This window comes from Anser cygnoides, chromosome 1, assembly GCF_040182565.1.
Source record: "Anser cygnoides isolate HZ-2024a breed goose chromosome 1, Taihu_goose_T2T_genome, whole genome shotgun sequence".
Classification (NCBI taxonomy): Eukaryota; Metazoa; Chordata; class Aves; order Anseriformes; family Anatidae; genus Anser; species Anser cygnoides.
In genome coordinates, this window is record NC_089873.1 from 99,080,280 (window position 1) to 99,362,611 (window position 282,332).

The following is a 282,332-nucleotide window of genomic DNA, read 5'->3' on the forward strand; positions in this document are numbered from 1 at the left end:
TGTAGAGCTGAGTTCATACCGATGATAGTGCTGAAGGATTACTTCCTAAATCTTACCAGGAGTCTAGCCGTATGGTCTTACAGGTTGTCACAACAATGTGATGTTGATGATTTACAATCTTATTTTGATCCAGTGGAAAACCTTCCCATCCACTCTTTTCTCAAGTCCATCTCTATAGATCTGTTATATAGCTGGCAATGAATGGTTACTTTTCAATATCTAAGGGACTTGCTTCACTTTGGATGTTACTACCTTTGCACATAGGATAGAAGAAAAAATCCCCTGTGGCTCCCAGATATACCTTATAAGAACAATCCATGATATCCTCGAAATGATGACACCAGTTTGCATAGCTGTTCAAAAATAGGACTCTCCATGTGAGGTCCTTTTAACCCCTCTATGAAGCTTTCACCCCATCTTGGCTGACACCGTCCGGGTCCCTGGCAGCAGAACAGGGCTTGCTCCAGCAGCGTGCGGGTCAGGAAGGGGTCAGCTTGTGCTGCAGCATCCCTTGGGTATGAAAGAGAGTTTTGTTGCCTGTCCTGCTGGGATAGAGGACTCAGCATAGTTTAGAGGGAGAACACTTATGAGAGCCCTTTGTTCAAAAATCTGTGGTACAGTTGGCGTATTATCTTCCGTCATTGCTTCACCGTGCAACGGAGAGCTGCAGCAATCCCTTTAACATTTCGCTGCAGCTCCAAGGAAAGGCCCCTTTGAGTGTTGTTCCAAGGGCTCCGGAGCAGGCCAACAAAAACAGGCAAAGATGATTAAACTACAGACCGGCTGAGGTGAGCTTGACACAACTGCTGATGTTGGGGTCAGCCAGTGCTTGTCTTCCTTCCAGAGGATTTCTCCTCTGGCAGAGGAGGGCCCTGCCTCTATTCACACAGCTCACCACCCTGAACTCTGCAGCAGCCCAGGGGAGGTAGATAACATCCAAAGGGACTGCCCTGCCACCTTCATGCCTAGTAGTGTGCATATGTGGCTGGAGGTGTTTGCTCAGGGGGAGGTCCTAGCAAATGCCCCTCTTCCCCTCTTCTTGTTCTCAGACAAGCTCTTTGTCCTCCTCATGCCCTGCTTGGAAGAAAAAGAGAAGACAGCCCTGCAGCAAGGCCCAAGACGAAGCAAAATTGCCAGCCAACACTCCTGATGTCAGGGCCAGGCCAGCTGGCAGACAAGGAATTGTTGGAGCTCACATCTTTGGCAAGCTACATGAATAGTGTGAGATCCCTCACACACAGGCCTGTAGATGTTCATCATGGGCTAGATGCACATTCCCAGAGGACGGTACTTCACACAAGGGACATCCCTGTCTCAGCCTGTTCAGTCACAGAGCTGGAGTTGGGGAGAAGACCTGAACTGTATGGAGAGGCTTTCAGGAATGTTAATGCCCTACTAAGTTTAAAATAAAATAAAAAATAAATATATATATATATTTTTTTTTTCACCAGAAAATCTCTAACTCCTTTAAAATGAAGCTAGTTGCTGATCTAATTCCAAATGCTCTCTGCTTAACTTGAAAGTGATTTCTGCAATGCTTTGATCTACACCCAAAAGCCAATGGGAATAGCACCAACTGCTCAAACAGGCCAAGGCCAAGAAAGGAAAGGATCCCCACACCAAAAAAAAAATAAAAAATCCTAGTTCTAGGGCCGCCACCAGATCCAACCTACACCCAGGCAAATTCACAAGCTCTTAGGACTGCTTCTGTTCAAAAATAACAATAACCTCTAGAAGGTAGTGTGCTGTTGGGAATGTTTCCCTTCTCTTTCTAGATCACTCTATCCAGCCTTCTAATTACAGCTGGCTAGATTATTTTTACAAATAAATTATCTGACTAATTCAGCCCTTTATCCAGCTCATGAATCATTAGCAAACAGACTTTGCTTTTTGTTGCTCTTGGTAATTATTTCATGAATGGTTCATGCAAATAAACTTGTCTGTGGGATGTGTCTGCAGCTTGCTCCCCTCTTCTGTTCAGGGCGTCTAAGTGGCTCCCTAGGCGATGCGTGCTCTGCTTTCCTGCTCTTGCACTGTGCATCAGAATCCTTTTAATGACAAGATTTTGCCTTCCTCGTGCATGAAATCCCCCCCGCCACAGCTGTGTCCCAAATACTACACGCCAGGCAGAACCCCATTCACACCAGTGCTCATGAATAAGAGACAAAAGGGAGTGGGGGAGGAGTGGAGCTGAGCAGCTGTGCAGAATCTGAATAAACATTCAGCAATTCCCTTTTCTGCAGCATCTGCTGTCTAAGTCCCCTTCTCAAGCGCAAACAGCACATGAAGTGTGTGCAGGGTGTGCTAGGAGATAGTGGTATACTGCATTTCTCCAGGGGTTGGCCCACAGAGGTTAATATGGTCCTATAACATTTCCAGACAGAAATGAAGATCCTTCTGATTGTTATAGTGTGTATGTATAGGGACTATACCTTCACACCTTATGTCCATAAAACGTTCTGATGGGATAAGGCTCTATCAAGTCTGTTCTCTGAGGTGAATGGAGCCTGGCAAATCTGAAGGAGCCAGAGGAATAGCAGAAGCTTGTGTGCTAGGGCAGCTCTGGTTATCGTCTTCCATGGAATCCTCTCCCTAATAATGACCAGCCAGATGCATTTTAAGATAACATAAAATTGCTGACTATTCATCTCATGCTTTCATGTCTACTTTGATAGGAAATGCCCTCCTGACCCCAGCTGGTGATCCACTTGGATCTTGACACATGACAACTGGTAGTCGTGGTTGTTTTCACCTGCAGGTAGCCCTACAAATTCTGTTCTTCTGCACATGCTAGCCTCCTCCTCTCCACCTGCCTTCAATTTTCTCCTAATATACCTTGCTCCTCTCTGCTGAATCCACAGCTTTTCTGCTGAGAGATGTGTATCCTTTGTGCCCGTGTATTGCAGCCTGTAGCCCAGTGCAAAGATAGAATGTTTTCTGCCCTTTGCAAAAAAAAAAAAAAAAAAAAGTGTGATTATCAATTCATGCTTAGCCCTGAGGCACTTGTTCACAAGATGTTTGGAGTGAGCTTCCTGTGATTCTGTGTTCACATTCTGTTTAACTGTTCTTCCCCTTATTTACGACCTTTATGGTATTTATCTGCCAGGCCCTGAAGGCACTGACAGACCTTAATTACCCCGGCCAGCTTACCTGGGCCCTCCACCCATGCACCCTCTGCCCAGCAGCCCAGACCTGAGCTTAAATAAAGCTCCTGGTCTATGTTGCCTGTGCACCTGTGCTCAGCTTTGTCCTGATTCAGTGAGTGGTATTTCTGCAGGGATGCTGGCCCTGCACTGCAGAAAGTCTTTTCTCTAGCTCTGTGTCGAGCTCTGTCTCTGGTGCTCCTGCTTGGGTTCCCTGGTGGGACACTGGACCTGACTGATCACCTCACGAGGTGTTTAGAGATCAGAAAAGATATAGAAACCTGCCTGTGCACCAAAACGTATGAAGCCTCTGAATTCAAAATAGTATGATTAACCTCAAATCTTTTCCACTGAGCAGTAGCCGTAAGTGTCTTCTGTCTAACAATGGCTATCTGTTGTGGGCAATCCTGTCTTACTGCTCTTGAGGAACTGTCTGCATCACAAAAACGTCACCACATTTGTCCCATTATACCCAGCCTCAGCAGAGCGGACGAAATGTTGCTGGAGCCTGTCCTACATTTGCAGTCATCTCCCCTGTGGAAGACAAGGGTTTTCAGTCTCAACACTTGTCAGGCTGACATCTTTCAGCAGCAATAAACTCAACAAAGAGAATGAAGGGTGCATTATAGGCAATTAACCTGATTTCAGGCTATATATAGCCCCTGTGTGCACGGTAGCCGTTCACAGAGGGATTCCCACCATGGTATTGTGACTTCTATTGCACCTCGAGGTGGGAGAGCATCTTGCAGAAGGATTACGTGAGCACGCTGTGCCGAGTTCATCAGTCCATAAAAAGACAACAGAGGCAGCTATCTGTTTTAAGAGGCTATTTAGTTCTTTTTGCTTCCAGAGGGTTTCATTTATTAATGTAGTTAGAGTGAGTTGCTAATACATTCATCAAAGGCTTGCTTTTCCTTTTTTTTTTTTTTTCTGGGCAAAAAACTAGTTTTCAAAGGAACGGATGCTCATGAGAAATGTTTGTTCCCTTAGAGATTTTAATTCTTCAGAATAAAAAAGCACCTGATTCTTCTCCAATTTTTTGTTTTTTTAGGCTGAGGAAGGGGTATTAAAACAAACAAACATCTTTCTATTAGAACTGAAATGGAATGAAATTGTTTGATATGACAGAAAAAAAAGTCTACATGAAATGAAACAGAAAGTATGTTTTAGTGTTCATTCCTGTCCTGGTTTTAGCTAGGACAGAGTTAATTTTCCTCCTGGTAGCTGGTAGGGTGCTATGTTTTGGATTAGGATGAGAAGAGCGCTGATAACATGCTGATGTTTTAATTGTTGCAGAGCAGTGTTTACACCAGGCCAAGGACTTTTCAGCTTCTCGCTGTGTCCTGCCAGCGAGCAGGCTGGGGGTGCAGCAGGAGCTGGGAGGGGACAGACCCAGGACAGCTGACCCAAACTGGCCAAAGGGGTATTCCATACCATCTGGCGTCATGCTAAACAATATATAGGGGTGGCTGGCCGGGGTGGGGGGGCCGGCTGCTCGGGGATAGGCTGGGCACTGGTCAGCAGGTGGTGAGTGATTGTGTTGTGCATCACTTGTTTTGTACATATTATTATTATTATTATTATTATAATTTCTGTCCTAATAAACTGTCTCTATCTCAACCCACAGGCTTCAGTTTTTCTCATTTCTCTCCCCCATCCCAGAGAGGGACGCGGGAGGGTGAGCGAACGGCTGTGTGGTGTTTAGCTGCCGGCCGGGTTAAAACCACAACAGTTCCTAAAGGAAACAAAGTCGGTGGTGGGGAAAACTTTGGAAAAAAATGAAAGTTGTACATTTGTGGTGAAGGTCATGTGTGGAAAATAGCCACCATATTTTATTAGTCCTAATGAAAGGTAAATGGACTTGGGGAAAGTGATAGAAAGTTATAGCTACTGTCCATCATTTTAGTCTGCTCTCTGGATGTGAATTTCACAGCCAAGGATCCCCTGCTGATATTTTTTTTCTAGACCTGTGGCTTCACTGACTGAAGAATGCTTTCAAAGTATAGATTGCAAAAAGTGAAGCTAATAGCAAGACTGCTGTCAGCTAAGAAAGCATGCTGGACTTTGAAGATGTTCTGGCATCAGAGCAGTGATTTGGGACCCTGGCAACAGGAACTGTCAGATAGCTCTTACTGAGTTGCAGACTCTTAGATAATGCAAATTACTGTTGTTCCCACCACCCCCCAAAAAAAATAAAAAATAAAAAGGATGATAGGGTAATTTAATTCAGGTTAAAAGGGACCTCAGGAAGTCCTCTGGTCCAATCTGCTGCTCAAAGCAGGGTCAACAGTGAGGTCACACCAGGTTGCTCAGGGCTCTGTTCTGCCTGATCTTGGAAACCTCCAAGGATGAAGCCTGCACATGTCCCATCAGCCTCATGGTTAATGGTCTGAACCAGATCCTCCAACCGTTTTTTTCTGCATCTGATCATAGCAGGAGAATGTGACGCTCAACGAGCTATTCAAAGAGGAACTGTTCCTGTCAGATAACAACCCTGCTGACTGACCAGCACTTCCCTGCTGTCTCACTGCAAGATTTGCATGCAGTCACTGTTAAATGATCAGATTCTTTGGTGATAAACATGAGCAAGATCAAATAACAGGCATTTGCATGGAGTCCTAGCCTCCTAAGGTATCACTTTTGTAGATGCATGTCTGTTAAATCACCTCTGCTGTTTGCTGATAGGTAAACTGACATCAAATATGTGCTGTGAATAGTTTAAATTCAGAAGCACAACTGTTCTTATCCCTAAAGATACCCTCAGTGTTAAAGATTCATATTTCATATTTGCAAGTCTGTTGTGATAGCTAAATGCTTGTTATAAGCACCTGGGGAAGATTTCTGTGTGTAGGAGACCTGTCTAATACATGTGCTGTCACAAGTGAGCAGCAAATTTCTGCAGATCCCTAATGTTCCTTTTTCAGTCATGGCTGTGATTACTCTCAGGACTGGGTATGTTCTCCCATGACACCAATAACTTCAGGTGGCTTTGAGTAGTCAAAAAAAAAAAAAGGAAATTAGGAAATTAGGTGCAAGTGTCGTCATTTAAATAGCTGTCTCTTTTTAGTATGATTAAATCCTGAGTCAATTAGTGGACCACACGGTGTGACTATACATTGAGAAAGAGCAATGGATGAAGGCAATGGATGGTAAGTTAGATGCAAAATCATCTTACTGCCTGTTTCACTCCGTGAGATTCATATCCTGTAGGTGAGGATGATCCTTGTTGTCTAGAAGACACTTAGTCTTAATTATGTCTACATTTTTCATTTATTTCTTGTCAATTGGCTCTAGCAGACAGCTTCAGCATATAACCATATACTCTTTTATCTACACTGGCATATGCCAAGATAAATAGAGTCTAAGGGCCTGTAAGTCCAGAAGCTTCATCCTTAAGTCCTTACCAGAGCAGAAAAATCTCAGAGTCAGCATGGAGGCTGCTAGCACTCAGTCCAAACCTGCCTCTGAGGGTATCTGCACTGCTGCTTTAGGGACAACAGGCATCTGCTCCTTATACCTAAACATATATGCTCCCCTACTTAAAGGCCAAGTGCAGCTTTTAGGGATCCAGGAGCTGGCAGAGAATAGCATGCCAGGAGGTGGCCAGAAGGAATCAGTTACTTTTGAATTCCTAAAAATTATTGCTTTTTGTTTTTCCGGAAGATACATCACTTTTTCTTTTTTTTTTTTTTTTTTTCTTCCTTCCTTAAAATGTTTTTTTTTAAGGCATAACAAACTTTTAGCCTGCAGAAGTGATTTATTCCAAGGGCTGGTATATGCACAGGAGAGAATCTTCCACAGGCAAACTTTTCAAAACAAAGTCCCAAAAGAAAAAGAAGTTTCTAATACCTAATCTAAGTGCTGCTGTACATATTCTGGGACTGATTTCAGGAATTCAGTTTTCATGTATATATTTTATGCCATCATATTTATGTGATATTAGAAACAGAATCCTAGAAGGTTAGAAAAGACCTCCAAGATCATCTGGTCCAACCACCAATGTCACACACTAAACTATGTCACCAGGTCCAACCTTTCCTTGAACACCACCACTATACTACAGATGACCCATATATTTTATATGAAAAAAGAATCCTTTGTTAAAACAGTAGCAGATACTTAATGGTAAAATCCACCTACAGAAATGGTTATTGGCAAAGAAAAGTCCTTCAGCATTCCCTCCTTCAATGTATCTGAACCCAATATAAGATATTCGCATTTTCAGCTAACTGAATTCCACCTCTATAAATGAGATACAGCTACTTTGAAAATGTGCAGTAACACAATAAACACCAGCATTTTTGAAAGTCACACTGAAAGTCAAAAGTTCAGCTGCCTGAAAAGCCAAGATGGATGTGCACTTTTGGCAACATAGAAGTTGTCAGATGTGCTACTTCTCCAAGGGGAAGGAAGGGATTATACCTGAGATCTTGCATTTCAGTGTATTTGAAAGACATTGCTTTATCCATTTAGTCCTCTGGCATCAGCAGTAAGAAAGCATGCGTGAAAGAGATTACTGAAATTATAAAGACATTCAATAAATCAATAGTGTGCTTTCACTCAGAATGTTGTGTTCAGTCCTAGTCACCAGCCCTCAAAATGATTGCAGAAGAAATGGAAGAAGTTCAGAGACTGGTGACATGAATGATTGTCTGCCTGGGAGGTTACTGTTGAAGAAAGATTGAGAAGGATGTGATCCATTAGTTTGAAGAAGAGACATATAAGAATTGTTAGGTTAGGGGAATGTAAAATAGCAAATGGAAGAAAAAAGTGGAGTTAGCAAGTCCTGGGACTCCATCCTTTAAGACAAACACTCTGAAAATTCCCAGCCTGGATCATTTTGGGGAGTGGTTTATTATATATAATAGTAATAATTGTCATTTAATACATCCACATTTAATGCTGTTTGTTTTACAGACAGGTGTAAAGGCGGGAAGCAGTGCTCAAGCTCAATGTCCTGCAGGACCGTTGTCACCACTCTCAGTCAGCACAAGCCATCACAGAATGAAAACTCTGCCATTGCAAATGTAGGTTTTTGTAAACATTTCTGCCAACACGTACAGAAGTCCAGTACCCTTCCTCCTTCCTCTGTCTGCATGTTTTCATCTAACGCTGCAACAGAGCACAAGTTTTCAATGACCTGTTCATTAGGGAGAGCTGATTTAGGTCCTGCGACATGTAGGGCTCAGTGAGATGTTTCCTCCGAATATGTCAGACAGAATTCAACAGCTGAACTCTCTCTACCAGTGTGGTGGTTTTTGCCTGTCTTTGTTCAGATACTCCGAAGTCTTTCATAGTCTTTGGTCTTACATTATGTGGGGTCCAAGTGAGGGAGGGGTCAAGCCTTGTTGCTACTTGGCACTTGATCAGTTTAGAAGAAGCGTTGTGGTATAGTTGCTTTTGTTAGCAGGGGCTGGACTCAGTCACCTTGGAGAGTTCTTGCAATCATATGTTCATAAATAATTGCACATCTATCTGTAGAGTTTTCCAGCTGGCTAATTAGCAAAGCCTGTGTGATATGAAACCCTGCAGCATTTTGCCCCATTGCAAGCTAAACTTCTGGTCATATTCCCAGTTTCCTCTGCTGTGGATGGAGCATCTGACCCATGGGACAGTTTACTCATCTTAGTTTCCTTAAGTGTTATCCGCTGGTTTTTCATTCACGATGACTAATATCTCATTCCTCAGCTGTCCTGCTGAAACAAAGGGAGCCACTCCTGATGGAGCAAAGCATGGCTACATGCGGCGGGAAGCAGTGGAATTTGCACAACCTAGCTGAAAATGCAAATTTGTCATATTATCTCAGAGTCTGGTAGAATAAATCCTGACACTTCAGTCCTGAAGGCATGGAGCACATTTGCACAAGGAGGCTCTGAGTGTCCGTGCTTTGCCCAGAGCTTAAGCAGCATGAACGGTGGTGACCATGTCCTGAGGTGGCTCCCTGCAAGATTGCTCTTTAAGCACTACTGAGGCATGTTGCAATGCAATGCAATGTTTTTCCATCTGTTCTTAGTTGGGATATCAGCACCCCATCACTCTGAGGGCCATAAAAGGGAGCAGTCACCTGACAGCACCTCCCCATCAGCCCAGGGTTTCACTCCAGAAGCCCCTGCCACTATCAGGGGACCCCCAGGCTTTTGTGACAAATATGTTTCTCTTCAGCCACACTACAGTTAAATCTTTTTGCCTCTAGTACTGCTGACAATCCAGCCATGATTAATACTGTTCAGATGGAGCTGAGCTCCTCTTCCATGTTATCAAGCAGCCAGCAGTATGAAAGGCTGAGGAAGCAGCTGATGTGTCCCTTCCTGTGATGTGTTCTCTTTTAAATGCTTGACTCAGCTGAGAGGTGACCAAGCATCTCCTGAATGACTTGCATTGGAGCAGGCACCTGAGCTTTGCCTCAGTGGAGGGTGACACAAGTGCTGGTGCTTGACAGCCTGATGCAAACAAGAACAATGTCTGGTGTTGCACTTAGTGATAGTAGTGCCAGAGACTTGTGACTGAAAGCCTAAAATAATGATAAGCATGGATCAAGAGCACATTTCTGATAGAGGTACATGTGCTAGGGAGATTTTTTTTTTTTCTTGCTTTGGTTTGTTCCCTGTTGGCCACTGCTGGAGGTGTACCAAGAAGTGTAACCAACAAGTCTTTCCGCTACAGAGAAGGTGGGCAGGTGCCTCCAGGATAGACAAACATTGTCTCTCTCCCCCTGGCCTCCTCCAGGAGGAGTCTGCTGTGGGTTGGGAACCATTTATCAATTGAGTCAACTTCCCTCTCCTGGTGACCCCAAAGGTTTGATACTGAGGCATCAAACCCTAGAATCTGTGGGACTGGCTCTTTTTATAAGGACAAGATCTTATTTCAGGGGATTATACTGAAATTTTAATCTCATTTTGTGTTTCAAAACATCCTCCCCCATGTTATCGTTCTATCTATATGTGTACAACTATCAGCATCACAAGAACGCCTGTCTCAGATTTATTATCTGCTATTTGACGTCCCCTGCTGCAAAGATTTTTCTCCCTTCTAACTGTCTGTCCCCTGCTCAGCAAATAGCCCTGGCAATCTGTGCCCCAGGGAAACTATAGAGGAAGTATCCTGTTATGATGGACAGTTGCTCATCTGCCTCAGAAGCTCCTGCTAGCACAACTTAATACACAACTTAATACGTTATCCCCTGAAAACCCTGGGAAGATGGAGAGATATCACTGATTCCCAGTCTGCTGCTAACCAGCCTTGCATCTGACATGGCCAGCACAGCATGCCCAGTTTCAGTGAACTCTGCAAAATTTAACTGGATGGAGAGCAACTCGGGAAAAACAAAAACAAAAACAAAAACAAAAAACAAAAACATTTAGCTGGAATGTAGAGAGAAATATTCCAACTTTCCTTGTGGCTACCAGCTAAAGAGACTCCCTACCCTCCAGAGCACGTGCACAGATTCTGCTGCACTCTGGACTCTATCTCATCATCTCCAGACTAAGTACAAGTGCTACCTCTCCCATTGACTCCCCACAAATCTCCCTGCAGCTGTAAATATCAGAATAAAGACATTTTTGCCCTGCTTATTTAGCATCTCTTGTCGTTAAATACTATATCATGAGTTTACTGAAGACAGAGGTACTTGACATGTGCCAACTTCCAATGCAGTTCTTGTAGGCAAAAGAGCAAGTCATCTCCAAAGCTAGTCTCAAGCACTATTACAAATCAAGGATGCTGTATATATATATCCTCATACTGGATCAAGTTCCCCACACCCTAAGACTCTAGCCACAGAGTGCAGGAGTGAAAAAAGTGATGTTAAACTCATCTCATCACAGATAAACTGCACTGACACGGCAGCATGTATGGGAAGAAATGTTTCAGCTGTTCATGTTGCAGTGCAAAGGGACTCTGTAACAAGCGGGAGAAATTAGAAGTTCTCATTGTTATAACTGGCATTGCCGAAACCTGGTGGGACAATTTGCATGACTAGAATGATAAAATCCACAGTTTTAATCAGTTTTGGTATAAGGGAGTAGATAAAAGAAGTGGTGGCAGTCTACACTAAAGACATCATTACTTGATTACAGTTATTCTAGAGTTACCCAGAACCAAAGGATGTTGAATGCATATGGATTAACGTGTCATCTAATAAACCCCCAGAGCCAAGCTGGTACAAGAATGTTTGAGACCAATAAATCAAACCAGAAAATGAGTTATTCTTTAAGCACTGCTCCCTCCTTCATACCTGCTGCAGAGGGAAAAAAATGAAAGCACTGTTTCATGGAGCTTTGATTTTTGTAAGGATATATGCTGGAGCTGATAGAGTTTAAAGGTTTCTAAAACTCCAGATGATAATGAATCTGAGATGATTACATTAAATGTGGGCAAACAGAGGGCAGTTCCAAAGAGCTAATTTCTCAAGAGTAGAAGAGAAATTGATGGGGGAAAAATTAGGTATAAAAGATGACTGAAAATTGGCAGGTCTTACAGAAGAATTTGTAAGGGAAAAAAAAAAAGTATGGCTTTGCAATCAACAAAAGGCATACTTTGGCTGAGAGCTCATCATCCTTATTCAGCTGCAAAGTCAAAGCAGCAATCAGAAACTGAAAAGAAGTATGATAAATGAGTTAAATTCTATCAAGAAATAGGTGGCAGTCAATATAAATTAGAAGCTATGAATATAGAACATTTATAAAGGAAACTAAATACATGTTAAAAACAAGTGACTGGCAGATCTAAGGACAATAAGGAGAATTTCCAGAGTGTTAGGAACAAAATAATTTCTATCAGTTGCATGGGTCCATAACTAATGGAGGTAACATTTTTTTTTTATTGGAAGAAGGGAGACTAGCTTAAGTACTTCTTCTGGTCTGTATTAAAAAATAAAAGTAAAAAAATCATAAGAGGATGAAGTACTTTCCAGTCCATTAGTGTCTGAGGATATTAAACATCACCTGCTAAGGTTAGATATTTTAATGTTTCCAGATCTGAATGACTTGTACCCGATTTGTAAAGAGTGTGCTGTGTTACCTATTGATTACAGGCAGCAGCCTACAATAAACAAATCTTGGCATGGAGGGAAAATCTCAGAAGCCTGGGAGGACGCTAATGCTGTGTTAATGTAGAAAAAGATGCAAGCAGCCCGTTCCAAGTAATGGTAGGTCAAATAACCAGATGTCAGTTGCTGACAAAGTAATGAGCAGAAATATAATTAATGCCAATCAATGTGTTCTTACTGCAAGAGAACATGTCAAACCTGATATGATTTTCTTGGATTCACAAGTTTAGCTGATAAGGATAACCACAAAGATTTCTGTTCATTTAGTAGTGCATGATATTCTGATTAAAAATAGACCTGTGATGATTTACAGCAGCTGTAAGGCACATCATAAATGAGTTAAGAATAAACAGATGCAAGACCTCTGAAAAGAGTTGTCAGTAAGAACTTCTTCTCAAATGGGGGCTGCTGCTCATCCAGACCCACCACCAGAACTGGGCCTGATGCCTAATGATCTGGAAGTGAATAAAAAATCACAGCCAGTAATGTTTATTGAGACGTAAAGTTTGACAGACTGGTAAATATAACGAAAAAGGCAGTCATAGACCCTGAAATGCATTCAACAGCAAGCATGCGCTTGCAGACAAAACGCATTTTTACATGGTTCAATGCGAAGCTAAGAGGAAAGCATGCAAGCCTTTTCTACCAAAAGTGCCTGAGTACATATTGTCTCTGAATAGGATGTAGTGGTTAAGGTAGACGAAGTTGATCATGTACTATAGTGTGATAAAAGGGGGCTAGTAAGAGCCTTGAATGTACAAGAAAAAAAAAATGCCTCTTACTTCCCTGGTTTAGAGAGGTTATTTTTTGTTTTTATAATAGCACTAGTGAGACGTAAGTCTGGAATAGTATGTTCAGTTCTGTTGTCCACTCCTAAAAGGATGCGGGAAAAGCAAAGAGGGAAGGAAATAGACACAAAAATTTGTAAAGGGCTGCCTGTGGGACTCTCAGAGATTAGTCTGTTTAGCTTGTCAAAAAGAAGACTGAGAAGTGACTTGACTGCAATGTACGAGTACCTTCATGGGGAGAAAATGTTAGCTATTAAAGGGCTTTCTAATCTAGAGGGGGGAAAAAAGAGGAGTTGGAATCACTGACTGGAAGCTGAAGCTGGACAAATTTATACTGGAGATGACGCATGAATTTCAAGAGAGAAGGTGGTTAACCAGGGAACAGTCACGGACATAAATTGTGGATGTCCCATCCCCTGCTGTCTTTAAATCAAGACTAAATACTCATCTGAAAAAAAAAGAAAAGAAAAAAAAAAAAAAAGATGCTTTCATCAAACACAAGTTCTCTCCTGTCATTACAGTGGCAGCTGAATAAAAATGTAAGAGACCTGCAGTGCACAAAAGGTCAGGCTGCTTGATCAAACTGTGATTCCTTTTAGCCAGAAACTCTGCAGACCCAGGAATTACATTTGCGTTTGCTCTGTCAAATGAGCCATGCTGTAAAAATCTGATCTCCAAGAAGTAAAGAGAGGGTCTGGTCCTGCCACCTGCGATCACATTAGTCCATACAGCTGCTGTGGAAGCAGATGGAGAGCTTGGAGAATCAAAACTAACACTGTGCTGCTGCTTGATCTGTCTTCCTTTTTGTTGACATTAGAGGTCTGAGGAGCAAATCCTAAAAATCAGCAAAACATGAACACGAGGCCATCTGTGGCATAGCATTGTGAGGAGGGCTGAACTCACTCCTCTCATCTGGAAGACTGTCTTTAACCCAAACCTGTGGGTATTACTCTGTCATATTGTGTTATACTGTAGCGCAGCAGGGAAAGAACACGTATAAAGCAGGACCAGCAAAGGTAGCTGCAGAGTCCAGGCAGATCTTCCAGTTCCCAGGACAAAACAGCACTGCAATCCAAGATAACACTTCCACACCTGTTCAGAAACAGTTAGTGGTTTTTTTCAGTCATTTAGTCAGACCAGGTGCATAGCACAGACCATAGAAGGACGGGAATTGCCTAAATTTAGGGGGATCTGCACCACCAACAGTCCATGTACTAATGTCTACTCGCAGGATGCTGCTGCAGCTCACCTCCTGCTGGAGGATGAAGACGTGTACTGGGGCTAGGTCCAGCAGGTCATGCAGGTTAACTTCTTAACTACAGGTTTAGCAAAGGGAACAGGTAAAAGAATGGAAAAAGCCAAAGGGGAAAAAAACTAAACTCCATTTTGCAGCTAATTATTACTCATATGTGTTTCCCCTGCATTTCCAGCATAGCTCCTCAGTCCCTGCAGAAATATGCTTTAGCCTTATGAATCAGAAATAAGCTTTTCTCTTTCTCTCTCTCTTGCCACATCTTTTCCTTTTCTTTTGCCTCTTTTCCCTTTTCCATCACCACACAACCTTCATTCCTTCCTCTGATCCTTCTTTCTCCAGCTCCTACTTTTCAGTTTTAGTTCCCTGCATCGCTTTCTCTTCCATTGTCTCTTTTGCTCTGTATTGTTTTCTCTCTTATTTCCTCTCTTGTAGCTCTACAACAGCAGCACCCTGACACAGAAAATGTGATTTGTTCCTGTATGAAGAATAATACAACTGCAGGCCCAGCCTGTTTAATAAAAGTCTTGAGTATACAGCAAGAATGGCTTGCGAGTCCCTGAGGTAGAGGTAATATTTTGTATTAATATTTGATACCTTATTTAGGATGCTAAATCAGATGCATGAAATCTCTGGGGAAGAACTGAATGCAGAGTTTCTCTTTAACTGATGGAGTGCTAAGCCAGCCTGTCGGACCATCCCCTCTTGTCTTGCAGCCAGACCTCTCGGTTTTAGGTGGAGCACAGCCTGCTGCCAGTCTGAGAACCAGGGGAACGGCGTTTACGAAGCCCTTGAATTGCTTTTGTTAAATTTCCCCACAACTGCACCGCCCTCCAGCATTCATGGCAAGTTATATCTTTCTTTGGTGGAGTGCCTAGCACCAGATGCTGAGTCAGATCCCTCCCCACGTACCTCAGAGCAAGCAAAGAAGATGACCGTGTGCTTTTCTCTCTCCCTGTCTCTCTCTCAGCCACATGTAGACACTCATACGTGCAGAGGGACATCTCCCCTTCCCTGCAACCACGTATAGTAGCAGGGAGGTTTAAAAAACCCTGTCGCTCACTCTCTCAATCAAAAGGCATAAAGCCAAAGTGGTTTGGTCTCTGTTGAAGAGGAAGAGTTCCCAGCTTTCCCCTCAAAGCTTCAGCCAGTTGGTGCTTGTATGCTCCCTCGTGTTACCCCCAAAACATGTGTGGTATCAGGAGGTCAGAACTATAAGAAACTATGATCTTTGCCGCTTCTTGAAGCTAAGGCTCTACCCTTGAGGAGCCCTATTTCAGTGACTCCTCACTGTGTGTCTTCCACCCTTCACCTAGGTACTTCCACCTGCCTGGGCTCCGTTCTGGACAACACAATATCTCAGCATGATGTATCAGCAGATATATCTCAGGGCAGCAGGAGAAAGGAGGTGAGCTGCCCCACAAACACCCAGAAGGGCAGTAAGAGAGGAGCAGCGAGGAAAAACAACAATTACAAAATATGTATACATATTTTTTTCTTTTTTTTCCTTTTGGGCTTGGGCAGACTGACAGGCACAATGAAATGTGTGGGTGTCACTTGGCAGGTGTGAATCGTTCAGGCAAGCTACAGTACACATATTTAGTTGTTTTAAACTGTCTTCATACATCAGACCTCGCCACCCCTTACGCCGATTTATTGCGGCAATCTTTCATTGAAAGGATTAATGTCATCCAGACCTGGCCATTTGCATCGAGGCTGCCAGCCCAATAGTCGACATTTCCTCCATGGCCATTTCTTCCCCGGGTCATTTAGAGGAGATCAGTGCACAGAAGGGGAAATTTTGGAGCTTAACCCCCAGCATCCAGCACTGTCCTGTCAGTAAAATGACTTTCTGTGGCCCCTCTTTGCTAACACACAGAGCAATGCCTTGGCTGAGAGCAGAAATCCCACCCAGAGCCTGGGAACAGGTTTGGAAAGGTGGCACAGCCAGAGGCACACGAAGGGTAAGCCACACCTTCTCCAGCATCTAAAAAACCATTGCTGAGGCTGAACAATTAGGCATGCATGCGTGCGTAGTGGTTGGCAGAGTCCAGTATTAGATCTGGCTTCATAAAAGCAGAGGATTTATTTTCTCCGGAGGAATAGTGATCAGCCTTATCTCAAGCATAAATTGGAATAACTTTACAGTTGTTCTAATTTCCTCATGAATGCTACACAAATGTTTTCTCATCCCAGAACTAGCAGTTCCTTCCATCTTGTTCACTGCTGGCCCTGTGTTCGCCCACCTGGCCACACAGGAGCTGCTGGGCAATTAGCTTGTCTTCATCAGGCTGCCTGCCAGCATGCTTAACCCACCCAGTTCCCAGCAAAACCACTGCAGTTTGGGAAAGCCAAAAAACACTGCCACCATGGACAGGCAGGCTTGTCCCCCTGACCGTACAGTGCACATACACGAATGCTCCTCCCCATATACCTAGATTACATCTTCCACATTATTAAATGTTTTTGTTTCCTTGGCTTCCTATTTTTTTTCACCTCAGAGCACCTTGTTATATGTGCATCCTTATCTTTCTGTGCATTTAATCAAGCCAGAGGATGCTGGACTTTCACTGCAACAAGCAGAGACCTGAAGGCTCTGCAGAACAGTGCTACTGCCAGGCAGTCTGTCTACAGCACTGTACCCTGGCTCCCAAGGGCACATTTTCTTCCTGATGTAAAATACGCTGTTCTTCACGTCCTTCTCTTGAATACTGCTCCCAGTCCTATTTTGGTCATATACATTTGTGCTATAAATGGTCTCCTAAAACCAGAGTTTATCAATATTGGCCCTGGGCTCACGGCTTCTTTTATTGCATCAAAGGGGCATCGACATTATTCCATATAATTTACTTCTTTTTGGCTTTATTCAGCAAATTGGTCAGAGGGACACAGTAATAGGCAAAAACTTAGAAATAGATCTCAGATAATAACCTCCTGTCCCTAAAACTGTCTTGCTTTTTGATCTAGGGATTGAGCACTTCCCTACAGCTCCAACTTTAGAGAGTACTTGCGTTTGATTTTCCCAGTGCCCATCAGATGCTCAAGGTATTGGATCTCTGAACCAGCCAGTGTATGTTTTGCAGAGGAGGTACAGAGGAAGAAGGCCAGCAGCTGGCCCCAATTTGACTGTTTTATTTAGAACTAATTTCGGATCATCTACGTGAAGCATGCGGTAAATGTGGTGCTTCAAAGCAGAAGTTAACTCTCGGGAAAAACTGAACAGACAACAAGGGCAGTGACTCTGTTTGCTCTGGACACCAACAGCTGTGCTGTTTCCTCTCTTCACCCAAAGTTTGGAAGACTGTGGGGAGAAGCATGTCTTTTTGACACCCTTCATTGCCCTGCATTGCCCTGCCTTTGCCTAGGTGCAAACACTTTGCCAAACTTGTTAAGGCTGTGTGCTGTTCCCACTAGCTATGCCTTCAGATGCATCCTCCCCTCCTCCCCCCCAAAAAAAACTTTGCTTCTACCTATGAAAAGAAAAAAATGGATGGTCTTTTTTATTTTTTTTATTTTTTTATTTTTTTTTAAATCATGAAGTACAGCTTCAAGCTTCCTGGGATTTTGTTCAGGCCACAGTCATAGTAAATCAATGCCAAAAATTCTCCTCTGACTGCTCCATCCTATACTCTTCACATCCCACTTTTCCACTCAGCCTACAGTTTATCTTCAGTTGCAGGTAGTAACAACAAAGCTTTTCCTCACTGCCAGCCTCATTTTATCAGCCAGCCTGTCTTGCCTGCTATTTTCTTTTTTTTTTTTTCCTTTTTTTTTTTTCTTCTGAGATTCTCCCCTACAAGCTTCTCTTTCTTATCTCTAAACTGTGCTGAAGGTGTTTGGGGTTTAGCTTTGGACTGAAGTTCAGGAGGCTGTCAGCCATACAACGCATCAAATGGAAAAGGTCCTGCTGAATCGTCTGTGACCTCCCACTGGACAAAGCATGGGACAAAATCACCTGAGCTCCATTCACCTGCTTACATTTCTTCTTTGGGCCTGATTCATCCTCTCCAACTCATCCATCCAGTGGCAACCACAGGACATTCAAACAGCTGGAGGAGGAAAGCCTGGAAGCAGTCCTCTACTCCATCAAAATTTTTGCAGCCTACTCAGAAGCATTTAACCAAGCCTTGCAGAGCTCTTTTTGCTGTAGTGCTGCATAATGGAGCTCCCTCTGGCCATCAGGTCATATTATCACAGATAATCAGAGCGTATCAGTTTCACACAAAGCTCAGCCAGACAAGCAGGACAAGACAGTCTCCAATGCACCATGAATATCTCACTCACATCACACATCATTTGGCTTTTAGCAAGACCACCCTGTCAAAGCATATAATAAATAGTACCCGTCTGACAGGGCAGCAGTGAAAATCAGGTTATGGTTGTAAAATATTTTATTGGTAAGGCCTATTTATTCTTTTTATCCCTGTTCTGAATCTGAACATTTCAATATCCATGTTTCTCTGTTTATTTTAGGGTTTGTTTTTGTTTTTTCTTCTTGCCATCAGGCCTCAGAAAACACTTTATTCTGCTCAGTAGCACCAGACAATAAAAGCTTTTCAGACGGCAGGAGGGAGAGGAAGCAGTGTGCCGCAGTACCGATGATCACAGGGTAAGGAAACATGGCCAAAAACTAACACAGTGCACAAGAGGTTTCTTGACCAAAGGGAGGACTCGTGGAGGGGCAGGATGAACCTGCCTCCAGCTGCCTCTCCATCGTTCGGTCTGCAGTGAGCAAAGAAGGATCACAGAGACTTGGTGGGATGTTACTCGCAACTGCAGCCATGGTCATGGATGAGTACAGGTTGTTTGGGAAAGACAGTCAGTATGGAAAAACAGCCCAGAGATGGGCGAGGAGTTTAGCCCTGTGTAAAGGAGCTCCTTGACTGCAGAGAGCTGCAATGAAAAGGTAGACGTGCCCATTGGAGAGTCTCTGAATCGATGTCAGCAGAGAAAGAAACGTGGGGATGGTGTGTTGGGGGTCCAACATAAACCACCTGGCCAAGAGAAGGATGGGAATGAGGCAACCCAAGGTCAAAGCTCTTCTTCCTGATCACAAACAGGGGGAAATGGTGGTGAGTGGGCCCACAGAGCAGTTTGGCCCACAGTAACCATGCAATAATTGGGTTTAGGATCCAGAGGGTGGCTGGGAAGGTAAATGGCAGAGTTAAGACCCTGAGCTTCAGACAGCAAACTTTGCCTCTTTAAAAATACATTCTAGGCAGAATCACCTGAGGAGCTGCCATGAAGGGTTAAGGTAGCCAGGACAGCTGGTTAATTCTTAAAGCAAAATAGCTGAGAGCTTAGGAGCAAACCATCTTTTTGGGCAGGAAGACCGGGTATTGCAGCATAAGGCCCACTTGGATAAGCAAGGAATGTCTCAATGAATTAAAATGCAAAAAGAGAGCATACAGAAAGTGGAGACAAGGATAGACATCAAAGGAATAGTATAGAACCATTTCTTGGATCCTTGGGGATTAAATAATGAAGACCAAAGCAAACAAGGAACAGAGCAACAGAGACTGGAAACCTCAGCAAGAAATGTCCAGATGGGATTCATTTAAAAAAGGCAAGGCTAAAATATTATTAGCACATACTCAGCAAACAGAAGATATGTGAAATGTTTCTGGTAACAGCATAGGTCCTAGGGAGAGGAAGCACCAACTAAACAGAAGGTTTTAATACAAAAATGTGCTGAAAATGTTCCTTGTTGCTTTGGGCACCTAACAAAGATGGGGAACAATCTGACTCTGGCAAGAGTTTACATCAGCTGTTTGCTTGTAGCACTTCTGGCAATTTCTGGATCTGGAGATCAGAGAAAAATGATGAGACCAGTCAGAGGACTAGGAGGTCAAATTTACAGCAAATATTACACAAGTGAAATCTATATCTGTGGGATAATAGATGACCAAAAGGGAACACAGTTATTCATCAATAGCTAAAGGGCACAGCTGCTAAGGAAGCAGGGAGACAAGCTGGCATGAGTAGATGCAAGAAAAGATATTTCCAACTTGGTATCAGGAAAGTTACCTGGACAAGTTGGTCATGGAAGAGTTTCCTGTGGGCAGAGATGGAAGAGCTCCTACCTCAGACCCTCTGGGTTTTGAGCACAAGGTATTTGTTTAGATAATGAGGTTGTTTGCTCTCTTTCCTTCTTTTCACTTGTTCCAGTGTCCTCAGAAGGCAACAGTGCCACTGCTTTTGGTTGCTCTGGGTTTCTGCCTGCTGTATGCTCTTCTACCTACCCCTCAACCAAAATGTCTGCCAGAGTTTGCTCCAAGATACTAAGGTTTGGTTCCTAATCCAGCCCTCATGTCTGGTGAGCTGTCTTTTGGGCCTCATTATACCAGAACTGACTTTCTCATCTCTGCCTTGAATGCCAGAGTTACAGTGGGAGCTACAAGCATCTCCCATGGACCCGCTCCCTCTCTCCAGGCATGCGTGCTGGCCAAGCTACCTGTTTCTTTTGCAGTGAAGCCACATTCAGCTAGACGTAAAGGACACAAACAAGTCTTGGGCTAACAAGGAAAGGAGTGGGAGAAGGATGCTGTGTGTCTGTGTGGGTGAATCCTTCCCCACTGAAGGCCATTTGGGAGGGAGGAGCCCCTCACTCGCCAGTGACAGCTGCCGAGTCATTAGAGAGAAGAGCACTTGGTAATGATGTGCACGCTTTGCTCTGTCAACACCAGGGCTTGTCCCCTGCTGCCCTCCCCACCCTCGCCCCGCGGCTGGATTTCAGCCAGAGGAAGCCCTTTAGAGGATGGAAATGGATGCATCCTTCACAGTCATTAGTGGGGATCGTGCTAATGGGATGTCATGATAAATACTGACAGTTAGCTGAGGGCAGCAGTGCGCACCGTGAGGCTCCAAATGAGAGGGCAGCAGATGCTACAACGCACTCAAAGCGTGCCCGTGGAGCGGGGGGAGGCAGCGGGGAGCAAAGGCAAGCTGGCGGGCATGCGGGCTGGTGACAAGAGGAGAGAGTTCACTGCTTCAAGGTCACCAGCCCGAGAGCAGCCCTGGGTGCTGGCAGTGCTGCAAGCAGCGAGCAAGCAGCAGAAGGCCCTGGAAAGGCTGCATTTCGCTTATCAGAATGGAGAGGTGTTGCTGCAGCCTCAGGAGGGTCCCACATTGTGGTGCGTGTTAGCCAGCATGTGTGGGGAGGGAGCATAAGGAGATGCAGGGCAGGAGAGGGCACAGGCAGGACCCTGTAAGTGCTACCGAAGCAAGGGTATCTTCAGGGAAGGGATGAGGTGCTGGCGTCTGGGGAGAGGATTACTTGGCTCACATTATCACATTGAGCTCACATGCACGCCGAATGAAAAAAAAAAAAAAAAAGGCAAGAAAAAAAAAACTTAGAGCTTTTGTACCTCAGGGAACTGACCAGCATAGCTGTAGTTAGATAATTATGCCATTAAATCTATGCTAATACTACTAAGGCTGGTCATGAATTTTTTAACAAACCAGCATTTCATTGGAAAATACCAACCGATTTTATCAAAGACGAAACTTCTCTCAAGGACAAGCGTGTTTCAACTCAGAGAAGACAATAAGAGTCGGAACACGCATTTATAACAGTGCAGTGCTTTCAGGACATTTCACTCTGAGCAGGATTTCTCGGTGAATATCCATCCGTGAATCAGGTTGTCAAGGCACCTCAAACTGTGGATCCTCTACCCAAAATGGACACTCTGATCACCAGGCTCTTAGGGAGTTCTTCCTGACCTCTCTGATTTATTCTCCCTGAAAAAAAAAAAAAAAAATTTGATTTTCATTCTGGTGCAGATAAGAAAACAATTTTTTTTGCATCCCAAAGTTTGGTGGGACAGGAAAAATTAGTTCATTTTCTGCTTTTAGTATAATTCACCCTTGGGGAAATGTTGTTCTAGAATAAAAGCATCCTCTTCACTTTGGAGTAATTACTCTTATTCCAGAATAGATTATGCACATGAGGGAGTGAAAACAACATAGCTGGAGCAATAGCAGCTATTTGTTGCCATACCAGTCAACATCCCAGTATATTCAAGTGTTAAAGGCTACAAAGAGGAATGTGTACTCTTTCTCTTATTATTAGCTCTCCTTAGGTCACTGTCATTTACAGAGGTCCTGTTGACAAGATTAGTCCTGCCTGACAACATTATATCTGCAAAGACAGGTGAAGGATGAACCATGGCTCATCTGAGGAGTTAATGCCAGCTTTACTTGCTGAACAACACTGGTGTGCATTATAGGTGTGCACACTCATCCCTGGATAGATACACGCGTGTGTGCACATGCGTGGAGACTTGGTGCATTCACACTTATCTCATGTCCCTGGCTTGATCCCGAGGAAGAGCAGGAATAACAAGGAAGCCTTTTATAATGGATGAGACTGAAATAAGGAGGGGATACGAGGTGCGTGTAGTGCAGGCACATCAGGTTACACCCACCCGTCATTTTTCTCCCAATTTTTCTCACTGGAAGCAGCTCTGAAGGCATCACAATAATGACTATTGGCAGGATTTGTGTGGGTGAGGTGCTGAGAGCCAAACGAGCCCGAGGACTGAATTGCCGTTTGAGTCGCCCACACAGAGTGGCCTCTTCGGAGCTGGGATGAGGTCATCAGATGGAGGAGGATGGAGAGGAAGGGAATTCCATATCTGTGCTCATGAGCTCATCCCAGTGCTTTGCTCAGGGGGTCTGTCCTCCCGTTTCAGGTCGGTTAGGGTCACTTCTTAATCTTAGAGGCAGTTCGTCAGTGTGAGTACAACGCATGGAGATCATCACATGGGGGTCTGAAAGCTTTCTGAGACCCTTTATGGCATTGCCACAACACATTGTCTCAGCACCGCTGTGCTCGATGCTCTGTTTCAGGCTGGAAAGAGAGTTTCACGGTGCAAAAATGACCTACCTGGCCCTGTATTATAAGCACTCAAAACTGACAGCTTAAAGGTTAAGATGCCTTTAACAAAAAGCCCGGTGCAGTGACCCTTCTATTTGCTAGTGTAACACAATACAGCAATCACCAAGACTCCTTCAGACTTCTGCAGAACCTTTAATTTTCAGGCTTCTGTCCTGTTCAAGCCCGGGGTTTGCCCATGGCATGCACTTCTTCATTGCTGACTGACATGAGAATAATATGTCCTGGCACCCGGCTCTTTTATTTTTATTATTATTATTATTATTATTTATTTATTTATTTATTTTTTGTTTTCAGTGCCACTCAGCGCAGCTGTAATCAGCTTGGCCTGAACTGTGCTCAGGAGATCTCCAGAAGTGGGGTATTAAATACATTGAAGCAGAAATGTCCAAGCTACCTCCTAAGCACGACTCCATTGCACTAGTGGAGGCTGCACATGTTGAGGGAGAGGTCATGGGCTTAGACAAACCATGCTGCAAATTTCATTGCAGACAAGCAAATGGCGTTCATTTACAAATTCTGCTCTTTCATCAATGGATTCAGACCTCCCATGAGAAAAGGCTCTGTCCAAACTCTGCTACCTAGCATGGGAATGCTGGCATCAGTAGATGACATACTTGGGGGGGACCCACATCATCACCAAGACTTGGTGAATGAAGATCTAGTGCATACCAGAGAAGAACAGCGTGTAGCTTTCTGTTGGGCCATAACCTGCAGCGGAAGGCTGATTCTGGGTGATCAAGAGCTTCTGTTGTGTTTTTGAGATCCCTTCACAGGCTCACACTGGAGGAAGCATGCGGCTGACTCGGACAATCCCTAGGTATTTAGGGCTGCCTCTCATTTAAAGACCAAAAATCAGAACCAAAGCCATTACCCAGATCAGGACACTGCCTAATCAAGAGATTTCCAATCTGACCTCCTGGCGCAGGTCTCTCGTAAAGGCCTTTCCAGCTGTGGCTCCAGCAGACTGCAGGCATGCCCAGCTCACACCCCAGCCCCAACCAGTGAGTTGGGGGCCAAGCCAAGACGAGCCCTGCTCCACCACTGGATGTCGTACGGGCACCTCACCCTGGTGTGTGCCTCCTTCCTTGCCTGGGTGCTTGGACTCTGCCCCCATGTGTCCAGTGCCAGGAAGGGAGCCTGCCTCCGGGGCACGTCCGACGATGGCGATTGTGTGCCTGCAGGACAAGCCAATACTGTGCGAGGCAGGTCCCAGCCTTTGCCGGCAGTGCTATTTGACCCTGATGCGGACCATTCATTCCCGTCGTACAAAAGAAAGTCTTGTTTAATTTGATGTCGATGAAAGACGTGGAGCGGAGAGGAGCTCGGAAACAGAAGCCACTTTCTCATGTAGCTGAGGAGCTGGGTGACAACTGGCCTCTGTTCTCCACCCCCGGCCTCCCTCCGCCTCCCCACGGGGACAGACAAAGGACGTGTCATGATCCTCCGCTGGAAAAAGGAGGGCTTGACATCGCTGTCAGCGCAGCAGTTGCAGAAAGCAGGGCCCTCCGCGTCCTTCTGGACTTGAGATGAACATTCGAGTTAATCGAACGATGGCACACGCGGATCTGCCCCAGTCCCATGCGTGTCGAGGGGCAGAGGCTGCCCTGGCCCCCCCCTTCGTGGTGAGATGGGTTCTCTACGGCAGCGCCTTCAAAAGCTGCCTCACCCATGCTTTCAACAGATAGCTCGCTTCAGATGTAATTCTTTTATATATATAAAAGCAGTTACTTACCTTTATGGAAGAGCCTTATCGAATTTAACAGAGATGAGACTGGCAGAATGGCATAAAAACTATTCTTAAAGCTGACATTTTAATAGAGAGTGACTTTTTTTTTTTTTTTTCCAAAGCTATCCTATAGAAATCAACCGTCAGCACATAACTCTCTGCTCGATATTAGAGGATGGCATATAAATCGATTGAAAGCTAAATACATATTTTCCTTCTGCAAAACTTTTCCAGAGGGGTGGGATGCTGGAGCATCATCCCCCAGCAGCACGTGGAGCTCCCACCCAACACTGAAGAGTTCAGGGAGAACAGAGAGGCTGGCTGCCTTCGGGTGACGACCATGTATCTTCAACTTTCTCACCTGCCCCAAGGGCTGGGGAAAATTCAGTCTGTTGTCACCTGAGCTTGCATTTTTTTAAAACTCCTCCATCAGTATTATGTTCATCCTCACCTCCCTGCTCCCTCCCTGCTCTCCCCCTGCCACCTGGGAATATTCCTCACTGCTGGGGTGAGGCCAAAGCTTGAGAGTGCCTTCCCCCGCTGCATTTCTTTGGCTGGCGGGCAGGAGCAATTTGGTTTTCTAGGACCTGTCGAGGGAAAGGCAGTCACTCAGACTAAATTTTTCAGGGATAGACCTCATCCCTAGGGTGCAAGGCATATGCAAATACAGACGAAGGTGCACGGAGTCTCTGGCATGCATGCAGCGACCCTTACAAAGATTCGCGCTATGTAGCTGAACATCAATTCCCAGGGGGTTTTGGCAAGCCTGGAGCCCCTCCGCAGTCACGGCACCTCACAACAGCAAAGAAGGAGGCAGAGAGACCTGGCAGAGCGGAGCCAAAGCCTTGCCGGCAGCCGGGAGCTGAGTCCTCACCACAGCTCCTTGCTGCACCTTCAGAGCCGTGCCACCGACGGAGCCGCCTCCCGACTGAAGAATAACAGATGCGTTCAGCACACATCAATCTGTCTCTGTCTGGGTCCTTACGCGGCCCCCATCATCATCCTATTCAAGAGCCTGCAAAGTATTTAAAAATAGCAATAACACTAACAATCTCCCTTTCTTTCCTCCCCGGCTTGTAGCAGAAATAGCTTGATTAGTGTACAGCTCTGGTGCTTCAAGGGGGAGAGGAATGAAACTGCAGAGCTTGCAGAGCAGCTTTTCAGCTTTCTTCAAGGCAGCAATTGCTGGCTGCTTTGCTGGAGCACGGGCTCTTCAAAGGATGGCAGGCTTCAGATCAAGGACTGCTTGTTCTGTCACACACCTTCGGAGGCTGATTTCCAGCAGGGGGAGAGGCACTGCAGCGGCCTTGGGCCTGGGGAGACACACGCTGACCCCTCCCCACCTCCCGCCCTCGCTCCCACCAAGCCCAAAAGGCTGGGAAGAAAAGGGGTTTTGTGTGCATGGGATTTCTGTCCTGGGGAGGGAGGGATGGCTGAGTAAAGACAGCTTGACTGGCTCTGTGAAAGCAGGATCAGGCTGCAGGCTGACCAGGAGCTTGGCAGGCGAGACCACCGGGGTCCCAGCACATCCCTCAGACGTGCATCTTCTACTTGTCTTCCCCAGGGCTAGCCCTCAGCAGAAAGGGGGAGCAGCTTCCTCAGCTCCAGGGGAAGGTGTCGCCTTAGTGCCTGCATGGTTTTGAGGCTCACCACACCAGACACTAACCCTGTGCTTGCTTCTCCCCTGCCCTAGGCACGGCAAAGGGGCAAGCTCCCAACAGGCTGGCGCTCGCAGTTGCACACCCACCTGCATCAGAGTACACGCTCAAGGTCCCTATAGTTAAATCCCTTGGCAGAAGAACCTTCAAGGATCTTGGTCAAGCATTGGAAGGGGCTGCCTAGAGAAGTGGTGGAGTCCCTGTCCCTGGAGGTACTCAAAAGACGTATGGACTTGGCACTGAGGGACACAGCCATGGTGGCAGTGGAAGGAGGAAGGATGTCCCCGCTGCCATGCGGCTGGGGACACTGCCACGGGCAGTGCTTTCAGGATGAGGGAGGTTGTGGCACGCTGGATACCCCACTACCCCCTTCCAGTAAATCTCTGGCTTCTCCACTGAGAGAAATGTTCTGCACATCTCCCCAAGACTCCCAGAGTTGCTAGCACTCTCAGATCTAATCTCTTCCTCCTGCATTTGTACTTGGGGGGGACTCCCAGGGGTCACCGTCCTTCTTGGCTGGCCTCTCCTAGACAGGCACAGGGCCAGGGTGTTCACCCAAATTTATGTGCCAGCCACTGACCACACAAAATGCCTGAGGCCAGTAACCCATCAGTCATCGCCTCCACAAGGCCCTTCCCTGGCCACCAAGGGGCCGTAATGTCCCTGTCACGTCTCGTGGGGATGCCGAGAGATGGCATGCATTGCAGGGGGGAGGTTAATTCAATTTCTGGGGGGCAGGCTTGCCAAAAACCATGGTGCTGCAGAGCTGGAGCACCTCAGCGATCCCGCTCTGGGAGCAGGGTGACGCTTCTGCCCGTAGCGCCGGGTTAATTCAGACTCCTGCCGAGCCATCTGTGGGGAATCGCCTCGCCGTTTCCTGACACCCACACGCTGGCTTTCAGCCCTCTCCGGGCCTGCACCGTGCACGTCGGGGGCATCACGCCACTGGGGACGGAGGGGTTTGTGCCTCACAACCCCCCGACGAGGGCAGCCTGGGACAGCCAGGTGGGCAGGAGGGTGGCTGTGTGCCCCCTGCTCTGGCTGAGGGAGACGTGAGGGGGCACGGTGCCCGTGGGCATGTCTGGGGGTCTTGCAGTGTCCCTTTGGGCAGGGGAGAGGCCAGGCTGGATTTGCCTCATAAATGGCTTTTGGGGTGCAACGCCTCGCCCCGTGTCTCCCTTCCCAGGGTATTTTCAGCAGCGTCTGCTCCAGGAGCACGGCCGAGGAAGGAGTCAGAGGAAGGAGTCACTTGCCCTTCTCCAAGCGCACCTCCCAGGCAAGGAGCTCAAAACCCCAAAACCTCCCTCCCTGCTCAGCACACTCCCCAGCAGGAACCTCGGAACCGGGGACCAACCCCGACGACCCCTCCCCACCCCACCCTGGCTGTCTCCACCCGCTGCCCCTCCCCGAGCCGTGCCACCCCCATCCCCATCCCCTACAACCCGGGGGGGGGGGGGCGACCCCATAAGGGACACCAAGACCCTCAGGACCCCGCCCGCGACCGCAGGGCGATCGGGGGGGTCCCGTAGCCCCCCGACCCGGTGCAGGGCTCTCCCTTTCCCCCCCCCCCCCTCCTCCCCTCTTAGGGCGGCGCTGCGGGATGCTGCCCACCCCCTCCCGCCCCGTCGGCGTGGCCTTAAATCGGCTCCGCCAAGCCCTCCCGGCTTGCTGCCGGTCGCGGTGGTGGCAGCGGCGGCGGTGTCGGGCGATGCCCCCCGGCAGCAGCACCCCCCCGGCGCCGCCGTGCCCCCCCGGCGACCCCCGGCCAGGCTGCGCGGCCGCCAGGTAAGCGCCGGCTGCGGAAGGGGGGGGTGGGGGGATGACCTTGGGGTCCCGTGTGTCCCCCCCCCAAAAAAAAAAACTGAGGGGGGGAGACCCCAATGGGGGAGGGCTCTGGGGGGGGGGTTCCCAGCCCCGGGTGGGTCCCAGCCCCTTCCTGCTTCACCATGCCGATGGGGGTTCTTTGGGGAGGCTGAGTTTGGGGTGGATGCTCCCGGGTGAGTTGGAAAGTACTTTTTATTTTATTTTATTTAATTTCCCCCTCCTCGTTCTCCTGCCGCTCACCCTGGGGCTGGCAGCTCCCCCCCCCCCCCCCCCCCCCCCGCCCCAGCTAGTGAAGCTGGGGAGAAGCAGCTGGTTCCTCAGCATCTCCCTTGACAGGCCTGCCAGGGGGTGATTTCCATGCACGCTTGGGAGAACGGGTGCTCGGGGCAGTGCCGAGCATCCCTGTAGCAGAGCGGCGATGACTGGCAATAAATACCCAGCCGGCAACTTGAAGCTCGCAGGGCTCCGCGAGTGAGCCAGGGAGCACGAGCGATGCAGCCTCTGCAGGTGCTTTCGGCGCCTTCCCTGTGCTCGGAGGAGGCCTCCTGGTGCAGAGCACGTATGCTGGGTACAGCAGGGTACGCACGCAGGTCTGCTCCCCTGATACTGCTCGGGTTCAAATCTCCTCCGGTGCAAAAGGTGAGGTGCATGCCTCGCATCCCCGGTGCTGTCAAAGAGCTCTCCCTCCCTGCTGGAGAGCCCAAGGCTGGGAACAGGGACCAGGGAATGGGTGCACAGCAGGAGCAGGACGGGGTCCTGGCAGAAGGGAGGCCACCGCTGCTCCAGAATGAGATACTGAAGGGGATGCTGGGGAGATGAGCCTCAGGTAACAGGGAGGGGGGCACCTATAGGGCAGTGTATCACATCTGTCTGCATGCCACCGAGACCCCTCCCTCCGTGCCTCGAAGCAGGGCAGCTCTTGCTCACCCCACGGTTTCCTGGAAGCTCCCTGCTGGCAGGGCACACGCTGTACGGGAGTACCGGTGGCTGAGCACATGCTGTGTCCTGGCACGAGGCTGTGATTTATTTATTCCCTCCCCCCCCCCCCCCCCCTTCCCTCCCGGGAGCTCGTTCGGTATCGCTTGCAGGGCACTTGAGCCAGCGCTGAGTTTGGGCTCCGCAGGGCAGTTCATGCCAGAGGTGGCTGTGCTGAGCAGCTCACCTGTGGTGTAGGGTATTTCAGGAATTGGATGGTGTCAATGTAGAGCCTCTTGGCTTCTTTGACACTTTCGGTGCAATAGTAATAATAATAATAATTACAATAATTGATAAACCATTTAGGCAACCTCGCAATTCCAAAGTGATTCCAGCGGCTGGCACAGGGGACAGCTGAGATGTGGCCACCTTCACAGGGAAGGGCCTCGGCCTGACTTGTGAGACATGGGCAGAAAGTAAGGCAGCTGGGCTGAGGGCACTTGTGACCACGGAAAGGTTTTTTAGTGAGCAAAGCTCCTGCACCTTTGGGTTTCCTTACAGTGCCATTTAGGAAGACTGTTGCCTAGGGAGCTGTACAGAGCTATAGAGCAGCCAAATGCATGCAGGAGAGAGTGTACTTCCGGGGTGTACAGCCCCACAGCCCTTAAATTCACATTGTTTTCCATGATTTGGGAATGTCTTTGTGGCCAGCACTCAGCGTTGCTCAATGGCATCTTCCCTGCAGAGCAGCCAAGGCAGCGTTGGGCAGCTCAAGGCGGTGTCTCCTGTGTACCTCGCGCTCTTTCTCCTTGCCCATGCAGCACTGGTGGAGGTGCTCCAAGGCAGGGCACGTCCCCCTGTTTCAACAGCAGTCCAGAATCCGTCCCCAGTACCCAAAAGCAAGAGCACTCCAGCCTTACCCTTGGGCTTCTTTCCTCCCCTCGTCCCCAGGGTGGTCCCTGGTGAAAGGTCAACTCCTCGCAGCGCCCTGTTTCTCAGAGCTGGACCCCCGCTGTCCCTCACCTCCTTGTTTCATCAGGGCAACGTCTGGGAGAAGCAGAGAGCTCCCGACGTACGCTGCAAGCCTTACTGCGATGGTGAGGGATGAGATACTTGATAGGCTCCAAAGATGCCCTTTACTGAGCATGCAGAATCGCCCTGGGAAAGCTCTGCAATTATTTTGCAGGATGTACACAGGAAAGATGATATCTGTCCCCTTCCTCCTTGTGTTTAATTGTTCCTAATAAAAGAAGAAGCCTAACAAGGTGGTAATAAGCCAGGCTGGAAAGCAGGTCCAACGCACCTGCAGGGCCCTGGAGAAGCCCAGGATCCTTCTGCCCTTTGTGCTCCCGGCCTTTCTGCTTAACAATAAGCATTATGCTCATCCGCGCAGCCTTCCATCCAGAGATCCCCAAGTACTCCGCATACGTGATGAAGAGCACTCCCTGCCCACATGCAGAGCTGTTTGTCAGTGTGACTACCCCCTCTTTACAAAAGGGAGACGCTGCAGCTGATAGCATCAGAGCTGAGACAGCCCCGGATCGGATCAGATCGGCATCTCCCTGCCTCTCTGAGAAGCACTGGCAAAGCTGGGGAGCAGCTCAGCCTAACGGGACTGCAGTTTAAAACCGTAAACAGACTGAGAAATACAGCATGCAGATGAGACCTGCAGCTAACATCGCCCTCCTCTCGGACCCGACCCATCCCTCCAGGCTGCAATATGCCACCAAACTGCGCCCCAACCTGCGGGCAGAGCCTTTGTGAAGAGCTTCATCCTTTATCCTGTTCTAAGCCATGCAGGCTCGTAATTAAGAGCTCCGAGAAGTCTCTTCTAGCTCCCTCTCAAATGACATTAGTGCTCCCGAAGGTCTTCCCTTAAGAGCTCGAATTTATCTGCTTTGCCCGTGTTCCCAAGTGTTCAATCAGCTGCCTTGTTGGCTTCCTCTGCTGCACAGTGCGGGGGGCTGAGAGCCTTCTCCCTGAGATAAAACCAGTGCACTGTGCACGTTCCTCACATTTATAAAATCTGAGCTAAGTTTCCCCAGGAGAGACTTTTTCTCAGGGCTATGATACAGAGCTGGGATCTGTAACTCCAGCACAGTGTCCTTTAGCTTGCGCTTGCCATTTGTCCCTCCTCAAGCAGGTGTTTCCAGAAAAGCCTCATGCACACAGCGATGTGCCTTAAGATGGGGCTAGTTAGCTCAGGGAGAAAAATGAGGAGGGACACCGGGGTGAAAAACAAAGCAGCCAGCGTCGTAGAACAAGGAGAATAAATGCTTCTCTACATCACTTTTCTTAGAGCTGGATTGCACTCAGGAAAATGTGAAAGGTAGCAATTTGATGGTAAAAGTATTTTCCCGTGCAGTGCGTAGTGACATATGGAACTCACTGCTACAAGGTGCTGCTGATGCTGGGTGAAGGATTTGAGGGAGGAGGAGGCATTTTGATGGATAATAGATCATTCATCACTGGACAGGATGGTCCACTTGAAATAGATCTAAATCTTCAGGCCTCAACCTCTCACGGTTGTCTGGAGCAGGATTTCTTGTACCTTCTGAAACACACAACAGTGATCAATGTGAGACAAAGGACGAAAGGAGATGGATGTGCTTGAATGGAGAGCACTGGGGCAATTCCTATTTTCATTTCTATGCAGAAGCAAAAAAATACGTGTTTTCCAGCCTGCATGCTGACACCTAGTTTGCACAGGTTTGTTTTTTGTCACCTGGAGCTGATTCAGGTTAAGTTCTGATGAGATTTGAGCTGATCCAGTGGTGCTCACACTGCTGCTTCCCCTACCTCTGCTGTTGATTTTAACAGGCAGCCAGCAGCCTGGGCAACTTCGTGTGCTGCTGCTTTATGAATAATGCTGCATTACAAAAGAAAATTGGATGCTACCCCTCAGCAATGAGAGCAAGGGCATTTATTCCCGGGTCAGCCTGCCTGTAGCTGAGCGAAGCACTGGGATTACTCGGAGCTGGACAGGGTGAGCAGTCAGTCGCGTGTTCTGGTTACGTGATTTTAGAGCAGCAGTGTTGTTTCCTTCTGCGAGTTCACGGTGGGTTTGTGTGTGGGAGTACAGGGCACATGGGAGCTGCATTTTGCTAGCAAAGCGGGATCGCTCCTAGGCAGCCCTTGTGTGGGAGAACTTGGGGAAAAGCCGAGGACCGGGCAGGCAGCAGCTTGCAGCCGCTGCTTGCCCTGTGGTGATGCTCCCAGTGCAGTGCCACCGGGCAGCCCAGCTCCAGAAGATGCTACCTCTGAGGGCAGAGGTAGAAAAGCAGTCTTAGCCAGGTCCTCTGTGCGGGACAAAACTCTCCCAGTACCTCTTGCTAGAAGCAGGATGGTCCATCCTAGCTCAGCAGGAGTAGAGGTTGCTGGCTGCTTTCCCCATCCATGCCCCATAAAATAGGATGGTTAATATTTGTCTCACTGTAAGCCTTCCTCATTCTGAAAGCGTGCTATAAACTGTTGTAAGGGGATCTTTCTCCTCTGGCTGGCAGATTTAATTTATTGCTCTCTGGTGATGCCCGTATCTGTGGGTTCGGCAGCAGCGCTGGGCTCCCTTCAAGGACAGCCTCAGGGCTTCTCAAAAGCCCTGGCTGTGCCCACAGCAGCAGAGTGGTGCTCATCAGGGCAAGCCTATATGAAGGGCCACCTCTAAGGACAGTGCTGGGTGAGCCCTGGTGGCCACAAAGGATCCAGAGGCCTCCCTGAAGTGTGGGGATGCCTGCCTCGCTGGAGGCAGCCCAGCCTTGCACGTTCCTTGGATCCTTCCTCCCCTCCACTTTGCCCAGCTCATGAAGACCACCAGAGTCACCTTAGCTTTCTCCCTCCTGATACCCCGTGGACTGCTGCCTTCCACCTCCGTGCACCCTTCCCCCAGCCCGGATCCATACAAAGGTGAAAAGGAAGGAGGCGCCGACGACTTGCCTGTATCTGCCAGCTTCCCTCTCCACCTCTGACGTGAATGAGGCCCTTCATGTGCTCCTCTTGAGCAAACACAGATGCTTTTGTTTTATGGGCTGGTGGGATGGGATGGAATTAATAAATCAGAGCGCCAATGCTGTGCTGCCACATTCCTGCAATTTTAAAGAAGGATCACAAAAAAAAAAAAAGGCAATCTCCACAAAAAGAGCTCAGATGCTCTGACTCTGCCTCTTGCTGTCAGGTATAAAGTTCAGTGGCCCGAATGCAAGCCCAGGAACACCTCAGTTCCTATACTTTGAACCAAAATGACTCCTTTTATAGCTGCTTCCTCCTCCCTGCCTCAGTTTCTCTCTCCTTATATGTAGCATGGTGCTGCCTGAGGGGATCAATGAATGACTAGGGATAAAAAGCACCAAGCGCTCCTCCCAGATAGGGCATTTATCAGTGTTCCTGTGAGCAAAATAACATCCTGCTGCTTATAGCCCCTAGGGTAACCAGAAAAACCTTGCCAGGGTTTGCCAAAAATTATTTTTTTAATCCAGATAACAAGTTTTTAACATCTCTGCACGGCTACTATCAGGCATTGAGGAGCTCGGAGAGGGTCTTTGTTCTCCCCTATAATTAACTAACTGTACATCGGCCTTCAGGAGCGCAATGCATACTGTATGGTTGGTATAAGCTACAGTCAAAGGGGCTAAGACACTTTATTCACTGCAAGGGTTTGGTTTTATAGTTTTTTTGTTTTGTTTTGTTTGTAATGAGCTCTGGCACTCGAAAGTAATTTCTCCAGTGTGCTTATACATCGTTGTGCTTATCTTGCCTTTGGGGGAACTGAGGCACTGCGGCAGGTGAAGTGATTTGCCCAGATCTGCATACATACACATAGCTGAAGCTGCAAAAAGAACGGAGAAATCTTGTTTCACAGTTGAGTGCTTTATCCTCTGGCCTCAGAGGAGGCCAGCAAAGACCTTTATCTTGTTTAGATGAGTGGATAGTTGTTGCAAGAGGACACTGGGGCAAGGGTATCTTTCTGCACTAATACATGTCCTAATGAGTCCTGTTGCTAAGCGGCTTCAATGATAGATCATGCGTCTTCTTCGCTAAGCATTGAAATAATTTTTTAATCATTAAAGCTAATACAGAATCCTCAGAAACATCCAAATCTCACAGCAGGGGCTCAAATTAGCAAGCAAACAGAAAGCAAATCCTGATTATCCCAGTGCACCTCTACAAAGCCCACAAGCAGCATCTGCTGAAGCCAAACACAAGCCCAGCCGAGCTGAATCGCAGGGTTGTGCAGGGCAGCGTCGCAGGCAAGCTGACAAGCCCTCCGGCTCCAAGGTACACAGCAAGTTTCCTTCTTCCCTCCCTCAGGCACATGTGCCAGCTCTTTGGAGCAATAGAAAGGAGGCCAGGGGGGTTAACTACTGGCTCCTGCTAGCCCAGGTGTCCCCTGGCAGGTCTTTGGGAAGGAGAAGTTATTTGTGGCTTGGCAAGTGTTATCAAGTGGCAGACCTTGGCATGACCAGCTTTTCTGCCCTCACCTCATTTTTGCTCCCTGAAACATCCTCCTACTCCCAACAACCTCCTGCAGCCTCCATTTTGTCAGCAGCTGGATATGGCTTCCCCGAAGCATGTTATCAAGCGATATAGCAGGACCTCTCTTGACAGCAAAAGTGACATTTCTAACTTCTGTGTTAGAACAGGACTCCTGGAGCAGTGAGGAAAACAAAACAAATCTCTTTTTACTTGATACGCATCAGCAGCTCCATTACAAGGGAAGCACAGGACACTGCTAAGCACTTCATTAGCATCAGCTCATCACCGCTGACCTCTATAAGGAAAAGACTTCTGTGGGTGTGTATAGGCTACCCCCAAGGATTCTTTGGGAAAGGGTAATTAAAAGTTGCTCATAAAATAACTACCTCCAAGAGCCTTGGGAGTTAGTGCTCCCTTCCCTTGTCCCGTGCTTTGATAACAAGTCGTGTACAGGCCCTGTATCGCGATCAGCCTCCCCTCTTGCACACCCAGTCATGACGTTACCCTGCTAGATGAACCCTGTGTGCTTCATCCCACCAAACAGCCTCTTCTGGAGGTGCTGCAGAGGACACACGTGGTGTCAACACCTACTCAGAGGATCCCATTCAGCGTTAGATATGCTGCCACCAGCTACTCATGTTCAGCAAACCAGGCCACGCCGGGACTGTTGCTCCCTCAAAGTCAAGCTGAGCCCCATAGCTGGTAAATGCTGGTGCAGAACAGTCTCCAGATGTGATTTTTGCCCTTTTGTGCTCCCTTCTGCATGCCACTGAGCAGACAGCTATGATCTGATGCTAGATATTTCTCTCCTGTGTGGGTCCTGACCTGGGCATCAGATGACAAACACACGTGGCCTAGAAATTAGTTACAGCACCAGAACCAGGAGGCCAGTTTCCTGGGTTAGCTCAATTTGGGTAACACAAACCCAGCATCCCTCTGCTGGGACAGAATTAGGGAGCTGAAGAAGGAGACTTCACTGCAGGAAGAGAGAAAAGGCCATGCACCAGTCACATCTAGTGAAGGAAGTTGACTATGGAAAGCAGCCAGAAGCGTGCCCTGGGAGCAGGAGTTTATAGTCCAGTAAGGACAAATTGTGCCCTTGTTTTAAGCCACTCCTGAGTTTCTAGAGATCCAGTTTCCCGTGGTGCAGTGCCACAGTTACCAGCACCGCCCTCTGTGGGGAGCCTGCACCCCAGCCCAGTGCTCTGAGAGCTTTTTGATAACCAGAGGGCATTGCGTCCCCCCAGCACGAGGAGAGGGACGGATTCACCCACAGAATTGGTAGAGATTCAAATCCACCACTGAGACTTACAGCAGCAGCCCCATTTCTTCTTTCAGCAAGAGACTGCTTTTTATCTGCCCTGATGTTTCAGGGCAGCCGCATCTGCCTTTGAAGTGAGCTCCCAGGGCTCCAAAAAAGCCCAGTTCACCTCTCCCCGCCAACCCCAAGTCTCTGCTCCTCAGTTATTCTGCCCCAGGCCAGCTGGCACCCTGTGCAAGTGGCAAGGAGCTGGCAAGGAGCTAGCAGGGAGGGCATCTTACCAGCACCTGTGAGTGCAGGGATGTGAGAGCTGGAGAGAGGCACCTCCCTGTGTTTTCTTGCTGTAATTTGTGCAGAGATCACACTGAAAGCTGAAGGGATAGGCAGAGCAGACAACTTACCATCTCGGAGGGTAACATCAAGCCCTTACTGCAACCACGTCTTGAGCAGCCTGAAGCACACAAATTCACAGGTAGGAGTACAGTACAGCACAGGCTGACCTCCCTCCAAGGGAAGAACCATAGATGCCATGTGCAAAGAGCACTTCCAGACCAGGTTACTTTCTTTTGCAATTAAAGGACACGACAGAGAAGGAGAACAAGCTCTGTATGCTCTAAGAGAGAGCAGTTTCTTTCTCATGCTGTGAGCTTTTTTCGGTTCCCTTACAGTCTTCCTTGCCTTCCCAGCAGACAAACCTCTTTCATTTCAATTGTGCAAGACATGGAGAAACAGAAAGCAAAAGCTGCACCTTTTCTTTCTGGAAGGATTGGATTGTTGTCAGGAAGGGGTACGTGGCTGTTGCTGTTCCTCAGCTCCATCTGTTCACCAAAATGTATCCACTGCTTAAGTGCGTTTTCTACAAAGAAAAACTCCTTAACATCGTGATGTGGGGCTACTTCCTGGCTGCTGCTGCAGGTGCCTAATTTAGGTATTTTGACTGATGTGCTGGCATTCCCAGAACAGGGATGTATCAGTCACACATGGGTCTCTTGATCTCAGATGCCCTGGCATGTAGTTTGGATGTTGCCAGCATAGGGTCCAGTGGCAATAGCACCTCTGTTAGGACAGGGAAGGACAGCAGAACAGCCATAGCAGTACCCTGGCCATCATCTTCCTGCCACTTCTTCCCTTCACTCCCTTCCTCCCTTTTCATTTCACCCACAGAAGGCAGAGGACAAACGCTGCAGCTTTCTGGCTCGCTGTTTTTCATCCCGGTCTTTCTTTCAATCGAACCGAAGCTGTACAGATCTGCTGTGACATTTAAGGTACAAATCAAGCAGTGGACCATAACGTATATCTACTGCAAATGAAAATTCTCGAGGTGCCACTTTATTTCTCCATTCTCCATTTGTTTTTAAAGGCGTCTGCACAACACTTGGACGCCACACAGCAAGTGGCAGATCTAATGAGCGCTGAAGATTTGTTTGGAGGGAAAGATCAGAATTAGCATTTTGGACCATCTCAGCTAGTTACGGAGCTAGCATATTTCACGCCGCTCAGAGAGCCGCCGCAGCAAAAATGTCCATCAAGGAGACCAAGGCATTGTTCTCCTCTTTCCGCTCCCAACCTCAGCAATGCCCGCGTGCTCTGGTGGCAGCTCGTCAAAAAACATGCCGCCCAGGCTTGCTGTTCGTGTGATGCTTTCGCTGATCATGCAATCTAGCCAGCATTCCCAAATAAAAACTCAGGGGGGTTGTTGCCCCTACACTGCATGCAATCTCCGCCCTCGCTTGCTTCCATGCATGAAGGGCTCTGGGTTCTGCCAGCACACACGTGTAAGCATTGAAATGTCAGTATTTCCACCAGTTTCAGGCAGGCGGCTGACATCGCTAGCTCTGCTTGTGTTGTAAGTGGCATAAAGGCTGTTCTTGCTGGCAGCGTGACTTCAGCCAGAGCAGCCTCTCCTTTGGTTTCCTTTGCCCTGCCTAGGAGCATCCGGGGAGTCCAGCAGGGAAGAGCATTTCAACACTGCCTTTGAAATTAGGGGGAAAACAAGCTATCTAAATCAATCAAGAGCATGCATTAGTGATAGCGTGTTCCTCTGGAGGTCCGCATTTGATGTCGTATTGACACACAGCTAAGATCAAAGCCCATCTCTGCATCCTGGCTGCTACCAGAGGACTTTGGGCACCATATCTTTACAAGGAGCTTGTGATCAAGTTGTTGTTTTTTTTTTTTTTCCCCCAAACAAGCATCTGTGAAATGTAATTATCCTTCAAATAATACCTACTGCCTTTTTCTCCGAAAAAGTAATTCCTCTCCATCTTTGAAAACACTCTGGAAGGAAAAACTATGGGTTTTTCCTTTCTGCTTTTGTAAGAAACCTGTAAAATGACAGCTCCCACTCCCGCTGTACAGGCATCAGCTGTTAACTCAGTAGGGAAAGCTCTGGATGAAATGCACAGACACTTTGGAACAATTCAGCATTGTTTTTGCTTCCTTAGAATTATTTTGCCTCCTTGGAAAAAAAGAAAGCTTTTTCTTTTCCTTTCTTTTTTGACAATGTAGATACAGGGCTGATTGTCACCGATACCTTTGGGGTGGTTATTCTATAACAGTCATCGTTGCCTATAAAGGACCTCACTTCTGCCAGTGCTTGGCAGCAGGGGAGAGAAGTCATAGTTTAAATAAGCCCCCGAGCTCCTTTCGAGAAAGGATAACTCCAGGCAGATAGGTCTCTCCAGAGAGAGCTGGCTTTCTCAGGAGACATCTGGTCCTTTCTGCTTCTGTTTGGGCCCAGGCTGCCAATCTTTCCCTGGGTATTTCTGGCACCCCTGGATTACAGTTCTGGTTGGGAACAGGCGGTACGGATGCAGGGAAATAAGAACTGGGTCAAGGGCTGTGTCGCTGCGAGTCCCAGCCCATCCTCGCTGATGCTCAGGGAAGGCAGCTACAGGTCAGATGGGTCGGTCGTGAAGGACGTTTGGGTCCATGCTGATTAAAAATAACCTATTTTAGACCTCCTTTCTCAGGCTCTGCATAACTGGCCTTCGCAGACAAGCTCAAGGTCTAGTCTATATCTGAACTGGGTTATCTCCGTTCCCGCTGATAGCCCAGATAGTGCCTGCATACCCTTGATCTACCTGGGGACAGCAGGCTGAGCTGTCTCAAAAGTGTTGGCTCCTGTGGGACCTCTCCAGCAGATCTAATTAGCTTCTTCAACATTTTTTTTTTTTTCGTTTTCTGCTTTTTTTAACTTTGGAACAAAACCCAGCATAAAGTGTGACCGTCCCTGGTTCTGCGCTGCTTAGGCACAACCTGGGATAAGGATGATTGTGCTCTGTGCTCTCAGGAACCGCAAAATGCCGACATGCCCACAGACCTGACAGGTCCAAGGTTGGAGGAAGATGCTTGACTTGGGTTCATGCAGGTGTAGGAGGGCTGGGGTGGCACACTACAAGCTCCCCAAGGACGAAAAGCCTGCATTCTGGGCTTCCCCAAAGCCTGGCTTCTGGGCTGAAGGAACTGCAGTCCCATATGGCGAAGGGATTGGAGCTGGCAAGGACGGGATGAAGGCTTTGTGCTACATCCGAGGAAGAAGCGGGGGCTTGGGGAGCACGGCTGCCTCACTCGGAGTGACTCACTTCCCGGGGAAGTTGTCCCCGCGGGAGCCCACGTGCCGAGCGACAGCCTGTAGATGGGCTCAAGCCTTGAAACCCCACAGCTGCTGGTAGCCCCACTCTTCCTGCCTTGGGGAAGGACCGGGCCATCCTTCCCTGTATTGTTTTGTTATTTGTGGTTCTCTGGGTTTTGTCTCTCCCTTGTTTTTGTCTCTTTGCTTTTCAGTCCCCCAGTTCCCATTCTGTTCCCACAAGAAGTACTGCTGGGTGCGAGCCCTCGGGTGCTGTCCTTCACATCTAGTCTGCCCTTTCTGTCCGGCATCAGCACCATGCCTGCGGCCCTGTCTGAGGGCCAGGGGAGTCCCGCTGCTGAGCAATGTCCTCTGGTGGCTACGTTTGCACAGTAATTACCCCTGCTTATCCCAGAGCAATAACCCATTCCACCCACCTCAGTGCTTCCTCGGATCCGTCCTCCCACTTTATTGTGCACATCTGTAACAGGCAGGAGGCTGCCCGGTGAGAGGAAGCGCTGCAGCATCCTGGCTTGTCTCGATTTGAAACAGCATTGAAGTTTCGGCTGAAGGCTCTGGTGGGCCCGAGGGAGTGGGGGAGAGGGGACAGCGGCTTCCTGTGGATTTCAGCAAAGCAGAGACAGAGCCGCTGCTGATCGCCACAAATACCGGTGCTGCCATGAATTATGCATTCCTTGTTTAAAGAGAGGTCGTTCTCATCAATAATTGAAAGCTCCCTGCTCTGCCTTCAGCATCGCATCTCCCACACCAGGAGTTAGGGAACTCATGAAATCTGCATGGACTTCCTCAAGGTGGCTAGGGGCTGATGGGGAGAGGCAGCAAAAGGCAGGCAAAACAAACCCCAAACCCTACTGATGGTTTTGGTGCATGAATTTAGGAGTCATCTGTACCCTGCTGGCAACACTGCTCTGGCTCTGCCCCTCTCCTTTCCCCACATCCCCTTTCTCCTCTCTCCTCTCCTCCCAAGGTACGCAGGGAAGGCTGCAAACACTGCTCAAACCAAGACCAGGGGCATTTCTTGGCTCCCTCAGCTGCAATTTGCTTGCTTTGGGCGCTTGCCTAGAAAAGTCCCTAGAATGGATGGCGGGATGTCCCTGGGGGACGGTTTGAACTGTGAAACTTGTCCCTCTGGGAAAATAATGATCTTTAGAGCCTGCGTCTCGGACTGCAGACACACAGTCCTGGGGCTGGGGTTGGTCCAGCATTCGGGGTCTGTGTGCCTGGGTCAAACAGATCGGCTGCCCTGAACCACAGGCTGCAAAGTTTGTCTTTCTTGCAGAGCAAACTCTTTGAAAGGTGTCGTTCTCGTGCTGAGTCAGGCAGGTGGAGAGCAGAACTGAAATCTCAAAACAGAAGTACCAAACTCCATGTGGTCCTAGCGTACAGAAGGATTGGTCACACGTGATGCTCCGAGCCTCAGCCAGATCGTGCTTCTCTTCAGCATCAGTCTGGGGCATCCAAGCTGGGGCTGGGCTCTTCTTCTGTGTGCTTCTCCCATTCCCTTCTCTCAAATCCTTTCAGATTAATTCCACCAGCACACGGGCTTAAACGGAGGCTGGATGCTGTTGTGTCCCGGGAATTGAGAAGTCTGACAAAGCAGCATGAGCCGAGAGTAGCACAAGAAACATTTTGTCCCTGTCGTGCTCGGCTTTGTACTCTGTGTGTGTGTGTTTATTTTTTAATAGAGAACAAAAGATTGATGGATGAAATTAAGAAGAGGGGTGTGTAATTGGAAAACAGCTCAGGAAGGCTACAGGCAGCATATTGAAGGCATCCATCAAACATCCAGCTAATGTTGTTAAGGGTGCGTAACACAAACGAGGGCTGCAGGAGACACTAGTTAAAAAAGAAGAGGGAGGAGAAAGGGGAATAGGCAGGACAGGGGAAATAGCAAGGGAGGAGAAGAGCCCGCAAGAGAGAGTACAATCAATAATATTTGTATTGCAAGTGCATCCAAAGGCTCCTGTTGGGATCAGTGCAGGACTGTACAAGCACATTAAGAGACAGTCCCTGCCCTCTACAGCTTAAACCCAGGAATTACGCGATGATTGCTGGAGATTGGTTTAGATGATCACCAAAAATTTCTTGTGATCTTGGATCTCTTTTAATAGGATCTGCTCTGGATGGGTTTAAACGCAGAGGGAAAGTAGCTGCTTGTGCCAAGAACACGCGCAGTAATGCCTGCCAGCCAGGCATGCAATTAATCTGAGCCACTTAGGGGACTTTGTTTTTAATTATAAAATGTAGGTAAAAATATGTGCAGTAAACCTCTGCAAGCCCCACTGGGGCCATCAGCAAGCTACCCAGAGGCATTGACACGTGACTTGGTTTTGATGCTGTGTTTTCAAGAGGCTGGGCTGATGCCTTAATGGACCACTTTGTGGGAAATATTTCATGTGGAGTGGACATTAAGAAAATGCTAAGGGTATTTGCGTGGGGAAGGAGGGAGGATGAAGGCTAAAACCATCATTAGGGCAGGGCATTCCTGTAGTCCTGGAAACAGGGAAGAAGAAAAACTCTTGAAGACTGAGAAAAGAAAGGTGAAAAAATATAAAGGAACGGAGAAGAGTACAAGCGTGATGGATGCAGGGGCAGCAGTGGGGGAGAGAAGGTAAGGTTTTAAAAAGAAAACATCATATCCCAAGGCAGATTTTCTGAAAACAGGATTAAAGTCAGACCCCTCTGTGAGGTTCGCAAGTGACCCGGTGCTTTATGCGAGGCTTAACTTCTTCAGCATTGCACGCTGCAGAAAAGCAATAGCGAGAAGGTACACACAGAAATAAATGAGCAAAGAGCACACACAGGGGAGTTGCACGCACAGGCAGCATCTCTGCTTGTTTGCAGCATTCAGGAAGCATGAAGAGGGCTGCCTGTGAGGAGGAGGAGAAAGAACTAGAAAGGGAATTCGTTCAAGCTCTGATCCCCGCTCCTCCGTGCTCTCTTGGTAACACAGCTGCCATCGCCGCCTCCTCGCCTTCCCTCCAGAAGCGACCCAAGTTTGCAGCAGTGACATGCCCGCTGTGGAGAAGCTGTGCCTGTATAATTAAGGCCTTTTATTAACGGGAAGAAACACTGGCTGCCTGACTCTAGCGCAGAGCCGTTTGTAATTGCAGGCATCTCAGGGGAAGCAAGGAGCTGCCATGACCTCGAGCCAGAGCCTGGGTGGACGGACCTAGGTGTCTGCTGCCGTTATGAGGTAGCGCAGGAGCTCTGCTTTAGGGCCTGGATTTCTCTGATGTCTCTGTCTGTCCTCATGGCCCCAGGTGACAGGAAGCTTTGCTCTGTGCTGCTGCTCTGGTAAGAGAGGGGATTTCCTGGGGGGGGAGAGCAGCCCCGCTGTGGGTAACACCATCCTGTAGCTTACCAAGCACCTGCGCCTTCGGCACTGATGCTTCAAGGAGACTCTTGTACCTGCCCTGGGCCCAGCCATCAGAAAGCAGCAAAATTAAGCAGAGACAGCTGCACAAGGCTTCAACAAACCACTCCTGTGCACCCCCAGCCACACTGGTTCCTTGGCCCGTTTCTTGGTCAGTTTTCCATAGCTTGAAAGTGGAGGAAGTGCCACCATGGTGTGCCCTGCGTGCGGGGTAAGGAGCATTCAGGACTGTCACCCTGAATGGTTAGTTTGAGGAGACAGGTTCTGTACTGTGATTGCTCCAGCTCAGTACCATTGGTGTCTAATAAGGAATAAGCTCACGTTGAGGCAGTTTCCTTACTGGGGCACGTGAGTATGGCTACCTGTATGTACTTACCTGCCAGAAGACCTGCTGAGGCATACGAGGCTTCTGTCAGATTTAGCTGAAGTAGGTTTGATAGTTGTTGGTTGTAGAGCACCGATGAGCCCTGTGACTGCATGATCCTTGCTTTAGCAGGAGACCAAGGCAAAATGTCAGGAAAAAAAATAAAGAAAGGGCCCAAGAAAATCCCAGAGGGTGAATTTGGAATAGCTTCCACTGATGTCTTCTAGGACTGCCATGTGTCTGCTGTCACTCCCAAGCACAGCCCTTTCGGACCAGTAGCAATATTTCTTCACGTATGATTCTCTAAGGCTGAAGCAGGGCAATCCTTCCCCTTTGGACAGAAGAGGAGCTGCTGGGCCCAGATCCTGGGCAAGGAGAGTTTCCTTTGCATTCAGTGTGCCTGTGTCCCTTTGAAGAGCTTGGGTTTAGATGGCCAGCCCCCCAGTACACCTTGGAAAGACATTGCAGGGCAGGAATTTAGAGCCAACCAGCTTGAACCCCCTTTCCTTCCTTTATATCAGTGTGATGCTGTAGCCTCCTTCCCTCAAATTGCTTTCAGCGTAGGAAAGCGAGAGGGCCCGGAGGGGCTGTGCCTTACAGTAGCTCTCCAGTTCCCAGGGGGTGTGACTGCAGTTTTCCAACAGAAATCTCTCTGCAGGTGGTTAATGGATGTTTTATGCTCCCTTTAGCCTCCCAGTGAGCATCTCTGTGGTAGGGAGGAAATCCACCAGGAGAAGTATTTGGCATCAAAAAGGAATCCCAGAGGAAGCAGATTGCAGATGTTACCAGGAGGGAGAGGGGAATAAAATCTAGCAATGGCATGTCTCTCAAACATCAGGCATCCTGCTGTAGAGAGAACAGAAAGTCCTCAGGTGGCAACAAGTAACTTTGCTCTGTGTTTTTCAGTGTTTCTGCAGTGTATCCCTCCTTCTGAAACACTGCTTTTGTTGTTGGTGTGTGGTAACAGTATTGGGAGATTTCATACGGATACAGGGACCAAAGCAGAAGTTGGAAGTTGGAGGAAAATGTTCCTGACTGTGCCAGAGCCATATAGAAGGCACCATATGCACTAGGCAAGCCCATTTAATGCTGGACTTCCCAAAGTCATCCCTGGGATCTCATGCCCATATGCCCATATGCCCATACACAGGCTATTAAGGGTCTTTCAAAGAGGTGAGCCAGGACTGGCATCTCATCACACCCTGACTTTACACAGAGCTGAGTTATGTCCCCAAACAAGGAGTCTGCAGTAGACTTCCACGTCCTTCGGTCTGTGTTTTCCAAACTGATCATTAATGTTGGATGCTTTGTTGAAGGCATGTCTACCTCAAGCAGCCAAGGGTCTAATTTCCTGGCAGACTGACTGCTCTTAGTCATGTTGACTTAGTGGGTGCCCAACAACTGTGGACGATGAAGCATGAGACTAATGTAGCTTGGACCATCTGTAAATAAGCCATCCCTTGTTGGTTATTCCTGATAATTTTGTCCTTAATTTCTCTTTATTTTCCTTTAGTTCCTCTCACCTTTTAGAGGGAGTTTTAAAAATAAATGTTAGCTGTTATGATTTCTCAGATGTCTTAGTCACGTACATTAGAGAAATACTAAGAAAGAAATTATTCTGTGATTTAGACTAAACTCTGCAGTGGCCAAAAACAGCAAACCAGGGGTAAGAAGGGATGTGGAATAATTAAACTTGCAGCAAGCATCACCAGCACTGTGGAATGACCGAGGCAGGGACTTTATTGGAAAACTTAGTGGGTGATAATGTGCATCACTGATCACAACGATGAATCTGCATAAGGAGGATGAATTAAAACTGCAGGGCTGAAAGAGATGCTGGGCATCTTGACATTTTCTGTTTTTCCTGCTTATGCAGGAACCCAAATCTTGCATGTAGTTTTAAAAAAAAATCTTCAAAACAAGCTCAGGTCAGGAATGAATACTGCTTCTCTGAAAAGGGAGCAGGTAACAGTCCTCTCTGGGCTTGTATTCTGCAAGGTTTCTGACAAGATTCTGCCAACCCGAAGTCAAGGTCAGTGGGTTCATTGTGGGGCAGCGGGAAGTTCTTTACAGCAACAAAAATAGATAAAAGCTTCTGCTCAATAGCACAGGAATTGGCCAGGGCAGCTGGATAATGGTTCAGGCCTGCAACGTTAATGGGTCTCCTTGTAAACTTACACTTAGACAAACTCTTTGCTGGATCAGGGCCCGACATTTATCATGCCTCCTGCCAAACAAACCAAACTTAACTCTGTTACTTTGGCCTGTAGACTTAAGCATCCCAGTGTTTTTTGACGGATAATTCAAAGGTCTTACTCTTTTTCTCTGTTCTGAAAGGTAGAGAGATGCCTGGGCATTGGGAGCTCTCTGCAGCATGCTGAGGAGACGTAACCTTCTTACCACGCTCCTGATCGCCTTGCCATGGGCTCTTCTCCTAACCTTGTGGCACCAATACCCAACCACCCGCTACCTCAGCCTGCTGAGAAGTAAGTGCAAAAGCTCTGCTGTGACAGTGCTTGTGGTTGTGATGAGTGTGATGACTTCTCCTAAGCGTGTTAAACATGCACCTTTGGCTGGCTTCAGGGAGAGGAGGCTGATATGCTGAGCATTGACTCCAGAAAGATAGGTCCCCAGCATCCCTTGGAGAGGAGGCAGCTCAGCAGTGGTTAATTCTCTAATTTCTTTCTTCTTCCTTCCTTTCTTTGTCCCAGAAGAGACAGATGAGAATGCGACCTCTAAAGCTCTCCTCAATGGTACCTCTGTGCTGAGAGAAGAAGGCCTCCCATCATGCATTCGGCAGCAGCAGAGCATAAGGGCAACGCCTAAAGTCATCCAGAATTATGTGTACTCCAGGCCCCCTCCGTGGTCAGACACCCTGCCCACCATCTTCGTCATCACCCCTACCTACACACGGCCGGTGCAGAAAGCTGAGCTGACCCGACTGGCCAACACCTTCCTGCACGTGCAGAACCTGCACTGGGTGGTGGTGGAGGACTCGCCCCGGAGGACCAACCTGGTGTCCAACCTGCTGGAGAAGGCAGGCCTCAACTTCACCCACCTCAATGTGGAGACGCCCAAGAGTCTGAAGCTGGGGCTGTCCTGGATCCCATCCCACACCCCGCGGGGGACACTGCAGAGGAACCTGGGGCTGCACTGGCTGAGGGACAGCTTCAGCAACACCGCACCGCCAGAAGGGGTAGTGTATTTTGCCGACGATGATAACACTTACAGCCTGGAGCTGTTTGAAGAGGTAAGAGCTGTAAAATTACATGGGACAGAAATAAAAACAGATTTAGCCGGGTCTCCCGTGTGGACTGTAAGCATTAAATGGGAGAAGAGGGCTGCGGCACGCTGCCTGGAGCCCTCCTCTCCCTGCACTCAGTGGCAGCTGGGTATAGGGCAGACATAAGCCTACAGCTATGCAACCCAGAAGCCATTCTCTAAAGGGATGAAAAAGCAAAAAGCACATCTGCTGCGGTGTGGGCTGCAGATGTGAATAGCCATTCACACAGCATTACATCAACTACTGCCTCCTGGGTTTGTTTTCAGAGGGATCAGAGAATATGTACCCCAGAATATACACCTCTTCTCAAAGAGATCTGATGATTTAAATAAGCACTGATGATAAACTTCTGGTAAAGCATGAATCAGTTCTCTTGGAGGGGTGTGATGAGTAGGGGATATTAGAAAAGCTGACTGACTTTCTAATCCACTTTTTCTCCTTTCCTGCCCTTCTGTACTCTGAGTTGCAGCCACCACAGCAGATCTGGGCCCCTGGGATCACAGAAGCTTGCCCAGACTTTGGCTGGAAACCTGGCTTTTGTGAGATGCCAAGTCTATTGCAAACTCGCAAAAAATGATTATTCAGTAAACTCCCTTGTTACCAATTTAAGCCAAACTGTTACGCACCAGTCAGAATGCCATGTTACGCATCAGAACACATTTCCAGTTTTCAGAATTTTTTAGCTCTCTGTTAAGCTCATCCTTTCTTATTTCTTTCCAGGTCCTTTGTGGCAATTTCAGTAAAACCACACTCTTTTAGGAAGTAACCACAGATGGAAGAATGGGGGTGGGGGAAAGCTGCAGTAAGGGAGGACAGAGATCCATCAGTCAGGGAGGGAGATGACTTGAATGAGGGTAAAGTTGGAGTGAGTGGAGTTGATAATATATGGAGGTAGAGTCCTAGTAGAAGTTGTATTTGTCATTTACAAAAAAAAAAAAAAGATAAAAGTTCAGATGAGATCAGAAAGGTTTTCCCTTTTCTGAGGGACTGAACGTGGGCACTGAGAAGCAGTGAGTTCGGTGTATAACGAAGGAAGTGCTAGAGCAGAGCCTCGTGGCTTTGCAGGCTGTAGCTCTTCAAACAGCAGCACAGGAGAACAAGATCTTTTGCTGCCTGGAGCTATGCAATTGTGTAGGAAGTCAATGGGGGAGTACAGGTGCCAAAGAAAACAGAGGATGGTGTGCTAATGGGCCGGGACAGGCATCGCAGGGTTGCGTTCTCACAGCACTGTTTCCTTCTGGCACACAGATGCGCTACACAAGGAGGGTGTCAGTCTGGCCGGTGGCTTTCGTTGGGGGGCTACGGTACGAATCCCCAAAAGTGAGCCCAGCAGGGAAGGTGGTGGGGTGGAAAACCGTCTTTGACCCTAACCGGCCCTTTGCTATTGACATGGCTGGATTTGCCATCAGCATCAAGCTGATCTTGGAGAAGCCTCAAGCCAGTTTCAAGCTGGAGGGAGTTAAAGGAGGCTACCAGGAAACCAGTCTGCTGAAGGATTTAGTGACTATGGACGGGCTGGAGCCCAAAGCAGCCAACTGCACAAAGGTGAGCATCACAAGAGACCTGGAAGATACATCCCCTTTGCTAAATCCTGGCCGCTTTCATGGCCTTCTGCCATGCCCCATCCATCTTCTACTGTGCCTTTTCTGTGCCAGCACACCTCAGCTCTGAACGGTGCCAAGGCAGGCGGGCAGAGCCTGCCAAATGCTTTACAGATGAGAAGCTCAGCGAGCGCTGAGGAACAGTTAGTGCTGTGCACTCTAACTGTGTTAATAAAAAGCCTCAGCCATACAATTCGTGCCCAGATTACTTCTCTAAAACCCAGAACTGGCAGAGGGTTGAGTGGGGTGTCAGTCCAAAACGATCTCTCCTCCTCGTCACTGTTTCATGCTCCTGTAAATCCTACCCTGGCCCTGTCTTAAGTCCTTTAAACCACAAGCGTCCAACAGCTGTGAGCCCTGGGTTGCTCAGGATCCTCCCCCCTGATGGATGCATTGCTCTCAGCATTTGCAAGGCATCCAGAGCCCCTGAACTCTTTGTGATTCCCTCTAGGTGTTGGTCTGGCACACGAGAACGGAGAGGCCGACTCTGGTTAACGAAGGCAAGCGTGGATTTACAGACCCCAGAGTAGAGGTGTAGGCAGAGAGCCAGCTCCCCCATGTGAGTACCCTTCTCTTTATAGTTTTTGACAGAGCAAATAGTCTGTATGTCTTTCCTTATTTTTACTATTATTTCCTCAAAGACAGCATAGATGATAGTCCCAGTAACTCCCTTATCATGTCACCGTTTGCACAAGATCCTCATCTTTACTCACTGTCTGCATGCTGTACTCATTCAAGCCTCCTTGCAGTCCCCACAGAAGCTTTGCCTGCATAGGAGCAGAGAGAAAAATGGCAGAAGAATCTCATGGTTTCACTCCGTAATGACAAGCCAAATTCTTTCCTCCCTGATTTCTGCCAGGTCCATACTCCCTTCAGTGGGGGATTTGTTCTACAGCACGTGAAATGAGATAACTGTTCTGCAGATGATTTTTTCCCCCAATGGCCCCGCCACCTCCACCTTCACTTTTATCTTGTGTGAACAATTGTGGTGTGGGTGCTGCAGGGGATTGCTGGGACACTCAGACTGTCTGAAAACAGGAACCAGCAAAGGGCAACCTATGCAGACTCTCACAAAGTCTGAGGGACTCAGTACCAACATTACCTGAGCTAGGAATATGTCTGCTGCTGAGGAGAAATGCTGAAGGCACTAGAAGCTCCTGCATGGTCCACAGAGCAAAGTTAAGCAGGGGGATGAGGGATTATGGCAACCACCATAGGTGAGGGCAGGAATGTATAAGAGTTCAATGATATCTTCTTAGAAATAGAGAATGATGAACAGGCTTCAGAGGAGCCGTGTCCTCCTCCATCAGCTGCTATGCCCTTTGATCTCATTGTCTGCCCTTGGCAGATTCCTAGCCCAAAAGTCACAAAAAAAAAAAATAATAATAATAAAGGTATCCAACTCAGGAGTACCCAGCTCTTCCTGGAATGATTCATACTTGTGGCAGGATGCAGGATGCTGAATGATTTACTCCTACTTTGGAAGATATTCTACAGTTGCTTTCAGTCCTGACCCCAATATTCAGCTCAGCTCTACCAGGGGAAACAAAACTGACAGCTGTTATACAGGCAGTCATGAGCGTTTCAGCTTCTGCACTGATCTGGTATGAGCACTGCTTGTAGCTGCATACAGCGTTTCCACATCATCCCGTCATCTCTGAGTGACAGCCATACAAAGCGCAAAGCAATCCCAGCACCTGCACATCCAGCAGCAGATGCAGATGTGGGAGTCAGCTGCCTAAACGTAGACACCTGGTGCCACCACAGGGATCCTGCCTGGCCCTCCTGTAGGGCACGAAACCCCATCGTATCTGCCAGCTTTTCATGAATATTTCAGATACCCTGGCAAATGTAAGATGATGCTAGACCTATGTGTAGGCAGCAGCACCTCTCTTAACCTGCACTTGTGTGCAATCTTCTAGTGGTAATGGGTTCATTTTACATACCCAGCCATGCTGGGTCTGCAGTAGACTAAAGCTACAGTTGCCTAAACTCAGCTCATAAATACTCAGACTCCAGCTAACTGGTATGGGGTATCACTTCTCTGCCTTCAAGCCAGAGTCTCTGCTGGGCCAGCTTTGTAGATTTTGGAGGAGCTTTTCCACTTGTATTAGCAGGGAATTTGACCCAAATCCTTTCTGCACCATCATCTGCCCTTTGGGGCAGCAGCTTTGACCCAAGTGTGCAGGTAACATCCACCCCAGGAGACACCTGCAAAGGCTTTGGGTGTGAATGTGCTGCCTTGAGAAGCTTAGTGGATTGAGCTGAGTGGATTCAGCTCTAACAAAATCATCAGATTCCACACCCACACCCCCTGTAAAGTTTTAAATTGACGTGTCTGCTGACAGCTATGTTGAGTTTTGGAGGTTCTTACTATTGAGGCTGTTGAGCTTCAGAACCTTGACAGACATGATCTAGATGAGCCAGCTCTGAGGGGAAAAAAAAAAAAAAAAAGAGGTAAAATTCATCCCCTGAGGATGTTCTGTTCTTAGACACAATAGGGAGAGTCTTTCTGTCTTCCCCTCCTGGGAACTTGTCCTTGTTAAGGATTAGATGAGGCCAGTCAAGTTCCAGACCTCCCAGAGACCTCTTTCCCCTTTAATGCCTGTGGACATGAGCCAGGCAGATGTTATTTGATGTGGGTTTTGGTGCTCTGCTAATCTCCAGTTAGCCCACTTACATGGCATGTGTGCCTGCTCTCTGGATTGCCACAGATGCAGTGTGATGGGACCTGCTGATCACATAAACTGCAAAGATCAGGCTTCAGTGGGTATTGCATGAATAACAGTTATTTTATCCCAGCTGGAGTCCACTTTCTTCCTTGCCTATGTTCCCACCACTCCTAGCTGTGTCTAGATGAACCATGGCAGCGTTTGTGAGTCTAGGGAAGAGAACTCCGTTAGGGCAGGTCTATCAAGGGGGGACAATAAGGCATGTGGCACGGTTTGTCTTTTCATAAGGCAACAAAATGAAAAAGAAGAGTTCAACATTTATTTTTTAAAAGTGCTTTTCTGCACTAAAAATTCTGCTTTTTTTCTGCCCTGAGAACCATTAGGGAGGATCTGAAATGTGTTGGGACTGAGGATCATGGGTGAGATCCAAAAACTCTCACAGCATGCATCCCTGCAGACTGCGTATTGAAACCGAAGTCCCTAGAAATGCAGACTCTGGCTTCTGAGAACAGGAGGTGGGAATTAATTTCTCTCAGTATTTTTTCTTTGTTAAAGCCCTGAAAACTCTCACTCAAGACTGGTGTTATAAAACCTACTTATTCTTATTGCTAACATGCATTTACAGGCACCAGAACAAGAAGAGCTCAGTTTAGCATAGGACTCCTGCTGCCTTGTGGTATTTGAAAATAGGGAATTAAGGAAAGAAGTTCGCCTGCATTTCAGAGCTTCCAGAGAGAGATCCTCAGATCTCATCCTCTTTCTCTTTCCTTTAAAAAAAAATACTGGGGGGAAAAATCCTTCAAAAACTTTTGCTAATTCATAAATAAAACATCCCCCCCCCACTAGGACTCTGCAGTGCAGATAGAACAAGCGGCACCCCCGCCATATCTGCAGCCTGAAGCTATAAGTAGCGTGGTTGAGAAAAAAAATGGTTGGTGATGCCTGCCTAGTGTTTACCTGTGCCAGGGGACCGCTCTCTTGGAAACGCCTCTCCTGCCCTGATCTACTGGATGTGGTGCTGAGACCTCTATCTTTTTCTAACCTCATCTTGTGTTTGTTTTGACAGAGGCAGCGGGCAGCGATCGCTCCTGAAGTTTGTCAGCAACCACAGCAGCGGCACACGCTGCCTGCTCTGCCCGGCGCTCAGCTCCACCACCAGAGGATGATAAACACCCCAAAAAAACGCAGCCACGTCAATCAGCTCCCACTGCCCAAAAGGTGGTAACGAGCAGGGACAGAGCTGATGTGGTGCCCTGTGATCCTGCAGCTCTTCACTTTTGACTTCATGCTCTGGCTCCCGTTCCCTGTCTGGGAGAGGAGTGCCTCCCTTCCCTCGTGGGCTTTGTGTTTTTAACCATTCATTAAACAGGAAATTTATTAGATGCGATCTCCATTCTCTGCTGTGCCAGCAAAGAGGCTGAAATCCAGGATGGGTGCAGGTGCCTTTGAAGATTTCTCGTGGCGTATTGTGAAACCTGAGCTTCGGTACAGCAGTTGTGAGCTGCGGTGTTTTAAGGACAGGAGTTGTTACAAAAGCACAAATGTGAATCTGTTGCCCTGAGGTATGCTTGAAGAACGGTTTAAAAGCAAAGCTAGCCTGAGAGAGGCCCTCCCTCTGAAGGATACACTCAGATATGTGCACAGATTAGCCATCAGTACTGGGGAGGGAGCTGTGCTGAAGCACCTTGTTTTGGGTTTGGGAATTCAGAAAGGATCTGGTGCCTACACCTCAGCTGATAACTTGAACTGCCCTAATGTAAGGTTGTTTCAGAAAATGCTGTCCCATTTCCCAGGCCTGGTGCCCTCTGGATAAAGTTCCTCTGGCAGGTACTGTACCTCAAAGACCATCCACGTGGAGAGTCCTGCTGCAAAGACCAGAAAGCAGGGGCAAAGATGGGTGGGCCTGAAAGTTTTGTTCCTAGCCTGCAACCCTGCTGCAGCACCCTCAGTCACTTTGGTAGCCTGAAATCACATATACGGAGCTGCTTCCTAAACCTTCGGAGAGGAAAACACCTTTCTGGGGCGGAGGCAGCTGAGAGATGTGCTTAGAGAAGAGGAACCCTGAGCCTGAGCTCATCTCCTGCGTGAATGTTGCGGAATGTGGGGAGACATCGTCAGGAAACGTATCTTGAGCATGTAGATGACAAGTGAAGTAGCAAATGTGACAAGTTTTCCAGCTGAACTCTGAAAGGCACGTTTGGCCCTGTGAACAGAGAAATTTCCCTTAATGAAACAGGAAGACAGCCTGCGTGGAGGCAACCTACAAAGGAGCAGGTGGCAAATAAGGACGGAAGGAAGGATGCACTGGATTAAAAGCACAAGTGTTTGTACTGTGTGTGCGTGGGGAGAAATGTGTCTCTGACTTTTCTAGGAAGATTCCTTGAATTGACCCAGAAACCCCTCTGAGCACATCCTGAAAACCATCTCCACTCAGGCCATAAACAAGGCTTCAGGCATTCAAACTGCATCAAGGATCACGTAGCTGGGGGGGAAATTATGAGCAATCAAACCACCCCCTGCCCAAGAAATTCTGGGTTGGCAGGAGACATTTATTCGTTGATTTATTTATACTGCAGTTCTCTGCCTATTCCTTGTTCGGCTTTGTTTTTTAACTTAGATCATCTGACATGTTCATGAAGAAAGAACATTTCCCCTCTCGCCCCAGACTCTCACAGAAGAACAGTAGAGCTTGGCATTCACTTCTGAATGTCATATGTTTCTTGCTCTCCGGGGTTTCTTTACAATGGTGTCTTAAACTGGCAAAATAATCAGAAACACAGCAAGGAGGAGAGTACAGCAAAGGGAACTGTGGTTCCTTTATGCAAGAGACGTGGGTGGCACTAAGCTTCTGGCTCCCAAGCAATCATAGCGAGGTAAAAACATGTGCAAAGGAGTGCCTCACTCAGCGGATAGTCCCCATGGGATCTTGGGAAGCATCCATGAAGGGGCTCTTTGAAGGGTATCTGAGAGAGTTGGTCTGTGTTCCCTCACTGGGGAGCTAGCACCCAGGCATCTTGCTGTGGGACTGGGGTTAAAGTACAAGAAGGGCAAAGGGAGCAAGACGCATCCTAGTGGGGAGGAAGGCATGAGAAAGCAAAGAATAGGCAGCAAATAGAGGGAGAGGGGGGCTGCGTTTAGTGTGACAAGGCCACTCTACTAGCATCTCAGCACCAAAGGGATACCGAATGGGCTATGAACACTGTGTCATCTCGAGACCCTAGAAAGGTTCTTACAGAGCAAGGGTATGGCATATTGGAAGTGGACAGCATGAAGGAAGTCTGCTTTCTGCAGACACTTCATTATCCATTTGTCAGAGCTTTATGTCCCGGCCTCTGCATGAGGTAACCAGGCCTTGCACTCCAGCGGGCTTTGCTGACCCGTCCATGCCATCAGGCAGGCGGGCCCAGCGATTCCACACACCATTAAAACAAGATTACATCCCCTCCTTTGTGGTTTTAGTACATGAGCAGAGAGCAAGGGAATAAAGGAGATGATTTATGATCTTCCATTTTCCCCTCCAAGATGGGCAGGGTTTCTGCCCGTATGAAAAGGAGGGGATATGGTGATTAATTCCCTGGCCTTTATCTCATGCAGGGCCTACACAGGATTTTGGCACTGCCAGTGGATGTTTGGAGCGAGGGTCTGCTCCCATTGCAAAGCACGCATGCTTTTAGAAATGACTTCTCGCTACGTCCCCGTAAGAAAGCAAAATTATTACTCCTATTTTTCCCCCTGGGACCCTGGATTGCAGTGATATGGTACGCTCAGTGCCTGAGACTGTACCTTTCATGCCATTTCCACCCTTGCCCCAGCCTGACCCCGTGGAGAAGGGATTCTGTGAACCAAGAAATTCTGCCAGACACTAAATCGTTCAGGGCCAAGACCTTGTGTGGATGTACACAACTGTTATCCCAGGCTAGCAGATGTTTCAACCGGTTCAGCGCAAATATTCCTTTCCCTGTAGAGCAGACCGAGGACAGCACAGACTGCTGCCAGCCTGGGTGCATCGGCTACAGGTAGGTCAGCAAGAGACACCACCAGCTCAGATGCTTGTTTGTTAGCAGAGCTTGGTGGGAGAGCCCAGGCGTGGAGCAGCAGTGAGAGTTAAAGGCTTCAGGGAAAGTGAACGAGGGGTGCAATAAAGCTGCAGATCAAGCCCGAAGTGTTTCGAGGAGGCATCCCAGTGCCTGGTTTTTACTAGCATATTAGTATCTGATACTCATGTTCTCTGAAATTCATCCAGTTCACCAACCGATGAATATTACTAACATTTCCTGTTGCAGAAAATACTATTGACAGAGGAAAGAGAATGTCAAGGAAGTAATTTTTAATGGTTATTTATTTATATTGAATGGTACTAGCGCGTTATTAAATATGATGTGAATAGTACAATATTACACTGTTGTCTGTCTTGCAGCACGAGGGCTTACTTCTTTTCCAGGAAAACAGAGTGGACTCTCATGGAAAATATATTGGTTTTAGTTGTTCTCATTCCAAAGGTACTCCCTTCAGTCTTCACCTGACCCAGATGCTACACGAGAACTTCAAGCGAAAACATTTCAGGTCCCTGAGACTGATGTCTGCATTATGGAGGTGAAGGAAAGAGACAGAAGGGAACAGGGGTACATAGCGTAAGCTCCATAGTCCTACGGCATCTCTAGCAGCAAGCTGTCGGTCGGGTGACAACTCAGGTGTCAGCAAACATTGATCCAAGGTCATGCACCCATTTGGCCTGTTTGCTCTGTGAAAACCCTCTTCCAAATGGTTCCGGTGGCCATGAAACCTCCCAAGAGATGTTTTTCAACTTTTTCCTTCTTCCTGGAGGATGAAGCAGTTGCTTAGGACAGGAAGCAATGGGAAGCAGGCATGGGCAAGCAGGTTGCTCTCACTGATTTACTCTGTCATTTGGCCAAGGCACCTCACATCAGCTATCTTTAACTTTGATGCTTTTTGTGTGCTTTTTGTTTTTATTACAACAAGGGACCTACCTCTCACAAACATGGAAACACTTTTAGGAATATTCTGAGGAAGCATCACAAAAAATTTAGCATACTAGAGTACAAGCAAAATCCGCAGCTGCTTATATAATAAAAAATCCTGTTCACAAAGGTTTTGCTTAAAGTGCAACGTGGCATGTACAAGCAAAACGTCCCGTGAAAGGCTGAGAAAGAACTGTGGTGGCCAAAGGCCTCTGAAATGTCCACCCTACTAGAAAAAACTGCCACTCCCCCAAAACAGAGGGACAGCCCTGCTTGTCAGTGGTGGCTGAAAGCCTCTGCAGTGCCTTCACAAGGATTAATGCTGCTTTCCTTGAAGAAAAAAAAAAAAAAACTGGGGATCAGGGAAGGCAGTGGACAAGACTCACTGACCGACACTGGCAGAGCACCCTGCTTGGTATCGTTCTGTCACACCAGTACAAGTTCTTCCCCTTCTTGAGCCCTGCATTTTCAAGGCTAAGCTTCCTAGCCACACAGCTACATTTTCAGCCAGGAACTGGTGCAGATCCCTGGAGTTAAGGAAGGGAGAAAGAGGAGGAAAAGAAAGAGCAAGAAATGAATCGTGTTAAATGGTGAGGTACTTCTCTCAGTCCCTCATCACATTCAGGACTGATTGGAGGTGAAATTATACTTGGAGGGAGGGGAAGCCCCTTCCCCTGGGACATCTAGAGGCTCCTGCACAAACTTAATTTCAAGCTCTGTTGAAGATGGTGTTTGTCTTTTTTTATTTTCCTATGCATTCATTTAATTTCTCAAGCAGACGTGAAAATGAGAAAGGCAGACCTTTGACTGCCAAGACAGCCCCGTTCCTGCACCTTACAGATCCAGTCTCACATTGTTTTCCTCCATCACTGCCCTCAATACATCTGCGCACAGGGGTTGCTAAAATGCTTGCCATCTCCCTTTCATGCTTCAGTGGAGACAGGTTGGTTTGTTGGTGGTTTTTTTTTTGGTGGTGGTGGTGGTTTTTTTTTTCATTTAAGCAATCCAATTCATTTTTAATTCAAATCCCCCCCCCCCCCCCCCCCGGCATTCTACGGCAGGGGAAAAAAATAGGAGTGCAGTGACCTTGAAAAAGCTTGGGCTTGCTGGCACCACCAAGTTCTGATCTACATGCAGCTCTCCAGTCCACACTTGCTCTTTTGTGGGAAAAAAAAAGGCTTGTGGTGGTTTCTGATCCACCCATTTTGGTGACAATGGGAGAAGGGGAATGAGAAGGATCATGATTCTTGCATTTGGTTTTGGAATGATCTTGAAGGAAATGTTCCTGGAGCTTCAGCTCTCCCAGCCAGCACAGAAGCACATGCTGTTTGGCTCCCTCTGTGCACAGTTGATCTGGCTAGTTATATGTTAGTTTCCCATGAAACTAGCATATATATGCACATAGGCTGAACTGAGGTTTGGAGCAGGCTGTTGCCTTTCCACCTGACCTTGTGCCCCAGAACAGGCACGAGGTGACAATTTTTACACCTGACTGCCAGAAAGTTAGCAGAGCTGCTGGTGCAGATCAGCTCCAGCATGTCTGGCTTCTCCATGCTTCAGAAATGGATGCAGGCAGACAAGCCTTGCCCAAATTCTTCCTACACCATTACTTCCCACTGTGACCCAAGGGAGGATTGCAAGCGAAGTGTAAATTCAGGCAGTACTAGCTCCTAAAACAATTACTGCCAGCAATCCCATGTCACAGCACTAAAATCTTGGTTCCTATGCGTGTTTTAGACACAGGGGTTCCCCTGTGATGGATGCAGAGATTAATTCTTTCCCGTCCATGGCTTTGTACTCACTGCAGCTTTCAGAAGAACAGAGATCATCACTTTGTTTTATGAACATGAAGACAAGCAGGGTGTGTTTGCCATGGTAATGGAGAGAATGCTGCAGGAAGAACGCAAATGGTAGAGCTTCAAAGCAGTGTGCAAGAAAAGCAGACTTTGCTGCAGGATTGGGTAGGTTTCAATAAAAACAGACAGTCTCAGACTGTCTAAACACTCTCTAAACAACAAAACCGCAACAAATTATTTAAAATTAAATGTGAAATGGCAATAGTTTACATCCAGGTCTCATGTAGTAACAGGTTGTTCTGTCCAGCAGAATAAATGAGATCAAGTCTCTTTTAGATGTGTCCCCCTACATCCCTCCATTCAGCTCTGAAGCAGGAGTACTCCCAACACACACGGTACCACCCTCTAACCCCATCTTTTTCCCATGCCACCTCCTGTTAGCAGCTGCTTTGCCTGGTTTGGAGCCACGCGTGCTGACTGATGAGCCAGCACATGGGACAGCTTTGTCTTGAAATGGGATGGGAGGCCGAGCTGAGGTGACCTGCCCCTTCTTGCAGGGGCAAATTTTGTTTTTTACTACTTTCCCCAGTGCAAATCCTGCCACTGCCTTTTCCTAGATAGCTTCTTACAGAAGACTTATTTTTCTCTGTCAAACTTAAGTGAAAATGGACAACACATTACAAATCCATTATCAGAGAAGGCAGAATGACTGACAGCACAATCACACATGCCCCATTTCATTAAGAAAACAAACAGAAAAGAGGCGGATGTAAAAGCCAAAGTTTTTATAGGCAGTGAGGCAATGAAAAGAGGTCCCTCACTGTGGAGTCTATGCAAGTAAAATGCTTCTGTAGTCTCCTGAGATGCAGGTAGAGAGCTGTGTTATTTATTTCAGTTGATCTAATCTTGCTCAATTCAGCCATTTAAAGTCAGGACAGTGACTGTGCGCTGGAAGTGCAGAAGAGCTTTCCCTGTCCCCACCTGTGAGGGAAACTCGGCCATGTCAGGCATGACTTCTGTCTCTTCCAAAAATCCTGAAAAACACCATGACCAGAAACAGCTACTTCAACTCCCCTTTTCCACACACTGCACACACCATCACCTTTCCCTAATAAATCAATATGATTAAAAAAAAAAAAAAAACACGTTTATTGTACCATCAGACTGTTTCATGTACCACCAGGCTAACTACTCCAAGGAAGTTTTAACTAATGAAAGCCAATATTACAGTATTTTCAGCATTTTCATGGAATTTTAATTTCTACTCAAAAGCTGCTCGACAGGAATCATGCACAAAGTACCTCGTAAATAAAAAATAAATAAATGACTTGTGACAGCCCGACACACTAGCGGGCTCCCCTCCGCCCCACAGCACCGTTACCCCTCAGGGACCCACGGCCGCGCTGGGGGGAGGGGCGGGGACTACATCTCCCAGCATTCCTCGCGGCGGCGAAGCACAGGCGGGCACGGCCCTTTCCCGCGTTGCATGCTGGGAGCTGTAGTTTCACGGGAAGGGCGGGGGCACGTTAAATGGCGGCCGCCCCCTCCTTCCCTTCCTCAGAGCGGTCGTTGGGGGCTCGGAGCGGGGCTGCGGAGGGCCGCGGGCGGCCGCTCCCCTCCTGGCGGTGTCGGCAGCGGGAAGGGGTGGGATCGGCCGTGAGGCAGAGCCAAGCGCCGCCTCGGGAGGTGCCGGTGTGAGGGGGTGCGAGAGCCATGTCCCTGCCTCGCGTCGAAAACTCCTGCTTTCTGCTCCTCCTCCTCGCCTTCCAGGCGCTCTTCATCCTCATCCTGTACCGAGGGGGCCCCGCCGGGGTGTTCCGCGGGCTGTCGGGCTCGCCTCAGGTGCCGGACTTCTCCAAGCCCCACGACGTGTACGCCAACCTCAGCCTGCTCGCCCGCCGCCCCGCCGAGGATGCTCTGCCCTACTGCTCGGCCCGGTCACCGCTGCTGGGTACGTACCGACTGCTGCCGCCCGGGTGCTTCGCAGCAGTGAGCGCTTCGTGAAGATAAAGTGCATGTTTTTCAAGCGTTTCTGCGTTAAAAGTGCTATACTCGCACTGACAAAACTTTACAGTGTCAATTAACTCATCTTCATCGGTTTCACTAGGTAAAGTATTTCAGTGATTGGCAAGCTTCCCATACTAAGGATTTGGTTAGAAGTTGTGTAGGGAAACGAGTGAAACCAAAGCACAACGTTAATACCAAGCTAATAAAGCTTTCCTCTTCTTCCCTTACTCCCCCCCAAGCTTGGTCATCCTATATGAAGCATGCCAACAGTTGTGCTTTGGGATTTTGATCTCTGTGCTCGCTGACTCACTCCTGGTTTCTTTATTTCAGCCTTATGTCAAACCTGTAATTCAATATACATTGGCGTTAGCTTTAAGTATTCTAAATATTTAAAGAGAGTGTGTCTTGGCACCTTGCTCTTAGTGGTGATTGTCTTGGCCCGTGATTATGTGCCATTTAGACCTAAAAACTCCTCCATTAGGCTTAAAAGTCTAAAGATTGCATCCAACTTGCAGCAGGTCAGAGCTGATCCTCGAGGCAGCATGAACTCAGCTGTTGCACTGCTGAAACAGCTCAGAAACTTTGAGTGGATGCAAAGTCAAAACCCTAAAGCAAGTCTGGTGGTGAAGTGGCACGTCTCTGGGATTAGTGGAGCACATCTACCCAGGCAGCTGAGCACGGCTGAGTTCTGTAAGCGTGCACATGCAGTTGGTTTGGCTATTTCTGCTTCTGAGTCTACAACACAGTAAGCTGCTCTTGTCTGTTTATCTGTACTGTTCTGGTTTCTGTGATTTTAGGTCCTGCGTGTCAGTAGTTGTGAAGTGCTCCTAAGTTGTGCTGGTGTTCTAGGAAAGCAGCTGACTGCAAATGGAGCCCAGAGAGAGCAAAGTGGCTGGCCTTGGTTTTGGTTCACAGGTGCAAGTATTGTGGGAAACTGTGGCTCCGTTTCCTCCTGTGTCAAGTTGTTTACTTAGGTTAAAGAGCTTTGCTGGGGTGCTCCAGATGAGCCTTTTTAGACTCTTCAATCCTCATAAGGATGCATGTTCTTTCACAGAGTTTTCTTCCCTCCTCTCGCTGAAGTTCAATGAAATCCATGCAGTATGTATGATGAAGTTGTATAACTTTTGGGTATGCGCTTCAGTACTTCTCTTGGAAACAGCTCTGCTATGTTACTGAAATACTGAGAGTACAGAGCCTCTTTGCACAAGTGCTAGTTGTAATGGTGTCTTAGTGTAGTCTCAGTTCACCTCTAACCAGAACCCATCAGTTGTTTTGGGAAGCTACAATTCTGTGTTTCAGACTCATTTGTTTTACTTGAAAGCACAGCAGAAATGCACTTGCACCTTGCAAAAAAAAAAAAGTGTGATACTGTGCAGCTCATCTGCAAACAATCAGATAAGCAAGAGTAGTGATGATGCACGTGGAAGAGGCACATGCAAAGTAAAACTACATTAAAGTAACTGTTGCTTTCAAAGCTATGAAATCTTAAGACCTCTTCTACCCATCTCTGGGAGGGTTAAGAAGAGGGTGGGTTGGCCTGCATGAGCTAAGATGAAAACAATGCTAGTTACAGATGGAAGCAAATGGTAAAGTTGACTAAGAGAAAAAATGAGGCAAAGTGACTGTGGAAGTTTTTACTAAGTTTTGCAGAAATTTTACTATCTCCAAAAGTTAGAATTCAGCATATGAAGACCATTGCTGTGAAATAAGCCTTTGGAGCACTGATACAGTTCCAGCTTAAGAAAACCAAACATTCTGCTACTACTAGGTGACATTACCTTTTAAATACAAGAAATAAGATATTCCTTCTGTTATTGGTATATGCCAGACTCTTCTGAGGTTGTTTGTTCTTTTTCCTTCTAAAAACATGTGCTGCTCTGCGAGGTGCTTGCCCTTTATTCATATGTGCCCATCACATACAAAACAGATGTATAAATACTTTACAACTGTCTTGATTGGCTGTTACCGTCACTCCTGGGACTGATCTCTCTTGGAAACATTACATCAGAGAAAACGATTAATATTAATTTCATAAACCCATTAAATGAGATTTCAAATCAATTCTTGTGGACTCCAGTCTGCAATTCAGAGCTGGTAATAATTCACCATGTCCACTCCAAAACATGTTAAAGTAACTGGAAGAATGCCAAATGGCATAAATGTTTCCTGGATCAGGGCTTTTATGAAGTGCAGTGCTTTCCCCACTTATGTATACAGTAGATCATTTAACTAATCGCTTGAACAGAAGATCAGATTGCAGCTCCATCTGTCTTTTTTCAGCTACCTGAATCCATTTCCAGGGCAGCGGAGTAAGAATTAACTGAAAATGTAATTGCTTAACATCTCTGCCTGGGAAGAAGATCTGGACTTAGCTTTTTAACGCTTAGTGGTGCCCATTGACCTTTTTGTGGTCCATAACTCGAAAAGCATTGTACTGGATACTCAATGTCTTCATTAATATTGTGACTATGTTACTTCAGTTCCTTTGAAGCTTCTGTACAAATAACCAGTTACCTGTTTCCACTTTTGTTTTTGGAAAAAGCAAGGTATTCTTATGCTCGAGTTGCTCTTACTCAAACTTAACTGAGTAGCATTTAAACTCAAAATTTGGTGTTCTCACACTGCGTGTGAGATGCGTGTTTCTGTCAGTTCATCGTTTCCTCTTACCAGGAAAAAGCTTGATGGCAGATGGTTCTGATTTCGTTTTTTTGGAGGGGTACCATACTTCATGCATGGTGTGTGCTGAACGAGTTAACTTGGCTCTTGAAGCCTTAATAGTTCCATGTTCCATCTGTAACTCTGATTTTTTTTTAAATACTGTCATGCAGTGGAAGAACTTTTTCAGGCCCTTCCTGTAGCAGTTATTCCTTTTTACTCCTGTCATAACCTTTTCATGAGCATGACCATCTGTTGTGGCAATGAGCTGTTCCCGCTGCGTTTTGTAATGCGTGCTCTCCCACTAGAGCTTCTCTCTTCTTAAAAGGGAAGTGAAAAGGTAATAATGCTGAGATTTATCTTTAGCTGCTGTTGAGGCAGCCTCATGTTCTGTCATTGGAAATTGATGCTTAAATTAAGGCTGTCAGTCTGCTTTTTATTTTTTTTTTCCATCCAGATAGTGGCAGAATTATACAATATGACTACAGTAATGTACTGTGTGCTGCTGCACTTCTTCACTGATATATTTATCCATGCTTCTGTTACAGCTTGTTTAGCTTGTGCAAGCTTTACTTCTTGAACTCAATTATTAAAGCTGCTTATTCTGAATTAAATGTATAGCAAGACGGTGTTTAGAAGTCATGTAGTACCTTTCTTAAGGTGGAATAGATCTGGTCACAATTAATGGGTCCCCTGATATTCAGATGTGTTGCCTAGGAAGTAAAACAAGCAGTGAGTATGCAGTCACAGGCACCAGCTAACAATATGGGCAGGGACTTGTATTTATTTTTCTGTGCACTGAGGTTTCATATCAATTAAACGCTCTCCCTGTGGTGATGCAGACACAGAAGGAGCTAAGGAACCAGGCTGTGGGGAAAACTGACTGGACATATCAAGGGGTTGATCTTGTACCTTGTCTGAGTTGGGACGCTGTACTTTCTAGCACAGCCAAGGTGTTTTTTGTCCTTTCCCAAAAACAAGCTTCAGCTGTTCTATTTTTCCCTACTTGGGCCAGCCTGCAACTGTTCTGTTCACGTGTGGGATTAATTGGATTACAGTGCAGTAGCTGTTTGTTAGTTGAAATTGGACAGGAAGGAGACCAGAGAGCCAGAACTTTGTTTACAGCCAAGGTGTAGGGCAGCCAGAGGTTTGGGGGATATGTCACAGGCTTTAACTTTTTGGTTGTTTTTTGCCTGACATATGCTGAGTTTCTGAGCTGAGTTTTTTAAGGTATAGAGCCAGGCAGCTCAGGAGAAGATGACATCTGGAAAAAAATGATAAATTCAGGTGTTATCCTCATGAATTATATGTTTGTGTATGGAAGGAGATGACAGGAGCGAAGATCATGCATGTTATCTTACGCCTCCCCTTGTGTCTAAATTCAGATTTAATTTTGGAATTTAAGGATTATTGCTACAGAATCTTACTCTGTAATGCAAATAGCCTGGATTGTATTAGGGAAAACAAAAACATGCCTTTGTGGGAGAACAAAAGAGATTAATTCCTTTTTTTATGTTTTCCTGGGAGCAATGATCTGTAGATGAAATCCAATCTGAAGATAACGTTTCTTCAGCAAGCTCCAGTTGTCATCAAATTGGTGGTTAACGGTGCTTTAGTTAAAAGAACTGATAATCAGGGGGTTCATAAATCTGAAAAGCAACATAAATTACAGGTTTAAAACTGTGTTGGACTGAAATGCGGTGGCCTTTAAAGGCAGCACAGGGAACTGTCTGCCTAAAAGTAATAATAAATGTGACCTAGACTCATGAACCCACAGCGTGATTCTCTGAAGAACTACTCTTCAGCTTCAGATGGGCAAGTACAGCAGCGTCCTCCAGTCTCCTGCGTAGGGTAACATAGCCAAAATGGAATTGCCTATGAGTTTTGGGGGAATTTAGGGAATCCTTCCTGAAGGAAGGATTTACAAGCGAAGTGTAAGAGTCAGTGCCTGCAAGATCTTGCTGACAAACAAAATGAAACAGCAAAAACTATAAAGTGGGATTCACAAAGGCTAATCCCCTAACCCTTTTTTGACTGTGCAAGGAATGGGATCAGTGGCTGTTCCTATTGATCTTCAGGAAATGCTCTTACACCTGCTCCTTTAGAAGGAAAAGGAGACTGATACTGACTATAGGTTTGCCTGTCAGAGATGTGAGGCATACCAACTTTGGGCTCTGCTTCAGCCAAAGTTACTCACTCCAAGTTACTCACCAAGTTACTCCCAAGTTACTCCCAAAGTTACTCACCCAAAGTTACTCACTCCAAAGTTACTCACCCAAAGTTACTCCCAAGTTACTCACCAAGTTACTCACCAAGTTACTCACCAAAGTTACTCACCAAGTTACTCACCAAGTTACTCACTCCAAGTTACTCACCAAGTTACTCACTCCAAAGTTACTCACTCCAAGTTACTCACCAAGTTACTCACTCAAGTTACTCACTCCAAGTTACTCACTCCAAAGTTACTCCCAAGTTACTCACCAAGTTACTCACTCCAAAGTTACTCACCAAAGTTACTCACTCCAAAGTTACTCACTCCAAGTTACTCACTCAAAGTTACTCACTCCAAAGTTACTCACTCCAAAGTTACTCACCAAAGTTACTCACTCCAAAGTTACTCACTCCAAAGTTACTCACTCCAAGTTACTCACTCCAAAGTTACTCACTCCAAAGTTACTCACTCCAAAGTTACTCACTCCAAGTTACTCACCAAGTTACTCACTCCAAAGTTACTCACCCAAAGTTACTCACCAAAGTTACTCACTCCAAAGTTACTCACTCCAAAGTTACTCACTCCAAAGTTACTCACTCCAAAGTTACTCACTCCAAAGTTACTCACCAAGTTACTCACTCAAAGTTACTCACCAAGTTACTCACCAAGTTACTCACCAAGTTACTCACCAAGTTACTCACCCAAGTTACTCACCAAGTTACTCACCCAAAGTTACTCACCAAAGTTACTCACTCCAAAGTTACTCACTCCAAAGTTACTCACTCCAAAGTTACTCCCTGAGTCTTGCACAAAAACCAACCAGCCAGTGGAGGGGTGCTGCTTCCTCTCCATCAGTTAGACAGGATGTGGGTGAACGCAGGTTCAGTTCTTCTCTCTGTCAGATTTGTAGCAGAGACTTGCACGTAGGATGGGCTGGAAGAAATGCCTTGTGGGCTCACCTGCTTAAATATGCATTAGACTTAAGACAAACCCGTACGTTTCCCTGCTGAAATGAAAGCTACTAAACACCAGGCCTAAATACTTACTCTTTCTCTCCCAGGCTTCATTATCAGACGTTTCAAGAGAGGATAATTTATTTCAGTGCTGAAGAGGGAGTCTGGCTTAGAAGATACCGAAAGCTCACTTCAAAACAGTCACAGGATTAACTATGAGCTTGGAAGAGAAAGAGAGTCTTATTTATAGCTGTAAAAATAAAAAAGTAACTTGTCTCACAGGCTTCTGGAGTAAAAAGTATTTTGTCTTTGAGTAGCATGACTTGCAGAGGATTGTTGGGCCTACTTAAAACCATAATCTTGTGATTGTCAGATTTTAATTGCGATCTAGGTAAAAGGTTTCTTCCTAGCTTATTTAAATAATAGATTTAATCTTGTTTTTTCTGCATTTGTGCTTTATTTTCTTAGCGAAGATGACAGTGGTTGGAAACCACTAAGATACGCTGATTTGTGTGCAAATGTAACCTTTTTTTTTTTTCCTAATTCTGGAGCCTTTTCTCACTACCCAGAAGAACAAGTATTGGAATAACCATAATATTTGTTTTGTTTTTCATATTGCTATAGTGCAAGACTTGTGTTAAAAAAGTGACTGATACTTAATATTGTTTTTTCTTTGTTGTCAAGCTTTTTCATTCTGAAGAATTCAGATGGAAATGCAGAGAAATGTGTATTTTCTAATTAGGTAAAAACTGCTGAACACACTGGATGTTTTGCATTTAAAACTGAGGTACTGAGTAGAGGAGCTATCGTACGTAGCTTATATTGCTGCCCCATGCATATTCCTGTGAATATGAAACATCTCCCTTCTTTCTCAGCTCTGCTGTCTGTTTCTCCTAAAATTTTGATAGGAAAGCGTGAATACAGCCCTTGTGGCGTGTGATTATAACATCAAATTGAACTTAAAACTTTTTTTTTTTTGAGATAAAGCTAACATTGCCTAAATGCCATTTGTATCTCCTAAATACTTTATATTCATCCAGACTTTAAACTATTTCCTTCCAACCTGCTGATTATCTTTTTGGATGTCTTTGTCCTCAAATCTACTCCGAAAGAGCCTCAGACACTTTTTCCATATGGGCAACCAAAAGAAAAAGCCTGTCATAGATTTGTTTTCAACTGTACTCTTACAGGGAATACATTTATTCAAGGAGACCATCTAAGTAACACAAGACAGCTTTGCTTGTGCAGCAGGGAGCCAACACCAGGAAAAAGAGAAGCACAGGAGCCCGGTGAGCCCTGCTGGCTGTGACAGGACTCTGGGTGCCCCTCTGACAAGTAGCCTGATGGCGCCATGCTCCTCTGTGCAGAGCCCTAGTGAGGTGACTGGCCCGTGGGTGGTGCTGGAACTGGTCGCACAGGCATGTCTGCATGGTGGTGTTAACTGCTCTCTGCCAGGGCAGGGCTGGCGTCTTCAGCAGTAACCATTTGCAACTCATCCAGTATTTTTAAATGAAAGTTGAGAAGCATTTGTGAGCTTGCTTTTTTTTTTTCTCTCTCTCCTTACAGTTGGTCCGTTAATCATCTCCTTCAGGGTGCTCCCTAGTGAAAGAATGATCATCAAAAAAAATCCTTTCGTTCAGTCTGGAGGCCTCTACAGACCACCTCACTGCTTAGCCCGCTACAAATCAGCCATCCTTGTAGCATACAGCAACCAGGAGAAGTACCTTCACTATCTTCTTTACTATATTCATCCTTTCTTGCAGCGCCAGCAGCTCAGTTACAGAATCTACTTGATTCAGCAGGTAAACCTAAATCAGACCTGCCTGGTGGGGGGGCTGAGCTTTCCAGTTAAGGGTTAGGTTCTGAGCAAGAAATGTGAATCTTGTAACGTGAAGTACCTTTTTATGCCTGGGTCGAGCAGGTCAGTTATATGCCATCGTACCTCCATGGCTACTGCTGGTTGAAATACCTTACCACTTGTCAAGATCATTGTTCTGCTATTGATTTGTTGTGCTTTTTTTAGTTCCAGAGGGATACAGCTGTCATTAAGTGGTAACTTGTATTTTCAGCAGTTCAAGAGTTGAATGTGGGTTGTCTGTCAGTGACTTGTCAGTATAGCTACTGAATAAAACTGTTAAGACTAAATGCTAGACTCAGATATTTTTAGACTGCATTAAGTGAAAACATCTGGCTTGACCTTGCTGTGTGTCAGCCTATGCAGGGCAAACAGCCATGATTTAGTTGATGAGGGACTGGTGTTGCAAAAGATCAGTGGAGAGAGGGACAGTTCTGGGTTCATTAATTGAAACTGATAGCTGAGTAGGGGAGAAAGGAAGCTTTTTGTTTGTGACAGGGATCTGTTTTCTTATTCCTAAGCTTTAGGAAGCAGTAGTCAGGACAGAAGTGTTGATGTGCGTGCACAGACCTGAGGATTGACTTACCTGGTCTCTTAAAAGTCTGTCTTCTTCGTATGCCAATGGTGTATGGCCCCTGACACATCACAATTCCTGAGAATATCTTGAAGAGAGGGAGTAAAACTTTCAGAGTCTAGGGATGAAATTTTCAGCCAGTGGTGGTACACTCCAGTGTCATTCAGTTGATAAGGCTTTTGCACTAACGTCAGTTTTAATCAAGCTATCCTCTTGTTGTCTTGGTGAAGCAACCTAGGGTGTGGTGTTTTTTTTTCCAGGTGGGGAATGGTACGTTTAACCGAGCAAAGTTACTTAATATTGGTGTCCGGGAAGCCCTGAAGGACGAAGACTGGGACTGCATTCTTCTGCATGACGTGGACCTAGTACCTGAGAACGATTATAATCTCTACGTTTGTGACGAATACTATCCCAAACACATGGCTAGCGCCATCGATAAGTTTCATTACAAGTAAGTGCTTTGTTTTGCTTTGGGATGTTTGTATCCTAATGGGTTCTCTTTCCAGGTAGACAGCATGAATGTGGATAGAGAAAGATGCAACCTTTAAGAACTGGGAGGTTTATTTTTTGTTTTTGCAATAGTGGCTTCCCCAGGAAGGGGTATGGCTGACCTAAGCCATGTAACATGAACAGTTCTGTGCATGTATTTCCCTGTTCCACTGTCAGCTTAGCTTGGCAAATAAAGGCAATCAGAAATCTGCCAGTTCTTTCCAGGATAAAAGCGTGGGGTGCGAGTTACAGGAGTACATGGATGATGCATGATACAATGTAGGTATTTGGAACTAACTTGAAGTTAATTTTAAAACCAGCTTTACCTTGACCTACTCAGGGGGAGGGAGGGGCAGGAATTACGCTGATTTTGCTGCTTTAGGTTTCAGTAAATAATGAGTGTGTCTTAATTCTGGGCTTAAAACTTTCAGTGGGGGTACTTTTAAACTAGCCACTCTGCATCCATCTGCTTCTACAAATAATCTGTAAGGGATGAGATTAATGTCTGTGACTTGCATTGTGTTATTTGCTTGTGAAGGACTGGTTATTAGCCTTCAATATTTATCCTTTTTTCCCCTTCTCTTTTTAGTCTTCCATATAAGTCCTTTTTTGGGGGTGTATCTGCTTTGACTCCAGAGCACTACATGAAGATGAATGGGTTTCCAAACACATACTGGGGCAGTGGTGGTGAAAACGATGACATCGCTACAAGGTACTGATGCACAGGACAGGCTAAAAACAGAACCCAGGTCGAGTGAAACATGTAGCATTATTCTAAGAAAGAACTAAGATGTGGCTCCTTAGCATGCTTGCAGCATCATTGTAATCCAAATGCTATTGGCATTGGGCATGATGGCTGTCAGAAAATGCTCAGTATCTATGACTAATTATGGTGCAATGGGAAGACAAAGCTTTCCTCAGACACTGGGGGGTAAAACATCCTAGTGCCTTCGCTTGCTCAGGATTGCTTCCAAGGGGTTGTAACTGCCTGTAGTTGACAAGTGATTTCATTGACATGAACAGCCCCAAGGAAAGGAGTCTATGAACCACCCTGATTTTTCTCTTTATTTATCAGTTCCCAAACAGTTGCCAACGTAGGTTGCTTTAAATACTATCTAGTCACCAGTTGGAATTAAGGAACACAAGGAATTCTGATTTCTGTGCTGAGCAATGGAGAAGTCTGTGTACCACTGAGTCAGTGACAGCAAGATCTGACAGGATTTTTTTCTTGTATGGTGGTTGCCATGGCAGCAGCATGCTATGGAAGTGAATACAATGAGTTTAGTTTCAAGTACTTTGCCTCATGCAAATTCGTCAAGTACAAAATCATCGCTTGTATCTTCTTTATTAATCTCTGTAGTTGCACTGTGCATCTTCATTGTCTTGCACTAAGGCAAGCTTATAGGGTGGTTTATAAGGCCATTATTGTCAGTTTAGTTTTATGCTTTGTTGGTCTTGAAAACTAACAAAATTACAGTTTTGGCAGAGTTTTCTGGTTGAGAACTGTAGGAGGCTTTACAAAGCATTTTTTTCTTCTGAGAATTGCAATCAGTTTGTTTAACACAGAAATCCTCATTTTCCTTTCAGGGCAAGCTAGTTGAAATGGTGGATGATTGTTTAGAGATTCAGCACTTATTACAATAACAGAATGCCTAGAAAACAGATCTTTAAATTGACCATTACAGTGCTGGGTCTGTTCAGCTGTTCTCAGTACAGCTTCGGCCTCTAGTGTGATTTTCAAGTACCAGTGGTAAAGTCATCTCAATGCATGAGAGCACACTTCCCTGCAGAAGTGGCTCAAGGCAAGCAGGTTATGTAGATCCCAAAATAGCCCCCTCTTGAAGGGAAGTAAGCCTTGCATTGCTATTCTCACAAGTATAAGTTTTCAGAGAAACAGGGTTCTAGGTTTGTGGAATCCATAGACCGTGACTTAACTAATGCTTTATTCATCTGCTGAAGTCTCATCTGGGAAAAGCTAGAACTGAGATGGCTGGTTTTGGATAACCAGGTTGATAACCCTACTGGGACTGAATTTTAGGAGTGCTCAAGGACTTCTTAAGGTAGAGAAGAAATTAATCAGCATTTGGGCAGTGAAGAAGTGTCCAAAAGTCCTGTATAAAGATTTCATGCTGGGATACTGCTCATTAAGACAGCAGCCATAATTATTATTTTTGCTAGTTACTTACAGTTAGTGGACTCTGGTACTTAAATTAGACCCATCAGCACTTTCATTAGAATAAAATGCTATTCTAACTGGAACTGCTGCTGTGTTAACATTATCAGCTACAGAGAAACCTGGGTTCCTAAAACAGTGAACGAATGCATTAAACTAAACCTTGTGAAAGAGTTAATATTGCAACAAAGGTAGTTTAGTGTTTCTATTGTTTTGATTGAATGTGCAATAAGTCATGTTCAAAAAGCTGCCAAACTGAAATAAATGTCAGTCAATTAAGTGTTGTAATCATTTGATATCTCCAGCCTAACAACTACTTTCAGTTCTGCAGCTTCTTCAGCTTTAGAACATTCCTGCTTCAGTGCAGCTTGCTGTTGTACTAGATCTCAACAGAAGGCAATCAAATGCTGCAAACATGCTGGTTAGATAACCTAAATTAGGCAAACATTCATTCTTACATTCACAGGAATTGTCTTTGCATAAGCAGTGCCCTACGATAACGAAGGCTCACTAGGTCTAGCAGCATTACTGGCACTTTCTGTTGGTAAGCTAACAGATGCAGTCTGTAATGGATTGCTTAAAGTCACACAAAATGTAGTTTTTAGCAAGCTCTAATTTAGAATTCTGAAGCTTCAGATTGCCTTTTTTTCCCCTCAAACTGTCCTGCAGCTGACCAGGTCACAGTTGCTGTTCTGGTGTCTGTATGTAGCAATCTTTCTTGAAGACAGTGCTCTCATCAAGGCTATTTGCACCAGTGGCACTTCTTAAGAACAGACAACTTTATTCTGAAACTCAGGCCTGGGTTCTTTCAGAAAGGGCAAACTAGTTTCTTTTTTTCAAAGAAAATGGATGATGGAGCTCTAGGCAGTAACAGCTCTGCTCTTACAAGGAAGTGAAAATAATGCTCACTTGTCAGATGCAGGAGAGTTGCTCTTGAATGCTCTGTATGCTGTTGTTTGTTCCTTACTTGCTAATCCTCTTTGTACCCTGTCAAAATACAGTGCAGCTGGGAGCATCCTAGCCTAAGCCTGGCCAGAACCTGCTGGAAAGGATGATTTGGCACTGTGTTAAACTCATTCCCTTCAGCTTTTGTATTTTACTTTGATTGCTTTAACATTGAACATCCTCTCTGCCTTGACCTTCCCCTATAGCTAAGCCTCAAAATTACATCCTTATACCTAAACAAACATTTCATTCTTCCTTTTAAAGGATCCAGTTAGCAGGAATGAAAGTTGTCCGGACCCCATCTCACCTTGGACGCTACAAAATGATGAACTACAACAAAGAGACAGAAGAGCCTTGGAGGAGGTAACTGTTTAGAGAGGGACAGGTGGGAAAGTATTCCTTGCCTTGCAGCAGGCTGTTACCCTCATCTTCCTCAAAACATGAAGTAAGCCTCGTGCCACTGGTTATTTTCTGCTTTCATGCTGCTATTTAAAGAAAGCTCCCAGTCAGCTTCAACTGAACTGTACTGCTCACGTCTCTGCATTTGAAGGGTAAATGCATTTCTCCTAGTTTCCTACTCAACATCAAATTATTCAGGGAATACCAGTTTCAAAAATCGCACCGCAGTCCATCTTGTGAAGAGAGGTTTCTGTTTGAAGAGGCTCTTTGTTACAATTTCCAGAAAAACAAAACTTGCTTTACAGTCTGTGCAGACTCAGTGTGCCATTAAAATAAAAGAAAAAAATATTCCAGTTAGAGGAGGTGATTAGCATGGTAGAGGGTGTTGGGTCAAGTGTGGTGGAGGATTCTCACTGACAGTGCAGATTTCCCTCTGTCATCTTAAACTCAGGTTTCCATAACAACCCTGTCTTAAGTGTACTTACAGCAGCCTTTGTACACCATTCCTGCAAGCCTCCTTGTTGCACTCGCAGGTCTCTGCTTGTTGCCAGGCTCTCTTTTTTTGGCAGAGCGTAGTTGCCACCCCACCAGTCTCCCTTTCTGATAAGGTTCCAGTCCATATTGTCCTCATTTGTAACACTCAGCATGAAGTTCAGATCTGTTCAGCCTCCTCCTTCTCTAAGGAAGAATTTCTGGGGGGCTTTGGCAGCTTTCATCTGCTAAACCCCTGCCCTCTGGAAGACTGTTTCTTCTGCTACCTCTATTTAAAGCATCAGCTGTAAACATCACCTTTGTTCTTTATCTAACTGCAGCTATTCTTCCTTCTTCAGGCCTGCTTCCCGACACAACACTGGAAAAACATGGAAGGATGACGGAATGAATTCTTTAGAGTTCAAGCTTCTTTCTAGGACAAAGCATCCTCTTTATACCAACATCACCGTGGACATTGGATATGTTCCCCCATTTTCTTAAGAGAATGTGAACAAAAGTGGAGTTTGAGCTCACCACGGCAGCATGCTTATGGGCATTCAGCCTCTACCTCCTGTTCTAGTGCAGAGTCTGCAGTGCCTGAGACTAATCCTGTTGTCTTTCGTGCGTTTAACTTTTCTTCTGAGCATACAAGATTTAGAAGAAAAGGCTTCACAACTAGGGTGTGATAGCTACAAACAGGATCTGGCTTACTGTAGAAGTCCTTTAAAGCACTGTAAAACTACTGAGCCAAATCCACCTCTCATCCCTCAGCCTGTGGGGATTAACGTCTCCTTGACAGTAAGCTGACCCAAGTTTTCTGGAACCTTTGTTCCATAGCTGGATAGCTCTGTCCTGCCGCTTACGCAAGTGGTAAGTGGGATTCAAGCCATTCTGTCAGCCAGTCCTCTGAAATTTTGTATTTTGAGAAAGAGAACTCAGTGTTGAAAGCTATTACAGTACTGTAAATACTCTTGTGAATTTGAGTAAAGTTGAGGTATATGTTTGGATCAAGATTTTCTAGCATATTTAGTAAGAGCTTAATAAAAGACAAAGTTGCCCTGAAATCAGATGAAAACAGAGCTTGAATTTGTGGTTGTCTGGCCAGATCAGTGTGCAAGTGTTTTTATTGTAGCTATAAGTAATTCACATTGAAAGAAACCTCAGGCTGTCACCTAGCCTAACTTCCTGCTCAGCACAGGGAAATTAATCTGGTATTTCAGCTGTTACTCAAACATTAATAATCTCTCAAGGTTTATCTGTCTCCAATATGAAAACAATTCTCAAAAATTAAATACTAGAGGAAAAATTTAAGTAAAATCTGTCAACAGTGGAGCTGTGACCCTGGCAGGAATGTATTTGTACTTTCCTGACAGTAACACTGATAGTCTTCTCTACACCTTGCCCTTTTTGTAATCTTTATGTCAGTCAGTAAGTGTAAGATGGGATATTTTACCTTGTTATGTGTAGATATTACAGTCAAGTTCCTGTTCTCTGTTCACTGAAAAGCTCTGTCTATCTCACTAACATGCAGGAATCTATTAAAGGCTCTGTTCTTCTCTACAGTTGGACTAATACATGTCAAACAGAAAGAATCCTTCTTCAGTACTATCAGAAGTTGCTTTTTGTCATGTAATTCTTACTATAGTTTCCTAAAAGCAGCTCTCCCAATGCTGGCTTTGCATCTGCCTGTAGGGGGCTGTCTGTACTTAAAACTAGCAGGCATAAACACAGATCTCATACAATAATGCAGTGCTCTAACCAGAGCATTAGCTGAAGTCCTACAGCATTCACACCAACCTTCTAGAACAAAACCCCCAAATAGTAATGGCCTGGTAGCCATAGTAGTATGCATGCTGCTAACAGTGTGGCCTAAAGCATAGAAGAGGCAGGATGGACAGCAGTCTCTCTCCATCTCTAATAGTTAACCAGTGCACTTCCTTCCAGATCTCTCCAGAATAATGCACAACCTGCAGCCTATTGCAGGATTAAATGAGACTTCGTTCTGCCCCAGGATGCTTGAGCATTCCCACTGCATGGCAAAGTGAGCTTACGAAGGACAAGAGATGCCTTTTTAATTGAGTAGATTGCCTTTTATTGAGAGATTAACATCTCCCCACCTATTACCATTATTGCCATTCCTCCCCACACAAGCAGTTTTTCCTTAGACTGGAAAAATCTCAGCAAGTTGGTAAGTGGTGAAGAATTCTTGTGCTTTTAAGGGGCAAAGACTGGCCTGCTCCTTTTTAAGTTGTGGCAATGTTGCCTTCCTGCTATGACAAATTGGAAATTTAGGAATAGTTGCAAGAAATTTTTTTCTCCAGGAGACTTAGTTCAAGTCCTTCCACTGGACCAGCCCAAACAAGAAAACGTTTACACACACCCCAGCAGGAAGTGCACACATGAACACCAGGACCTGTCCTCAGGTCAGTCCCCATCTCCAGTCCAGTCTCACAAAATGAGATTCTCAACTGACCGACGAGATGCTGTGAAGAGAAACTTTCTTCTGTGCTACTGAAGTACTGTTTCAAGCAGTGTGCTGCCCGTCAGTTGCTGCAGCAGCAACCACAAACAAGATGCGCTGCCATTTCCTATAACCTGCATGGTGTTCACCCTTTCGAGACCTTTGGCTGTATGCTGAAATCCACTGTGATGTTGATGTACAAAGGGTTGTGTTCCACTGACAGCAGTTCATATGAACAGGAGTTCAACCCATCTGTCTTCCACATTTTAGATACCTGGCGTAGAAGCTTCATCCTGAGGACAGAGCAGAGGAAGAAGTCTTCATAGCACAAAACTGAGATGCACAAGAGGAGTTTTGAGCTCTTTCCCATGTCTTGTAACCTTAGAGGCAGAGCTACAGCCATTCTGTATCTACTTGGAATGTAAAATCATGCTTTTCCTGTCCTCAGCATGGATAGTCAGACATGGGAAAATAGTCCTACAGTTTGGGGAGGAGAAGTTTAAGCCATTTAATCTCCTAAATCTATGTTCAAGTCATATCCATGTGACTATAGCTTCAGAAGGTTTTACAGAACATTACCCACTCAATTACAGGCAGGTCTCATGCACTGAAAAACAGCTGCCAGCTGCAACCAGTGGTGTCAAACCCATCTCCCAGAGAGTTTGGATACCACAAAATGCCTGGTTGACCTAGTGGGAAGAACTGGGCAACCACTTGGCCTGGCTCTTAGCCACCCTCCACAGCAATGCAGAGTGGAACCCTGTTCTTAACTCACCTGTCTCTGTTCTCCTCATTGCCATGGTCTCGGTTGTGGAAGATCATCGTGTACCTGGCTACATCTGCGGATGGCCTCATCACTCGCATCTTCTGCATCTCAACCCTAGAAGAAACAATACTGCCATAAGTAAGACACCACTATAAGCCAGCTCTTAAGGAGAAATGACATTCTAGCACTTCAGTTTTGGTACATGCCATAGAAGCAGGCACTGAAGATGTTTTCTACAGTTCTCCACCTTTTCCACAACCCCTTTTGCTGGAGAAAGAACTTGCAGAGTTGGGTTTCTAGACAGGAGGGTGACATATACCCTATCTTCTGAAGAAAAACATGTAGCTATTACAGCAGATATCACAGAGAGCTTGCTTTAAGGACATGTATAACTGAATACATTTAAGTTAGTATCGTCTGGTCCAGTTTTACTACTGCATGCTGATCTAGGATGTCTATAGGAAGATCACACATTTTCCAACAAGTTCATTTCAACTGACGTAGTGAAGCTTCTATACATGATAGTTCTCCACCAAAAATAGGAAAAGAGCTTGCTTTCTAATGGCTGGCAGACAGCCCTACAACTCCGAACTTTGTCCACATGAAGAAAAGTTTCTGAGAACAGTCAAAAATGTTAAGTCTCATGCACAGATTTTAATGCTTGACAACAGGCACTTGATTGGAACTGTTGGCCTTAAACATAGCTGTGGAACACAATTTCGCTGTCAGCAGCAGAAAGGGTTAATTTTATGGCAGTGGAATTAAGGAATACACCAGGTCTTTACTAGTCACGCAGCAGCAGATGAAAGAGCAACAGGAACCCAAGAACTGAAGAAACAAAGCAACAGCCCCTACAGCCTTCCAATGACTGTTTGTAGCATTAAATTATCAAATGAATACAACTGGACTGAAAAAATCTTTCTGATGCTCACTGGAGTAAAGGGGCCCATAAGAGAGCATCAGGTTTAGCACAGAGACAAATCAAATCGGACGCAGAAGCCAAGCAGGAGGTAGTAGCCCTCCAGCCCTGAGTTCTTGAAGATACTGAAGGGGCTGCTGCCATCTGCTGCCTTCACAGAGGAAGGCTACAAGGATCTCTACAGCGCCCTGTTGAGAAAGCAAGCTTCCCATTCCCTACCCGCCACAAATGCTGTAACCAGCCCAGCCCAAGATCTACCCAGGAGGAAAGGCATGAGATAAAGCCAATTGCAGTGTGCACTCTGGCTCATACAATTTGGTTTCCAGCCCCCAAGCTGGCACAGAGAAGTTGGTGTCTCTAGCTAGAGCTTTTGGGAATGGGAAAGGAGTTACTAAGAAGGGACAGAAATCCATGTCACCAAATAGACCTCTTAGATTTCTTGAGACACAGCTGACCAATCTGCTAAACAAAAGCTTTTACTTGGACGTTCCTAACATTAGCACACTTGATTTCATCAGTGTGATCATTTAAAGTCACCAGGGGTATGAATTTTATATCCCTGAAATATTTGCTTGCATATTTAAGCAACTGAAAGGGACAAACACTTAAGGATGACAGAGCATACCCAAGTTACAAATGGACAGGGTTCCCCCCCCCCTTCTTTTCACCGATAGCAATGCTGGTTTATAGAGGTTTCCTCCTAAGCAAAGGGGTCAGATCAACATGAAAGTTTTAGTCTTCTTAGTACCACCAAATATCTCAAACTAACAAGCTTCTCCTACTTTGACAGGCACATCTGCAAAACTAGTTTTAACAAGAGCAAAGGGCATATGGATATATGTGCAGCCTTTTTAAAATGTAAGTTATTCACCATCTTAACTACAATCAACACCACCCACGTGCAAACTAAGCCCTTCTCTGAGAAAGTCATGGTAGTCAATGAATGGAAAAAAAAGCCAAAACCCAAATACTCCCACACTCTTGCAAAAGTAGTGGAACTCAATACATGTGTCACTGGCAAAATCATAACAGATTTCAATTTTATTTCACTTAAAACCAATTTCCAAGCTAGAACAAAAATGTTCTGTGGCTGAGACAAAAAGCAAAACCAACAAAAAAAGAAACCCCACCAAGCCAACAACTCTCATGAGGACCAGATTTTAAGCATGCCTCATCTTTTCAAAGAGGAAACTGTCCACAGAACCGCATCTTTGCACTCCAAATCCCCATGCATCAACACTCACACCCATGTCCCTCTAGCCTTCTTTTTACCTGATTCGAAGGTCATCATCTTCTCCACCCCAACCCCAGTAGTTGTTAGAGAATCCATTCACCTTGGAAAACTGTTCTCTTGTTAGAGCAGTTACACCTCCAAAATATCCCTGGTAACGTAACCTGGAAATACAGAAGAAGAGGGGATAAAGAATTAAAAGGTTGAGTTACGCCACCACCAAAAATACCACCCTGAAGCTCTGGAACTAGACCCATCTTTTGCTTCTTGAGATTCCTGTTGGCCAATTTCTCCATCAGGGCATAAACTTGCAGTGTATTGACCCCAACCCTCCCAGCTCTGTATCTTCTGCAAGTGTGCCGAGGGCAAGCACTCTGCCCCGCTGTCCAGGTCACTACTGAAGGCGTTTACCAGTCAGAACCCCCCTCAGCCCAGCAGTTCAGCTGCTTTTCCGTTCACCCCACTGCCCAAACTTCATCCCTTTGTGAGTGACGTTCGTGACAGGAGTGACATTTGTTTTCTTGCAGGCTTCAGGAACCTCCCCCAAACCCTTCAAAGGTAACAGTGATTTTGCAATGACAACAGCCAGGTCCCTCAGTGCTCATGGCTACATATCCCATCAGGTCCCACAGATATATGGTTTATACCCAGTGTTCAACAACCTCTTGCAAGGAGAAGAAAACATTGGATCCTCTAGGATCTTTAAAATTGGACTAAAAAAACCCATACAATAAAAATGGTCACTTAGAAAAGGATGTTATGGCCTCAAGGAAATAGCTAAGCTCAAAAAGTTTTCCCACCCCCTTGCCTTCAAAGTTTGAATATACAAATCTTTTAATAAAGAATCTGAGTTTCAGTTTATATAACTAAACAATATATTTGCTCTCCAGAGGAGCACAGTTGCCAAGATTACCATGTCCAGCATCACCATAGAAGATATTCCCCAGGAAGAAAAAGAACAAGAACATCCCTACCAAAAAAAACACATTCCTGCCCAGGACATTTTGCATTCATACAGGACACATACAATTTCAGTTTTCAGAACCTCATCTGAGTGAGGCATCTTAGCATGCCCACCTCAGCCTAAGGACAACACCAAAGCCACCCAACTGAGATTTCAGATCCTGAGCCTAAGAGTGAGACCACAGGTTGAATTCTTTCAAAGAAACGGAGGAATTCCCCAGGAGGTAAAGTGCGATTATCCCCACTTCACTGAAGTGTAAGCAGAGGCAGTGCCACAGAAGTGAAAGTATGAATCAAATCCAAACCATCAGTATCCTAGTGAATACTAGCACGGGGTATTCACAATAATAACAGTAATCCTTTTGTTAGTATAAGACTCTTCAAAGCCAAAACTTGAAGCTGACTTACAACTAACAGATCCTTCCCACAAACAGAAGTCTGAGGAAATCAGTCATAAGAAGATCCCTTAGTAAAAGCAATAATCCATCTGCATGCTTAGCTCAACAAAGCACTTGCAGTAACTGAGGAGGTTAAATTAAACACCTCAAGGTTGGGCCATGTTACTAGTTCTGTATGTCTGTCAAATAACCAAAGCAATGTTTTCTGTTGTTTTAGTGTACTGACCATCTTGGAACCCTCGTCATTCTCTTTGCAAGGCACAGCCCTCCAAAAGTCTGTCAGGGACCTCATTTATTTAGTGAAAACTGGTATGACCACAAATAACTGGAACATATTATTCTGTATCAGAATTTGCACATTCCCCCTCTTTCTCATATATTTAGTAAAGGATACACTGAAGTGAAACAGGGCTTTACTTCAAAGTGCTTTGCAATCAGCTTTTGAAAAACTCACTTCTAATTGATAGTTAGACTGACATGACATAAAAAGTGAATCTTGAAAGACTGATGTTCAATGAAACCACTCTAGTCATTAAATTCACCAAGCTCAGGAGCCCTTTTTCCTCTAAGGTGGGCTGAAACCTGACTTCATTTTAAATTATTTACACAGGAGCACTTAATTGATCCATTTAAAAACAAAACAACCCTATATTGGACACCGTACAGCCAAATAATTAAAGGATAACCCTGTCCTTTGGCAAATTTTCACACTTGAGCAGATCTCAGTATCAGAGGTTACCTCTTCAACAGCAAAAGGTAAGTGGCAAATTATATTAGCACAATCCTAAGATCATACTGTCAAACCATCATACTGTCAAACCACAAGACCAGGAGACTGCAAATGTATTTCTAGCTTTGACATAAGGTCTCTGGCATATTGCTTTCCTCTCAGAAACGAGAACAATGACAATGCCCATCTTACAGCCGATTACAGAGCTAACTCCAAAGATGTCTGTAAGGATCTTGTCAGAAGGTGCTCCAGAGAGACAGAGCATTACCACCAGAAACCTGGTGTCAGACGGAAGGGAACACTCAAGTATACAGCTCCCTGAGAAGGGGAACATTATCAGTATGTTGGCATTTTCCAGTTGGTTTTCTTTTCACGTTCATGGTTTCCTACCTGTATCCAGTACTGTTCCTGCCAACTACAAGGTGCTTTGGCTGTCTGTCACACATGTAAATGTTAAAGTCATTCTCTGGCACCAGATCCACATCATGGAAAATGAAACAGTCCCAGTTCTCTTCTTTTAGGGCCTCTAGGTATCCTACATTCAGCAGTTTAGCTCGATTAAATTTGGTGTTGCCAGCCTGTGGAAAAGAATGGAAAAAAACCTCTGAAGAACGTGTCAAACCTTTTTAACTAGAACTGTTCACAGGCTTTTCTTCTAATCACATAGTTCACAACCACATTTGCACCTCAAAGCCTTTTCCAGCAATAACTACACAAAGAGCTACCCCATAACATCAGATACAGCATGAAAATAGCCACTGATGCAGTGTTTCGTGTTTCTGCGGCCTCTACTTGTCATGAGTGAACATAGGTAGGGGCAGGAAAGCCTAAGGCTGTGAGGCCACCAGAGAAGTATGCATGCTGCACAGCGCAATTCTACTACAGTTGCTGTTCCCGTCACTCCATCAAGCCACATTAACAAAAGAGGTATCAGTGAACAGTTTAGAAACTGGCAATCCATGTAACCATGTCAGCAAGGCTTATGAAAGCTTAAAAAATTAGTCCCATACTTACTAGTTTACAGATGTCAGAGCACTCGACACAGGTGATTTATGCTTGCCGCTCAGTTTAGAGGACAGCAGTGTTTAAGAAGTACGCTGTATTTCCTTAAGCCACACAGTAGGTGGCAGAGTGGGAAATAAAATGCAGGTCTCTTCCTTTTTAATTCCGTCCTATAACCAAATTATTATGCTGCACAGGGATTCCTCTTAGAATAGAGCTTCACTTTTTTTTTTACTAATCTTCATTGTTTGCTTTTAAAAAGTGAAGATGCACTAACTTGATGTAAAAGTACCATTTTCCACCTTTTATATATATATATATATATATACACACACACACACCTGGCAGTTTGGTAAGCTTACCACGGCACCACTGATTCAGAAGCAACAAGGGTGCTTATCTTGCTATTTATTTTTTATCTGGACTGTACACATAAGCCAGCCTGTAGAACACCTTCTGCTCCTGAGGACAAGGTGGTAAATTGCTTCAAATTCTAACCACAAGTCAAAAGGCCCAGCTTTGTGCTTCCAGAAACCAAAAGGCCATTCATTTTCTAGACCTGGCAACCTGATGTACTTGACAGAGTAAAAAAAAAAAGTAATCTTCCAAGATAAAGGGCTCATTTGCTAGAAGTTGTCTGGACAGAAAGAGGCTCCACAGAAAATCAGAAAGAAGCTGGCCTCCCCAGACAGAGGGAAGGGAAGCTATAGGGAAAAGCAGTTGTATACATAGTATGTTTTATCCTTCCACTAAGTAACACTTTGCTTCAAAGAAGCAATTTGCTCACTGTTACCACTGGCCATTTTCTCCTACACAAAGGTGACTTACGAGCTTTATGGCTCACTATACATACCCTTTGGGAAATGCGGCCTGTTCTGAGAAAAGAGAGAGAGGGATAATCAATTGTTTCCATTCTCAGTCAGGGAAGAAGCATATTTTCCAAGAAAAAAATAGATACCGTTCACCCAAAAATCTATGATTTTAAAGTCCTGAGTGTTTTCATATACAGGACGTGAAAAAGAAATGTGTCGAAAACCTCCTCCTAACGATGAAAACATAGGTTACTGGGTGAACAATAGAACAATTCAGGTAACTGGTGAAGCGCATACAGAGAACTTCACTTGTGTATCAAACCCAGTAGCAGCATCTACCACTGGTTGGCTGCATCTCCCTCACCAGTACAGTCAGCCAGCACAAAGGCAGCCAAACAGCAGTAAAATTGCCCTCCAGGAAGAGCCATTTCAGCGCTGAACAAATAGCAAAGTCTACTCTCATCTGCTACAGAAGACAGAATTCTCCTCCTTACTTTCAACAGAACACTGACTACATGACAAACTTACGTTGGGAAAGAAGTTATTCACCCTTTAGAGATTACAAGTTTTTTTTTTCAGTACTGCACTCATGTATGCACATCTGTGCAGCAAAACATGATTTTGAAATGTTAGAAGTAGCCCATAAAGAGGAGAAAAATACAAAAGGCCCATTTATTAATCTTCCTCCAAAGCAAGCTCTGTATTTTTGTAGTTAGAGCATGTTTTTCTTTCTTTCTTTCCCAAATATACTTAAAGCAACTAATGATGTCACAAATGGAGAGTGAAGACAGATTTTCCAACAAAAAGTGTTTTAGTTAGCCTCACCTTGCAGTGTTTGGGTGTACCTAGCCACAGTGAAAGGCTAAGCAAGAGTTCTCAACCTTCCGAGTAAAAACTTGGATAGAACAAGTCCAGACTCAGTGCTGCTGCTCACATCAGACACAACCTGCAGATTCTTCTATTACTTTCTGCTAACATGACAACGGCCTGTCTCCACATCACGTATTTCAATAAATAAGGTATATGCCCATTCTCCCAATGATTTTTTGCTAACCGCTGCTTGCAAGCTGAAGTGAGGCATTATTTGTCCAGTTACTGTATATACTAATGCAGAAAAAAAGACTCACTTTTCCGCTCTACAGGCCACATGATGACTCAGAACAATGTAGGAACTGTATATTCCAACTGAATTCCAGCTGCCATTGAGCAAAATTGTAAGCTTTCACCTAAGTTGTGCTGCCTCTGCTTGACTCCATCCTCTTCAAACAGAGGGGAAGAGAAACTATAATAATCACCTTATTTTTTCTTCCTGCTGTCTGAAATATCTGTTTAGAATCAAAGCAGAATGCATACATAAATGATAGTAAAAGAAAACAAATACAACAAGAGTTCAAGAAAAGGACAACATATTACACAAGAGAAATCTGCACTGCTTTTATCTCATGTTATCAGAATGTGAGCACAAAAAAAGACAATGTAACACACGTCTGTATGCTCAGATGTTAGCCACTGACTCCACAGAGCTTAAAAGAATATAAAATAGTAAGTTACTAAACCTCTATGGAACCAAATGCTCTACCGCGGCTATTTCTTCCCACAGCCCTTGCTGTGCAAAGTAAATCACCTACAAGCTGTAGTTGATGTGGTTAGTTTTGAGACAGAAGTACGACCACATGATAAGCAGAGCTACTAAGCATGACAGCAAGATGGGAGAGAAGACCTAGCTACAAACTGAAGCCTTTGATAAAAACAACCCCAAGGTTAAAGACAAAGCATGTCAGCCCAGTTGCATGCACGTATACTGCAAGAGAAGTGAGTTGTACACTTCTGATGTGAGTAATGCAGAAGATGCTTACCTTAAGCAGTAACTCAGAAATAGTATGCTACTTTCACTAGTGTCTGTTCCTCTGACTAAGACACCCTTTGTTAATTCTTCCCAGCTTTGCTACCAACAGCTGAGCTCCTGCAGCAATAGCTGCAAGCACCACTGTGTCCCCCAGGGAGCAGAAGTGTTCCAGGCAGGCTGAGGAGCAGCAGATGTTAGACAGCAGAGGTGGCAGCAGCGTCATCCTCTCCACCCAGAGAAACCTCTGCAGAGCTGCCTCACCTGGTGAATAACGTAGATGCCGTAGTCCAGCTGCTGCCTCTGCAGGAAGGGGTGGAGGTGCTCCAGGAGGTACAGCAGGTGTCTCTCCCGATTGCGGTGCGGGATGAGGATGGCTACGTGCTGCAGTGCTGAACACTCGGTGGGATGATACCGGCCCTTGGCCACCTGAGGGTTCTCCTTTTGCACTTCTTCTAGCGTGAGAGAGGGTTTGAAGGTCAGTTTGCTGGCACCTCCTGTAGGAAAAGCACATGAAATTTTCCTGATTTGTCTGTGGCTAGTCCCATCACCTAATGAGGTACTCTGTAACTGGCATAAGAAACCCAGATTCAAGCCCACAATTGGTTTCCCTGGCTTTCCAAGAGAAAAGCAGTGCTAGAAGGATATTACAGTGGCAGTGGAAGGACAGGGTACTGAGCTTTTACTTAAAAAGATTACAGAGCATTGATCATACAAATTCCAAGAGAAGTTCCACCCTGCTGCAGAAAGGTTGGCCAGAAACAGCTGCCAGGGCAAAGGAGAGCAAAATGGAGAGAGACAGGACTGTGTGAGAATTCATCTCCACATAAAGCATAAACAAAAGCATTGCAGGCTTAATGCTATAAATTGTTAGACAGCAAGTTTTGGGAGTACATGGAGGAGGGAAGAATACAGCTTCCCAAACAAGTCCTTCGTCAGGTTCATGAAAAGGAAGAGGGCATTTTTCTTTATATTGTTTCTGTGGAGTTCATACCTTCAGGTAATGAGCTGTTCTCCAGCTCTGCAGATTACACGGCTGTAAGCAGTGAAGAGAACTTTCTGCATACTTTTAAATAGCTGCTCAGCAGGCCAGAGTAAGGCTTAATGCACAGATACTAGGTTGCTGTTCATCTTACCACAACAGCAGTGGAATAGGGGATTTTGCCAAGAACACGTGCCAGGTTATGATGGAGATAAATACAGGCGATGCACAAAAGGCCTGCAGCACTGAGTTAACAGCACTAGTATGGCTCACACTACTGGCTTTCCACCACATTCAGCCTGAAAACACAGACTTGGTCAAGCTTGCTTACGCTAAAAGCTATATTTGGAAGTTCACCCCCAGCAAAGAGCTATGCCCTGTACATCTCCACACCTCACAACCTCAGCTGCATGCCATATCCTTGCTGGATGTGTCCCCTCCCAGCCTCTTGGCCTTTGTAGTGGCAGGGAAGAGAGAGAAAGCCTTGATACTGTGCATGTCGGTTCAGTAGTCAAAACTGTTATCAGTGCCATTCTACCCAAAAATGCAATGCATGGCACCATTGGGGCTGCTATCCCAGCCTGACACAGCGCAGTCACTCAACCAGAAGCACGTACTGAACCTGGTTGCATGGTATTTGTTTCACAGGAAAAGTGTGTAACTGTAAAATAGCAAGGAGGATAAGCAAATCTACGGTACCAAAGCAGACGTAACTTGTTAGAAAGCAGATGAAAGCCACATCACTTACGCAGGTATGGAGACACAGCTGGACAGGGACCCTGAGGTAAAGTTGTTGCATGAACTGCTGCAGTTAATTTCATCTTCTCGTCCTTCCAACTGTTGCCTTCCTCCTGCAGTCTAGTAGCCTTTCTGAAATCCTCCACCACATTCTTAGGTTTAGGAATTGACTGTCCAGAGTCCACAAAGTAACTGAATGTGGCCCATAGCACCATCAGACCCAAGGTGACGAGCAGCAGCACTTTGAATTTATAGAAGACGTGAAAGACATACAAGTTCAAGGCCATGGCTCTCCCTGACCTGCAAACCGCTTCCTCCGCTCTGACCCTGGTGGCAGGCCACTCGCTGTGCACCCAGCGGGGATGAAACCAAAAGGTCCCAACAAGAATGTCACAGTAAAGAAGGGAAGCTGGAGGTAGGGAGGGTTGCCACACTTTCTGTGGTTTTGCAGTTCACGGAGTTGCAGTGGTGTTTGCTCTTCAACTGTCAGAAAATATGATGTACCTGGAAAAAAAAGGGAAGGGAAAAATTAGTTTCTATTGCCCTCCGCTGCTGCACCTTCAAACTTTATGAAAAGAGCTCATGGAAAGCCAAGGGAGATCAGAAATAGGAACCAAATATGAAACCACCAAAATATGAAAGGCACAGCAAGTATGAACTATTGATCAGAAACAGCTTTGGTGCTAGCTCAGCCGCAACCAGGTGCACGACTTTAGGCAAATCACTTTCCTGCTTTGTTCCCCACTCCCAGTCAGTCTGCCTTTTGTTTGTTTGTTTTTTAAAGATCACAAAGTGCAACCTCTACCCTGTGCTATGTCTGTGTACACTTCTTGGCAATACACAGGTTTTATTACTTTTATTTCTATCAAAACTCACAACCGCTCCAAGACAAGGGATTCTGCTGGCCATGAATAAAGCCAGCTCTCCCCACCAAAATGAAAGACAAGATAACTCTTTCAGAAGAAAACAGTTAAATTCTTCACCTGTATCATCCATGCTGCACTGCCATGTAGAATGCAGTGTAACACAATCAGCATCAGAAATCTTTCCTCCATATCTGTTGCCTGACACTACCACCCTTCTGCATCTTCCACCTGTATTCCTCTCACACATCCTTCTACTATAATGAGAAATAAATGAGACCAATGCAAATCTACCTGCTTCTCAAGGGAAAGGTTCGGTTTCTCAGTGTTAGGTCTGTAAGGGTCCAATTCTTTATTCTGTTTCCTGACCTTTTTAAGAGCCCAGCTTTCACTGCCATCACACTATAAAGTTACAGAGTGCTAGTTCTTCTGTCTGGCAGAGCACAGCAGAGAAAGAATGAAATTTTAATAAAAGAAAACTTTGATATGGAAAACACAAGAAAATTGCTGTGTGTGAAAAGAACAAAGACCAAGGCTAAGTGAAACAAAGGCACTGATTAAAGACCATGCATATGAAAGAGGCTAGATCAAAAAGAGCAGCAGCACAGAAACCACAGAGGGTTATTTTGCACTGGATTTCAAAATACAGAAGGGACCCTAGAGAGGCATCACAGACAGAAGGAACACAGTAACATTCCTGTTAGTTTAGCCCTAGTGTTTTCTGGAGAAGTTTGCTGATTCATGTGGATATATACGGGAGCCAAACCTAGGACTGAGGAGATTAATTCCTCTACACACTGCCCGAGCTCCTCAGGGTTTGCTGGGAATGAGCAGTCACGATAGTGCCCAGGAGGCACTCTACGGAGTGGCTAACGTGGACATGCATCACACATTGCTGCTTTAAGGAAGAGGCAGGAAAATTCAGTGACCTTACCACTAAAAGTGACGGAACTCCATAGGTACTTCAACAACAGGCACATGACAGAGCAAAAAAGAAAGGCTACGTGGGAGAAAATGGCATCGGTTACAAGAAAAAAAAGGAATGAAAGGAAGAAGTTATCAAGGAAAAAAAGTATATGCTTTTTGCTAATAACCTGGTTTAGACATGGCTGTTTTTTTCCTGGTCTTCAATACCACAAGGACACCAAGTACCACCAAAAAACAGAAACGAAAGCCTGAATCATTCTTCGTCCTTCCCTCCTTGTCTCCTGTCCCTTGAGGCCACATTTTCAGTGAATTCTTTGTATTCATTGATAAATGACACTGAGGACCACCTAGGTCTCTGCCTCATTGTTTTAAGATTTAGAAAGATTAGCTTAGTGCTCTCATTTACATCCTTTCCCCCAGTTTTCCTCATGGGAAATCATCAGAACAGCCTGTAAGGTATTGACAGCATGGGTCCCTACTACTCCCCAAGGAAATCTGAGAATGAACAGAAGCAGTTTTCCTTCTCTTGGTATCCGCTAGCTCCATCATCAGAACAGAAAACAGCAGCTTCAGAGTAACATCTCTCCTATACAACCAACACTGACAATGGAAAAGTCAACTAGAAACTTTCTTTTTTTTCCCTTTCTACATTGTCAGAGCTGTTCAATGAATCCTTGCTACAGAATTACCTGGCATGCGCCTAGGAGAGCACTGCTCTCACTGCTGGCAGCTACCCACGCTCTGGCAAACGCTCCATGTTCCTTTCACCACAACTCTGGGACAAACAACATCCAGCCATAATACAGCCTCATATTAAAAACGCACAAAATAGCTTTGTTTCAGCATCACCTCAAACGCCCCAAAGGGAGCCCATCACATTCTGCGACGCCCTCTCTGACAATCTGCTCCAGACTATGCTAACCCTGAGCACCGTGCACATGAGCCAGTCTGCACCAACTCACCCTGCAGCCCAATTCTCCTTCTGGTACCTGTCCCAAAGCTTTTGCTATGCACAGCACAGGATATAACACATACCAACTGAATGCCTGAGGGGGTACCACGACTACTGCAAGCCCAAGTCTCCAACATTTCTGCAGTGGTCCTTAATACACAAAGCTTCTTTGGACCTGGTGATCTTCCTACTGGCTCCGAGTTTTGTGAACAACTGCTCAAATACAGCCTGCATAACACCCAGAACAGAAGTCATTAATCAAGAAAGAAAAGGGTGAGATCAGCGAGGCACAAGGATTCGCCAGCTTCTGTCCCTCAAGGGTGGCATCTGACATCTATTCTACAGAAGCTTCACCACCTTATTACAGTGTGGTAGTTCTCCATATTTTAGAGACAAAAATAGACCCCTCCATTATTTTCCCATGTTAAGATCACTATGCTCACTGGAGACCTGCAAACACACATTCCAAAAAAAAAAAAAAACAGATCAAGGCTGTGGTATTTTCAGAAGTTCCACTGTTCTTTCTAACCCCTGCAAAGCTTAGATGTAGCATTTTGGTAACAACCCTGCTGCATCTTCCCAAAGACTGTGCCATCCTGACCACTCAGGTGGATGAGCTGCTCATCTTCCCTTGCCGTGTTCCTCCAAAGGCTGCCTAACCTGGCTCTGCTCCTTCATGCTGCCACCACCTGCCCTCCTTTCAGATGCTCCTCACATGTCCTGCCTGAACCTGAAGGTATTATTTTACAACAGGTAAGGTTTTCTAATTACTGTGTTACTTTGCAAGCACAGCATTCTTCCTTCACCTGTATGCAAAACAGAAAAGTGTTTGGTGGAATTCATTGTTATACAGGCGTGTAATGTGCAGGAAACTCAATATTCAAATCTGTACACCGGTTAAATGCATGGCAACAAAAATTAAAGATGAGAATCTCCATAAGCTCCAAACACCATTTTGTAATACCCTTAAGGTATTGCTGCAGTTGCTGTCAGTAACCAACACCATTTATTCTGACATTCTTTACTCTTTTCCTCAGACAAGTAGGCTACAGCTAAAATATCAAAATAATGTACAAACCACAATACTTGGAATGCATGAAGATGGGTGCAAGCAAACTATGCCTGTTGCTTTTTTCATATCAGAGAGGGAAGAGGAACATCTCAAGAAGAGAGAAAAAAACACAGGGGAAGAAGAAATTCACTTTCCAGCAAGCAGAATATTACAGTTTGCCCAGGAAATTTTGTAAGAAAGCAGTTGCTGCTTTACAAATTAAGAAAAATTAATCAAAGTTTGATACAGGCTTAAACAGTACATAGATTAAAATCAGTTAAAAAACTCCCTACACTTCTAGAACCTCAATTCAATCAATCTCTGTAACAGGAGTTGGGGGAAAAACACCCAAACTAGAACAAGCTGCAGATAAAACTACCATGTATCAAATACCAAAGGGAACGAGGTATAAGATGACAAAATAAGAGTGACTGGAATGAAATTAAATGGGAAAACTACAGGAAAACAATGGAAGACAAAAATGCTGAGATTTTCAATGTATGCATTTTATTTCAGTGATGAGTTTTACTTCCTACTTTTCTCTGAGCTTTGCTGGCAGACATGCCATAATAACAGAAATTAGCAGCCATAATGCCCTGGGAGGTAATAGCAGAAATACTGATACACTGAGTTAAATAATTCCACTTTCAAGCTTGACTAATGAGCATTAAACAGGATAATGTTTGTTTTTGAATACTGCTTGCTGAAACAGCACGTTCCTTTCAGCCCATCATCATTTCCTAATTAGCTGTCATACCAGGAAAAGGCTGCTGCATGACAGAAGTGATTTCAGCTTGGTCCCTCTGGACTCCAATTCACAGCTGTAGGTGGGTGACTGAAGAAGTAACAGCCCAAAACGCTTTACCCTGTTACCCCACTGTATATCAACGCCAAAACAATAGGGATGCAAATCAAAGTGAGGACGTGCACCCCTCCATCCCCTGCCAGCTTACACCCTGCAGCGGTCACATACAGGAAGGATATCAGTGATAACCTATGCAAATGACCTGAGAACAGAGAACACTGTGGACTCTGTGGACAATATTAGCCAGGAGTTATGAATCAAGGCCTTAGATTTTGCTTATGTAAACTCTACTTGCAAGCTCCTAGGGAGTGATCTAGATTACTGCCTTTTACAACCCCACTGTTACCGTGCACCATTTTGCAGCTGAAGCACTTTCCCCAATGGTGGTAATCCCTTCTCAGTAAACCAAAGGTATCGGCACCTGTAAGGGGGATTTGCTTCTCCCCTACTCAACCCAAACACATTCTAAACCCACCTCAGCTCAGACAGATGAGATCAAGTTAAGATACCAAACTTAAAATGCAGGAATGACTATCAGTAACTGTTTGATCAGAATCAATTTAATAAATTCTTAGTCTTTCACTTTCAGATTGGGACTGCATTCTTCTTTTACAAAAAGTTAAGATAGCCACTTAACTCTGATGCATGGCCTAGCAGAAATGGACCTTCCCTCGTAATTTTTTTTCCACATAAATAAACTAAAAAAGTAAAAATCAAAGGGAATAAAACACCTGGATGAAAGAAAAAACATTGGGAGGCATATCAGAAGTATCAGCCACAGGAACACATTGCTCGATTTTATTTTTTATATCATGAATAGCATTTAGATGTAAAATTGCTAAGATACAAGGATAAATTATGAAAAACTATGAACCTACCACACCAACCTTATTTCTACTCTCCTCCCCTACTATTCAGCTAGATGCAAGCTCACACATACCGATTTTTGTCAGTTTTGAGTTTCCTCTGCAAGCAGATATTATTAAAAGTTCACAATAGTCATAGAATCAGGATTATTTCATATGATAACCAAAACTACTACTTCAAGTTCTGTGGCAGTAACTGAATGCCAATCTTGCTTAAAACACACTTGAGCACTTCTACAGAGTCGCATAAATATGCATGCACCATCTCAAACAATTAGTCATTTTCAACTCATCACAACACACACAGAAGCGCATTCATGTTTCATAAACTCGAAGGTTGTTATTTTGATGTTTTCTATGGAGAACATAATACATATTTCAAAATATGGAAAGTATGGGGATATTCTGAGTATTTTACATGGAAAGAGATATATGTTTACCCACAATAATTTACGTTAGTGCTTCACAGGTTAAAAGGCATTCTTTTTTGTTTGTTTTGTTTTTCCCTTGAGACACTGTTGCATTAAAGGGAAAAGAGGTTTGTCAGGACCTAAAGCCCCTTCTATTCCAGCTCACCCTGAAATATCAGAGGGGCTGGGGGCGGCCAGGCTTAGATTCCGAGTGAGACCCAGTTCAGCACTAAGTCCAGTTGCATTCAATATATTGAATTGCCACGCTCCCAGATGCACAAATAGCACAATACACCTTCATTCTAGTAAGTTAATGACTGGTGCAGTGTATTGGAGCAACAAGAGTACAGGTTCTTTTGGACGGCCGGTGACAAATACGCTGCCTGCAAAGCACACACAGATACCAAGACTGATATAGCCAACCGCAAATGAGTTAACTTCTGAAACAGCTCTAAGATAATGTTAAGTTTCCCAGGGAAGGTATAACTGAGGGTTCGGATCTCACCTAATAGTTATCCCTACTGGGGGGAAGAGAGGTTCAGCCCGTCAACTGATCCCAGAAATCAGCAGCGCCCTCCTGACTTGTCTGCGATGGTATCTTCCGTAACAGTCTTCCTCTGCAGACATTTTATATTATTTTCTTACTTTTAGGTGGAGCTTGAGTGATTTTAGTCATACGTAACTTCACCATGATTGGTGTAAAACTTCCTTGCTTCTGCTTTAAAGGTACAGGCCCAGAGAAATTCAGAGCACACGCGCAGCGAGGGGTGGTCACGCCGTGGAGGCAGGCAGCCTTTGGGATGGAGGCGTGCTTCGGCATTATAATGAGGAGAGTTGGCACTATAATGAGATTATAAAGAGGAGAGTTCACCCAGAGGACAGGATTTGGTTATCAGTTTGGCTCAGGGCTGGCTATGCAGTTTATCAGTTCCATAGTACCGCCAAGTTCCCCATCCCTGAGGCGATAGCACAGAGCCTGGCCGCGGTGTCTCCGCTCCACCTTCCGTGGTGTTTCTCTTAGAGTCAACACACCAAGCTCCTCCAGTGTCACCAGCATCTAAGGCTGTGTTGCCAAGGGGGCCGTCGTGGAACAGGTCCCTTGGATACCTGTCACATCTCAAACTGCACCCTCGTGAATGAAATCAATTGTGTAACATGGTGAAGAGATGGTGTTTTATGGCCTCCACTAAAGAGGGATAACTCCTGAACATAAGATGACAGTAATAGAAAATGAAAGGACAAGTAAGACAAGATTTTATTAATACTTAACCTCCATCAGAGGAACGAAAGAAAAATTTGACCGTTGCCTCTCTGGAGTATGTCATTTTACCATTTCAGGCTAAGGACTCTTCATGTTCTGTGCTACTTAATATAACAACTTTTTGGTTTGAAAAAGTGATCTTTCACCATTGAAAGACTGGTGTGCCTGGGATGCTAGGGCAGCTAACCCAGACTTGAGATCACTAAAGTGTTGGCCTTTAAGAAAAAAAAAAGTTAGTCCCAGGGCCTGGTGTTAAAGTCACACTTCAAGCAGCAGCATAAATACTAGAGCCATAACAAAACAGAACAGCCTTAATAAAATACCGACTAGAATAATTACATGGAATCCAGCCTTGAAGTCCAACAGTCACTTTACAATTCACATGGAACAACACAGCAGATGAATTGCACTTGATAACTTCCCAGTAGATAAAATTAAACCATCATCAAGTACAGGCCGAAGGTAAGCAAGTTATGGCAGATACAATGGGGGCTGAGATTACCCAGACAGACATTAAATCATGTGCAAACAGAAACAAAATCTCAATACTAAAATTTGTAGCAAGATTTTTTTAATCAATAATCTCCAAGATGCTGGAAACTGGTTCTTCCTTCTTCCATACTCAATAACTCACGGTGACTATCCCTCAAATAAGGGTGGGAACACATAAGGGGCATAATTGCACTCTTCTCATAGCCCTCAAACCTGCCTCTAGCTACATCAGACCTTCATCAAAGGTACCCAAGAAACTTTCACAGAAACCTGAAGTGCAACTCTTCCTGTGAAATAACGTATTTCAGTGAAGCATAACCAAACCAAACCTAGCCTATCCAGGAACCCCAGACTAAAAGCTGTTTTTTCATCTGGACAAAAATCCTGGGTGGACAAGAGTATCAGCAGGCGGATTAGTGGTAGCCCTAATCTCTATATTAGTGAAGGAAAACAAACTTATAAGCAAACTTTGATATGCAACTGGAGTTGATAAAAACCTTATTATTTTCAAACACTTGTTTTCTACCTATATGTTTTTAAAGATAAAGGTTTTCATTATGACAATTATACAAAGACCTAGATTCACATTGCAATTTTTACTGTTAAACTTGTTTGATAAGTTATCAGTGAGAAATCACTTGCCGCCTAAGTTCTTTCTCACGTGCTTGTATTTAAAACAATTCATCCTGTAGAGAACACCTGCAGAACAGCTCCAGAGAGAGGCTTCTGTTTGATGCATGGAAAATTCATTTAATGGGTGATTTTTGGAACGTATGCAATCTAACCTTCTGACTCTTCCTGTTTCACACTACCTGATGAGACGTTTCTTATCATGCAAATTTTCCAGAAGCCTCTGCAGCCTTCTCAAACTGGGCGAAATGCACAGATTCCAGACACATCAGGTACAGCAGCGAAAAGGATTCACCTCAATCTAACTTGAAAGACCCTCTTAAAGTGAAAGCAGGAAATCAGTCACAAAAGAGTTCCTTGGAGCAGCGGTTATCAGCTCAGTACTACGCAGACTATTATTTAGTATTTTATCCAGGCAAAAATCAGAAGTGTCAATAGGGTAAGTATAGCAAGCTTCTTCCTTAAACCCTCCAAGAAATAATTAAATTATTTACAGGTGGTAAGATAGAAGGATCACTATACAGCATCAGCTTCCCTATGCTAAACAGTTTGAGCCGTTGAGTTTTGAGTTTAAAGCTGTTCCTTTTGCAGGCATTTCTTCCTTTTTAGCTGTCAGGCATTACAGTAATGGATTTTAATACCTCTTAAACAACACTTTTATAATCCTGTCACATCTTCCTATTAAAGAAACACTGACTGCACTGAGTAACAGTGAAGTCACGGGCTATTTAACAAACTCCACAATCCTCAGACAAACACCTTTTCCACCCCTCTTTCCGGACTTCAAGCCAAAGAAAACAAGCACATTAAACCACTCACTGTTGCTGCTGCTGCCACATCCCACCTTCCTGCAAAGCAGTCACTGCAAAAAGCATAGAGAGCAAGCAGCAGGCGCTTTTCAGCCAGGAAACTCCACACCATAAAGAGCCCTCTGTTAGCTCCTCTCACATGCTGCAGGAAAGAGTGAGCTCAAAACTCACAGAATGACTTTAAAAAAAAAAGCCAGCATATCCAGCTTTTCTCCAGCCCTAAAGAGGCTCTGTAGTGCCATCCCACACATCCCCCCCTCTGCTCCCATCCCAGCGAGGGAAGGCAGGCAGCCTCTCTGCTTGCCCCATGGCATGGCAGAACCAGGATGGGGGGTGGCACTCAAGTACATCTGGACAGAGTGGCTGGCCAGAAGTAGTACTGCAATATAAGTAATTATTATAATAAACCATCTGATTAACAAGTAAGTGGCTTAGCTATACTATTAGGGTTAAAAGGTCACCTCTCACTGGTGCTTTTTCCACCGCATGGGCCTGTAATACGCCTCCAGCAACCCTGCAGAATCAACAGGATGAAAACTGCTGCGGTGTCTTCACCATCTTGCTCACCAGGAGCTCTCCCAGTCTAGCAGAGTAGTGTTGTGGCAGCATTAGCTGTGCTGGCCAAGCTCCAGTTTGGAAGAGTTTTGTTGCCAGCCTTCCCTAGGCCTCCTCCCCAGCAGCCACATGTTAAGCTGGTAAACACCAGGAGAGCTGCACCTAAGCTAGGGTGATATTTTCCTCATACTTTGAGACAAGAACTGATGACAACGAAATACCTTAAGGATGAGAGAGGCCTGAGTATACCCTGGATACAGAACTAAGGTGGGTGGATTAGCGGCAGGGAGAGAGAGGACAAATGTAATTCAAGACTTGTTTGAATTCTTTGTGCAACTCTGCTCCGAGCAGGTAGACATACAAAGCCCTGCCAGGAAGCCTTCTCTGTGCCACAAAGACCTTATTTATTATTAGGACTGCACAAGAGTCTGTGGGAAAAACTCGTTACAGACACCTACTGTATTGGAAAATCCTTTTGGGATTACAGTCTGGTTTATCTGGCCAACCACATAAAATCAAACCAACCTGGATCTTGACTGTTACTGTCTCACCTTCCTCTCCACTCTGTGGAGCACATCCCCAAACTGCACCTGCTCTGCACCAGCACTAACTCTCAGGCAAACATGGGGTTAGACCAGGAAGCAAGCAGTATTTCTAACAGCCTTCTTCTGTGATCCTCTGACAGCTCTTCCCACGGAAGATGTCAGAAGACAAGCACAAGGAGAATAGAAACAGTAGCGCAGCTTGCTGTTAAAGAGGAATGGTTATTTTAGGAGGATGATGGTACAGAATTACATTTCCAGGCAATAACTGGCAACATTCTAGGAACTGTCTGGAACCAGACCCTTTCAAAGAGGAAACATATGAGTTAAAAAGAAATGGACGCAAGTGCAGTTGTGGGGTCTGATATGAGTAACAGCCATTACCAGAAAGAGAAAGAGAACTCGGTTGTGCCTAGCATAAAAGCAGATGTGCTCGCTGGCTGCACACCTTTCTTGCTATTTACTACTTGGTAACCACACTATATTCAGTGTAAAAGCAGAAGTACTGGCAGCCTCAACACCCTGATTTACAAAGTAAAAAAGACAAAGAATACTAACGCAGCAAGAAATAACCTAGTGGTTCAGTTTACATAAATTATTACCTGCACACATGCAAGCATCACAGAAGACACTGCAGCAGATATGAATGAGCAAAGGCTTGGCAGCTAAATACAATACAGACATTTCACATAGTAGAAACATCTTAGCAAAGAAGGACTTAAAGAGGACTCTCCACGCAGGACAAAAAGCCAGGAGCATTGTCAGTATCTCACCTATCCCTAAGAGGGATGCCACCACTTTTCTGCCCAACACTGCCCCAAATGAGGAACGCAATTCCTGCGTTCCACCGTGCTTTGGTTCATGATCGAAGATCTGAAAACAATTCTCCAAGGCAAATGCACTCGACAGAAGAAGCAGTCCTTAAGAGCTGGTATGCCTGAAGTCCATTGTCCTTAGGATGTACATGTCACTGATTTTCCTTAGTGTCTAAAAGTTTTGTCCACAGTCTCTCTGGCTGTCAGGTTTCTCAAGAGGGGGTTAAGTTCTTCCTTACGTAAACCTTCCCTGTCTGTGGCTGCCTACTTCTGCAAGAGTAGGAACTTTTACATGCAACTCTGGCTCCTGCACCAATTTTAGCCAAATTTGACCAGGAATAAACTTACTACAGCTATCGCAACTAGGAAAAAAACCAGGTAAAATAAAAACAAATGAGAACCGAAACAGAATGTAATGAATGGTAACTGATTATGAACTTCCTCATCCTAATATTACAATTTGAATTTAGACAGTAAAGGGGATGTTTTTAATACTAAGTCTAGCATATCCAAACACAGCTTCTAATCTCTGTGAGTCATTATACTTAGGGCATTAATCTTACTGTTTAAGAATCAGGGAAATGTATACAGAAAAAAACATAGAAAATTAACAATTAACGTACACACTCCCATTCTAAAATGGCACTCAGATCACAAAGCATCATAAAACACCTGCTAGTTTAGCTTCCCATTACTGAAGTTGTCTGAATACAGTCAAGTGTTAAAAGTTAACTACGGAAGTTGATGTCAAATGCCATAATTGCTTTAGTAAACAAAAAGTAAACAAATAAAAGCAAGCTTTTGATCTCCAACATCCATGTAACTCGGTCTCAGTCACGAGGTTCCCTAAACACCAGCAGAGCTACAGCGCAAGCAGATGCAGCACGCAATTCCAGCTCACCAGGGCCTTAAATTATGAGAGTAGATGCCTGACAAAAAGAACAGAAAGACATCACAGAGACAAGGCTCACAAACAAATAATTCTAAAGCAGCATAAGATGACACAGAACAAGAAGCTAGCTGGAACTGTTCTGTGCAAATAAGCAGCCTTTCGAAGGAGGAGGTAAAAACATGCAGCAGGTGAACACACTAGAGCACTCAGTTGCAACAGAAAAAGAGAGGCTCATTAGCTGTATACTCCAAATGCACTGTAAATACAATTTTTAAACAACTGCAGTTTTAAGTCCAGTCCGGAATTCCAGTATCTATTAATAAAAAAAAGTGTGGCCTCAAACTTGATACAGCCAACACAAATACAGGTTTTCAGTACTGTATCTGCACCTCACCACAAAGCATAGTCTACAGGTCTGCATAGAGCAAGCCTTGAAAATGTGCCCCCACCTGCAGTTTCTACCTGCCCACCTACTTTTCTCCATATTCTAATTCCACTACTGCTGCAAAACTCTTTGATCAGTAATATAAGGAAACAAATTTTGTTTGTGTGATAACAACCAAAACGACCAGGTTGTAACCAAATGACATGCTACCAGTTGTGTTGTCTTCACAGTGTATGTCACTAAGGTGACTTTTAAGCAAAACAGTAGAACTCACTAAAGCAACACAGCAAAACTTCATGTAGGATCCTGTAACAGGTTCATAATTTACTTCTACTGATAGATACTCTATTTAAGAGATAAATATTTACTTCTAGTTTACAAGGGGGAGGCACAAACAAGCAGAGAGAAAAGACTCAGCTTACGTGGATTCCTCACCTCAACCGGCCTTTCTTTTTTTTCCCCTCATCTGACTAGTGCAATGGATAGATTACTCATTTCAGTGAGAAAATAAGCCCTGAAACTAGTTGTCTGCTAGCTCAAAAACTTGAAATGCGTTTATTGTGGGTTGCTCATGGCTGCCTGCCCCATGCCCACCCAGGCACACCCTCAGTTCCCCTCCCCAGCAGGGCATTAGGAGAAAGTAAAAGGAAAAGCTCACGGGTCAAAATAAGGACAGGGAGATCACTTACGAATTGCCAACAAGCAAGATAAACTTCATTTAGAGAAAATTAATTTAATTTATTGCCAATTAAAACTAGAGCAGGATGGTGAGAAGCAGTGACGAAAACTAAAACACCTTCTCCCCCATGCCTTTCTTCCAGGGCTCAACTTCACTCCTTCGTTCCCAGCTCCTCCACCACCAGCAGCAAAAGGAATAGGGGCTGTGGTCAGTCCCTAACAGCTCCTCTGCTGCTCTTTCCTCCCATTTCTGTCCCACACCTCCACTCCTTCCTCTCGCAGCATTTTGCTGTTTCTTAAATATTTTTCCCAGGATGCCACTGGCTTGGCTGACTCACCCCGCTTTGCTCCAGCAAAGGATCTGTGTCAGAGCTGGCTGGCACCAGCTGTGTCCAACACGGGCACACAGCCCCTGGTTTCTTCTCGCAGGAGCCAGCTCTGCAGGTTCCCCACTGCCGACACTGTGACACCTGCACTCCATGCAGCATTTCTTTAGCTGAAGTGAAATATTAACTTGACAGCCGTTTAAAAGATCCAGCGCGTTGCTTGAGATACATGGCTTCTTAAAGAACTCACACACATTTATTCGGAAAATACATCACTGTCTTCTGGCTGTACCAGTAGCCAGAAAGAGTCCTCTCCATCCTGTACCTCCAGCCACAGCAGGCACCCAGCTATACTTGTGTAGCTTCATCAACCGAGTTAATCTACTGACTGATGCTTTCTGCCTGCTCATCTAGATCATTACTGCTACATGGCATACATATCCTGCCTTAGCTATGCACATTATCTTCATGCAGACAAGCCAGAAGCAACAATTTCAACAACACAGAAGAAATTTCACTTCACATTTTCACCTAATACAAAGCTCTATAGGTAGCTTGGCTTTAGCATCATTCCTGTTTCAGTGCTTTCTACCTATCTCAAACATTACACAGTGGATATACAGCTACTTCCAGCATTTCCAGACAATCTGGTGAGAAGCAAACATTTTTTAATATATTCATGGTTCACTTACAAAACAGAGGTCCAATTTGTGGCAAATATCCAGTGTCTACAACTTCACATTAAGATTTCCGAGATTGCCTAAGCCTTTGCTGCAAATGACCCAACATTATCATCAAGCACATGCCAACTGAGTGGGTGCTATTCCAATACTCCGGTACAGTTCTCACCTTCCTAAAATGTAATGAACTCTGGCTTTAGGCTAGAAAACGCAATCTGACTTCTCCAGGCCAAGAAACATCTATGAATGGCCTCCCTTGTTACACAATTACAGCTGAGCCACAACCTCACTGCAAAAGACACAGCACTGTTAGACTAAGGGCAAAGAAATCCAAGTGTACGAGGCATACAGAAATCAGAACTGGGCACTCCCTATAACTGCTTTCCATAGAAACATCTTTTAAAAAAATGCAGCACAGTTTAAAGCACCTTTTCTTCATGGTCAGTGGAATACTCTGAAAATACACATCGTAAAACTGATTTCTGCAAATACAGGGATCTCACACATGACGGAGAGCTGAAGTTAGGACTGAATTCAGCAGTACCCTACCTTCCAGCAGCTGCTGGCTTGCTGGAACAGCAGCTAGTCAGTACAGATGCCAGACACCATGCCACTTTACAGAAGAGCTGAACACATTTGTGGCCAAATCGTTCACCCACCTTTCTGCACAGAAAGCCAAGCAGTTCAACTACATCCAAGGCAGACATTGAATTAAATCATCACACATTCTTACTTCAGCTTTAAGTACTTCATGATAGTTTTTTTTTTTTTAAACCACAGACAGTACAGGATATAAGTTGCAGAAAGAAGTGCAGATCTGTGTCTATCTCATAAACTCAAAATTTTAAGTGTATCTTTTTATAGAAAGTCATGAAAAACACAAAGTTTAAAGTTGTATATCTTATTACAAGTGCGTAACTAGAAGCAGAATCCCATTCTCTCTCAACAAAGTACTTCGGCATGAGAACTGCAAAGTCATTTCAGCCGAAGCTTCCTCAGACACATAGGGGTTTATTTTTTTTCAGTCTTACCTCATTAAGGACTACAAATTGCCAGTGCCTAGTAACAAAGACAGCTATCAAGTTACAGCGTACTTGGTATGATTTTGATAAGCTCTTAAACATCCAGGATCTTTTTTTTTGTGTTAGAACACAATAAAGAGCAATACAGATTTTCAACCCATTTCCAGTTGGATTTTTATACGGGAGGAAAAAAAGTTCAGACGTACAAAGTAAGAGTTATAATTTGCACCATTCATAAGTGTTATGGTCTAGAACAGCATTTGAGAAGAACTTAAAACTGCTTCAGCAGTTCTAGTTCAAGCTACAAACAAGCAAATTTATTCAATCTGCTTGTGGCAGTTATTCTTATCACTTACCATGGTATGCCTGTGAATCAAGATTACCATCAAGCCTTCTGGACAAGCAGCTCAGTAAAACTTCAGGCAGTGGGGAATAGCGCATCACTATTGCTCCCACTCAGTTAGCAACCTCTGTCCTATCTAATCTGATCTTGCTGGGGAGTATGGAAAACTACAGGTGAGAGGCAGGGGACTCCTCCTCTCCTACTGCCCCTTCTTCAACCCTCCTTCTCACACAAGCAGTAGCTGGGCCCTAGCTCTTTCAAGAAACAAGGCAGGGGGGAAGGGAACAACACAACCCAGAAGCAGAGTAGGGAAACACAGCTCCTTTCCCTTTGCTTCCTCATTGTTGTGCAGGTCTTACCCCTCCCCATCTCACTGATGAATAGAATTAGCTGCAAGAGTCTGGAAGTCAATCACAGGACTGAAGACTGAGGTACAGGAGAGGAGAACAGAAGATTTGTACTGCACATGCCCCAGCAACATCAGATCCTAGAGTTTTGCTATTATTCAGAACTGCAAACATTTAGAATCCTCATCATGATTTCCATTTAAAAGGATTATCTGAATTACAATGCATGTTAACTTTATCCCTTTAATGCATAACTTCATTAATTCACTGCCCGGCAAATAAATATTACCCAGAAGTCGTTACTCTACACAGCAGCACTGCACATATGCAAAGAAAAAAAATAAGGACACAGAGATGAAACTATCATAGATGTAATTCATGCTACACATAGGTACGCCAAAGTATTTCCAACAAAAGAAAATAAAAGAAAAAAAAGCATGAAGGCCTGATTCTTATAATCCCCCCTAAAAATACCAAAAACTAAAGAAAAGTGAGACAGAAGCTCTCTTTTATCATGCTACAAAGTTTTCAAGGTCCTGTTTACACACAGCAAAACAAACGCAGCTTCTGCAACAAAAAACGACTAGCCAAGTTGGCCAGTTACAAACCCTGCTAGGTGACTTTTGGCCTACATATTTGCCTACACAACAGGGTGGGTTTTTGTGTTTGGAAAAAAAAAAGTGAACACTTGCATCAAGCAGGCAGTCATTCAACCAAACTTCCCTATCTCGAGCCAAGTTCAAACTCATTCATGCAATTTAGATTTAGGCTCACATAATCAAAAACAGAAATCAAGCACCTCTCAACTTCAATTTTTTCTTCTGACACTTAAAAGAAGAATGGGGCAACTCAAACCAGAGAGACAAATGCAAACCTTTTAAAGTTGAAGCAACAGATTGCTTTCTCACTAAGTAGATAGGTATTTGTGAAATGAAATACAGCTGTTACAACAACAACAAGGAAATACCCACATAAATCAAAAACATGACCCATCATACTTAAAGAAAATGCTTATCAAGAACAGTTATTTGCAGTATCTTGGATAAAAAAAGTGATAAACTTCAGCATTAAAAGAGGTTTTATAAAACAGTCTCACAAAGTTGAATAGTTGGAGAATAAAACAATTCACAAGCCATGCTTTCAGCATTCTAAATCTAATCAGAGTATTTGTAGATAACAGCAGACTTAAAGAACTGTGATTAGAGTTGCAGAGAAAAAAATCTTCAGAGAAAGAGTATTGCACATAACTACCAGTATTGCCAATAAAGGCTAAGCATACATATTTAACAAATGAAAACAGATACTAAAATTTATTTCCTTTAAAAAAAAAATGGTAGCCCTCTGTTATAGCAGAATTTCATCTTTCTTTTCTCTAATCCTCTCTATTGAAAGCTGAGAACTTCTAACCAGCCTCAGCCTGTCCCTTGGGAACTTCCTTAGCTGTTAAGTGAAAGGGGGGAAAGAAAGTTAAATCCACAAACCAGAGCTTTGCTGTTAACTCTTTAAGGCAAGCTGGTGCTCGCAGGAAACTAAATATGGAGATATTTTCTTTTCTAATAGAGTACCACAATCACGGTGCTGTAAAAGTCATACGCCTACAAGGTTTCTAACCATACCAGAGTGATGCTGTAACAGAGTTCGTATGGACACAGAAGCCAACGCTTCCCAAACACTCCTTGCAGTTCCCCCACACCCGCTTTCCCCCAAGGCCAACAAACACCCCCTCCATCACCCCCAGCCCACCTGGACCTGGTTCCTCCCAGGAACCCACGCAAGCCTCCTCCGATCACTGTTTTAGAGCCTCCAAGATCACACCTGGAGCACAAAACACCACTAACCACGCACACCCCCTTTCGCTGAGGGCTTAGGGCCGATGGAAAGACCCACCTCGTCACCCCCACCCCGGCCAGCCCCAGCCCCGGCCAGCCCCAGGGCCAGCCCCAGCCCCGGCCCCCGGGCACCGCCGCCCCCTCCCCGCCGCCGGGCCGAGCCCGCCGCCTCTCCCCTTCTCACCGTGAGGTCGAAGCCGGCCCCGCCAGGCCGGGCTCCGCTCCGCGGGGCCGGCCGCAGCCCGGCGGGCGCCCCCCGCGCAGGCGCGCTGCCCTTACCCCCTCATGGCGGCCCGCGGCGGGTGGGAGTAGCGGGCCGCCGGGCCTTATCCGCTTGTTTGCGTTACACCTCAGAGCAATCTCGGGAGGCGCAGCTTAATCAGCGCGGGTCAGATGGTGCGCTGGGTGTTTATGGCTGGGAGCCAGGAATTGTGACGGGTTTTGAGGGCTGTTTTTTTTTTTTTTTTTGTACTGAGGGGCGCTGTGAAGCTGAAGGGGGGGGGGGGGGGTTGGGGGCTGCGGGTATTGCTGCGCTGTTGGTGGTTCTCAGACGTTGGGAGATGCTCCTCCTCTGGCAATGTGGCACGTTTAGGGTTTACTTAAAGTGAAATTAAACGTGACGTGGCAGGAGTCATTAAAATCTCTGTAAATAGATCTTAAGATACATGCTTCCAACTCCAGTTTGCTCAATGTAGAGATATTAAGTGGAATCCCAAAAGCGCTTTCTGTCTCAAACTGTAACAGAACGAACAAAATGCCTTAAAATATGCATGCCCACATGGGAATTTTTGCATGGCTTAAATGTTTCTCAATTCAATATTTGTAAGTTTTGTTAATATTTTGGGAAAAACAACCCTCAAAGGTATTTTTGCCAGGAGTACATTGGAGGCTAGGTATGTTGAACAAAACTAGGTCACCACTTGGATTAAGCAAAATTCATATTGCTGTAATGTAATATTTGCTGTTTTTCTAGGAGTTGGAACGTTCTACACAGACTTTATAAGTTAGCACCTGAGGTGACACCTGAGAAGAATATGCTGTCAAGCACTAAAAAAGCCCTTCAAGGAAAAAAGCAAAATGCATCTTCTCTTGTGGTAAGAAATCACTTCTGTTAAAAGAACCAGAGAGGAGAAAATCTTCTGTTCAATAGTGCGAGAAATTAAACAAAGCAAAATGTTGCAAATGTCTTTGCAAGAAAAATATGCCTGCTTTGAAACTGGCAGAAATTAGATCTAAAGGAGAATAAAGGATAGTCTTAAAATTCTTTCAGTCTGTAAATAGTGAAGAATGTTGGTAATCCAAAATGAAAAGATAAGTAAGTAATTGTCCAGGGTCACGGACTTAAGGTGATGTGAGGAGGAATTCAGTAAAAAATGTATGAGGAGACCCTGCTTTAATTATTTGAGTCACACCCATTGATATTTTAGTCTGGTTTTATAATATTATGTAGTTGTCAAATCCAAATACTACTTTCTCATTACAATAAAAAAAATGGTGTCAAAGATGATGAGTTATGGTTAGTGCCATGGGAATCAGAGCTGGATACAAAAGAGATCTAAAGTCATTTCTCAGCTGAGAGTGTGACAGAAAGCACTGGTTGTTTGACCTGGCCAAAAGTGTATTTACATTATACACCTTGTCAGTACACATGCATACTGCACATTTAATCAGCACGTATCCGAAGTCCCGACACACAGCAAATCATGTTATTACCCATCCTAGTTGTCAATATAGTTATGGGAACAGTGAGACCTGAAACGACTATGGTGGTGGTCTCACAAGGTAGAGAAGGGGAGAGAAGGCCAGTTATGTGGGAAGATGCTAGAAGTGAACGGGGAAATGCAGAGGATCTACAAGTGTTGAGTAGACATGGAGATAACAGGGATACTGTGTTACAGGGTTATGAGGGATGTGCAGGAAAGTTGGACTATTGCAGTGAGGGCGTTGTGGGAGATGTGGGAAACAAATACACTGAGAACGGCAATTAATTCAGTTTATGGCATATGGACCATTGTGTTAAATTGATACAAGCCCTTCTATGGGTACACTTTATAAAAGTTCTTCTGCATGTTTTCCCCCACAAGCACTATCTGGCAAATTTACTATTTGCCAAACTTTATTTAGTCAGGTTTCTTTCTTCTGACTAAATGTTATGCTTGTTCCGAAAAATAAAATCCTCTCATGAATCTCATGGCAACTGAGTCAGAGTCCCCTTCAGTGATCTAAATTTTATCTTCTTTTAAGCAAAACTTGACATTTTGCCCTATCTCAAAAAGTCATTTTGTCCCAGGTGAGATCTTCAGCTAGTAATTTGAATTCCACTTATAAAGTATGACAAGAACTGAATTTAAGCTACCCAAAATACTAGGCAAGCATCACTGGGCGCCACACCACATGCAAAGGTAGTATAGGCTATGAATTTGCAAATGTTCCAGTGACTCAGGGTTTTCAAAGTGTAAAATAATATTTTTGAAATATTTGGAAAAGATCAGAGATCATTAGTTGTGGAAATAATTCCATCCCATAAATAATTATCTGTAAATTTAGTAGTATTTTTTGTCAGTGGAATGCTACATCTACAGTTTGGAGAAGAACATATAGTATATGGCATGTTGTATAACTTTATTACGTTGAGGTGATGAATGAGCTTTTTCTTCTGTTCTGGGAAAAGGTAATGATATCAGACAGAAAACCTGATACTTCATCAGTTTCCTTAGCACAGCATAAACAGTTTCCCTCAGAAAACAAATCCATAACAGACGGTTCTTAATGCTACTAAAGAAATTACTGGTGAGGCAATCCTGGATGTAGTTTATCTTAATGCAGCATAATAGTATTGGAATTTCTGAGCAAACAGAATCAGAATATAGGTCATTTCAGTCTGTTCCCATTCGCATTGCTATTTGCTGAGCAAGAGGAGATTTTAAAGCCATGCAGGTTAGTTTCCCATTCACATAGCACCAATGATCTAGAGTAAAATTGTTCTATAGTACAACTTGCAGAAGATGTACAGAAGCACTGTTTTTTTTGCATGCAGATACAATGTCAACACCAGACTATTTCTCACAGAAAGTGTGAAAACAGCTGTTCTTTTTGTCTCTATTCTTGAACCTCACAGTTTAAAAACAAGCCTTTTTCCTGATAAGTCCTTTGGAGGAAAGCTATTTGCCTTGTACCTTGTGGCCTTGAAAGGGGAACAGCGGCAGTAAACTCTCTTTCATATGCAGCTTTTGCATGCAAAGGAAGGTTGGAAGGGAGATGTGACTTCCCAGGCAGTGTTTAGCTCACAAAATCCAATTCGTGCTTTTGTGGGTATCAGAAGTTTAATCTCAAGCGTTTTGACATCAGTGACTTGCAAACTCCATGACACTAGTGCTTTCTGTAACATTGTTCATGTTGTATTAAATTCAGAGTTCTGTGCTCCACTTTTCAGTCGCTTAATCACTACAACCTGTTTTAAAACTTGGAGTCCAATCCTAGTGCACACTAACTCTCTTCCAAACGTTTAGCAGCACAAAATAACATCAATGAAAATTTGTCCTGGCAGTGACTTTACTGTCACACAGTTGTACAAGTAGACAAAACAGAGCTAACTTTAAAGTGGGTCAGGTGCTGATAACAGTGTGTTGACAGGAGCAAGGAGTTTAGAATGGGCTTTGTAAGTCATCCCAGTAACAGGTGGACATTCAAATAACTAGTTCATGATAAATTTCATGTTGCTACATCTGCACTGTTAGTGGTATCCAACCTTGTCTGGATATGCCTACACAAGACAGCAGTTACATCGCTGAGGCTAGCCTTTGACGCACTGAATTAAATAATGGCTGTATCCCATTGTAAATTTATAAATGTGATCTCCCATTTGGGGTCACACCCATTTATGTCCCACAGATTGTGAGGCAGTAGCCCTGGAATTAAAGGGTAGGGGACATGTATGGTAAAATAAAAAAGGAAGGAGTTAGATCAGTGAAAATGGAAAGGGATTTGAAACAGGAGGGAGAGTGACTGATAGAAAGGATGTAGGTCTTCTAAGAGACGGCAAGAAAACAGAGACAAAGCATGGCAGAAGTGAGAAGGCGATGAAAAGGGCAGTAACCTGAAACATCAGAAGGCAAATGAGTGTTAGGAAAAAACAGAAACAGAGGTAAAAACAGGCTAAATCTTGTTGGATACTGACGGAGAGTGTACAAAGTCTGAATTTTATACCACTACTGTTTGCTGTTGTACTGGCCACTGGGGAAAGTGGTGGAATGGTCATTCTGTGTATTTTACAGAAATCCCTCTGGCATTTATAGAAGTCCCTCTAGCAAGAGGGGCTTCTTTTCTAATCAGAGAGGAATGGTCTTTTGGAGCATGGGCCTCTACTTTCATGGGCTCTTCACAGCTGTAATCTGGTGTTTTGCATGATAAAATCCCATACAAAGATCAGCTAAAACTGGTGAAGGAGATTTCACAAAATTTAACAGGGATAATCTCATCTCTCACACTCTGCCTGGCTGCAGCTGTTCCTTATTCCTCAGTGCTAGTTGCCTTAGCTAAGTCTGGGTAACAGTTTCCTTTCAAACGGGGAGAGCAAGGACCCAAATGTTGACAGTTCTCTCCGATGGATTCAGTGATGGACTAGCCACAAAGACCTTGACAGATAAATGCAAGGGTTATCTGAAAAGGAGTTACCAAAGATCGATGGGAATAAATCCTCATTCTGCAATTTTCCTGGGCTCCTACTTTTCATGAAAGAAAGATGAGGCACTCCAGTCTCCACACTGTTTAATTGAATTCTATATCCATGACCATTAATAAACAGTAAGCTGGGGAGGGAGTGTATGTTAACCTTAATATATCCATTATATCTTTGAGTCAAATGGATAGTGGCTTTAAGATTCTTCTGAGTGTATCCAGACTTAAACTGATGTTCAGATTTGTAGCTGAGAAGAAATTCCCCCCTGTCAAATTAGCACAGACCCCTGTTTCTTGCATTACCATGCCATACTGTGTGGCTCCTTCAGCTAAGATCTCTCTGGACATATTTTACATAAATAGCAGCTTTCTGTTGCATCAGAGGCCTCAGGTCTTAGAGGACTGAGGCTAAGAACAGCTTATTTTGGGGGAGTTTGCACATTTTAGGTTCGATTTCTTTTTCAGCTATCGAGAACAGAACTCTCTTTGGCAGATTTTCTAGTACAAGATGTGTATTTCAGAGGTACAGACACACAGACTATGGCCACAGTCTACTGGTAGAACTGGGATATTCTGTGGTCATTTCTGTGGCTTCCTATGGCTAAGCACCCTCGAGGTGTGAGGGAGGCGAGGCAGGCATATGCAGCCTGTGGAGAATGCAGCACCTGTGGTCTAGTTCACGTACATGGAAATTATATGGAGATGTTGCTGAGGCTGATGGGAGGAAAATGAATGCTGATATGTTGGCAGGGAATAAGGAGGGAGAAATTTGTATCAGAAACAAGTCCAGGCACACTTACAAGCAAATGAGACTTAACCAGAGTCCCTTCCAGACCGCCATTGTAAAAATAGAACAGAAGGGAGGAAAAGGAGGTAGGGTGGGACGGCGAACTGTTGTTCAGGCCATCCATGTGCCATTTATGGTAGACAAACCTAGCCTGAATTACCAGGTTCTCAGGGTAAATCTTTTAGGTAGTGAATCCCCACGCAGATTTGTCAATGGCTCTTGTGTAGGGTAGACAACCAGACAAGAATTCTGGGCCAAATCCTGCTGTAGTGCAACTCTGCCTTTCAAAAGTGTGCCACAAATTACTGAGCAGGAAAGAATGATGTTTATTTTGATAGTTAAAAGATAAAAAAAATATATATACCAAATGATTTTTTTTTTTAAATACAAGCATCATTGGGTAGAGAGTGGGATAACATCTGTAAGCTGGCATAGAAGTCCCGTTCTGAATGCTGCTGAAGAAAGTGGTTGGTTTTGTCAACGAACCACCAACCTTTGAGTGTTTGCTGCCACTTGGTGGCTACTGCAAATACTGCCCGATGTTTCACCGCTTTGCTCTTCACTGGGTCTGTTGGTGCCCTGAGTTCTGCGGTATTCGGGCAGTCCAGGTCTTCCCCAGTTGGGCACCTGCAGCACACCTCCTCCCAGGGTGGCACTGGCAGCAGTCAGACTGTCGATGTTCAGTCATGGGATAAATAGATCTTGCTGTCTGTAATGAAGCAGTGAACTAACTTTTTCTTCCTTCCTTCCTTTCCTTCCTTTCCTTCCTTTCCTTCCTTTCCTTCCTTTCCTTCCGTTCCTTCCGTTCCTTCCGTTCCTTCCGTTCCTTCCGTTCCTTCCGTTCCTTCCGTTCCTTCTTCTGGCATCTCATGATGCAAAACATCGAGCTTTCTGGTTTTATTGTTACCTGTGATCCTGTAGCAACAAAAAGGTACTTGGCATGGCAAAAAGCAACTAGAGTCCCTCCCCTGAAGACTCTTCTGTGAGTCTGGTGAGGGTGCAGATGATGCACAGGTTTGGAAAAACCAGGGATGAGGTTGAAGTGGCAGCAGTGGTGAGCACTTGTTTTGAGTTGCACAGTTCACTCTGTTCAGTTGTATTTGACTTGTGTGATAATTGAACTGTTAAGGTGAATTGTGCCTGGCTGGGATGGAGTTAGCTTTCTTCATGAAGTCCATGTAGTGCCATTTTTGGGGTTTGTCACTGAAGCTGTTGGGAACGCCAATATTTTGGCCGTCGCCGAGCAGTGCTTACACAGCATCAAGACTTTCTCCTGCTCTGCCCTGCTGCAATTGCGAGCAAGCAGTTGTGAGGGGACACAGCCAGGACAAGGGGCATTCCCTACCCATTAATACCACGCTCAGCAATGAAAACTGAGGTACAGAAAGAAGGAACGGGTGGGTTGGGGGCTCCCAGTGCATCACTTGAGAGAGAGTGCTCTGGCTGAGGGGGCTGCTTTGCTTCTTGTGTTGCTCTGCTTCCAGTTTTACCTTTTCCTTACCCACCTCACCCCAACCCCCGACTTCTCCCTCAGTTGTGCTCCCCTTCCCAGCCCCCTGAGGGCACCGAGGGGCTGCCATGAGGGCTGCGGGCAGCGTCGGGCCGGGCTGCGGCCACCCCTAAGATGGCGGCGCGGCGCTGCCGCCCCGCCTCCGCGGCGCCATGCCCTCCATGGGCCGGCCGCCGCCGCCGGCCGCCGCGGTGCCTGCTGCCTGCCGCCGCCTGTCGCCGTGTGATGAGAGCATCAGCCCTCACTCCCTGCCACGTCTCCCGGGCAGCTGCGGCGCTGTGCGGAGCCGAGCCGGGCCGCCCGCCTCCCCTCCCTTCCCTCCTTCCCTTCCTTTCCCCGCGAGGTGGGGCCGCACGGCGGCAGGAGGGGCGAGCCCGCGGGGTGCCCCCCGCCGCCGCCTCCTCCTCCTCCTCGTCGTCGTCCTCCTCCTCCTCTTCTTCGTCCCCCCTCGGCGGCCCGGGGCGCCGTGGGTGAGGGGGCAGCGCCGCCGGGCCGCCGCTGCCGGCCGATGTCCGAGCCGTGCTTGGATGTGTGAGTACCCCGCGGCTTCCCCGGCAGGTGAAGCCCCTCCAGGGTGTGGGTGTGTGGGGGGTGTGTGTGGGGTTTTATGTTTGTTCTGCCTTTATCTAATGAAAACTTGCCCGGGGTTTGCATTTTGTATGTTTCCCGAGGCCTAAGCGGTGTGCCTGGGCTCCAAACCGAGGTCTGGGGGTGTTGTGGGGAGGTGGGAGGGTGGGTGGAGGGTTAGGCGTACAGGGGTCTCCGGTGGGTTTGCTTTGGGCTTTTAAAGCATTGTCCTGAAGTGATCAGACCTGTGAGGGGTGTGTGACACAGCAGCGTCCCGTGGGAGGCGAAGCACCGAGGCGATCCCCTGTGAGGTCTAAGGAAGTGTAACCGGCCGCAGGAGACCCATCGTGCCCAGGGTGACCATCTGTGCCTATTTCTGTTGCTGGTCCTTCTTGCACTATAAAGGAAAAGGTGCACCAGTCATCCTCCGCTATGTGGGGTGGGAGCTAGGCCTTATTACATGAGTTAGCTCTTTCACCATTCGTTTTAATACGTGAATGTTTAGCTGAAACGCAGGTAGCTGTGTTTGCAGTGTATGATCACTCTTGTGCATGCTTTTTGGAAGTGATTAAGAGGTACCCAGCATCACTGGCATCTGTCATGGCTGTAAGTGAAATATTAAGATGTCTGTACTCCACAGTGGTGAGTTGTAAAGCTTTTAGAGGCAAGGCATCTTCTCTGTAACCAGCTCGAGTCTGTTAACTAGCTGTGATCAGAAAGGATTTTCTGTGAGAGGAACACAGAGGTACTGGGATGGGACTGGAATGGCTCGGCTCTGGTTTTGCCAGATGTTGAGGGCAGAGCTGGACACCAGCCCTCTAACCCATAGTCTGCCCCTTTGCTTACCTCTTGGCACTTTGGTTCTGGCATGACTTTGTTTCTGATGCTTGTTTCTCCTTCCAGCTGCCTCTCTGGAGCGCAAACTCCTTCAGCTGGGGCACTTGGCATCACACTTGAGGATGTTCTGCTGGTAAAACCTGGGCCCAGTGACGCCAAAGTGGTGACCAGGCAGTACCAACCTCTCTGTGAGCTGTGCTGAAACTCCTTGTTACACCTTCTCAGACAGGGACTTCTTCAGGTGTGGATGCAGCCACTCTTTGTTTCTGTTCTCAACCATCTTTGACTCTGGTTTCGCAGTGCGAACCAGCACGTAGGGTAGGAATGCTATCCAGGTCTGAATTTTTTGGAGGGACAGAGGTGCGCAGGTAATGTAACTTGGCCAGTTAGCTGCGTCCACTGTAATGTGTACTCCACGTTTTAAGACCACAGAGTGTCTGTGTACCTCCTGTACGGACTCATTCCTGGCTGTCTCTTGGCAGACCTACTCGCAGTCATTTGAGACCTGATTATCAGAAGGTCTGGGAATGTAGGTGTTAGAGCTCCTGAAGATGGATATGGGGCAAGGCAACAAGATAGTACTGATTCTGAGACCATACGACTCCTCAATCTCAGTACTTTCTGTGTGCCTCAGTATAATTAAATCCTGGGAAAGGAGTTTTTGTTTGTATGTTTTCTTTATTTTCTTTTCTCCTGACAGCTACATTACAAGTATGTGGTTCAGTTTTAGTTTTCAGTTTTTGTCAATACAAAGAGGAATGTGTTTTTAGCACTTGTGAAAATCAATTCATCTCTGTTTAGAGGGTTATTTGAATTTGTTTACTATTAGAAAACTTAGTTTTAGAAATTTTACTGACTTCCAACCATTCTTTTGTTTGTTCATTATGAAATTTAGGTCCTGGTGTGTTTACGGACAGAGAAACACAGAGGAGGATTGAATCTGGTTTGCAGAACCTACTGAAATGCTTGGGATCTTTAGACTTCTTATTGCTCGATCTGTCATACTTAGCTCTACAACACAATATTCTGCTATTTAATACGTTTTCTTTTTTGAGGCCCAATTTTTGTTCTCCTGGCACTGTCATTCAGTTGGAGACCTGATACAGTTCAGCAACAACACTGTGGTGCTATTTTATGCATAAGAAACTGTAAGTAAGATATGAAATTATGACAGTGAGCCTTCCTTTTCTTTCAGTGATCCCTTTTCTTTGCTATCGCAGTATTCCACTGCACTGGAGTATTCCTGGCTGCAGAGTTTGGCTTTTCATGGTAAGGGGTGGTGTCATTAAGTTAGCACTCTCCTCTTCGTTGTTACCTAACCACACTGGGTCTCTTGTGGTGATGGAAACTTTATTCCATTTTTTCTAGCCATGTCGCAATTAGATAAGCAGTAGAATTTCTAGCAGGTGCTGTTTTAAAATTAGAGGTAAACCTCTAGTTGCTGTGTGACTTGGCCAAATCATTCATGAGCTGTCAAAAACTTGCCTGAAAGTTTTCCTGCCATTCTTCTTGGGGTGTGTTCATATGAGGGTCACTTCCAACAATTTTTTTTTGACTTTTTGGACTGAACATGTTGCAAGCGGAAAACGAGACTTCTGGTGGGAAGTGAATATTATGCAACCTGGTCAGAAAAGCTGTACTGGCTAACATGGTGCAGCAGCATCTGTGTGTGCTGACTGGCTTGAAATGTTTGGTTAAAGGCAAAATTATCAATAGACTTCTGTAGCCCAGAAATGCTTAGAAGGGAGCACGCATGCAAATTCAGACTGCTATATTGGTCTTGGTGTAATTAATTATATCAGGGATTAATGTATCCTATTTTATTTTCCTGATTTGCTAGATTAGTTGCTCTGCAAATGGTCATATGATGTTCTGAGTGCTGCCTACCACAGTAATGGAAATTGAATTGAATATCTGAATATCCTTACTGTTCTGTGGGGAAATTGCATGACCAGGCCATCTGAAATGGATAAAATATTCCCTGTACTTGTTATTTCAGATGGAAACAGAGGGGATTTGGTGTATGTTCCCATGTGTCGTATGTTTTATTTGCAGAATTTCGATTTGTGCAAATTATGGTTTATGTAGAATTCCACTTCTCCGTAGTGTCAGGGACGTATTAAGTCGTTATTGCGCTGATACTTTCCAGTAAGAATTCCAGTCTGATGGCTTGGGGTAAGGCTCAAGAAATGCCCAGTTGATTTGAATGCAGAGAGGAGCCAGGCCCTCCGTGGTATCTGCTAGCTGAATTTTGATGGGGTATAGGGAGGCATGCCTATGTGTACATAGTACCAGTAAAAGTTATATTAGATGCTGTTAGGAAAAAAACGTGAAATGCATTTGCAAAGTGTTTCTTTCTTGTGTTCTACTCCATATCTTCAAACTCATTGCTACAGATGGCAGATGCCTGCCTTATTTTTAGCTGTGTGAGGACAAAATAGAAAAATCCTAGTGACTCCCCATGGTTCGTCATCGTGGCTGATCTCCATTAAATTAAACATAGGGGTTGGCAGAGAAGCAAAACCAGCAGGAAAGCTGCTTCTGTTTGTTTAAAAAAAAGCTTGTCTAAAGTTCTAAAATAATACTATAAAAATATATTCACTACTACATACAGAGACCCCCTGGGAGGAGGAATACTTGCCCAAGTGTTTATCCCTTTTGGGATAAGGAAATGAGGCCTGAATCAGTAAAAACAACTTCCCTGCAAGTCAGTTGAAGAGGAGAGATTAAAAAGCAGAGTTCCTGGCTTGAAATCCTGTGCTTGTGCCATTAGACCATGTGTATGCATTGAGGATTTGGAAGAAAATGTAGATTTTTTGATGGCTTGTTTGGCTGAACATTAAAAAGTGGGTTCTTAAGGCAAAAGTTGGTTCGTCCAGCCACCCTCCTCCCCCAGAGTTGTCTGTTTTGCTGTGTGCTTGTCCAGATAAGCTAGAAAAGAAAATCTCCATGCCCAAAGCCAAAATTGCCCTCCTTTTTCCAGTTGCTGTGTGTGGCACTGCATAACAGAGGGCAGCGTCTTGGTAATGCTGCGCCGGTGGGCGGTGCTTGGTGAAGGACTTCGGTGCAAGATGTGCCTAAGTGTGTGTGTTGATGGATTGTATTAACAGACAGCCTTCGTAATGTTGCCTGTGGTGTCTCCAAAACCTCATCCTTGCCGTTCGGTAATTCCCAGGCTTTGAATAGCAACATCCCTTCTACTGCAGTGTTAGTTGGTCTCAAAGCTGGCCATGTATTACTCTGCCTCCCCATCAGTGACGCACTAGAAGTGCCAAAATACCTGGTAAGTCCGTTGACCTCCCAGTAGTTGGTTTGTTATGGAGAAAAAATACCGGGAATTGGTTTCTAAAGTGAATTTTTGTTTCTATCTGTGATAGGCATGTGGAACTGGAGCTTAAACTTGTGGTGTTACATGCCCAAACCCTGTTTTGGATCTGAAGCTTAAACTCTCTGGAGCTTTCAGATGACAATGCAAGTTGCCTTTGAGAACCATATGTCTAGCTTAGTAATTCCTGCCAGCTCTGTATGAGATGGGAATTGCTGTCCTTTTCCCCATACAATTGAGAAGCATGGGAACTGTAAGACCGAAATAGACCATGATCCAACTAGTCAGGACTGCATTTCCAGCTGGTGCTGGAAAATATCGACTTTGAAATTCTGCCTTGCTTTCATATAAGAAGCAAATGCTTTCTTTATTCCAAAATCCAGTATTGGGCTGTGATTATTGCTGTATACATCTGTGGAGGCCAAAGAAAATATCTTGCTAACTGTGCGATACAGTTGTCTTGCTGAGAAGTGTATTATTTGCCACTTGTAGCTGATCAGCCCTGAGGACCATGGTATTTTTTTTTTATTTTGTTGTTGTTGTTTGTTTTGAATATTATTTCACTTGTCTTCATTCATAAAATGATTGTAGTCTTTCATTAAAGTCTTAGTAAGCTGTTTGCTTTGACATCCTGTAGCACTTAATTGCACAGGATAATTACATGGTTATGAGGTATTATTTTATTACTGCATGAATCGCAGCTTTGTTCTTGCACTCTTGTAGCCAGCGGTTCATTGAGAGCGCTTAGTGTGTGCATCTTCTTTCATCCAATTTGCAAGGACTTGAGTTCATCTGTATTCTGAATAGGACTCGTCTCCTGCATGCCTCTGGAAATCTCTTCCTTGCGCCCCCTGAAGTAAGGTATTTGAGGGGATTTCTAAGGAATGTAGGGTTTGGGCTGGAAATCCCTATCCGTTTTTAAAAATTGCCTTTTCAGTCTCATGGATAATTCTCTTGGTCTAGACTACTAAAGACTTAAATCCACGTTCCGTTCTTGAAGAATAGGTCCACAAAGTGATCTAAACTGAGCTTACTGCACACACACTAACCTGGGTAGGCTTTTGCTGGAAAACTTTTTTCTTTCCTGCTCTTGTTTTTGTCAGTGGGTATTTGAAGTACTGTGACAGCTACAAGCGGCAAGTGCTACCTTCACCTTGTCTTTCTGTCTAGCTGTAGCCTGCGTCGCTGAGGATGCCTGAAGCTAGTACTACAGTATGTATGCAGGTTGTGAAATCATTCCTTTTTCTTGCTGCTTCTACCCGTCATTTCTGGCATGTGTGTGGAGGACTGATGGATGGATCCTCTTCATCCTTTCCAGCCAGAGCTCTGCTGTATCAAAAAAGCCCACGCTAACTTGGTCGCGCTGGTCGGTTTTGTTATTACAAGGGCGGTTCTTGGTTCTTAGTCACTGAGCAAAAATGAGCCTCGCTCGTGCATCACCTGACGGCGCTGATTCACAGCCCTGCTCTCGGCCGGCCGGCTCGCTGCTTCCGGAGCCTGACCCTTGCCTCTGCTTTAGGGGCTTTCTGTATCTGTCCATCCCGAGTCTCCTTCTTAATCTGCTGCTCCTGTGAGCTGGCTGCAGCGTGAGGGCATGGAAAATGTGCTGACTTGGGAGACCTTGCTCCTAACCGGTTTGGCCTCCCTGCTCCGGGCCAACTGGCAGGTGTGTGCCTCCCCAGCCAGCCCCGGTTGAAAGGTTCTGTTTGCGTAGCGCTGGGGGGCCTCTGCACAAGCCAAATATTTGGCTTTCCATCTGATAACTTATCGGTTATTTCCTCCTGAAATCGTCACGACGACCAAATGCTTTTTCATGCCTGAACCTGGTTAGTGCTTCCACAGAAGTTTTGCAGCATCTCGACTTCGGTGTGGCAGATGTGACGCCGCTGACAAGGTGGCCTCGTGATTGAAGCGTGGGCTTGGGCATCACCGTTCCTAGGCTCAGTTCTTGATTTTTATTTATTTATTGGCTGATCGATTGCAGTGTGTTGGGTGAATAGGTTGCCAGCTCTGTGTCTAAGTTTTCCATCTGTCAAGATGTTTTTATTTAAAAACTAAAATGAAATAAAATTGTCACACTAAGAGGATGTAAAAATGATCCATAATAACTAGGACTTGTGGCAATTCCAAAGAAAACTTGAATGTAATGTGAATTCACGAATAATTCACGAAGGCATTAGGATTGTTGGACAAATGCAAGTTTGGGATTAGGTTAACCAGGCCCAGCTACTTGAAGAGGGGATCTCTGTAACCCAAGAGACCTTTTTTATGTGTGTTGTTTCAGCTTTGGAGACTGACTGGAGAGGCAGGGGGAAATGAGGAGAAAGAGCTATTTGTCTGCTAACTAAAAGTCGTGATTGTTACGGTATGTATTCAGTCCTAGTGGTTAGAGAATCCTGTCCTGGTTTCCTCCTCCCATCCTTTCAGAAATGGTTTCACCAGGGGCTAGCAACTGTCATTGCAGCCTTGCGAACAAGCTTTTATAAATAAGCCACTGTCCGGGACACAGAGAGTTGTTGTCACCTGTGGGTGGCTTATGGACACTGGTAGCCTCCAAAGTTTACAGTACTGGCCATGCTGCTCTGCAGCGGTGCAGGGACAAAGGCTTTCACACAGGCTCCGTTGAGCCAGGAGCCTAAATGGTCCTGTGCCTTTGCAGGCTAGAAGCAAGCCTCACGGCTCGTTCAGGCCGTCCTTTGGTTTCATTTTCAGGACAGGCGCCTCTGAAGAGGAACAACGCAGAAGTCAGCGCTCCCAGTGGCGGCAGCAGGCGCGCCGTAGGGCTGGCAGCATTGTCAGGCACCCATATTCAGGAGCACCCTGGAGATGTGCGGCGCCGTTTGCCACAGTGAGGGAGCTCCAGCAGTGATGCTGAAAGCCTTCCTCGTCCATAGCCGCAGGGATGATGGGGTGCTTCACCCCACGGTGTAACATGCTTCTTAGGCAGGGCGCAGGCCGCTTGGATCAAGGTGGAGAGTTGCAACGAGAGACCTGTGGTCTTCTCAGGCTGCATCGCTTTGAGCAAGGGTGGCTACGTTTCCTCTTCTGCTCTTGAGAGCATCTGGTTGTAGGACTTCTGGAGCCAAGGAAAGCTTCTTGAGTGTTTTTTTTGAAGCTCTGACAGTTCTCAGGCCTTAGTACAGCAAGCTTCCCAAGAGGATTGGAGGCTGGGAGTTTTCTCCAATTAAAAAGCATTAACACCATCAAAATAACTGGCTACGTGTTGCAGTGTTTCCAGCAAAGAGATGGGGAGCAAGGCAGATTTTTCGTTCTGATGAGTCACTGGCTCTCTTCTGGTTTGTCCCTTGTAAGTACTGTTTAGACAGCTGCTGATGCAGGAATACGACCGAGTGATGGTCCCTGGGGAGCAGGGAGGGCTGCGTGCTCTTTCACCTCCGAACTGCTGGATAACTCATCTGCCTTGCTCTTCATTGGTATGGCTTGAAAGAAGCAGTACCTCTAGGACTCAAAGCTGTCCATACCCATTTTCTTTCCACGTATGTGGACAGGCCCGCTGGCCTGTGCCAGATTTTGCCCCAAATCTTTCATGTGCATTTTTGTGATGCCCACACCTGCCCTAGAGAGGAGATCTCGGGAGCAGGGCAGTTCCTGTTCTGGGGATGTTGAGGATGAAGGCACTACAAATACGTGACATCATTTGAAGGGAAATTAAGGTGAACTGGGAAGAACACTGCGGAATCAAATCGATGGACTAAAGAGTCTTGACAGGAAAAGCTTTTATCTACCGTCACTCGCTTTCTGCGCCTGAAACTGTATATAAAGTGAGTGCTGATGGGTAGCTACGGGGTGGGGACCCTACAAGCAGAGAAAGGAGTCTGGTAGGACTGCTGTCTCGCTGTGTGGGTCTTTATGAGAACTTGTAATGATTTGGATGCACACAGGAATCTTATCTATTGGAGTAGAAGGGCATGGACGCTTTATTATGCATAAATTTCACAGTAGAATCATGCTTTAATTTAATAATTGAAAACTATAAAAACTTCTTTTCCCTGTGTCTTCCCTCCTTGAAAAGGAGGGCTGTGGATTGGTTCAAAGCCAAAAACGCAGGCTTGGAGGCAAACTGATCTGTAATCTTAACACTTTGTTTAACTTGGTCTAGGGAGCTTTGGTTTTGTGTGCCTAGTTTTACAAAACAAAAACAAAAAAAAGGTTTACTGGGCAGATTTCGCTCTAACAGACACCCTGCTAAATTGATCAGACTCTAGGAAAGTCAAGCTATTTAAAGTGTGGCTTGAGTAACTGTGCTCATACATTAGCCCAGTCTATATGTTAATGGATCCATGTGAAAGAAGTTATTCAAGTGCATTTAAGATACGGTGCATTGACATTAAGGAGGGCTCTTTCCTACAGGCATTCATTTTTGCTGGTAGAAACTACTATTTTACTGGTTTGCAAAGCCAGCGGGTGGGAGTATGATTCCTCGGTGTCCAAGTGTTTACGTTGGTAAGCATGTGAAGCATACTAATGGGGATAGTATGAATGAGAGCTGTTGAATTATTTACGTGAATTGTTGAACGTGGCATAAAATACCTTCTGCTAACTCTAATACCTCTGGTTTGAACACCAACTTAGGGCTATTGCATCCGTTATCATAAATATCCTGTAGGTTGGATTAGATCAATTGTTTTAGCTTCCACAGTTCCTGTAATAGTTTAATTTGGCTTCACATGGCTTTGAAAGTTGCTCCTTTTATTTATTTATTTTTTTTCTCCTTAGCTACTTACATAAAGTATCTGGATGCCCTAAATGAGTTCTGCACTGTCTGTTGCTGCCCCTGCTCATCTTGTGCATGCAAGAGAATTTTCTTCTGTTTATATTTAATGCCTGAAATTAAAACTCTAGAACATCCTTGAAAAGGTTCTCTGTAAGCTTTAAATTATTGACTAGAAAGGTAAAGTAGTACTCAGTTCTCTGTTGTGTCTTCTTTGGAATTACAATGAGAGTTTCAAAGCCTGCCAAAATACATTATCTTCCTTCAAACCCAAACTGTCCAGTGTTTACTCTCTCCTTTCATGCAATTTCACAATGCCATTTTTTTCTCCAAAATCTGTTCTACTTTTTTTTTTTTTTTTTTTTTTGCAAGTGACCTTCATGTGGGTACACGCAAAGCATTCATATTTAGTAACACCTTATCTGTTTTTTGTTGAAACTTTGAGAATTGGCTGTTGGAGTAGAGATGAAGCTTGGGAAACTTGAAAACAAAAGAAAATTCTTTGGGGGAGGTGGGATTTGTTTGTTTGATTGTTTTCTTGGTTTTTTTTTCCTTTTGGAATAGTTCTGCTGCACATGGTGTTCATGGTGACTGTGATATGACTCATTCAGCAAACTTCCTGGCATTTCTGCCAGCCATGATTTCTCAAGATTTTAAAGGAGGTGATAACTGAATTTTAAGCAGATGTTAGGTCCCACCTGTAAATTTCAAAGCCGGATCCAGAGTTTCCAAGAAGGTGGGAGTGGATCCTGGGTTGCGTATGGCTGTGATGTTTGGCCAAAAGGCCACCTGAATAGTCTTCAGAAATGCAGACACACTGACGTCCTTGTCATGAGGTGCCCTCTCTGTCTTGATTCTGTGTGTCCAGCATGCTCACTAGGAATGGCTTCCAGGATTTGTGCTCAAATTTAACCTGTCACTCCCTTATACAAGTCTGCTAGCCATCAGAAACTTAAGTGACTGCTGAAATCCTTGTAGTGCCATGTGTGAGATCAGTGAAATAAATGCAAATTCTATGGGAATTGGTAAAGTCTTTGCCAGACAATCCATCCTACTGATATTCTGAGTTTCCCAGTCTGTCTCATACAGTTCATTTTAAAGAACTGATGGATTTAAATGTGTCATTTAAAATAAACAAATATTTACAAGCTTACTTTCTAATTAAAAAAAAACAAGGCTGGGATATGTGGTCGCCTGTCCATGCGTTCTAAGTGCACACATACATGTGAGTTTTGCTGCACTACTGTTAGCTAGAACTGCTTTTAAATGGCCCTCCTACTATCACGTCAGTCAGGCTTTCTTAGCACAAAAGGGAACTGAACCATGCAGTTAAGTGCTTTGCTTCGTGGAGACCTATTAAGGCTGGCTGTTTTGCGCTCCAGCAGAGGGGGGTCCAAATTGCCTACTAGCATCACACCCTATCAAGTGATATGTTGGATGGTCAGAAAGACCTGCAAAGCTCCAGCAGCTACTTAGAGCAGAGCAGAGAGAGGGTTCTTCCCATACTTGCTTGCTGCCGTGCCATCTCCTGCCCTGGAGGTGCTCGGTGGAGCTTCCCAGCCAACGGGAACTGCTACAGGTCATTGGTGGTTGATTTAAGCAGACACTGTTTAAAGACATGGTGTCGATGGAGCCTGTTCTGCGCATGCAGGCAGGCACTGATCTGGTGCTGTTGAAATGATACAGTGTTTTGGAGTGGTGATGGGTGTCCCAGCTTTACGACAAGGTCCTGCCTGTGTGTGTGGCTTCCTTTTTTGTGAACTCATTTGGCTGGGGTGTGAACCATGTCACCAGTAGTTTGCAGCTTAAGTGATGTTTCTGCTTCCTTTGCAGACCTGGGAAGGCATCAGGATTGTCTGGGTCACAGGGCACAGCCTGCTGGAGGCACTGGAAGCGGACTGGTTCCTGGTCATGCCCGGTGGAAGGAGGGGACCCAGCCGGCAGCAGCTAAGCCGTTCAGCTTTGCCTTCTCTCCAGACTCTGGTTGGTGGGAGCTGTGGAAACGGTACTGGTTTGAGAAACAGGTGAGGACAAAGGTAGGATTGTCGAGACACCTGTGGCTAGGATGTTAAAAGCTAGAACTATCCACTCTGAACTCTGCTCAGTGGTTAAAATCTGCCCCATGGGGAAGCTCGTGGAAGTGGGGCTGCGGTCTCACAGCACTCGTTTTGTCTTTCCCTGCAGCAGTTTGCAGAGCAGAGAATCCTAGCAGATTACGAGTCTTTGTCTCTATTACTCGGTTGTCTGCAATACCACAGGAAATTACTGCGACATGTCAGAGCTCAGCTGTGAGTCCTCCTCTGCATGATAGAAAGAAAGGGCAAGAGGATGTCTATATTCTGTTTTAGCACTGTTGGATCCACATGAAACGGTTGACAAAACTAATCTCCATGTTCTGGGGAAGTTGGGGCTTGAAAAAGGAACACACGGAGACATTTATAGCATAGGGCTAAAAGGCCCAGTGTTACTTCCTCCCCTACAGAAGTCAGCAGGCTAGAGAAACCACTTGCTACGTGTTGAGGCCCTGATCTACATGAGACAGGGTGATCCTTACAGAGTAGAGATCGAAGCCATTTAGCTTTGGCATTTAGGAATTCTCAGGCATCAGTAGGTGGATGGATGGCAGTCTTCGATATTTGAGGAAGAGGTGACTGTTGAGACCATGGTGTCAGTGCTGCAAGGTCCTAGGGGAGTGTTGCTTATCTCAGTTTCAGTCAGACAGCATAGTTTACATTTGAATTTTCTCCACCAGTGTAGTCTGCAAGAGCTTTTAATTGTCCTAGCCTCCTTTGAAGGATAGGATAGAAGTGTGAAGGCACTTGAGAGGTCAGCCTCGAGGAAGTGGCTGAACTCCTCCATTCTGTTTTTAGTTACCTCTCTCTGAGAGGAGCTGTGCCCAGAAAGGTGACGGGCACTTTGCAGTACTGGAGAAAGAGGCCGTGTGCTTCTGTCCTGGGGTGAACTGGGTGCTACTGCAGCGTCTCAGTGGTGAGTGGAAGGAGCCAACGTTCAGTGCTCAGTCAGGCACAGAGTCCTTCATGGTTTTGCTTGAAGTTTTCTTCCTCTGGTCTTCCCTCTGCAACTCGCCTGAAATACAGCTGGGCACGTCACAGCACCTCTGGTAGACCAATCTATCAGTTGTATGTGGAAAACACTGGATAAGGGTTTTGTTTGTGTTAAGAGGAAGACAAAGCTCACCACCAGTCTTGCGCCAGTAGTATGAATGCAAGACTGATACCGTCTGTACTCCAGCAATGCCCAGTCCCAAAATCACAACCCTAAGCACTCCCTGTCCTGGAAAACAGTACAGACAATGTAGAATGTTTACTGAATGAGTGGTGTCTGTCTGCTTTAGGAATGGTAGTGCCATCAGCCTCTCCGCACCTCCGATCACAGCGCTGATTACTCCAGAGCCTGTACGTCACTGCCGGATCCCTGAACTACCTTTAGACGGGAGCCTGCTCTTTGAATTCCTGTTCTTCATCTACCTGCTGGTAGCCCTCTTCATTCAGTACATCAACATCTACAAGACTGTCTGGTGGTACCCGTACAATCACCCTGCTTCCTGCACCTCACTGGTGAGTTCCCCAGAAAATGCCATCACTTGTGCTTTGTCATTACACAGCTTCTTCTCATGCTTCTTCAGTTCAAGAGTCACCAAGCCTTTGATAGAAGGGGCTGAAGGGAACTTTGCATATGCCCCGATCAACCAGGCCCATGTCATCCCTCATTTTATAGGGGAAAAAATAGGTAGAAGATGAGAGAAAGAGAGAGAGGTGTCAGCAGGGCTTCTTCGGTGGAAATTTCTTGCAGACACTTGCATGGCCAAGCTAGCTGCTAGGTTTTGAAATGGAGTTGAACCTACAGAAGCCTGCTTGCTGCTGTGGGTGCCTCCCCCCAGAGGAAACAACAGGGCTTAAGAGAAATGATGATGGAAGTTTGCATTAGTATCTCCCAACAGGTCAGCAGCAGAGGAGTTGGGGAGGGGGTCAAATCCTCACCTTCTGTAGGCCGTCCAGACTCCTTAGCTGCAGTCTTCCTGGCCCAATAAGCTGTGCAACCTGGCAGTGACCTGTACCTGAGTCAGCAAACCTTGTCTACATGAAGATAGCTTCTGAAACCTGTATGATGTCCTTGAAGCATGAGGCAGTTCCTTAGGTAACTATACCAACAGGTGGTGCTAGTGTTCTAGTTATCCAGCTATTAGCTTCAAATGCAGCTACCCAATGCTGGACACAGCTTTCTTTGAAGAAAAAGCTTTCTGTTTTAGACTCCCTACCTGAAAACATACCATTGACTTATGTTTGTTCCTAGAAGTTGAGCGTTCTCATATATCCAAAATGTCCTTCAGGTTCCAGACAGCAGTATTCACTCTGCTGACCGTTCTAGCCAGAACACACAGCTTCACTGAAAAAAATTTAAGGGTTCCAGGAGCTGTATCTAACTTCATGCAGCCAGAACCAGCATTAACTTCCAGTACAGATCTATGGCCTATGAAGACAGCATTTCCCCCATCAACTTGATCATTAGGGAGCACTGATGGTCACTACAGCCCGTTTCTGAGACCAAAGGCTAAAGTGAGCTGGCATGCAGGACTCCAGACTCAGGTTTGGCTGCCTTGTTGTGGTGGTTGGTGCCTTTTCCCTCAAGAACCTGGAGACTGTTCTCCACAGTAGGATCCTGGTCCTAGAGTGCTCTTTGACCCCAGGAATACCTGCCTTGAAGGGTGGCTTTTTTTTTTCCCCAGTTACTTTTTTTTTTAGTAGAAATTCCTCCGTGGGAAGTGACCTACAACATGTGGGGAAGACCTTAATTGTGGAGACGTTTCTGTGTTACTCAGTTTTCTCCCTTGTCTCTCACCCCTGATAGAGAGATTTGGGGAAATGCCCATGTGCGATCCTAATGCTCTCAGCAGCCAGCTTTCCAGTCTCACCCCAGCTGGGTGGTTTTGGAGTCCGTTCCCCTGGTGAAGACCTTTTCTCTTTCCTCCTTCAGAATTTCCACCTCATTGACTACCACCTGGCGGCGTTCATCACAGTGATGCTGGCGCGGAGGCTGGTGTGGGCCCTCATCTCTGAGGTAACCTTTCAGTGTTCCCTCTCCTGCCCATAGGACTGATTGCAGAGCATCACCATCTACAGTCCTAGAAAGTTCTGAGAGTTGGGTAGCTGGAGCGTTTCTTGCTCCAGAACAAATCTGGGTGTGAAATACTAAGATTTTTGGGGACTGGGGTCTTTTTTTGGCCCATTCATGTCCTGCAGTAGTGGGTAGCTCTGCTGTCTTTGCAGCTAGAAGATGAAATGATCCCACTTGCATCTCTATCCCTGCAGGCACGATACTGTAGCTTACTGTCTCATGCCAGAGAAGCAGCTGAGAGAATTGCAAGTCAGGTAGTAGAAAGGCAAATAGGGAGGATAGCCAAGATGAGAAGAGAGAACAGGAGATTAGAAGGGAAATGTCAGAAGGAGGATATCTGCGTATACTAAAGTGAAATAGGAATAGCTGGTAGAACTGCTTTTCCTTGTCCTGGTCACTCAATAACTGATGCTGTGGTTGTGTGAGCTTAGATTTTGAGACGCTCTCTATCTTTGTGGGAGCAGAACCACACCAAGTATGTGTTTGGGAAAAGTTCTTTGGTGGAAAATGGAAGCTCTCTCCACTGAAACAGTTAATACTACTCCAGATTAAGCAATAAGTTTTAAGAACAAAAACTCCTAACAGTTAAGTGCTGTTGAACAGGTGAATAGAGAAGATGGATTCCCAGTTCTTCCATCTCTGATTCCTGCCATTTTCATTTTTGTTACCATCCTCCATAAAACCTTCCACAGACTGAAACTTCTGCTTTGAAACCTTCCATGCAGGTTCTTGCACATCCCATCTGTTGGCTATAATCACTAAGAATCTTTCCATAGTTCAGTTTGCCTTCTCCCCTTTGAAGACTGGACCAAGCTTCTTTGCTGTCCTTTAGAAGGTAGTGCCTCCTCACTAGACTGTAGCCTGTACACGCAGTAGAGGAGAACGGTGGAAATCCTGGTTTGGGGATTGCCAAAGTGCACCATCTTCTCTTCCCTCAGCTGAGAACTGTGATAACCAGTTCTTTAGGAAAATGAATGCCGAGATCTGATCTTTGTAAAGGAAATAGCAGGAGGAAGTGTGTTGCAGGCTATCTTGGAATATCATCAGAGCATTAAAGAACCTGAGTAAAAATATCTTTTACTTTACAGTTCTGATTTTTAAAGGGCCCTATTTTACTTATGCCCTAGAACTTGTGCTTTTTTTGGATCTTGTGGATTCTCCCAAACATGACATCAAGCCGTTTCACCTTTGTAAGAGAGAGTCGGTCTTCTTCTTCTTGGAGGAAGAAGGGCAGTCATCCCTCTTCCAGTGCCTCGTGGCGCTTTCTTCCTGCTCCTCCTCCACAGGCACTCCGTGTGCTCACATCCTAGCACTCGTGCCATGTGACTACTGAACGTTTCTTCTCTATTTGCAGGCCTCTCAGGTGGGCGCGACGTCAGTGATTCACTACATGGTGCGCTTGGTGCTGCTCACCCTCTGTGGATGGGTGCTCTGCTGGACTCTGGTCAACCTCTTCCGCAGCCATTCTGTTCTCAATCTTCTCTTCTTGGGCTACCCGTGAGTAACAATACCTCGTACCTGTAGGGCAGGGGGGAGCATAGCTGCTTAGGGGTGGCATGAGCTGCTGTGGGAACCCGAGCTGTTGGCTATAATCTGTCCCCAAGACACAGGCAGACAAAAAAAAAAAAAGCTACCTCATCTTATGAATAAAGGGGAAGTGGGAATGGCTAGGGGAGGTGGTGCTGACCCTATGAAGCAAATTGCCTGCAGTGTGCTATTTGCTATTTCCACTGGGATGACAAGTTCCACAGATAGGATTTAAAGAAACATCTCCATAGATTTCAAGGCTGCAGCATCGAGCCTCTTAGGGGAAGAAGAGTTGGCCACTGTCTTCTGGAGTGAGGGTTCCTATGTGGTGTCCCTCTCATAAGGGCCAACATTTGTAGAGAAGGTGGACGCTGCTTCATGTTGGGTTGGCTGTCATTTCATCCTGTCTTTCATCCTTTTCTCCCTGCAGGTTTGGTGTCTACGTTCCTCTGTGCTGCTTCCACCAGGACAGCAGAACACAGCCCCTACCTGCGGACTGTGGTTACTTGGTACAGGATCAGATGGTCGATGATGGGGCTTCAGCTGTCAGCAGCCTGGTCAAACCCAAAGATTTCCTCTCGCTTCTGTGGGAATCCTTGAGAGAACAGTTCAATAATCCTACATCTATCCCTACCCACAGCTGCCCCCTTTCCCCAGATCTCATCCGCAATGAGGTGGAGTGCCTAAAAGCAGACTTCAACCGCAGGATCAAGGAAGTTCTCTTCAACTCTCTCTTCAGTGCCTACTATGTGGCCTTCCTGCCACTGTGTTTTGTCAAGGTAGCTCTTGTCTAGTTCTCTCTGTGCCCCTGCCCGCCGCCTCCTTCTGAATGTTGTGTGAATTGCTGCCAGGCCAGATTCCTGGTTAATTCCCCTTTTCTCTGTCTCCCCTTTGGCAGCCCGGATAGCGGAGCATGGCTGCATCCGGAGTGCACTAGTACTGCTCCTGGTTGGCGGATAGGTATTGCCATAAATGTGATGCACCTCTAGTCCCATCACCCCACTTACTAACTCCCCTTCTCCCACCCCCTGTCCTAGGCAGATGAATAGCTGTGTTCTTCCTAGAAAAGGGCACTTGTTGTTACTTGTCTCAGATCCAACGTCCTGGGTTTCGAGTGCTTGGATCAGAGGCTTTGGTGTTTAGCCTGTTAGAAAACAGCCAACTAGGATGTCTGGGAACCTAAATCCAAGAACCCCTTGTCGATGTGGGGGTTGTATTTTTTGTCGTCTTCTAATGCAAACGAGCTCTAGTTGGTGTAATGAAACGGGTAGGGCTCCACAGTCCACGTAGCAGTCCTGGTGCTCCTGAGGCAGCTCTGTGGAAAGCAAACCCTCCTGTTACCTGCTGCTGGAGGAGGAGAGGCACCAAGCTGCAGCATCATACCCCTGCCCTTTCTCCTTCAGGTCAAGGAGAAGGGAGCCTTGAGCATTTCCTAAGCTGTAACCCTCTGAAATCACTGGTCCAAAAGCGCATGCCTGTAATGTGTGGTGTGGGTCTGCTGGATGCACACGCAGTATGTCCCTTGTCATTCCCTCCTCTGCTTAGCGACAGCGGTGCCAAGTTCTTGTCCGGTCTCTTTGCAGAGCACCCAGTACTACGACATGCGATGGTCTTGTGAGCACCTCATCATGGTGTGGATCAATGCCTTTGTCATGCTCACCACTCAGCTGCTGCCTCCCAAGTATTGCGACCTGCTCCACAGATCAGCTGCCCACCTCGGCAAGTGGCAGAAACTAGAACATGGTTCCTACAGCAACGCTCCACAGCATATGTAAGTGTGGGGATGGGAAGGGGTCGGCATGCCCAGCAAGGGGCTAAGACGTTCCAGTAGATACAGCACTGCCGATATTTCCTTATCTATTTAGCAAGCTTTTCCACTCCCCATAGTGCCATGGATTGCAGACACAACTATGCTGATCTTTCTGTTCCCAAGAAACAGAAATGTCTGCTCTAGAAAGCTGTCCAAGCTCCTCTGGTCAAGTGCTGGTTCATTCCCAGAAACAAATGCTGTAGCAATTCCTCTAGGCCACTGGAGCAGTAGCTTGCACAGAGGCAGGGGTGGCCCCCTCCAAAGTGGTAGGCCAGGTTCTTGCATGGGGAGCCATTTATTTACTGCTCAGTCTGAGTCCTGGTGAGCTTCTGATATCCTCACCTCTGTGTTGTTCCGATGGAAGCTGAGACACATCCCCGTAGCAGAAGCTTTGGCATTTTTCAAGATGCTAGCCCTTCCTGTGAACCTCTGTTCAGTGAGTTGAGCGTGTCCTCCTCCTTGCTGTCCCTCCGATGCTAACGCTCTGGCATTCTTTCCCTGCAGCTGGTCAGAAAACACAATATGGCCACAAGGAGTACTGGTGCGACGTAGCCGATGCCTGTATAAAGCAGTTGGGCCTTACAATGTAGCAGTGCCTTCAGACGTGTCCCATGCCCGCTTTTATGCAAGTATCTCTTCTCTTGGTGTGTCGTGGTGGTGGGAGGGAGGGGAGGCTTAAACCTAGCTGCAGCAGAACAGAGTTTGAGGCCGGGCAGCAGTCTGTTGCTGCTAAACAGAGTGCCTGTTCTCAGCAGAAGAGTTTTCCCATTGCAGTATCAGAAGGGAGGTAATGGCTGCCTCATCAGTGCTTTTCTCATCGTGGTGATACAGCACTCTCATCAGGCATTAGCATATTCTTAAGAGGCTGTAGTTAACAGAACATCATCTAGGGAAACGGGAAAGCATGTTGGCTGGTTATTTCACCAGTCCTCCCCTTCTCAAGGAAAACAACACTTCTACATGCCTCATGTCTTATGCTGCTTTCCCTAAGTAGCATCTAGTGGTGGTTGGAGTACAAACCTTCCGTCTAGCTCAGTGGCACCAGACACTATTATGCACGCACCCCTCCCCACTAACGTTGCAAAAAATTACAGAAATTTGTGCTTTTTACCTCTTTCCCTGCAGTTCCTTTTTCACCGTCCATTACGGCTGCTCAACCTGCTGATTCTCATCGAAGGCAGCGTGGTCTGCTACCAGCTCTACTCACTGCTGCGCTCAGAGAAGTGGAACCATACCCTCTCCATGGCCCTCATCCTTTTCTGCAATTATTATGTCTTATTTAAGCTCCTCCGGGACCGGATAGTATTAGGCAGGGCATATTCCTATCCACTTAACAACTATGGACTGAAGGCACACTAGGCCCGCCAAACGTGTACCCCTTCCCGTGCCACTGGGCAGGGAGGGAACCTCAGAAAAAAATATTTTCGTACAGTTCTATTTTTTTCTTGCGGCGTTTATAAATATTTAAAATATTTTATATTTTGTATACTGTTGTTTTTGTGGGGTGGGAAGGGAACTGGTGGCAATTAAATGTCGCTTTATAAACAAGGTGTTATTTTATATATATATAAAAAAAATCAGTGTGTATATACCGTATATCTATACCCATACATATATCTATGTGAAGCAACAGGATTGTTTGTGTGTGTGGTCACTGTGTCTGCTTTGCTCACACGATTGCCTTGCTATTGCACACTGTGGGGATGGAACTGCTGTTAATTAGGAACTGGTCTTCTCTAAGACTTCAATAAGTGAATAGCTAGGGGAAAAAGGAAATGGAGGGGCCTTCCTTTCACCAGTATGAACAGTTTACCTAGAAACCTCACTACCAGGGAAGATTTGCACTAGTTAAACCAATTTAGAGAAAGGGAAGAAGCAACGTGCTGAAAAACAGATGAAATTATGGGCAGTCAGCAAAAGCTTTCGCTTCCCTTTTCTTCCCAGAACTAGCAGGATACACGTTTTTTGTTGTTTGTTTGTTTAAGATAAACCCTTTAGGTTTATCCCTCTTTAAAGCTGTTTAAAGCTTTAGCTTTTATCCCTCTACCTAGCAACTTAAGCTTCCTCATTCCTCCCAGAAAATGAACTAAATCTTGGAATTTTAATTTTAAGGTAGTATATCATTTAGAAAGGGATTTGAAATAGTTTAATTTAGCAGGATTGTAATTGATCACTTTTTACCACCATCTGCTTGCCCTTGAGTAACTGCGCTAAATTAGGGAAGATTCAGGCATTTCCTTCAATGTTCCTGGAAGAAATTTCTTCTTGTCAGACACTTATCAAATCCCCTATTGCCACACAATGCATTTCAGCAGTGTTTCACTCTCAGGTATTTTGAGCATTTTTAATAAGTTATTAATAGTAGAGGAAATATTTTTCTTTTAAACACTGTTCTTCATAAAGTTGAACTACAGTAGACTCTAATAACATTTGTAGTAGTATCACAAAGGAGTTGAAGACAAAATTATCAACCATATCATTAATTTAACTGTGGGTGCTGCTAACAGCTGATCTTGCTGCTTTGACTCAAGTACTTAAGGTTATGCAACATTCCTCCATTCAGGTGTTATCTGACTGGAACCTTTAGCCATTAGTAAAGTGCTAGCTCTGTTTAAAGAGTGGATATATATATATTAATTAAAAAACAACTGTACTGAGGTTGGGAGAAACTGCAACTACTTCTGGTTCCTTCTTTCCTTCCAAGCTAAGACTATACTGCTTTTCTGTTCCTGTCTGTAAGAGCTTCTCCCAGAACCTGATCGCAAGCATAGGCGTTTTTCTTCTCTGAGACTTGATGAGGTTGACAACAGGAGATGCTGCTGAGCATTAACCCTAAGGTATTCCAAAATTAACCTAAATGTTTAGCTTTAGTTACTCGTAGGTCTTCTCTTTGATGTGGCCACGGTGGTATAAGCAGGACACGGGTACTTGGGACTTTCAGTGCAACAGTACTGTGGCTTTTGGGACAAATCTTGGATAAGCAGAGCCTTCTCCAGCTTTTCCTGCTGTGATGTCATACATTCTCATCTTTTTTCTATCTCATTTCTGGAAGTACAGTTTGAGATAAGATGGGTTGGTTTCTTACCTAGAGCAGGCTCCGTGCTGCATGTGGCTTTGTGCAACACCTTTCCTGTGCCCAGAGTACTGAACAGTGATCTACTCTCACAGTAGCTCAGTAGCACCTCTGCTTTTAGTACCACTTACATTTCACCCTCTCAGCTCCTCTCTCAGATAGCTGTTTCACAGCATTCCTGGGTAGCTTTTTCCAGTGGGACACCTGTATGGTAGTAGGCTTACGCTTAAGTAACCAGTGGGAGAGAAGAGGCTCTCCAAGTCTTAGCTTGGGGAATAGATACGTTTGTCAACAGTGCAAGAGGATGGCAGAATCCTGAACCAGGGCTTCAGGGCAGATATGAGTTTTCATGCTCTGCTTTTTCCTCCCTTTGCACTTCAGGTTGAAGGTAGGTGGGATTGCTCATGCAGTGAGTGTACTCTGCAGAACAGACTGACCTTACGCTGTTCGCAGTGCCTTCTTTTCTGCTCTAAGGGGCTAGCTTAAATAAGGGGCTTAACCCACTCTTCCTAACTGCAGGTGTGTTAAGATCTTCCTCATTCCAAAGGAGCTTAGCGTTATGTCTTAAGGGAAGCTGCTTCTCCTTCTTAAAACACCGCTTTTGTTATATCCTGGAGCAGGAGGCGTTCAGTGAGGCCTAGAGGTTGTGGCTTTCCATACATAGCACCATCACCTGCTCACACGCACTCCTGTAGCTGCAGCTGTCCTCCATCTTTACGTAGGTCCCTGACATGAAAAGAAGTTGCAGAAGACATTTGTAACTTCCCCTGTTGGCAAAAACACAGGGAGGAACTAGCGAGCACAGTTTGTCTCCCCAGTATAAACTAGACCATCCAGTGCTGAACAGGGAGCAGAACTGTTGTCTACTCAGCTTCAGTGCCTGCTCCAATCAGTGTTTCTCCCCATTCCTCAGATGAGCCTGCCACTAAACCTCATTCAGATGAACGCTGAAAACAAGTCCACTCTAGTACTTGGCCAGGTCAAACTACAGGGGCAGGAAGGGGTGGGGGGGGTAAAGACTTATTCCCCATCTCGGTCACCCCATCATGCGAGGATGTCATAGTAAATGGATGGTTTCTTGGTCTGGTTACGAAACTGCTCTAGCTTCAGGCCGATCCTCAGAAGAACAGCTTCATCCCACCATTTTCCCATGACCTGGAAGAAGAGAGAGACAGAAGAGTAGCATCATCACACGCAGTGATTGAAAGCCCAGGAAAACATGGCTAAAATTATTCCCAACAGCACCAAAAGGACACGTTTCTCACTTTTACCCCAGCAAATATGGCATCACTGTATTTGGGAAAAAGGCAGCTCAGTGACTTAATTAAGATGTATGGAACTTTTCATTTACACGAGACCCGTTTTAAAAGGGAGAAGAGCAAGAAAGGATTTAAATCACAGAACTGAGAGGAAAAGAGAGGAAAGCAGTGATAAATAATGGGTACGGATACAAGTGGACAGGGAAAAAGAGAAGTCTGTGTCCAGAACCCCAAAGAATCCATCTGGCATTCAGAAGTGAGTTACACTCTGAGGTGAGTGAGTTAACTCTTCCTCACCCAGAAGTTAAAAATTCCTTCCTAGTACCTGGCGACTCCTCGGTTGTGCTGTGTGGAACAGGATGAACCTGGTTGTAGTGGTTCAGGACAGAGCCACCTGGAGATTTTGTGTCACAGCATTCACAAAGAGCCAACACTTACCTGGAGACTGATAGGAAGCCCAGCAGTAGAATAACCAACGGGGACCACGAGGCCTGGAATCCCAGTCAAGTTAGCAAGCTGCATGAACCTGGGAGAGAAGCCGTCATCAACATTCCTGCCTTGGGACAGCAGCAAAGTTGCCCTTTGCGGGGGAGTGAGGATTGATCTGTCCTGCTCTACAGCCTGACCTCCGCAAGTTAGTGCGCCCAGTCTCCAGCTGTTCACAAATTTCCATTTTCATAGTGCAAACAGTAACTCTTCTTACCTCATGGACTGAACTATGAATGAAGTGTCATTGCTGCCAGTCAAGAGGTCAGATTCGTGGATTCTCGGGGCAGTGGAAGCAACAGCTGAGGAGGAATCACAGAATGGTTGAGGTTGGAAGGGATCTCTGGAGGGCCTCTTGTCCAACTCCAGCTCAGCTAGAGCAAGCTGCCCAGGATCACACCTGAGGATGGAGATTCCACAGCCTTTCTAGGCAGCCTGATCCAGTGCTCAAAGAGCAAAGGAAGAGTCACGCTGCGGGCAATAGCTGTGGGCACGCTGTGGGAATAGCTCAGTTCCTCAAAGCCATGTTTGATCTAGATTAGTAATGCAAACTCCCTCCCCCAGAACACAATCAAATCATTGGGATTTATGAACTGAGCAGTCAGTTTTCTATTTCTTCATAAATAAGTAGATGTCTAGTCCCTCCTGTGCAACTCTGCTGGTTCTGCACCTCATTTTCAACTACCAAAAGGGAGTTTTCTGACTGCCTTGGATACAGGCAGCAAGTATAGAAACGCACAGCAGTCATTCCAACCAGGCCCCGTGTTCTTGTGGAGGCCTGAGGCAGAGTTAAGTCTCTGCACAAAAGTCACACTCTTAAAACTGGGAAGGAAGAGTTAATGGAGCAACTGTTCTCAAAATGTACCACAACGGTCAGGGAGCAGCTCTTTGGTCAAGGTTGCCAATACCTGGTGTAACGATGCAGTTCACAGTGGTGAAGATCTCTCGCAAAAACCTCATGCTGCGAGTTCTCTGTCGATTTGCCTGCAAGCAGAGAGACTACTGTCTGACCAGGCCCTCTTGGTTCATGAGGCTGAAGTTTGATGATGACTGCCTCTGCCCATCAGAGCCCACGCCTTTGCAAAAGAGAACATCCTTCCTGCATTTTGGAATCAACATGCAGTATGCCAATCCAAGTGCCCCATCACTTTGCATGTTTTCACTGCAGAGGAGTACAGCTGGCTGGTATCTTTCCACTTGTATGGGGAGGTTAAGAAAACTATCTACCCCACCTTTGCAATTTCACTAGGTGCCTCCCCTTCAATCTGCACCACAGTATGTTCCTCACCGTAATATAATCCAGAGCTGTAAACTGGGAAGCCAAGGCTAGGGTAGCCCGCGTCTCCAAATTCTGAAAGAGAAAACATCAGTCATTGGCTCTCCTTGCAACAGGCTTGCTAATCACATTTTCTTGCCTTAGGCAAGTACAAAGAAAGATAGAACCTTCCAGACTCCCTCTTTTCTACCCACCTTTCCCACCCTAATCAGCCTGCCATCAAGCTTAAGTGTCTTCCTAGGAACTGCAGTTCAGATCTCTGCATGCTTTAATAGTCTTCCATGGTGACAGGAAGAGTTTTACTGTGGGCGTAACAGCTTGAGGGGCCTCACACGTGTTTAGTCAACAACAGCAAGAAACTGCGTGTGATAGCCCAGGAGTTTTCTTCCAGGTCTACTCTTCTGTATCAGCAGTCATCTAACAGGTGGATTGTCGTAGAAAAAGCAGGAGAGCCCCATGTTTCTCACTGCCATAAGACCCTTGTTCTGCATCAGCCATAATAACTACTGCCATTGATCCAAGCTGCTGCTACTTACCATTTCCTGGAAATGTTTGTTGAAGTCAGGTTGCAGCATGTCCCTCATCTCACTCAGAATGCAGATCACATGTGCTATTTTCACTTCCTCCATCTCTGGAAGAGACACTTCAACCACGCTGGCTCCCAAACTCTGCAGGTACTCCACAGCTGAGTACAGAACAGGTGAAGCACAAACAACATTCTTTAGACTTCACAGAAGGGATGAGAATCTGCTCCCCCTTGAGAAGTCAGAGACCCCGCTGGCCATTACAAGGCAAGCATCTTCAGTGCATCATGCTGCACGCAGATTGCTGCGGCTGGTTCTCACAGGTAAGTCTTAGCCCTAATTAGGTCTCAGTGCTCCAAGGGAGCAGAAGTAGGGGTTTGTAGATAGGTTCCTAACTTACCAACTACATTTTTGGTAAGTTCCTCTCCTCCCTTTAGCCTGCAATTAACCCAGACAGTAAAGAGGGACTGATAACACTTCTGTGAACTATCTCAGCTCCAATGCACAGGAGGCTAGCTATTATGACAGACATTGTCATCTGTTTCCCCCACATCACCAAGTTCAATTTTGCTCAGTCTGCAATCTAACAAAGCCACCCTGAAGGCACCATTTGGCTGATTTCAAGGAAATACTAGAGGACTGGATACATCATAAAATCCTAGCCCTGTCTTTCCCACTGAATATAACTTTGTGAAACAAGTCCCTCCCTTAAAAGTCTTTTACCATGAAAGCTTGCAGAGTAACTATTACTGAGCAGAGGATCTGCCTTTATACAGAGACAGAGGCTTAGCACACTGAACTGCATTCTTCCATTGTAACCTGACAAGCCTACAACTGTTGAGCTTTTCAACCCTCGGCAGTCAGAGGGGCTTCCCTAATACAAAGCTTCCACTGTCTGCACAGTCAGACCTCTTAAAACATCTGCCTTTAAAAACTTCAGGACAGATCTCTTTAATGCCTCCACAGAGGGAACACACAACTTTATGCAGATTAAGAGACTTTTGCTCTTTACCTTTCTCACAGATGGTCAGGACTTCTGCATCACATGCCTAGAAAACAAGAGGAAAGAACTGAGCAGACTTGAGTAACCTCCCTCTTCTTGTTGGTGAGCACTCACAGGCATTTGGTCCTCGTGGAGCTTTCCCTGCTCCTGCCTCTAACGGTAAGAGAAACACAGCCATCCAGAACTGCCTTAGGCTACCTGCTCCAAGAGGACAGCTTGCAAGGCGTACCCCTAAGGAAAAGGAAAGGTCTCCTTTTCTAGAGGAGAAGATGTTCCTCCTCCAAACTGGGGCAAAGCCATCCTTGTTTTCCTCTAGGGAAGAAATCTTGGGCACATTCATGGAGCTGCATTACGATTGCCAAGTGGCATTAACTTGCAAGCCCAGTTTCTACATTGGGATGACAAAATACAACAGCTACACCACTGTCACCAAATGGATATGGTAATTTTCCTCATTTGTTTTTAAATGAATTCCCTTTTGGAAACAATTCAGAAGCATCACTTTCAATAGAAACAGCAGCATGAGGAAGCATATGGCCATGAACTGTAGTCATTACCTTTCCTCATACCTCCAACAGACTTTTATTCGAAAGGTTGCCTTAGGAAAAAGTTATCCCAGAGGGTGTTTTCACCTAAGCCATATTCCCCTCCAATTATAGGGCTAAATACAAGAAGTTCACATGAGGAAAGGTAAGAGAACACTGAATGCACTGAATTCCTTCAAAATTTCATTTTGCAAAGCATCAGGAAGAAAGAGACAGAATAGGTACCTTAAAAAATGTCCAGTCCACTCCCAGTTTTAAGCCTTTCAGGTCAGGAGCACACATATCTGACAGGGTTGCTTTGGGTTGCTTTAGTCCTGCAGGGAGCAAGCAAGAGTTCCTCCTTTTATCTAGGATGCCTGCAGGACGGCAGAGCACCTGGGTTCAGGGAGGAGAATGCTCACCTACCGTATGGATAGAGTGGATCCGGTTCAGCAAGAATACTGTAAACAATGGCTGCATCTGCCACTGAGGTACAGATAGGGCCTTTAAAAGAGAAATCAGTTACAAAAACACGACGGGGAATAAATAGGACCCTCCTCCCAAGGTCTTACGTAGGCCCAGACTGCCTCCTCAGCAACAACAACACAGCGAGGTCCCTGAAGGGGGGCACAAGTCCTCTTACCTACGCTGACTGTGGAGTAGGAGAGTGGGTAGCTGCCATGACAGCTGATCCGCCCAAAGGTACCTGGAGAACAAGAAATGGGCAGTTAGCTAGACACGAGCAGTCACTGGGAATATCTGAATCTGAGAGCTCTGCCCCACCCGACTGAGACAGTAAGGAACACACCCCTGCCAACAACTTTTATGCCAGCTGTTTCACAGCCTAGTCACCAATCTTTCAATACCCTGTTCTTCAGGAGCAAGATTATCAAGAGAAGGAGATGCCACACTCTGGAAGATCTCAATCACTTCACACCTAATACCAGCTGTCGTCTACAAGCGTTCTTGTCAACTTTCTGACCAGTTACACAGCCATCGTCATCTTCCTCAGCTGAACCAAGATTAAGTTGACTGTGTGTGAAGGACGGAAAACCGGGGTAACGGTTGAGTACCTGGTCAGATGAAGCAGCTGAGATCTTTCAGAATGCTAAACCCTTCCCAAAAGCTGGCATCTCTTCCAGGTGGCGATGGATTTGCCTGCCTCACCACCTTCCATACCGTAAGAAATGCACAGGGCGTTGTTTATGTCCTCTGCACATTCCCCTTGATTACATTAATTCTTACCTCAAAATCTGCATTCCTACTTCTTGTACCTCTGAGATAAGGGGAATGGCTACGTGCTGGTTTGATACAAGCCCATTACCAGGTCTAACTTACCAGATACAAATCGGAGCAGCATCAACCCTTCCATATAATCAAGGTAACGGGAATCCATCTTGGGTGAAGCTGCTTTCACTAGCTCACTACAGATACCCAGCTACATCACGAACACCTCCCAGCAGAGGAGGAAGACAGAAGAAGGATAAGTGGGTAGAAAGAAAAGCAGCATGCGAGTTTTGTTTAGCATTTGAATCACACACAGAAGCTATTTTTTTCTGAACATCTCTTCAATGGTCAGTACTGAGAATACTTCCACTCTGCCATTCCAACCTGTGTGACTCTCAGGGTGTTACGCTCCAGAGCTTCTCCGGTTGAGTTTTACATGGCAGGAATTAATGGATTGTGCCTGACTTGTTTGTGGCATCCTATCTGACGCAGTAAAGACGACATACACACACAGATTAAAGGGCACTACCTTTCAGCCCCACCACACCACAGAACGAAGCAGGAATCCTCACAGAGCCGCCTCCATCTGTGCCAATACCCACTGGGCAGAGACCTACAAAATACACACACAGGGCTCTGATCAGAGAGACATTGTGTTGCCCTGTCCATTCTACCAGCAGCTGTAGCCAAGACAGCACAGAGAGCTCTCTGTTCAGCCATGAATTCCCTCCAGCTTCTAAACCCTTCATGAACTCCGAGTGCCTGAGGCTCAGGACTTACCTCCCACCACCCCCAAGCTCAGTTTAGGACCACCTACCTGCTGCTACAGCTGCGGCTGACCCACTGGAGCTCCCACCTGTGAAGTGGTTGGGCTTGTAGGGATTCCTAGGGATCTTGTGGTACCTGAGGTAGACAAACAGTGTTGAAACTTTTCCTAGGAAGGACTGAGTGTGTTAAAGGGTAGGAAAAGATCTAGAAACAGCGCAGGGATTCAAATCTCTTACTAAAGAGACACCAGTCCACCCCAGATAGTGCTACATCCCTGAAAAAAAAGACTGAAATAAGACTTTTTGCTCAGAGTCCAATCTCTTGTTATCATTAGCAGCCTATCCAAAAGAAAGAAACTCAAAGCAATAGGAAGGATGCTGTTCCAGTTCTTCTGGTTGTGATTGCACTGTGCCATTACCGCATACTGTAGTGCATTACACAATTCCAAAAGAAAGAGCAGTCACTTCCCATCAGTTCTTAAAGAACCACAAGCAAGTCAACACCCCTAGCTTTGACTTTTATTCCAAACTCTCCAGTCTGTCCCTGGTCCTCAAAGAGACCTGCCAGGTGGGAGGGCATCCAGCTGGTGTAGCAGCCCACACACAATGCCCGTGAATTTTGTTGTAGCTGTGGGGGAGCCCCAGTTCCATCCAGCTGCACATGCATCAAGTGTGGAGCTTATCAAGGCTATGAGAACCACTGCTCTGACACAGCAGTTCTCAGCTTGCTCTAGCTGGAAAATTCACAAAAGTAAATTACAGTGAGCTTGTTTTAGCTAGGAAATAAAAAAGCTATGTTCTCCTGAGCTGATTGTACCTTTTCTCCTTGTTCTTGGCCATTAGCCATTTTTGTGACTGCTCATTAGATTGCTATTTAGTTGTTTTATGTCACTGCTTTTGTCTACTGCTCATCCTGTAAACATTTACACCTCCACACATACAAGGCCTTGGAGAGAGCTCTTTACTCAGCAGACACGATTTGAATCCTCTCTTACCTTTGGTTTCCTCTTACCTTTGGTTTCCTCTTTCCTTTGGAAGCCTTCAGGCTTCCAACATCTACTGTTTTCATACACACAGGGTTCTCCCTGCACTGGGTGTTTCAGTCAGTTTTATTCTTACACGTCTGCCCTGTTTTTGTACCCTTCCCTGTCAGTTCTGGACAGACTTTTAGGTCTGAGGAGAGAGGTAGAGAGAGGGAAGGGAATTTTACCTATTAGGGTTGCATCCAGTCGTTCCAGTCCCTAGTTCATGCATGTTTGAAACCCCAATAATGACAGCTCCAGCCTCTCTCAGCTTCTTGGCCACAGTAGCATCTTCTGTTTCAGGCTCAGTCCCGAGAAACACTGTTCCTACTCGGTGATGGTAAGGTACCTTAGCAAGAAGACACCTTATTACTCATCCTAAAACCTTGGTATGGCAGGCAGGCATGCGTGCATGCTTCACATGCACACTTCACCCCCACAACAGTTCTCAGACATCAGGACCCACTGAAGTAAGAGCTAGGAAGTCTCGCTCTTCATCTTTTCCTGTGTTGTTCCTGTCGAGAGGGATACTTAACCCTTCACTACTGGCTTCCTCTCACATGCAAAGGAGTCTTGCTAATACCATGAGGAGCAGAAACACATAGATGTCTGCCTCTCTATAGCAATGCAGTTGCTAGGCCCAGAGGCTGCAGAACCAAGTCACCTCGGCCCCAGAGCACACAGGAGCTCTTTTTCCTACATTCTATGCAAGGAGCTGCAGCGTTTTAAATCTGCAGTGCTTTGAAGCAAGGAACCAACATTACATGGATGCCAAAATACCAGATGAATTCATTTGCAGGGTGTGCTAAGTACTCTTCACACTTACATAGTGATGTACGTAAACAGGACTCCCACCCTACGGGTAGGTCCTTCCAGAGTCCATGACAGCTTGATGGCACCTCCAGGCGTATTTAGTAGTAACTGCTGCTAAGCGGTAAGCACAACCCCACTGTGGGTGAGGACTTTCAGAGTAACTTTCATATTTCTGATACAAGTATGTCCTTAAAGGTAAGGAGAGAGGGATCCTTTGCCAGCAGAGCAGAGGGAGTGACTGAGAAATCCAGGCAGTTACGCCCACTGCTACAGGTGTTTTTATATATTCTCATCTTGTCAGCAGAGGGACTGTTTCCCACCCCAACCCTCTGCTCCCTGTGGATTGAAGAGATCAGTACAAGATACGGAAAACATCTGTCATAACTGAGATCTATCATCAACTGGCAAAATTTGTTAATCCTACTCATTACAAACCCGTATACTGCCTCTTATTACAAAAGAATTCACAGGCTTATGCTGAGGAGTTGGCCTTAAAACCTCCTTGCAGCAAGTTGTCCCAGTTGACCACTTGCAGCATGAACTGACAGCTAGACAAGGAAACTCACCACTTTGAACTCTTCTTTCAGGCACACTGGGATGCCATCTAGATGAGACAGGGTACATTTATTCCTGTAACGAGCAGTGGAGGCCTCAGCCATCTACACAGCAGGGAAAAAAAATTAAAAAAGTTGTATGTTAGATAGGTAGGCAGAGAGAGTTGAACTGAAAGTCATTACCAGTATCAGAACAGATACTGCAAATGGCTTTGTCAGGCTGCTTGCAAGCCAAATGATAAAGGTTTCTTTTTTCTTCCACTGTTTGCTGATGGGGCAAGCATTTACTGCTTAGAAGCATCTATGCCACATAAGCACATGAATCCTGGTTTAAAAATAGTAGCTCAGTAGAAAACAGATTGCCTTAATGCTAACTCGCTTTGCAGGAAGGGAAGCAAACTTTTTTTAGTCCTCAACACAAGGAAGAAGCAAAAAACATATTTTTTCTGTGCAACATATCAGAAGAAGAGCCTCTGCCCTTTCTAATGGATGCTACCACTCTTGGGGTGGCAGAGGCCCCTTTGCTACCAGAGGGGGTCATTACCAGCATTATTTGTTCCCGGTCCCATTGCACTATCGCTCTGAGTGGGGGCGTGGATTTGTCACAGTCCTCCAGCGTGGCAATGATGTTCTTTGCCACCTGAGATGGCGTCAGCTTCCCACTCCTACAGGACAGAAGTTGGGATCTTCATTACAAGGCCCCCCACACCACACCCACACACAGAGTTTGTCTCTCAGGTAGCAAGGCGGCACCTGTCACAGCTGTAACCAGTAACTAGATAATAATCTGTGTGTGGTGATGATTTCAACACAGTTGACACCAACACAAGAGGAGACACCCTTCCCCAAGAGGAGAACTTCCTCCACAACACCCCTCCCACCCTCAGAGTAGGGGCAGGAGCTGGTAGACTTGCTCAGATGTTCTTGAAACACCAGATAAGCAGGGAAGGACTTTATGGAGAGCCTTCAAGCTCTTCAAAGCCCAAGGTTATGAAACTGCCAGTACCATGAGCTTAAACAAGAGGACAGCCCATTTTATACAGGCTTCCCACTACAGAGAGGGGTCTCGGAGCAGCAACGTCATAACCCACCTTTAACAAAGAGGCCTTCCCTCCCTCCTGGCTATGTTAGCCCATGAACAGATCTGTCTCTGGCTGACACTGAAGCCTCACAGTCAGCATTCAGCTGTAACACCAGACTGCAGCGTCAGCCATTTGCTCCAAGGCCACAGCCCACTGGCAGGGGTGGCCCCTGAGGAACACGTGCCAGGAGTGCAGCAGGATTTATCTGAGCACTTCAGATCTGGCACACGTCCCAAAGGCAACCAGGAGTTACTGAGCAGCCAGCAGCTCACGGAACCTCAGAGTCAAGGATGTGCTTCCAGCTGCTCCCAAGCTGGACACAAGGACTGGGAAAACACAGCCAAACTGCTCACAGGAACACAAGCAGTTGGGGAATCAAGGTGTTCTTCAGAGACCCACAGTATGTGCAGCTTGCATCATCCATACGAACCTTTCTCACCTTCTCACTCACTTGTTTGGGCAAACAAAGTATGTAGAAATCTCTCCCAGAGGAGACCAACAATAAGCCAAGACAAACAGTATTTAAATATCCTTGCAGAGCTGGTAAGAGTTGTGCCAGCTCTCCCAGTTGGCTTTCCTTTGTTATTCTATTAGAGGGAAAGGACCGGAAAGGATGATGCTAAACAGAAGTACCTCAAGGACAATTCTAACAGGGAGATGCCTGCGAGCTCGTGGTGCAGCAGCAGCCCATGGCAGAGGAACACGTGAGACAGTTGTTCCCAGACTGTAATTTCACCTACCTGTAGCAGTCCAGGTAGTCTTTGATCCCTTTGAAGCTAAACCCTTTACTGGCAGAATCAGACCTGCAAAGAAAGGATTGAAAGGGCAACTGTGAACTGGCAAAGCCACCTCTGTTTTAAACTGCAGAATCCAGCATCAGTCCAACACAGGATGGGAATTGCCCACTTACAGGGCATCATCGGGACTGCTCATCTAAGGATTTTAGCTCACACTCTGTCAGACTCCTTGCACATATGCAGGGCGGTAAGTCCATTAAGGGTGCCACAGAAATAAGGGGTCAGTTTTGCTGACGTGTTCTAGTTGTTTCATATTTCTACTGCAATAAAGCAGTCACTAAATTGTTCAAAATTTATTCCAGGTTTACATTTGCAGCGTAAGGATCCATAATGTGCTATGTAGGGAAGAGGCAAGGTTCAAATAATTTGCCCTGTAGCACTCAGTGTATCACTAGTACAGCCTGGGACACAAGAACCAGAAGGCTGCACTCAGCCTGACCAATGCCTGCAGAAAATACTTTCCTTCCTCTAAAGTGAAGGCGCTGAATGTTATTCCATGCTCTAGCTTAAGAACTCAAGTGGGAAGCAAGCTTAGTGTTACTAAAAGCTCAAATATATAGAGAATCTACTCTCTGAGATGCTGGTGAAGCACAGCTCATAGACATCTTCAGTAACTTCTAGACAGGCCCACAGCTAAGAACAAAACCAGACGGGGAGAGCATTCATAGCCGTTCAGCTGCCCCCGTCTCAGCATCAGACCTCAGTGTGACACGTGAGCCTCAGTAACATTTCATCCCTAATCTGGTGAGATTTAATCAAGTACAGGCCACAGTGAAGAAGCTAAACAGGCTTTCTTGACGCAGCCTAAGTAACAAAGACTAATTTCTTGTGGGTTGTTTGCTTTGTACCCTGTGTTTCTTTTCTCCTCCCAGCAACTGCTGTTTTCTATTTGAGATTCCTTGCAGGCAAGAAACAGCACACCTGCAAATTCACCTACAGGATGTATGCATTGACTGGCCAACCACTAAGTATATCTACTCTAATAGTGCAAGCAGGCTTCCTGAAGCTAGCAGAAACTTCACATTGAATGCAACTACTGGTGATTTGTAAGTTACAAACAAAGAGGTGGCTGGCAGCACTATTTGTTTTGTAAAGTACCGTGACATGGAAAGAATTTTTAATCCAGATTACTGACAGTTTCTGGCTAATATAATGACAACATGTGTGTTCTTCCACTCCACTCTTAAACATCACCTACTCACCTTGCATCTATCAGCTGTTTCATAATATCCGAAGTGCTTTTAGCCTCAGACTTGTCTTCTGTAACCTCCGCAGCAACCTCCGGGATAAACGTGGGATCTTCACAAATGTCAAGAGAACGCATTAGAGACAAGTTGTGCATCCTGAAAGAGAGAGAGAGCTACTGCTAGAGTTTGCAAGCTCCACCATGACTAATTTTTCCAGACTGTTCAAAGTGAACTTTACCCAAGAACATTTTGTTGTAGCAGTCTGCTCCCACAGCAGGGAGTTGCAACAGTTACAAGATAATCTTTCACACCTTTCTAAACCCTTGCTGAAGACAGCACCAAATCTATTCTGCTTGCTTAATAGAGCCTCCTACCTCTTGACATAAGGCCAGCCAGCCTCCATAAACCCAGGCTGGGAAAGAAACAGTGAAAGTTTTCCCATTTGCTCTAATTAGATACATCACCGGCAGACCAAAAAAGACAGAAACAGAGAGAAAAAGGAAGACAAGAAGGCAGTCTGCACCATACATTCAAGCACTATCCCTGTAAAACCAGCACCTCTTCAGACTTTTCCGTGACCTGCCTCAACATAGCTTGTTTGCAACCAGATGTGACAGGGATTGAATCAGCATGAGTTCAGGGTTTGGAGTACACGTGAGTGAAGCATAGAAACCCAGACCATGTCACAGATATCAAGGAATGATCTACTGTATAACAGCAGTAAAGCTCGTCTGGGTTTGCTTTACTTAAAAAGTGCATACCCAAAGTAAAAATTCAGGGAGTACCAAGTGCGTTCAACACATTTCTCCATGTCCGGGATCTGCACAGATGACCTAGCAAATTATAGATGTAAGCCAAGGGAGAACGTGAGCTTCCTGACTACTGGCTTATAGTGCAACGTGCACCTGCAAGCACGGTTTCCAAATAAAAACATAAGTGAGAGGAAAGAAGAAAAGGTTACTCAAAACCAATGAATGTCTTTAAAAAGAACATATTAAAAACGCTGAACTTCATGTTCGGCTTCATTTTCCTGCTATTATTATTTTCCCACTGCTGGTGGTACACACTTTAGATTTGCAAAACCACAAGCTTTGAAAGAAAGACTGCTCTTTAGCAAGAACTTAGGAAGGCAAAGAGACAATCTGGTGAATTCAGTTTCTGTGCACCTGCCTGAGTGTGAAAAAGAGATAATTTCTTCAAGTAGAAGGACACCCAAACTAGAGTAGTTAAAAAAAATAATAATCTCATAAACCACTTCTATGAAATAATCTTTCTCACTCTTCACTCAAATTATGCTACTTCTCTGTTTGAAAAGGTAATCTCGGGTAACCTGTAATACATATGCAATGCAAGCACCTTAAAAAAAAAAAAAAAAAAGGAGAGAAAGAAAGAAAGAGAAGCATGGTAGGAGATAAAACTCCCCACTTACCTTACTAATAATGGCAGTAACAAGAACTGTCCAAAAGCCTAGAAGAACATAAGCAGAAACATTGGTTGGCCACAACTTTGACCTGAGGATCTTCCCCACAAGACAACGAATGCTGAGTGTGCTCACAATTGCTGCAGAACACCCTAGAGCATGCACTTGTATTTCGGGCCATAAACTTGTTCCGAAATGCTTTCCATCCTCCTCTCACACTCATAGAATCATAAGGACTGTATTTTCCAGCTCTCCTGCAGGGACATGCATTTGTCCTTCCCCAGCTCAGCCCCAGAAAGCCTGCACCTGCAGGCTGCAGCACTGTTGAGAGGCACCTATATAGTTCCCAACGGTTACTTTCTTCATGCTCTGGGCATACAAATAGTAGACAGGGCAGAAGCTTATTATTATTTCATTTATTCCCCTTGTCAGCATCTTTTCTGTCACCGTATGTACTCAGCTGCCCTGTAGAAGACACTCGGTCAGCTCCTGCAGTAAACAGAGTCAAACTGGAAAAGCATGAGAAATGTAGAGACTCCATGGTAGCAGGCAGCTGAAAACACTCTCTGAATACCTCGCTTCCCAATATAGCAATGCCAACAGTCCCAGGGTTATCAGCCTTGTTCTAGCATGCCTTAATAGCTCAAGAATGGACTTCCAAAACACATGAAAGGAGCGTGGCTCCAGTACTCAGTGCAAGTCTGAAGCAAGGCTCACATTCCTATATCCATGAAGTGACATGTTGCTTCACAAATTGCATAAAAATTACAGTCTCTTTTTGGAAAGGCATCGCTCCTAACCTGCATCCACTGTAATCTGCGACAGTAAGCACCTGTATGATGAGATTGGGAATGTATGTCCCCCCCTCCAAGGGGTGTATGTCAGGAAAGGAAACGAGCCCAGGGTTGCACAGCAGATGCAGCCACAAAGCAAAAGATCAGAAGATATTCTGGTTAGCGTATCCTGGAACAAACTGCTCATGAGATAAGCTCACCATCCTCTCAGCAACTATGTCGCAGCCCCCTGCTATCTTTCACTCCAGGCCCAACCAGCTGCCAAGCTCTGGAACAAGTCACACTACTGAAACAGGACTTCTGCCTATAACCTCAACACCGCCTCAAAGCAAAAGGCTGAGCAGCGGCAGGGACAGCCAAACCCGGCCGTCCCAGAGAGGACAACATCACTGGTCCCTGCAGAGGGAAGGAGATATTTCCTCTCGTGAATGTACTGCCTGGCGGCACTCGCACCTGCTCCAGAGCCCTCCTCCGCCTCCTCCTGCACAACTGCCAGGGCAGAAACAAACCCACAGGCTGGAGGGCATGCCAGCACCCGGGAAAATAGGAGCGCTGTTTACAACAGCTGTCCGCAGCCTCCTCGTGAAAGCCACACTCAGAGGGGCTGAAGGACCTGAATTCCTTTATGTCTGAGGGAAATCTACACTGTGGCTGCTCTCTGTTTTGGGCACCTGAACGGAGGGCGTGAAGGTGGCGAAGAGCCTTCACTTCAGAGAGCAGCTCCGCGCCCGCAGCATCCCACCACAACTAGGGGACACACGGCACCCCAAAACACGCAGAGAAAACGTTCCTATAAGGAATCCCTTACAAAGCACGTCTCTGTCCTTACACCACGACCTCCTCGGGCTTCCCCGTGCTGTTACAGCCCTGCTACCCCACCCGGTGACAGACCCCCGGCCCCGGGGGCAGCCGCCGCCTCCTGACGGCTCCCCCGGCGGCGGCGGACATTTTGTGCCCCGCCGGCCGTGCCCGCGCCCCGACTCACCGTGTTGACCGCATGGCTGAAGAGGCGCAGCCAGAAGCCGCACAGCCGGGGGGCCCACTGCGGAGAGGAGGCGAGAGGTGAGCTCCGGGACCCGCTCCCCGCCGCCCACCCGCCCCGGCTCTCCCCACACCCCCGCTGCTCACGGTGTCCCGCGGAGGGCTGCGGGCTGCCGGCCGGCCCGGCTCCCGGCGCTGCACCACGGCGGCGGCGATGCCCGTGTGCCGCCGTACGCAGCACAGGTACACGGCGGCGGGCAGCGCCGTGAGGGGCAGCAAGAGCAGCGGCAGCAGCGCCATCGCGGCCCTTCTCCGGCAGCCGGCTCCCCGGTAAGGCGGCGGGGCGGTGCTCGGGTCTCGTCCCGCCCGCAGCCGGCCCCCCGGGGGCTCGCCCCGCCTGCGGGGTGCCGCCATGTCGCGGTTCTGCCCGGCGCCTCGGCGCCCTGACGGGGAGCGGGCGGCAGGGCCCGGCGTGGAGGAGGAGGAGGTTTATCGGTGGGGTCTCACAGGTCAGTGCGGGGGGCTCGGTGCCGGCATTCGTCTGCCGGTGGGGTTTTCTGTTCCCTGAGGGCTTGTGAGTTATTCCTGCCCCTGTGCACTCGCCCTACTCTCACATTACCCCCGGGGTAAAGCTGTGGTGCAGCATCATTAATCTCAGTACTTAAGTCCAGGTATAAAAAAAGATCTTGAAGATTCCAATTTGACTCGTTTTGTGTTTGTTTTGATACACCGTGCCCAATAATAAGGCTTGCTCTGCAATGGTGCTAGCTGCAGCCATCTACACTTGGGATCTGTCGAGCTGGAAAGCATCTTGTTGAAATGCGATTATTATACTATAGTAGTTTGTTACAAATATTTCCAAACTAGTAGCTTAAAGAGGGTTTTGAATATGCGTTTGCATATTTTAAAAAAGTGGCTGGAGGTGAAAGTGAAGCTATCCTTCAGGCATGCAGAGTGGCAGCTTAATTATCAGATCGCATTCCTTGTACAGGCCTTTGTACTGACTTTAGGGCATTTTTATGCATACAAGTTCCTGAATATGGTTGAAATGAATGAATTTGCTGTGACACCAGTGTCTCTGCTACTCTGCAGGGTAAAACAGCTCCTGATAAAAATTTGTGTGACTTTCCTATAAGGCAGTTGGTTGGCAGAAGGTCCGGTCTGTGCAGGACCTGTTTCTGGTGGCTTCAAGCTGTGACAGTGTATTGCATGGCTATGTAACTTTAACAAATTGCTTTTATTCCCAGGCATTAAGCTTCGTCCGTATCAAATAGAAGGTGTAAACTGGCTGGTGCAGTGTTACAAGGTCCAGCATGGCTGTATCCTTGGCGATGAGATGGGTCTCGGGAAGACTTGTCAGGTATGTCGCCTTCTTCTTCTGAAAAATTAGGTCTGCCCAACTTTTTAGCTCAGTGTTTCTGCATGATGAAGAGAAGCACCTAATGATTGGTCAGTTAAGCAGCCACATCCTAAAGTCCTTTCACAAAAGACAGAGCTCTTTCTTTTGTTCTGGAATCACTTAAAACCCCTATTAGGACCTGAGTAACATTCCAAAAAAAAATCTTTGGGGAGGGTTGTAGAAAGATGAGTGATCATTTTACACAGACATATGAATGCATAATTCATAGTGTGTGTGGAATTAACAGATAATACACAGTCAGTATGGAGGCAATGATGTAGTTTTGATGCACCTGCAGCAAGACGATTTTTGAATTTCTCAACGTGTGGATTAAAGTTGAGTACAGACAAATTTTTCAGAGTATTTTTGTTTTTTTTTTCTTATGCTTTTTTTTTTTAAATAAGTTTTTTAATGGGATTCAGTTTTGTCAGAGAATGAATGTTTGTGCTTTGGTTCTGCTGATGGTGTTCAATGAGTTTTAAATAACAAACTGGTAGTTTTAGAAAGTGATGTATAGTAGATCTTCTCTGTGGCTGTGGGAGAAAGGTCTTTGGAAAAAGGGTTCCAGATATTGAGGTCATGTTTTAGGCCCTAAGCTTTTATGGCATTGATGCTGGGTCTCGCTTGGTATTCTCTTAGGCCTGCTTTGTGCTAGAGACCCTGTAGGAATCGGCTACAACGTTCAAGAAGGAGACAGTTTATGCACGTTCACACATTTTCTGTTTAGCAAAAAAAAAAAAATCATTTCCCTTGCCTTCTAGACTATTTCTCTACTTCTTTACTTGACCAAAAAAGTAACGAACAAAGAGAGATTTCTGATACTGTGTCCTTTGTCTGTTCTGAGCAACTGGAAGGAAGAACTGGAGAGGTAAGTTTCAGCAGTTGACCCACTCATATTCTTGCTTGAAAAGTTACAAAGACTCTTCAAATATGTTCAGTCTAAGAATTTCCTTCCTTTCAAAAGGAATAAAAGTTTTAAGGGAAGCTACCAAACCAATAAATCAATGCAAACACCACTTGTATTTGATGCATTGCCCTTATGGTGCTGTGATATACATGAATTCATCCATCTTAAAGCATTGGATGACTTTCAGTACAAATGCCCCCACTAGCTGCTTGTTTTTTGTTTTCTAACCCAATCCCCCATGCTCAGCCTCTCTTAGACAAAATCTGCTGAAGACAGCCAGGATTCTGTATGATGAAAGGTAAGACCCATGCTGAATAGTGTGTTTCTTGGCATGCTCACACATACATCTAAAATATATTACATCTGTGCATGTAACCCATCTTCACTGAGGTACAGTGTCTGGGCTGATAGCACATTTGCTATGCCCAGAATCTGTATATTTTAAGCTGGAGCCTTAACATTGCTTTTAAGAAGAGTTGCTGAAAGTTAAAGATTAGAACAGATGCATTTCTGCATGGTTGTTGAGAAATGCTGTGTCAGAATCTGAACTCATTGAGGTTAAATTTTGAAGTGAGCTGGCTTGATTTGGGTAGACTTGCAGTTGGAATAGTTGGGGAAAAGCTTAATGTGGTGTACGTCAACAGTGAACAGCTATCCAGGAGGAACACTAGGCTGGTATTAGTGGTGGGATTAAGTGAGGAAGAATTTTACAGTCCCAACTCATCTTCCATAGAATTGGTTTTATCTTCTATTTCTCTATGAGGGATAGATGTTTTGAGGCCCTAGCTTGGAAATAGTTGCCGCAGACATTTTTTACTTTTGTTTTAACTGCCTGTGGGTCAATTATTTGGTTCCAGCTGGAGAAACTGCATTCATTCACCTGCTTCTCACAAGTTTTTTGAGTTCAGAATAGCAGATGGACCATGATGGACTGGTTTTCCATCGTCTGTGCTGAACTTTGAGACCTAGGAGAAAGCAGTTTATATGGAACTTCTCCAAACCAGAACCAGCAGCTGAGGTTCCAAGCTGAGATTCAAGTTAATCAGGAAGGGGTTAGATTCAAGAGCTGAGATCCAGCCAAGTATCACAGGAGGGTAAGGTGTTTGGACAGGAGGTTCTCATTATCTCTGTGCTATCCAAGTTTGACAATGGGGTCCAGGATCTTAAACATGAAAGAATGATCTTGTCTCACTTTTTTTTTTTGCTATCTTTTTCTTGACAACAGGTTTGCTCCAGGTCTCTCCTTTGTGACATATGTAGGCAACAAGGAAGAACGACCCAAGCTGCAGCAGAATCTGAAAGAGCAATCTCACTTCCATGCGCTCTTAACAACATACGAGGTACACAGTGCCTTTGTCGCTTGAAAGGAGGGCTCAGGTTTTTCCTTGCCTTTTTCATTCCGTTGTACAGCTCAGCTCTTGTTCTCTGTACTCATCTCTGATCTTCCTCAGTGATTCTCTACTCTGTAACCCACTTCCTCCACTTAGATAAGTTGCTGCAGTTTTCATGTCCCTAAGATAATCTAATTTAACCCTGGCTGTATCACAACTTGAGTAAAGAAAACAGAAACACCCTTAACTATTGCTATGTGGCAGCTGCATTGCCTTTCTATGTTTCCTTACAGACCTTCAGTATTTAATAGAAACGTACACGTGTGATATTTATTAAGATTCTATTAATCAGGCAACACAGGAACACTTTGAAAGAGCTTGCCTGTGTTTGTATCCTCTTCAACATGCCCTACTCAGATAAAACTCTCATTCTTGGACTGTAAAATGATGAGGTTTCTATTACAATTGACAGGACTTTGGGCTGAATCTGGTCAGGACTCTCTGGTGAAGGTCCTGTCCTGCTCTAGACTGACCCAGTAGGGTTGCTTCCTTGTTCGCTGCTTTAGACTCTGCATGGCCTGGTGCTCAGTTGTGTGAAGCGGGGTAAAAAGCTTAATTTTTCTCTGATGAATCAGTCCCACTCAGGTGTTACTTCATATCAGTACTTCAATTTTACTTTAACAGTCTCTTAACAAACACACCAACCAATTTGAAATTAAGTGAAAAAGCATCTTACAGATTCCTTTTCCCCTCTGATCTCCTTTTCCCTTTGCCTTCTCACTTTCCCTCTCCAAGTATTTTACCATTTTCTTCCTCTGGGAGCTGTGACCTGTGCTGATCTCTCTCAGCCTGCATCTGTTTTCACACTACACAAGCAGGAGTGCAGTGATAAACCTTGTCCTGAATGTGATAGGTGGAGGTGCATTTACTGAACCAAGCCTGACAAAGTGATCAACTGTATGGAGATATTCTTTTAGCTAGTGTTTTTCTCATCTCTGTTGTTCTAATGATAAAATTATGTGCTTTTAAAAGATCTCTTAAGTGACACGATTTCTCTTCCTCTTTGAATCTGAAGTTGGGCAAACGATGTGAGCATTTAAGGATATTAGCGGGTCAGATTAATCCTCTGAAGCATGTTTTTGCTTAGAAAGATTGTAATGCTGAAGGTGTGTGGTGTTTCTTACAGAGTGAGAAGGATATGAACAAACTTTACAGACTTGAAGAATGTTTATGACACCTGTAAATTTCCATTAATTCTCTGAGATTTTACTGCTGATGCTTTGCCAGAGAAGCATTAAAATGTAAGGTCACAACAGCTTGTGGTTACAATAGCTGTTATGTATCTTTCCTTAGGTAGTAACTGACTTCATTCCACTCTGCTGTATTTCGCCATAGTTTACAAGTAGACATAAAAGATGATCTGTTGTAACTGATGTGTTAACTTAAGCCATAAGTAACGATTCATTTCCTTTCATTGCAGATTTGTCTGAAAGATGCAGCATTTCTCAAACTGTGAGTCTGGTTTTAATTTTTTTCAAATTTAATTCTGCAAGTCTGTCAGACATTTCTGAAGCGTATGTTTATTTGTGTGCAAGATCCTACGCTTGTACCACAAGATCCAAAGATGCTCTTTAGTTATGATTAGAGCTTTGGCTGTACCACGTTTCAGTGAAGGATCCTTAATGTCAGTTAAGATGTATCTGAACTTCTGCCAAGGACAATTCTCAAGCCAGTTAACTCAGAATAACATGATATATAGCAGCTTATAGCAGGATATTAAATATCAGTCCAGAAGATAGGCGTTTAGAACAGACGCGATCTTCAAAAGCTCCAGATTATAAAGGTATTAGATGAAAATTTACTTAAATTGACCTGCGTTATACCATGGTACTTGTGCTAATACCATATCCTGAAATTTATTGCCTCTTGCCACCAGTCAGAGCTGTGGAGGGCTTACGGAGCATTGTGCTTTCTAGCAAGACTCATTATACAGCTTAAATTCAGCCTGCAGGAAGTACTGTCACGGTCATGCAGGATTTTACAGACACATGAAATGGGGAGGAATCTTCATATTTTTTTAGTAATGGCACAAATGCCTTGTGATAGTGTTAAGTGCTGTGACAAATGCTGGGGGCAGTCAGATACCATCAATAGCTCAGGATCTTTGTAGGAGCAGAAATCCAGCAGTCCCCACAACACCGTTTTGGATCTTAGCAGTAGCCAGGCCCACAGGGGGGCACCCTGTTGTTTTTCTGCAAAGCGCCTGCCTTGGCCATTGCTGGAAACAGGAGGTTGTGTTGGGTGAACACATGGTAGAAGCCAGGCCATATGAAAGGTAGCCATGGGCATGGTGTCCTTATAGTTCCATGTCATGTCCTGTGCTGCTGCATATAATTCTATTTATTTTACATCGTAGCCCTAATGTGTAGTAGACAGGGAGAGCAAGGGACTAGCCCTAGTACCAGCTCCAGTGCAATTTACAGGTTCCAAGGCTAGCACATAATGTCAAAGCTGTGTCACTCAACAATTTTTCCCTTCTATTATTCCTTCTGAAAAAGGTAGCTGCTAATAAGTTGTGCCTTGTCCTGTGTAGGTCTTGGAACGCATTGTAAAGGTGGGTCAAAGTTACACCCCACGATCACCGCTCCTTACAAGCAGTGTAACGATAAAAATAAGTGGAGCAAAAGCCCTACTGTAATGTAATGGACGGAGGGATCAGACTCTGCACCTGAATTTCTGCCATGTTTCACACTGCAGCGTCCCCTCTGCACTTCAGTTGCTGAGCCTGCAGGGACATTTGACCATCCTAGCAGTGGAGATCCACTCTTAAATAGCAAAAAGAAGAATCAAGGGGAAAGAAGAGCTATGGGGAGAATATAGATCTATGTGATGCCAACCCTTGTATTCCATTGGGAAGAGAGGGGTGTGGGTAAGAAGAGCTGGATGGTCATGGTTTCCCTCCCCTGCATACCCATCAGCCAGATCTGACCGCGTGGAAGTTATTCTGTGATGTGGAAGTTGTAACTCTAGTGATAAGCAGGAATGAGCTGAAAAGATCTGGAGCTTGTATCAAGCCCAGTGGATCTACTAGGTTGCCAGTGATTCTGCAGCCTGGACAATGAGACTCTGCATGTGCCTGTATCAAGCCCAGATTAAACTGAAGTGCCTGGCTTGGGTGATTTGCAAAAGGTTTGTAATGCCTCTGCCATCACTAGCCTACCATTGCTGCTTTCTTTTGCACAGGTGCAGAGGCCTAGTTTTATGTCTTTTTCCACGTGATAAACCTTGAATGTTTGATGCACTTGTAGCGTATGTCATTTTTCCCACAGAAATGGAGGGTGGAGAGAGAAACAACAAATTCGAGTGAACTTACTCTAGTTATGATTTCAGAAAAACTCATCCAGGCTGTAGCTAAGAAGCTGTGTTGGCTCTTGAAAAGCTGTGAATTCCTTCCACCCTCCCACCCCTCTTGTGATTCTTGCACGTGGTTCATGGTGTGAGAGCATCTTGAGTTCAGCCAAGTAGAGGCACCACTTATTTCAGTCTTTTTGCACTGACAATGATTTGTCTGCACCTAACTGAAGATGCTGCTTTGTTTGTTCACAGTTTTAACTGGGCTGCCTTGGTTGTAGATGAAGCTCACAGACTGAAAAATCAGAGCTCTCTGCTTTACAAGACACTTTCTGAGGTAAAATAACTCATCCATCTTTTAGCATCTGAAGATTTTTCTCTTCACAATAGGATACATATTCTCCATTTGTTCCTCTGTGTATTTTATTAAGCTCTGGGCCACAACCATTTTCCATGAGAACTGGTGAAGAGATTCCCATATTTAGTGGCAGATAGACAAGAGCCTATCGCGTTGGCCTTGTGTGGACATGGGCAGTGTTTGGAGCTTGTCTCTTATTGTGGTTCGTGTCTGTGCTTGACAAGTTGGAGCAATCTGAGAGACCACAAAATGTAAAGAAACTACGTGTAGCACTGAACCACAGCTATGCTACTGAAGCAATAGAAGTCTGACTGATGTAGGACGTAGGACGGTATGAAGTGACAAAGAGGCTATCTCCAACCTTGTCTAGTTGGTAGGACCCTGAGTCATGAACTGTTGACTTCCATTGTCTCACTTAATAGAGCCACCATTGTTTATTGAAATTAGTAGAATTGCTCTAACTTCCCTTGGGCTGTCCCAGGTAAGAAAGCATCCCTGCTTTCTCATGAATGAAATGAATGTGTGTGTGAAGGATTCTTGTCATGGCAGTGAAGCATGGACGTTACGTCTGGACTGGCAGCAGCAACAACGAAATACAATACTTTTATGAATATTTTTTAAATTACATTCCTGAAAGTCTTATCTTCTGAATATATTTTCCAAGATGGCTGTATTTCAGGACAGTTGAAAAGAAATAGAAGTAATTCACTTTACCTCTCCTAATGTATTACTAAATACATTAGTATTTATAATATTACTAAATATAATATTAAATATAATAAATAGAATAGAAATATATTTAATATACATTACATATATTATATAATATATATTATGTATTGTATAATAATATATTATGTGTGTTTATATATAATAAACAAATATATAATAATATATAGTATTATAAATATAACTATATTAAATATTAAATATAATAAATATAGTATAGCTAAATATAATATTACTAAACTTGAGAAAAGACTTGCATTCTTTCAAAGGCAACCGTATTCCCCAAGTACCTTTACACAGGTTACCGTAAGCAGCATGGATCAGATAATGGCACTGATTGTCAGAGTTAGTCAGAAAATACAAATGGGTGTGATCTTTTGCAGTTTCATTTCACTGACCTATTCTGGCAGCATTTTCTAGTCATCTCTAATTACTTAACAGTGAGTATGCAGTATTTGACTGTAGGAAGCACGGATGTGGGAATTTTAATGATGTCGCTTTTGCACTTTGTTCTTGTTTTGCTATGCCATTTTCCTTGCATTGATGCTATCCTGCTCAGTTTGGTGGAGCTGTTTGACTCTCACACCATACCATATGTTGGATGGGTTTGGCAGAAGTTTGCAGCATTCCACAGGCATTTATGTGCCACCTCTCATCTTGAGGTTAAGCATAAAAGTGGTGTGGGTGGAGTTGTACATTAAGTAACTTTTCATTTTCAGATACCCTCTCCTAATCATTCTGTTTTGCTGTTCGTTCTTTCAGTTCTCAGTAGGCTTCAGCGTGCTACTCACAGGCACACCAATCCAGAACAGCCTCCAAGAACTGTACTCCTTACTCAGCCTTATTGAACCTGACATTTTTCCTAGGGAACAAGTGAAAGCATTTGTGGAGTATTACCAGGCAATTGAAAAGGAGAGTGAGACAGGTAATTAATAAGCAATGCTGTATTTGAATCAGAACCAGCCATTATCTTGACTGGGAGGCAGGCATGTTGTGTTCCCTTTATTTGCATTTTTTAATGCTAGTTTTAAAATGAAGCCACTAAAAGTAATGATTACTTATCTTAATGTAGCTCTTAAGTACTTCAGGTGTGCAGCTGTCTTTTGTTTCGTCTGTGAAATTGGGCTTGAACCATTTCATTAATACATGTAAGGTTCCTTTGTACATTTATTTTGGAAGTATAATTGCTGAAGGTGCTGCATAAATTACTTATGCTTAGTTCAGTAATCTCTTTTTTCCCTGATTCTGAATAGCCAAAGAATTGCACAATCTTCTGCAGCCATTTTTGCTTCGAAGAGTCAAGTCTGAGGTGGCTGCAGAGCTTCCGAAAAAGGTCGAAGTGGTTCTGTACCATGGCATGTCAGCTCTGCAGAGGAAGTACTACAAAGCTATTTTGATGAAAGATCTAGGTAAGTGAGGGTTTTGTACCCTGTCAGTTGATTTGGGGGCTGTTTGATTCATCATAAGTTAAAACCATGAAATAAGAGACATATGGATCTAGAGATGGTTTTTGGCAGGACTAGGGAGGGTCAGCCTGTAACTAAAAATCTTATCTCCAGGTAATCCTGTTCCTGTCCCTTGTTTTTGTGTTCAAACAAAAAGGTTATGTAGGACATTTTAGATCTGTGGATCTCTACAAATTTTCCAGTAGTAATACAGATGCTGTATGGCGTACTGAAAACTACTGGATGTAGATTTGAGTGTCTTAGGAAACCACAGGACGATATAGATGCTGCAGCTACAGACCCTTACCATAACAGCTCTCTCCTTGGTACTTGGTATACAAACTAGCTGTAACAAAGTAATCTGAGGTATGAGAGCTAAAGTATTTGCTTCTCTCTGAAATCCTCATCTTCCATCAATGCATAATGCATCATATGGTTTGCTAGTGCCTTTGTGCTATATGGAAAATACAACTGGTAGGATGGAGAGCCTTTGTTCTTCTAGGGCTAATGCCTGGTGCTTCAAGGAGCCACCATGCTTTGCATAAACACCACCATGCAAGCTGAGTCTTCTTCTTCTAAAGTCAGCCTATGTGCATATCTCTTTGTTTTCCCCTCAAAAAATACATTCCCTATTAACTTCCTGGAAGTCTTTACTGTGCTGTATTACTTTTTTGTTGTTGTTGGAAAATTCAGATGAACTGCACCAAATTACTTTCACTATTTCTGATTATTTCTATATCTGTAATGTACGCTTTGAACAACATCACTGACACTTTCCAGGGAGTCCAGAAAGTTCCAGGGATTTTGACAAGGTGGAGTAGTTTTCATCAGGGTCTTATTTCTAAAGGCTTGCTCAAAAAAAAGAGAAAGTGAGGGAAATTTTATTTGGCTTATGAAAACAGGTATGTTAATCTTGAGATTGAAATCCAGATGCAAAAGTTATGCACAAAGTGTTACTCCAGTGCTGAAGCAGTGTAGAGCAGTGTTCAGGTGTTCTCAGTCGCACAATGGTGAAGGTGAGCTTTCCTGCTCTATTCTTTTTTCTGTGCTCTTTGTTCCAGATGCATTTGAAAGTGAAACAGGAAAGAAAGTAACACTTCAGAATGTCCTAAGTCAGCTTCGGAAGTGTGTTGCCCACCCATATCTTTTCAATGGTAAGAAAACACTCTTCTCTCTTTTGAAATAGAAAGAAATTCTTCTCTCTCTCTTTTTTTTTTTTTTTTTTTGTGTACACATTGATTTTCTATAATTGCTTGGCAATGTAATGCTGAGAAGAAGGAAGTAGTAAACAGCGTTGTACTTGGATCAGAACCAGCTGTGAGTTTGTGACCAGTTCCAACATACGACAGCTCATCAGTGATGAGGAATAAAGTAGAGGCCTGTGAAGCCTCAGTTTTTTACTTTAGTTCTCCACTTGATTTCTTGTGTCTTCTCTCACTTAAACTATGAAATCATATTTAACTTTATCAAGTACTTCCTAAAGTAACAAGGGCGTTCTTAATAGACAAAGACCACTCACTTTTCAAACAAACATCCTGGGGGTCTGCTCGGCAGTAGTTGGCAGTGCAGACACTTAGAGCTTGACCACTGAGTTGATACTCATAGGGTATTAGGTCTACCTCTGAAACTCCGTTCTGTTCCAGGTGTTGAGCCAGAGCCCTTTGAGATTGGAGACCATATTGTTGAAGCCAGCGGCAAGCTGTGTTTGTTGGATAAACTCCTTTCCTTCTTGTATGCTGGGTATGTCATGCTGGGGTGAGGAAGATAAGGTGGGATTGACATAGGGAGAAAAGGTAAATGAAGAAGAACTGCTTTAGGTAGCCATATATTGTGCAGACTATTCACCACATCACAAGCACTGCCCTATTTAATGCATGCTGCTGAGTACCACAAGGAAGTCATTTCTTTACAAGGAGCTGCATTACAGACTGTAGAGGAATCTCAAAGATTTTTGTATCTACCCTTTAAACATTTCTCGAAACATTTCACTGTCTCTCTCACATGTTCTCATGTAATGCCAAATTTATCCTGGGAACCTGAGAGAATATACATATGACGTGGTTTTCAGCATATCTGGTTTGATTGAGTTTCCTGAGAGTAGCTTCCGATGCATCATCAGTTCAGTTCCTTTGCACTACCATGCCTCTTTTAGCTCAGGAGGCAGAATACATAGTGAGCATGAAAAGAAAATTTGTCTGGACTAAAATCCAAGAATAAGCTGAAATTTCAGCTTTGAGAACAGTATTCAGAACTTCTGATCTTTAGCTCTGGTGACTTCAGAACCTGGAACCCAAAGACATTGGGTATTTCCCTCCAGCTCTCAGATGGGAGACAAATCAAACCACAGTTCGTGTTCTTGTGCAGTCTGCAAATTGGTGCCTCCTTCATGATACACAAATTCTACCTGCTCTCATATTTGGGCTGCAGTTCCCCTCTGACTACTTCCCAAAGCACAGAGCTTCAACAGACCTTAGGAAGTTCTGATGTGGTAGTGGAGGGCTTCATCCTCCTGCTGTACAGCGTGCTGTGAGTGGATGTGTCTCTCCTTTGGCCACACGGACAGCCCTGTGTGACTTCTGGACTTGATAATGTCTGTGTTCTCTTTGACTGAAGCCTGATTTAAACAGAGCACTCTTAACACTGTCTGAGGCTCGGAGCTGGAGGAGAGGAAAATTGATTTCCCACTTAAATGCTGTCTGCAGTTGTGTATAATCTTTGACGGTTGTTTGCTGTGCTGTCCCAGAGATGCTGATACTATATTTTCCCAGTGTGTAAGATAGTTTGTGGTATGTCATTTGAGAACTGTCTGGTGTGGCGGGTCATGTCGTGAGGAAGAGCTCATGTTGAAGCTGAGGATCCTTTTAGACAGGGTTCTTTGGGCCCTCACCAGGGTGTATTCAGCCAGCAGCAGTGCTATGCCAGAGCCTTGTTACCAGTCTGTGACTCCACACTCTACACATGGCAACTGATGATGGCAAGTGAGGCTGACTGGTTACATCTGGATGTGGGGCTGAAAATGTGGTGAGGGAGTTGGCAGTGACTCTGTGAGTCTTGGTGTGCAGTTGTGGCGAGCCCTTGCTGTGGAACAGTGGCTGATTAAGCTGTTTTAACTGCTCTGCTGCTCTGTGAAATGCTGTCACAGTGTGTTGAGGCCTGTGATGTCCCACATTTTTCTTCCAGTGGCCATCGTGTCTTGCTGTTTTCTCAGATGACTCAACTGCTTGACATTCTGCAAGACTACATGGATTATAGAGGTATGGTCTGTGCACTTCGGCAGCAGAGGGCTTATATGAATGATCTCTGCCATATACTGTTCCTCTGTTTGGGCTGATCTGCCTGGGGTGGAGAAGGGACTGTGATGGGTATTTATTGCTTCGTAGTAGATACCCTAAGCTGTATCCGCACAGTTGTTTGTGAGTTGGAAGGAGCTGAGTTTCTCTCTTTGCTGTGCTGCCTGCCTGTAATGAACTTGCACTTCAGTGTTGTTCTTCAAAGTAGCTTCAGCTTTGGTTCCTTGATAAAATGGAGCTAACAGATGGCAGGGTATCAAAGTTTCATTACATACCTATCTTCAGTTATATACCTGAATCGTGAAGTATTTACACTAAAGGCAGTAACTCTCGGTTCAGTTTGTCCAGTACTGAACACAAATTGTGCCACATTCATACCAGGAAATTAGTTTTTGATTAAAACAGTTGTTGGCAGTGGGGCCCCAACACGCCTGCTTTGGCAAGGTTACCAAAGTGTTCTTGGGACCTTTTCTTTTGTTTCAATCCACATGGCTCCATGCCTACTTAGGATTTCCCATGAAAGAGGCTTTTGTTTGGTGTTTATGGTTTTGGACAACTAATAATGCAATAAAAAGCCAAGTCTAAGGCCATATCCTGTGCTGCTTGCTCACAGGAAAGCACACACTGAAGGCAGGAGGGCGTTTGTATTAGGAAGATCTGATGGTTGTTGGCCTGTATTGTGGGGCCAGCAGCCAGCACAGCATAGTCTGAAATGGGACTTTGTGATAATGTTCTTTTAGTTTGCCTTTCAATTTCCCCATCTAGTTTCCACACAGTAAATTAAATGCTAAGAATTTCTGCTTCAGATTGACTGTTGACAAAGAGTAATTTAGCTGAATCTGGAAGTTAGGGTTACTACTTCAGTTTATACAAGGTTTAACTGGAAAAGAACAAAGGGGTTGAAGCGGATGAAATTCAAATCAAGGCAGGAGGATTTGGCGTAAGAAGTCAGTGAGCCTATGGAGAATGAGGTAAGCAAGTGGGAGCATAGACAGAATTTCAGAAACATAATTTTTTGTTTGTTTGGATAGGCTACAGCTACGAGCGGCTGGACGGGTCTGTCAGGGGTGAAGAGAGACACCTTGCCATTAAGAACTTCGGTCAGCAGCCCATCTTTGTCTTCCTGCTGAGCACCAGAGCAGGTAAGTAAGTAAGTAAGAGACAACCCCTGCCTTGTTCCTGCACTCTTCTTTTGTTCTCTCTGGCAAGAATTCAGGGTGTTCTGAGTCCTGCAGACGCTGTTCGTATGGGGGATTTTTGAGGGAGACTTGACACATCCTGAACTTGGGTTTTCTCACCTAGGACATCTGGTTTCTGTGTTTTCCTTTCAACAGCTGATGCCAAGATACTTTTCATGTTGCAGCCATTTGAGTTACTTTTTTATTCTAAGCCCTATGCCTGTCCCTGTGCCAGGTTAAGCTTGAGGAATCTCACCAGCATTTTATTTCTGCAAGCGCCAGACTTTAGGCAGGAATAGACTTCCTTTAGGTAAGCTGGTGGAATTGCTTCTTGGGTTTCCTGAACATGGATGTGCACTCTAGCTGTCAGACAGGCTCAAGCGAGAGCCTCTTACCATCCAGAGACTGCAGAGAACACCATGGGACTGCCATCTGTGCTTCTTCCCTTCTCAGTTCTTCCGGCAGATCTGGATCTTCTACGTCTACACAGTTTCAGACTTCCCTGTATCTATTCAGACAAGCACTCTCATCCAGAGAGAGGATCAACACTGCTTGATCTCGAAAGTCAAACTCAGTCTAGGTTAAGTTACTTTTTCCTGCACAGTGCTATGGGCAGGGCATCTTGTATCCAGCTGGAAACAGCTGTGCTAGCAGTATTTCCATCCTTGTTATGTTAAGGGCAGAGATTTTCAGGTGCACAACTCTCTCCACTTGCAGGGATATTCTGATTATTGTGAATCGCTTGGCATGAGCAGGAAGGAATGTACTTCAGCAGGTTTCCCCTCTTTAGCTATAGTATGCTGTCAGATATTAAAAAACAAACAAACAAACAAAAATGTATTTTTTTCCTTTCATTCCATGAGCGCCCAAACTCTAACCTCAGAAACTTTTTAAGTCATGTAAACACCTAGGCTCTGGTTATTGTGTAGTTGGGCATGGTGTTTTTCACTGTTTCAGCTGTCAGTTTTGCCAGTTGCCTCTATGCTGCAGCCAAATCATGACTTGGGCAGTCTTTTATAGCCTCAGTGAAGGCAGTCCTCGCTTCATTAGTCTTCCTGCCAGCTGAATAATGTCTGTGATCATTAGTCTTAACAACCAATCCCCTTTGCATTGGTTCACTCGCATCCTCTCTTCTCCTATTCTCCTCCTCCTCTCCTCCTCCTTTCTTCTTTTCCCCTTTACAATGCACAGTACAACTCCTTTCTGGGCTGTTTCAGAAAGCTGGAATCACAGGTAAGTATAGAAATACTATGTTTATCCATCTCTTTGGATCATTGTGAGACTCAGGCTTGGGGTTGAGAGATGGATCGAATTTGATGTAGTTGATCAGATCTGACAGAACCTTGCATAGCATAAATTCTCCAGCTGCACCTTTATTTTCTGCTGGTGACATATTTTGTGATCTTCTTCTTTGTTCATAGGTGGAGTTGGCATGAACCTGACAGCAGCAGATACAGTTATTTTTACTGACAGTGATTTTAACCCACAAAACGACTTGCAAGCAATAGCGAGAGCTCACCGGATTGGGCAGCACAAGTGAGAAATGTTGCTACTTCTTGTTTGGTTGCTGAATCTCTCGGTCTTTCAGTAATTCTTTCCGTATCCATAAGCAACTGAGGGTTAAAGTACAATAGATTGAATGTCAAAGAAAGAGCAGAGAAGATATTTATGTCTTTGTTTTTTCATGCAGTCTTGTCCTTGTCATGTGTCTAGGGTGCGAGCTTTGTAGATTTGACATATTTGAGGGAATGTGGAGGATTTCCTGCACTGCTGCAGTGAGCATTGGTCTTGTGTCAAGAAGTAGTTGTTTCAGCGTTAAATTTCTTCTGACTGCCTTTGTTCATTTTGCTCTTGCCTTTTTGTTCCTACCAAAAGATTGGGTTAGGGATAGTGTTCTGTGCAAGGAAAGAGCTTAACAGCCTTAGTGCACCCCAAAAAAAGAAAATAATAAGAATTTTCTTGAACTTTTGAAGGCCTGTAAAAATTATCCGCTTGATTGGGCGAGATACAATTGAAGAAATAATCTACCGAAGAGCTGCTTCCAAGCTTCGGCTGACAAATGCCATTGTAGAAGGAGGCCAGTTTGCTCTGGGAGTACCCAAGCCTCAGGGAGCAGCACAGTTACAGGTAAAATAGAACTATAACCCTCAGTTTGACTCCAGTAACGTCTGGAAATGCCAGTGTTTCTTGATTTTTGTATGATATGAACCTATTAAAACATTTATATTTTGGGGGAGATTTGTGTTGACATGACAGATGTGTCCTAGAAACCAAATTTATATTCTAGGTCCAGACATGATTTGAAATTTGAAGACAGTTCTTAGAATTTTGAGGTGTATCCATTGTGTAAAAGGTGTGTGTTTTCTTGGTGAAGAGGGGAAGGCAGAACCTCTCTTGTACTACTTGTATATTTTTAATTATGACAGGTTTAAAATGGAAGCTGACTCATTGTTTCTAGGAACGTATCCGTCTCTGTTGCTTTTCTCTCAAAAACAGAGCTGATGATAAGCACTTTGTCAGCTTTTGGTTGCTAGTCTGAAACTTGCTCGACCTTCTGTTGACCTCCTGGCAAATAAAATATCTCAGGAGTCAGGGCGTGATTTATATTTCTGACCTGAAAGCTGAGGTTTTGGCTGAGAACTTGGGTTGAAAACATCAAGCAAAGTGAAACTGGGGGGAATGTATTCCCCTGTATGCAGCTTAACCTAGAAAAGGTTTGGAATTAGTGTATCCTTTCCCCCTGCCACCCTTTACCTCTCCATCAACATGTATCTCAGCAATTACAGTTTCCACGGGAGAAGTGGAACTGAGCCCATAGGAAATTCCATGCTGATATTTTTCTCTCCATTCATTTTTGTAGGTTATAAACTTATTTTTTTCTTCCCCTCCCAACAGCCAATAGGCCTGGACCTTTTGGCTGTGAGAAAAGCTGCTTGAATGCCATCAGGATAACGCTGTTTTGTTATTTAGCCTGTGGAGAAAAATGACCTTTCGAGTCTGGATGAGAATGTTTGAGGGAGTTGTGCTACAGGGGCCTGTCTCATCAGGTGTTGGGAGAACTAAGCATGTTAAAGCAAAAGTATTTGGACAGGTAACACAAAGGATTAGATTTTTCCACTCTTACAGCTTTTGTATTTATGTCTAAGAAGCTCAAGACACTGGGATTGGCATGGAATTAGGATATTTTAATAATGGACTTCCCTTCTCTTTGTTAAAGCTGAGTGAAATCCTGAAATTTGGCTTGGATAAATTGCTGTCCTCTGAAGGGAGTACTGTTCAAGATGTGGAGCTAGAAAACATCCTTGGAGAGACAAAAGGAGGGAAGTGGATAATGGATGTTGTCCTGCCACGCAAGGAAGAGAATGAAGAGGAGGATACAGAAAGTAAGTCAAGAATCTAAATACCTATGTAATGAGTGACACTTGAGTGCTAGTAGAGAACACTTCCTAGGCTGGGGTTGCATTTTTGAGGTAACAAGGAAAGAAGTGGACTTGTAATTAAAAAAGTGACTTGGATTTTTTTTTTGTGGCCTATCCATGGTCTTTATTTCAGAGCCTTTGTCTTTTTCGTGTTGTGTTCTTGTTTGCCTATCTGTAAGATAATGGTTACAATACTTTACCCAGTTTGGTGGCAGGGCGGGCTGAATTCCTTAACATGCTTCAATTATTTTGAGACCTCAGAAAAGGGAAAGTATTCAAATTACAGCTGCTGTTGTTCCCCCAGAGAGCCATTATGACAGAATTACAGTTTTAGAGACAAAACAGTAACTTAAGGAAAGACCATATAGCAGGTGTTTCATAGTTGTCTCTGTACAAAAGATTACTGGCCATGAAAATCACAAGTTAAAATGACCTTAAAGAGTTCCAAAATACGAGATAAGAAACGCAGAGCCATGGAGTCTAAACAACTAGAACAAACCTATTTTGTCTTTAGTACTCTACCTTCCAATCCAAATGTCAGATAACTGTGATTACTTCTCCATAACCCCATGAGAATAAATTCTAAGGATACTTTCCTTCTTGTGTCATAATGAGACAGACTGACTTTGTTTTGAGTACACAGTAGCACAGATCTGTGACCAAAGCAGAAATAAGGGCCTGCAGGATAAGTATTGTCCATTCTGCAGCATTTGCCAGCAAAAAGCAATTCTTTGCTAAGAGTTAGCTAAGAGTGGTATTTTCTGTTGGTACATAAAGAAGAGCGGTGGTTCCACACTGTGTAATAGTTACTGGGAAAACAGCTCACCCAATGAGTAGTAACTAACTCTGGATTGGCAGTTCTGTGCTTTTATTTTGTTTGCAAACTCTAAAGAAAAAGTTTGCAGTCCATTTACAAGAGTTGCAAAGCTAAACAGATTCACTGCTGGTAGAGGTGGAATGACCAAAGAGAACAGTGATGGAGCAATGACTTTAAACAGTTAATTGGCTGAAATAGGAAAAAATGAGTTAACTGGAAAGCTTTTGTCTGAGGAAGCGAGTCTTGATTCAACATGATGCTGACACTGACTATACAAAAAAAGTAATGATGACAGTAAATGTCTTTTTCTGCTGAGGGTAGAATAGTGTCACAGAGAAGCCTGTTTTCTTTTGATCTCACTATATGTATTCAGATGTTAGTGGCTTTCAGTTCCTTTTTACATTTTTTCATTATTTTTAAAGATCACATGTATGTATATGAAGGCAAAGATTATTCAAAAGAACCCAGCAGAGAAGACAAAAAAGCATTTGATCAGCTTTTGGATCTTCAGAAAGCCTTGACCGAAGAGACCACTATGGAGGGGAGAGCTCTCCGGAACAAAACAAACGTAAGGCAAAAGACATGACGAGGCATATGATGCTCCTGATTGTGGAAAATGAGGCTGGCGGTTTCAACTCCTTATCTACAGCTTGCAGAAAACATGTTAAAAGATTTGGATTCCAGTGTAGTAAAGTTCTTGAATTGGAAGGTTGGGCGATTCATCGATTAGGAAGACACATCCAAAATATAAGGTGCAGGGCACTAATATAAATTTAGGTCACAAAACCATATATTTACGTGACTGCTGGGATTTGACGGTTAAGACCTGTGGGCAGGTAGACAAGTGGGAAAGGAGTGTGTAGCCTAAGGTGGGTACCAGACATGAGTTTGAGATGAGCATTTTGTTTCTGTGATACTTCCTTTCTCCAGGCCCTTCTCTCAGGCCTCCGGGAACAGTCAACCAGAAGGAAACACTTGTTGAGCACGGAGGAGCTGGAGGCTAGGAGGAAGAAGCGCCAAGAAGCAGCAGCAAAGAGAGCAAGGCTTATGGAGGAAAGGAGGAAGGCAAAAGCAGAGGCAGAACACATGAAAAAGTATGGCTTGCACTGCATCAGCTACTTTTAAACTGGTGTCTATGCTCTGGAAAAGTGTGTCTGATTGACCAAAACAAAATCACGCTCTGCATCCACTCTGGCAGGTGGGGCTGAGAATAAGGGAAGGAGATGATGACAAAATGGATGCAGACCACCCTCATGAGAGGGTAATCTTGCTTCCTGTCTAAAATAGAGGAGGGCAGCAGAGGGAATACTCGTTGGTGTCTCCTGTGTTTGGTTGCAATCTTTTAAAACAAGGTGTTGGCCACCTGCCTTTGTTTTTTTTTCACTGAACATCATCTTCTCTTGTTTTGTTATAGGATGGCCTGGTGGGAGTCAAATCATTACACGTCTTCCTGTCTCCCTTCGGAGGAAAGTGATTCTGAAGAAGAGTCTGAAGAAGGAGAGTCTGGGCTGAATGTAGATTTAGATTACAAAGATGTGGACCTAAACTGTATCAAGTATGTCATGGGAGATGTCACCCACCCCAAAGCAGAAGAGGAGGATGCCATCATTGTCCACTGCCTAGGTGGGACTTATGACAATAGAAATGCACAGGACCTCTGTTAATACTAAAGCTGAGGAAAAAAATCAGGTTAGAGTTCCTCCTGAATCAGTATCGGAGCTGCTCTCTGACCAGGGCTATAGCAGAACAAGATAAGCTGCTTTGGCTTCTGTTGAAATTAGCACAAAAACTCCTGTTTAAAGTGGAAATGCCAAGTGAAAATAAAAGCCCACAAATGACAAACATCTATTTGTGGGAAGCCCAAGGCACCAGTCTGGGGACGTATCCAGGGAGAGCATGCATCTGTTATGAGGGTACTGACAGTTCTGTATGCCCGCTACCATGATCATTGCTTGGTTAAGCATCTGTAGCGGGCAGTAAGAGGGAATTACTCCTGCAAAGTTTTTCAGGGAACTGTGATAAGTTTGTTTTTCCTCAATGCTTAAGGTTTATTCTCTAGGATGGTCCTTTGTGCTCTATTCACGTGTGACTTCAGTTCACGTGTGGTTCCCATACCTGTTTTTGATGGTCATTCATTGTATTTGGCCAGAGTAGGTCCCTTTCCTGCAAGGGTGGTCTTAGCTTCAGTTTCTAAAAGGAGCCTAACTTGTCATTGCATTCTAGATGACTCCGGCCGCTGGGGAAGGGGTGGTTTGTTTACAGCTCTGGAGACTCGTTCTGATCAGCCAAGAAAAGTATATGAGATGGCAGGAAAGATGAAAGGTAAGAGATTAAAACATGACCTTAGGCCAAGATACTTATGAGTTTAAATCCCACTGATGTTGCAAGAGTGAGGAGACTGAATACCTTGACAGTCATATTTTTTCCTCTTTTTCTAGATATTTACATCCCTATCTCTGAAAGTAGTAACACAGAGGGTGTTTTGACTTGTCTTGGGAGCATGAGAACTCTGCACAGGAGTTGGTCATTCTGATCTATTCGGCAAATTATCAGAAAACCAGAATCACTAAACAACTTGTTCATTATCCAGAGGATGTTTTTTACAATATGAGGCAGAGCCTTATGTCTTCTGTCAAAATGCTTTTAAGTAGGATGAAAGCCATCTCAGTCAGTATCCAGTGGGGCCTTTTGTTCCCTCTGAACATTAATCTTCTCCTGAGCATGTATTAGCAGTTTTGAGCTACCTGCAGCTGGTAAAGAATGCACATCTTGCTGTAGGGGGATCTGTTGTTTTTTATAATTTCCTGGTAGATGCTTTATTCTTGTTCCAGTGTTTGTCTTTCCATTTGTGGTCTTCGAGTGGGGAGTGTGTCTGTGTGTGTCGGGGCAGGTAATATCTGTCTTGCTTCTGTGGGCACTTAAAGTGACTGACTGCTGAAACCATCATGAGGAGATAAAGGAAAGAAGAGTAATATAGGACATGACAGTGAAATGTCTGCTGCGTTCACTTACCATTGACTTTTCAGGGCTGATTTTTTTTCTTGTTGTTCTGTTCTTGTTTTCTGGACAGACCTGCAGTTAGGAGGAACCTTGTTATTCCCCATTGATGATAAAAAATCCAGGAAAAAAGGACAAGACTTGGTGAGAATGAGAAGCTCCTTTTTGTGTTGCTCTGCCTGTGTTTTTGAAGCTGTGTGTAATGAACTTGTGTCTTTTTCTCAATAATAGTGGCACTGAATACTGAACATGGCTTAGTGGCAGTTAAACATTAGAGAAGATGAGAATTTTTTTAGTTTATGAAAGCTAATAATTAATAATGCAGCTTCCCAGCAGCTATCACTTTATCCTGTACAACTGCATATAGACTCCATTTCAGTTTTTGTGTGTTTTCTCCTTAGTTGGCCTTGATTGTAGCTCAGCACCGAGATCGATCCAACAACTTGTCTGGCATTAAGCTGTCTGCTCTGGAAAAGGGCCTGAAGAAGATTTATTTTGCAGCTAAGAAAAGGAATGGTAAGTGTTTGTGTGGTAGAATAGTGAATCCTCATTTACACGTGTGATTGCACCTAGAGAAGATGACCAATTTCCACCTCTCCTGTGTTACTTTTTTGTGAAGTGAAGTAAAAGTGAGATTTCCATGTATATGTTGTATTCCAAAATATGCCTTCTATTCTTGTTGGGCAGCTTGAACTCTTTATCTAGACTGCTTTCTGTGAGTGTATCTTGTCCTAAAGAGTGTGCCCTCTCTTCACTCCTCAGCAACAGTACATCTTCCACGTATTGGGTATGCGACAAGAGGTTTCAACTGGTATGGTACCGAGCGCCTCATCCGGAAATATTTGGCAGCACGGGGTATCCCCACTCTCATGTATCCTTTTGGAGTGTGCTTTATTTGGTTCAAAATCTAATATTGGAATGACCCCCTAAATATCTTGGGGGGGCAAGGAATATGTGCCACAGTCCAGATAAAAACTTGTTTTATCTGACTTTGCTGTCATTCAGGTACTCACTACACAGTAAGGACTTACTATCTTAGGTGGTAGTGATCGATCAGTGTGATTCAGTATGTCTGACAGAACTTTCTGGAAACAGATGCTCATATTCTGTTGGCAGCCATCAATGTAACTCTATATGCCACATCCATGGAAGAGATGACTGAAACTTTAGAATAACAGAAGTGACTCAAAGTAGAAAAACTAAGGATGTGGGGGGAAAAAAAAACGTTACATGTTCCAAGCAAGTTATCACTTGCTTCCTTGGTGAAACTTGGGAGCTGGTGTGTGTTGGGACAAGCTCTCGTAACAAAATAGCTCACTGCTTTCACCTTCCAGCAAAGGAATCAGACAGTTACAAGGAGGTTCTGTTTTGTCACTTCTCTGGGAAGACATGCATTTCTATAGTGCCACTGTCAGCAATACTGTGAAATCGAAAATCTGACAGAAAAACAATAGTATACAGGGCATTCTGCCTTTTCGCTTGGTGAATCTCTTGGTGGACATGTCTGGCATTCCACAGCATTTCCTTGACGCTTTTTATTAGATACTACTTCCCTAGGAATAAAGGGTTTTCCTCTGCTTCACAGCCATCTTCATCTTCAACAATAGTCTCAAAGTCATGACGAGGCAATAATTTTATTGAGAAATGTGCACAAAAAACAAGGATCTTTTTAACATCATGTATGCATCCACTTCAGAAACATGGCTTATGCAGTCGTTACTTGTCTCTGTCTCTCTCTTATTTTACTGGTCAGAACACTTACTGTCAGTGGCTCTGGAGTGGAATCAGACTAGTTCAGAGAGTGTTTGGATGAGGATGTTGGCTCAATCCTAAATCTGTTTTGGAGATGGAAAATTAAATTTTCATTAGTGGTCAGTCGTTATCCCTTACATTAAAGTTCTTGCTATGACTTGGAATAATATCCCTTAATCACTTCTTTTCTCCCTTTCAGATTTCATCTCCTATCATACTATACCTTTGTTCAGTCAGCTTTTAATGATTTCCTGGGACAGTGTACATGCACACATAAATGTCCCAATGTAAAGAAGTTGTCTGTATTAACAACGCCACATGACACCTGCATAGTATAAACTGTTTATACCGTTCCAGTTCCCCAGAAGCCCAATTAATTTGCATTTAATTTTGCATTAATTTAGCCATATAATGATGTGCTTACAGTCTAGCAGAATCTTGACAAGAAATCTTGTCAAAGGCATGCAAGGCTGCCAAAACTTGAGAAGGGTTTTATAAATGACACCCTTCTTCCTCCCACAACTACTTTTTCATTATGCAGTTCTTTGACTGTTGCAGCTGTTGGGCAAAACCAGTTCCTTAACGCAGCCCAAAAAGCTGTTTGAAAGGTTCCATGACCCTTTGATTCAATTTAAAGAAATCTTAATGCAAAGTTTTTGACGTTGGCTTTATTCTATTGCAACAGAACTTTCCTGGGTTTTGTGTTGTTGGTACTATTGGCTTTAGCATATAGGGTACAGCCAGGCAACAGTAGCTCTCCTAGTGTTTTGACCAGGAGGAAAAAGAGAGACAGGGAGGTGCCAAAGTTGATTCATCAGTAAGTTGAGCTTCCAAAAGGAAATAACCCCACAAGTGTTGGAAAGTATGTCTTTAAATAGCCAATTGCCAACACGCTTTTCATTTGCTGAATTTTCACTGCCTCTGTACCACTGTCTCGTCACTTTAATATTATCACGCCTGATTTTTGATACAGATCATCATGCTGACTGGCATGCTCCACACTAGAAGCCTTTCTGAATTGGATAATCTCTCATTCTCTCTTAGCTCTACTAGAAAACCCCAACTGATTCATTATCTCCTTTAACCCTGCTGAAGCTTTTGTAAGCTAGTGCTGCGTTGCCCCTCTGTGGGTAAGACCTTGCAGCTTCTCAGAGGAGTAACCCCTGTGGATTTGGCAAAGGGCTTGCAGCATCAGTCTGACTGTGAAGACTTTCTGGGGTGAAAGGTAATGAGTAGCTGTACATTACCTTGTTTTCCTCCTTAGGTGAACTGGCACTCTTCCAGCTGGCCGGCTGGTGGCACTGTTAATCAGCAGCAGCAGCAGCACATGTTGCTCTTCATCCTCTTTTCAGAGAGCAGGGCAGCGATCTCCAGCCTGGAAAAATATTACCTTTTTGCCAGAATTAAAGGATCAGTTATGCTTCTCTTTGTCAGCTTCACTGAATGCTTAACATGTAATTTCAGTCTGAAGACTCAAGGCTCTGATCCTTCACCTCTTCTTTTCCTTTATTGCCCTTCTATAAAAGACTTAATTCCCAATTGTCCTGGTGTGAAGACTTGTTTCTCAGCCACACACACACACCTGTGGCCAAATCCCGGCCCATCTACAAATTCTCTGGCCACTATGCACTTGCAGTGGAGAAAATTCAGCTCATGGCTGAGGTCCTCAGAATATAATGAAGTTTCTTTGTAAGTGCTGAGTTTGCCACCACTTTTTTTTTTTTTTAGGTATTCCTATTTGAGGCCTTGGGCTTTCCTTTGTTTCTGGGAGAGGATAGAGCCCTGCCCCTGTCTTGTGTGCCGCACTGCCACATCAGACTAGAGTTGTAATGGACAGGGGGGATGGATTACTGGCCTGTTACTGTCCCTTACCCTCTAAGATAAGGTTCACAGAGGGCTGCAAGTTTCCTGGCACATGCAGAGGAAAGGTCATGGTACACAGTAGACTCTAGCTCTCTAAATTAGGGGCAAGTCAGGCAAAAGATGTTCTCTTTTTTTTTTGCTTCTACTCCTTTTTGCCTGTACAGATGAAATCTACCTTATTTTTTTCCCTTTTAAATTTACTTAGGTTATGCTTCTAGAGTGTGTTTTTTTTTTTCATTTTTGAACAATATTCTGTCAGTCTACTGAATCCAAAGGAAAGTCTTGCCACTATCTGCCTTGAAATAGAAGTGAGATGTCAACTGAATCCTGAACTGATTTTTGCAGGATCTCCGCCAAGTGAAGTTTTCATAGTGTTTGCTACCCTCCACCATTTCTCTTTATTTGGGCAGAAATCGCATCTTTTGGATAATTAATTCCATAAAGGGCTCAGTAGCTTTTATGCAAGTTGCTATGCAAAATAATTGTGTCATGCTGTTTCTTCAGCTGTGCAGTACTACACATGTTCCCTTTTTAAATAGCAACTACCCCAAAAGGGAAGGAAGGTGTTCTTTTGTAGTCATGTCTTTCTGGCTTTTCTTTTCCTCTAAATAGGATTTTCTACAACACTGAGAGATGAAATGCAGCTCCTTGTACATGTCTGTCATTGCACGTTTACCTAAACTTCAGATGTATGCTGCTTGATTGAGGTCAGTGGCACAGAGTGAGATCATGCACAGTTCAAATTGGCTATATGAGAAGTTTCATCAGAAAGGACCTGTGAAAGGGCCATCCAGTCTCCCAGTGAAAAAACTTTCCATCCCATGCTGGAGGCTTCAGCTGATGCCATATAAAAGTGAGCAATAACTCATATATTAATGTTTGTGCTTGTGCTGGCTCAGCCCATGCTTGTTCTCTCAAACACATGATCTGCTTTGTTTGGTTGGTTTTTTTTGGGTGATCCTTTGGGGACCCAGGAATTGGACTCGATGATCCTTGTGGGTCCCTTCCAACTCGGATATTCTGTGATTCTATGTTTCTTATTGGAGACAAAGCATTGCCTTTGAATCTCAAAGCATTGTGCAGACAAATTCTGGTTTAGGTGAGGAAGCTAGGGCCTATAACTTAAGAATGATCTTTTCATCTTACTCAGTAAGCAGTAAGAAGCTGCAGAAACAAATCAGGTTTTATGCACAGGTGTAGATCTGTGATTTTGTCACTGAATACCTCTCTGTGTCCTGGGGAAAGTGGAGTTTGGATTTTGGGAAAGGAAAAAGAAAAGCTAGTTTCCAAGGTGACAGAAAATTGAGGCAGAAGCTGCTGTAGATATCTTAACAAAAGTATTGCATGTGTCTCCAAACAAGGCAGAATTTGGCTCACAAAAATGATTAGTAGAAAAATAGTAGGATAAATAGTTGGACTTATTTGAAAATAAGTGAAACTGAAGGTTGTGAAAGAAAAAATGAAAGCAAACTTTGAGGAAAGATATGACTTAAGAACATAACCTAATGCTTAAAGTTGTGTAAAAACTCCCACTGCTTTACAATAGATGCTTTTAGAAGAGAGTGTGGATGTTTATTAAGCTAATTTGATTGGATAGCTGGCTGGTCATGAACTGTGCACAGCAAATCAAAATGTAAGCCAGAATGATTCAAAACACTAAGGGATTTGTTATAAAAAGGGATAACGTCCACATTCCAGAAAGTGCCTCCTGTAGCAGATCCAAGATCGCTTGTGTTCCACATGAATGTGACCAAAAATACATCTCTCCCTGGTCTTCCGTTTAACACATGCTTTTCAGAGTGAAAAATACAAGCCTGAGGAATGCAGTAGCAGGATTAGTAGAATTACAAATGAGTATTTCCTCTAAACAAGCAGGTCTCTATACCATTTTGAGTTCCCTGCGTGATTAAGTCAATGTGTTTTACATGTTGGACTCTGTCATCCACCCATCTTAGCCTTGGTCAGATGATAACTGCATTTATGGAAAGAGATATAGAACAATCTGAAAACTTGATGAGGACAAAAATCATCTGGATCCTCACGTTTCAAACAGAATGTTCTTGCTTGTACTTCCTGGCATTTTTCTGAGTGTCTCTTCAAAGTTACGGATAGAAACAGTCCCCTCAAGGATCTACATGAAATGAGAACATTAGTCATGTTTCTGTTGGAAAAAGAATTGAAATGACTGTTAAGGAAGCCAGTAGCTGCTTCTTGAAGACCTGAAAAAGTGTCAGTTTTTCCTGAGCAATTATTTATTTACTGAAGTAAATAAAAGGCTACTATCCTTCTTCCCCTACTTCAGTGAACTTTAGGTTGTAGCACTGGCTTTCATGTGATAAGGATTTTTTTTTTTTTTAATGGCGGAAGAGAGGCAAATTTGGAGCAAATCAAGAGGTGTTTGTGATCTCATGGAAGCCAGCTGCAGAAAGGGATGAAAAATCTGAGATCATATCCTTCATCTGTGTGCCATATCATGAAACAGGCCAAGCGTGGGCCTGGCTTCATGTGAGTGTCTTAACTCTGTATCTGCTTGTTCTGTGTATGCATCTATAAACATTCCTCAAAGCAGTGCGAGTCCATGCACTTGACCACATGCAGATCCTTCCTAAAACATTCCCTGGCCACTATGCCAGCAGGAATGTGAAAAGGTCAGAATAGATGGGAACTAAACAGTGCTGGTTTCTTGCATTGCATGCAGACAGTGTACGCCCTGGACCAAAGACCACATTTGTTTGATATGGATGTACTGGAGTGAGTCTGGCCTAGGTCCACTAAAATAATTAAAGGATCGGAGCATCTGACATACCAGGAGAGGCTGAGAGCTGGGATTTTCCAGCCTTGAAAAGAGAGGTTTCAGAGGGGAATCGATGCATATAAATGTGTATTGATGTGTATAAATATTTGATGCGAATAAAGAAGGTGGATCCAGTTTCTTCTCAGCAGAACCCAGTGAAAGGAAAAGAAGGAACAGTCACAGACTGAAATACATGGAATTCCATTTAAACATAAGAAAACGTTTTTACTAGTTCATTTCATTCGTTATACGTTTTACTGTTCAAACCCTGGAATACGTTGCACAGGGAGGCTGTGGACTCCTTGGAGATACTCAAAACATGGCTTAGTACAACCTGCTCCAGTTGACCTGTTCTGAATGAGGACACTGGACCAGATGGTCTCCAAAAGTCCATTCCAACTTAAATCATTCTCCTGTGAATCTACGATCTGCTCTGGGTATTCTTAAAACAAACAATCAAGAAAATAACAACAAACACCTCTAATCCTGCCTATTCAGTAGTGATATGCTACGCTGACATAGCTTAGCACTTTACAGATTTCTAAACTATGACCCTACCGCACAAGTAGGTTGACTCATGCCAAAAGTTTCCTCATGTCTGAGTGGTTTAAACAGATGATGAAAGATAAGCATGTAACAGCACCTCAGTATCTGCCTCTGAGCCTGTCTTCAGTGTATCCTTTCTTTGCCAGTGCTTTGTTTAACAGCTTGACACAGTCAGGTGGCAGAGGGCTTGCTGCTGGGTCTGACGCATATCTGTGCCACCTGGGTCTGGACAGGGCCTAGATGTATCCCCAGCTGAGATCTCATATGGATCTCCTTTCCTCCGTGTACTGCAATGAGTCCTGCTGCTCTGAACCACGAAACTAGTATTCAGGAATCTTTCAGTCTTTCCAGTCTCTTACTGGCTGTGCAGTACACAAGCCTTTTCTTGTCTGTGTCTACTGAGAAAATCTTGAGCAGCTGCTGGGGTAGCATAATAGGAGAAGAAGAAATAGGGACTGGACAGAGGAGGTTCTTGGTCCAAAGAAGTCCAGTTAAAGACTTCTGAAAAAGTCCCCTTCTCTGTTGAAGTTTTACTCCCCGAGTTCCTGTAGCCTGTCGGAGAGGGCAGCATCCCCCCTTGTCCTCCCCACGCCACACCAGTAAAACCATGCCCTGAGTCTCTCCCCTGTCCCAGATGCATGGGTTGAATAAGCTGTAGCCTGTTGCCTTTTGTCATGTTCCCCTGCTCTGAGCAGGAAACCAAGCTGCCCCGTAGTGAAGGTTTGGCAGCTGGGAGCCACGAGCACCCGGTGATGCTCTCAGCTCGATGTCGAACACTTTCCAGGGCAGGGCGACTGTCTGGAATGCAGCGGAGTGCCAGGGCCGTGGGCAGGTTTAGGCACATGTTGGTGTACAACGTGAGATGGAGCCTATCACTTGAGACCGGCCTCTTCCAGCCAGGCACGGGGTGGGTAAGATGTACGCCGTGCGGAGCAGGAGGCAATGGAGCTGCCAAACTGGAGGGATATGGGAACGGTTCTTCTAACTCCTGCCTGACTGAAATGGTGAAATCACGTAATGTTGTGCAGATGGTGAGTAGGGGACGGGTACCACAAGCAAAGTTAGCGCATTATTTTGGAAAAAAGGGAAATTGGAAGGGAAAAATAAAAGATGTAAGCTATAGAGGCCACACGAAGGCAACGCAGGAGCTGTCTGACAGGAGGAATTCAGTGCCCTCTGTGTTTGTCCCCTTTGTGGAGCGGGCTGTACCTCAGTAACTCAAAGCACACAGCTGGGATCTGGGGGGTTCCCTCACGCCCCCCCCCACCAGCCAGCTGACAGAATTAATTGTTATTAAGGGATGAGGAGGGCTCGGGGCCGGCCCGGGGCGGGGCTGCGGGGCGGTGCCGGGCACAGGAAGCGGAAAGCGGCGGCGAACGGCGGCCGCCGCCGGGGGAAGGCGGCGGAGGGCCGGGGCTAGGTCCGGCCGAGCGGGCATGGGGGAGGCAGGTCGGTCCGTCCGTCCGTGTGTCCGTCCGTGTGTCCGTCTGTCGGGAAGGAGGCGGGGGGGCTCATAGCCCGGCAGGGTGGGCCCAAAAAATCGTGGGCGTGCAGGGCTGAGAGGTGGCTGCTGTGCTGCGGATGGGGACGAGGGCTGCAGGACCAGGGCTGGAGGAGGTGGGCGCAGGGGGTGCAGGGGGTGCAGGAGGAGATGGCTGCGGGAGGTGGCTGCCGCCCCTCCCGGCGCTGCCCGGCTGCGGGTCTGAGCGCGCCCGGCAGAGGGCAAAGCCGCAGCCGCTGGTCCCGTAAGGGCACGCTCGGCACAGCCCCTGGAAGCCCGTCCTGTCCCGGTTTGGGCGCTTGTCCGGGCTGTGAGCAGGGTTATCCGGGCTGTGAGCAGGGTTATCCGGGCTGGGAGCAGGCTTTCTTAGCGCAGAGGCTGAGTTCTCCGCTCGCAGAGCGCGGGTGGCTCTGTGGCAGCGCTTCCAGGCGGGGGAAGCAGACCTGGCAACCCTCCTGCTGCCACAGCGGGGCTTTCCTCAGCCCTGGGTCTGTCATCGCGCCTCGCCCCGAAGTCTTTGCAGCTCTAGGGAGTTCATGCGTGAAGCGACACTGCCCAGAGGAGCAAATCGGGGTGTTGCGGAGCTCACACTGTGTCACACGTAAGCCCGCTGCCGGGGTGTCCCAGCTCAGAGGAGAGGCACCGCAGGGAAGGGAGCTCCAGCAGCGCTGGGGCTGCGTAGCCTTCGGACAGCTCGGCTGTGAGCGTGCTTGGCTCTCGTCCCCCTCCGGGGTTTGGCTTTGCAGCTGGCTGCAACTCCGAGACCGGCATTGGCTCTGCCAGCACCTCACTTGACCATTTATTTTTGAAAATTAACAAGTGAGTCTTGCAGAAAGCCTCCCCGAAGAGCTCTCCCTGTGAGCCGAGGTGTTGGAAGGGTTTCCAGCCTGCCTGGGAGCCACCCAGGCAAAGAGCTAACGGCCCGTGGTCGCTGGCCGGCTGCCTGGGAGGAGAGCAGACGCCTGAGCTGTGCCTGGTGATGCTCACCCAAATACAGGATTCCCTGTGGCTGCTGGTGTCCTCTTGGTTTTGGTGAGTGATAGCGGTATTCGTGGTGGCCTTTGATGCATTACGGACGTATGCACCTAGGGAGGACTTACCACCACGAGGAGGCCAGGGTACTGTTCTGGGGAAACACTACCAACGTGTCTGCAGTTGTCCTAGCAAAACTACATGTCGTACTGTTCTGGTAGCCTGCCTTCCACCCATGCCTCTGACAACCAGAGCTGAGAATAGTGTCAGAAACATAGTTTTGCTGTTACTGAGGTGCTGAGAAGGGACTTGAGGGACAGGATTGAGCAGAGAACTGTGATGTCTGGCTCTGCTAGGGGGAAACTGTAATTGTAAAGGCACGAGGAGTGCCGTGCTCCTCCACGTCTGGTACTGACACCGGGGAATTTGGCAGCAGGAGGAAAACGAACTGTTTCGAAAACTGTCTTAGGACTTTTTAATTTATCATTAGCCTTTATCTCAGAACTACCTGATTTAGGTTGAATTCAAAACCTGGCGATTTCCCTGGGGATCATGCCCTTGCCCTTCCTTCTTGCCAAGTCAGATATCGAGGATTGGGCAGATGGAGGCATCAGAGACAGACTCTGTCATGTGGAGTCCAGCTGTGTAGCGTGCTGCGGGGTTGCTCAGGGTCTGTAGACTTATTTTTTTATTTTCAAATAGAAAACGTAGGAAAGCATGCAGTCTCCTAAAGGAGAGCACTTTCACTAGGGAAACCTTTTGTAATTCGTAACCTTTAACGTTATCTCAATATCTAACTGCTATGGCTAAAAATAAACTTTGAAAATAAGGTATGGGTACTGTCAGCTTGGATAGGCAGAGTCTGAAGCAATAGCTCCAGGGCAGATCTTGCCCTCTTTGCAAGGCTGTAGGGCTTTGAACATCGGTATTGAAAACTGTTCCTAAGCACAGTCTCAGGTGCTCTGGAGTAACGAGGGTGAGGCAACAATATTTTCTACCACGTTGCACGGCTGTGGGATTGAGAGGTGCGTTTGAAGGTCTAGCAGCATGGGAGATGTATGAGCGAGGAAGTGCAAGCTTTCACCACTCCGACAGATTGGCAACTAAGGTATAATTTGCATGATTGATGGCGACTCGAGCGCCGGTTGAGCTTCACAAACTTGGACAGCGCAGATGTGGTTCTTGGAGCGGGCAAAGGACGTCCTCCTGGGAAGTGCTTGACTGATGGGTCCCGTGCAGAGACCTTCCCAAGTCACGGATCAGCTGCGTAGCGAGGAGGCTGGGGATTGCTGGTCAGAAGCACCGCTTGCTCGGGTGGCTTTTGTCGTCGGCCGAGACAGCCTCGCTCAATTTTCAGACCTGCGCTATGGCACGTCATGATTAAACGTGCAGGTGGATTGCTTCAGTAAGCGGTGACTGTTCTTTCTGAAGTATCCGTGTCGTGGACTGATGGTTTTCAGCCGAGGGGCTGGAAATTCCCGGGGGTCTGTGAACTGTTTCTAAGAAGCCTGCGAGAAGCAGTGAAGAAAAGAGAGTGTATTGCTGGAGGGCTTGAATTTGCTGACTGCGAAACATTTCTTTTTAGGATGTGGGGCTTGCAAATCAAGAACCAATGCCATAGAGTAAAGGTCCCGGTTTACTTATTTCAAGGCCAAAATGAACCTGACTTAATGACATGCAAATATAAATAAAAAGCTTTTGGAAAAACACGTTTTCCAAAAAAAAAAACACTTTTTTGAGAGCTCGTTGGCAGTTAAAACTGAAAGCCTTGGCTCCGCAAGTAGATCACTGCAGGTGAACTCCTGTGCTTACAAATCAAGTTGCTGGATCTGGGCCCGCTCAGGAAATTCAAAAGCAAAATGTTCCTGTGGAATCGCTAATAGGTCTTTCTATGTATGCTGTTGAATGTAGCAAGTGACGTAATTTCTCATTTTTCTGAAGTGAATAATAAGAAAATGCCACAGCTGTGCCATGCGGGCGAGTCAACGCCACCATCGGAATGTTTCCTCAGTGTTTAGCAGTTTTTTTAAAATTATTTTTATTCCTGAACCCTCACGCCACCCCTTAGCATAGTTCGTGGGGTTCAACGTGTTTAATTTGCGAAGCTTTTTGTTTCATTAGAAGTTTTAGATGTTTCATAGATGTTTAGATGCTTCATAGAAGAAGTTTTTGGTGGAATCGCTAGCGGGCATCCCTTGTACCCTGTGGACAGCTGGTGCCGCTTAAGGAGCGGGGCCAGCAGCGTGCTGAATCCAATGTGCACACACGCTCGTGGACACTTGTGGCTGCTTGTGCTCCAGATGGCACTTCCAGACACACGTAACTTTGTGAATCCACTGCTAACCAGACCGTAATCGATTGCAAGTCCTACACTGGGTAGGAATGAAGCTGCGCGGGGAAGGTTTTCAAAGCGGAGCTGATGAGGAATTGTTTGCCTTGGCTTCACAGGGGGGAAACCCATTGGGAAAGCCTGGGATGTAAAAGAGCACTCTTGTTTGCGTTTGCCTTCTTTGATTTAAAGATGTAACTTGTTCTTTTTAAATTTCCCTTGGGCCGGGAGCCAAGCTGTGCTGCCTTGAAGATGATCACAAGGCAAACTTCATTGGAAGCGGGATGGGGCTCCCAGCGTGGAAAACAGCAATTCAAAGGAACTTTTGGGGGAGATTTATGAGCGTATGAAAAGAGGGAGTTACAATGAGTTGTGTAGCTGTGTAGGAACTGTAATTACAGTGATCTCTACAGTGCTCAGGGGTAACTACATTTCTTCGCTGCCGTGCAGGATGCAGCCATCCGTCTTGCAAGACTAGGGTCCCCGGATTTCCTCTGGGGCCTCTTTAGCATTGTTTCCCATTTAGTGGTTCACAGTAGGATGAGGTCCGCAGCATCTTTCCTTCGTCTATCAATGAGGGGAAGGCAAAGCGAGCGTCTCAGCCCTTCGGGGAGCGAAGGGCTCAGCGTGCGGTTGCACAGCGCGGTGGTTTGAGTGGAAGAGGACTTCTCTTCACCATGGTGTGGGTTTCGCAGTTTGGGGCTGTGATGTGAAACGGATCGTGGAAAGGATCCAGGACAAAAGTGCGGCAAGGGGGAGATGCAGATTATTTTTTTTCCCCTCTCCTCCAGTAGTGCTGTTTGCTCTCTGAAGGTTGTGTTGACACACGGAGAGGAATGCACCATGGTGTGAAGGTGGAAGCTACTCACAGTGGCTTCCCCCCCAAAACCCAAGTATATTGCAACCCTGCCCTCAAGGAGGAGCTCGCTTTCATGCAGGACCAGAAGCTCTGCAAACAAACAGACCATGCCTTCTGTGAGATGTAATGATCTTTTGTGAAGCTGTTTGCATTAACTAAATGGGGCTCTCAACTCACACTTGTTTGTGGAGGGATGAGGCCCCAAATGATGGGGCTGCTGCTTTAGGCAGTGCAGTTGTCCCTGCCCAGAGGGGTAGGGTAGGAAAGGTGATTATTTGTAGCTCAGCAGTGGAGGTGTTTACAGGCTGTGCTCGGTTTGGATATGGTCGTGCTACCTCCAAGGCACGTGCCAGCTTGCCTTCTCTAGCTTTGCTCAGGCTTCAGCAGTGGGTGCTGCTGGGGTGGTGGCTAATCCAGGGCTGGTTTCTGGCTCTGGCATTGAGAGAGCTCCAACACGGAGATGCAATTTATCATGCTGTTCGTCTTCTGTCCCCTCCCTACCTCCTTCCCCCAGCAGTTTCAGAAGGCTTTCTGGGGTAAGGCTATTTCCCTTCCTGCCATGACATAGACCCTGCTTGGTTTGGCTACAGGGAGCATGCCTGGACCATTCTCTCTGCAGACTGTGCTCCTCCTTCCTTGGTTCCTTCGCTTCATCCTGCTCAGATTGGGCAGATGTGTTTTATTCCCAGCAACTCCATAACTGCCTTGGTGGGAAGATTTACTTAGCCACCAGCGCGTCCTGCAGCGGGGCCAGGAGGTGGTGCAGAGTTCCCGAGTTCATCACGTTGCTTTTGACCGCCGTCCAGGAGGCTTAACGTTTTTTTGGGGGCCTTGTTGTTGACTTTTCACAGAGCTATGTCAAAACCGTTGCTCGTGTTTACGCAGAAAATGAAAGTTGGCGTGATCCAGCCTGCCCCGACCTTCCTGTCTTGCTGTGAGTCTGCTTTCCGTGCCTGGTGCCCAGCGCTGCCTTGCTTCGCCTGCTGCCAAATGGGAGCTGCTTGCTTGTGGTTCCTGCCTGGGAAGCCTGTGCATTTTTTTTCACAGCAGTTTCTGCCTGCTGAAGTATTCTCTGGTGTCTCCAGAGAAGAGTGCCCCTGTGCTGCTGGGGGTGGGAGAGGAGCAGTGCTCCTGATCTGTGTCTCAGCTCTGATCTTCTGTCTGGGAGCTGGGGGGAAAAAACGAAGTGATCAGAGGAAAAGGCTGGGAGTTGAAGCTTTCCGCACGAGTTTCCCTGTTATTGCTGTGCAGCCCTGGGTGAGCAGTGTGCCCCTTCACGCCTCGGTTTCCACAATCCACCTCTCCTGGAGGCTGTGGGAATCGTCTGAATGCAAAGCGCGTGGAAGTACTTGCAGGTAGACAGGCCACCCACACCAACATAAAGCCTGGGGAGAGTGAGTAACCCTTAACAATGTGCACCAACAGCTCTCCTTGTTTTTCCAATTCCTGTATCGCAGTGGTGCACGTTTGTGAAGGCAGTGGTTGCTCTTAAAGAGACTCTGGTAATGCCACGAGCAGTAAGTGGGTTAATCCCGTAATGCCTGTTAACACCTTGTGTATTTGGGAGGGCATTCCTGGTTTGTCATGCTTGCGAGCTGCTCTAGTGCCATCTCCTCTGTCAGTATCACAGTGCTTTTTGAAGGCTGGGCATGGTGGAGGAGGTTTGGCCGAGGCTGTCTAGCAGGATGGAGGTAAAAAATCAGCCTTTCTGAGTCCCAGCCTGTTGCTGGAGCCATGAGCTACAGGCTGTGTGCAAATCTGGGGAGTTAATGTGTTGCATCATGTGTCCCTGGCTCGGGGATTTTTGTTCCTGTTACAGTAATGATGTGATGTTTCAAACTGTGCCTTGGCTTTATGTTTCCTTTGCCTATAGAGTCTAAATTCATCCTCGTTCCCCCCTTCCAAATCCGGGCCTTATGTTTCCATCCTTATTTGTCCTCCCTAGATTCTGTGCTGCCTTTAAGGAGTTTTATTGAGGCACAATATTCCCTTACAGCCTGGGAATTCGTGTACATGAAAGGTCCCCCCCACACCTTCTCCTCTCTGAGAGCCCTGGCAAGCCCAGGAGTTGGGCCAATACCTGCAGCCCCTGATGCAGAGGGGACACTGCTTTGGGTCGTTCCCGATCCCAGCGTGAGCCAAGGAACCCCGTGGGGATGAGACCTCATTCTTTGGCAGGGTTTGTGTGTGGTAGAGGGCTGCTCTCTGCTCGCTCGTGAGCTTTTCTGGAGGTGTTAGTGGAGGAATCCTAGGGCTGGACAGGATAGCTGGCCAAGTGCGAAGCCCAACTGCTGCTGTTGTCCCTCTCTGCTGGGGAAGGAAGAGGGTGGAAAGCAGTGGTTGACGGTTTTATTGCTAACAGCTTTGAAAAGTGCTGTGAGCAGAATATAGCGGAGGGATTTAATTTAATGTAAATCAGTCTTTTGCCTGCTCTGAGGCTACTGCGTGGCTGTAGCCCTCCGTTCCACTGGCGTTGGCTGAAGGCAGCAGCGGGCTGGGCAGGAATGGGCAGGAATTTGAGAAACCATGTGCAAGGTATGGGGTTGGAAAGCAGGCGTGTGACTCCTGGGAGCTGTTCTGATGCCACCCTGTTCTTGACCCAAAAAGCACGACCATTTCTTCAGCCTTTTGCAGGTGGGACTTAAGCTTTTGTTCCAGCTGCAAGCATGCTGCAAGAAATGTTGGCCCATATAAGCCAGACTGGATCTCTAATCAGTTTTCACCAGTGCTGTTAGTACGTGTGTATATATAGATCCAACTTCTAATAAAATTCAATTCTTCAAAGCCCAAATTAGCTCTTGGAGGCGGAGGTTGCAAAGAAAGGGAGGCGTTTGCAGTGCCATCGATTGTAGAGTAACTGATGCTTGTAAAACGGGCACACCTTGCAGTTATGAAAACAAAGCAGGTTCAGACACGGTGGTCTGGTCGTTTTCAGCGTTTCTGCTAGGGTAGTCACCCACCCCTTCCCCCAGGAAGAGCTGTCATTCTGAATCTGGTGGTGGTTGGGATCTGCATTAATGGGGTGAGAAGAAAGGAGGTGTGGAAGTTGAGCCCTTTTTTTTTTTCCTGGCAATTCACAAGGGGTGAATTTCTACATCTAGGCTGCTGAGCCTTCTCCGAGGCGCTGTCTTTATCAAGTGACTGATGGTGTTTCTTGCAGATTTTTGGATGAATGGGCTGGACTTTGCAAAACAGAGCTATGTTATCAGATTGTTTAAAGATCTGCAAATGTGTGTTTCTCCAGACCAAAAAGAGAGAGATCGGCCAGGATGAGCTTGTGAACTGGGCACAGTGTGGAGAGCTGGGGACATGTGGCTGAGTGGAAGAGGGTGAGGGAATTAGCACAGCAGGAATACTGTTTTGCTTTGCTTAGCATGCATTTCCATGCCTGTTTGTCTTTCCGTAGGCCGACCGTGAGGAGCAGAGCACCCTCCCTCCTCCCCATCTGGATGGATACCTTGTAAGGGAAGCGCACTCAAGTCCCCAGGGACCAGGCCTCACTGATGACTGGGAAGCAAAGAGTACCCAGGAAAGCACTTTTATCACGGACTCCACCTCAGGAGCACCAGGAATTCGTCTCTAAGTAAAATCTGTGCTGCCGTCCGTGCAGACCCCAATGTCTGCTGCAATGGATACAGAATCAACGTATTCGGGATACTCCCACTACTCAGGTCACTCCAAAAAAGCCCACAGACAAGGGTAAGGAAATGCTTATTTTTAATTACTTGCTGCTCTAAGCTAGGATGTGTACTGGGGGGGGGGGGGGGGGGGGCGCGGAAATATAAGTCAGGATGAAATCACTGAGGCTACAGCTCCAGAGGAGATGCATGTGGAGAGTCCTCAAGGGGAACCAGGTGACAGGATAGGAAGCAGTAATGCCACTAGCTTAATGACATCCAAACTATTGCCTGCACGCTGGGGTCATGTATGGCCAGCAACGCTGGGGAAGCACTAGCAGAAGGAAAAGATCACTTAATTCTGCTCTTAAAGTGTGAGGGATAAGTAGAGTCTCTGGAGAGATGTGTCAGACTTCCTAGAGTGATATTGCCACTTGTTTTCTATTTTAATGCTATTTCTTTATTGTGTAACAACAAGGCTGCCTTTCTCTTCCCACCATCCTCCTGGCTACTCTTTGTTGGTGGTGTTTTTTAATAGAATTTGAGTGGTACTTGAGTCTACAGCAAGTCCTCTATCAGCATTGATTGGATTAGAAGTCAGGCTTTTCTGAACTTGAATAGCAAGTCCTCCTTCTGTCCTGGTAGCTCAGTGGCATCAAAAACAATCTTGCTCTAAAACATCTGATTACTTGGAAACTGTTTTTTTTCATCATCGTTAGTTTTAAATGCAAAGCTTGTGCTATTTACAGTCTTTATAATTTACAACTGAGCTGGTCCAAAATAACTTTGCATTTCAGAAGCAATTATCCTGTGTGGTTGGAAAAAGAATTCTTCCACGAAATAGTCTCTTTGCTTGCAGTCTGTTTCTTGAGTAAAACATTTCATTTGCCTTTCCTCCCTTCTCCTTCAACACCCCCAACCCCCCAGTGCGGATTGTCCTTTGTAGTTTAGAATACAATGTGGAAAGATGCCTTCGAAGTTCCCAAAAGAACATACAAAATCCCAGAGCCTCGTGCTGCAAACAGGAAAAAGTCTCATCCCATGCAACCTTTAGGCTCTGGTAATCCCAAAAGAGATGCAATGGCAAGAGCTGGGACCCTGGATGCTTCTGAGCTTTAAGCCAGCGCAGTGAGGGTCTCAGGTGCAAAGGCTGCTTTCCTCTCCAGGTAGGAAGGGAAGGGGAAATATTGGTGAGCAGATAGGTGGGGCTTATCTTGAGATATTCTTAAATGAGAAGCTGTGAGGTTTACAAGGGTATTCTGACAGTAAGCACTGCCATGCTACCCTTGATATTCTTTGTAAGAGGCTAGCTGGGGGCTGCTGACCAGTGGAAACAAACTTCACCAGTTGTCCTACAGTGTTAAGAAGGTCTTAGCTGACAAGACTCCACATTGCAGGAACTAAGGCTGTCTGAGAAGTTAAACTGTCCCAGCCTCCGGGCTGTAGGCTGCTCTGGGCAAGGTCACTTTCTGCCTCTTTGGAAGCTTGTTCTGTAACAAATGAAATCAATGTTGATCAAGAGATGAGCAAGCAGGAACTATAACCTAATGCTTAGGGCACCTGCTGCAAGTACAAGGTGTTGTAATTCCAGGCCGTGCTCTCTGGTAACTTTCTTCTCCTCTTGTTTGGAAAAGGAGTCGTGACAGGCACAAATCGCCACGAAGCAAAGACGGCAGTCGGTCCGAGAAGTCCGTCACTATCCAGGCACCTCCTGCAGAGCCGCTGCTGGGGAATGATGCCTCTCGGACAGAGGAGGGCCAGGTAAGGAGGGCGTGAAGGTACTCCTGGAGTCTGGTTTCTGGAACAGAGCAAATGAGTAGGGGGTAGAATGTGTTGCTCACGTGCTGTTAGTATGCTGCAATGACCTGTGGCTAGCATTTATTCACATGTTAAGCTGAGGTCTCGATCAGTTTTGTCTTTCTGAAGGCATTGTTTTTGACAGCACCAGTGCTGACGTGACTTACCCCTGGGGCACTAATTTACCTCTGTCTCCAAAAAGTGTCATCTGCTAAGGTCTATAGAAACGTGTGTTTCCATCACCTCACTGTGCATTATTCAGGTCAATCCTTTCACCTATATGTACTCTTTTGTCCTTAGATGGGATTTGCTTGGGGTAATAGTGTAAAATGTTAGTGCCAGGATCCCACTGGGGAGGAGAGGCAAGAAATGTAAAGGTAACACGACATAGCTGGGAAGGGGAGAAAAAGCCCAAAACTCAGTGAAGCCGGTATATTAATGCTGGATTAAATAAAGAATGGAAAAATGCTGGGTGTAATTGCATCTAGGATGGATCCAGTAATCTCTGCTGTAGCAGTTCATGTGAAGGTGCATTCTCATTTTAAAATAAGCACTGATGCTGCAAAACAAAGAGTGCAGGATGTTTCATTGGCTCCTGGGTTGGACTTCTGGTATGTTAATTTTTGGCTGTGGGGCTTCACCTCTACTTAAAAAATAATAATAAGAAGAAAAAGTAATATCGATGCCCAGTTTCCACCCCAATTATGTATGGTAGTACTTAAAACAGTATTTGTGTAGGTGCAAGTAGGCTTACTCCCTGTACATCCACTTAGTATTTTGTAACCAAGTGTTTGTTTTCAAGAGCTATTACTTTGAATACATATAAATGTACAGGTGAATTTTTATGCCCTTGTTTTCACGCAGACCTCCTCAGTGCGGTTAAAAGTCAAACAAAAATAAGTTGATACATGAACAAGAGTTTTCTCCTGCGTGTCCTGGGTTGCATTCAGCAACTTTGTACCACTTGAGATTTAGACTTGTAAATGCATGATTTTTCTGCTTGTGCCACTTAATATGGGAGGAGCTTTCTTAAGTGGTAGACTGGGACTGAGGTTGCCTGTTTTCTTTAGGGCTGTAGCCTTGAGCTGCTGTCATGTTTCAATCCATTCTCTATTGTGCAGTTTCTTGTCAATCAAATGGGGGAAATTACACAGAACTATTTCATACATAAGCATAAAATACTTGAAATGCTTAGATTGCTTTACTGGAGACACTGGCAAAAAGGAAGATGTGATATGATTATGCTCCCTTTCAAGACATCTTGAAATGCAGATATCCCTTTTTGTTTTGATGAGAAACAACTCAAAACTCGGATAAATTCAAGTTCCTGACTGTGGTTGGTCTGCCTCAAAGCCCTGCCGCAGTAGGCAGGGAGGTGTTGGTGTTACGAAGAGCATCAGGAGGTAAATCACTGGAGTTGTTCGTAGTAGTGTTACTGCCTCTGTCCACTGCTCTCCCAAGGATTCTTGAAGACTCTCCTGCACCTCTTTTAAAGAGGTGAATAGTGGTTTAAAAGTGCTCTGATATGTAGGAAGCCCCGCAGTTGTGCACACCTACAGCACTCTTCTGTCTATAGGTATCATGTCTCATGCTTAAAACGATGCCTATTTCTTTAAAACAAAGTGCTTAGATCAGCATACGTAGCTGCCAAAGTCTGGGAGAAGGTGTAAATCCTATTAATGACACAGGCTGCAGAAAGACAGACTCAGGAGGGTGAAAGGAAAAGCAAAACGTGGATTTCTGAATGAGCCTTGCAGCTACAAAGGTGTCAGGTGCCAGGCAACAAAACACAGGCATTGCTGCTCTTTGGGTTTTGTATGAGGTAACAGGAGTCTTCTCCTGCCCGAGTCACTTCAGCAGCAACTGTGAATCAAATCCGTACATGTTAGCATAACTCCTTGGTCATGCCAGCAACAGGAAGGAGCAATTGGAGGCATGATGGTGTGGGTGGCAGTCCTAGCTCGCCAAAGTCCTCTGAAATAAGCTGGGGAAGAAATGAGGCTTTCGGAAGACAAGATGTAATCTGAAGCTTGACTATATTGGTAGTCTAGGATCCTCAAATTTAAAGCACTATACCTGCAAATATCCTTGTTGACCACCTATAATTTTTTTGGTTTAACTAAGCTTTTATTAGAATATGCCAGCTACTGAGAGCAGTGCTACTGTAGAGGAGGAAAAAAACAAAAAGAAAAAGGTAGAGGAACTTGCTGGAAATGCAGTTGCTCCTCTTACTGATGGAAAAACAATGCGTGAACATGCTTTTGATTGTGTAATGACTACAGCTGACCTGAAATGAAACTTTCCCTTCCAGGTGATTCTGTGATGCACTTGAACCACAAAATTTGTGGGAAAAGTGCTAGTCCTTGTCTTGCACGTAGGACTTGGATGGTTACTGCAGTTTCCAAGAGTTATGTCATATTGCTTGTTAAGTGTGCCGGAAGAACTGCCTCTGGGGTACACCGAGTGGTATAGGAAGTTGAGCTACCTGCTCTATATTTACAGGTCTTTAACGTTTAGCATTTATAGTCAGTGTTTTAGACAAACTGCTGTTGTTTCCAAAACTTTGCTAATTTTCAGGATTGGTTATTCAATATATCGAAGGTGTCGATTTTTCTTAGCAGACTGAAGTTTCTTGTAGCAATCCTTTTCCAGGCCAAATAATAAAAGAAAAGGACCTGGAAGAAATAACCTGATTGTTTCACTGATGTTTTTGTTTCTCTTTCTCCTTTAGGATGACAACTGGGGTGAGACCACAACAGCAATCACAGGCACCTCTGAGCACAGCATTTCCCAGGAGGACATAGCCAGAATCAGTAAGGATCTGGAGGACAGCGTTGGGTTGGACTGCAAACGTTACCTGGGTTTAACAGTGGCAGCTGTTCTCGGACTCCTCGTCTTCCTTACCCCCATCGCCTTCATTCTGTTACCCCAGGTCCTGTGGCGGGATGATCTGGAGCCGTGTGGTACTGTCTGTGAGGGACTGTTCATCTCTGTGGCGTTTAAACTCCTCATTCTTCTGATTGGGACCTGGGCTCTGTTCTTCCGCCAGCCCAAGGCAGACCTACCGAGGGTGTTTGTGTTTCGGGCCCTCTTGTTGGTCCTCATCTTCCTGTTTGTGTTTTCCTACTGGCTTTTTTATGGCGTTCGCATCTTGGACTCAAAGGACACCAACTACCAAGGAATAGTGCAGTATGCGGTGTCCCTGGTGGATGCTCTGCTCTTCATTCACTACTTGGCCATCGTGCTGCTGGAGCTACGGCAGCTGCAGCCCATGTTCACTGTCAAGGTAGTTCGGTCAACAGATGGAGAGTCGCGATACTACAGCTTGGGGCACTTGAGGTAGGTACAAGCCGCTGAAGTACAGCGGTGCAGATAAATGTGGCTGTGCCACAGCACAAAGCGCCAATTGCTTTTGTTTGTGTGGTACCTCTGGTTTCTGAATCTTCCCCGAGAGGTTTCTGAACCTTCCACTGGAGGAAAGGGGAGAGGCTTCCTTGTGTGGCTGAGGCTGGTTTGTGCTTTTTGGTTGTGCGGGCTGAGGGTCGTTTTGAGAGCACCCTGCAGGACATTGCTCTTCAGAGCCTCCTGACTGGCAAACCAGTCCCTTGCGTTCACGTGGCAGGGGCTGAAGGGAAGTGGTCCTGTGTGAGAAGCATTCAGCAACTTAATGTGCTAAAATGCAGAAAACATCTGTGTCCTCATTGCCCTGTGCAGCCAAGAGCCTTGGAGGGAACCTGAATAAACATCCCTTGAGTCAAATTGAGCACTGTCACTCAAGCTCCTGTGTGAGCCATTGACAGCTGGTTGAAATGCTTGCATTCAGGTGTTTGAGCTCTGACACCTGATTTTGTGACAGGTGGGAGATGCCTTGAAGGGTGTAGACAGATAGCTGCACCGTGGGATGCTTTCAGTGACCAGGGACTCTTTTTTCCTTTTTTCTAAGATTGGGAGTTGACTGAATTTTTGTGTTGGCTCTGGGGAAACTCCTTCTGAAGCAGTTGCCTTAATGTGGCCAAACTCCCATGAGTTTGGGCTCATAAGAACAATATTTTTAATCAGTACTGGGGCACACGTAGGTGCAAGCTGTTTTTTTTCTTTTTGGTGGTGCTGTACTTCTTCTGGGTTGGTTCTATGTCATGATGGTACCTGCTCTTTTTGTCATTGGTGTTGATCAGTCTGCTGGGTCAGATGTTGGGATTGTTTGGGAGATGTGCAATATCTGTAGGTCTGATGCATGCCTGCCTCAGCCTTCCCACTGGGATTAATGCTTCCCTCAGCAGAGGTGCAAGAAAGGACAGGTGTCTCAGTCTCCTTGGTTCCGGTGTCCTGTGAGGATGCCTAAAAATCTCTCAGTTCCTGTGCCCTGTGAAGCCAGCAGCTGAGCTCTGAAGATGATTCCCCAGACTGTATGTGCACTCAAGCATCTGTTCCACTTATCCTGTCCAGACCCCTGCGGCATGCATATTTATTGCAGATGGAGAGATTAGTGTCTGCTTGTTTAAGTGGATGTAGGAACAGTCTCCTGCAGCCATTAGCTTAGCAATGGAATTGCTTTGAAGCAGATTTAGTGGTTGAAGCTCAAGTCTGGAAGTTGACTCCTGGATGCTGATCCTGGCTTAATGGGAGAACCCGTGATCTCGTGAATGAACCAGGTCTGGACTCTGCTGTATTTTCCTTCTCAGCAAAATGTGAAGCAGAGCCCCTTTTCTGTAATGGAAGCTCTCCAGTTGACTTACAAAAAGGTCACCTTTGAAGGTTTAAAAAAACACAGTGGAGATTACTTTTTTTCTTTTTAAACTTAGAAATTTGTCTGTGGTAACTGACAGACCCAGGGGAGCCTTTCAGACTAGAGAGGTGTAGAGAGCTACCAAAGATCCCCCTTGTGCTACAGTTGTGTGCTTTGGGGTGTGCCAGGGCAGTTCTCACATGGGTGAATTCAGCCCAGAAAATTCAGTATTTGTATTTATGTACCCGTATATACACACAAGTGCATGCTTGGTTTGAGAGGGTTTGATGGTTGCTTGGTGGTAGGCTGTGGGTTCGTGTTCAGAGGAATTAAGATACTACTTGTGCCAAAGTCTACATGTCTGTCTTTAACCATGCAAGTAATCTTGCCATCGGAGACAAATCTGCTTGAGAATCAAGACCTAAATACTTAATAGCACGTGTGTTAGAAACAATGTTCTCTCAGGCTTTCTCTTTGCAGCAAGGCTTTGGAATGCCTTGGGTGATTGTGAGGGCAGCAAGGACTTGTAAAACCTAGGGTGAAATCTGAGATGCATGAAAAATTAATAACTGTTCATTTGTTGGCAAGCTGATTGCAATTTTGTTTGGCATATTGAATCCAAACCACGCAGAATGTAGATGCTTCAGCATCTTGTGTTACAGGAGAGTCTTGTCAAGCATGTCTAATAATGGTGAAGTAGTGTTTCTTTTTCCTTAGTTTCTGGCAGCTGTATAACGTGTCTGTGTTGTCTTTACATCTTTGCTGAAGTAAAGGTAGACCCGTGCAGGTCTGACTGGAGGCCAAGTGTCTCCCAGTGAAGGAACATGTTCTTCTTCCGTCTCTCTGCCTTTTGCTGAAAGCAACAGAGTTATTTGTGTACAAGTGGCAGGGGCTGCTGGTCTTGATGCTGAATGTGATCCCAATCTGGTAATCACTATAAGAAATGAGTGTAGTTCATATCTCCATCTTCTAAAGGTTTGGGACTGCAAGGTGCAAAGTGTGAGAAATTTGGCATCTTGAATACCCTTGCCATGTAATCTTGCAAAGTGTCCGTGAAGGTGCTGGCATGATTGTACGTGAAATCTCACGGAGGGCTGCCTTCTGCCTCTGGCAGGGGTGCTGGGCTGGAACAGGAGGTCCGATGGAGGAACGTGGGGATGTGCAAAGACGGTGAGACTTCTTCAGGAAGACTGGAGAAGAAGAAGCCTTGTGAGCATGCTGGAGAGAGGGTCATAGCTATGACAGAGTATGTGTATAATGCTTGTTGCTACCCGTGGGCTCTTTCCGTTTACCACCATGCATGTTTGCCTCACCCCAGCCCTTTTTAAGGTGTCATAGATAGGTTGTGGGCTACCACCTGGAAGGAGGAAGCATGTTTCAACAGGTATAAAAATCTGGCTGCCTCCTGAAATCAAAACCTTGTTGCCTCAGCCTGACCTTTCATCGTCTTCGTGCTCCCAAAGGTCTGAAAGTTTTGGTCCCTGCTTCCCCATGGAGTCTGCCTGCCTTAACCATCCAAAAGAGGCTCCCAAGGGGCTGGTGTTGAGAAGGCTCTTGGGACATCTAACTTTGTGTGGTGTTCCTTCTTGAAGTAGCTCTGGATCTTTTCCATAGCAAAAGTGTCCATCTTTTTAATCGCAGGTGCAAGCTCTCAAATTCTGGGTCTTCTCTGATGAGACAGAGGGAGCTGCTATTTAAGTGTGAGGAAAAGAAACTCTATGGGGGAGAAGGGAAGAAATCAACATCTCAGCCACCCTTTTGGAAGACCATGTTTTTGCGAGGTAGGGTAGATGGGATTTTCCATCCTTCCTGGCTCCAAGTGGAGCCAAGAAGCTGAATATGCTGAGTTTGATATTCCACACCATCCTTGAGAGCCCTGGGCCCAGGAGAGTAAGCGTATTTGGGAGCAGTTCCCCAAATTCATATTATAATTAACCTATTAATAGCCTGGCTTGGTCCCACCCCCAGCACTTTGGTTCTAACTTTTCTTTTGGGAGGCTCGACTGCCAAAATGCGCGTTCCCTTTGGCAGTGACTCAGAATTTGGCAGGGGGAGGTAAAAATTAAAGTGGAGTCCCCATGAACGTGGTGCCAAGTCTCGGCTTACTGACTGCTCTGCTGCTCCTGGCAGGAGGAGCTGCCCTGCCAGGCAGGGGAATGCTTTACGGGGGTACCTATGGGCAAAGAGCGGGGAGGAGAGCAGAGGCAGGGAAGTAAAGCCTGGGAAAAATGCAAGAGAGGTTGGGTGGGGATGCTGGCGAGACCTTTGAAAGCAAGAACAAAGGGGAACAAAGGTGGGGAAGAGTGACAGGAGATAACTTTTCCGATGAAAGGCTCATCACTTTGTAAGCTGAGGCTTGGATTTGCAGCCTGACAGATAGGGACATTGATGGCAGCTGTAAGCCAAAGTTCTGTTCCTTCTGGATGGCTCAGAAATAATCTAGGAAGGATGTTGCTGGAGAAAGCCCTCCTCTTCTGTAGTGAGGGTGCTGGACTTACTCCCTTCCTCTCCAGTGAGTATTCTTGCCCCAGCCTAGAGCTTTGCTAGTCTAGACAGCTCAGGAAAATGAATGGCTTCAAACACACATGGTAATTACTGATCTTACGCATTGATTGTGTGTTGGGCTATAGCGCAAGCATGGCTTTCTGAGGTTAGAAATGTCTATGAGTGGGTCTTTCTCCTCCCTTTTCCTCATCTCTGCAGTAGGAACATGAGAAGCACAGCTGTGGCAGTTCATGTGTCTGTAGGAACTACTGAGAGCTCCAGTCTGCTTTTTTTTTGTCCTTCCTCGTGTAAGCTTGTCGTTAGGAACTGGTGGGTTGGGAAGCCAGCTGGGAGGCCACTGTACAGCTTTGGAGTCAGGATACAGCTTCTGCAGGCTGTTGTGAGATAGGTGTTCTTTGTCCATCTAATCAAGACAAGTTTGGTACTGAGAAATAGTAGCTCCATATGGAAAAAGTCTGTTAGTGTGTTGCCCTTCCCTGTGTTTTCCATCTGTATTTGGATAGGTGTTTTGCTGAACCGTGGTTTAAAATCCAGCAAGGCAGCGGCTGCTTCCTCAAAGCAGGTGTATGTCTCCGAAGAGCCTGTACCTTCCCTGCAGGAGTTAGCCATATCTTCTTGAGGAATCTTGTGGCTTGTACATGCTCACAAAACAAAGAAGATGCATGAAAGTGTTTTGGAAGGGGAGCCTGTCTCTTGGCTGACCTGGAGCAGCAGAGCATGTTTCTTAGGTGGTGCTTGAATCCTTACCTTTAACACAAAACAAAGCTGAAACAGAATGGTGTGGTGGAAGATGATGCCTCTTTTGATCCAACTGCTTTGGGTTGGCAGTCTTGTATATGTTGAACCTACTGCTTGTAAAACTGATCTCTAGGCTGCCAGTGTTTACTGATTTAATCTGATAAGCAGTCTCTTGCGCGTGCCCCTTGGTGCCACCAGGGTCATGCTCCCTAGTAAGAGAGTAATTAGAGGGCTAAGGACTGGGAAGAAGCTTCTCCATACTGCAGACTGCTTTTCTATGCCTTGCACATCTGATTTTGCAACAACTAGGTGTTGCTCAGATGTTGCACCCTTATTAAGGGTGAAATTTTTCCAATTAATAACACTTGGTCAAGATTTGAACTGTACGGAGAGCTCCTGCCTGGAGTTCTGTCAACAATTCTCTCTTGACTTTGCTGTCTTAAAATCTCCCTGCCCCCCCCCCCCCCCCCCCCCAAAGGAAAGCTTCCATAGCATATGACGCCTTTTGTTTCTGTTTTCCAGCATGGTGAAATGTATCGGCTTAACCATGGGTTTAGGAAGCCGCACGTCTTGCCTAAGGCAAGAACTGCTGAAACCATGCTGCGTTCTGGTGAAGGAACTTAATAATGTGCATCTAATTAAATTGGTTATTCCCACTGTGACTGATGCCATGCACTTGCGGGCTATTTCTGTTTCCAATTGGGTGGTCAAGTGTGACTGCAGAACACTCATCTGTGTACATCGGTGCAGTGCTGTATCTGCCCTGATAAATTCTGCTGGATGCTGTCTGGGCTTGCACACTCCTCCCTTCTGCCCCGCTTGCAGGTCTGCCTTCCCAGGGACCAGAGGAATTACTCTGACTGACCCTCTTTTCTCCGTGGCATTTCTTCAGCCATCGCCATCTTTCACAGTGATAAACGCTAGTGATGAAAGAGATTGAGCTGATGGGTTTTTACCTTGTTCTGTAGTAAAACATCTTATTAACTGTCCTGCTGCCTTGATTACAAGAGCTTCCTACAACATCATGTTCCACAAACAAGCTGCTTTGCAGAGCAGTTCTGTCGCCAGAGCCTGTGTGAAATTAGCCTCCTTCCTGAATGCATTTTCTCAGTCCTGAAATCCGTACAAAGCACCCTGATGAGCATTTGTTCGAGTTTCCCTCCCCATCCTTTCACCAAACTTGATGAGCACTGGCACTAAGTACTCTCTCCTCCCAAGAAGTTCTGTGATAGCTGGCTAAATGGGTGTTAATTGCATCTGCAAGTGCGAAGCTCCTGAAGAAACTGAGCTGTGTGCTCCAGAGCACCTTTTTTTTAGCGCTGAGAGGTGTCAGACTTGTAACCTCCAAGCTAATGTCTCTCCAGCAGCACTTCACGTAACTGGGTGTTTACAGCCACCTTTTTGCAACCCATCTTTTCTATGGCTGGGCTGCTTCTCCACGCTCACTTTGATGGGCTTGCAGAACTGTCTGCAGTTGTATGACGTGTAGTTGAGCATTAGCACCCTTCAGATGCCCCATCTGAAGGAGGGTAGCTCCAACTTGGGGCTGGGCTGGTAATGACTTAATGGGAAAAGACCTCCAACTTTATTTTCAGTCATTCTTAGTCACAGGCCATACCTCTGCCACCTGCCATCTGCTGCCTTGCCTCCAGGAGGATGGCGCCACAGAGAGCGGCTCGCCTGGTTGCTGTGAGGGTGCCAGTGGAATTGCAGAAGTGAGTTTTGCTGTGAAATTGCAGAACAGAGTTAATTTTCCAGCAGCCTCTGCAGAACCACATTCTGCTCCCTGCAGAGCAGGGAGAAGTCTCCTTTGATGCTTGAGATGAGTTATGGCAGTGGTGCCTTGCTCTGTTTTACGAGGGGGGCATGTTGTCAGCAAAGACCAGCTAGGACTTCTTACTTGGGTCAGAGCAACACCTCATTAAGAGGATGTTTATTTGTGACAGTAGTGAACAGCGGGCTCCGGGAGTGCCAGATGCTTCTCATTAGGAGGGGGGTGAAAGGCTAGGATGGACCATCAGTATCTGACTGCATGCACAACATATCTGACTGTGTGTACCACGCATCTGGGAATGTCTGGTGTGGTGAAGCCTGGTAGGGCTCTGTTTTTCCTTGAAAGGAGCATGGTTTTTTTTAGCTTCTTGTCTTTCTGTGTACAATCTCCAGAAGGCTTTAATGCGTGGCTTTACACACAGAACTGTTCTTCATTTTGATAAAGACGCCAGAGCTCGAGGGACTGAAGTGCCCACGGTCATCTTGCCTCCCCTCTCTCCTGCGTTGTTTGATCTGGGCTGCATTGCTCCCTTTTTTTGTGCATCTCTCCTCCGTGCCAGCGGGGAACCTCCTGTGGGCTGCTGCGGTCCTACAGAATTACATTTCACGAGCCCCAGGAATGCCAATAAAATAACGATATAAACACGAACTCTCACAAACTCATGGGCTGTGCTTTTCAAGGCTGTATTTACACCCCCACGTGTGCTCACAACCCCTGCTGTGTTTTTCTATCAGAGGAGCGTGGAGTCGGCCTGGTAGGCCGCGGCCCAGGTAGCGCTTGTGTTCCCCTGTGAAAGCACCAAGCCGCAGTGACTAGTAGTAGCACAGGGTGATTGTTATACCCCCGAGCGCTCTCACATTTTTGGAATGCTTAATACTTTAAAAGTTTACAGGCGTACTTGTACGTGAAGGGCCCGCGGTCAATTATTAATCCCCTTGGCTAGTACAGTATCGCTTGCTCTCTCACAGGGAGCTGCTCGGCAGCTTCTGAGGGAGATGGTGTGGAGGAAATGTCTTTGTTTTCATCTGCAGGGGTTTTTCTTCTTGTTGGTTTGTCTTTCGAAGTCAGCAGTGCCCAGAAGTACAGCAGGCACCCCAGCCTACCCTGTACTTAAAGGGTTTGCCGTGTAATTTCTTTTCCCTGCTGTCTGTGCCCTCCAACTCGCCTGCGTGTACCGCCCACGGAGACAGATGGTCTCCCTAAGCTGCTGAACAAATTTTGTGGCCGTGAAGATGCTTTTATCTTCAGATGCTGGAGAAAAGAAAAAAAAAAAATCCACCCCCTCAACCTTTAACATCCATTTCTTGTGGTGAATGATGAAATAAAAATATTCTGCAAAGGAGTGAGCTGTGTGCCCTTTGGGGGAAAGGAGGAGGCTTAGTTTTTGTTAAAAGTGGAAGAAATTGAGAATTTACAGTTCTCATACAGCACAGCCCAAATGATGTTTAAGAAAACTGGAAGCTACCTACCCTGAAGGAATAAGGAGGAGTTACTAGGGAGCTGGGTGGTAATAAAAGAAATTCTTTGACACAAAACTGAGGGCAGTATTTGCACTCATGAATTAATTTCTTCCTCCAGCATGCACCCACGTAAATGTACCTCTGTGCTTAAACTCCCCTTGTGCAGTTCAGCTCAAGTGGGGATTTCAGTTGAAGTTTTTGAGGGAGCTATTCTGGCAGACAGCAAAACAGGCTTCTGTCATAGAAGGAAGGACTTCTGAGGCATGAAGGCTGCTGACTCTGCTTTGTGTTCCCTAAGTCCCAATAAAGGGTAATCTGCATCCTTTTGGGACTGGATTGGAGAAGATTAGCTTGGAAGTGTGGATCATATCCACACAGCCTCAGCAGTGTTTGCAAGGTAGCTGGGCGCTGGCTTTAGACTGTGGTGCTTTGGCTTGGGAAAAGTCAGCAGCGGGTGGGATGCTGTGCAGGAGAGGGCTGGGCTGCAGTCTGGGTGAGCTGGTGCTCCTCCATGTGCAAGGGTCTGGTAGTGCCTGTGCAGACCCACATGGAAATAATGCTGAGCCTCATCAGGACAGGTATCTGGATGGGTGCACCATGCGTGGACAAAGGGAGTGGTGACGTCTCAGTGCGGGTATAGCAGCTTCCTTCAGCAAACTGTCCCAAACGAGTTGGTTTCAGGAACCAGGTTAACTAAACCTGTATATATTTGTGTTTGTGCTAGGCTTAAAACGTAGCTTGAATTATCTTGCTTGTGTAATTCCACCTGGCTGCCCACTTCAGCCAGTAGTTTCTTGGAACAGCTCTGAGATTGTGTGAGAGAAATCCTAGAAGAAGTTAAAGCTGCTGTGTTGACACAAATAACAAACTTCACTCTGGCCATATTAATCTTGTCCCCTGCTGGGGGTGGAGTAAGAGGTGATCCTCTTTCCTAAGAGAGTACCCTGCCAAGCTGCCACTGGAGCAAGAGCTGAGTACTGCTTTTTTATTGCAGCATCGTCTGAATGTAAGGTCCCATTACCACATTGGAGTTTTGCTGCCAGCAAGAAGCTTTGAATGTTCCCTTTCTGTTGCTTCCTTGGAAGTAAAGTTGCATTGCTTAGCTTTCATTTAAAAAACAAAACAAAAAGCTTAGTTACTTTGCAACTATTAATGTAACTTGCAGAATTCCTCAGTAATATCCGCAAGATGTCTGAAGACGCTCCCCTTTTATGTCGCATGCTCAGGCTTTAAATTATCTTCTGAAAATGTGGGCTGTTACAAACTTCTTGCTGTGCCTGACAGTTCCAGCATATTTACTTTTTTTTAGAAGCTCAGGCTAATCAGAGGCATGGTTTACATGCGTGATAGGGAGAAGAAACACATTGCTGCCACAGATACACCAGTCCCAGGCACTGGAAGCAGTAATCAGGGTGCTGGGTGCCAGGTGCTGCAAGGTGTCTGGGTGCTTCAGGAGTGGGGCACTCTGCACACAGTGCCTGTGTCAGTCTTTGATGCAGGGTGAGTTCTTGGTATTGCTCTCAACTTCTGTGTTCAAAAGGTAACACTCCACTTGAGTTGATTTTTTTTAAAACAAACAAGAACAGCTGGGGGTCAGGATCATGTCCCTCCTGTATCTTAAGACCTGTTCAAAACTCCTTAAATGCTAAGTATAACTTCAGGTGTGTAGACACTTTTAAGAGGTCAAACCTCTCTCAAATACTTTATGTATGTTTTGCAAAGATGAGCTATCAGCTCAAGAGCTGATGCTATTTGTTATCTAGCATACCCTGATGGGTGTGAAGGGGAAGGAGGAGAAAGGAAGAGGACCAAATGTAAAAAAAAAAAAAAAAAAAAAAAAAAAATTGTTCTAAAATTGCATGTGAGCTAAGTGTGGTTTAAAAATCTGAGGGTTGTTTTCAAATGTAGTTAGGTTTTTGTTTGTCTGTCTTTTGATAAATTCCTGCTAGTATTTTCTGAGATAAAAGCACAATCAAGAAGCTCATGCAAATGGAGTTAGGTACTGGTACCTCTGTGTTCTGTGCTTATGAACATCAAAGAACACACTTCACCCCTCAGTTAGATAAATGCTTGATCATAGTTTGAAATCACTGCTTAAACTGATGCTGCTGGAAGAAACTGTCCTGTCAACTGTGTGACTCCCTCACCCTGCCCCTCGTTGCACCAGGATCTGAATGGCTGAGCTGGTATTTATATTATTTATATAATTCTGTAGTTTGTGTCTGTGTGTGTATGTGTCTCCATTGATTTAGTCCAGCTCAATTTCTGTGGTCTTTTTAACTGTCCTTCTGGTGCTGCAGGTGCACCAAGGCTTGTGGTGGCAGAGGAAAGGTGTGTGACATGGGGCAGAGGCGAAGAGGCAGGATTGTATCTTCTAGTGGCGGTGACAGTTTTATAGAAACCGTTAGATCAACGTCAGTGTCCTGACATCAGTCACAAGCCTACGTAGAGTTGGGTATGGACAGGCAGAGCCTGCTGGGGCTGCAACACCGCAGGTTCCTGGGGAAACCAATTTGCCTATGGTCTTTCAGCACCTGTATCTATATAATACCCTAACCCATCTCCGCGATGCTGTGCAGGTTTGTAGGGACAGCTCAGCAGCAGCTTTCTCCAGTCATCTTTTCATTTAAGTTGTCCTCTCTGTGCTCCTTTCTCCCTGCCCTCCTTCCCAACCTGCCAAATTGCTCAATAGATAAAAGAAGCCTTTCACGGCTTTGGTTTTGCTTCAGTTGTGAGCAGCCGGCAGTTGTTTTCCGTTTTCCCCTAAATAAGCAAGTTAGTATTCTCACTAGCTCCCTTGAGGACACCCCACCGCTCTGCAAAACCACGCGTGGAGGCAGCCTGCCTGCTACGCTGGCAGCGTGCTTGGAAAAAAAAGCAGTTCTCAGCTAGGGGGTTGATCCAGCTGCTGCTGCTCTCGGGATCTGATTCAGCTGCTGCCAGCTTCTGGGGGCATCGGGCTGGGCCTGAGATGTGAAGGCAGCACCTTCATCTGTTTGAATGTGCTGTATCTCATCAAAGGGGAAGGGATGCGTGTGGTTTGAGAGCTGTTTGGGCACTTCACGTGGCTGTCAGTGTCTAAGGAACCATTTGAAACCCAGCCTGAGCTCTGAGACCTCTGCGAGGAGGTTTCTGCTCTTCCTCCTCCTTGCTATGCCTTATCACTAGTAATTTGTTGTTTTTTTTCTAATTACACTAACTTCCCCCTTCAGCTGTCACTGGAAGCTAGGGCGATGCAGCTGTAGGGAAAGCATTGATCTAAATTTGAAGTTTACCTCTAAAGGTGACTGGGGAAAAATGGTTGTCCTGTGTGCTGGTTCTCTAAAGACCAGTTAACTTGCAAAGTATCAGGCTAGAAAGTCTCTGAGAAGGAGAATTTGCAATGGGAGCATGCCTGTGGGTTTACTGGGTTTTTATAGCTGCTTGCTAAAACTTAGCACTCTGTACTTCTGTAGCAGCATCTCCTTAGTGCCGGCCTGGGAATACTTTTATAGGGCTCTTTAGGGAGGTATTAAATAAGTAGCTTGTTTGGGTTATATCATTTAAAGGAGTGGACTCTCTTTTCTGATTTTTTTTGTCATTCCCTGCTGTAAAATCCTCTGCTTTAAAAACTCCCGTTTCCATGCTCACGGCTTCTCTTCCGAATAAAAAGATTAGAGCATCAAGGCAGTGTTTGTAGTAGACTTGCAGGTCCTTTTCTTTCAACCTTTGGAGGGTTTTGGCTACGCTGCTGCTAAAGGAAAAATAAAAAGAAATTACAAACAACCTGCTTTCCCCCCCTCTCATTAAGAAAATCTGTACATTAAGGTCCCTGCTTCACCAGCAACAAACTGCTGTGTTTCTGAGCTCGTGTCAACAACTCTGTTTTGCCTCAGGAAACGTGTGGCGTATTTGCGTTGAATGTGGGACATTCAGGGCCGAAAAGGGGAGACCTCCTGCCCTGGGGTTTCGTGCCCTGCCCTGCAGAGGCTTGATCTTGCAGGTTCTCCTCCCGGCCCGACCGCACGCCGGGTATCTAAAACAAACCCGCCGCGTCCTGGTAGCCCGGTGCCTGCTTTAGGGAGGGCAGGAACTGCGCCTGCCTGCCTGAGCCGAGTGGAGGCTTCAGTTGTGGTTGCCTGACAAGAAAATGTGGTTTTCCTTTTCCTAGGGGCTGTGGTCTTGTTCTCCTGACTGTACCGAGCCGAGATGCCATTTGTAGTTACGGTGATCAAAAGGCATTTTTCTGCCCAGCTTGTTCAACCACGGCTGCTTTAGGAGTTCCTTGTCTCTGCTGAGATCTCGCTCTGGCTCAGTCCCCGATTCCTGGAGAGGACAAAACGGAGCTCAAGCGCTGCTGCAGAGCCCCTTCTGCATGGCCTTGGTCCTCCGGGGAGCCTTGTTTCAAGGTTGGGCAAGGCAGCAAAAAATGCCAACCTCCACCCCACCCCCCACCCCCCCCCCCCGAGGATCTTGTGGGACAGAGGTGGGACTATCAGGTGGTTTTGGGATGGTGCAGAAGTTTTCTGAGCTTTCTGAGCCTGAGACCTGAGCATCTCCTGCAGTAGAGGAGCTCGGTGCAGCTGTAGGCTGGAGCCAGCCTGCAAGGCAAAGCTGGCGCTGCCTGGAGGATTGCCTTGTGCAATTCTTGCTCAGCTTCTCTTCGAGGTGCCAAAGCTTCCCAACTGGCTGCGGCAAGTATTCAGCATGCCCAGAGACTTCTGGCTTGTTTTGATGCTGTGTCTGTTTTGCAGCACTTAAAAAATGTTGTTTGGAGGAGATGAGTGTGTGTTGGGAACCAGTTGGTGAAATAACCCTGGGCTTGCTCTGCCCTCAGCCCTCTCTGACTCTCCCTGTGGGTTTTGGATGCTTGGCTCACCCTAAACCTTGGAGCTGTGGGATTTGCCTCCATAGCAAGGTAAGGAAGCAGGTGCCCTGGTAGCAAACATCGTAGCTCTTTCTGGGTGTGTGTTTGGGTCTGAATCTGTTGCAAGAGCACGAGGCGCTCCTCTGCCTTCCGTGTGGTAGCAGTGTCACGGCAGGCTGCGTTTCTAGCTCAGCAAGCGAAGCACGAAGCTGCTAAAACCATGTGAAAGACAGCTGCTGCAGCCTGCTGGGTTTGGCCTTAGCATGTCAGATGGCAGCTTTGGGTATAAGGTGTGATTTCAATCTGTTTTATTTTTCCTCCTCTCCACTTCTTAATGTCTTTTTCCCACCACTTCAGGAAACTCAAAGCTGTATTTGTGGAAAGCAGCAGGTCCCAAAGCCGGTGCTTTGATTATACAAACAGGCTGCTTTCCTTATGCTTTGCACCAGTGTGCCGGTGGCTTGTTTTCGTGGAAATCCTCTAAAAAAGCCAGTTTCGGTATCAGTGTAGCAATGTCACAGAAGGCAAATACAAAGCCAAAATGCCCCCTGAGCCACAGAGTATCGTGAGACCTCAAAAACTAAAATCACACGTAGCAACAAGTATGCAAGCAGAATTGTTCCTGACTTATCTTTTGACAGGGGAAAACACTGGCAGTTGTTGCTGCCTTTGTGTCCCAGTCCCCTCCTCCACTTCCTTGGAGACCCAGCAGAAGTGAATTCATTGCTGTTTGCTAAGGACTCTGCTGCCAAATGCCGCCGAGGTACACTACGCTGCTGCTGGATCTGCTTGTTTGCTTTCCCTGCTGGCAGCATGCTGCGACATGGCCTTCTTCAGGAGAATAATAATAATAAACAACCTCAAACTGCACAAAATGCAAACCAACAAAATGTAGGACTTCACTGATAACTGCCTACAAGGAAAATTGTTCTGCTGCTGGCCTGTGCAAGAGGTCCTTTGTCACCTCACAGGTTTTCAGAGTCTGAATTGTTGCATGAAAATGCTTTTCAAGTCCTGATACGCTTGTGTGTGTTCTTGTATTTTGTAGCTATTCCTAAAATATACCGGGCTGCCTTTGCAGGACATAAGGAGGGCCCTTGCTCTGCCCGTCCCTGTACAGATGGTGCAGTATTGAAACTTTCTGTTCCTTTTCCTCCTGCCCCTCCCCATTCTTTTGAATCCGTGCGTGCACGGGAAGTCCGAATTTGCTGAAGCGCGGGGGGCATGGCTGCAGCGAACGGATGTGGTGCTGAGCTCCTCCCGAGGCACTTCTGCAGAGGAAAAAGCCTCCAAGTGCGGGCTGCAGGAGGGCTGCCAGTTTCCATCCCAGGCAGAGCTGGTGTGGGTGGGGAGGAGGCTCGCTGCAGCAGCTTCACCTTGTTTGCTAAGGCAGCGAGGGGTCTGCTCTGCTACAGAAAGTCCCAAAGAGATGAATTTGTCAGGAGGCAATGAGCTTCCTTACCCCTTTGTGCCCCCAGCATGCCCATTGTCACGTCACCCAAGCACCCTTGGTCCACCTCCACTGTGCTGGGGGCATCCCTGTCCCTTCTGGGGTCCTTGCTGCTTCGCAGCTCCCACGTGGAACGGGGCTCTGCAGGGTGAGGCTTCCCCTTCACGTGGGCGAAAAGGTTGAGCAACGCAGCCCAGAAGGCTCTGATTCAGCCCTGCCCTCGCTAATTATGGTCACCCTTCTAATTTTCTCGTCCGCGGCATCTTCTCTTTAATTCCTCTTTAAAAGAGAGCTTGAGGAGTCGCAGTCCAGCTGGCCTCCTAACCTGGTGTGCCAGTGATGGGCTGTATGGGAGCCGGAGACAGGCTGGTACAAATTTGGGAAACCAGGATGTTCAATTACATTTCTCTCTGGAGAGCAGCCCCTCCGTGTGGGTGGCATATCGTGTACGTGGGACTGAGCCTGCACTGGGTTTGCATGAGTATAAAATAACAGGGCTTTAATTTTCAGGGCAACAACAGCTGCTTTTTGCAACGTAAAAGCTTGATTGTGTTTGGGTGTGGGGTGCACACGTGTGTGCCACTGAAGCAGTGGGGTAGGTGAGGTAGGGAGGGAGTGGAAGCAGGGGTGAGGTGGGTGGGGAAGGCTGGCATCCTGGTGATAGCGTTCACCGTGGGGTCCAGGGAGAATGAGTACGGATTAAGGTACATCATTCTCTCCTGTGCTGCATTGTGCCGTGTCCCAGTAGAGCTAGTCGGCCAGAGCACCACCTCCCAAACACTTTCCACTGCTGTGACTGAAGTCCCAGTGCTGCCTGAAATGAGTGCAGTGTGCTAGCAGAGTTTAACCGTTTTCACGGTTTATCTTCTTGTTCCTAGTTGGTCATACTTTTCCAAATGTTTTATTTCCAGACAAATCTCCATTAAGTTTTACCTTTCTTCCTGGGAAGCGGGCATGGAAAAACTCAGTCATGTTTGGATGCGGTCAGAAGGGGGGATATATGCCGCTGACACATGACTTCTTTTATGAAACTTTGTTTTTGAGCTGCAACAAATCCACAGTAGAAATCAGAAGCTTGGCAGAGGGAAATAAACTGGCTGTGGGTGGGGGTTGTCAGTCTGTAGTTCTTTGTTAAAGGAAGATTATTTCCTTGATTAAACAGTGGCTTTTTACTACATATCAGTAGCCGAGCGCTTGAATGGAATAGCTTTTAACAAGCCTGATATGAGATGATATTTAGGACTGGCACCTGGAAAATAAAGCTCCTTTAAGGTGCTGTAGTTGGATGCAACAGACACACACACCCCAAAAAAAACTGTCCTAGAGATGGAATTTGCTTTAAAAGCTCAATTCATCATCTTAAAGGTACACAGCTAATGAAATAAATGACGCTGTACCGTAACAGTGGATGATGAAGGTACACAGTGAACAAGTCTGGATTTGTTCTTCTTTCCCAGAATCTCGTAGTTGGGTTGGCATCTAGACTTCATTCACTGATCGATGGGAGAGGGGCACCTACAGAGTGAGGATGGCGGAGGGTGTGTGTGTGTTTAAATTACTGGGGTGTGATGCAGAAGTTAATATTAGCACAAGGCACGGGAAAATTAAATTGCTCCTCCGGGAGCATGCGTTGAATCAGTGGTAGCGCTGAGAATTGAATTTAGGTCTTAATTTGTTCATGCCTATTTTCCCACGTTACCATCCTCCTCCTGTTTTTTTCCTATGTTGTAACATGTGTGAGAATACCGGGTTGCTTGCCTTATGACAGTCTTTGTTGGTAAGTGTGAACTTCACAATTAACTGGCAACAAATACGTTGGCAAGTTCCCTTATAGTTTCTGTGGGTTCAAAATGAAATTAAATGCGGGTGCTTGGCAAACTCCAGGTCCATGAGTAGGTGATCTCTGCGATTTTGCAAAGGAAAATACCTCTGGGTTAGGCCTTTGCTGCTGGTGGTGTGCCTTCTGTTTTGCTTCCTTCTGTCATCCTTTTATGCAGAGGTGTCCCTTCCAAGGGGGGGGGAATCTGTTCCTGATGCTGAGCCTTGCCAGGGATTTAACAGGCAATAGTGGGATAATTCATTCTCGGGCAGCTGTACTCCTCAGGCAGCGATCTTATCTTGCTGCAAAAGCTGGAAAGATTGGGCTCTTGTCAGAGCTTGGATGGAGGAGATCTGAGGAGCTGCAAGGTGCGGCTGGAAATGACTCAAAGGGAAAAGCATCCATACGGAGCTGGCCCCTCCATCTGGGCCAGCCAGCTACAGTGCTCCTGCTCTGTGTTTTGCCATGCTGCAGGCAGCCCGATGCTTCCCTTTAAGCCCTGTCCTTGTTCAGGGCTATAATCCTCATATTTAGGGGAGGGGAGAGGCATTGCTTGCATCTCAGATGAAATTTTAGGTCCTAGAGAGAGCCTCAGTATCTAATACTCTGTGTGTTGCACAATTCCGTGGGTGTGACAATCTTGTTCCAAATAACATGGGTATTTCTTCTTCCATAAAACTTTTTTTTCAAAAGGAAATAAAAGACCTTGTTACATTTGAGGAGTTTATTTCTTTTTTTTTTTTTTTCTTTTTTCCCCCTAGCATCCAGCGAGCTGCACTGGTGGTTCTGGAAAATTACTACAGAGATTTCCCTGTCTACAACCCAGCGTTGTTAACAGCCTCCAAATCCCGTGCAGCCAAGCACATGGCTGGCCTGAAAGTCTACAATGTTGATGGTAGGTGAGGTGAAATGTAGTCTCTGAAAATGGGTGGGATGGGGAAGGGCTAGGCTGGCCATGCGCTTTGTTATGCACACATTCTCACCTTCCTGCTTTGCCAAATCCCTGTCTTTTGCTGGAAGCTCTCCTAACAGTGCTGAGCTTGCTGGTTCCAGATGACTTTACAGATGTGTTTAGCCCACAATAAGGCTTTTGTCTTTGCCAGGTGAAAAGAGCCAAGTTCTGGGTCAGGCTTAATTATTGTGTGGCTTGACAGCGCTTTTCAGCACCGCTGCTTGTTTTGGGCAGCCTCTGCTTCTTGTCACCCTTGGGTCATCTCCTTGGTTGTGCTAGTACAATAAACACAACTTTTAACCTAGATCAGTTCCCCAGTCGTTTACTGCACGGCTGCTACAGGCAGCATTCAGGAAAGTTAAGGAGGCTCATACCAAAGCGGGAAGAAGCAACTATGTAAGCAGCGGTTGACAGTGAAAGAAATGCTCGTCAGGCTTGCAGCCTTAGCAGTAAATTAGCTATGCTTGGCTTATGCTTGGCCGTGCTTCCGAGTCATCGTGACGCTGAGCAGTTCACAGGGAAATGCCGAGACTGATAACTATCACCGTTGCTGTTCTGCAAACCTGGTGCAAGCTCTTGGGCTGTGGGGATGTGTGTGGGAGGATGGCTGAGTGGATCCATGCGGACACTCAAAGCAGTGAAAACTGGACTTAATTATTTGACAATCTGGAACTCTATCAGTAAAAGGTAGTCTTGATAAGCAGGGTGTGCCCGACCATCACAGCCTCCGTAGAAGTGCAGACTCCTTTGATGGAAGAGCTGAAGTTGCATAGGGCAGCTTTTGCAGTGAAGTGTGGCTGAAGCCCTGTGACAAGATGTGGTAAGACACATCTTGTGCAGCAGTTCTGCACAGAATAAATTAGTATTGAAAGGTTTTTAGAACGGGATGGACTGAAGGGACTTAGCTGGGCAAGGTGGCTCTGTATCTGGCATGTGGCGACTAAAATATGTAGAATATCTGTCACACAGAATCACATGTCTTGGGGTTTTTCCTTTGCCTCAACAAGGCTTCAGTGCGCTGTGCATTTTGTTTTTGATTTAGTATCTCTAGAATTTTCAAAAGCATTATTCTCAGTGTTTCCACAAGCCCGTTGCAGCACTCCAGAGTCCATAAAATGAATTGCAGGTTTAGATCCTTACAATGAGATCTCCCATTTCTGGCAGGTGAAGGGTGAAGGGAAGCAGTAGAGTGGGAGAGGGTTGGGCTTTCTGTGTCTCCTCTGATGCCTGGAGTGAAGAAGCTGGCAGGTGGGAAAGAACAAGTTGAGTTGGAAAGGGGAAGCAAACTGACTTGCTCTGCATTTTTCTAAAAATGAAACCTTGCATTCCAGTTGCTTGTTATTAGCGAGGCCCCATGTGAGGAAAGTGAGGGCTGCCAGATCCCAAGGTGTCTGCACACCATTCAAACCAGGCTGCAGGACATGCTGTTCTGGTTACCAGCTTGCTTCTCTTCTCCTGCATTGCAGCATCTCTTCGAGAGGTGGCAGGGTGTCTGTTCCTGCGGCAGCTTCTCTGGGACATCCCAAGCCTTGAGGAAAAACTGCCAGTCCAGTAGCGTCAGTAGTTTAGGAGATGTTAACTCACAGAATCTGTTGGAAGAGAAGGAACTAGCAGCAAGCTCCAGACATGGCTGGCCAGGCCTCTTCAGTGTCAAGCTCATGAGCCTGCCAGGACCTGAAAGCTTGTGCTTTTCATTCTGGTGCAGTACAGGATCCCTGGGCTGTTCCTTGTGCAACCTTTCTGCCTTTGCAGACGTGGAAATCTCAGGCTTAGAGGCATGTTCTTTAAAGGATTCCCATCCGCTTTGCAAAGAAGAGTGTAGGGTAGTTCTGGCTGCAGCTTTGCTTGGCATCCTGACAGTCTTTTACACCTTCTGTGTGAAGACAGTAGCGCTATTAAAGGAGCTTAATTTGTTGGCAGCTTTTGTATTTGATGTTGTAGGAGCCAGGAAGGAAAATCATCTTGCTGTAATCTCTCTTATGCAGAGTGGGGAGGCTCACCTTCAAAACCTGAATTTCCATCACCAGGCATAGTCAATGAAACATATAATAATTCTAACCCAAATTTGGGAGCTGGTGTCTGCCTCGAGTTGTATCCTCCATTTCAAGGCTGTCAAGCAAAGTCTAAAGTGTTTAGATTCTTAAGAAGCCATCTGTTTGAATGCTTGTCCTTCCCACTACTGAAGTTCAGGCTTCTTTCTTGGAAAGTGGTTTGTGCTTTTTAGGGAAAAAAAAATGTAAAGCTGCACTTGCATGACCAGAATAATTTTAAGCGTGTCTGTGCAATTGATTGGCCTTAACCACTGCCAGGTAATAATGGGCTCTCAGAGCAGTTGAAAAAGCAGCTCTTGATAGTTTGGAGGCAGTCTTAGGCTTCCCTTTTTCCCCTCTGTTGCACAGAAGGGTTGCTAGACCCTTCAGAGGCATCATTTTCTCCCTTTCTATCTCCTCTCTGCCCAAACAGCCAGAGCTGAGAGCTTCTTAGGCCTTTACTGCATTTTAGGGTCACTAGTTAAGGTCCTGTAGAGACAGCTCTGTCATTTCTTGGGGTGTAGCAGAGCCCAGCTTGTAGCTTCTATGTTCCTGTAACTGTGCAAGATCTGTTAACAGCAACAGAAGCTCTGATGGCAGGTGCTGCTCTGAGCGCCTTGAGGAGCTGTTGTGCTCATAGACCTCAGCCTAACCTGTTGCAGGCCTGCTGCTCTGACATATCTGTCCTGAAAAACTCTGTGCTTTGTCTAAAGGTGATCCTGCTGCTTCTGCATCCTGTTTTTCTTCCCCATGTGTAACTGCCTGGAGTTTGGTTTTCGTTCATTCATCTCCATGTCTCTTGACGTTCTTGTGTTTGTCTTTCTCCTCTTTCCAACTCCCTGCTTCTTGTGCTCTCACACTGTCTTGTTGCTGAAATGTGGTGTGTTCCAGCTGCCCTTGCTGTCAAACTGAAAACATATATAATGGATGGTAAGTGGCATCCTTGGCATGTGCATCTTACCTCTGCCCTTGTGTGAGACCCGTCATCCCAACTAACACCCCTCTCCATTGCCGTGCTTGGAGCAGGGAGGAAAGCTCCTCTCCAAGCCTATGCTGTCCGACGGGGTTTCTGCCAGGGCTCGTGAGGGCAGGGGAAGGGTTTATAGCCTTTGTCTGGGACGACAGTGTTGGGGCAGGCCGGAGCTCCAGACCACCTGTGACAGATGCTGTGGGGTGCTGGTCTTTCCCAGCGGCCTTCTGTGACAGTAATGCCCGCTTTCTTGTCTCTTTTTCGCTTGTCCTCCCCTGCGGAAGGCCCAGGTAACAACGCCTCGGGGCAGTCCCGTGCCATGATCGCAGCCGCTGCCCGTCGCAGAGACTCCAGCCACAACGAGCTCTACTATGAAGAGGCCGACCACGAGCGCCGAGTTAAAAAACGTCGGGCAAGGTAAAGCTGTTCCTTCCCCAGGATTGTTTGTGGGTGCTGCTCAGCCTGTGCCTCAACCGTTCATTAGAGGCCTGGTTGTGTTGGGCTGGCTGAGCCTGCTGAGAGGGAGGGAGTTTTTGATTAAGGGCTGGGGCTGGCTGTAAATCTGTTGCAGAACACAAGCATATGAAACCCAGATGCACAAGGGACAGTGACAGCTTGCAACTAGAGTTATCTGAAGAAAATACGTAAGCAGAGCTCGTGTATATTATGCCAGATAAGCTAATGCAATGTCACGGATTAGGGAACAGTCCAGTGCTTGACAAATCCATAGTTACTTGCTGTAGGAAGTCCCATTATTTCCCCCATGCTTAGGCTTGTCATCTCAGCTCAAGTAATCCAGGGACAGACTTGGTTTTGCCTCTTCATAGGGGAAGAAAGAATATTTGTGCTTACTGGCAACGAAAAGAGGCGGTTTGGCTGCCCTTTTTAAATGAGCGGGGGGGGGGGAGGGAAAGACATGACCAGAACTGGCTGTGTTTGATTTTGGAAATAATGTTTTCTGTCAGTCACACTTAGGCTGCAGAGTTAACGCTTTGGTGAGGTGACCACAGATGGTTTGTGCCTCTGTTTTTTCAGGAGCTTGATGACAGTTTGTAGTTAACACACCTAATGGTTCGAGGGAAGTTGCTTACAGGCAGGCCCCCCTGAACTGAGCTGTGTTTGGAAGGAACGTGCAGGAACTGGAAGGAGCTGGCTTGTTTTGTGTTTTCTTTTGGCAGTTTGTTTATATTCTGTCGGGAAAGTGCTGGCACAGTGTGTCCCCATAGCCTGATTTGGTCTGACCTGTGCTCCTTAGCCGCTGTCTGTTAGGCTCTCTTCCAGTCTTGGAGTGGTAGGAACTTAAATTTTCCTTACCGTGCAGTGTAGTGTCCTAACTTGGGCACATCCCTCTTGCTCGATGAGTTTGGTTTGAGCAGCTGCTTAGTCAGAGGAAAGCCATCAGTCACTAGAAGGCCAGATGTTTCAAAGAACGAAGGTCAGAGCTGCAACAAAAGGACATAGGGAGATTAGAAACTGATTTCCAGTTTCCCCCAAATAAAATTGAAATTTGTAGGGGTCAGGGTTTCTCATGGTGTTCTTCACATGTGGTCCGAATGCATCATTCTGTACCTTTGCTTGTCATGAGGCAGCTTCTCCCATCTTTAAGATGCATTGGGTACTGGGGGCATTGTAGACAGTGATTGGTGACTTGAGTGGAAATCCAGTGTGAAACAAGTGCTGTCTAGAGAGGCAGAAGAGTTTTGTTGGGTGGCTTTTCCATTATTGTTCCTTTTTCCTCATTGACTGCAGTGTAGTCCCTCGCTTGTTAAATTCTATTGGGCTAACTTGCAAGCGTTGTTCGGCATGTTTGCCTTTTTCTGGTGCAGTCTTGGTGTTTGCTCACCTGTGCCAAGACAGGAATGGCTTGTAGAAGATGTCTTTGGCTGCAGTGTTAGCAGTGAAATGGGGATCTCATTAGCGTTCAATGGAGAGTTACAGGGCAGTCACCCAGAAGCACGAGGACTGTACCAGTTGGTGTAAATCAGAGCAGACCACAGCTTGTGAGCGCAGGGAGAGTCTTAGAGCACTCTGTGTCCTGGGTCATGCTAGTTTATGGCCAGCCTCTTCCTGACTTCAAGCTGCTGCACTGTATGCTGGAACTGCTGCTTTCAAAGATGCGCGTTAAACGCGAGGGCAGCTGTGTCTTGTTCAGTTCGTGCAACTGATGTTTATGCTGTGTTGGCAGAACCAAGTACAACACTCAGGCTTTTAAGGTCTTAATCCTGGTTTATGACCCTCAGTTTCTGGATGGCTTGAGCAAGGAAAGGAAAGCTGCTGTCTACCTCACAGATTGTCAGCAGAGACAATTTTATGTAACTTGTCCGATGGCAGACAGTGAGTCAGTGGTAGACATGGGAATAGGAGCTTGTAAATCATGACTCCCAGGCTCTGCCTTAACCACAGACCCATCCTACCTCTCCTCTTGTGACTTTTGCTGTCCTGATTTTCTTTCTGCAGGCTTGTGGTTGCAGTAGAGGAGGCTTTCACTCATATCAAACGCCTCCAGGCAGAGGAACAGCAGAAGGCTCCAGGAGAGATGATGGACCCCCGAGAAGCAGCCCAGGCAATCTTCCCCTCCATGGCAAGAGCTCTGCAGAAGTACCTTCGCACCACCCGCCAGCAGCAGTACCACAGCATGGAGAGCATCTTGCAACACCTGTCCTTCTGCATCACCAATAACATGACACCAAAGGTAACGAGTTTTTTAATGCTGGTGCAGGACGGAGGGATAAAGGTACAGCTCGTTTGTGTGCACACAGAGCAGGGAGTTGTTGGGGAAAGTGAGTGGAGATTTTTATGGTTGCTGTCAGTGATACAATCAGCACGCTGTAGATTGCATCAGGTCTTAAAGGGAAAGGGTGTTTCCTATGAAGCACCTTCTGTCTCTTCTTAGCTGCAAGTGCCTGTGAGATAATTAGCTGTTTGTTCTGATATCCTGTTCAGCAGTGGAGTATCAAGGAAGTGTCCAAGACAGTGGCCCTGAGTCAGGGACAGTTTTCCCAGCTGGCTTATGGTGGCATTGTGATGGAGCTGGCGACATGAAAAGCACTTTTTGGGGGGGTCTCCTCCACAGTGCTGCATTTTGGATTGGTTCTAATTATAGCCTAAATCTCTGTCTGACAATGCTTCTAACTCGTGGCCTGCCTGGTCAGATGTCCGTTTGTTGCTTCATGCCCTGACTGACTGTTGAACTGCAGATGCAGGAAGAGACTGAATGATGAGGAAAACGGGTCACGCGATCCCACAGTGTCCTGCCTCCCTCCCTCTGCCTCCCCCTCCTGAAAACAGCCACCATCCTGCAGAACGCACCCCAAGGGCAGAAAAGCAGGATGCTCCTGAAGCGCAGGAGCTGAAATAACTTCCAGCATTGCAAGCTGCAGCTCACAGAGCTGTATATAGCGACTGAAAGAGAGTGTCGAAGCAGACCGAGTCATGGGGCTGCTGTTCCCCTGGTGCTAATGTGTTCGTTTTCTTGCTAGGCATTCCTGGAGCGTTACCTCAGCCCTGGCCCAACCCTCCAGTACGACAGGGATCGCTGGTTCTCCAAGCAGTGGACGCTCGTTAGCGAGGAAGCGGTCACAAGCGGGTTGCAAGACGGGATTGTTTTTGTCCTCAAGTGCTTGGACTTCAGCCTTGTTGCTAATGTGAAGAAAATCCCCTTCATCAAACTCTCAGAAGAGTTCATAGACCCTAAGTCTCATAAATTTGTCCTTCGCTTACAGTCCGAGACTTCAGTCTAAGGGATTTCGAGGGTGGGTTGTTTGGGGATTTTTTTTTCAATATTGTGCTTTTGGGTTTAATTTCCCCAATGCTGACTGAAACTGGCAGATGATGGACCAGTAATATTTGACCATCTGCACTTTATTTGGAAAGGGGTGGGGGGAGCTGGGATATCTTATCTAGAAAGAAATATCTTAAGAGGCAACAGGGTGACTTGGCTCGGTTAGCTCAGCCTTGGAGACAGAACAGATTTTTTTATTTTTTTTCCCCCCTTTCCAGGCATGTTGTAAATCTCACGCTCTCTTTCTCTGCACAATTGCAACGTCTGTATTTTTGTTGGAATGCTGCCTTACACCGTGTGCGCGTGCGTGCTCCTGTGTCTCTGCTACCTGTAGCTATTTCTGAGAATACGCTGCTCGCCTCTCCACCATAGAGATCTGCTTGTGCAGGTGGTATTTGCAGTTCCTTTTTTACTTAGGAAGGAGAGGGTATCAAAGACTGGGTGTGAGAGGTTTTTATTCTGTCAGCCACATAACCTTAAGACAAACTTCTGTTTTTTTTCCTCCTATTCTCCATGTGCCCTCTTATCAGTGCTGGACCTGTGTGAGCATAGTGGGGTGGTTTTGCTGCCTGTTTCTCAGTCTCTGTGAAGTTGCTTGTCTCGAACTGGATCAGCCTATCTTGCAGCTCTTCAAAAAAAAAATTTTAGCGGTGCTTGTTAGTGAAACTGGTCTGCATGACACAGCTCCCTTTTTCTCTCTCTCTCTCAGCTGCTCCATCCCTCCTGCTTACCCCCTCCTTTGTCAGGCCCTCCCAAGGCTCCCCATTTCTGTCCCTTTTTGCCTGCCTTTCCAAACGTGTTTCTCCAGTCATGGTCCCCTCGGGGTCTGCCTTACCGCTTTTTCCTCTCACACCTGCAGGGGTTGCGCGTTTGCACCGGGGCAGAGTAGGTAAGTAGCCAGCTCCTTCTCAGACACATCACAGACCCCCCTACGCCTGGCAGCCCCTTGGAGGGGAAGGAGAGCGTGCACAGTAATGTGTCCCTTGCTCTCCAGGGGCTTCAAGTGCGTCTGGAGGACAGACAGGCAAAAGCACTTCCCTCCTCGAGGAGGGGAGCCAGGGAAGGGCTGGCCTCTGCCGACTCCCCTTGCTCTGAAGAGCTGCTGCGATCTACAAACGCTGCAACATGTCCTTCTTTCCCCACCTTCAGCTGTAGCTGAAAAATACCAAACTCTGTCTGAATGTTGAAAACCTGCCTACCTTTCTTGGCCTTTCTCTGCCGTGGGGGTCTCTCCTTAGTAGCGGGACAGCCTGCTGTTTCTCTGCTTTTGTGAGACTTGTAGCTCCTAAAATTGCAGTTTTGTTTCGAAAGCCTTCTTTGCCCATCAGTGCAGCTTTTCTGTGTGACTTTTGTCATTTGAGTTTTATGGGGTTTTGAAAGTTTTCCTCTTAAAGATGAGCTTAAGCCAGCGTCTGATTGCTGGCATAAAGCATTGCCCTTCAGCCAGGTCCCTCCTAGAGCCTCCCAGCCCTGTGGTGATGGATTCACCTGTGTGAGTGCAAAAATGCTCAGTTCACCCTGCCCAGCCTTTTGCCATGCAAATATCTGTATCTAGCAGGAGCTGACCTACCTTCCATGTAGATGTCTTAATGCAAAGGGCCCCCATGTCAGCAAGGTACAAAACCAGTGCCTTTCACTGCGAGGGTGCATCACTTTCAAAAGGGGGAGGGGGCATATAGTATCTCACATATAGCTCTCCTAAAGATGTATGTATCTGGCTTTTAAGATGTGCATAACCAGGCAGGGTGGGAGAGACTGGGAGTAGCCTGGGAGACTGTGGTGCACTTCTGCTTGTGTTCAGGCTACTGCCTGTGGCTGAATTGGCTCGTCTGCACGCAGCAAGAACAAGAACCACTGTGCTGGGGGCTTGGGCGTGCCGTGAAAATGGGAGCACCTCGATTCAGGCAATTCTCTGTAAAACTTTCCTTTCCCAGGATTTCCTCCACCACCCCTTTTCCCTCCCCCGCGAGGGGGTTGTCTGACGGTATCTGCTCAGGAAACTCGTGTCTTAATCCTTAATTGCATTGAATCCTTAAGCGCACAGAGAACCAGACGGAAGCAGTGTGTGCTCGCTCTGCACGCTGCGGTTCGGTGCTGCCTTCTCTGTCTGTCACTGCAAAGGACTCTGTCAGCAGGGGCCAGCTCTTGCATTAAACATTCTTCCTGGTGTCGGTGTGAATGCTTTAGCTGATTAAAATCAGAAGGAGGGAACTTCACCTCTCAAACGGTCTGCTTGCTCTAGAATTGCAGCCTGTTAGGGGGTGAGGACGTGCTACAAGGAATCTGGACTCCTGGGTATTCCCAACATTTTTTAATATTTTATTTCTTTGGATTTCTGTCTGGGGGCTTATTTCCCTTCCCCATGCAAAATCAAGGGACCATGATCATACCTACCTCACTGGGATGTTGTGAGGCTAAACTCAACTCGTCGTGAAGTGCTTTGAGATCCACAGATGGATCTGTGAAGTCTGCAGGAACTCAGGCTCTGTATAAAAATACTGAGCGGTGAGAGCAGACTGGTTTGTTTAACTCTGTTTATAGCCAGCTAATGAGTAAGAATCGAGTCACAGGGAACGAAGCTCTGATCCAAATCCTGCAGTCCTTACTTCTGTAGAGCTTGCCAAGAGCTGAGCGTAAATAAGGCCTGTGGGGTTTGCCAGCCAAACGCAGGCTGTTTCCCTCTGAACGCCTCTCCTATCCTGCACCATCTCCTTGCACGTCCTTCTCCCTCCTCTGTCCCAGCCTGTACGCTTGTATCTGACTGGGAATTGATTTTTAGAAATCAGGTCGTTTGTGAGACCCCGTTTGTGGTGAAGTTGATGGAGAAGAACCTTAAGCTGGACATCTTTCACTGACGGGCACACCATTCAATAAGGTGCCGTGTTGCCTAGCCAGGAGAGGTGTTGCTCCGCTCCTCTCTTCCGTGTTGTTTTTCCTGTGACTCTTGAGAATGCTGCTCAGACAGTTTAAAGGCTCAGATTTGTTACAGCCTAAATCCAAAACCGTGCTGAGATCTTCCAAAAATCAGATGCAACTAAGACATTCCGCTGCCTCAGAGCAGATGGAAATGGCTGTAGGTTTCCACAAAGGCTGACTCTCTCTTTCATGGATAAAGAGTGAAAAATTAGGATTTCTTGCAGCTTCTAGGATTGTGGGGATGGATGTTAGACCCTTAATACCCTGTCCGTCCTGGGTGAAGGTTGTAGGCACATCTGTTCGCTCCTCGTTGCCTCGTGCCTGCACCTATCCTTGTGTAGGGTCTGTGGGGCTGCCCCAGGTCTCCAGCTCCATTCCTCTTTGAGAGGGGTCTTGGAGAGAGAGGCAGATGCAATTTCAGCCTCTGGCGTTCTGCTGCCTCTGAAGTCTTCCTGCCGGCAGCTTTGGTCACTCCGTCCTGCCAGCAGCGTTCTTCTGAGCTACCTGTTGAGGAAGAACAAATGCCAGGTGGGGTGGGAAGTGCTGGGCTATGGTTTGGAGCCTGGGGACATCTCATCAGTAGACACAAGTTTGGGGGAGTTCTGAACAAATCCCAACCCTCAAGGAGCCTTTCCCCTTTACCTTTGGGACGCTCCACACAAAGCCTAGGGAATCGGCTGTTCCCAAGCGTGCCAAAAGCTGGGGAGAAGCAGTTTCTAAAACTGGCCATGCGTTAAGTACCTTGTAAAAGTCTTGCTTGAGATGTGCTTGTTCCAACATTCGTTACTGAGGGAAGTGGAAAGATCTATACTATGCTAAATGTGGAAACCTACTCAGGCCAATTTCATCTTGCTTACAAAAACTTGTAAATCTACCCTTTTCTAATGGTAAATCAAAAATCTTGCAGTCTTTTGGAAAAATGCTGTAGTCTGGTCCCAGGCTCTGCTGTTCAGTTGTGCTTAGCTCTGCCCTGCCATGTGAGAGGTTCATGAGACATTTGTACAGATGTCTGTTTTCTCATTCAGCTTGTGTGTCTATGTGGCTTTTTCCCTTATAGGTGTATGCATTATACATGTCTAAAGCCTCAAGCTAGGCTCGGTGGTTCAGTGTTTAAATTGTGTGAAGAAGGAAGCACTCTTGGGATCAAACTGTTTTTTTTTAAAAAAAAAAAAAAAAAAGGATAAAAAAAATCCTGTTCTCCTAAAAGAAAGGGCTTTGAGCCTTGAAGTCTCCTACAGGAATATGCATCCTTCTGCGTTCAGGCTGCCGCCTCAGATAGATGGTGACCAAAAGTTGCTGCTTCTGACTACCCTGGGGCTGGCGTGGATCTCGGTGGGTTTCTCCTGCACCGGGTCCCTCCAGCACCAGCGCTTTTAGCTGCCTGTCTGCTTCCCTCCGAGAGGCTGTGGGTTCGTCCTCGTACCGCAATGCAGCCCCGCTGTGGGTGTGCTCTGCGAGAGGGGCAATCCTTCCCCACGGCTGCTTCCGTGGGCACCTTGCACCAGCGCCGAAGGGGCTTGGGAGCATCCCCTGCCTGCACACGGGGATGCTGGGGCTCAGCGCCCGCACGGACCCAACTGTGAAGGGATCTTACACTCTTCTGTGCCTGTTTCTTTGATTCAGCATTATCGTGTCTTGGGGAAGAGGGGGGTAAACCGACTCTCTTCCCGCGCCCTTTTTGGATCACTGTGTAATACTCTTTTTCTACACAAACTGTGTATAGTAAGATGGGTTTTGCCAAGGTTTTCTAATTAATAGACACTAACCAGCATTTTTTTTTCTTTTTTTCCTCCTCTTTGCACATGTGACTTTAACTGCGTTGGTACATGGTCTTTCTGTTCTTTTCTAATTGTGAACTTAAGCAAATTCCTGGTGTCTGTGACATTAATGCACTGTGGGTCTAGCCTAGTAAGTTGTTCTGTTCCAAGCTGGGTTCTCTTAAGTTATAGCTGGATGGGTTTTTGTTGTTTTTAAACTGAAACATAAAACTGTTTTACACTTTGCATATTTTGTACAGTAAAATTCTGGAAATAAACTGAAACCAGATTTGATTGTCCCACTCCTTCCTCTCATCCTTTCAGACCAAAAGGAAAAAAAAAAAAAAGAGGTGGTAGTTCTGGCCTCCAAGCATTCTTTAGCTGCGCCCGGGAGGGGCCCCACAAACATGTGGTTTTACCTTTTTGAGGCTGTCTTTTGTCACCCTCCTCCTAGACCCTTCTGATCTGCCCTGCCGCAATAAAATGCAAACTCATTTATCACTCTCAAAATAGGACCAGTAGGTGACTGCTTTGAACACCTGAAATCTCAAATGATGGAGAGTAAATACAGCTGGTGAGGGTGTGTGTGGTGGGGGGGACTGGGGCTGGAACAGGTTTTTCTGCCTGCTGTATTCTTTGCTGGTTTGCACACAAATTACCAAGTGTGGGATTCGTGCCTGAACTCCTTATTTGGGCCCAGTGGGGTGGAGGAGTGGTGAAGCAGAGCCAGCAGCGCTCCTTGTTTCGGTGGATGTCAGCCTGTGCTCTGTTTAAAACGACTGTCGGGCTTCTCGCCCCAAAAGCACGCATGGGTGCGGCTGTCCCCACCTCCAGTTTCCATAACCCAAGTGCCAAGAGCTCTGAAAGACTGTGCCCGAGGAAGCTTGGCGTGGTAGCAGCCTTCCCTTGGAGGTCTTTGGTAACCTGCTCTTCAGGACAGCACATTTCCATGGGGGATACCTGGTCTCAGTGCTGTGCACCGCAAAACAGGTCTTCTCCATGCCATGGTCTGCTGGAAAAATCCACAGGATGCTGCAGGGTGGTGAAAAACATCCCAGCAGTTGTTGAGATAAGCAGTATGTGTATAAACACTGCTGGAGAGAAACATCCAAATGGGTAATTTTCTGCTCGGAAGGGAGATGAGTGTATTTGGGCTACACAGCGGCAAACCAAAGCCCGGGAGGAAGCAGGAAGGGTGGGATGGGGGTGTGCTCAGTCCTGCCTCCTGCCCTCCTGTGATCTCTTCACTTTTGATCCCTGTCCCTTTATCCTGGCAGTGCCCAGCACTGGTGTCCTGTCCTGGGCCTCCTGTGGTGCGGCTCCCAGAGATGGGCAGAGAAAGGGGGGAATTACACCGCTACCACCCTTGGGTGCCTACAGTGGGTGTGCAGCCATGGCTGGTCCCCTCCTGCCCCTTGGAGGCAGACCTGGTCTGTCGGGCTGGAGCTGTGTTGGTAACGACACGATGGGATCCAGCAGTAGGTGCGTCTCAGGAAAGCGTAAGAACCAGGAATTTGGCACAAATGAGATAATCACCTCGCCAGCCTCATCCTCGACACTTAGCCTTGAAAATTTTGTCTTTGCATACGAGTTCAGCGGGCTCGGTTTAATTTGCGGCTCAGTGCTGATACCAAACCAACAGCCGGTTGCTGCTGTTGGTTGTGCTTTCTCTCCTACCGTGGCCTGTGGAAGCTGAAGGAAGGAACAGGCTTTGCTAGAGGGACCAGTTCCCTTGGCTTTCACCCAGAGCTCAGGAATCTGAATCATAAGGGGCTGTGGTGTGTAGCTCAGCAGAAATTAGAGCTGAGGGAGCTGTTTTGGTTTGGCCAAATCTCTTGCTGGAGTTGCAAGGGTCTTTGAGGTGTGAGGGAGTCTTGGGTGCAATAGTAGGGCAAGTATTTACCCACCCAAACCTCTGACAAGATGGGGAAGGAGGCACCGACTAGTAAACAATGCTTGAAAGAACGGGGTTTGCTGAACACAAGGTAAGCACCTTGCCCTTGAGGGAAATGCCAGACTGGGGTCACTTGGGAAGGAGAAGCCTCCTCTGCAGCCCTCTTCCTGGCCCTAAGAGCAGAAGGCTTTGCCTACCTGAGACAGCATGGCAATGACTACTGGGGTAAAGTCTTTGATGCTGAGCAGGGCTGGTATCCAAAGCTTGGCCTAGTACGTAATAAGGTCTACTGACCACGGTAGGCGATGGGACTGGGCCTCACATTTACAGATGGTGAAGGAACATCAGCTTTGGAGAATTTGGTGGAAAGGGACGGGGCAAAGGGGCTGTGTACAGTCTGGGTATAACAAATGGGTTAAGAAAGCGATTTGTCACTTATCTGGCTCCAGAGTCTTGCGTGAGGCACTAGCAATGCCTCAACATGCAATCGTATTAGCTAAGTAAATAGTTTGATGAAACATCTAGCTGCGGAGGTGAGCAGGACTTCAAACCTCAAAACAGCTTCTACCAGTGCTGTGCATCAGCTCTGCAGTCCCAGACCCAGATCTGAACTCCTGGGAGGCGAAGGGAAGGATTGAAAGTGAGGGCGACCAGGGCAAGAGCTTGCAGCAAGCCAGGGGCGCCGGGGTGGTGGGAGGGGAAGGGGATCTCTGAGCAGGATGCCGTGTGTCACAACAGCGGGCAGGAGGGGAAGGCAAGCTGGGAGTTGTCCAAGCTGAACGCTTTGATTTGTCTTTCAACACTGCTCCTGCGTTTATGTTGGACCGGGAAGGTGATGGGCTAAGGTTACAGTCCTTTCCGGTACTGACAGTTAATCCACAGGGGCAGAGGTGTCCGTTCCCTTTTCATGTGAGCATCCATGCGCTGCTGAGCCAGTTGGTGCTGAGAGAAGAGGGAGCAGTGAACGCTGTGAACGTGTTTGCAGATGGAGGTAGGGATAGTTCAGTGTGGTGACTGCATATGCATAAATCATTATCAGCCAGGTTACCCTGGCTGCTTTGAAATGCTCCAACAAGTTTTACAGCCCTGCTGTCAGCTTGCGTGTTGTTAGTAAAATGGAGAGTACCTCAAGCAGAAAGAAAACTGTTTCCCAGTTTCTTGCCCATCTCCCTGTGCCCCTCCAAAATGCACTTGGAGAAAGTTTCTTTTTTCACAGCAATTTATACAGTGGTCTAGGGTCAAGTTGGAGCCCACTCCAAGACTGCCATCCACCTCCAAAACATAGAGCTGATCTTCCTTCCCCCTCAAAATCTGGAGAGATGAACAGGGTGAAGAAGATCACTTCTGTGTATGACTTGGCTTGCTCTGGTCCCAGCTCAGCTGATGCAAATAGCCTGGGGAAGCCATGCTGCCACCTGCCTGCCTCCCAGAGCCCATGAGTCCTGCCCACAGGAGGAGCAGAATGGCTCTTTGCCGGTGGGGCCACGGCCAAGACAAAGGGAACAATCGTCTTCGGGCTCTGTGTGGGCAGCACTCTATATGCTTTAGCACAGCAAGAATGGAGATAACTTGTTTAAGTGCATTTAGGATGGCTTAGCGTGGCCACCTTGTTTGTGGATCAAAATATGGAGGAAGGAGCAAAACCTCAAGAGAAACAATGAGGCAAGCAGGAGGCAGTGCGAAGTTGGTAGAAGAGACCTTGGAGAACAGGGTGTGTTTCTTCCCTCCAGCATCCTTAGGAACATGAAGGTATGATTTTAAAAACAGAGACACCATAGATTGCTCTAGGCATAAAACTACTCTGTAAATTGCAACATTTTATGTCTGGTTTTCCAAAGGTGAAAATCAGGCTTCGAAATGCTTGGACTTCTACAGTCTTGGTTTTCCTTTTTATTTTTCCTTCTTCTTTTTAATACTCAAAACCATAATATGAATAATAGCTTCATACAAGCGGAGAGAAGGGAGTTCTTGATAAAATGCATTCAATTCAGCCTCTGTGGAAGTGTTAAGAGATGCTCAGAATTTCTTAGCTCTTTGGACCTCCCTTCAGCACAAGTCAGATGCTGTGGGCATGCTTTAAAAGAGGGAACAAGAAGGAGCTGATTATATCTGCGCCACAGATGTGAAACAGATCTGTAAATCTTTTAGCTTCTATTTTGTAAAAGCTCATTCTTGAGTATTCATAATACCAGATCCTACGCTTGATTATAGTTTTGCTTTGTAAGTGTTTGAGAGAAACTGGTTTAGTAATTCAGTAACTAGGCTGTGGGAAGCTTTGCAATTTCCTTCAGTGATTTCATTTTGTGGAGACTAAAACGTTCTTCAAACTTTTAGTTACTTTTGTCACTCAGTAACCTCTTTTCCTTTGTCACTAGCAGGAGTGGGACTTTGACACATTGGATTGAATTTGAGAGCAAAATCCAACACCAGGCCAATCTCACTGGTCAAGCATCATTTAATCTTTACCTGTGTTACTGATGGAGGGACCCGATTCAGGTAAGTTCTCCTCCGAGCACAAGTAGAGGAAGTTGCCTATGGCCATTCGAGTCATTTGCCACCCACAGCCGACAAAGGGCACAGTCAGGACAGCTGATGGTCTTCTCGGGCAGGTAGTTGTCTTTCCAGCTGCTGCTGAACTATGGGATAATCCCTCAAGCGAAGTCCAATTTGTTTAACCCTTGAGGCTTATTTCTTGTGTGCAAAGCTTTGCTGCTCGCCTGGTTCTCAGCTGGAGTAGCAGAGTAATTTTTTTTCATTTGTTTTATTATTTTTTAAGAGTTTAGCACTTTTTAGACCTGGCAGAGAACGTTTTCCTGGATCAGGGCTGGGCCAGGAGGGCTGGATGTCAGCGGTACCAAGGGTAGGGAATTGGATCATGGGCAGAGGAAGCTGCAGCGCAGTGGGTGCCACACAAGTCTTGGGTCTCAGATAGGACTCAGTCTTGCTCATGCAGCCTCATAATTGGGGTTAATTACCCTTCCTGCTGAGCTCGGTCACTTCCATTGTCTAGCAGGTGGCATTGTTCTGCATGGTGCAGATGTGCCCGAGGTGTAGAAGTGGCTAAGCACTACACCAGGATGCAGCTTGCTTTGCGTCTGAGGGCCTTGGTGCTTTGTTGTCTGTTGTCCCTCTTCAGCCCCCCATATCCAGGCATCAGTGTCTGACTAGCTGCGTGGGGCTTCCTCAAAGCCAAAGCTTTGCTGGGGCAGAGAGAGATCCAGATGTAAACCTACCCCATTTTCACAGGACTGCAAGACTTTGGCAGCCAGGAAGTGATACGTTCCTGTCTAATTAATTGTATCCCTGGGAATAAAAGCCAGTGTTTTTTTGTTTGGCCGTGGTAATGAATCCCTGAATCATTTCTTAGATAGGGTGTGTGGACAGACACGGAGAAGCAGCTGGTACCCACCTGTTCAGGGACAGGAAACAGCCAAGAGGTCTGGTTTGACAGCACAGGAGACTCACCACCCCTATTCTCAGAAACACCAGCAAAACTGCTGACCTCTAGAATATGAAGCAGCCTGTGACTTCCAGTGTGCCTCCCTTGTCCTCTCCTTCTGGAGCTGTTTCCCCATGGGCTGACACTGGCTCAGAGCAAGTTCTGGCTCACAGAGTCTCTCCAGCAGTGTCCTCATGTCTGCTGCAAAGGCAGAAGCTTTCTCCTCTGTGCTTCTGCACCACAGCTCTAGTCTGTGTTTCTTGTTAGGCTGCCCTCCCCCTTGATTGTTAATAGCTCAGACCTTGTTTAGCAGAGGAGTGACAATGAAAGGACAAGAACTGAGCAGCTGAGGAGCGGAGGGACACCTTGAAGCTGTTCAGTGCTCACAGTTGTGTCACTGCAGCCAGCATGGCTCAGGGAGGGCTGGAGCAGGGCCTTGTCGTGTCCCCTCTTACCAGGCTTGGCCAGCAAGGCCCAGGGGGTCTGGTTGAGCACCCTAGGCCTCCCCTGGGTAGCATGGGGTCATGATCACAGAATCATGGAATTACAGAATAGTTTGGTTTGTTGTAAGGGGCCTTAAAGATCATCTATTTCCCTCTGCCATGGGCAGGGACACATTCCACTACACCAGGTTGCTCAAAGCCCCATCCAACCTGGCCTTAAACACTTCCAGGGACAGGGTGTCCACAGCTTCTCTGGTCAACCTGTTCCAGTGCCTCACCACCCCCATTGTGAAGATTTTCTTCACTATAACTAATTTAAATCTACCCTCTTTTACTTTAAAGCCATTATTCCTTGATGGTTCATGGGTGGTGATGGTTCATGGTCCAGTGGTACAGCACACCCAGCACCCTCCCACGTCTGAGGAGGTAGCATACAAATTCACGTTCTTGCCATGTGTTTCTTGGGAAGGGTCCTCACCATCATGGGGGCTGGTAAGGCAAGGGTTTGGGTACTTGGAAGTGACTGATCAGCCTGAAGCAGTCTCAGTTGGATGAGGGTGTATTTCATTGTACATATTAAGATCCATTTAGTATAAATATCTAACTAAAGCTTAAGATTTTTTTAAGATTTTTTTTTTTTTTAAATAACAATTAAGAACTGTTTGTTAAGACAGGGAAAGTCTTAACAGACTTGCCTGTGGAAACACTCAGTGCTGCCCACGTGCACAAACACACTTTTTTTTTAAATAAAGAAGGTGATTTTTTTGCTGGTTCCTCATCCAAATGTACTGGCCTTTGCTATTGACGTGCCAGTTGTGTGTGCTTTTGTCAGAACAGCCCAGGACCTCCCCACTCCTGAATTTGCCATGCGTTCGACAGCAAAGGAGCTTTTTCGCTGGGATGAGGGAGGGACTCTCGTTTCACGTGAGCCATCCTGCACATCCTAAGGACCAAGTCAGCCTGGTCTTCAGCTGTGAGCGAAAAAGCCATCACCCACCAGTACCTCCCAGTGCTCTGGGTGTAGCCATTGTAAGATGGAGGAGGCCGAGGTCTGCTGGTGCCAGTATGGACCAGCAAGCTGTTTTCACTGGTCATATATTGGGAAACTAAAATATTTTAGTGGTTTTGTGCAGAGCTGCCCCCACCTCATCAGACATAACCCACAACACTTGGGTATCTTACCTGTCCCTGCAAGGAAGGCACTCAAATTCAAGTTGCCATTTCCTTCGTGAGGGGCCTTGCCTTGTTCAGTGGTTCAGTCACTGCAAACGTGGGTGCTAGGGGCAAAGGGGAGAGACTTTGCTGCCTGCCGTTCTTCACTGCTGCAATCCTTCCTCTTCTGCAACACCTTTTAACTTTTTATGGGTTTATCCCAAAAGAAGGCGGTCAAGAGGACTGGGCACTTCTGGCTGTGTAAGTAGAAGATGAAGATAAAATGATCCTCTTTGTGGGCAAAGAGAACTAGAAGAAACTGTAACGGGACGAATGGAAGAGAGAAAGAGGGCCCCATCAAGAGTGGCAGCCATATGAGTGGCAGCCCTTTCTCTCATAACTCAAGGGAAATTTTCCATAAATCACCAACACCAGGCCATCAGCTGCAGTATGAGCTCAGACTTTCTAGCATCTTTATAAGCCTAAGCACAACTAATTTATTTTTTTCCCCAAAGCTCTGTTGCTTGATACACTGAAACATATGTGTGCCTGTGAAACACCTGTGCACCTGAACACATCTGCAGTGCTATTTGCAGGGTCTGTATCTTCTAAGTTATGTCCTCAGAGCATCAGATGCGCACAGGGCATATCAGACTAGAAGGATATCCTGTGTGGGAGGAGACGTACTGTATGGAAAGTACACAGGCAATTGGGATGCCCAGGGACAGTGCCATTTGGGAAAGGCAATAGAGTAATTCTTCATTATTCTTCATGTTTATAGACAGTGATGGGACTTTGCAATGACTGACCTGGTGCTGCAGGGCCTTTGTAGGCTGCTAAAGAAGTTACCATGTGCAGGATAAAATCTTGCACACTTTACTCCTGAGAATAGCCCCAGGGTAAAGATAAGCATGTACTTTTCTCTGGTGAGCAACATAAGCAGCATTTGTCCCTTAATCACAGACTAAGAGACTACTAAACTGCCAGTTTAGCCTGTTCTTTTTTCTTACCTATGTGCATGAAGGAGTCTTGAGTCCAGCTTGCTCCCTCTCTCTCTAAGCTGGGGTTCTCCAGCAAACCCCTGGTTGAAATTATTTAAAGGGAAGAGCAGAAGGCTGGTGCATGGAGGAGGGAACATGAAAGCACACTGCATTTCAAGCCTTCCAAAAGTCTCCATCCACCAAGTCCTCTGGGATGGGCCCGAGTTGTTCTCAATGCCAGTGTGAACACCCCCATGGTTTCCCCAAACACACTTGGCTTGAGGCTTCCAGGCAGTGTTTATGCATCATAAAGAAGCAAGAAAGGGCAAACATATAATAGCTGACTTGGGGCTTTGCTATCCTGTCTATTAGTCTAGCAGATTGTGCCTCAGAAGTGCTCTGTTTGACTGTTTGATCTTCAATGAGGAGGTAGCACAGCCTACAGTCATCTGCCACGTCAGCACAGTATTCATTCATATGCATAGAGATACACAGATATATAGCTGCGTGTTCATGCTGGCACCTTCCACCAATGGGACATGGCACATGTAGAAGTATATCAGTACTTCAGCCTTTTTATACCAGTAATTTCCAATTTCTATTTCAGCTCATGTATAGAGAGAAAGAGAGAGACAAAGAGACTGACCAACAGGCAGGAAAAAAAAGAAATCTGTAAAATCTTGCTTTGCAGTTCATCCAGTAAAGGAAATATATGGTGTGTAAACCTTGTTTCTCATCAGGCTAATTCGCATTCATATAGTGAGCTCTGATTCTCCTGCCCCTTGCGCTGTAATTTCCACTAACATCACTTATCTCTGACATGAGTCAGTAAAAGAAAGACCAGAACAATGTTTTTTGTCTGTTTCAAGAGAGGACATGTGTACCCTATCTTTGCTAACGAGTCTGAATGACTGGAAAATATATTTATAAATGTATTTATAAAGATAAAGCTGTCTCCAAGCTCTCCATTCATTGCACTATTGTCAAACCTAATAAGCTAAGACAATTGAAATCTGCTGGCATGGGAAAGCAGGGAGACCTAACTGTTGAAGTGACCTGCACATGGATGGAGCTGCACTGGCTAGGACTGAGTAGCTTTGTATGATGTGACACCGTTGGCTTTGAAATGACGCCTTGATCTCCTCAGTCTGCAGTAAAAAGAGCTTCTCACAGGCTACCATGGGACATCTCAGCCTCTAAGCAGGGAGCGACTTTGCAAGTGAATATGTTAAGGCCAAACAGCTCGAATGCTTTCACTGCTCATAGCCCAAATCACTTTATCCAGCATCTAATGTGGTTGGATGGATATGTTCCCTCCTAGCAGCTTGGTCATGGGAAAAGATGCTATGTGGAATTTAAGTTAAAAGTCAGATAAAGCTTGGAAGGTCATGGGGAATAGGGGGCTTCAGGGTGAGCCCCTCAGAATGTTTCCATGGGCAGGAGTATGCTATCTCGTGAACCACCTTTAATCCAGCTGAAGCTCACCTGAAAGGGAAGGTAGCCCCAGCACAGACTTGGCTGAAGAAGTTTGTAACTGGCCTGGGGTCTGCTCTGGTGTTTCTTTGAGTTTTAGAACCAATGGTTTGGTTCAGTGCTGTGGTGTTCAGCCTCCAGAGTTTGGGTTCAGGCCTGAATCAGCCTTTCCAGCATTCAAAAACTTCCGAATTCAAGAACCTCCAAGCTGTGATGTCCTGTATCACACCACCTGCCCTACCTTTTGCTTGATATGAGTATCCTGTTGTTTTATGGACTCTGAAAATTAACTAGCGTCCCTAAAACCTTCCTCCCCTCCCAAACCTTTTTGCTGCTCCTAGCATGTTAACGAGTAGCTATGGTTTCGTGCAGCAGAACTTGCAAGAGTCGGTGGTCTTGGCAGAGTAGCTGCAAAGGGCATTTTGTTTAATAAAAGGGCTAAACTTTACAGTGACCTTCCCTATGTCTTGGAGTGAGACTTGGTCTTTGCATGTGCATGCAGGGCCAATGAGCACGGAAAATGCAAATTGGCTCCCTGTGTCCCTCTGGCAGCGAGCAGGCGGGCGCTTTCCTCCTGCACTGGGCACTGGGGCAGGTTCCCTGCAGATTCCTATTGTCCTTCCTAAGGAGGCATGATTTACAGCGGTGCTGGGTGCCTGCCGGTGCCACCCGCTGCGGGGGCAGTTCTGCTGGCTCAGCACCGCTGAGAATCAGGCCGGGGGTCCCAGCAAGGGCGGGGAGAGCGGGGCAGGGGGGAAAGGAGGAGCAGGCGGTGCTTGCTGACGCTCAAACACAGGTCTTCCAATGGAGGGACCTGCCGCGGGGGGAGGCCTCTCGGCCCCCACAAGTCAAACTGTACAGAGTCACAATTAGTCGTCGTCATCGTCGTCGTCATCATCATCATCATCATCGTCATCGTCATCATCGTCGTCGTCATCATCGTCGTCATCATCATCATCGTCGTCTTCAGTATTTATCTTCCCAGAAAGCACGTCTTCTATCCAGTCCTCCAGCTCCTCGGCTGAGGGCAGATCATCATCGTCTCTGATCTCCATCCAGACGCTGTCAGCCTGCAAAGAGATCAGATTCAGATCAGATTGCTGTTGTGGTGATAAGAGCTGGGCACCGGCTAGGATGCAGGGATGGTGGTGGCATTAGCTCCCTCCCTACTGCCTGTGGGCAGGACCAGCCACAATATCTCTCTGCCAAAATTACCACTCCCCCACGACGTGACATTGCATCTGATTGCGAGCAGTGGGACTGCTTGATGGGTCTACAGGAGTGTGTGGTGCTGTTCGCCCCATGTTAGATTCCTGTTCCTACTCCTGCACTGCTTACATCTGTCAGCAAGAGCTGGACTATGGGTCTTTACATGGACTATGGGTCCCGCCTGCTCTTTCTCTCCAGCTGTCTGCATTACTTCCATAAACTGGAGGGGTAAAGGGTGGGGTTCAGTAACAACACATCTGAAATGCAGTAAGAATGTGCTGCCTAATTGCAGCTATTAGCCAGGGACAGGAAGCACAGCTTAGATTATCTCTGAGACCCGGAAATGAAAGATTTTCCCTCTGCTTTGCTACAGGTTCCTTGGGCAAACACCCGAGTAAGCCCTTTTCCCTTCACTGTCCCCTCTCTGCAAAACAGGATCAGCCTCCTATTTCACAGAGGTGCTGTCAGGTTACCTCATTCAGCGTTTGATGTTGCAGAAGCAAGAGCTTTTCATATGCTGGGGGCTTTCTTATGCCGTATTTCTTCTACAATATTTCCCTCCTTAAACTGAGCAAGCAGCTCTTACTTCATGCAAATGACCTTGTCCCTGACCCCAGGACAGTTCCTGTGGCAAAAAGGGACAGCTTCAGACAAACTGGAGGGGAGTGGGCACATTGCATCTAGAGAAGATCCTCTGCAAAAAGAGCAGCAATGTTCTGCAGCATGTCATGGCACTAGTCCTGAGCCACAACAATGCGATGGGGCCAGTGGGGGCCTCTGGGAGCTCTGCTGTTTGCATTGGCAGGTTTTTAGAGAAGTGATGGGGTCACAGGGGTTATGTCCACTGAAGCCAACAGGAGTGTTTATTTGTTCTCTGCTGTGTAAGCCTCACTTTGTACCTGTGTAACTCCACTGAAAGCAGTGATGTAACACTGAAATAGCGAAATGAGCTCAATGTTTGTTTTAGATATCACCAGCCAACCTAGAACTTTCTTAAATCTCTCTCTTGAGGAATAGAAAACAGACTTAAGAGGAAAGAAGTAAAACCTGCAAATACTGTAATCAACAATCTGAAACATTTACTATATCAAATCTAGATAAAGTATGAGTTTCTACAGGTCTCTTAGTGGCTGTCAGATAATAAGGCATATGTTCCTGCCTATTACTGCTTTGTAAATGATTCTCTTGCTGCTGACAGTCCTGCTTCCACGAATTTCCATTGATAGCTGTTTAATGTCACTTTGACGTGACTTAAACACAGCCAACTGCAGTAAATACAGCAAAAAGATATATCATGGGCTAGTAATATAGGGAAAAAATGGAAGGCTTGGGCTCTATTTCTGGCTTGTCTGTTCCTCTATCTCATGATGGTAGGTGACAGATGCTACCTTGGCTCTCTTCCTTTTTCTTTGTCTGCCCAATCATCTGACAGATGCTGCTCTAAAACACAGGGCACATCCAGCCAGCACTGCACCTAATCTGTAGCTCCTAAACCAACATGAGCACCTCCTTCTCATTCCCTTCAACAGGATGGGCAAAATCCAGGGTCTTTGCTTTCTTTATAACCCCATCACTTTGCCTTCCCTACCACTGTGCACAAGCAACCTGACATCAGACCCAGAGCTCTCTAGCTTCAAGGTAGATGGGTAGGTGGACATGTCTCCTCCTCCCACCCCTGACCCTCCAGCACCTCTTGCACAGTGGTGGCTGAGGCGGAGGATGGCCTGGACAAACCCTAGTACACCCTCTTCACCCCAGCAGGATCCCTCATTTACCAGATTATGTCATATTCTCATCACAGCTGTGCATTTATTTATTCATTTTTGATCTGTGAGGTTGCTCCCTGTCATCTGCTGGGGACCATCTTTCCCTCCTACACACAAGCTGTGCTTTTCTGCTTCTGCTGCAAAAACACCCTCCTTTTTTCCCCATTTCTCTGTCCTGAGCACAGCTTTTCCTCCACAAACCCAGCCAGGTTCAGTCAGAGCAGCATGGACAAAGATGCATGGACAAATGCGCATGCTGCAGGACAGGGTAGAAACGTGAGACCTTGAAAGTGAAACCTGGCAAAGCCCTGAAGCTCAGATCACAGGGATGGTCTTGTCCTTGGCAGAAGTGTGTTGTGTGCAACTCAGCAGCAGAAATATGCTCAGACTGAAACCCCAACGTTGGAGGTGTTAGAACTCCACTTGAACATGGGGATGAGGAGGTCCTGATGCTTCTTCCTCAGGGAAAAAGCCTGGTCTCCTTGCACTTGATAGAAATCCTACTGATGCCAGCAGATCTGTTTTCTGCCTTGGGCCCCATCATTTTGAGCACTCTAATCTTGGGATTGCTGGATTTTCGGACACATGCTACTCACGTCTGTGACGTTCACCACGCCGATCTGTGGCCTGAACAGGTCAATCTTGAAGGTCTTCTCCCAATAAGTGATCAGCTGCGGGAGCGAGAAACAAAACTCAACCAGGACCTTTGCAATACCCCTTTGTCTAAATTCAGGTGGACAGCCCGTGGGGAGGGGACCACACATGGAGGCAGGAGGGAAGAGAGGCCACCCAAATGAGTAGCTCCCAGTGATAGCCCCTAGTCCTGTGTCCCTTCCTTTGCAGCCTGTGCATGGGCTGGGGCGATTCCTGTGCTCCTGTGTGTGTGCACACATCCAGGCACCAAACCAAGGAAGGAAACCAGCCCCTGCCACTCACCAGAGGAAAGTCGTCGGGGTCAATCCACACAATGCTCAGGTCGGGATTATCGGTGTTGTCCCTGGCAACCTGCTTCAGGATTTCCAGGAACTCAAAGCCATCTGAAATGACAGAAGAACCTCTACAGCCCTCTCCCACAAACACCCAGCTACTTTTGCTTGTGTGTTTTTTGACTTCCCTCACCCTCTGTGAATGCAGGAGTTGTTTATAATTCTCATTAAAACGCTGTCTCCCTGCCTTTTCTTCTGATAATAAGGCTTTTAATTTGGAGCATCCTCCTCGGGTATTGAAATTAGTTACACATGAATTAAGCCTCATAATCCCTCCACAGAGTGGAACATTGTCACTGTTTTCTTGTGGCAAGGGAGGAGCTGAGCTCCTGAGAGGCTGAAGCTTTTCGGCATGCTGATGGCATTGAAAATCACCGATTCCACGGCTTTTCAGGAACCAGTGCCCACGGGTTTCCTGCGTGCATGTGACAAAAACAGCCCTCAGCACATTCCCAATTCACACAGCAAGACAGACTCAGAGTTAGGGACAGATCTCGGTGCCCGGGCCTCTGCTTCCTTGCTGGTTGTGGGAGTTGTGGGAGTCATGCGAGGAGGAAAATGGCCCCCTACCTGGGTCATCTTCTTCAGCGAAGGCCACGATATGGATTCCTTCCATGTCATCCTCCTGCAAACAACAAAAATATTCTTATTGATGGTCCAGAGAGAGAGGACAGGGTGGTTTCTGGAGACGAGGAGTGGTGGGATACCTTTGAATACACAGGACAGTCGCAAAAGGAGGCCCCACTGAGACACCAGAAATGGGAGCCGAGGTGAGGCTGGGTTGTGGAAGCAGCAGGCACTGAACCAGGTTATTTGGGTAGCATTGCTGATGTCCTGTGACTAAAAATGAGGTGGGCACTGTGATGGCAAAAGCAAGAGAGCTTCTGATGGTGTGGGGCAAAACCTTGCTTGCAGAGAATGTTGAGAACCCAGTAGCATGGGAATAGTGGCTCACCCACCATGCGCAAAGTCACCTAACCTTGTCAATTTGCAACTGCTTCTGGGACTACAAATATCTCCCCTATCACGCTCAGCCCCCAAACATCCTCCTTCAGGGCCAATGAAGGAGGTTCCCTCCTATTTTGGGAGGTGAGGTGGCTTATTTGGCATTGCTTTTGTAGGGAAGGGTCTCTGCTTTATGTGAGGGTCTCTGAACAGCGAAGGGCATTGAGTGGGAGGCTCAATTTGAGGCTAAAATGAGTTGGGAATAGAAATGACAGCCTGGGAGGCTGCTTCTCTCCATGAGACACGTGAGCAATGGTTAATGATATTGGCAAAGGCCAATCGATCTGCCAGCTGCTTCATCATCCGCCTGCTATGAATGTCATCTCCCACGGAACGGCTTCACGTTCCTCACCCGCTGCTGGTCCTGGTTTCCATTTCAATTGGTTTTAATGCGAGAAGAAATTCCCATCTAAATGCTAATTTCTTTTCCATTCTGAGCCCAGAGGTGACAAAGCCACCATCAAAAACTGAAAGGAAAAAAAAAAACCTGAAAGATTAAGTGGAAAACATTATCTTTAAAAACAATAGCAGGTGTTGGGCCTTTGCTGGTGTCTTTGGGGAATATATTTTCACAGGAGCATTCTGGGCAGATTTACTTTGGGATTCAGACCACTTACAGCTGGCAAAATCTATAACATTGTTTTTTCTCCATATTTGCCAGCAGCAGTGTCAGACAGAAAAATACAAATATATATAAAACCTATATATATATATAAAAGTATATATATTGTTATCTAATATATCTATATTCTGACCTCCAATGCAGCAAATAAAACTGGAGTAACTCCAGTGAAGCCACTCTGAACTTGCATCAAGACCAGAACCCAGCCTGTCATGGTGTCGATGCAGGTCTCCTGCTTGTAGCAGAGGCGAGCTCTGTATTCCTATGCTGTTTTTCAAGCAAATATCCTACCACTGACAATTCATACTTCTCTGGAGGTTATTTTAGAATGTATTCAGTATGAAATTAAAATCACTGCCTGTGAAATTTGGGTCCCACTGAAGCCCACGAAAATAACTTTGAGGGACTTCAATGGATCTAGGAAGCCATATTCTACACAGAATCTGTATTTCAAAACAAATAAAAACCTATCACGCCTTAGTGACTCATAACTCCTAATACAGTTTTATTACCTCTTGCCTTGTTGTATTAAAGATTCCCAGGGTTTTTGGTGCTTCTGAGTCCCACGGCATTTCATGTTGTATATCGAATGCTGTTAAAACTGCTGTACTGAGATTTTTGGAGGAATGACTGCAACTACTCTAACATCTATAAGGCACCTGCTCAGCTTTTTTTTCCCAGTGTTCAGCTGGCACTTAAAGTTCCCTAAATGGCTATTAACATCTTATTCATTCACAGCAAAGGAATAATTTGTAATACACAATTTTTCTTTAATTTTGACCCTATCCTTCCTCCCCTACTTTGCAGACCAGGAGAGACCTGTGCATGCTATCTTTTCAAAACTGCTAGTTAGTTCTTCATGACTGCTGACTTGCAGCTTTCTCACACTGTGAGAAGAGCAATCAACAGATGATTTGCTCTGCAATCTATATAATTAGCTGAATTGCCTGCCCTCGATTGTGTTTTGAATTGTACAGCTGCTCCAGCACAACTTCCATGAGTCATCCATTCGGTATAATCTCCGTAACTCCCCCAGTGAGAAGGCCACCCTGGTCGCTCCACCACCATCACTGACACCCATTAGATAATCCTTCTCAAGGGTGCTCTGCATCTCTATTCCATGGTTGCTACAGAGATAATCAAAAACAGATACCTTTTGGGGCGGCTGGAGTAGTTACTTAACTGAGACTAGCTTCTGGTCTTCCATTTCTGGGGGAGAATAGTTGGTTCTTGGGAATTAATTATTTATGATACTGAGAAACTTTTTGTTGCTGTTGTGGTTTTTTTTTTTTTTTTCCGTTTTATTTATTTATTTATTTATTTTGCTCAGCCAGAGGCCGGGTCTTTGGCGAATTGGTTCAGTAGCCAGAATGGGTTTGTTTCTTTCTGGAAGCTAGCAGGGGATGCAAGGCTCCCCACCCACATGTGCTTACCCACGTCTCAAACATGTCTTCTGGACGCAACTTCCGCAAGGTGGCTCTGAAAAGAGGACAAAAAGGCTCTTTGAGGACACATCCAGCACTGTCACACAACAACAACGCTGGTGTCAAGGTCGAGGTCACCATGGCACATTTGATCAGTGGCTGGAGTCAGAACTGTAAGCCACCACATTTTGAACGTGAACCTGGGGGCAGAGAGGGTCAACTTCTGCTTTCATGCATGGTGATAAAACCCTGCCCTTGCCCCTCTGGAGTCAGTGCAGACGTTATTTGTGCTCGGGAAGATGAGACGCCTCTCTGTGCTGGGACATGCTAGGGAATCAGTGCCACACATGGCAGATTGTTCTGTCCATGCTGAGAGCGTGAGCTGGCCCATTCACTTTTGTTTTGCAGTCCCTGGGCTGTTCACACTCTTGTTTTCCTATGGGGCCTTGTTCCCTTTTTCTGTCAGTTCCACCCCAGCTTAATTCCACCATAAAAGTCTCCCCAGACTCTGCTGAAGCAAAAAATAACCTCTGGCAAGAAGAATTATATCATAATAACCAATGGAACGAACATTTAAATCGCAAGACCAACCAAAGGAATTTTTTTTGAGAAGTAGTTCAAACAGGGTGAAAAAAAGGAATAGTAAATATTTTTGGACACATCCAAAGCAGGAAGCCTGTCAGAAAGCCTGGCAGGTTGAGAGGTGAGCACCCAAGGGACACAAGCCCATAGCAGACAGCACAAGTGACCTTTTGCAGCTCTGCTGACTGTGGCATCAGTGTCCAGGGAGGTTCCCCCAGCACGGCAGCTCTTTGTGGCAGACCAGCCCCAAGAGTTGCTGCAAAGAGAAGTGTCAGTCGATGAGGGCCTAGGACAAATTGGTAAAGGGAGTGGCAGCATATGGCCAGGATGAGGTGGCCTTAAGGAGATGTGTAACCTGTCGCTTTGGTTTGCCTCACTACCAGAGCAGTGGAGATTCACATTTTTAAAGGTTCCTAAGGGCTCTGAGGAGCCAATTAAGATTCACAGCATATGCTTTGACATGATCATATGCATAACATATTTTTACATAATCTGAAAAAGCTGGGAAATAGGAAGATGACAGCATTTGCTTATCATATCCAATTACTCAGACGGCCAACACCAAGCCTGACGGTGAGGAGTCACAGAGGCGTCTCCTGAGACTCGAGTGTCTGCATGATGGATAGACATATAGGAAGTAACGCACTTGCAGAAAAACAACCCTGATTGTACAGGTGCAGCAACGGGCTCTAAACTGGTTATCATCAATTATTGCCTCTCAGCGAAGAGGCCCAGGTGTCACAAACTGAGAACGCAGCAGCTCCAAAGGCAAAAGACAAAAAGAAGTTTGCAAATGGTTAGGAAATGGCTGAAGAGCAAAACACATTGTATTGTTATGGCAATGGACAACTCCACTGTGCACCCCCCACGCTGAATTCATTTGTGTTTCGGATCATCTCATCATGAAAATCTTATGGGACAACTAAAACAGGTACGTGGAAACATGGCAGTGGTAAACAAAGGTATGGAATGGCCGCTGTTTCACAGAGAGTAACCGGATGAGACCTTTTTGTGTTGAAAAATATGTGACTGAAGAGGGGTTTGGCAGGGGTGTAAAAAATGTCAGGAATGATAAAAAGAATTGAAACAGGGAATGGCTAGTCATTGTTCCTCATAGCACAAGAGCTAGCAGGCATACAGAGAAATTATCAGGTGGCAGGCATAAACTGAACAAAGAGGAATATTTGTATGATGCAATGCATAGTTCACCAGTGGACCACATTACAACTGGATACTTTCAGCATCAAAGTAGAAATGAGGTTAAAAAAATGACAAAAATCAAAGAAATAGCCACTAAGCACAAGGTCAAGGATAAAATTTTTGACCCAGAAAACATCCTCATTGCTCTTTGTCAGAAACTAGAGATTATGTTGAATGAATGCACAGTAATGTACTTGTACATGGCTTTTCAGATGCTTTCCCTAGCCATTTTAGGGGGGAAGGTCTTGGAGGAAGGAAGCTTGGAGCAAAGGACTTTGAGCACGCCAATATATGCTGATGTCAGTGGAGTTACTCCAGATTTACACCAGTTAGTCCCCTGTGCTAAAGAGATCAGAGTAAATGCATTTTAGGTGATTTCAGGAAGCAGAATTCAGCCCCATGTTGCTACACCAAAATGGGGGGGGGGGGTTCCCCAAAATGCTGGTCCACCCCCAGCATTTTGCACAGGTAATCAAAGTATTCTAACCAGAGCAGGCATCCAATTCCTTGAGATTCCTTTAAATCCCCTTCTGAGCCTTGGCACTGACAAAATAAATGGCTCTTACCGAGTGCAACATAGCATCTCAAAAAATGTAAGACATGGGGAGTTTTCACTGCAGTTCTGTGCTGATGGAGGGCTTGCCTTATTAGGCTAGCATTTAGCTGACTGCATTTAATCAGCCTCCTGATGCTGCTGCTGCTTGACAGAAACAGCTTGGGAAAGAAGATGGGAAAGGCCAAGGTCAGGAAGTCCAGGAGGTCAGCAAAGTGACCTGAGAGTACGTGGGAAATAGAGGACCCCTTCATACCTTAAAAAAAAAAAAAAAAAAAAAAAAAAAAGCAGAGATCTGTCTCCAAGTTGCAGATTCAAGACACAAGCTCCTGTCTCTAAACCTTGTGTATGTGTGTGAATACAAATCTCTCTACTTGTGGTGCCCTAGCAGCATCAATGGCCCTGTTTTTCTTTAGCTCTTTTCTGGTCCCTTGTATTTTTTAAGGGTGCAAAAATGCAGAGCTTCAGAGATAGCTGTGCCCTTGTATTTAACTCCGTGTGTTTACGTGGGATCAGGGAGTGGAAAGAGCCATCAAAATCTCAAGCATGGGTCAGCAAACAGCCAAAAGGTGGTAGTCACCCTCATTTTTACTGAGAAGGGCTGCCCTGGAGGGTCAAGCCTGCGATGATGGACACCTTTGCCCACTTCCCGTGGCCAGGAGCATCCTGTACACCACGTACCTTTTGTGCTCCTTCACGAATTCAACCAGCTCCTCTTCCGTGTAAGGCTTATCGGGGATGTGAACAGGCTCGTCCATGAACGGTTCGTAGAAGTCCACCTCGTTCATCTTCAGACCTAGCTTCTTGGCGACCTGTTGCAGGGCAGATGGCCACAGGTGAGTGAGCCTGAGGTGCCTCCTGGCCCACCCAGAGCCTCTGCTGGTGGCAGAGCTGAGGTCAAGGCGCTTTCTCTCTCATAGCATGCACTCTTAGGGGTGGCCAGCAAAACGTGTGTGAGTCTTTCCTTGCTATAAAAACCACTGATGCTTTCTGCACTGCTATTGTCAAGCACTGGGGCAGAGCAAGGCCAAAGTCCAAGTCTCACAAGCCTAATGGAGCTGGTTACGGACCTGACTTCATGCTGCAGAAACGGCCTTTCGTCTTGGAACAGGGCCAAACCCAAAAGCAGACACAAATACCACAAGTTACAGGAATGCTCAAAACAAGGAGCTGGAGCCAGATATTAAGTCTGGGAACATCCTGAGCCTCTGGAAAACACCATGTAAGTGGTAGATATGGAAGTTAAAGGAAGAGCAGAGTTTTGTGATAAACACAGGATCTGTTTGCACCTTATGCCTCTTCTGTTCCATTTTTTTCTACGACCCCTATTTGAGCATCTCCCATTTATTCCACAGAGCAGCTCATTGCTGTTTATGTGTTGAACACAAGGAGCATGAAGCAGGAGTACACCTATCTCATCTGTCTGAGATTCGAGAGCCTCAAACAGAAAAGCAGATGAGCCTCAGCAGAGCAAAGGACTCCCGCTTCTCATTCCTGCATGCCAGCCTTGCTCCATCCTTGCAGTGACATGCCCACTGTGAAGGTGATGCAGCAGCTCATGGCCCGGGAGGGCCGGGGCCAGCTGCAGAGATGGAGGAAGGTATAGCTGAGCTCTGATGGCTGGATGGCTCCCTTGGTCCACAAATTCACAGAACACTGAGGTTGGAAGGGACCTCTGGAGGTCATCTGGCCCAACAACCCTGTTCAAGCAGGGTATCCTACAGCAGGACTCCCAGGACCACGTTCTCTCATTCTTTGCACCAGTGCACCCAAAACACAACACCCAGAGATTTAGGGAAGGCTTACTCTTAACTTCTTACTTCAGAGCCTAGACCTTTGCAACTGAAAAGATCTAAGCTGTGCAGAAAGGAGGCTGTGAGCTCCTGTGGTGAGGTCTGTGGATGCTTACCCCTTTGTCAAATGTGGCAAAGAATTTGATGTAGGGCTGGAAGTGTTCAGCAGCTTCCTCGAATGCCTTGTAATCTGGAAGGAGGAAAGGGGAATGAAGAAAAGATGTCATAGACAGCTGGTCTCGCTCTGATCAGCGCAGAAGGCACAAGGGAAGAGCAATTATAAATTATTACAAGATACAGCAGATGACAGCACTGTGTTTCTTCCACTCTTCCAGGGTTTACAAACAAGAACCATTTCACGTGGGGCAAACGGGACACGCTTTGTGCAGCCCTACAGGGCTGAGGAAAACTACAGATCCCAGCGTGCCACACAGAGCAGGGGCTGCAATCAGCACAAAAACCCTGGGAAATGCAAGGAGGTGCTCCAGCATTGGGGCCAGGCTGCCCAAAGTTGTCTTGCTTGCTGCTGCTTTACATTTCTCAAGATGGTACTTAATGTGTACCTCATCCTCCAGCAACTATTGCACTGCAGCATCTCTTGCCCTTAATGTTCATGAGCAGGAACCAATGACCCCCCAGCGCCCCCACCAAGGCTCCAAGTCCCTCAAGGGACACATGCATCTTACGTTCAGAGTCTTCTCCTTTGAAGTAGCCAATGAGTTTGATTTCTTCATCAATTTGGTCAAAGGCCTGAAGCTCCAGCTTGCTGTTTATGATCTCCACGGGGTCTTCTAGCAGCTGCCACGACAAATGCATTTGATAACACCAACCTGTGACTGGCACACTGTGTCTCTAGCAGACTAAGAAAGATATCACCAAGTTTCTCTGCTTGGTGCTCTTTGCCTTAATGCAAGGAACCAAGAGACATAGGTCACCTTCAGAGGGAGCTCTTAGTAGGTTCACTGCACAGGCTGGTGCATCAAGAGGGAGGCTGAGAGAGGTCAGGGTAGCCCAAATAGATGATGAGGGACTGCTGTGATGAGAGAGAAGGGGTAGCAGTTGCAGCTGGCTTTGGAGAGGCTGAGAGGAAGGGAGAACAGTTGAAAGGGGCTGGTATGGGGACTGTGGGCTTCTTTGAAAATGGATATAATTATTTTTAAGTGTAATTTGTTGGAAGAGCTGATTACAAAGAACATGCTTTTGGAAAACGTTAAAAAGGGCATGCTAAAGGGTGGCCAAATGATGTTTTGGAGCAGTGGAAAGACTGGAAGTGTATTTTCCATACTGATCTACCTATTCAGAGTGGGTTAAACCCATGCTTCGGCCCCAGATACATCACACTTTTGATGAGGAAGTTGGAAGATCAATCTACCATATCATTAGTCCAAACTTTGTTTCTTAAATAACCACTGCTGGTAAAAGGATTTGGTCAGATCATATTTTTGCCAAGCAACACTGGTTTTAACAGGTGTGGCTTCACTAGAAAAACATGCAGGCAGGCCACGGTAAAGCCTGTAGAGGACCACTGGGTTTATTTTCCTTTGAGATCAGGCTGCCCAGGCACTGCAGATGCATTTGCTTTTATTACCCTGCTTTTCTAGTTGTTTTACCTCGCGTGGAAAACACACAAACAGAAGTTCTTGCTCTCCCCTTTTGTTCACAGAACATGATTTATCAGCAGCACACCACAAAGCACAGCCAACAGAGCTTCACAAAGTGCCTTACACTGCACCCCTCATCAGTGGGGAGGGAGAGACCCTACTTCTGTCCCCAAGGCCACCTGCATGTGTTTTGCCCATCATGTCTAATGCGTGTGGCCACAAATGCATTGCTGAAGGGGAGCTGAGGGCCTAGGGAGCTGTTTCTCTTCCCCAGCCTTGCTCTTCTCTAGTTTTTGGCGGTGCAATTGAGTAAGCTTGCTGAAGAGGCAGCAGCATGCTGCGTTGTTTGTGTGGTTGGGTCCAGAAATGGGCAAGTAGTTTGCAACATTTATTTTTTTCAATGAATTGAGCTGTTTTTAGTTGTTCCATGGGAATTATACTTCTTTTATGGTTTTTGAAAATAACTCTTATCTTCTGCTCTTAGAAAAGAGTGAAGGATTTTGCAAATGTCAAAGTGTTTGCATGCCAGCTTGCTAACTGGGGTGGGGGACTAGCTCTCTAGTCAAGCAATCAAACACTCCATAAACAGGAAAGGGAGCAAAGTGTCTTTAAGATATAAGTGGTTGGTGGGATATAAAGATATTGGCTTTGCTGGCAAGTCATGGTCAGACAAGTATTTAGGAAGTTGGCGAACAATATAATTTATATGCCAGTGTGCAGCATACAGGGATGGAGTTTCAAATAAAAATAACCTCTGTTTTTTAGCAAAGTTGAGTATTTTCAAGGTCTTCTCTGGGAAGCTTTGTCTAGCTCTGAGCTTATCTGTGCTTACATCCAAGAGGAATTCCACCAAGACATCTGTGGCCAGCTCCCCATCAAATTCAATCAACCGCTCCTCCTTAAAGACGTAGAGACTTCCCTCTTCAACCAAGCCTGAAAGAAGGAGACAGGAAACATCATGTGGACAACACATCACTAAAAGCATCACTCTTTTTACCACAGAGCATCTTGCTGGTTACTCTGGCAACACCTCCTGGGAAAATGCAGTTGCCAGTCGTCTGAGTTGGTCCAGTCAGAAATAACCCTGGCAATCTCCTGGCTGGTGGGTCATGGCACGAGGGACAGACCTCAGCCTGAGCTTGCTCTACCACCCCAAATTTGACCAACCTGTCACTATATAGAGAATGGACCTTAGTGTGGGCTGTGCTCTCTGCCTAGAGAAGGCTCAGCTCTGTGAACATAAAAAGTGACCAGGAAGCCAAAGTGGGTTTTAAACTCTCTGAGGCTTAGCTAGCCTTGGCAAAAGTTGGAAGCATTTGGTAGAGAAGCTGCGGATGGCAGGCTGGCAGATTTGAATGGCAGATCACTGTGGAGGCTCCAAAATCAGGTGCCCTGCGCTCCTGCACTGTGTGATGGCGGAGTACAACAGTCAGGGCTGCCAGTTTGTTGCCTCCTGGAGAGGCAGAAGCTCTCTGCTTTAGTTTAACTTCAACCTTCTCAACCTTGCCCCCAACCTGATCCTCCCCAGGTGTGCAGTTGCCACCATCACCCTCTCCATCCTGGTGACAAGGATTGGGCTGGCTTCTCGGGCTGGCATCACTCCTGCACTCTTACCAAGCTGTTCCAGACGTATCAAACATGGGACTCACCTAGCTTTTTGGCAAGTTTGGCATCCTTCTTGGAGTCCACCATCCCAAACCCGATGCTCCTGGGCTCCAGGACCTGAGCTGCCAGCTGTGGGGGAGGAACCAAAGCCCAGCATTAGCAGCACGAATGCCAGAGGGTAGCTAAAGGACATTGTGGCCTGCCAGGGTGGCACAGCAGGCACAAGTGACCCATATTTTGCTTCCAGGCGGTGCCGATGGGTGGCATGCATCACATGCTGCCTCTTTGCTGAGATAAGGCTGCCTGGAGGTCACACGGGTTGGATTTCTTCCCACTGTGTCGCAGCGCCGAGCTTGCTGGTGAAACCACGTGCTGCCAGCTGCTCTTTCACACTTGGGCATTGGGAGAGCACTCTCAGCTGCATCGGGGACACTGAAGCAGTGGGCACGGCTGGGAGAAAGACCTGCACCCATGACACATGGACACTGCAGATTATTTTAACTCTGGGAGTGATGAGAGCCAGGGCACTGCAATGATTATGCATGATTTGGTGGCAAATGCTCCCTGGCCTTGCAAAAACAGGGTGGTGCTGCACTACCAGGTGCTCTTGGCCATACCCATGTCTCCTTTCTCCCTACAGCAGTCCCATATTGCTTTTCTTGATATCTCCGTGAAAGGAAACCTAAACCCAGAAGTGTTTAAATGCTCTGGCTTGTGTTGATCTGTGGGCGAGTCAGTGTGTAACGGCAGAGCAATAAAGCATCATGGCTGAGCTAACATCCAACGCAGTCCATTCTGCTGTAAAAGTTACATCTCCTGTCCTGGCTTCAGCCAGCCCCCTGTTCCAGGTCCCCATTTTTGCCCGGTTTCCTTAGGAAACCAGGCTAATCCCAGCCACACTCATGTTTGTCTCCTCGCAGCTTTGGAAACTGCTGCCCCGCTCCCATCATTTTTGATGAAGGGGCCTCTCGACGATATCAAGTTCCTGCCTGATTCGTGAAAATAGATATCCGAGGAAAGGAGAGACACGCTGCGAGTGCCCCGCGGTAGGACCCTGCGAATTCCACCCGGGCTCCTGGGACATGTGGCCGCCCTGGGAAGCGAGCGGGTGGCTTCCTTAGCCCTGCCACAGGCACCCACCGGGGTGGTAACATCATCCTCAGACCACCGAGCAGCTGTAACACCCCCTCCTCCTCTTCCCCTGCCTCTCTGCAGATGCCTCCGATGCTGATGGCCTTCCTTGCCATTCCCACTATGTCCCCTGCCTTGGGGAGCATGCTGCTGTCCCATCACCCTCACAAAACCCTGCTGGATTTGGGGATGGGGAAGAGGGGTCGGAAGCCTCTGGGATGTCTTTGCCTCTGCTCAGCCACGGGAAGCTGGAGAGGGCAGCAGAAAAGTGGCTCCCAGAGAGGTGGCAGGCTGATTTATGATCATTGCCCTCCTCCGGGGGCCGTTTTGGTACCCCCCTCTGGCCTCAAAGCCGGTTTGAATGTCAGCCGGTGCCACAGCACCTGTGGCCACGTGTCCCCTTGGCTCCCCTGCTATAAATAACCCCTGCCTGCAGCCGGCTGTGGCAAGAGCGAGCAGCGATCCAGTGCATCAAGGAGCAAAAGCCACGGGGCAGCTCCCCACACTGGCAATGCTCAGCCCTTCACCAAAATTTTGGGGAAGACAGCAGGCACTCTAGGCTCAGGGACTTTGCTCATGTGAAGGGAGGCAACCTTTATTTTGGAGAACATGGTTGTCTTCTCCTTTCCACCAAATACACATCCCCAGGCCTCTTCCAAAGCCCTCCAGAAAGACATTCTTCACCAACTATCACAGCCTCTTTCTCCAAAGGATGTCCCCTGCAGCAGTGTATACCCACATCTTCCTTTCAGATCTTCATCAAGGAACAGCAACATGCAATTACCGCAGCCTTAATCGCCCTGCAGCCATGTGGCCTCTTGTCTTTAGGGTGTGCTCCATATTATGGAGGAAACATGCAGTTTTACGGCTTTGAAATACAGGTGAGGCTTGCATGTTTAGGGCTCTTGCTTACAGGGGATGCTGCCTAAGTAGGGTAGCGCACTGGTCTGTATTTACATGTCTATCAGTAATGCATCAGAACATTGGTACGACCAGTTCTGGTGCCCCATCTCCTGGCTCAGGCCACGGCCATCCATGTTAGAGCACCTGAGAGCAGCTGATAACCCAATAAAGCAGCAAGAGATGGACACCTCTCTTGAGCTCTCTAGACATGTGCAAGCAGCTAGTAGTGAGAGAAGTTGCTTTTTGTTCTCTTTTATGTGCATTTGTGCCTTTACTGGAAAAAGGGATGGAGCCAGCAGCTTTAGGGGACATTGTCAGTCACTCTCTGTGCTGAAGCAGGTGTGTAGAGCAGCAAGAGATTCCTCAGTCAAAGCTTAAGACTCTGGCTGTGCTGTGACCAGAAGTAAAATACGGAAGGACCAAGGGAAGAAAACTGTCCAGTCATTAAACACACTTGATCTAGCTCCAAGTTTAATGGCTACTTACTTATATCTATGTTAGTCATGTACATGCAGTTTGATCCCGATAGCTCTTGACTGCTGTAAGCAGGAGGTGGTTAGAGTTTCTTGGGGGTGTTTGAAGAAGCTCAGATATGTGCCTTCATCATGTGAGGCTGCAACACCTGCTACAGACAAGTGGTCGGGCATGAGTGGGGAGTGAGACATGTTTGCAAAAGAGGAATCTTTGATCAGGAGCAGCGTATGCAAACACGCAGCGTATGCAAGGTGGCTCTTCAGGGGCATGTATGTGAGCATACAAGCTTGCTGGGAAGGGAATGATAGGATGACTTTCCTGTAGGCATGTTTGGAGGTGTCCCTCTGAGGAGGCTCACCCCAAGAGAAGATGGGTGTGCATAGGTGAGAGTGTGTACAGTGTGTGTGTGTGTTGATGAGAGTGTGCAGTGCGTACGTGTGGCTGCGAGGAGGGAGCTCTGAGCTCTGCGGGCAGCCTGCCCCCTTCGTTTGGGCTTTTGTGCTAACAAGATAAGGAGGCAAAGCGGTACAGGCTGTGCTCATCCGTGGAGTGCTGGGGTCCTGCACTGGGGAAATCTTTTTGCAACATGAGACTTGCTGCAGCTCTTTCCACTGTGGCAGCGCCCGGGGGCAGGGACCTTTGCAGGGTGCCAGTGCCTACGGTGGCATTTTCAAGTGCCAGCTATGTGGGGGCCGGACCTCGCTCCTGCCCTTGCTGCTTGCCAGTGGGGCAGGCAAGTCTGACCAGTGCCTAGGTGTGCGCGCATTCTCATACCTACATTTGAATCTCATCAGGCAGCAAAATATAGAGCGTGCCAGAGGCACAGCAGCTTGGCTGGTTGCCCCCTCCTCATTACAGTATCAAGCATTTATATATCCCCTTACAGTATTTTCTGATTCCATAATGCTAGCGGGATTTGAATGCAGATAATGTTTCTAATCTTGACAATCCTTTTGGCTCGGAACTGTGGGAGGGAGGTGGCTGTAATGTAAGAACACAGCTCCTCCTCCACCACCACCTCCTCCTCCCCCTCCTCCTCCTTCTTCTTTTCCTTCTCCTCCTTTTAAATCCATATTGCTTGAAGTCTTGTCCAGCCAGAGCCCTTGCCTTTGTGTCGGTCTCTATAGCGAGTAATGTAGCTTCCAACAGCTGCATGGGGAGGTGGAAGGGAGAAACTGCCCCAGAAGAACTGGACCTAACTGGTCATGCAGTCCCTGAGGTACAGCAGGAGTTTTGGGGCAGGTAAACCTGACTTAGAGCATCAGCAAAGACGGCAGGGGCTTGTAAGCTCATAACCCACACATATTTTGCAGACTTTCTCTCATGTGCATGAAGCCTGTGCAATGCACGCTTTCTAGCCATGGGATCACAAGCTGTGTCCTGTGCATCCTCAGGAACACGTGGTGTGAGTTTGGGAGCACTCCTCCTTTCTCCTGCTTCCCTCAGCTAACAGCCAGCTTTCATTTGGGTAAGGATAGGGGATGGCACGGCTCTTTGGGATCTTTGAGAGGCGCCAGCCCAAAGTGATGCTTGAGGACCACCAAGTAAGCAAGCACCACCCTTGTCTTGGATAGTGTCAGCAGGTACTGTCAGTCTGAATAATGGGGATGTAAAGAAACAATTCCCTGCCAGAACATCTCAGCTTCATACCTGCCATACCTGTCTGAACTTAGGTGTATGGTGATGGGAAGCTTTCAGGGGATTTAATTAGACTCACAGTGTCCTTCTGAAATCTTTGGTTACAGAGCAGTAGAAGTGCCACCACTATAAATGTGACAGGCTGTCTGGCCACAATCCTCTTTCAGCTGCAGACAACAGGGATTGTGCTGAACCTTGCATTTGGTGTTGGTTTTGCCGTCAAATGGCAGAAAAAATCCATCAGAGAGGGTTACAAATTGGAGTGGAAGGGGCTGGTGTCCCAGCACGGTCAGTTTTTCATTGTGGAATGACATTATGTCTTTCTGGCCTGGATTTTCATTCTTACTTTGCTAGCACCTGTCTGGTGTTCCCACAAACAGCAAGGCTGACCTTCCCCAGCCACCCAGACACACAGATCTGGGTCTCTGTGAGAGCTGTCAGGAGTAAGCTTCTCCTAAGCATGGGGAGATTTTTGTTTCCCAAGCTGGCAGTGATGGAAGAGCTAAATTCCAGCAATGCAGGGAGGAGAGGAACAGGAGATGATGAAGGTCCCTCAAGCAATGCATCCTCCTTTCCACTTTCTGCTCTTTCTTCCCTGTTTTCTTTAAAGCTGCAGTTTATGTTGATGTGAAGAATCTGGTTGATGTGAAGATGCTGGTGCTGATTCTGTTGATGACTTTATGTCCCAAAACATTAATATTTTTGTTTTCAGAAACAGGAGGAGGTGGCAAGAATCTAGGGTATGTCCCCAGTGGCTTGGAAGCCTTATGCAGGACTCACACCTTCATGTTACGGTTGGTTTCCCAGTTGTGCAAGCCAGTGGGCACTATGAAAGAGTGCAGAGGGATCTCCCGTCTTCCTAATGCTGTGCTGTCCCCCGCAGCATCCCCTTGCATCCCTCAGCAGCTAAGTTTCAGGTCCTTGCAAAATTCAGGCTGGTGAATGACGGGTCCCAGAGCATCGTGGTGGTCAAAGAGAAGGGGCAGAAGACTCCTGAGCAGTTGCTGCTGCAGGAGATGGCAGCAGGGCTAGGAGAGAGCGAGTGTGTCCCACCTTCCTGCCCTTTTCCACCGCCAGGGCAGCCTGCAGAGGCTGTTTATTGCCAAACCATCCCTCTCAGGGGGTTGCTGCTTCTCCAACTAAAAGGCAAGTCCCCAAATATGGATCACCCAAAGGTCAGTCCTGCGGAGGCCCTGCACAGGAGGTAGCGCTTCGCAGGTAGCGCTCCAGGAACGCTGCCCCAGGCCTTTAATTGCCACGCAGCCACTCAGCCTGGCCAGGCATATGATGTGCTCTTTGGCCGCCTCCCTAAAGGTTTCACATAGCGAGGGCTGTATTTTTATCCGCACCCGGGCATCCCTAATTTTAGCCAGCTGTAGGCCGCAGCGCAGCCCCCGAGATACCCGGGGACGATGCCGGCGGCACCGAGCGCCCACAGGGCAGGGGCCACCTGCCTCTGCTGCCAGCCAGCACTGCTGGCACCGCTTCACAGGTGCTTTGCCGACTCAGCCGGGCAGCTTTGCACGCTGAGGACAGCCCCGGGTGTGCAGGCGTGCGGTCGTGCATGTGCTGACCCTGGCTTTGCTGTTGGTGGGCCTGGATCAGTGCCTGGGGGCCACCCCGCCAAGCCCCCCGTGGCAAAACAGAGACAGGAGGGGTGACCTGGGGGCTGTCTGCCACAGAAGTGAGGCGGTTGCTGCCTTGTTATCAGAGAAGCTGCTTTGAAATTGAAGGGTGGATGCATCAAGCATAGGCAGGGCAGCAGCCAGCTCCTTCCAGCGGGTGCTGCAGGAGGGAAGCGTGCTCAATGCGCAGCCCCTTCCCCTCCTCAGGACTTTGCCCGGTGTCAGAGATCTGCTAGCTGGCTGCTGCCAGGGCAGGACCGAGTTCCCAGAAGGAGGAGGTATCATGTACTGCAGCTGGCCTGCGCCAGCAAGCGCGCAGGAATGAGCCCCATCAGCAGAGCCTGTGCTGGCTGTCCCAGGGTGCTGGGGCAGGGGGGGACAGCCTCGGATCTGCGGTGCTGCTGCTCGCTCTATTTCCTCGGGCAAGATTTTCTATGTAGGTAAATCCCAGAGTGCAAAGAAAATAAAGAAAGGAGAACTTGGACCTTGCTAAGTCAATTCTTTTCCAGGCTACCGATTCCTTGCCTGGGTGCCTGTCATTTAAGGACAGAGTCCTCGAAAGGACATCTTTAGTCACCAGACCTTGGACCAGCTTACTCAATCTCTGTCATAAACTGGTCAATGTCCTCTTAAAACTCACAGGGCTGTTATCCCCTTGGCTCCTTCCCCTAGTGATTAGGAGCTTCCTAGTTTCCAGACTTGGTTTATTCATAGCCCATTTGTCCTCAGGCTTTGTGTTTAAATAGCTCTCCTCCCTCTTGGGAGGTTAAAGAAAATTATCCTATCTCCTTTCCGTTCTCCCCACCAGTGAACCTCAGGCATGAATGAAGGGCAGTTGCAGGCTTTGATTAGCTTGGTTTTAGATGAAGGGCACTGGTAGACCGAGCTGTGGAGTGAGGTCAGTGCGAGCTAGCGCAGCGTGGACCAGGGCACCCGCTCTGCCTCACAGGGCAACAGCTGCCCCGGCCACAGGTGGACTCCTGAGAAATGTCAAGGTCTGGGGCAGACAACATAAATGATGACAATAAACACGACACACCCACTATGTGGGTGAAAGTGAGCTCAGGCCAGTCCTTTTGTGGTCCCTACTTAAAATACACTAGGATAGGGAAAAGGCATCTTATACAGGAGTGGGATCCTGCCTCCCGGGAATCAGGAGTGCACTGGAAACCCCCACAGGCACTTTTTTTGGGGAACCTGACTGGTGTGCCAGCATGGCTGAGACCTAGGACGATGGGTTTTTCAAAGTTTTTCCTCATCTCTTGGGCACTTGCGTTTCTGAATGGAGGGGTGACATGGAAGGAGTCTCCAAATGGCTTAAGGACTTGCACGGCACCTGCAGAGGCTGCCTGCTCTCGAGCTGGACAGTGAGAAGAAATCCTCACGCTGAGGCTGAGAAAGCCTGCAAAGCCCAAGCAGACTTGGCTTTGTGTTGTGTCAGCAGGTAAGCCCAAGCTCACAGGGGTCCGCCATGCCTCCAGGTGGTATTTGTATAGCTCTGATCACGCGAGTGGCTATGAATAGTGACTTCCAAAGAGTGGCATGGTAGGGGAAGTGAGGTCTTGTGCTAGAAGCTGCTCATACAGCCAGTCCAAACTCATTGATGGGAACTGATGGAGGGGCTTCAAGGAAAGAAACTAGGCAATAACAGGTAAAGTAGTCTTCAAAATTGTTTCTACCACTGTTTTACAGAAAGACCAAGTCACCTCCTTGCCCCTGGCTGTCAATGTGCCTATCTACAAAATGGGGAGCTCTCTGTAACTTGCTTTTGTGACCGGCTCGTCAGCGAGTGAAATCATCCTAGTGCTGCTGCTAAAAATCAGTGCTCTTTCTCGGCTGATGAACCGAGACCTACTTATATAGTCTCAAAGGGCAAAGTAATCAATGCACACTTTTTCCTTTTCTCTCTCTTCCTGCCTTATTTTTTGCATTAGATTATCTGCAGTGGAAACCAGTGCTTTAGTAGCTATGGAAACCAAAGCACCTCTTTTATTACAGGTATGTACAAGGTACTCGTGCTGTAGGCTGCTGCATGTACTTCTCCACCCAGGTGTGCCTCGTCCCTCTCACTGAGGACTTGCTCTGTAGGGACACAGGCACTCTGTGGCACTCAATGAACATGTCCTGTGTAAGGTGTCTAACCAGCCCAGAAAATTGTAGTGAGGCATTGATTGTCTCATGAACATAAGCATTTTCAAAGAAAGTGAATTTAAGTGAATTAGACCTCATACCCACTCTAACCCTGGTCTTTTATTGAACTCAAAATCTATCTTTCCCTCTCACAACACAAGTAGCTACTGACTCTTCTTGGCCACTGGGAGAGGGATGCAATGCAACCTCATGGACTCATATCACCGGGTTCACAGGAGGATTTTTTTTTGTGTTACAGAATTGGCCAAATACATTATGGGCTTTCATTTTGTTCTGCCATTTATCACCAGAGGTCAGGCAGATGCTAGAGCTGATCTGGATGGGGGAATACCACGTCCCCCTTGTCTCAGACTGATTTGTGCTAGGGCAGTTCTCCATGGAATTTCAGCCCAGGGACACTGTTGCAAAGGAGGGGCCTAAAATATTTGGGCTTGACTGATTTCTTTTTTCTTAAAGGATGTGTATATGCACACACATGACAAGGGAAGAATGAGCCAGGGGAGCAAGGACTGAGCAAGTTTCAGTGGAGGAGAGGGTAATGGGGATGGCATCCTGCATTGCAGGCAGCCTGCTATGCCCTAAGACTACCTCAGTTATTGGAGAGAGCTTCTCATGTGCCAAAGGAAAGCCCCAAACCATGGTGCTCAGTATACTTGTTACACGACTCCTAGAGACTGAGGCTGGCCCACTGGAAAGTAAAGCTATGCCAATATTTAGGAAGGGCTCAGAGATGAGAGGGAGAGGGGAGAAGGTCTGAGAAGTAGTGGTATGGGACAGGAGGAATTATGGTAGGGGAGCTACAGAGAAGAATAGCAGAAGAGGTATTTCTAAGCTTCACTGCTTTGTTCTTGTCCTCTTTTGCCATCCATTAAAGCTGAGAGATTTTAGGACAATTAGTTTTGTTTGTTTGTTTCTTTCTTTCTTTCTTAATTGTCTGTTAAGTCTTCATTATGAAGCTTTGTGTCTGGCTGTGTCATCTGCTTCTTCACTGTGCTCACCCCACAGGCATGCGGGACTCTTAGAAACATTGCCTCGGAGTAGGAACAGCTACTGCTAGCTTCAGGACTGCCTGGTCTGACCTCTGGCATTGTCCTGAGTGGAGCAGGGAGTGGGGCAGGGGAAAGGAAAGCAAAGCAAAGGAGGACAAGAGCCCCTTAGCCTGAGCTGTGAAACAGCCATGCTCATGCATCTCTGCCCTAGTGCATCATCCATCTCTGCAATTACAATGCCTCCCCAACCTTTTTGTACCCTGGCTACTCAGTGGTAGGCAGCTGCATCTTCAGCCATTGCTTTGACTGTTTTCCTGATGGACTAACCCAACAGCCCCAGCTTTCCCACCTGGGCCTGAGGGGCTGGCATTGCCATCTGTAGAGCTGCTGCCATTTGCAAAGGATGGTCCAAAAAAGCTGCTGGTGATGCTCCCACAGGGGCTTGGTTATCCCCAGGCCCTGTCCTCACCAGGCAACACCCAGCAGGAGCTGCCAGGCCAGCTGATGGTCTTCATCTTCATGGCCTTTCCAAACTGGAAAGGGATCCTGGGCTTTGCAGGAATCCAGTGATGGATCCCAGTATGACTGCGTGCAGGGAGCTGAAGATGTTGTGTGCTGTTCTGCTGTAATATCAGTGTAACGATGGCATCGCTTTTCTGGGGATATCTGGTATGCACCCAGACCTTTTGACAGTGTCAGTCAGTCCTGCACACTGGGCTTTTGTCATGGGAAGGAAATGTTTCCTACTGTATCACTTTGTCCTCATTCTGCTGTTCATAGATAAGGTTTGATTGAGTCCTTAAGTATGTATTTAACTCATGTGCTGTCAGATTTTCAGCCAGTTTCCCTAAGGAAATGAGACCCTTGTGATTCTCTTCTCTCTGCCTTCCTGGTTTGCCTTCCTGAATGATTTTTCAAGCTCTTGGCTCTTTCCAGCCAAATTTTACAGAGGTGCAGATCTCTAACGTAATTAAATAATTGCAAGCTTCATGAAGAGCGGGGACTTGGAAAGGAAGAGACTAAAGTGCCCTGAAATAAGGAAAGGCTGCCATGTGAGCTCAAGCCCTGTCAGCTACCAGAGGACCCAATGGCTCCTCAGGCATGCAAGAAGCCCCCATCAGACCTTGTTGCTGACCATGAGCCACGTGTTTCAACCAAACCATGCTCACGGTCAAGGGACAGTTTGTTCCTGGATTGAAGGGGGGTGTTGTCTATGTCCATCCCTTCTTGGGTGCTTTGTAGCTGGGGCTTTCTTTCACGTGCTGAAGCCTAAACCAGTGGCTGGGTCTGGAGTGAAGGAACTGGCAGGCACTGCTGGGAATTCTTCTTGCTTTGACAATAGGCCATGCTGTCTGCTATCTGGGAACATCTGAGAGTTTCTCCTAGCAAATGTGGAGGGACCTGGGCACTGGATCTCTCCTGTTCTTCTTTGGTATTAAAGATATTTTTTTTAAGCCTTTGGTCTTTGGAATTATAATTTTCTTATAAGGTGCATGTGGGAGAAACAGAGGGGTTGGACAATTTTGGAGTTTTCAAAACTTTATGTCCATGAAGTCCATTCTCTCCTATGTACACACATACCTGTGTTCATCAGGCAATAGGAGATAACAGTTCTTAGACGCCTAACTCAGATCTTTGCCTAGCTCCACACCTGGCTGTGTGTTGGATGAAGGTTCCCTATTATTCCTAATGGTGGAGATCAGTGACATTTTATGGAAGGAAAGCTAAGGACTTAGAGTTTTCCAGGCTGTGGAAGCAGCACATCTTGCTGTGAGTCAGACATTAAATCCTCAATACAGTAAGGTGAAAACACATGAGATGCTCCAGAAAGGCATCCTGCCACAGGCAGGGGAGATTGAGAGTGATCCCCACTGCACAAAACTTATGGTTTGAGGTGAGGGAGGTTAGGCTTTGAATGCTCTCAGCAGAGGGAGCAGGTTAAAACCCAGCTTGCTGCCATGGTTGAGTTAATACAGAAACTGGGAGCACTAACACCTCGCTGGGCTGTGTCCTATGCTGGGTTTTCTCTGCATAGTGGGCTATGAGATTGCTGCAGCTGTTCCCTGTCCAGGGGAAACTGAAACTTTGAGACATGCACTGAATCAGCACTGCAAGTGCTGGGGAAGTTTTGAGGTCGAAGCCACAAGTGCAGGGTGTTCTGTGGCACAGTTAGCTCGTAGCTGAGCATTAGTGGACAGCAGCACTACAATTATGCAAAGTCTGCTGCGGATCTAATCCTCGATCTCTTGCCCAAGGTCACATAAGAAGCCCATGGCAGAGAGGCAATTGGAAACCAAATCACCAGAGTCCTAAGTTAACGTATTCACTGCTGAATCAAACCCAGCAAAATAAGAGCTATTTTGTGTTGTGGCCATTGCACCTTTGATATGGGTAATTGTGAACTGGGGTATAGGTGTCACGGGGAGTACAACCAGCAGTGCACAGTCAATACCTGCTTCTGTCAGGTTTCTATAAATATGCACTTAGTAAATGCTTGCCATCTCTCTCGCACGAAATAGCTATCCTATTAAATAACAATGTGATTATACTACCAACCGTGAACTTTTCAGCTGGAGTTCCAGGGTTATTTTTTCTTTGCCAAGTGTTATTTGATCACTCACCTGGAGCAAGTAACTGTTTCCTGACAGGTGAGTAAAATCTGGTTAGTTTCTGAACCTTTCTTGTTGTGAAGCTTGCTCAGGAGGTCAGTAGACCTTGAACTTTGCCTCGGACTTTCTCAGGTCCTAGCTCTCATAGGGTATCTTTTCTAATTCACATTTACTATAATTACAGGGGAGCAATGCATTTTTTCTCTGGGTCTGACAATGCTTATGTGTTTCTTCTGCAGTTCTCACTTTCTTCTCAAATGCGCCTTTTAGCTGAGGGAATATTTCTAAGCTCCTGGTAGGAAATCAACACCTAACCATCTAGGTTTACTGCTGTGTAATTCCCTAGATTACAGCCACACTACAAGAAAGAATGCTATGAATCTATTTTGTATTTTTAATGTGATTTATTTTACTGGGGATAATTAATCATTCTTTCACCAAAGAATTAACAACTTTTTTTTTTTCTCCAGCACAGAAGTGAATGGCTGTATTAACAAGCAGCTACAGACTTATTCCAAGCAGGCAACCAAGTGTTGGATAAACAAAAAGCAATTTAATGCTGCACCAATGGGGAGCTTTTGAGGTGGGGAGCTGGGACGCCCGCTTGCAGCACAGTTTGGTAGGGCTTCTTGGCTGATTGCTCCTGGTGGGATAGGAAACAGGAATGCATCCAGAAAGCAAGGGGATTTCTAGCTTGCATAGAAGGAGAAGGGACCTAAACATTTCTTGCTGCGTACCCAGACCTGTGCTGAGATTTGGAAAAGCTCAGCTGGGCTGAGTTCATGCTGCTGAGGTTTGCAAGGTTACTCTATTTTCCTGGGTTTCTGACACACAATCCAGAAAGCCTATTTCCCAGCAAACAACTCAGAAGAGCATAACAGAGGCTTTTTCCTGTGCTTCACAGAGCTCAGGGGCTAACTCAAACCCAGAGCTTTGGGTGACCCCCCCCTCCCAGACCTTCCGACTGCCCTGTCCCATGGCTCCTCTCCACAGCTCCGAGCGCGCTGTGGCATTGACCTGTGGGGGACACGCAGCGGCGCTTACCTCCAGGACCATCTCCGTCATCTGGAACTGCTTCTGGGAGACCTTGTCGGAGCTCACGGGCTCGTGGAAGAGCAGGCAGAGCATGTCATACTTCTTCAGGGCCTGCTTGTAGTTCTTCTCGTTCAGGTCGATCACTCGGTCTTTCCCATCATAGGTGGGGAAATTCAGTCCCTCTTCTGCCTTGCAGCAGAAAAGCAGGCAAAAGCCTGCCAGAATCCAGCAAGTTGCCTTCATGGGGGAGCCCTGGGAGTGCAGCGGAGGGCAGGCAAAGGTCTCTCTCCTTCTCCCTTTGGAAAGAGAGGGAGGCCGAGGGCTCCAGGGGAAGTTTGAACCGAGTTTCTCTTTCTGCTGCCTTCCTAGTGTTCAGTCCAAACTCTGCAAGGCGGTTGGGAAGCAGCAAACTTTGCTGTCCTGGGCTCACAACAAAGACAGACAGGAGAAGCTGTCAGGCCAAGCCCTGGATACCTTACATAGCTGTGTCCGGCTCCCGTGTCATTAGGAACTCCATTTTTAGGAAGCAGTTGTTTCAGGCTAAAAATAAACCCTGCAATGAATAAAAAGGACAGATATGACACCATTGAGGGACTTGCTGGCACTCTGCATCATCTGAGAGCAAGGGAGTGAGTGAGAGGGAGTGCGGGAGGGAGTGGAGGATGCCGATGCTGGGAGGACACAGGCAGGTTTTGGGAAGGGACGGACTTCATTTATACAGAGAGCCGGGGCACGATCCATCCTACCAGGGCTTAGCAAAAATAGAAGACACCGACTGCATTTTGCAACAAGGGTGTCTCTCTTTGTAACCACTTGGGCATCGCAGTGATTAGGATGTGGATAGCAGAGCTCGGATTAAACCATTTCAGAGGTTCATCGGCACCGCTAGAGGAAAAGTCACATTTCCCTGGCAGCAAAGGAGGTGAGCACTAAGTGGGACTCCTTCCTCCTGCTGCCTGGGGCATGGACCCAAGCTGCTTGCTGGAACTCAAGCTCTTTTCTGAAGTGCTTCCCTTGCTTGTGAGGTACTAAGAGATCTGCCGGCCCTGGGACCTGACTCTCATAGCTATAACCCCAAAGCAGAGGGAAGCTCGCCTTGCCACCTCCCTTGCCCACAGCAGCTGCCGAGTTCCAGATGTTGCTGGCGAGCGGATAAAGCCCGATCACTCTAAGGGGGATGAAGGGCAAGACCCAGGCTGGTGCCTTGGGGCAGGAGGAAAGGACTTCCTCAAGGTGATGGACAGATGTCACCATCACCTTCCAGCCTCTGGGGACCTGCCTGTTGGCCCTGAGGGTCTTTCCACGCAGCTCTGCTGCATTTCCTAGCAAGTGAGATGGGAAAACATGACTGCTTCCCTGTTCCTGATCTGGTGGCACAGTCTTTCACCTCTTCCCCTCCTCTGAGCGGGGTGTCACCACCGCCCCATGACTGGCAGCAACAGGGGCAGCGAGGCAGGCCAGCTGGCTGCCGGCCAGCCCCATCACTGGGGTGACGCTGATCTGCTGGGGAAGGTATTTGGAGGAGCTGGCAAAGAAGAGTTTGACAGCGGGCACGGGTCTCCCCCGTGCCGACGTGATGTGCAGACACATGGCCTCACCAGGCCTTCTCCTTGCGTGTGACTCCATTACGGCCTTGCTCCATCCACGCCCATGAGGAGATGACATCCCTCCTTGGTGCAGGCAGCTCAAACCCTGACCAGCTGGTCCCATTTAACTGTATGGCTGGGGTATTTTGAAGTTTGTTTGGGGCAAAACATGAATGCTACCTAGCAGTTATACCTCTCTTCTAGGTGACACAGGAACATGAGTCCCCCACAGATGTCACTTTCAACTTCCACAACACATGGGCTGAAACTCTGCAGGCAACAGTTTTGAAGTCTGTCGTATTTCCAAAACCTCTTAATTTCTGGTCTTGCCTTTTCAGGAGTTTAGCATTTGTTTGCAACTTGATGCCCTGATGATGAAACCTAAGCAATCCAGTTAGGATCCGGAGCAAGACAGCCTCTGAAATTCACTCCCCACTGAGCCATTCTTCAGGGACAGTCATTTTCAGAGGGAGATGTGACAAACCTGAATAAATCTGATTGCTTTTAGTGGAAGATGCAAGATTCATGTCACAGTGGGTGACAATGGATAGGCTTTTGCTGAACGTTTGGGCTGTGAAGCACGGAACCAGGCTTGTGGGATGATCAGGCCCACACCACATTGTTCGGCTGCCTTTGAAGGACTCCATGCATTTGGGGTGCAGGAATAGGCTGCCGTTGCCATCAGAGTGTGTTTTAAAGCAGGCACACATCAGATAGTGCTGTAAAAACGAAATGTTCACAGCTACTTCAAAATCAATTTCCCAGGCTCTTGCCCTCCTTTTATTTTTGTAGATCTACAGCAATTGCTCCACTTTCATATAACTCCGGCTATTTTTGACACACTTTCTCTCTAGGCTGAATAACTTTTTCATTTGCCTAAAAATAGATGCAATCCAATTTTCATTTTCTCCTCTTTTTTGCTGTAAAAAAGGATCAAATGGCTTTTTTATTGACAAAAAGTGTTGCCTTGCTAGCCCCAGACCCATCTATTCTGTCTGTCTGTGGCATAAGTAGCAAAGGTCTGTGACTGTTGGTCTTCACCTCTGCCTTGAAGGCACTTCCTCCAGCTTCCTCCTGGTCAATGGAGAGTCCATCTCTTGGTCTCTCTGCTCAGATACTCAGTGGGACTGTTAGTGTTAAATCCAATGGGTATTTACTGTGTTGATTTTTTTTTTATTAGTTGTAGCTGCATCCACTTGAAGTTCAGGACATTGTTTGCTAAGTCAGAAGTGATTTAAATGTCTGTACACTTCCCAGGAAGCAGAATTTGCGTGTTTGACTTGGAAAGGGATGAACCTGTGAAGACAGTTAGGATAAATTCCTAAAAATCTGAACAACTGTCTCAATCACCTGAATTTCTTAATTCCGATAAGTGGAACTCTAGTCAAAGCAGATGTTGTCATGGTAGCCCTGCCAATACAGATCTGCAGTTCCAGATTCACTTGTTTTAGGATGTTCAAAACAGAAGTTAAGTACCTGGGCATTCTGGGGCAGAAAAGAAAAAGCACAGGGTGTAGACCTTATAGATTTGGACAACCTGGGTTTTATTAGATGGCCTGTTTCTACTGGACGTAATGTTCCTCTGTGTGCCAGATCCTCCCCTGTAGGATAGCAGCAGTAGCAGCTGGGGAGCTGCTAGGAGGGGAGGATGAGGGGCACAACCAGCCCCTCTGTGAAATCTTGGATTTTGCACTCACAGGATCACTGCAAATACTTTGTGCTGTCTTTCTGCATAACGTAAGGTCTTTCTGATCCCATTTAACTGCCCATGGGTGCAACATATTTGTTTCTGTGCCCAGTACCATGCAAGGGAATGACATAGTCAGCACAGTGTCCTGGGACGCCTGCCTCCAGCTCAGATAGCTCATTCCCTGGCACAGCTGGCCTTCATTAGTCTCTGATAAAAGTTGACTGCAAGGCTCAACCTCCCGACTCTGACTCCTCAGCCAAACACTTCAGCTGTTCTGCTACCATGTCTCCTGGTTTTGTGTCCTGCCCTGAGAAATTGTGACAGTGCTCTTCCCCAGGTAACTATGCCACAGCTGTCCACCTGAAAGCTCTCTGAGAAATGAGATGTTAGGGCTCTGTACTTGTACATCTGGGATGGTACCCACGCTATTCAAACAGTTTGCAGAATCGGCCCCAAAACTTCAGGCAAAGAAAGGGAGAATTAAGGGAAAATATTGCTGTGGTTTTATCCACTATTCTAAGCTCTTTGTAGTGTATTCATTCAGCAAAATCCTAGCTCCAGGGAGTTAGGTTGAAAAATCACCCCTGACATTCAATAAAGTAGGATTTTTCTTTGTTCCTCTGAATTCTGTCAGGATAAGTAGCCAGCAGCAGCAGCAGAATGGATGTGCTCAGAGCAGGACAGTCTCAGCCCTTCTATCCAGGCTTGTGGAAATGCAGGGTGCCTGCTGGGGGAAAGTCAGAAAGAAACAGAAACCTTGATTATTTTTTTTTCCAACTTGTACTAGAAATTAGGGACCTATGCTTGCTGCTCCTCCCTCCTGTCCCCTCCAGCCCTATGCACGCTGCTGCTCTCACCTTCATCGCCCTCTGCAGCTCCCTAGACACTGCTGATCCAAATGCTTCGGTGAGCCTTTTTCCAAGGCTTCAGGATTTAAGGTTGTGCTTTAGCTAATCTCTTTGCAAGCCTCTAAGACCTCATGTTTTTCAAGATAAGAGTATTCAGAAAATATGACTTTTGCCACCAGCTAGTCAAGCAAGGTCACAGCTTGTAATAATTTGCCGAGTGCATCTTTCGTTAAGATGGGAGCCTCTGAGATGCACTGACCCTTTCTAAGGAGACTGAGAGGATCACCATCATCTCAAGGAGAGCTCTGCAGAGTGAGAAACCTAGTTCTCTCCCTTCCCTTCAGCCGTGCTGAAAGGCCTGAAAGGTGACAAGCCTTTCATAGTGCTTTGCTGCCTGTACGCTGATGCAGTGATGTCTATGGCGGCAAGTACAAGACAGAAGCTGGATCCCTCTTGTTCCTCTATTAAACTGCCAGAGATCTTTGCATACAGCACCTAGTGACACTCCCTGTGTTTTAGCTGAGGTGTCCTGAGACCTGCTGAGTGATGAGAAGATGCTATAAACCCTCCTGTCCTCTGACATTTTCTGATGAGGAAAACAAAATACAGCACAGACAAAAAGCACTCACAAAACTACGCAGAAATTGTAAAGGGAAGGTCAATGAGCTGACTCACCCTGAGCTACTTAGGGTCTCTATTTACTGACATTTCAAAAGAAGTCTTTTCTCTGTTGTACGACATGTCCCCACAGCAAAGTTGCTCTGTGTCTCCTTATGGGGGTGGTTGCACTTCTTGGTCATTGGGAGCACAGCTGGCATCTGTCTCTTGCAGAGGTCAGAAACTAGTTTTGAATGTGTCCTGATCCAAAGTGGGACTGTCCCAGAAGGACTGGGAAAGTCGCTTCCTAGTGAGTTGACAAACTGTGCACAGCAAGAAGGGATTTAATTCAGGTATAACCTGGGGCCAAATGGGAATGGGTCCATTGGCATGGATGGAAACAGGTAGGAAGGAGTGCAACTGAAAATGAATGGCATAAGGAAAAATACTGGAAGAAGAAATGACTTACTCTTCATAAGTAATACATAAAAAATACATTTCATAATCTCTTTGCCTGCAGGCCTCAGTCATGGTGGTAAGCATACAGGGCAACATGTTGGTGTCCCACTGCTGCCTACCTTTTTGCCTGCAAAAATGCCTCTCTCCTAGGATAGAGTAGCGGAAAGAAGCCAGACCCAGGCTTATTCACTGTGTCAGTGATGGGGTAGGGTGATATCACTGCCTGCGGTCTGCAGGAGGTTGTCTCAGTGGGACTGGGCACAGGGGAGCTCTGTGTGGGGTTGTGCAGGCCCAGTGGGCTGTGCCTGCCCAGGCCCACACACCACAGCCTTGTCTGGGCAAAAAATGCCTTTGGAAGAGATTTTCTAGCATCTGTCTGGCTTGATTTCACCTGAAAATAGGAGATTTGACGTTGCAACAGCCTGGTTAGTAAAACCCTCCCCTTGCTGGTAGTCACAACAAGCTGGGATCTGACAGGCATCCCCTGCAGCCCTGCTGGTCTCGCTGCACAAAGCCGCACGATAACTTCAGGCTGACTGATGAGAGGCCAGTATTTTGCCCAGGTACTTCTAACATACCCTGCTTCAGAAAAACCAAATGCCACAGGATGAAAATCTCTCACCTAGGACAAATGTCATGGCATGTCACTGCCATTTTATGTCACCTTCCTGTGCTATAATGTCACAGGTGATGAGTTAAAGCAGTTGCCCCTGGGACAGGCAGGTGCTTCAGGAGGTGGCTGTGGGTTGGAGGTGGATGTCCAAGTTTTCCACTGCCACAGCTTCCTATGGAGCTTTGGAGAAATCCCCCCATGCCTCTTTTCTCCCCTCTCTTTTCTCATGCTGCCCTGCCCAGCAGGGCCTGAGGAAAGTAAGCAAGATGTTGCGAGGTGCTTAGACACCAGACTGACTGAGGCTAGCAGGCAGGGGGCCTGGGCGAGCTCCAGGCGCCTGAGGATTTTTGTTGTGCTGGAGAAAGGGTTGCAGCTGCTGCTGGCCATGTTTTCAGCAGAGCTGGTTCAGGAGCATGGCCAGGCATGTTCCCATGAGAGTCACTGAGCTCCAGTGCTCCAGGAGCAAGCCTTGTATGAAAGCATGGCCCTAAGATGGTCTTCCAGGGCTGGGGTGTGAGTGGTGCTGGCTGAGCTCTGGCCTGGGGACCCCAGAAATGACTACTAAGAAAGCAATTACTACTAATACAGTAATTATTTAATGACTACTGATAAAATACAAGAACCCTTCTGGAAGTCCCTAGGGCAAACACAGCCCCATCTAGCCACCTCCATCAGTTCCCTGCCTTTTTCCTGGAGGTGGTGGGATCAGTAGGATCCCTCCTTGCTTTGGCCATGCCCGATGCATCTGTCTGCATGTCCGTGTCCATCTGCACACACCAGTGCATGCATTAACCACCAGAGGTGGTTCCACCTCTGATGGTGGTTCCACCCACCATCTGGGCTAGGGTCTAAACCGAGGATCCCACACCACGCAGGGCTGGGGTGGCCAGATCTGGGGAGCCGCTCGAGTTTCTCCCAGCCATGCAAGCACACTGGCATGTTTAATAATGTCCCCGATGATGGGAGGTGACGAGGATGTTTAATTTAGCGGCCGCAGACAGAGCTGTGCCCAGCAGATTCACACCTGTTGTGCCCGAGTGGCAGCTCAGCTCCCCCTCTCTCCTGTCCTCCCACGCTGCCCAGGAGCATGACGTCCTCTGGGGAAGTGCTGGCGTGGCCTCACTGTGCCACCAGGAACATCATTCCTTTCGGGTGATGAGCTGGACAAGCTTAGCACGCTCCTGAGTTTCCTGAGGGGACAGAAAAAGGTTTGCTGCTCTTGGATTTCTGCTCCGCTGTGACTTCTCTCTTATCTAGATGCACTTTGTGCAGTTGGGGGCAGCCTGAATCAAACCCACCATGGACATCATTCCCGTGCATTCAGAAATAAAGACTCAGGTATCCCTCAGATCACTGAGTCAGCTTAGAGACCAGGAGATCTGAGAAGTGTCTTGTTTGTGATATTTTTCTCTGGCATAGCAGCTTCTGGGTGCCTGTGTTCAAGCTTTTATTTATGGCCACAAAAGAGGTGAAAGCTTCCACGGTAAAGCTTCTCTGTTTAAAAATGGAAGCTGTAAGTGCTTCAGTAATAGCATGAATCCTGCAGTCAAGAGCCAAGGAAAGACCTGAAAATCACAAACTATGTGATGACCTGGTAAAAGTTAGCCAAAAGCTGGAGACCTTGCCTCACTCCTTAGGGACTACTTGCTGAAAAGTGATGTTACCTCTACCTTACTGAAAATTATCTGGAAGAAACATTTCTGAGGCCCCCAGCCAGCCACCAGAAGGGAGGGAGATCAAGGTGCCCATGGCTCCAGGACTCCACTCACCTCTCCTTTCACCTGCTGCTGTAACAGCAGGGAGAAACTGAAGGAGAGCTCAATGTCAGTTCAAGGCCCCAGGATAGGGTTGGCTTTCTGGGCTGCAAGTGCACACTGCTGGTTTATGTTGAGCCTCTGATCGACGAGTCACCTTGGAGGATATGACAGGTCTTAGGTAAGAAGTGAGGTTATACGCTGACAGTGGTTCTTCAGCCTCTCTGGTCTCATAACACATGCACCATGTCAAGAAGAACTGCAGACTCCGCTCTGCTACTTCTCCCTGGGTCCACCCGTCGTGGCTGCGTGCAGATTCTGCATGCTGAAGGCTGCAACTAAGCTCCTACAAAGCTGCCCAGATTAGCAGGTGTGGGTATGCAGGGCCATGACGAAGTAACTTGATCTGGAGCTGCTGATAGTTAGTGCAGCTCTGCAAATGTCAGATGTGAAAAGAGGATCTGTGGTGATCTAGCACAGCAGTTTGCTTGCAGTTCTTACCAGACAGGAGGAGGAAACAAAGGTAGCTTAAAATCAATAAATATTACAATCGATAAATATAACCAGTCCCCTTTCTTCCTTGGTAAAGATCCTTTTCTTTCTCTCTCTCTCTCTCTTTTTTTTTTTTTTTTTTTTTTTTTGTTCCCTGCATTTCAAACTAGTACAGGGGGAAATATTCCAAGGAGGATTTAGAACCTTTTCTATTACTCGTGCTATCAGGGATCTTTCAACAAAGATACAAATGCCCGCCTTGCCAGGAAAACAGTGATGTTTTCTGGACTACTTATATTACTATTTTGTCCATGGAGAAACCCGTAGACTCACTATGCCCTTTTAAAGACCAGTCTCAGGTTGCAGTCATTTCTGGATCACTATTTCATTTGCAGGGAGCAGATTTTGGGGCATTAACCAGGCAATTAGATATTTAAGGCTGGCCTCATGAAGATGCAAAACTTTTTAATTTTTTTTGTTGCTCATATATCAGAAATCATTCTGACTAATATTTGTCCAGATTAGACCCATAAAGCAGTGATTTAGGCAGCTAAATTAATCAAGATGGGGCTCAATTCAATGGTGTCTGTTAGGTGTCAAATCTTCTGAAGGCCCCCAATACTTGTGACTTAAGTCCTCTTGACTTCGGTGTGTTGTGAACATGCACAGAAGCGTGTGGCTGAGTGGCATCATTTACCCCTACAGCGTACCAACAGCAACAAAACCCAGGTAACTGCACAAGCCAAAAAGGGGGACGCTAACTAAGAATCACCTCAGGCAGACCCTCAATTACATTAATTGAAGTGCTAATTGAAATATTACAAGCCAAAACCCTTCAGAGGTGGAAAGCACAGGTTCTGTGATGAAAGGATTCTACATTTTCATTTTGATTTGACAGAATTTTCAGATAAAACAGTCAGAATATTTCTTCCGATATTAATTGAAACATTTTAATTTTTATCCAAAATGTCTATCCTGTACTTAAATAGTGTCTCAGATAAACATAGGGAGACCTCTGCCTGCACACCAGGGACAGGAGCGTGTGAGTTTGCCCACGGTCCTCAGGCCCAGAGAGACTTCACTTGATTGAACTCCAGTGAACTATGACCAGCTGCTATCTATAGCTACCCACTGACAGTAGGTTGGCTTTTCTTTTTGCCTGTAAATTACTGGACACAGGTGGGGAATTTATTAGCATAAGTGAAAGTTAGGAAGCAGTGCTCCATCCTTCTCCCCGCTGGTGCTGCCCTGCTGCAAGTTGTTGACCTTCTCTGAAGTAGGAGCCTGTGCAGCTCTCAACCCAGGTGAAACCACTTAGACCTGTGCTTAATTTTGCATCCCGCCAGGTCTGCCCTTGTGCTAAAAGTTAAACATATGGGTCATTGTTTTGCTGGATCAGAGCCCAGCTCCTGAAGGTCCTTGAAGATTTGCCTAGACAGAGCTTGTCAAATGATACGGTGCAGTTAATACAACAGGATTGTGTTCTCTTTTCTGTTAGTGACTACTTGTGGTGAGTAGGCTGTGCTGGTCAGAAGCATGCGTCCAGTCATCAACAGCGTCTCACAAACTATCAGGTGCACACACATCAGTGGTTTCTAATTAACAAAGTCTCTTTTGGGGTGCCTTTTTTGTAGCTGACCAAGGTTATACCTTCTCACAGACCCAGTGGCCACTCACAGCGACCTAAATTAGGACCAAAACTCTAAAGCTCGAGGGTGACTCTGCTTCAGCCTGGAGTCAGAAGACTGTGAGCAGCTGCTGGAGGGTGACAGGGTCACCAAACTGAGCTGGTGGCACTCATGCCACCTAGGAGGTCGGATATAGCACCCCACACCACCTGCGTGGTGGTCAGCCTGCCAGTGTTGCCTCGGTTATCCTTAGCTGCATGCGTGAGATCAGAAAGGATGAGCCCAAACCGAGTCGTTGAGGCTGGTGGGTGAGATCGAAGCGAAGCTTCCTGTATAGCTGGAGCTGTACATTGGGAGGGATGGCTGTTACTGCTGTGGGGACCCCCCTGATGATAACCTAAGGTCACTCATGGGGTCTGTTCCTTGAATAGGAAGACAGCAAACAAGCACCTTGTGCTTGCACTGATGGGCCCGTGTCGGAGAGCAGACACCCACGGTGTTAGGCGCTGCACAAATACAGGACAGAGGGAGCTGCTGCCTTACTCAGTTGTCACAGTAAGTGGTGAGGGACACTCTGGGGAGCATGAGGAAGTGATGTCCTGGTCAGTGTGTGCATACACTGTGATTTCTTGTGGGCTAACAAATTGAGATTTGTATTTTGGTTGGGCTGTATCCCCTGAGATAAAGGCTGAGCTCACAGAGCAGCCTGTGGACAGTCACACCACATCTGCCACCTTTCCTCACGAAGCCCACAGACATTTTTTCACGTTTTTTTCCAAGATCCTCAGCATTTCACCCATTTCAGATGCCATCACACAGCCTGTTCAGAACTTACCCGGGCAGAGGGAGCTGACACAGAAACGCCACCACAAATACACATTTTATTTTATTTTATTTTTTCTCTATTTTTTTTTTTCTTAGGGAATCTCCGTTGAACAAAGGGACGGGACCAAACCCCCTCCCGGAGCTGGCCGCGGGATCCCCCTGCCGGGCTCGGAGGGCACCGCGGCTCCCCCCAGCACCGCCAGGTGGTGCCGCTGCTCCGCGCTGCTCCGCGAACCTCCGGATTTATTATTAAATTATTTTTTACTATTAAATTATTTTATTTTTATTTTTTATTTTTTTTTAATTTAAATCTTGGGGCTTACATGCAACTTACGTAACTCCGAGGGATCTCTGACTCCAAGAACCCTGGTTTTTGAACAGGTAGGTTAGGTGGGTTTACAGGTATGATAAACCCCTTCTCCCAAGGCTGAACATGAACCCTTACCTCTGCCCGCCACAGGCTATTGTGCGCTCTCCCAGCACTGATGGAAACAAATATGAGTGAACAAGCAGCGGGGCCCATAGGCAGCTCTCCTCCAGCGCTGGCAGGCAGGGATGGTGTTATTGCCCCCCAGGGTGCCGCTGTGGGGCTGAGCAGGGTGCTCTGGGTTTGCAGGGCCCTTGGGGGACCAGGCCCTGGCTATTTGGATGACAGCTGGGTGAGGGGCAGGAAAAGATGCTTCTCTGTGTGGATGGGCTTCTGGTGGCAGCTGCAGTCCCACAGCCATCCTCGCCTCCCTATCAATATCCTTTCCCCTAGGCTGGAAAGACTAAGGGATAATTTAGTCTTTATGCGAGTTTTGACTTTGCCTGATTACCAGCTGAGCCTGATTGCACGGCCTTGCGATCCCTCTGGGAAACAGCCCAGACAGCACGGAGGGGCTGTGGCTCCTCCCGATGGTGCTGCCGCCACCGAGCCCTCCTGTTTCACTGTGGGCTGCAAGATGGGCTGCTCCATCTCCCCACCAGCCCCCCCATGCACCCACCAACTGACACCAAAGGACCAAGGTTTTCTTCAGGACCCTAAATCACATCGCACACAAGGCTTGAATGCAAATGCACGGAGCCAGCTGCCGGGAAACTGAGCTCTTGTGGCTGCTGGTGAAATAGAGTTGGCCCCGGAGCAAGGAGCCACATGGAGCCCACCTGCACCTGGCCCTCTCTACCTGCCCAGGTTTCCCCTGTGTTTCATGGCTTGGCACCTAAGCCCCAATGTGCCACCAGTCTATGCCATTGCTATGCTGTCTGCCCTGGTTTTCCATGAAACTGCAGGCAAGAGCATGTGGTCGGGTAGAAAATGGTTCAAGCAGCAGAGCTGAAGATCAATTCAAGGTGAAAATAGCATCAGCTACCTCAGTGACAGCAGAGCGAGTGGCAGGTTGGGCAGAATTGATGCCCTGGGACCTGTAGGCAGCTAGCAGCTCAAGTCCAGCAGCCAGCCCGTCCTCTGCCATCAGCAGGGCATTGCCACTTAGGAGCACCTGGATCGGACGGGTGCAAGATTCAAGTCTCCGTCCATATCACCAGCTCTCCAGAGTTCAGATGGAGGGAACTTTTGGCTTTTGGGCTTGCGTAATTTTCAAAGGTAACTAAAATATGCTGTGTTACTTGCGTTCTCCATCTCGTTTGTATTAGCTGCGATGCAAGTTTAAACATCACAGATGGATTAGAAAGGTTGTGGTCCCACATTTCATTTGGAGGGGACTTATGCAGGGAGATGAAGGGAAATAATGCAGAACTAGAGCCAGGAGTGCTCTAAAGGCATCCCTGCCCAGCTGAGATGTTTCTGTAATAGCCTCTGTTGCACAAAGAAGTTATCACAACTTCTGAAGCTAATGAAAACACTTGACCCTTGACTTGAACTGAGACCCCTGGCTATTGATCCCAGAAAAACTTGTGAGAGTGCTAGGAGAGAGGGCAGTCGTGCTCTGCCTGCAGCAGCTCTGCCTCCTGAGTGGCTCCACCTGTTTTTAGGGGCTGTCAGATTGAGCTCTGCCTCCAGCCTCTCCATGTCATCTCCCCAGCCTGTGGGTGAGTAGAGATGTATTGGACTTCAGATCCATCGTCTTTGGAGCTCACTTTGCAATAAGTGGAGTCTCCCTCCTTGGAGATCTTCAGAAGCCACCTGGACATGTCCCTGGGCAACCTGCTCTGGGTGTCCCTGCTCGAGCAGGGAGGTTTGGGCCAGATGGCCTCCAGAAGTGCCCTCCCACCTCAATGACGCTGTGATTCTGTGATATGGGGATGGCACTATTTGCAGTGAGGGCATTCTGCTTGGACTCCACTGTAAACTTTTCAGCCTGGTGTAAACATGTGCATTTACACTGATGGGAGCACTCCCTGGCCCCGTGGAACTGGTGGTCCCCCAAATATTTGTCCATTTTCTGTTCCAAGCATCTAAAATGGCACGAGCAGTGGTGTTTGGCAGGGTACATCCAGCTGCTGGCACCCAAGCAAGTGTCAAGCAGTGGAGCTCAAGCAGAGGTGGTCTGGTGGCAGCAGGACACAGCCTGGCACAGACCCAACCCTCCTGTGGCACCTCAAGCTCAGGTAGCACGGCGCTATCCTGTACTGAGGCACAGATGGTCTGGAAGAGACTCTTGTACGTGACGGAGCAAAGCATTATATGCAATTTTGTGACAACTTTATTAGACCAAAGTGCTGTTTATTCAGCATGCTGTTTCCAAGCGTGGCTAGCAGCAGCTGCCTGAGGAAAAAGTATGGGCACCAGGAGTAGGATCACTTTGCACTTGTCAAGCACATCTTATAGCTTTGGCATGTCTCAGAAATACCCATGACGAGGATTTTGATCAGCCCTCCTAGGACATAGCATACCCAAAGCAGGATGGCTCACAGGCCATGCTGTTCGCTGTCCTTGCAGCTGCATGTGAGCTGCTTTTGACTGTACGCCCGCATATCCCCACACACAGGTAATTTAAAACAGGAACATCTCCGAGTTATTGAAATGCTCCATTTCAATACTTCATTGTCAAGCAGCTTAGGCTTTTGTTTTTAAGGTGAAACAAAACATTTTAATTGAGCTGAAACTCAATTTCTTTTGCAAAGTGTTTTCATTATATGTGAAAATTCAAATTCCAGGCTGCTTTGGAGAGAAGGGAAAGGTAGAATAGTCTCTGCCAAAAATACAGAGACAAGCTAAGGAAGCTCGATACTCCTGGACTTCGGCTAACCCTTAGTCACCTTCTGCCTGTTAAGTTTTGATTTTATGGACTGCTAGGGTTTGTAAATTTCTTTCCCTTGCAAACTGGTTCCAAAGGTCTGGCTGAAAGTATTGCTGTTCCTTGCTGGAACAAGCAAAAGCTGATGAGCCGTATCATTTTTACCTAGCCCAAACTCCAAGTGTTTTGCTTTGGAAAGCCTGGAGGCCTGTGTTTGTTGGTTGGCCAACCAGGGTTTTTAAGAGCAAGGTCTATTCTCTCTTCCTGGTGCCATGCTGATGGGCAAAGCTCGGGGCTCAGCCAGCTCAACCCTTGGCTAGCCAGGTGGACCTGCCTCCGGCAGCCCTCCTGTGGGCTTCTGCACCACACTCGGGTTGCTGCAAGGCTTGTTAGCTCCGTGTGCAGCCCCCTGGTACTGAACATAACACACAAGTGTTTCCCTGTGGACTTGAGGGAAGAGCCTGTGATGTCTCCAGCTCGCAGCAGTGTCTGGAGGAGAGCCACCCTCCAGCTTCACCCTCCTTTCTGCCTGACAGCTAAATAAAGACATGATGTTCGTTAGGGTATGGTAAGGCTCCTAGGGAAATATGATCAAACACAAAGATCAGATGGGAACTGTAACTGAGGAGCCTATTTGGGAAATTGGCTTCTGAGGCTCCTCGTTTCAGCCGGTGTCGTTTCAGAGCAGCCAGGTGCCTGTCGTCCTTCTGATCTGGGGACTCATTGCGAGGCAGCTGCAGAGGCCTGGCACGTTTTCCCTTCAGGCCTGACCCCGTTAGCACTGGGAAGGGCAGGAGAGCACAAAGAGAACCAGGAGCTGACCTGGAGAGGAAGAAGGAGGTGGCGAGACGCGACTTGGAGGTGTCCAAAAACCCTTTCCACACTGTGATGAGGGTTGCCACCTGGAAAGCAAAGCAGGAAGAGCTCTGTACCTGGAAGAGCCTCATGTGCTCAGGTGGGGACCTGAGCTGTGGTGACTGAGCAATGTCTGAGCCCAAACTGTTTCTGTAGGATGGCAGCTGGATGAGTTGCCATGTGCCAGTGGTAGCCATCTGTGTGTGCCCTGGACTCGTGATGGTTGTATGATGTGTGATTAGGTGCTGGAGAACCCACCTCGCCTCTCCATCTTTGTAGGCCAGGCCAAAGCAAGTGGCTTTGGGATTGTCATGGGGTTGGTGCATGGTCACGTTCACTTTGGAGCTGCACAGTCTTCTCCAAAGTGAGGAGTTGAGCCTTGCTAGAAAGGAGATGTTTACCCGTGCACAGACGGGAGCTGCCCATGAGATCCCCAAGGCCTAAAACCATGCGCAATTCAAAAGAGTCAGGTATTGTTCAAATGGCACTCCAAAAACTCTGTCTAAGTAAATATGGAGTAAAATGCAAGGGCCATGATGGAAACAGAAGTAATCTGCCCTCGAGGGTTACAGCCTTACCTGGCCGCAGATTATTCAAGGAGACATTCTCAAAGAATAGGTTAGTCCATTGAGGCCAACCACAGGTTTCTGAGCATCTTTTCCAGAAGAAGCTGCCTTGGCCCTTGCCGGGAGGCTGGGCTGGAGGAACCTCATCCCTGATCTAGCAGTTTCAGACTGAAACTTCTTCACAGATCTCACGTTAGACAAGGCCACAGCAAAGACTCCCAGCTCAGGTTTTAGTCTAATTTGATGACAGACTCTCTTTTAAAACAGCCTCAACACCGCATCAGTTGAAGGTTATTTTTTAAATTGTGCAGCTGAATGAAAAGGAAATGACCTGTGAGGGCTTTTGAAAATTATTATTTTTTAATTAGTTGGTGAGGAGTCATCCTTGGTAAGTGCCTTGTAGCTGGCTCAATGTGGGTCTTCTGCCTGCCTTTGTGTGCGGGTACATATGGTCTCGGTGGATGTGCATGGAGTGGAAGCAGTCCTGTTCCGTAGGTCCCCTGTGCTCAGGTTTGTGTTTGTGTACTGGGAGAGTTAATGAGAACAGACTGCCTTTCTTTCCCTTGGTTCCCCAATCCCATCTGTTCAAACAAAAGGCTGAAAGGGAGAGAGAGCCGAGACCCTGCTGGTCAAGAGGGGATGGATAATAACACATATCCTTGGGCTACATTTCAGCACATGCAACCCTTTCAAGCTGTGCTAAAGCTTTTATTCAGGCAAGAGAAAGAACAACCAATATAAAATAAGTTTCTTCTTTTCTTTTTTTTTTTTTTTTTCTAAAAAAAAGAAAAAGCTATATCAGGCCTGAAGGATGCTACATTCCATTCTATTCCTCTATCATTTTATAAAGCTGGATTATCAAAACAGAGTCTAAACCAGTGCTGATTATATTTGTGTGCATACAGACAGAGCACAGTATTGGGCTAGAGCAAGAGACATATGCAGAGGGGCCAGGGATGGCTTAGAAAGTCAATTTTCACTGTGTTTGCACATGGTAACAGTTCCAGATTCGTGTAATTAACTATACATCAAAAGGGTGTGAAGGAGGATATATTCCTCTCCACCCTGGGGAATCGATGGGTACTTTGCAATTCATGGTTAACCCCCCATCCACGTATTTGTCATTATGGGCATGCCAAACAACTCATCTGAAGATCAAAATAGCTTTCTTGGGGACTGTTACAGCGGGAGCAGCACGAGAGATGGCACCTCGAGTCCCACAGTGGGCACCAAGCGTCAGAGGGGGATGCAGCCCTCGATGGCAGCGCTGGTGCTCAGCCCTCTGCCAGCCGTTCCAGGGACGTCGTAATGGTTTACGGGAGAAAAATGGTCTCGAATGCCATTAGTTTAATGCTTCATAATGTCGTTGTGTCTGTTTTAAATGCAATCACAGAGCTCAGGGGACACCCAGGACTGAAATAAAAAGGAGGAGAAGAGCTTGCAGAAATGTAATGACTGAAAAGGAGGCAGGGGAATCTTTGGAGAGAAAAGAAATGAGATTCACCGATTCTTTTCCATTGATCAGGGAGCACACGAGTAGCCATTGTTGGACAGTATTCACCACAGGCACTGATTGCACTCTGGTTGCAATAAACACAGCAAAGTCACAGAATCAGTCTTGGGGAGGAGGCGAGAGAGGAATTTGCAAAACATGGGGCCTGGTCCTGGCCAGTAATTTCAAGCTAGTTTTCTAATGCTCTGCTAGCAGCCCTGCACCATTTTCAGAAGTGATGCACAGTTGATCCCACAAAATGTGTCTGTCAATCCCTAGCAGTCAGGGGGTTTATTGACCTGTATGTGGTTGCCTAACTCAGGGTGCCTAACTCTCACCATCTCAAATGGAGGGAGACAGAAACAATAAAGAGGGTCAAAAACAGCAAACAAGCTGAATCTGACCTGCTCATGCCAATAAAAATGCAAATAAATACATTCATAAGGCAATGAAAATAAGTGGTCAAAAACAGCAAACAAGCTGAATCCGACCTGCTCGTGCCAATTGAAATGCAAATAAATACATTTATAAAGCGATAAGTATAAGCAGTAGTTATGCAAGCTTTGGAAATCTTTCTAAGCATTTCACATCTCATTTCAGTCACACGGGTGGAGCTGTTTCCTTCTGGATAAAATTCTTCTGTGGCTGGCAACTTGCACTCCAAGCTAAGCAGGTACATGCTCCAGACAAACAGGAGTTGCTTCCTTCCAGCAGTCATCATTTATTCTTCTCCGGAGTGGGATTTAAGAAGGTGTGGGGATCATAACACTGTACAGCACTGATCCTTTGTGTCCCTTCTTTCTTGAATCCTAACAACTGGAAGCAACCTGGTCCTGTTCATCAATGCTGGGGGCTAACCTGATGTAGAAAATTTCCATGATCAACACATCTCTTCTTCTCACACGGAATCCATCTAATACATAGAGGGAACACTTTGGCTGATCTCTTGTCACTCACTCCAAAGCAGACCCCTTGAGCCTGGCCTAACCCCGCACTATTGATATATGAGCAGGATGTGCCTCTGCTGGATTCATCCATCAAGCAACCACAAGAGGTGATTTCTAGGGATTAATGTTCTGGCGGGTGTGTGCAGAGGTTGCAAGGAGAAGGAATCGTGGCAGTAGCTGGTTTACTGAAAAGACAGAAAAATGAATGTGACAGAAATAGGGCCCTTAGCAATGCAGATAGCTATAGATCAATGGGTGGGTTGCTTTCAGCGCCTCTGTTTGCTTTCTGCAACACCTATCTGTAGAAAACAAGAAAACACAGTTTTTGACAAGGCCCTGACAAGGCCGGTTGCGTTATAAGGATCTGTTCTCAGTCCCTTACAACCAAGCCAAATGTAACCCTTGAGGCTGAGACTCGCTGTGGTGGATGTCTCCGGTGGTTTGGACTGGGTGAGCTGAATTTAATCTGAAGCAGCTCAGAAAGAGTTTCTCAGAACGAGGCTAGAGAAAAGGAAACAGATGTATCTGTGGTTTAAAATTGACTTGCAGTGCTTTTCTTTGAGATGATCTAAAACTTCTTTGGAGCAGTGACTAGAAATTTGCCTGGAAAGGGCCCCTACTGCAGGAGATATTTCTGTCGTCTCCTGAAACACTGCCCCAATTTGGCCAGACTGTAAGCCCCCAAAGAAAACCAGAGTAAATCTCATTTGCACACACCCAACAGCATTTTCTCAGAGTTTAACAGCCAAATTGTCTGCCTATCCTTGGCACGCATGACCACTGTGTATGACCCATCACAACTGAGCAAAGAAGTGTGCAGTCCTGAGCTTCGTTTTCCTTGCAATTTGCTTAGTGGTGTAGGGCTACATGTGGTGCTAGCACCACGAGAGAAACCATAGAACAAGGATCATGTGAATACATCTGAGAGGCACACAGGCAAGTTTCTTTTGCATTTCACTAATGGCCAAAAGCATTTAGATGGACTTAGAACTTCAGGCTTAGAGCTTTCCTTGCTGAGCAATGAGAAGTCAGTGAAGTAGAGATATTTGTTATCACAGGTGAAATAAATCAAACTCTTTGTTTAGCTCCTGAGCTGAAAAATAAATAAAATAAAGCGAATATTTCTCACTGAAGACCATTAGATTATTTATTTATTTATTTATTATTTTTGAGGGATTGTTATGTGATCCTCAAATATATTACTTGAACCTGATATATCAGCAGGCTTCCAGCACAAGGCTTTAGGAAAGCAGAACATACATTGGCATGTGTTCAATACCCTTTCTGGGAAACATCTCTTCCTTTGGCTGTCACTCAAACAGTGTTTTGCATCTTACCCACTTTCCAGGAAAATAGTAGCGAGTCTGGTGGTATAAGGATACCTAGGTCTGCAGAGGTAACATTTTGATATGGGGAAGAACAGGTGAGCACTATGGCAGGTGACTTGGAATAACTTTGGAATAAACTGGAGTTTCTAGCTGAAGGCTGAACAAGAAAACTGTATATTTCTTATGACAGAAATGAAATGCCTGAAAGAGAAGTTAACATAGCCAGGTAGACAAGAAAAAACATGTTCAAAGGGATACATCAAAGATATGCAGGAACTGGAAAAATCAAAGAGAAGAGCTAAAGGTGTTTCATGCTGGCATCAGAAGACCGCTGCTTTCAATGAAGCTGATGAAGCTTTTCTAATATCTAGAGATAAGTAACAGAAATAGTAGTATTGCCAGGAAAGAAATAGTAAGATTACTGTGAGTGAAATATGAACAGAAATGCAGGTTTCTGTGAAAGCCCAAAGAGCAAAAATAGAGTAAGTTTTGAAAAGCTGTCCTGGGCTGAGCAGCAAGGATATGACTGACAGCAGTCAAACTGGTAAACACTGAGGAAAAAGCTGTTTACATCAGGTCTGGACTTCAACAGGGCCCCAACACTCAGCACTCTGACAAAAAGTCCCTCCCCAGCTTTCCTGTAGGCCCCCTTTAGGCACTGGAAGGCTGCTGTAAGGTCTCCCCAGAGCCTTCTCTTCTCCAGGCTGAACAACCCCAACTTCCTCAGCTTGTCTTCATAGGAGAGGTGCTCCAGCCCTCTGATCATCCTCATGGCCCTCCTCTGGACTTGCTCCAACAGCTCCATGTCCTTCTTGTGCTGGGGACCCAGAGCTGAACGCAGCGCTCCAGGTGGGGTCTCACAAGAGCAGAGCAGAGGGGGAAATCACCTCCCTCGTCTTGCTGGCCATGCTGCTTTTGATGCAGCCCGGGACACTGTTGGCTTTCTGGGCTGCACGTGCACATAGCTGGCTCATGTTGAGCTTCTCACCAACCAACACCCTGAAGTCCTTCTCCTCAGGGCTACTCTCAACCCACTCATCATCCAGCCTGTATTTGTGCTTGGGATTGCCCTGCCCCAGATGCAGGACCTTGCACTTGGCCTTGTTGAACTTGATGAGGTTTTATCCTGGAAAGAGTCCAGCGGAGGGCCTCAAACCTCTTTTCAGTGGTTTGTGGGGATAGGACAAGGGGTAATGGCCACAAGCTAGAGCACAGGAAGTTCCGCACCAACATGCGAAAGAACTTCTTCACAGTGAGGGTGACGGAGCACTTGAACAGGCTGCCCAGGGAGGTTGTGGAGTCTCCTTCTCTGGAGATATTCAAGGCCCGTCTGGACGCCTACCTGGGCAGCCTGCTGTAAGGAACTTGCTTTGGCAGGGGGGTTGGACCCAATGATCTTTTGAGGTCCCTTCCAACCCCTTCAATTCTGTGATTCTGTGATTCTGTTCACACAGGCCCACCTCTTGAGCCTGTCCAGGTCCCTCTGGATGGCATCCCTTCCCTCTAGTGTGTTGATTGCACCACACAGCTTGGTGTCATCAGCAGACTTGCTGAGGGTGCACTCAGTCCCCCTGTCCATGTCACCAACAAGGATGCTAAACAGCGCTGGTCCCAGTACTGACCCCTGAGGAACACCACTCATTACAGATCTCTGCTTGGACCCTGAGCCATTGACCACAACTCTTTGAGTGCAACCATCCAGCCAATTCCTTACCCACTGAGGGGTCCATTCATCAAATCTATGTCTTTCCAATTAGAGACAAGGGTACTGTGTGGGACAGTGTCAAATACTTTGCACAGGTCTGAGTAGATGATGTCAGTTGCTCTGCTTACCAGCCATGCTTTTATGCTCTCTCATAAGTGACCTTAAGACACAATAGACTAGGTGTTTTTGGACCAGCTAATCCAGAGACTGATCAGATATTTCTACTATTCTGTGGATATTTATTCCATGCCACAAGGACGTCAATATCTCTTCTCCTGTTATATGGTGAACCTTATCTGTAAGTGGCTTTTGTGACAAGCAGGCAAGAAGAGCAGTGGTGCAGCACATATGCTGTATACTCACATCATATACTCACATCATACTGTACCACCCAGTCCAGGAGTGGATGTTGGTGACCTCCATCAGGATCCCCACTTCTGAGTACTTGATGAAGGGTCCAACCTTTAACTATCACTCAATAATTAGTGAGAATTTCTGCTCTTGTAACACAATGTCCAGTAATAAAGCAGGGCTAACACACAGCTCTGGATCAGAACAGCCTAGGATGCTAAACTGCTTGAAAGCTGGCTCCTAATTAGGTGGATGGGTCTAATAATGTTTCAACAAGTTGACTGACTACAGATGGGCAAACACTGTCCTGCTTAGTTCCCTATCTCTGTTTCAGATATAACTGCCACTCTTGGAGAAACTCAAGGAGCCACCATGCACAGAAAGAAGGAGCCTATCTGGTATAGACACTTCTCTGAGTGTGATGGTCGTATAACTTTCACTTGACAGAAATTCCCCTGCTGAAGATGCTATTGTTTTGAATGCAATTATCTTTTACAAGGTTCATCCAATCCACCTAATCATCCTTATCTTAATGTGCTTTTCCTTCCTACATTGTCACGTAAAATCCATTTCCTTTCAATTTACTTCAGATCTATCTGCATCTAGATTACTGCAACTTGGATGCAAGGTAATTAAATGTGGTTTGTCTGAGTAGAAAGGCAATGAATCCTATTACAGCTTGTTTATGCTACCAAGTAATGCAGGTTTCTCTGTGCCATCCCGCCAGTGTCTTAACCCTACCATAGAAAGACTGTGTCTTAGGCCAATGCAAGCTTCTCTGTGCATTTTGTCCTTGGGCTGTCTTCTGAGATTCCTGATTAATACAACTTGTTTTTTTTTAGGTCTGTGGACTTAAAAATACCTATCCTACTAGGATCTGCCTCAATAGCTCATACCATGCTGACTCTCACCTGAACTTCTGTTTCTGACAGAAATATTTAAGACTGCTAACTCTGTCTTCATGGTTAACAAGGCTACAAGGTGTTTTTTGTTGTTGTTTGTTTGTTTTAGTTATTGTTTTTACCCTTTGGCTAAGATGCAGTCTGGTGCTAGAATCCCTCTGTGGCTGATGGGATTTGACCCTGGCCTTGGCCTCTCATAATATTGTGCACTCTGGGAGCTTGTAAATTTATACTCCAAATCCTATTTCGTGTAGTACTTTCACCTTTTGGATGCTACTGAGAAGGAAGTTGTTTGGTAGCAAAAATCCTGGATGTCTTAAAGATACAGAGGAGGTTTTATGATTGTCTGCAGGTCAAGCATCCACTGTAAACCCACCATTGAGAGCTACTTTAACACTGATTCAAGAAAAGGTCAAGTGAGGTAAATTCACCTCTACAGAGTAAGGTTCAAATCTTGGATACTATTTCCAGGTGAATGGAGTAAGGAAGTCTTGCATTGATTTATCTTGTACATTGTCTGAAGCTTCTTCATGGGTCAAGAAACCTGGTGGTTCCTTCTGAAGAAATGTTTTGGTATTGATGGGTTTTGTGTAGGAGCCCTGGGCTGGGAGAAAGAAGGGGTATGTGTGTGGTTCTTTACAGTTCTTTTAAGATCTTTTCTTTGAAATCCATGCTTGCTCTGCTATAAGGCTAAATGGTATAGTGTAGACTTTGAGATAGTCATATGAGTAAGTAAAGGAAAGTGATTTTAAAGAACATTTCTGAACCTCTGGGTCTTTATGTTCTGTTACCTCCCCTGAGAAACCAGGGATGAACGAGTGTCCGTAAAACACTTTTGGAAACACCACACCTAGCTGAGTAGGCAGACCTGGCTCATATTGAAGATGGCCTCTGGTCACAAAATTTAGGCCGGTGTATTTATGCTAGGATTACTTCAATAACTACATATGGTGTCACCACACAAGTGTTTGTCTCTGAGATACCTTAGAATACCTAAGAAGCCTGAATGGGATGGGCTTAGAAGACAACTTACTGTACCCTTCACAGGATACTAATAGTTCTTATATTCTCTTGTTCTCATTCCTCCTCCTTCAGTCACCATTTTAACCTCCCCATTCTCATTTTTTTCTCCTTTCTGCAGCTTGAATCTTCAGTATGTCAAATTTTGCTGTGTTTTGATGACCAGTATGTCTGAATCTAAATTGTCAAGTCTGACCTCAGTTCTTCCTTCCTTTAGACACTTGCAGTTGTCATCTACAGCTTATCAATAGATTCATTTTGTTTAAGATCTCTTGAGCTAATGTTTGCTTGGGGCAATTCAGTCAAGGTGAAAATCATGACCCAATTCATAGGACCTACCTGTTCAGAAGGTAATCCTGTCCAAGTAAGGACTGGAAAAAAAATAAAAATAAAAAAAAATCCCTTTCCACCATTCTCTTGTTAAATGGGATACCATGACTTCCTGTACTGTCACTGCTGACTCAGTCCTTTTCACTCAGCCATTTCTTGTACAAAAGCTCCTCTGTACACTGGCTTATCCATACTGCCTTTCTCAGATGCTTTTGTAGTTTTTCTGTATCCTTACTGAAAGGGTGGGGGACCAGAGCTACAGACAGTATTCAAGATATGGATTTACTATAATTTTACACTACGACATAATGATGCTGTGTCTTGTTCTCTACTAGCTCTGTTCTCTCTACAATGATAATAATATCTAACATATGATTTTCCTTTTCCTTGCCACCAAGAACCAAGCTGATGTTATCATGGAACAATATATCATAACTACAAGATCTTCTTTCTGTGGTTGGCTCAGGACCTATCAGCTGCATATGGAGTCAGAAATGTTCTTCCCTGCATGCACCACTTTATCACTTCATTTAGATTGCTATTTTATCAGTCTTGCACAGTCCTTCTGTAATTTTTCATGTCAAGTCCTTGCCTTTATTATCTGGAATAACAAAATTCCAATTGGAATTGCATGTGACTGTATCATAGGGTGATAGAGCTCTACCTGTAGAGAACACTTCTGGAAAAGTCTTGAAGCCTGTCTTAAATCCTGGAATCGCTTGAATGGGAAGAAAAACCTTGGTATGGTGAATATTGAGTCTGAAAGCCTGAGATGTGGGAAATGTTGTATCTGCACACAGAAATTGTATGTTGTATCTGCACACAAGCAGATTCTCTTTTCTGCTCTGCTTTTCTTTTCCTTTTCTTTCTTTCTTTGTATTTATCTTGTCTGTGAGCTCATTCTGGACTCTAGTCCTGGGGTTTGCAAATCTTTCTGCCACTTCCACACACAGAACAGTTTTAAGGAAGGAGAAAGGCAGAAGGCTTCTCCAAAGGATAGATGTTGTATGACAAACCTCTTGTTTTTTGGTCCTTGCAAAAATGTTTCTGTGCCAGTCTATCCCTCTAACCATGATTAAAGTTGTGGAGATCTCTTCTTTGTAATCTTGACTGTCTATTCAATGACTCCTTACGATTCTCTCCTTGCCTGGTGTCTGTCTTTTCCTGGATTGAACGTGCTTCTAGCCCCTGAGCAAGCTGCTGTCTCAGGCTTGCTGGAGCAGGATCTTCTCTTCTTCCATGCTAGCAGCTCTACCCAGCTGCTCACATCCTTCCCCTTCCTCACTGCTCCACCTGCATATGCCCCAAGTTCACACAGCCCTCCTCATTTGTACACTCCACCACTCTCATGCAAAATCCCTTGCCTTATGCCCAGTTTCTGATTGATGCAGCTCCTCCATCTAGGTAACCTGGCTTCTTCTGCTTTTATTTCATCCTGCACTGCTTTTGCTTTGATTTAAGCACTTGTATTTTCACCTACTTTCATCCCTTCCTTTAGGAAAGAGTTGTGCCCAAAGCAGCTTTCTCTGCTTCCATTTCTCAGTCAGGAACTCCAGAACAACTGTCTCCTCTTGCTTTCTGAGTGACTCTGTGTCCTGCCACACTGAGAGCTATTACTGCACACACAAATGTGCATGTCTGTAAGACAGCTTGGGAAAAAAAAAAGCTCCGAAACCAGATGCATGCATATGTGTTCAGGATTTTTTTATTTTTTATTTTTATAATTTGTTAAAACTGCCTAAAGCAGCAGGGTGGGTGTGAGAAGAGTGTAACTTCTGTAGCATCACCTGCTTCCTCAGGCTGATTGGGTGGAAGCCTCCACAGGCTAGAGTGGAGGTGAGACCAGCGCAGTCACCCTGCCCCTGAGCTGCAGCACCGAGCAACAGGAGTGGGGACGGCTGCAGCAGCAGGCACGGGCTGACGGCAGTGGAGGAGCAGAACATCCCTGCAGCAGCAAAACTTGTGCACCACACAGCACAGCATGGGAAGGAAGAGAAGAACGGAGCTGCTTCCAAGCTGGTGGAGAGCAGTGGCAGGCAGAGGAGCCTGCTCCGGGGGAAGAGAGGGATCAAAGCACATTGCAGTGAGCTGACAAAAATCTGCGTTAGGCAGCCCAACTTTGTGCCTGCACTCGTGTGCCTGCAAGTGGACTGGGTCTGAGCTCTGTTACATTCTGAGCTTGAGTTATTCCAGCCCAGTGACTCAATTTATTTCTGTCTCGGCTCCTGACATTTCTCTTTCAGGTGGCTGCCGCCTGGTTTTGGGTGGGGCCGTGGGCTGGGGTGACTCATGTTTCCAAGCTCTTATCGGCATCAGTATGATGTTCTGCTTTTCTTTTCTGTCATATGGCATCCCGCTCCCCTCCTCTCCCTCCCCTCCCTCCGACGTCTCCCAGAGGAGGCGACAGACGGTCCTGTAATTTGGTTCCATTCGCTCGACTGGAGCAACACCTGCCCCCCTCTCTGGGGACGGGAGGGTCTCATCCCAAACCGTGCAAGGAGCCAAAGACAAATCTGAAGCCCACATGCAAATAGAGCCCAGGATAAAACAACACGGCCGTTCTGGGCAGGAAAGGCAGGAAAGGCAAAATCCGTCACCACGGGAAGAGGCAGGAAAAACAGAATCGCCGCTGAAGAAATAAATAAGAAGTGCCAGGAGATTGTCTTTTCCTTTTGGGTCGGCTGCTATTGTGGTTATTGATCTGTCCCACCCTGGAGAATAAACCGAGAGTACTGAAAAATAATGGCTGATATTAGAACATATTTATTCGCCCTAAAAGGACTGGGTTAATTGGGTTACAGGATGGCTAGATACATGAATAGATAGATAGAATGTCTCTGGTATTTCTTCATGGCTATATAATGGAAGAGATCCATTTCTTTGTTGAATTTCATATACAACATCCTCTCCTCTTCAGCTCACCCTCCCCATCTCTCTCCCTCTCCCACTCACATGTACACTCTTTTTTTTTTCTTTTTTTTTTCTAGAAATACAGCAAAGATATCAAATCACACCCAAGATGCTCATAATTTCTCTGCTGTAAATACCAGTGGTAATATTCTACCTGTTTCACCCACCTTTTGTCTTGAGGATTAAGGCACTACTCATAGTCCCATGGAAATTAGTACATTTATTTATAGAAGTTACTTTTGGCTTGCAGCTTGTCTGCAGTTGCTGTAGCAGGGTCTGGATCTGTTTCTAAGGTTCAGCTGAATGCATTAGATGCTCTGTTTCCTAATCATACCAACAAAAATGCATACTATGCCTCATGTCTATGTATGTCCATATAAGTCTACAAATGTCTTAAAACATTGTATCACTTTATGTTAAGGGTATGCTGGATGTCCATGGTACTGCGATATTATAGATCTATACATTGGAAGCACTTCCTGCTTGTGAGTGCTGGAGGCTTCCAATCCATGTTTTATTTATCATGTTGAATCAAGCTTAAATCACCACTTTTAGCCCCAGATGAAGGTCCAGGGGTATCGCTGTGCCTTCTTTGTCTTTGTATATGTTCTCTTTCATGATTTACAGGATGAGCTCCTTTTTAAATGTGAAATAATGGTATCTGAATGTTAGCTTTAACGTTAGCTTTACTCACTACAAACCCCGAAAATATTAACTTCATATTTCTTCCCTGCCAGCTGGACTGGCTGAACATGATATAACCTTTCCTTGAGCAGTTCCACCCTGTTCCTCCTGTAATATTGTGCAAGATCACTTATTTCTATATTGCTGAGGGAACATAGACGTAGGCAAAGTAACTTTGATTATATAATTAGACTTTATCACTATCTAATGCAGACTCGCAATGAGATGGAGTTAAAGTTGTTTACTCCTTCTCCATAAATTCAGAATTTTGAGCACTTAGTCATGCAGCCTTTTTATTGTGTTAGCCTTGTAGCTTGTCCATACGACTCATCTCTTTCTCAAGAATTAAGGGAAAAAAATAACACTGGGATGGGGGAGCAAAACCTACATTTTGTTATCAGCAGTCGTCAGATACTAGATGACAATGAGTTTCCTTGATGCCAGCAGGAAAAAACAAAAGTGGTTGAGCTGATGTCATGGTGGTGAGAGGACATAAGCAAGGTGGTGAGTGGATGGAAGTAAGATTGGATTTGCAGGGAGAAGCAATTTTGTCCATCAGATAAATGGTTGCGTTCAGAAGAAAGGGAAACATCTTCAGGTCAAACACCCCTGATTCTCCTGCAGGTTAAACTTGATGCTCAATCCTGCTGCTACCACCAAAACCAAAGCCCTTCCTGCCCTCCCTCTGAGTGCAAGCATGCTCTCCATTGTTCCAGGGGAAGGTAGGAACGGCACGGCCCGGAGAAGATCCTTGTTTCCAAACCTGAGCAGTCCCCAGACTTCTTTGTGCTACACTCTCCTGTGCTTGCAGGGCAGGAGGATTGCTGGAGCCTATCCCTGCAGCCTGCACTGTACAAAGGCCACAGGCAGCATGGTGGGGATGTTTCTGGGCATGTGAATTGGTGGAGAATCAGCTCTGATGTAGGAGGGCCTCATCACTTGGACAAGGAGTCCATGCACATGGCCTTGAGACCCAGGACACATCTGGGCTGATAACCACTGATGGGTCTGCAACAAACGTCACTGTACAGTCTGAGTTTGAGCATCCCTCAGCCTGTGAGGTGATGTGTTTGCAAACCCCAGAAGAGGGAGTGAGGCCAAGGGGGCAAGGGACACTGGTTTCACATCTCCTTATCCAGCAGCACATCTGTCTGAATAAACCACTGGTGGCTGCAGTCACCGTACTCTCCCCTAAATCATGCATTTGCACACTTGAGAAGGAAAAACATGCTAATCTTTTTATTTACTAAGTCTTCCTGAATTTTGGTAGCCAGAAGGCTTGCTGGATGGCAGGATTTATAATATCACTTGGACGGTTATCATCGAACTTGACCCAGTGTCCAGAATTTGGCAGAACCTAATAAACAACCCTGTCCTGAAGTAAACCAGCTCCAAAGTTGGTGGAGTTTTTTCAGCACTGAAAATTGCTGGATTTTATAACTGTGCATTGAACTACCAAGTCTGTGTGCGCTCCCCTGGGACTTGGGAAGTGTGCATTGGTAGAAAGTGGAATTAACAGCATCTCTGACAGCTTTTCTGCATGGAGCTTTTCAGCTGGGCAAGACCACACTTAATTAAACCACTGTGCAAAGTGTCAGCCATAAAAATGGGAGGGGAGGGAGGGCTTTATCTCTAAAGCAAGTAACAATGGACCTGCTTTTTTTGCTGCATGCCTCCTGCCCAAGTCAATGGCAATATTCAAATTATAGGTAAAATTAACCCCTTGTGGTAAAGAAGAAGAGGATTTAATGAGGTGGCACAGAGCTTTTGCTTTACTCAGGTGATAACCTTTCTGTTATTGAATCTGTATCTGTGCCATTTTTCTCATGACAGGCTTTGGCAGTGCAGCCTTACATAAAGGAGAATGGCTGAGGTTTTTCTAACGGGGCAAAGGGCCCAAGATTTTTGTTTGGTT

General features: G+C 46.1%; 8 protein-coding genes and 1 long non-coding RNA gene across 19 annotated transcripts; 6 read left to right on the forward strand and 3 right to left on the reverse strand.

Annotated features, from left to right (window-relative positions):
• The first annotated feature begins 28,163 nt into the window (after window positions 1-28,163).
• On the forward strand, window positions 28,164-52,251 carry LOC106037591 (galactosylgalactosylxylosylprotein 3-beta-glucuronosyltransferase 1-like). 2 transcript variants are annotated; one of them, XM_067003884.1, is made up of 6 exons: window positions 28,164-28,297; window positions 45,651-45,799; window positions 46,025-46,563; window positions 47,845-48,141; window positions 48,649-48,756; window positions 51,936-52,251. In XM_067003884.1, exons 2-5 carry the CDS (start codon window positions 45,688-45,690, stop codon window positions 48,733-48,735), a joined length of 1,035 nt encoding a protein of 344 aa, XP_066859985.1. In that variant the 5' UTR covers window positions 28,164-28,297; window positions 45,651-45,687; the 3' UTR covers window positions 48,736-48,756; window positions 51,936-52,251. The 2 variants fall into 2 exon arrangements, with proteins under 2 accessions (XP_066859985.1, XP_066859987.1); XM_067003886.1 differs by having other exon boundaries at window positions 45,655-45,799.
• A 6,894-nt stretch (window positions 52,252-59,145) lies between these two features.
• On the forward strand, window positions 59,146-73,939 carry LOC106037599 (beta-1,4-galactosyltransferase 3). Its single transcript, XM_013183566.3, has 6 exons — window positions 59,146-59,595; window positions 67,038-67,273; window positions 68,161-68,351; window positions 68,979-69,101; window positions 71,772-71,870; window positions 72,737-73,939. The coding sequence occupies exons 1-6, from the start codon at window positions 59,358-59,360 to the stop codon at window positions 72,876-72,878; spliced, it is 1,029 nt and encodes a 342-aa protein (XP_013039020.2). The 5' UTR covers window positions 59,146-59,357; the 3' UTR covers window positions 72,879-73,939.
• Window positions 73,940-74,443: 504 nt separating this feature from the next.
• On the reverse strand, window positions 74,444-103,101 carry B4GALT4 (beta-1,4-galactosyltransferase 4). 3 transcript variants are annotated; one of them, XM_048057966.2, is made up of 7 exons: window positions 102,982-103,101; window positions 85,233-85,726; window positions 83,767-83,999; window positions 80,236-80,423; window positions 77,796-77,918; window positions 75,614-75,718; window positions 74,444-75,131 (listed from the first exon to the last, which is right to left on the reverse strand). In XM_048057966.2, exons 2-7 carry the CDS (start codon window positions 85,507-85,509, stop codon window positions 74,984-74,986), a joined length of 1,074 nt encoding a protein of 357 aa, XP_047913923.2. In that variant the 5' UTR covers window positions 85,510-85,726; window positions 102,982-103,101; the 3' UTR covers window positions 74,444-74,983. The 3 variants fall into 3 exon arrangements, with proteins under 3 accessions (XP_047913923.2, XP_047913921.2, XP_013038994.3); XM_048057964.2 differs by having other exon boundaries at window positions 102,887-103,019; XM_013183540.3 differs by lacking the exon at window positions 102,982-103,101 and adding an exon at window positions 91,602-91,868.
• On the forward strand, window positions 102,972-129,087 carry TMEM39A (transmembrane protein 39A). Of its 6 annotated transcripts, none has more exons than XM_048057956.2 (10): window positions 102,972-103,098; window positions 103,676-103,796; window positions 120,971-121,161; window positions 122,493-122,715; window positions 124,133-124,216; window positions 125,628-125,770; window positions 126,231-126,579; window positions 127,384-127,571; window positions 128,115-128,235; window positions 128,736-129,087. In XM_048057956.2, the coding sequence occupies exons 2-10, from the start codon at window positions 103,737-103,739 to the stop codon at window positions 128,967-128,969; spliced, it is 1,593 nt and encodes a 530-aa protein (XP_047913913.1). In that variant the 5' UTR covers window positions 102,972-103,098; window positions 103,676-103,736; the 3' UTR covers window positions 128,970-129,087. The 6 variants fall into 6 exon arrangements, with proteins under 6 accessions (XP_047913913.1, XP_047913914.1, XP_013038956.1 ...); XM_048057957.2 differs by having other exon boundaries at window positions 103,013-103,090; XM_013183502.3 differs by lacking the exons at window positions 102,972-103,098; window positions 103,676-103,796 and adding an exon at window positions 109,079-109,097.
• LOC106037564 (uncharacterized) lies at window positions 128,736-146,813 on the reverse strand. Its single transcript, XM_048057955.2, has 20 exons — window positions 146,547-146,813; window positions 146,404-146,460; window positions 144,634-144,671; window positions 143,220-143,360; window positions 141,961-142,023; window positions 140,683-140,803; window positions 140,151-140,243; window positions 138,960-139,120; window positions 137,800-137,885; window positions 137,512-137,595; window positions 136,399-136,461; window positions 136,182-136,259; window positions 136,002-136,090; window positions 135,241-135,277; window positions 134,241-134,389; window positions 133,717-133,779; window positions 133,337-133,412; window positions 132,646-132,730; window positions 132,381-132,468; window positions 128,736-131,838 (listed from the first exon to the last, which is right to left on the reverse strand). Exons 1-20 carry the CDS (start codon window positions 146,811-146,813, stop codon window positions 131,728-131,730), a joined length of 1,950 nt encoding a protein of 649 aa, XP_047913912.1. The 3' UTR covers window positions 128,736-131,727.
• Window positions 146,459-169,339, forward strand: CHD1L (chromodomain helicase DNA binding protein 1 like). Of its 2 annotated transcripts, none has more exons than XM_067003896.1 (23): window positions 146,459-146,480; window positions 147,647-147,759; window positions 148,560-148,666; window positions 149,931-150,045; window positions 151,517-151,548; window positions 153,643-153,724; window positions 155,237-155,399; window positions 155,728-155,883; window positions 156,981-157,073; window positions 157,563-157,659; window positions 159,100-159,173; window positions 160,241-160,351; window positions 161,809-161,923; window positions 162,361-162,514; window positions 163,605-163,770; window positions 165,046-165,191; window positions 165,554-165,717; window positions 166,038-166,246; window positions 166,847-166,945; window positions 167,694-167,764; window positions 168,022-168,136; window positions 168,383-168,491; window positions 169,163-169,339. In XM_067003896.1, the coding sequence occupies exons 2-23, from the start codon at window positions 147,736-147,738 to the stop codon at window positions 169,239-169,241; spliced, it is 2,481 nt and encodes an 826-aa protein (XP_066859997.1). In that variant the 5' UTR covers window positions 146,459-146,480; window positions 147,647-147,735; the 3' UTR covers window positions 169,242-169,339. The 2 variants fall into 2 exon arrangements, with proteins under 2 accessions (XP_066859997.1, XP_047913910.1); XM_048057953.1 differs by lacking the exon at window positions 146,459-146,480 and adding an exon at window positions 146,777-146,908.
• A 6,556-nt stretch (window positions 169,340-175,895) lies between these two features.
• On the forward strand, window positions 175,896-217,663 carry VANGL1 (VANGL planar cell polarity protein 1). Its single transcript, XM_048057963.2, has 8 exons — window positions 175,896-176,024; window positions 183,643-183,935; window positions 185,488-185,614; window positions 188,382-188,989; window positions 205,730-205,863; window positions 209,205-209,337; window positions 211,378-211,612; window positions 212,400-217,663. The coding sequence occupies exons 2-8, from the start codon at window positions 183,853-183,855 to the stop codon at window positions 212,658-212,660; spliced, it is 1,581 nt and encodes a 526-aa protein (XP_047913920.1). The 5' UTR covers window positions 175,896-176,024; window positions 183,643-183,852; the 3' UTR covers window positions 212,661-217,663.
• Window positions 217,664-225,722: 8,059 nt separating this feature from the next.
• CASQ2 (calsequestrin 2) lies at window positions 225,723-254,210 on the reverse strand. The gene is made up of 11 exons (XM_067003935.1): window positions 253,666-254,210; window positions 241,146-241,230; window positions 240,329-240,429; window positions 238,582-238,693; window positions 238,012-238,085; window positions 236,784-236,914; window positions 233,777-233,822; window positions 231,287-231,341; window positions 230,667-230,767; window positions 230,327-230,401; window positions 225,723-227,825 (listed from the first exon to the last, which is right to left on the reverse strand). The coding sequence occupies exons 1-11, from the start codon at window positions 253,897-253,899 to the stop codon at window positions 227,625-227,627; spliced, it is 1,215 nt and encodes a 404-aa protein (XP_066860036.1). The 5' UTR covers window positions 253,900-254,210; the 3' UTR covers window positions 225,723-227,624.
• A 2,975-nt stretch (window positions 254,211-257,185) lies between these two features.
• Window positions 257,186-264,997, forward strand: LOC136791713 (uncharacterized). 2 transcript variants are annotated; one of them, XR_010834272.1, is made up of 3 exons: window positions 257,186-257,269; window positions 263,755-263,878; window positions 264,245-264,997. It is a non-coding gene; the product is annotated as an uncharacterized lncRNA (long non-coding RNA). The 2 variants fall into 2 exon arrangements; XR_010834276.1 differs by lacking the exon at window positions 257,186-257,269 and adding an exon at window positions 263,405-263,627.
• Window positions 264,998-282,332: the final 17,335 nt, after the last annotated feature.

Coding starts and splice junctions, on each gene's coding strand:
- LOC106037591 (XM_067003884.1), top strand. CDS start 45,688: ATGCTGAGGAGACGTAACCTTCTTACCACGCTCCTGATCGCCTTGCCA. Junction 45,800..46,024: donor CTACCTCAGCCTGCTGAGAA/GTAAGTGCAAAA, acceptor TCTTTGTCCCAG/AAGAGACAGATGAGAATGCG. Junction 48,142..48,648: donor AAGCAGCCAACTGCACAAAG/GTGAGCATCACA, acceptor GATTCCCTCTAG/GTGTTGGTCTGGCACACGAG.
- LOC106037599 (XM_013183566.3), top strand. CDS start 59,358: ATGTCCCTGCCTCGCGTCGAAAACTCCTGCTTTCTGCTCCTCCTCCTC. Junction 67,274..68,160: donor GAATCTACTTGATTCAGCAG/GTAAACCTAAAT, acceptor TTTTTTTTCCAG/GTGGGGAATGGTACGTTTAA. Junction 71,871..72,736: donor ACAGAAGAGCCTTGGAGGAG/GTAACTGTTTAG, acceptor TTCCTTCTTCAG/GCCTGCTTCCCGACACAACA.
- B4GALT4 (XM_048057966.2), bottom strand. CDS start 85,509: ATGGCCTTGAACTTGTATGTCTTTCACGTCTTCTATAAATTCAAAGTG. Junction 80,424..83,766: donor GCATCTACGTTATTCACCAG/GTGAGGCAGCTC, acceptor TCTTTTCCACAG/GCTGGCAACACCAAATTTAA. Junction 77,919..80,235: donor AGGAACAGTACTGGATACAG/GTAGGAAACCAT, acceptor CTGTATTTCCAG/GTTACGTTACCAGGGATATT.
- TMEM39A (XM_048057956.2), top strand. CDS start 103,737: ATGCTGTCAAGCACTAAAAAAGCCCTTCAAGGAAAAAAGCAAAATGCA. Junction 103,797..120,970: donor AAAATGCATCTTCTCTTGTG/GTAAGAAATCAC, acceptor CTTCCTTTGCAG/ACCTGGGAAGGCATCAGGAT. Junction 124,217..125,627: donor TGTGGGCCCTCATCTCTGAG/GTAACCTTTCAG, acceptor CTCTATTTGCAG/GCCTCTCAGGTGGGCGCGAC.
- CHD1L (XM_048057953.1), top strand. CDS start 146,812: ATGTCGCGGTTCTGCCCGGCGCCTCGGCGCCCTGACGGGGAGCGGGCG. Junction 147,760..148,559: donor GTCTCGGGAAGACTTGTCAG/GTATGTCGCCTT, acceptor CTTGCCTTCTAG/ACTATTTCTCTACTTCTTTA. Junction 148,667..149,930: donor TGGAAGGAAGAACTGGAGAG/GTAAGTTTCAGC, acceptor TCTTGACAACAG/GTTTGCTCCAGGTCTCTCCT.
- LOC106037564 (XM_048057955.2), bottom strand. CDS start 146,813: ATGGCGGCACCCCGCAGGCGGGGCGAGCCCCCGGGGGGCCGGCTGCGG. Junction 136,260..136,398: donor CTACTCCACAGTCAGCGTAG/GTAAGAGGACTT, acceptor TCTCTTTTAAAG/GCCCTATCTGTACCTCAGTG. Junction 134,390..135,240: donor CCTGACCATCTGTGAGAAAG/GTAAAGAGCAAA, acceptor TTCTGTACTCAG/CTGTGGAGTACCTGCAGAGT.
- VANGL1 (XM_048057963.2), top strand. CDS start 183,853: ATGTCTGCTGCAATGGATACAGAATCAACGTATTCGGGATACTCCCAC. Junction 185,615..188,381: donor CTCGGACAGAGGAGGGCCAG/GTAAGGAGGGCG, acceptor TTTCTCCTTTAG/GATGACAACTGGGGTGAGAC. Junction 211,613..212,399: donor CCAATAACATGACACCAAAG/GTAACGAGTTTT, acceptor TTTTCTTGCTAG/GCATTCCTGGAGCGTTACCT.
- CASQ2 (XM_067003935.1), bottom strand. CDS start 253,899: ATGAAGGCAACTTGCTGGATTCTGGCAGGCTTTTGCCTGCTTTTCTGC. Junction 230,768..231,286: donor CGCTGAAGAAGATGACCCAG/GTAGGGGGCCAT, acceptor CTGTCATTTCAG/ATGGCTTTGAGTTCCTGGAA. Junction 227,826..230,326: donor GCGTGGTGAACGTCACAGAC/GTGAGTAGCATG, acceptor ATCTCTTTGCAG/GCTGACAGCGTCTGGATGGA.